The 288,358-nt window shown below is 46.5% G+C and overlaps 1 protein-coding gene across 2 annotated transcripts; it reads left to right on the top strand.

Annotated features, from left to right (window-relative positions):
* The first annotated feature begins 100,273 nt into the window (after positions 1–100,273).
* Positions 100,274–287,055, top strand: CDH1 (cadherin 1). 2 transcript variants are annotated; one of them, XM_085639938.1, is made up of 16 exons: positions 100,274–100,708; positions 101,667–101,778; positions 169,774–169,988; positions 174,624–174,773; positions 174,974–175,129; positions 177,668–177,812; positions 180,734–180,909; positions 190,931–191,059; positions 193,202–193,387; positions 204,901–205,148; positions 230,771–230,916; positions 247,995–248,219; positions 249,658–249,876; positions 257,615–257,745; positions 259,004–259,147; positions 285,489–287,055. In XM_085639938.1, the coding sequence occupies exons 1-16, from the start codon at positions 100,649–100,651 to the stop codon at positions 285,693–285,695; spliced, it is 2,649 nt and encodes an 882-aa protein (XP_085496064.1). In that variant the 5' UTR covers positions 100,274–100,648; the 3' UTR covers positions 285,696–287,055. The 2 variants fall into 2 exon arrangements, with proteins under 2 accessions (XP_085496064.1, XP_085496065.1); XM_085639939.1 differs by having other exon boundaries at positions 100,303–100,708; positions 174,627–174,773.
* Positions 287,056–288,358: the final 1,303 nt, after the last annotated feature.

The following is a 288,358-nucleotide window of genomic DNA, read 5'->3' as shown; positions in this document are numbered from 1 at the left end:
TGTAGTGTGGCGTAAAGTGAAGTAAAGTGTCGGAGAGTGGAGTGGTGTAGAGTCATATAGAGTTTCGCAGAGTGGAGTAATGGCATGGAGTGGCGTGAAGTGGAGTAGAGTGGAGTAGAGTTGAGTGTTGTAGAGTGGACTTTCGTAGAGTAGAGTTGAGTAGAGTAGATGGTCATAGAGTGGAGCATTGGTACTCGCAGACATTTGCCCAGGGGCAACAAAGTACGGTCAGTGGTGTGACCGAGGGCCGCACTGATGCCAGCTGGTTGGCGGTAGGGGGTCTGGGTGGAGCAGAGGTTGTGTAAGTAGGTCTAAAAAAAATTTAAATTAACCGGCAAGCATTTATTTGCAGGTTAGTAAATACTTACCTGTTTATTTAACTTTTTTTTCAGAATATGAGTCCTCAGCAACTAAACAGCAGCTTGTGCTGCTGTTCACCAGGGGGGGCCGCATGTAAATGTCAAGAGGGCCGCAAGCGGCTCCCGGGCCGTACTTTGAGCATCAGTGGAGTGTCATGGAGTGGAGTAGTGTGTCATAGTGTGGAGCAGAGCATCCTAAGGTGGAGTGACGTAGAGTAGAGTGGAGTGATGTAGATTGGAATAGAGTGCCATAGATTGGAGTGTTGCAGAGTAGAGTCGCGTAGAGTGTCGCAGAGTGGAGTGGTGTAAAGTGGAGTTGCGTCGAGTGGAGTGTCATAGAGTTGAATGAAGTGGCTTACAGTGGAGTAAAGTGGTGTGGAGCGGCATGGTGTGGAAGGCCATAGAGTGGAGTGGCACTGAGTGGAGTGGTGTGGAGCGGCATGGTGTGGAATGCCATAGAGTGGAATGGCACTCCGTCTCGTCCTCCTGCATCCACACCCTCCGCCTCCTATGTAAGACCTTCAAATGGATCCCCCTCGAACACAGGAAGACCGTCACTCACGCCCTGGTCACCAGCAGACTCGACTACGGCAATGCATTCTACGCCGGAATAAACAAAAACCTCACCCGTAAGCAATTGAACATCCAGAATGCCACCGCAAGACTGGTCCTCGACCTGCCAAGACACTGCCACATCTCCCAGCACCTGCGCACACTCCACTGGCTCCCCATCGAAGCTAGAGTCACCTTCAATATGCTCACCCACGCCAACAAGGCCCTCCACGACACCGGACCAGCATATCTGAACAGCCGACTCAAATTCCACGCACCCCAGAGGACCCTATGATCAGCCCAGCTCTCCTACGCCATGGTTCCCCGCACCAGAAAGACCAGATCGGGATGCCGCTCCTTCTCCTTCCTCGCGGCCCGAGCCTGGAACGCCCTTCCGCTCCACCTCAGACAGACAACATCGCTCCCCATCTTCGCAAGAAACCTCAAAACCTGGCTCTTCGACAGACCCCCCCCCCCCTTGAAGGACTGGAGCCTGCTACCCTCCCCCCCCCAGCGCCTTGAGCCCCTTACAGGTGAGTAGTCGCGCTTAACAAACGACTGATTGATTGATTGATTGGTTGATTGATTGGCACTGAATGGAGTGGCATAGAGTGAGGTAGAGTGGGGTGTTGTGGAGTGGATTAGAGTGTTGTGGATTAGAGTGGAATATGGTAGAGTGGAGTGTCATGGAGTGTCAGAGTGGAGTAGAGTGTTGCAGACTGAAATGGCTTAGAGTAGAGTGGTGTAGAGTGGAGTTCAGTGGAGTGTCGTAGAGTGGAGTGTCATGGAGTGGTGTAGAGTGACATAGAGTGGAGTGGCTTAGAGTGTTGTAGAGTGGAGTAGAGAGTCGTGGATTAGAGCTGAGTACAGTAGAGTGGAGTGTCATGGAGTGTCAGAGTGGAGTAGATTGTGGAAGAGTGGAGTAGAGTGTTGTAGACCGAAGTGGCATAGAGTGGAGTTCAGTGGATTGTCGTAGACTGGAGCGGCATGAAGTGAGGTAGAGTGGAGTATTGTCATTAAGTGGAGTACAGTGCAGTGGTGTAGAGTGGTGTAGGGTGACGTAGAGTGGAGGGCACAGAGAGGCATGGAGAATTGTGCCATAGAGTGGAGTGTCATAGAGTGGCATAAAGTGGAGTAGAGTGTCCTCAAGTGAAGTAGAGTAAAGTGTCATAGAGTGGAGTGTGGCAAAGTGGAGTGGCGTAAAGTGCAGTAGTTTGGAATGGTGTAGAGTGAAGTGGCTTAGAGTGGTGCAGAGTGTCGCAGAGTGTAGGGGTATTGAGTGGCGTAAAGGAAAGTAGAGCATCGTAGAGTGGAGTGTTGTGGTGTGCTATAAAGCAGAGTAAAGTGTTGTAAAGTAGAGTGGCGTAGAGTGGGGTTGATTGTCGTAGATTGGAGTGGTGTAGTGTGGCAGAGTAGAGTGATGTAAAGTGGAGTTGCATTGAGTGTAGTGTCATAGAATGGAGAGGAGTGTTGTAGAGTGGAATAGCGCAGAGTCTATTAAAGTGGTGTGTAGCGGCATAGAGTGGAGTGCCGTAGAGTGATGTAGAGTGGAGTGACATAGAGTGTTGTAGAGTGGAGTAGAGTATCGTGGAGTACAGTGGAGTGCCATCGAATGTCAGAGTGGAGTAGTGTGGAAACGTGTAGTAGAGTGTTGTAGAGTGGAGCGGTGCAGAGTGGAGTACAGTGGAGTGGCATAGAGCGGAGTGGTGTCATTAAATGAAGTGCAGTGGAGTGGTGTAGAGTGAAGTAGTGTAGAGTGGTGTACAGTGCCGTAGAGCAGAAGGGCATAGATTGGCGTGGAGTAGTGTGTCGTAGAGTGGAACGTCGAAGAGTGAAGCAGAGTGGAGTGGTGTAGAGTGTCAGAGTAGAGAGTGCAAGAGTGGAGTAGAGCGTCGTGGAGTAGACTGGAGTAGAGTGTTGTAAAGTGCCTTAGGGTGGAGTAAAGGGGCATTGAGTGGATTTGAGTGTCGTAGAGTGGAGGGGCATAGAAGGAGTAGTGTCATAGAGTGGGTTGTGTCGTAGAGGGGAGTGGCGTATAGTAGAGTGGAGTGGCATATAGTGGAATGGCGTGGAGTGTTGTAGAGCAAAGTGACATATTGTGGAGGGGCATGGAGTAGAGTGGAGTAGCACAGAGTGGAATGGGGTAGAGTAGTGTGCCGCACAGTGTCTTGGAATGGAGGTGCGTAGAGTGGCGTATGCATGGTTTGGTATTGCACTGCCATTACTGCACACATTGTCAATTGAAGTGGCCAATATATTTGCACAGTCATACAGTTTTACTGATAAAACTATAAAGCGCGTAAACCACAATGTGTGGAAATCAGCATCACCTAATGTATTGATTTGTTTTGATCCTATTCGAACATTTGTTTCCACCACACTTCAGAATTAGAAAATAATGTGCTTCATTTGCATTTTCCTAATTCTGATATATTCTGAAATATTTGTACAGTTCATTTGCCAGTATTTACATTTTGTTCTGTGGTAGAAAAAATAACATCCTACAGCCTTTTTACATTCCCATACCCAACAAGAGTGTCACATAAATTCTCTCCCTTTGCAGTCAGAGAAAGAAAAGTAAACACCAAGCATCCCAGGAAACAGAATCTAACATTTGACCTCTGTCTTTGAATGCACAGCAAATGTGACAAGATAAAAATACAATTTAAAGGCCTGTTTATTGCTCATTTACTTCTGACCTCCAGCATGGTTATTTTAGGGGATGTTTCAGCATCCCCCACTCCCCTACTTCCAGTGCCTATGGCATGTGCGCAAAATTGAGGAAAAGGATTGTTCAAGTTATGCTATTAGAAGGAGCTCTGACCGAAATCAACAAATTTGTAGACCGAACATTGCTCCTCACAGGCATGTGTGATTGATGAACTGGAGTAGCAGAGACAAGTAGAATCAGTTCAGTAGAAAGATAGGAGCCATGAAACCGTTTTAAAGAAATACAGCCTGTTTACGGCTTGCTTCAACTAGTATACACGGGAGACAGCTGAAACGACATCCACTCTCCTGGCCTCATGAAAAATAAAACAAGCATTGGCATAGCCAAGAGGTCTCGCCTTTGGGACATTATAAGTGTTTAGCCAGAGATATTGGCTTTGCCATTGTCTTTAAGCTATGTTGTAGAGGATTGTGGTTACTATGCAGCATGTTAAAAAGTTACAATAAACAAGTGTTATAAGCATTTTTGTTACCTTATATATATATATAACCAAGAAGACATTATGTACAACTGAACGACCCAATTAAAAAAGAATTAACTTAACAAATGTATTCTAGTTTTTCATCCTTGTAATTCTAGCAACTTCTTCCTGCCTGTTCTAATGCTTGTATGTTATAGTTTTATTTTTTCGTTATTGGGGGAACATAAACAACGGGAGGTTAGAGGCTGGGAAATAGTACCGGAATTACAACATGAGCAGCAGACAGACTTTAGGAGAGAATCAATAGATGGCAGATTCTGAGGGAAGACTGAGGTGGTGCTGAGTGGTGCTGAGAAGGTGGTGTGCTGATGTGGAGGTGATGCTCAGGTGATGCTAAATGATACTCAGGTGATGCTGAATTATGGGTAGGTAGTACTGAAGTGGTGGTGTGCTGGTGCCGAGGTGATGCAGGGTGATACTGAGGTGGTGCTGAATGATGCTGTGGTGCTAGGTCAACCTGAGGTGGTGGTGCTGCACTGGTGCTGAGTTGGTGCTGTTCTGAGGTGATACTGTGCTGATGCAGCGGTAGTGCTGATGCTGAAGTGGTGCTGTGTTAGTGCTGAATTGATGATGAGGTGGGGCTGTGCTCGTGGTGGTGCTGTACTGATGCTGATATGGTGCTGTGCAGATATTGAGGTGGTGCTGCGCTGGTGCTGATGTGGTGGTGGGTTGGTGCTGAGGTGGAACTGCGCTGGTACTGAGTCGGTGTTGCACTGGTGGTGGTGCACTGATGAAGAAGTGGTGCTGAGATGGTGCTGTGCTGATGCTGAGGTGGTGCTCAGGTGATGCTGAGTGACCCTGAGGTTGTGCTGAGTCATGCTTAGGTGGTGGTGCTAAGCTGGCGCTCAGGTGGTGCTGAGTAATGCTGATTTGGTGCTGTGCTGATGGTGCGCTGTTGTTGAGGTTGTGCTGCAGTGATGCTAAAGTGGTGCTGTGTTGTTGCTGCATTGGTACTAGCAAAAAACTGACACCAAAAGCTGTTGCAAAGTAGAAAAAACTGCACTATAGTGGTTTAATGTTCCTCATATGGAAATGGATAATGGCACTACATATTGCGGGGAGCGACTCTACAAAAAGTCAAAATCATTTCAGGTTGTGCTTCAACAACATGCACATACCTGCTTCAGCAGCCACACAGGAGCATCACCAATGCAGCTCTTCAGGGGATCAGACACATGAACTGGAAGCGCAACAGATATCCCACTCTGAGGCTGCCTACTGGCCTAAACCACCCACCAGGTGCTTTATTCTCAACCATAATAATTCCTCTATCAGGCAAGAAGACCTTATCTGGGTCGCATCGTTCCAGAAGAATCTCCGATGAGGTCATCTACTGGAACGCTGGTCCCTGTGCCAACCACCCCCTCAGTGTCAGGGTGTGTGGTAGCTTTCAACGGCTGAAGGATGCCAGGCCAGGACCATGACTAACTTAGAATATGAGAGGAGAATTACGCTGCTTTATTACACAAAAACGGGCTGTGACTACTCTAGACGACCCTCAGGGGCACGCTCGGGGTTGTAGCCATATTAATTGAATAGAGGTTGCAGTGTAACGGCCTGAGCTGTGGACTTCAAAACTGAGGAACGAGGTCTGAGTCTCCGCTTCAGCTCAACATCCTGTGATCCTGGGCAAATCACTTAATTTCCCCGTGCCGGTCTTCCTCCGAAAAAATGAATGTGACCGTGTGTAATGGATCTGGAACTTATGTAAACCACTCAGATACCGTAGGGTAGAGTTAGCGCTATTTAAAAACTGCAAGGGGGGCGGAGCTTGGCTCGCAAAGAAGATGGCCACTTGAGCTCGGAGCTCCGGCGAGCCACGTTCAATATCCGTAAATAATCCTGACCCCAACGAACCCCAGAGCAACGGGCGGCCCCAGCGGAACGTACCGGGGTGCCGTGCAGTCGAACGCCGCGATTTCCGGCCCGATCGAGCGAACGGGCGACCTCCGGAGCCGGCGACTCCAGCGGCGTCCTAGGCCGCGGATCCCCGGCCTCGGGTGGGGTGGACAGCCGACGACGTAAGGAGGCGTGCGGCCAGCGGACCTGAGGTGCGTGGCGGAGGACAGCGGCGATTAGAGGCAGGGTCCGCCGGTGCAAACAGAGGCAGCGGACAGCACCGAGAGTGAGGCGCCGATCTGCTGAGAGTGAGATCGGCACGCTGAGAGGCCCGGGTTGCATCCCACGGCGCCCGCAGCGCGGAGGATCGGTGACACCCCCTGCACGCCCTAAGACAGAGAGACTGGTGGCGAGGCGCGTTAGGGGCGCTCCTGGGCATCGTTGCGGCGGCGGCCGGGACGAGGGGCGCTGGTGAGCCCTGCAGCGGAGGTGCGGAGGAGGCAGCAGGTCGGGAGTCACCACGAGTGAGACGCCGCCGAGGCTGGGCTGAGCGAGGACACCACGAGCTTGGCAGCCTTGCAGCTGGGACGGGGCGGACGGCCTGCTGGACACCTGGAGTGGACGTTAGTGGATTAGTACGCCGGGCGAGGACAACAGGAGATAGTTGGACCGCCGAGACGCCCGCGGTGGGCTGCCTGCGACTGTGCCACGGCTGGGTGGTGACGGGGGACTTGCCAGGCCGAACGGCGGCGCGCTGAGCGGAGTGGGGGCACAAGATGGGCAAGGCTGATAAAACTCAGTCGAAACTAAAGTTCGAGCAGCGGCGCCCCCAGCCGCAAACACCCATGGAGGGTGCTACGGGAGGCGGGCCTGACCCCGCGGAAGACGACCGGGACTTGAGGGGCCTCTTGTTGTCCATGGAGAAGGGACTGCAGAGCGGCATCACTGCCCTGGGCGCCAAAATCGACGCGCTCTCCTACCGAATGGACCGCATGGGAGAGCGCCTGGACAGGCATTCGGAGCGCCTAGACCAGGCTGACAGCCGCATATCAGAGGTGGAGGGCGCGCAGACGGCACTGGACAGCGACCACAAGAAGCTCGAGCGCCAAATGCAGATGCTGCAGGACAAGACAGAGGACTTAGAGGCCCGTTCTCGGCGATGTAACTTGCGCATCACTGGCCTGCCGGAGTCCACTGCCACAGGCCGCATGGAGACCTTCGTGGAGACATTGTTGGTTGCACTGCTGGGGAAGGAAGTGTTCTCCGGGATGTTCGTGGTAGAGAGAGCGCACAGGTCCCTGGGCCCAAGGCCCCCGCCAGGAGCACCGCCCCGACCGGTCATAGCTAAACTCCTGAACTATAGAGACCGGGATGCGGCGCTGAGAGTGGCCCGGGAAAAGAAGACACTGTCCTACGAAGGGTCGCCTATCTCGCTCTACCCGGACTTCACAGCCCGGGTGCAGGAGGCCAGACGACAGTTTGCCCCAGCCAAAAAACAGCTCCGGGAGCTCGGAGTGGACTATGCCATGCTGTACCCGGCTAAGCTACGAGTCAACCGACAGGGCAAGTCGCACATATTCCAGGACCCTAAAGCACTTCAAAAGGCGCTGAAGGACTGGGCGAAGGAGCGGCGTCGGAGCCCGGCGACGTCACCGCGAGGGGACGAGAGAGATGGCGCCCTGGACGCACAGGACTGACCAAGAGGGCAGGACTCATCTAGTTGGTATTTTGTCGGGACATGCTTGGCTGCAGGGAGGTAGGATTTGAGGAGCACGGGTGGGGAGTGGTTGGACGATATGGTTATGGGGTACTGTACAATGTGAGATGCACTCCCCACCGGACTAGTCGCAACAGGGAGGCCCGGGGACAGTGACTTATCCCCCTGTTGCTTAACTCCTTTATAGGATTATAGAGTATGCTGCTGGGGCCAAACACCTGAGAGCGCTGTTAAGAAGTAGTATCGAAGTGCTGGGAGGGGTCGAGAGACACCATAGTGGCTCGCTGGACCGGGCGGCGGCTGTTGGGTGCTAGGTGCTTCCGCACTAACGTGTGAGCGCAGAGCGACCTCCGCCCGCGTGTGCGTTCCACTCCGTTGAGAGTTCGAAAGTTAAGGGTGGGGAGGCGGGAGGTATGGGGTGCCCAGGTTTGGGAATCTGCAAGGCCGAGTTGGGGAGGGTCTGCTGTGGGCGGGGGGGAAGGGGGGGTTTGAGTTCCGGGGGTTTGAGGTCACTAGGTTGGGGTGCGAGTTTAGCAATACTAATATGCTCCTGCGCTTGGAGGCGCGCTCAATTGAGGGATTTGCACCCAAGAGAAAGCTATGGCGAACACCGAAGCGGCCCTGCCTGAGAAGCGCGACGCACTAAGAATCCTCTCTTGGAATGTACGGGGACTGAATGATTACCGAAAAGCCCGTAAAGTGCTGCACTACCTTAAGAGGCATGAGATAGATATTGCACTCCTGCAGGAGACGCATCTTCCCACTAACAGCCCTATCCTGCGTACCAGGGACCTGAGGGAGGCACATGCAGCGGGGTTCACTACACACTCTAGAGGGGTGCTTACATGGGTCAACGCGCGGGTGGAGCACAGATTGCAGTGCATTGCCACAGACAACGCGGGCAGGTATGCACTCACGCGCTTTCAGGGAAAGGGCATGGATTTACTACTGGTTAATTGTTATGGGCCAAATTATGACTGCCCTGAGTTTTTCACAGCACTGGCGGGAGCGGTGGGGGATACAGGCGCGCAGCAGGTACTATGGGGAGGCGACTTTAATGTAGTGCTAGACCCGGAGCTGGATAGATCAGGAGGCCCGAACCGAGCGCAACCTGCGGCAGCGAGGGCGATCACTCGGGGTATGCTATGTTTGGATTTGGTAGGTTTGTGGCGCACTCGTAACCCGGCAAAGGGAGGCTACACGCATTACTCGGCATATCATAACCTGCATACGCGGATAGACTACTGGCTACTATCTGCGCCCCTCACTTCGCGGATTCGCGAGTGCGTGGTACTCCCACGAACGCTTTCTGACCACTCGCCGATACTGCTCTCCCTGGCGACGCCCAGAAAGACCCCCCCGCCGTTCCTTTGGCGATTTCCCCCTTACTCGCTGCTGGATCCTCTGTTCAAGGAGGAGCTAATGGCTGCGATTGAACAATTCTTTGCCACTAATTTGGGCTCCGTGGAGGATTTCCAGACTGTCTGGGAGACCTTCAAGGTCCACATTCGCGGAGTGGCGATGGCTAAACACTCGGGGGTACTCCGAAGTATCCGGCGCCGCCTTGCGACGCAGGAGCGTAATCTGGCAGCGTTGGAGACAAGACTGCTCGAGGCGGGCGGAGATGACACTACTGAGGAGATAAAGGCTCTACTGACAGAGTATCACGAAACGGCTGATGCAGAGGTGTTACACCTGGGGAAGTACGCTACGGCCAGGGTGTATGGTGAGGGGGACAGACCGGGGTCGGTGTTAGCTAACCTGCTCAAGGCTCGCAGGCGCAGGACCGCCGTCACGCAGGTCAAGGCAGCGGATGGCTCACTGCTCACAGAGGAGGAGGACGTGGTGGAGCGATTTCGGTCGTACTACGCTGGACTCTATGCTTCTAAACAAACCGGCATGGAGGACGGCATAGGGGACTATCTGGACCATATAAAATTGCCGTTCCTACCGAACGAACACAGGGAGTTTCTCTCCCTACCTATCGAGAGGGATGAAATTCTAGAGGCCCTGGCGAGCATGAAGGCGCAGAGCGCCCCTGGAGCTGATGGCCTCACTGTCGCGTTCTACCGAGCTTTCATAGACCAGCTCTTACCACACGTGTCGACCCTGTTTGACGATATGTGCACGAGGGGGCATATGCCACCGTCCATGCGCGAAGCGCTCTTAGTCGCTATACCGAAGCCGGGCAAACCGCCCGAGGAGTGCAGCTCCTATCGACCGCTGTCGCTACTCAACGTGGATACGAAATTATATGCCAAGATCCTAGCCACGCGGCTGGCCCTTCTCGCTCCCGAACTGGTCGCTCCAGAGCAGGCGGGATTCATGCCGGGCAGGAACCTCACATATAATTTGCGGACGGTGTTTGGCGTCATGCAACACGTTCGCCCTGAAGCGCGCGCGCTCGCTGTGTTTCTCGACATGGAAAAGGCATTTGACTCTGTCGAGTGGCCATTCATGCGGCAGGTCCTGACGCGCATGGGGCTCGGTCCGATCTTCCTTCAAATGATAGGAGTACTATATAATGGCCCCACGGCGAGAATACGCTTGGGCGACCGAGTCACGGACCCGATAACAATTACGAGGGGCACGAGGCAGGGGTGCCCCCTGTCGCCTTTGTTGTATGCCCTGGTGGCAGAACCGCTGGCGTGCGCTATGCGCGAATACCACAGCCTTCGAGGCATCAATTTCCCTACTTACAGGATAACGATATCCACGTATGCAGACGACACCCTGCTATACGTCAGGGACCCGGAAAATAACCTAGCCCCAGTGTTGAGGGAGGTAGTCCACTTTGGTGCGCTCTCCGGGCTGACGGTGAACTGGGATAAATCTATCGTGTTCCCGCTGACGCCAGTCACGACCCCCTTTGCTATGGAGTACCCGTTGCACTGGTCTGAGGAACCGGTTCGGTACCTGGGGATCCAGCTCCATAGGGACTCAGAGGTGGTGCTCTCTGAGAATTATGGACGGGCCATAAGTAAACTGGAAGACGACGTGGAGACCTGGATCAAGCTGCCCCTTTCGTTATTGGGACGCATATCCATTATGAAGATGGTGGTGCTCCCTCGGTTCCTGTTTCTTTTTATGAACATCCCCATGGTGCTCTCGCGTGCTTTCTTCGCGCGGCTACAGGCGTCATTGCTACGGCTGGCGTGGGCTGGCAAGCAGGCGCGGACCAGCTGGAAAGTACTGACGCTACCTTACCAGATGGGTGGCCTTGGGGCACCCGACATGGAGCTGTACTACCGGGTGGCGCAGGGAGCTCAGGCGCATAGTTGGATACACGGGGGTGAGGCTGTCCCGTATCTCAGACTGGAGACATTGTTTGCGGCGCCGTTGCCGCTCCCAGCGGTCATTTTTGAGCATCCGGACCGCCGCACGGGATTTCTTGATTCCTTGAACTCCACTAGGCATGCCTGGAACTGTATACTACAGCGCGACTCTGGGGCGCAGCTGTATTCACCGGCAATGCCCACTGCCTGGGCGGTGTGGCTGGCCCCTTGCAAGGAGGAGGGAGTGCGGCGAGCGCTTAAGGAGATGGGAGTGCACACCATGGGTGACATGTTTGCTGACGGCCAAGTCAAGACGTGGGCGGCGGTGGCAGCCTCGGGCGCGGAGGGCACACAATTGCAGCGTTTTCAGTATTACAGAGTCAGGCAGGCCTGGAGACAGTTGTTGGGGAGTGATATGGAGGAGCCGGCGGAGGTTCAGGAACTGACACACATAATTAAGAATGACAACCCCCGCGGGTTGATCTCTAAGCTGTACAGAATGGCGCAATCTCATAGGGTGCACGAGTTTGCAAAATGCAGACTGGACTGGCAAAGGGACTTAGGTATTACCATTGACGATGCAATGTGGGCGTACTGCTGCACGGGGATTAGACGCATCTCTCTGCATGGCAGACACCGGCTGGTACATTTCAAATTCCTCAACAGGTACTACTACACGCCGGAGCGCTTGCATAGATATGGGCTGCGTGAAGACTCTGTATGCGAACGTTGCAGACACCCGACGGCTGGCTTCCTTCACCTGGCGTGGCAATGCCCGGGCATATACAACTATTGGGTGGCGGTATACCAACAGATAGTTGGGGTGACGGGGGTGGAGCTGGCTCCGGACCCGGCAGTGGCGCTATTGGGGCATTCAAGAGGTGTACCAAGGGCGGCCAGACGCCTGGTTGATATGGGGATGCTAGTGGCGAAACGACGAGTGGCGATGAGCTGGATGCGTGGCCCCGTGCCCACGGTGGAGCGGTGGAAACGCGATGTGCTGTACTGCTGCACCCAAGCGGAGAGGTTCAGCGAGTTGCTGCCGCCGCGTAGCAGGCCTAAAAACTTCTGGGAATTGTATGAGGACTATCTGAGCGGGCGGGGGGCTGCAGCAGGAAGCCCGGATGGGGGCCCTGACACGGAGGTGGCAGAAGAGGGAGCCCCCGTAGGAGGTGTTCGGGCGGGTGACGCTAGATGAAGATGAGTGGCGGCTGAGTGCGGGATGCGAGCGATACTGCGACTGACTTAGGACCTCAGGGGTTTGGTTGGGGAGGGTGGGTTAGGGGAGTTGGGGGAAGCGTGAGGGGAGGGAGGGGGTTTGGAGTTTTATGGCCATAAAAAGAGTGACTGTCCCCTAAGCTTTGGGGAAAGGAGCGCGTTAAAGCCTGACCGCAGACAGGGGGTCTGCCCCGCATGCAAGCGATGAACTGGAGGGACACTCGGGAAGCATTGGGTGTTTATTCAGTTTAGCACGGTGATGCCCGGCCTCCGGGATGTGGGATAGCCGATATGATCGATTGCGAGATGAGACAAAATGGCGGGCCTAGGGTTGATGGCACTCGGATTTGTATATTACTGTTCCTTGTATGCAGTCAATAAACACATTTTAAAATAAAAATTTAAAAACTGCAAAAACAAATAAATACATGTGAGCGCATTCTGATTCAGATAAAGACTTTTGAAAGCCAAAACACAGCTTTATTGTAGATTTTCATAGTGTTTACTGCCCCTGACGAGGCGCTGAAATGTCAGTGATTGAAAAGCGCCCCCCCCCTTTTTTTAACGACTTTATTGAGAAGTTGACAAGAGATTACAAGACACCAGCAACATTTTTACAATAAAGTGAATCTCCTCAAAACGAGCGGTTGACAGTCCGGTGCATCTTATAGGTCCATTGTTGGCTCGTACATACAGCCGTGTTCGTAAATAATGCGTGCCAGCATTTTGAGCCCTGTAGCTCCATAGTGAAGATCTGAGAGAAACAAGCAAAAGCGAAAGCACAGCGCGTTGTGTAGAGCTTGAGGACATCTTGTAATGCATGTTTACTGTGCCCTCAGGGGCACGCTCTGGGTTGTACCCATATTCATTGAATAGAGGTTGCGGTGTAACGGCCTGAGCTGTGGACTTCAAAACTGAGGAACAAGGTCTGAGTCTCAGCTTCAGCTCAACATCCTGTGATCCTGGGCAAATCACTTAATTTCCCCCTGCCAGTCTTCCTCCGAAAAAATGTGACCATGTGTAATGGAACTAGAACTGGAACTTATATAAACCACTCAGATACCGTCGGGTAGAGTTAGCACTATATAAAAACTGCAAAAACAAATAAATACATGCGAGTGCATTCTGATTCAGATAAAGACTTTTGAAAGCCAAAACACAGCTTTATTGTAGATTTTCATCATAGCGCTTACTGCCCCTGACGAGGCGCTGAAATGTCAGTGATCAAAAAGGGCTCCCCCCCCTTTTTTTAAAACAACTTTATTGAGATATTGACAAGAGATTACAGGACACCAGCAAAATGTTTACAATAAAGTGAATTTCCTCAAAACGAGAGGGTGACAGTCTGGTGCATCTTATAGGTCCATTGTTGGCTCGTACATACAGCCGTGTTCGCAAATAATGTGTGCCAGCAATTTGAGCATTGTAGCTCCGTAGTGAAGATCTGAGAGAAACAAGCAAAAGCGAAAGCACGGCGCGGTGTGTGTAACCTGACCCATGAGGAATGCAGCTGCCACCCTGCGCGCCCCTGCTCGCTCCCGAGAGCAAAACGCAGTGGGAGTAAACATTAAAAAAGAAGGTGGGACATGCACCCGCCTTTAGCCATTTGCGTGCTTTCATTAATGAAAGACACACGCAAAAGCCAATCCTATGTGTGGGAGGAGTCAGACCCACACAGAGAAGTTTAGAGTGCTCACACGAAGCCTCATATAGAGTAGCGCATGCGTGCTACGCTAGGCTCGACCTAAAAAAGGACTTCCTACAAAGCGAGCACTTGTGGAAGAATACAATGAGCCAGTAAAAGAGGTTGTAAAGAGGATATGTTCCACGAGAGGGACAAAGACATGCTGGACAGCCTAAAACAAATAAAGGCAGCACATAGAAAGCAAGCAAATGTGAGTTACAGAGTTACAAACTACAAATCCAATGATAAGCAATGGGGGGAATGCATTCTCAGTGAAGCTTTCAGAATGTCCCCAAGAAGTCTTTTGCAACCAAACAGCTGCACTGTCTGGTAGGTTTCGGCATAAAACATACTTTTCCTCAAAAATGAGAGTGTCCCCGGCTTTCACACTCGAGCATGTTGCAATGGAAAAGACCCCTCTTCTCCAGTTCCTCTATAGCTCTGGAGTGGTTGCCTTCAGCAAGTAAAGTGGTGCTCCAGCTTTGGCGGACTACAGTCCGTCAGATGGGATGGTGTGGGAAACTAACCCAAACGACCCCCCTGTAGTATGGTACATATCTCCGTCCTGTGGCGGCCCTACAGGGTTTCCATGGGTGAGACCTAGTGGGGCTCTCTACCCTAGGAGATGTAATGCGGGGTACCAGATTGTAATCATTCCAGCAACTTCAAGTAGACTTTCAATTACATAAGCCACAGTTCTATAAATACCTTCAATTCTGGCATGCTTTGACCCCCCTGATCCAGGCCCTGGAATCCCTACCGGAATTCCATCCTCTTGAAGGACGCCTCTTAATGGGGGACCTGGGCCTACATAAAATGATTACAAGACAAAAAGAGAGAGAGGGCAAGGGCATCAGCCAGGAATCACTCTTAGTCCCCCTAACTATTAATAGTCAAACAACAAAAGAGTGTCTCCATAAGCAAAGGTGGGAAGAGGTCACTCAGAGTGAAAAAATGGAACCGTCGGTGACATGCTTCATCATGGGGTCCCCACCAGGAATACGACGTGTATTCCTGGTGTGCTACAACGCTGTTAGTATGGCGGAGCAGATTGTATTTTGTAACCTCAGGTGAGGAACAGGGTGATTTAAAATGGAGCCTTTTCTTAATCCCAAAAGAAAAGTTAATGGTAGGTAAGGAATGGCACCAATTAAAATGAAGTGAAATGGATGTCGCTAACTGGTAATTAGTTGACCAGATACATCCTAAAAATATACGGTCAACATGTTTCAGCTTCCATGAAGATATTACCGAAGCTTTCGTCAGGACCAGATTACACCATGGCGGTATAAGCACGCTAAGGCTTACCCTAACCTCTGGTGTAATTCTTAAATATTATAACTCACAGTTTACGTGCAAGCCTTGAGGGATTTCCCAAAAGCAAAATGATTTCTGAAAGAAAAAGAAAGAAAAAACTTTTTATCAAAGTGACTATCCCAAAATGAGAAGGATATTTTCACTACAACCCCTCACTAAATACACTTTGAATACAATTCAATTCAATCAAGTGTAACATTCACTCAACGGAAGGGGAGGAATCCTAGATTTGTTATCTCTTGAATGATTGCATTCATCTTATCATTTAAATGGTACTCCATGCGTTATTAGTCTATGTGTACCACAATATTGGTTCATACGTCTATCAGCAGACCCAATTGTTAACTCAACAGTAGTTAAGATGATCAGAAATTCGAAGTACATGGCTTTTTGTAAAAAGAAACTACAAACTGAGTAGTAGTTTACAATGGCAGTCTTAATATAGCCCACACTCAGAAGGGGAAATAAAGCATTAGAAAACACAAGGCTTACATCACAGTGATAAAGGTTGCGCTCCTTAGAAACTGCAGGGTGGTGGGAACCGTAATGCAAATCTAGGAGTAAACAGAATGAGGTAATGGTATTTAATAACCTCCAAACGGTTTTGGTCACAACAGCTAATCGGTAAAATGCCGATTTTAATGACACTCGTCAATTAAGCAGAGAAACAAATGGTACTCACTTAGCTTCAGTTCAACCGCCAGCAGAAACACCTACTGGGTCCCTACAGCCCTGGAGGTGAAAGTTGTTTCGTACGGCAGCAGCTAAATACTCATGGTTTTTCTCTACGCGCGTCCAATACAGTTCGTGCTTCCGGAGCGGGGAGTCACGTGAGCGTCGTAGTTGCGTGGAAAAGTCTAAGGATAGTTCCGGTTTCGGAGACACTAGAACGCCAACCAAAGATCGTGTTTCAAGAAACTTTATTGTGAACAAATGACTAGTTCAAAGAGTGCGCAACGATCTTTTCGTTGAACGTAGAAAAGATGGAAATCAATCTGAGAGATTGATCTCGTATATGCGAATCCCTCGATGAACCCAAAACAATAGCACAGAGTACACTCCCAATAAAAAGCTCAAAGTATTTATAGATATTAGAAAATACAGAGGATGTATTTGTATTCTCATTGGTGTATGTGAACAAGAGAGGAAATTAATCTAACTAGGTCGGTGAGTGAGGGTTCCATTTTTTCACTCTGAGTGACCTCTTCCCACCTTTGCTTATGGAGACACTCTTTTGTTGTTTGACTATTAATAATTAGGGGGACTAAGAGTGATTCCTGGCTGATGCCCTTGCCCTCTCTCTCTTTTTGTTTTGTAATATTTTGGCAGCGCACAGCTGTGAGAGTTAATTATTGAACGCCTGGCTTTTTGGCTTTGGCAGCATCATGGAAAATGCAGGCTTATCATATACAGATGAAGAGGTGGACGCCCTCTTGGCCGATCCCTCCTTATTTTCGGACCCCTCAATAGCACAGACGATTTCCCAGACTACAGAGTGGGAAAAGCTCACTGAACAGAAACGTAATCGTATACGGACCATTTTACATGGTACAATTTTGACGGAGTATTTACGAAAGAACATTGCTCCTAGAGGACTTCTGGTTACTAATGCTCCCCGAATCTTTCTTGAAGACCCTATCTTTAGAAAGGAGTGGGCCCAGATCTCGTGGCATTGTACCCGCGACTGGTTAGTTCTTATAATCAACACAGCTTTGAGACTCTCAGAAGCCCTATTGGTGGAGATCCAACTCACCTAGACACACTTTAGAACATCTTTGACTGGTTACAAAAAAAGATTAGAGGAACTAAATAAGGAAGTGAACGAATATAAAGATAACCTCACACAATCAAAGGCCCAAAAATTTCAAAAAGATTTAAAACGCTTTGCCTATACCAAGGTATATCCATATGCACACCCTGACTATGTTCCCCCACTTAGAAACAGCGAACAAACAGAAACATCTGATGAGGATGGGTCGACCGCTAGTGCGTCTAGTGGTGATAGTTTCAGAACAAAACAGCGTGGCCGTGGTAGGAATAGACCTTATCATCACCAACCAAACTGGCCATCCTATCCCAATCAAGGGGGAGGTGGTGGTTTTCAGAATTCCTTTCAGAATTCCTTCCAACAACATCAGTTCCTAATTATGGGCTGGAATCCTAACTATATGCCCATGCCCACACTCCCTTTTCAACAAAACTCATTTCGCCCCCCTTTTTTAGACAGAGGCAGGAGGGGTAGGGGAAAAAGAAGAGGGAATCAGCAGGTACATTGGGAACAACAAGAAGAGACAGTGGGGAACAACACACGCAGCAAGGCAGGAACCAGCAACCAGAGAGTCTAATCACAAATTTTTCATCTGTGGTTTTGACAGAAACTGAATCTTCAGTTCTTGAAAAGGGTTTGGGCTTTGTTCCTACTGCTCGCTTGGACCGGTTTCGTTTACATTGTGAACTTGCAGACTTTTTTAGAAAATTGAAATTAAAATCTTTTTTCGAAAAACAAATGACCAATGACCTGGACGAAAATCGGAGTGACACGGGTCTCCGGGTAAAATCTACCTTTACTCCTCCACCCCATATGATTCCACCTGAAATTGTTGCCTTCGAACAGGCAGTTTTTAATGACATCGAATCCTTTCAGGAAGATAAGGTGTTTAAAAACATGAGTGCGGCTGAATTCCAGGCCCTGCAGATTTTACAGTCTAATTCCTCCATTGTTATAAAACCAGCGGATAAGGGGGGAGGTATCGTGATCCAAGATACTCTAGATTATGAGAAGGAATGCAGTTGTCTGTTGAATGATCGGAAAAACTACACTCCTTTGACAGTGGATCCATCTCCCCGTTTAAAATCCACTATCACCAGCCTGACAGACCATGCTGAATCCATGGGTTACATTACCAAACATGAATTGGATTTTTTGACCAAAGGTGAGGGTATAATTCCATACTTTTATACCTTATCCAAGACTCATAAAAACAAAATACCTCCTCCAGGACGTCCAATAGTCTCAGGTATAGGGTCACAGTTGGAGCCCCTATCTAAGTATTGTGACTTCTTTTTAAAACCTCTGATCCAATAGACTTCTACATATCGTAGAGATACTAAAAGTTTTATATCCCTCTTGCAAGATATAAGGGTGGATGATGAATCAACCTTCTTGGTGACTCTGGATATTGAAAGTTTATATACCAGCATCCCCCAGGATGATACAGTCAGGGTCCTGGGGGAAGCTCTGGGGACTTCCCCTTGGTCGTTCCGGACCCCACAACAGTTTGTCATCGATTGTGACACACTGGCTCTGAAAGAGAATTTTTTTGAGTACAAAGGCACTTTATATCTTCAATATACCGGTACTTCCATGGGGAGTACCTTTGCCCCTAGTGTGGCTGGACTATACGTTTATGATTTTGAATGCAAATACATCTTGGCGCCCACTAATCCATACTCTTCCAATTTCATTTTTTGGAAGAGGTACATTGATGATATTTTCATCATCTGGCAAGGTACAGAGCACACTCTCTTGGAGTTTTTTTAATGGATCAACACCTGTGATCAGAATTTGACCTTTACCAACTCTTTCCATAGATATGAGATGGTCTTTCTTGATGTTGTAGTGACAAAGACAGAGGGTTGTCTATTAATAAAAACTTACTACAAACCTACTGCTAAAAACAATCTATTGACATTCTCAAGTTTCCATCCAAGGCCGCTTAGAGAGAACCTCCCTTACGGACAGTTCTTGAGAATACGGCGGAATTGTAGTAAGGTGAAGGATTTCCATAGCCAATCTAAAGATCTGACACAGAAGTTACAGTCTAGGGGCTACCCTGAGAAAATATTGAAGAAAAGCTGCAAGAGGGCCAGGAATCAACCTAGAGAGGCCCTCCTAGAGGATACAATCAAACAAGCTGATGATATTCCCCTTACCTGTGTCACCACCTATAGTGTAGCGTCCAACACAGTCTCTAATTCAATCAAGAAACATTGGCGTATTCTTGAGAGCAACAACATCAAGTGGGATAAACCCCTGTTTTCTTTCAGAAAAGCAAGAAGTATCAGGGATGCTGTGGTGCATACGAGACCGAAGACAGTTTCTATCAGAGATGATACTTCTGTCTTATCAGCTTGGGGTTTACCATGCGTTACGGGACACTTTCCATGTGGGGCATGCAGTGTATGTCATTTAACCACTGCCTTCAAAACATTGAACTTGGAGCCCGGTAAAACATGGATTCAACGTCCACACACAAATTGTAACACAATGAACGTGGTTTACATGATCACTTATCCCTGCAATTTAAGATATGTAGGGATGACTTCTCGCAGAATCAAACAGCGCATTTGCGAACACCGGAGCAATGTTCGCTGTAAGAAAAATGCGACCAAGCTGACGACCATTTTTTAAAGTCAAACCACGCACCCAATGATATGCATTGGACCATCATTGAACAGATCCAAGCAGGTATACGCTCTTCACATTTGTTGTTCGAGAAGGAACAACGATGGATTTATCGTCTGTCCACGCATACTTGTGGACTTAATGATAATATACCTTGGGGATCAGTGCTGAAACGTTAATAACATCAAATGTCTTGGACAACCCCTTCTGTATATTCTGGGTAAGGCTATGGGCCTTTCTTTCCCTCCCCTCCTTTTTCACCCCCTCTTTTGGGTAGGGATAGAGACTGGTAGCGTGTGTATTTGTACCGCTTTGATCCTTCCACCTCAACCAGGTCGTGATTTAATTCCGAGTTATCCACATAACCCCTCTAAGGTGACCAGGGAGCGAGGTTCCGTTTTGTTTGGTGTACAAAATTAGATTAATTTCCTCTCTTGTTCACATACACTAATGAGAATACAAATACATCCTCTGTATTTTCTAATATCTATAAATACTTTGAGCTTTTTATTGGGAGTGTACTCTGTGCTATTGTTTTGGGTTCATCGAGGGATTCGCATATACGAGATCAATCTCTCAGATTGATTTCCATCTTTTCTACGTTCAACGAAAAGATCGTTGCGCACTCTTTGAACTAGTCATTTGTTCACAATAAAGTTTCTTGAAACACGATCTTTGGTTGGCGTTCTAGTGTTTCCGAACCGGAACTAGCCTTAGACGTTTCCACGCAACTCCGACGCTCACGTGACTCCCCGCTCCGGAAGCACGAACTGTATTGGACGCAAGTAGAGAAAAACCATGAGTATTTAGCTGCTGCCGTACGAAACAACTTTCACCTCCAGGGTTGTAGGGACCCAGTAGGTGTTTCGGCTGGCGGTTGAACTGAAGCTAAGTGAGTACCATTTGTTTCTCTGCTTAATTGACGAGTGTCATTGAAATCGGCATTTAACCGATTAGCTGTTGTGACCAAAACTGTTTGGAGGTTATTAAATACCATTACCTCATTCTGTTTACTCCTAGATTTGCATTACGGTTCCCACCACCCTGCAGTTTCTAAAGAGCGCAACCTTTATCACTGTGATGTAAGCCTTGTGTTTTCTAATGCTTTATTTCCCCTTCTGAGTGTGGGATATATTAAGACTGCCATTGTAAACTACTACTCAGTTTGTAGTTTCTTTTTACAAAAAGCCATGTACTTCGAATTTCTGATCATCTTAACTACTGTTGAGTTAACAATTGGGTCTGCTGATAGACGTATGAACCAATATTGTGGTACACATAGACTAATAACGCATGGAGTACCATTTAAATGATAAGATGAATGCAATCATTCAAGAGATAACAAATCTAGGATTCCTCCCCTTCCGTTGAGTGAATGTTACACTTGATTGAATTGAATTGTATTCAAATTGTATTTAGTGAGGGGTTGTAGTGAAAATATCCTTCTCATTTTGGGATAGTCACTTTGATAAAACGTTTTTTCTTTCTTTTTCTTTCAGAAATCATTTTGCTTTTGGGAAATCCCTGAAGGCTTGCACGTAAACTGTGAGTTATAATATTTAAGAATTACACCAGAAGTTAGGGTAAGCCTTAGCGTGCTTATACCGCCATGGTGTCATCTGGTCCTGACGAAAGCTTCGGTAATATCTTCATGGAACCTGAAACATGTTGACTGTATATTTTTAGGATGTATCTGGTCAACTAATTACCAGTTAGTGACATCCATTTCACTTCATTTTAATTGGTGCCATTCCTTACCTACCATTAAAAACTTTTCTTTTGGGATTAAGAAAAGGCTCCATTTTAAATCACCCTGTTCCTCACCTGAGGTTACAAAATACAATCTGCTCCGCCATACTAACAGCGTTGTAGCACACCAGGAATACACGTCGTATTCCTGGTGGGGACCCCATGATGAAGCATGTCACCGACTAGGTCGGTGAGTGAGGGTTCCATTTTTTCACTCTGAGTGACCTCTTCCCCCCTACATAAAATCAGACAAACCTATCAAACATTGACAACTCACACCCAGACCACCCTAGACAAGACCAGACGCGCGTGGCGGGAGGACATTCCCGGCCTGACGGACAATGACTGGGCAGAGGCCATTGCCAGCCCTCGAGGTGCGCCAGTTTCTACACGGTATCGTCTTGCACAGTTCAAATATTTACACCGTTCACATTACACCCGAACCAGACTCTGGGCAATGGGCGCTATCCAATCCCCTACATGCTTGAGATGTGAAAGGGAAAATTGGACGTTTTTCCCTACAGTCTGGGGTTGTTCCGCGTTGCAACCCTTCTGGCGCAGGGTATCCTCTTGCTTCAGTAATGTATTATCATGGGAACTCCCACACGATCCACGACTCTTTCTTTTGCATAGTACAGATGGGATAGGGGGCAATAAATATAAGCAGCATTTACTCTTTTTAGCCCTCACTATCGCCAAACGCGATATTGCACAGTTATGGAAAGGGGCTTCCCCCCGACTTTGGGCAAATAGAAGGCAGAGCTGGATAGATGTATGGGTGAGGAAATTACAGAATTTTTGGGACCTGGCTGCCCCAAAAAACACCAAAAAATCTGGGCACGCTGGGCAACGTATCGCGGGATTGAGCTCCCCCTCTACCAACAACGGACCCCTAACTGAAGTCCCTATGTAGGTGCATTCCTCTGGACCTATTTATTTCCACATTATGCTTGTCTGTCAATCTGCGACCATATTCTGGGTTTGTGCACTTGAGTCTGGAACTGTCTGCATATTGTTTTTGTTGGGCTTCCCTGCATGTTCGCAGGTATTGCAAATATTTTGAAACAATGGTATTCCTGTCTCCTTATACTTTCTTACAGGTACTTGTAGGGCTCCTGCCCAAATTTCACCGGAATAACCCCAAAAAATCTGTTTAAAAAAAAAAAATGAGAGAGTGTCAGTGCCCCCCATCTGCAACCACCAGCAAAAATTAAGTAGTGCTACGAGGGCTGCCATCTTGCAAGCATTTTAACAACATAGCTGATATTTTTATCTTAAGGCCAGTAAAATTGGAAATAGAAAAAATAGAATGACCTTCTTGCCTCATGGAAACATAAAGTTAGAAATGTTTTATTTGACTTTGAAAACTAAAACAACAAAAAGAAATTAGTTCAGAAATATTTTACAGTTTTATAAACTACTCCAGAGTCACCATTCAAGCAAAAGATGCAGAATTGTTGTATTACACAGAATACAGGCAATTTCACATAAAATTCTATTCCAGTGCCAGATCCTGGCCATTTACGATACTAGCTCACGGCCAGTGTTTTTCTCAGAGAAAAGCAGCAGTGCTCCTGAATGGGGACACCAATGAAAGCACCACTGCTGTTGGAAACAGGCTGCTTATTTTGAATAATTTACAACAACAACATTGAGGTAGGCGGTCTTTGGCTGGATGTTGCAGACTGTTTGCTGCAGGTGTTAGCATCCAGGAAGAGATAATGTTCAGCTTGTTGCCACGCACTTTTGAGAAAATGTACTACTTTTTTAAGCAACGCGTCGCAGCAACTAGTGGCGCTGCTTTGCTTCAAAGAGAGAGGGAAAAACTGCCATATCTATATAAATATCCCAGTTCTGGCACAATTTAGGCAAAAACTATTTTAGATACTTTCCCCATTTTGTATCTATGCTGTACAGTGCAGCACGCATGCAAAGTTGGAAAATTGTGGGAACCTACTAAACTTGCCTTGAGGAAGTGTCATTTTTTGGCACAAATCCATGTCTATAAATGTTAGCAGATGTGAATTTGCATCACGCCCCGTAGGTGGTTGCATAGGAATCCCCCATTGATGCAAAGTTGCACATAGCACAGCCTGGCGTTACTTTAGGCAACTTAACAATGCAGATCATGATTTGTGTTGGAAAGTAAATCTCAACACAACACTTTGCTCTGGGTTGATTGATTGATTGACTGGATTAGTAAAGGTTCCCCTTCTTATTAACAATGACGTCCCAGGCGTCACCTCCATCGTTTGAGCACCTTGTGTACATCTCCATTTCTAACAGAAAACGTTGTATCAGTGTGTCTATAGGCGGGGGTGCTGCAGCGATGTTCCTGTATCAGGCACAGACAGTGACATTGCAGAATTTTTACTATATGGGGGTAATATTTCAACATTGTGGCTGTGACTTTGCATGGACTTCAGGCACGATTTGTCAGAGTTCAATACTGAGAGCTTGTGATATATTTGGACAAAGTAAAAGCATTGGATTGGACAAACTCAGCAGCGGTTATAAGTATGAGCTAAAGGTGGCTAGTGTAGGCCTAGGCTGGTGGGTAATATCAAACCGGGGTGGCAAATTGCCCTGCTGACGTTTTATGAGCACGTGACAGCCGCAGGGAGATTCGTGACCTAGAGGCGACCTTGAGTCTTACTTTATGCAGGTTTCCTCTGAGCGATGCATTCTACAAAGTTTCAAGGGCACTTGCTGAAACACAAGCTGAGTTGCACTTTTATTTTTTATTTTTCCAAGCCTAACTGGCCTTCGCCGGGCAACCAAGTGCGTCCACACACGTACCTGAGCATACTTTGGCGTTGTTAGTAACGCAGGGGGAGACCGAAGCAGACTTCCAGCTGTCATGGGACACTTCTTTACAGGTCTGCGTGTGGAGTATGAGCTTCTTGTCATGTTTGGTGGCTCAGCATGCCCCCACACTTTGTTCATTTGATTTTGAAAACTAAAATAGCAACAACAAAAAAATCAGATCAAAAGTTACAAGCTTTATGAACTACTCCCGAGCGACACTAGAGCAGAGGTGAAATTGCAATATTAAAACACAACATGGACAATGTTCCATAAGATTGTATTCAGGTGCCAGATCATGGCCGTTCTCGATGCTAACACACGGCCGGCATTTTTCTCAGAGAAAAGGCACTTTTAAGGCAGTGCTGCCCTGCGATGGCTTTGGGGGAATGAAACAATTAATTATAAGGTTATCTTATGTAATAATGGTGACAACTGATCTTAAATTACTAAAGATGGATGGACTAGTGGCATAATGCAAAATGATGCCCCCCCTCCCCCTGCAGAATGTGATAAGGGGGTTTGAGTATTCCATGTCTCACAGATATTCTATTGGCCTTGGAGTGAGTGGGGACACTCTTGAAGGTTTGTGGGCCCCCTCTGCGACACCAGGGTGCTGGGCCTCACTTACACCCCTGGGATGGGCGTCACATGAATCGTAGTCCAGAGCGTGACACTCCCCTATCAGCACTATAACCAGACCCTCACAGCACTCACATAGGGCACGCAGCAAAGCACGCACCTTCCAGTACCACCTTTGCAACCACTATAGTGTGCACGCCCCGCTTCTCCCACACACAATCTCAAATTATGCATCGCCCTTACAAATTCCAACCAATTGGCAATGTGTTGGGGATGAGGGGTTAAACAAAACACAGTGCATGACAACTTGTATGTGGGTGTGACAGCACGCCCTGCATGTCCAGAAACGCACATTGCTTAATTTGTGCCATTGATTGAAAGTCAAGGGCACCGGCACTCATTTTTGGGGACTGGGACTTATTTTTAAGTTTCTCCTGTGACAGCGCATGCGCTGGCGGCAACATCTTTTGTTAGCATAAAAAAAAACTTAAAATGGGCTTAGAGAGCGCTCATTACTTATTATTACATACCATTGGTTGGCTTCCATGTCACTCTCATTTCCTTGCTTATTGGTCTGCTCCCCCTACTTCCTCCCAGTGCTCCAATGTTTGTCCCTGCCATGCACCTAGTACAGCATCTTGCTTTGAAGCCAGTGTCCTTCCAATGGCTGCAAGCTCCAGCAGGTACTTTTTAAAAACATTTTTTTGCCATGTACTCTATAAGAGTGCAGTCCGTCTCCTTCCCTTATACCTCCCTCATGTTTATTGTCCCGTTCCCTCCTCCAGTGGCGTAACAAAACTTGGGGGCCCCCCTGCAAAGTACATGGAGGGGGGCCCCCCATTCTCTGCGCTGCACCAGTCAAGAGCTCTCAGGGGCTCACCCCAGCCATAAAAAAAGGATTCTGGTTCCTTCATTGGTCACACCCGCCCTCTTATCGGGCGATTTACATACATCAGTAAATACTGCTGCTGCGCCCTTCAGCAAAGTTAAATAACACTGCCTCCAGCCGGCCCACCAAACACATTCTCCTACTTGATGACCCACCTCCAAGCGAAGCCTGCTCAGTTAACCACCTCCAAACACAGACCACTGCCGTCGTGCCTCCTACTAACGCATCCATTACACTCTACACTCACCCCTACGAAACCCGCAGTTATGCTTTTCTGCCCACCTTTAAAACTACCCCTCAGAGGTCACTGCGATCCCGTGATCACTGCCCACTGCTCCCCTGCCCACCACCGACAGAAAGACTGATGGCCGGCCCCATCTAACCACTGCCTACCAGCATAGACAGAGCCTTTCAGCTGCTGCCCTCCCCAATGCCACTGTGGTAGTTTAAACATGTTAAACAATCTCTTCAACTGACCACCCCCAAACATTTCTTCCTGCTAGCCTCCATGGCACCAAAGCCGTTTCTGCTACTTTTCATCCTCTGCATGATGCACACAATAATATTACATGTACAAAGGGCCCGATTTTTGTTTCCTCAAAGCCAACATAAATTTACACTATGTACCCCACTAAACTATACCTCCCGTCAAAGGCAAAACTCATCCTATATGTAGCACCAGTCAGCAAGTACCCCAAGGACAAACACCAGAGAGAATGTGTGATTCATGTAATTGAAACCTACAGTGAAAACGTAGCATTTCCCCACCCACTGTCAGCCCAGCGAAGTTTGCAACCGCGCAGTAGCCATTAATACCGGCAAAGTCTAAGGTGCATTTCCACTTCCTTTCATTAGCAGCTCCTGATACATATACCCATGCCTTCTGGGCGGCATCTACCACAGACCACAGCATTCTTTGTCTCCCTAAGACTGACCGAATGCTGTTGGTGAACGCTTCTCTTCCCCCTTTCTTACTAATAACTAATGGTGGATAACGAAAAAAAATATATAGTATTTTCTTATGCAAATGGCGTATCAAGCACTTGCTGCCCACAGTCCTCACCAAATCCACACTGTAGGAAGGTAGGATCTAACTGGATAGTTACCCCTACTTTTTGCCGGGTCATTTGCTGGTTTTTGACTAGTCTGGCTGGGATCATGCTAATCCGGAACCTAGCCCATCTGCTTTCTCCCTAAATTGGTTGTGTTATGTATATAGGTATACTCCAGATTGGATACTGGGGTACCCTTGTCAGTCCCTAGTATATGGTACACATGTACCCAGGGCATAGGTACCCCAGAGGCCTCCCATGGGCTGAAGCATATATTATGCCACCCATGAGAGGTCATGCAAACAAAATGGAACTACAGGCCTGCCATTGCAGCCTGTGTAAGATGGTGCATGCACCACTTATGAAAGATATAGGTTTACCATATCTATAGGTCACTACACTTAAAACCTATCAGTCACCCCTCTAGCAGGCCTTGACAAACCTGAAGGCAGGTTGCTGGGTTTTATGTGAGAGGGTGCGCCTGCATGAGCAGAGCACCCCTGCAGCCTTCAGAGACCATTCTCCCGGGTTGTCGGTGACGCAGCCAGACATATGGGTAGAGGTGCATTATAAGCTCGCGTAAAATGCTATCTCGAAAACGGCTGCAACAAAACATGTCGTGTTTGGTATCAAACACATTGGAATCATACCTTCACACCGGTAACCGGTGTGGAAGGTAGGATTCCACCCCTCAGAAGCAAGCTTTTTGGGTCCCCGGTCTTTCCGGTACCTTCTCGACCCGGACAGCACAAAATGGATGCTGCCGACCAGAGACACATTTCTGCCCTCCTGCTGCTGAGCCAAGCTCGAGCAGGGGAAGGCAGGACAATAGGCATCCTATCCCAGGGAGGTGTGACCACCTCCCAGGCATAATTTAGTGTATTGGGACTGGGTGGATGCATTTCCAAAGTGCCTGAAAGTCTGCACGAGGGGCACACTTGGTGTCTCTGTGCATAATCCAGTTTAAACCAGTCCTGGGAGCAGTTGGCTCCTGCTCTGGCACGAAACTGGACAAAGGACAGGGGAGTAACCGCCCCACTGTCCAACCCTCTCCTGTGGGTACTTAAGGGTATACCTAGATGTGGGACCCTAGATTCGATGTGGACAAGATTCTGAACAAGAAACCACTGACCTTCGACCGTCTGGGCACTCTGGTCTTCGCTGGACTTCGACTGGGCACGACTTCGTCTCCCTCTCTGTCCGAAGCTTCGTCTGTGCCCGTGCACCATACAGGCTCTGTGCAGGACCTGTGAAGCATCAAGGACAACCGAAGTATCTCCCTTGGAGTGAAAGAATCACTCCACTGCGTTTGCAGGCACTGTAACGCAACTGACCGGTCTGCTGATCCTAAGCTCCTGCGGACTCCAAAGGCTCCAGCAACATAGGAGGTGGGTTCCTACACGTCTGAGGCTAGTATCCCTCGTGGATTCCGCATGACCCGAACCCCTGTGCACCGCATACTTTTGCAAGTGCATATGCTTGTTGGTGCTCCCCAACTACGTGCATTAAACTATCGATAGCCCCAACCTCTGCGCACATTTCGTACAAAGGTCTTTGGAATCCTCGCACTCAGTGCCCTGGTAGCTGTGTCTTTGTGAAACTGCAAGAGGTCCCCTCACGACTCCTGTGCCTTCGGCCTGTGGGTCAGTTTGAGGGACAACACTGCTTTTCTTGGGCTCCCCTGGTTGCTCCAGGCCTGCCCTGACTCCCCTTGCTGTGGTGAGTCCTCTGGTCTTTGCTGGGCCAGACCGTAACCTTCCTTGACCTTCTTCGTGGTTTGCCGCTCCCAAGGCTTGTTGGTGCTCCCGCCGGACACCACCCCTCAGCACTGGACATTCTTCGTGGGACAGTTCATATGCGGCTCCTGGTCGTTCTCGACGTCTCCTGGTCCCTGCAGTTGTAGAGTCAAGGTCTCCATCATCACACCTGAAGCACCCGACATCGGTAGGCATTTGTCTACGAGCCCCTGGTCACTCCTGAGTCACCCAGACTCTGTCCCCTCTGCTTTCAGGTACTGTTCATCAAGAATCCATCCTTGGATTCCATCAGACACTTTTCTTCCTTCCCGCAGTGGCATTTCCTTGAAGTCCTCCATTGAGATCGATAACTTTTTCCGACGCCCCTTCAGCCCTATGCACCTGGCTTCCCTGGGATAGGTAACTCTGGTACTACAGTATCCACAGGTGGAGTGGGTCTTCAACCTCCTCTGATCCAAAGAGCGTCCTTGTAATCCACTGGGAAGGGTCCTTCAACTTTAAAACTGCAACTGAGACTCTCCTATTGAATTGTACATAGCACGCGGTCATGTTCTCACTCTGCACCCTTCCTCCATGGTGTCCCTACTTACTCACCTTGGGTGGTTCCTTGGGGTCCCAGCGATTTTACATCCTCTAGATACTGACTTGACTCGAGTCGTGGTTCTTATACCACTATTGTAGTAGATGGTTTGGTCACCCCTTGGAGCCCACTGTGTATTAGTGCTACTTACGATTGTTTCTGTGCTACAGTAATGTGTGCTTTGTGTTTATCTGCGTGTAGCAGATACTGTGAGGTATTTAGTGTGTTATATTAATAAATACATATTTTTATAATGTGAGTTGGTGGACACCGAGGTGCCATTCTTACCTATGGTTAGGGAACGACATTGACCAAACTACTCCCCGAGCAGGGATCGGACTACCAGGGTCAGAATGAGGGAAACCACGTCCGGGAGGATAGCCACATCCGCCCCTCAAGATTCCCTACAGCGAGGCGAGGAGCCGGAAGGAGGAGGAGCTGACCCCAGAAGCAGTGGTTCGCAACCACTGAAAAAGGACCAAGACCAGGAAGGAACGTCATCGACCAGCGGAGGAGACAAGGTGTATGCGGAGCGGAGTGCGGGGAGAGAAGACGGAGACCGAAGCAGCGTTGAAGAGGAGGAGCCCGACGATCGTTGGAGTGAAGAGTGGGGTGTCCACCGGAGGAGGCTGGAGAGCGGCCGCAACTCAGGAGAGTTGCGGCGGAGCCGGTGAGTGACGGCAGTTCCAGGGAAGGTGGGGGCGCGAGGAGGGTAGACAGCGGGCACGGGTTGGGAGAGCGGGACCTCCGTTAACACCACGGCAAATAATCCTTTATTTAAAAACAGCACATCCTACAACGTTTCCTCACAAATACCCACCCTGATTCCTATCGACCTTAGCTTGTGTAACAAGACGCCCTTGTCTACACCAGAAAATACTCATATCATTCACGACTCGGATTGCCTATCGCCCACAAGCAGATACGGTGAACCACTTGAAACCTCTAGACATCACCAATTCGTGGTACAGGTGACTGGTGGTTTTACTCATTCCCCTCCCTATGTTACAGTATCACAGACGGCATCCTTTCTCTTCTCCCTCTATGAGCCTCCGGGAGGAAGCCAGCATGACGGACGAGCCGACGCGAGCACCCCTCAGCATCAGCCCCGCGACGGACGAAACGGATCAAGCGCTTACCAGCCCCCTCCAAAGTTTAGAGAAGACGGAGAAGGAAGAGAAGGAAGACCGAACCCCTGTAGTCAAACCTAAGACCTTGACCCCTGACAATAAAACACGATCCTTTGGAAAATATATCCAGCCTCCGCGTCTGTATATCCGACCTGCCCTCCCACATATAACTACTGTGTGGTTCTTCTTTAATTTAACCAATACAATAAGGTTACATTCTGGTAAAACAAGCTGCTTAACATTCCTTCAACAGTCCAGTGCTTAATTTGTGCCGGTGCTTATCGGTGCTTAGCACCGGCACTTATTTATCAGGGCCAGGTCTACACGTATGCGCACGTCAGTGGCATTGATGACATATTTACCTCACTGACTCAGGCAGAAAGTGTTGTACTTGTTTGTCCCTCAAGTGAGTCCTAGTGAAGTGTTACGGCTGTGAGAGCCAAGATTCACATGATATGAAGAATTATTGGTCTAACCATAATTATTTATCCAATATCCTCCATATCGCATGCACATTGCGAATTTGCTTTTGGCGGCGCAGACGCAGCCCTTAGTTCAGTGTTGTCGGTGGGCGGGTACCGGGCGGGACACTGATTGGGCTGGAGTAGGTTTCTGCGGGGTGGGGGCTGTGAGGCAGGCAGCGTGCACATTTTGTTTTCAGAATGGCACGCCTCACCAGCACGCCCGCACCCCACGAGGCATCAGCGGTTCAGCTAGGTCAGCCCGACGACGTGGAGGGCAGGCAGCAGGAGCTGCACCAGGCATATCAGTTAAATAAAGGCAGTGCTCCGGGCGCCAAACACCAGTAAACCATAAATACTATCACTAAGTAAATGAGCGCAGTCTATTGCCAAACCAACAATGGTATTTTTATCTTGAGCCAAACGTGGTGGCGTGACGGACACCGACACCGTGGTAGCTCCGGCTCCACAATCTCAAAATTCGACGATGCCCAGGGGGCCCTGCCTTAGCCATACATTATATCACGATAGGGCGGGCCTCCCGGGGTTAAGTTAAACGCCCTGCCCAGACCCTGCCCTTCCAGCCTCGCCGTTCTGGCCAGGGTGGTAATGAAGACCGCGTGCCACATAATAAACACAGTAGCTCAAGAATTATCCGACAGCGCACTGATTATTTCACCTGTGCGGTAACCTCAACTAAAGATGCCCACAGCACGGTTTGCTGAGATTAGAAACCACAAACTTTTATCAAGGCTCTGAACTCAGCTAAAGCGCCTCGTTGAAAGATATTCAAGAACAATCACAACAGAAATGAGGCCAATATTATATTTTAAAATGCGCGCCTGAATGGTGGCTACAGCAGCACACAATGAATTTGCCAATTACTTTCGTGTACATACTCTTCGTTTACAGCCCAGACCTCTTGGGCTCATGATGACTCACACCAGGGAAGGGGTCAGAGAAGAGCAACAGGCCGAAATGCAAGCAAAATGCCAGAAGCGGGGAGAGCGTGTGAAATAAATACACGTGGGAGAATGCTTTCTGTAGATGGCAGGGTGGAGTCTGAAAGGCAGTGCGGCATAAAGTGTGCAGTGCTTTGATTCTCAAACTGGGCCGCCACCGATATTTTCTCTGAAGAAACCAGAAAATTATTCTTTCCTAGCAGTCACTAAACAAGCGTCTAACTTGAGTTATTAGACTAAATTCAACCAATATCGGGGTAGGACCGGAAACATGATCCTGTCACTACCTAGAACACTGGTGATGTGACCAAACACCACAATAGTGCCCGTGGCCCTGACAATTTAGCTACCCACGGCATTCATTCCCATTAACCCTTCGCCTACCTCCTTAGTTTTATGATCGTTAAGTTCTAGCCTTCTACCAGTGTCTGGGCTGGAGCTGCCAGTCTAGGACCCTTTGAAAACGGCCCCCATCTTGCACTACATAGGTGTGCATATATCACTTTGTAGTAGTGCTTTCAGAGCATCCCAGGTGCCCCTTCCATACTGGACCTTACTCTCCAGCTACTGGAACTCAGTGGGAAGAAATATAACCAAGTACACCCAAACCAACCCCGGGTCAGTGTGTTTTGGTTACATAAAAGGAATAGAACCGATGTCGGCCAAGCCTCTGTCACTGTGTCAATCCCTATCTCTTTTTCTCTGTTTCTCTAACTCTTTTTCCACACTCTGCAACATCCTCTTTCTGCCTTTTTAAATCTTTTCATAACTCTTACTTCCTATCTTTTTCTCTTCTCAAGCATCCTCTCCTCCCCGGTCTGTATCAGCTCCCTCTCTTCTCCCATCCTCTTTCCTTCTATCACCAGTCACTAGTCACTCATCACTTCGGTTCTCACCTGGCCTCCTCCCTCTTTTAAAACCAGTGCCCTGGAGCAAGAGTGTCGACTGGCGAGTTGAGAATGTTCTGATGAAGACAAATGTTTACCAACATGCAAACAGGATTTACACATACATTTTACATTAAATCTTTTGCTGACCTTTTTGTGCTTTGTGGAGAACATCTGTATTTGCTGGATGAACCCTTTAGTTATCAGAGTTTTACCTTTTCTTTCTGTATTTTTATTAAAGTGTTCTTATAGTAATTTGCAATATCTTTTGTGATCTAATCGCATACTGGCTGAGCAACGCTGTTCTCAAGTGCACATTCTATGTTGCTCTCCTTCACATGTGGATAAATGATATGATATGATTTAATCTTTTTCAAAATTTCCCGGGGTAGGGGAACCTCCTATCAGAACTTTGCTATGAGGAAGGCTCCATTGCTGAAATTCAGATAGGGTATTACCTCTGACTATTAGCAGTGCCAGTTGAGGATGTGGGTGGAGCCAATAGAGTAAGTGGGTGGAGCTGGGGAAAAGTGGGTGTGGCCTCCGACAAACATTTTAGCACCTGGACTTCATATTTTACAAATTAAGCACTGTTCAACACTAAGTCTGAAGGCTGCTCTCCACAGCTACCACTCGGATAACTTTCTAATGTTATCTTTGACCTCTTAAATCACCATAAGGGTTGTTTGGAATGGTACAAGGGGCCCATTTTAATTAGTGGGCAGCATATACCAGGCCAACTTCTCACACACACGTATCAATATTCTGCTATCGCACCATCCTGTCAACTATATTATTATTTGGAGATGTTTTTTTATCCCTTCCGTGAACTGGGAAAAGCAATACCTTGCAGGAAAACAAGTCCCTTTAAAACCTTTGCTTCTTATACAGGCTGGCAAAGTACTTACTTGTTTTACTAACTGTCGTTGTAAAGCAAATAGGTAACTCATTCTAGTATTGGAATTACTGCTTAGAATTGTGGAAGTTAATACTGAGACGTAGGGTGAGTTTTTGCATGTCTGACAGACACTCGTTCTTCCTGCATGCGCACACAATGCAACAATACAATTTAGCTTAACAAATTGTTCAGAAATGTACCAGAAGGTAAAGAAACAGCCCATATTATTTTTACAAAGAAAAATAGACAATCGTTAACTTTATACCCCATGGCATAAAAGCCTTAGCGTGCACAGCTTGTCCAAATCCACGCCACCTGATTCTACAATACACAGCACATTTGAACATCTCATAATGGGTGTAATTTCTGATATTTATATGTTTCCCTCCTCTTCATTGCTTGATTTTGCTCACGAGAAAGTGTCACTCATAGTCATTGAAATGTCACTCATAACTACACTGAAATTATGAAAATGTCACACATAGCAATCTGAAACATTGGCAGCTATGCTAATTCTACCAGGCAGCACATTTGAACATCTCATAATTCCATGCCACACAATTCAACTATAAATAATGTTACCCTACAACATTACATACCACATAATTACAATCCTAAAAATTAAAAAACACATATTTCCACTTCACTCCATACCACATAATTCTACATCACATAATAACATTCCACACAACCTAATACCACTTCAAACCACATAAATACACTACACAGAACACAATTCAAATACACATAATTCCACTTCGACCTATATAATTACACTTCACACAACATATTTACACTCCACTCCAAAACACATAATTACCCTCCACAAAATACAACTCTGCAACATGCCTCATAATTCACCTCCGCAGAATTATACACCACACTATGCCACATAATTCCACACGTCACACAATTCCACAATTCATCCCCACACAATTCATCACAGAACATAGTTACACTCCACATAATACCACTCAGCACCACATAATTAAGCTATACTGCATAAATACACTCCACATAAATCCAGTCTATGCCACGTAGCAACACTCCACATAACTACACTTCACACTGTGCCTCATAATACCACTCAACATAATTTTCACTCAACACCGCACACTTCCACATCACACAATTCAACTCTACACATTTCGATTCCACACCACATAATTCAACAACAAACTACATAATTCAAACCAACAACACAATTACACAATACACCACATACATCCAATCTACACCACAAAATCATGCTACAATGTTTAACAGCACATCACATAAGTAAACTCCACTACATACCAATCCACAACACAAAATACCAATCCTGATAAGCACACTCCAAGACACACAATCCCACTCCATATAATTCCAGTACACTCAATACCACATTATTACACTGCACACCATGCCACATTATTTCACTGCACAGATTCTATTTTTTTTATAAATCTTTTTATTGAACATCAAAGAAAGAAAGGTCATGTTATACAAGTTATAATTTCCACATTTCTGGGTACGGTATCTTTTACAGGCTGTAGCATTGTGTATCATATTGACTTACTTTACTACGTTGTCACATTTCGTTGGCTTCAGAGCATTAATTGTTCGTCAAGGGAGGGGACAAACGGGGGCTCACACATATTTCTAAGAGATACATTCCATTTAGTCCAGAGCATTATCCATTTTCGAGGACAGCCACGGGCCACATACACTGTTTTCTCCCGTGCCATACACCAGTCCATGTTCTCTTTCCAAGCATTGATCGTCAGTGGCACTGTTGCTCCCAGAGTCGAGCTATATTTCGCTTGGCAACCATCTGTCCAAGCGTCACCCAGAGCTTACCCTTTGCATTCAAGTCTGTGGGCTCCCAGATATTCAAGAGACATCTTTTGACCTCGAGTCGTAGAGTAACCCCCAAACCACACTCATGCACTCATGTACTTTTTTCCCAGTAATTTTGAACTAGCGGACACTCCCAGAGTATGTGCAGGAAGGTCCCTTCCAGGCAACATTGTCTCCTACACGTCCCATCTTCACTCCTACCCATTAGTACTAGTTGCCGTCCAGAGAGGTAAACCCGGTGTAGAATTTTCAATTGGATCAATCTTAGTTTCGCTGAGATGGCGTGGCGACTTCCTTAGGGGAAGAGAGTGCTTCTTGCCATTCCGCGTCGTCTATTTCTAGACCGTCCCTCCCCCATTTCTCCCTCAACGCCAGCAAAGGGTTTGGAGTGTGATGTATGAGTTTTTTATATGTAAGAGATATGCTTCTTTAAGGCAGGTGTCCGTCACGCAGCCTATCCTTAAGAGGGGAGGACTCTGGCAGTGACGACCCAGTTGGGATGTTGGCCTGAAGGGAGTGTCTGACTTGTGCGTATCTAAAGTATTCCGAGTCTGCCATCTTGTGTGTCTGCTGTAGTGAAGTAAAGGATACCACTCCAGTTTGCCCCCAGAGGTCCCCGATACGGGAGATACCAATGAGATCCCACTTGTCGAATCCTTTAGTCCGCCCCAATGTGCCCAGCTGCTCAGAGTCCCAGAGTGGAGTTGCGAGTGTGAGTCTGTTGGCCCACCCCAAGTTACGGTTGACCACGTGCCAAAGTTGGACCGAGTGTCTGGTAGGTCCTGTGAGGGGAAACCTGTTTGGTTTAGAGTATAGCGCCCTCGTAAAGTCTCCACCCGGGAGTAGCCACCTATCCATACAATAGGCTGGGTCGTCCCCATTGCTGTACATACATTGGTTTATGGCGGATAGGTGTGCTGCCCAGTAGTACTTTCTGATATCGGGAATGGCAATACCCCCATCGTACCATCCAAGAGTTAATTTTTGGAGTGCTATGCGTGGTTTCCCGTCCCATAATAGGTCCCTTTGTGTAGCTTCCACGTCTTTAAAATACGTGTGTGGGACTGTGTCCGGGTAGTTCTGGAGGGCATAGAGGAAACGGGGCAGTGCCATCATTTTAAAAAGCGCTACTCGTCCCAGGAGCGACAGGAGAGTGTTTTCCAGGTGTTAGTGTCACGTCTGAACCTCTGCAAGGGCGGGAGGAGGTTCCGCTCATAGCGGGTCTTAGCATCAGTGGTAATAAATATATCAATGTATTTAAATCCTTCTGTGGCTATCTGAATAGGGCAGTCATTCGGCATGGAAGGGGGACTCCCATGTAGGACATACAGCAACGATTTGCTCCAGTTAATTTTATAGCCAGAGTTCCTCCGAAAACTGGTGAAGATGTCCAACACCACCCTTAGTGACCTCTGGGGGAAAGCCAGGTAGAGAAGGATGTCGTCTGCATACAAGGAGATCCAGTCCTCCCACCGTTCAGCCCATCTGAGTCCCCGGATAGAAGCATCCCTTCGTATCCAGGCCGCAAGTGGCTCCAGAGAGAGTGCAAAGAGCAGTGGCGAGGGTGGGCAACCTTGTCTTGTCCCCCTACCGAGTGTAAACACATCCGAAATTTTATTGTTAACGACTACTTGTGCCAAGGGTTCCACATAGAGAAGCTGCACCCATCCGACAAAGTTAGGACCAAAGCCCATCTTTTTTAATACTGCCATGAGGTATGCCCATTCCAATGTGTCGAACGCCATAGTGGCGTCCAAAGAAACCACTATCGCATCTTCTTGAATAGTGGAGCATCGCCCCAGTACTCCATGGAGACGCCGCAGTTTAAGGGCAGTTTTACGGTGTGGCATAAAACCCGATTGATCTGGGTGTACTAGCTTAGCTATTATTGGCCGAAATCTATTTGCCAAGAGCTTGGCAAGTATTTTGGGTTCTGCGTTTAACAGAGAAATCGGTCTATAGGAAGCACATTTGTCTTTTGGTTTCCCTTCTTTAGGTATGGCCACCAACGTGGCAATACGTTGGTCTCTTGGCAGTAGCCACAGTTTCCTACTGTCCTCATACATACTTTTTAGGTAGGGCGCCATTCTGTCTGGTTTGAGCTTGTATAGTTCAATAGGTAGGCCATTGGGGTCCAGCGCCTTGCCTGGGCGGAGGTCCTGTATAGCCTTGGCCAATTCGTCGTTTGTAAGCGCGTTCTCTAACGCTTCTCGGTCAAGGTCAGAGAGGACAGGTAGTCGGATGTCTGCCAGTAAATTAGAAGAATCTTCTTCCGAGAGTTCCGAGACCCTCTGGTACACCCGCTCGAAGTGCGCCACGAACTCTCTGACTATGTCGTGGGGTTTGGTGAGAACCGCACCCGCACTACTTTTGAACTCCGATACTATTCTTTGCGCCCTCTCTTTTTTGTCCAACCAGGCTATCATTTTGCCCGCTTTGTCACCCTGGTCGTATAACCGTCCATTTCTGTTTCTCATAAGGGTTTCCGCAGCGTCAGTTGCAAGTGTTTTGTATTCGGCCGCTTTTATTTGCATTTGGTGAAGAGTAGCTTGGTCCGCACCATCCCCCGCCATCTCTTCAAGTCAAAGGAGGTCATGCTCAATAGCGACCATTTGTTTTTCTTTCTCTTTGTGCACCCCCGCTATAGCTGCGAGGGCATGCCCCCTTAGTACCGTTTTAAACGCTTCTACTGTACCTTCGTTTTCTAAGAAGTATTGGTCAATGGCTCGTATTAGAGTGGCTTTGGTTTCACGGTTATGGAGGTACCAGGGATTTATTGGTGCAATACAGCCCACCCTCTTCTCCCCAATGGTGAGGTGGACCCATAGAGGGGAGTGATCCGAGATGCCCCGCGCTAAGTGTTTGATTTGCTGCGTGGTCACGTTATAGTGTAGTGGCATAAGGATGTAATCTATCCTCTAGAGGGTACGGTGCGCTCCCGAAAAGAACGTGTATTCCTGAAGGGTGGGATGACGCCGTCTCCAAAGATCTGTGAGGCAAAACGCCTCGATAAAATTGGGGAGCCAGTGTTGCCCGGCGCTTATGTCTCGCGGCGGGGGTCGGTCCATCAATCCTGAGACAACCGAATTGAAGTCTCCCCCGATTACAAGTTGCCCCTCCGGTAGGGAGAGCAGGAGCGTACCTAGGTCCTTATAAGACAGCGTTTGGAGACCTGGTGGGATGTAAACTGTTAACAGTGTAAGTGTTTGTCCCTCCTATTGCCCCAAGATGGCCGCGAAGCGCCCCAGTGGGTCCGCCCAAGTGTGCTGGAAACTGAATTGGAGGGTGCGTCTGAGTAAGATACCTACCCCTCGGGACCCCGATGTGAATCCGGCGTGCACCACCATTGTGTATCCTCATCTGTTAAGGGCTTTACAGGTATTTCCAATTAGGTATGTCTCCTGAGCAGTGCGGCACCGGGAGATGACGCTTCAGATGCTGGAGCACTATACTCCTTTTTATTTTGTCTCCCAACCCATTGACGTTCCAACTCAATAGTTTCAGACTTTTATCCCAATGCATACCAATTGTGACAATGGACGTTTCTGAACAACCTACGACACCTGTGGTACCACCGACTCGCTATATTGTGTACATTGCATGACCAATAAATAACACCCCCGTTATCTGCCCTCCACAACTGACAAAAATAATGCACAACACATTTAACCCTTAATCCTCCCTTGCTCCCACCCCCCCTCCCTGCTACCCTGCCACGTAGGTTTAAAACTACCCACATCCCCAACTAGCAGAGTGCCTATCGCCCTGGAAACTAGTCAAAAGTGACGTGGGGAAGTGGGCTAGAACCAACTCCGGCCGCCAAAGGCTCCCCCCCCCCACTGTACAAAGTTTCACCAGGTTTTCGAGATCCCAGGATAGTGCCAGTCCGTCTAAAAACAACCGCATTACACTTGATAATGTAGAGTCAGTTTGTCAGTTTGATATACCCCCAGCGCCGCCAGGAGTTATTGAAGATTTGGAAGTATCACTTTCCCGTTAAGCCGAGTCATATCGGCCGCCCGCCCCACATTATATCAACAAAGCAATTTATACATTACGGTTTGTAGAGATAGTCCCTTCAATTCCATCTCAAGAACCCAGGTTCCGTCAGCCTTTCTGTGTTGCTGGCAGTCCCGGGCTGCTCGACCTCGATCTCCAGGAGCGCATGCTGCGCCGTTCTGTGTCGGACCGTTCACCCGTCGATCCCGACTCGCGGGTGTAAGGCTTCCTCCAACTGTCTCTCGCCCCGGATGTCTTCTTCTGTACTGCCTTCCCATCCAGCCAGTCCTGTACCTCCAGTGGAGTGGCGAAGAAGAGCGATTTTCCGCCCGCTATTACTTTAAGCTTCGCTGGGAAAAACATAATATACTTGATTCCATGTTGCCGGAGAGCTGCTTTCACCCCCTCGAAGGAGCGTCGTTCCTGCTGGACTTTAAGTGTAAAATCCGTGAAAAATCGAATAATCGAGTTTTCGTAGTGTTGGTCTCCCTGGACCCGAGCTGCCTGCAATATCGCGTCGCAGTCTCTATAGTTGAGGATTTTTGCGATAATAGTCCTGGGGGCCGCACCCGGTTTGGGCCTGGGGATCGGCGCCCGGTGCGCCCTCTCAATAGTGTAGAGCGAGGAGAGCTGCAGTGGTTTAAGGTGATTTAAGATGAGTTCTTCAAGGAAGAGGTCCGAGCTCGGCCCTTCCAAGCCCTCCGGGACCCCAACCACTCTAATGTTACTTCAGCGGGCCTGCCCTTCTTGGTCTTCGAGTTTCAAGGCCATTTGATGGTGCTGGTGAGTCAGGTTGTTGACCCGCTCCTCAAGTTTTTTCGTAGAGGTCTGGAGTTCCAATACGTTGGCTTCATTAGTTTTAACTTTGTCCGCTGTTTTGTTCATATCAGCTCTCATCAAGTTAATTTCAATGGACATTTTATCCATTTTTGTTTCGAGGGTAGTCCCCAGGCCCTTGATAGCCGCCATTATGGATTGGAGAGACGGTTCACCCTCACCAGGCTGGTCCCCCTGCGCCCCTTCGTCCTGCGGCGCCGATTACGGGATAGCGTACCTGTCTAGTTTATTTGATTGCACTGCTGTGGCACTCTTGGGCTTCATTGTGAAGTTCCACCGACCAGGTTTACACCTCACTAGAATGGCACCTTTCGTCACAAGGTTTTGCCCCCTTCTCAAATGATTGTGGGCCACCTGAGCTGCGTCTGCCGGCGACCGCCGTCCGCGGCCTCCGCCCTAGGATGTGTGGCAGGAAGAGTGGCCCTCCCCGCGATCTCCAGGGGTGTATTGGTGTAGTTGTTAGGTGATGTTTTCGTCTGGCAAAATGGCTAGGGGTCTCTGGAAGCAGGCGCTCCTCACGACGCTTATCTCGCCCGCAAGTACCGACGGAGACCCACCGCTGCAGGTAGCTAGCTGCTGGCCTGTTGCTCCTCAGTCCGGTGAAGGGAGAGGCCCCTTCTGTACACGGCCTCCCCAGGTACGGCCCATATACCTAATGCAGGGCGCCCAAATAGGTTTAGTAGGCATTGTCGCCGGTTTTGTTGTCCCCACCTCAGGAGGGGAAGGGAGCTCTTGGCCTACTGGCTCCACGGGTGCCACACACCCCAGTCCATCTGCTTCCCAGCGATTTAACTTTCCCCGGATACAGGGGCGCACCAGGTCCGGGGCGGTATGCAAGGGCCTCCGCACAGGACCGCCACCGTTCGGCAGTTCTCACTCAGCACCAGCAGCAGTAGGTACTTCGTGTCTTAAGTCACTAGACCTGCAGCCTCTCCCCAACCGACGATATCCACTTCTAGTACTCCTTCCGCGCTGTTGACGGGTGCCTGCAGAGCCCACGTGTGCTTTTCAGGGGGGGGGGGCCCAATAGCACCCCCAGGTCTCCCCCGCAGCGCGAGGAGCGAGCTGTGCTACGTGGATGTGGAGACCGTCGCTGTGGTATCCCCGGGTGCGCCAGGCCGCCGCCCCATGCTGCCACCGGGTACGAGGGAGCACCGGGCCACGAGGCGCATATAGAGTCAAACGCTCACCAGAAACCTGCAGTCAGTGCAGGATCCACAGCACCGCGTCCTTTCCGCTGGCTGTTATCGCCCGGCCTCCACTGCCCCAGGGGCGCCTCCACAGATGATGCAGGCCCAGCAGCCCCTCCTCCAACAGCCGACGCCGACGCCCAGGTGGGCCCTCCGCGATGATAGCGGTCGCTCTCCTGGTTTCACAGGTGCACCCCCGGCGGGAGGGCCCGGGCCTGATCAGGGAGCACAGCGGTTATTTTCCAAGCCTACGGGGTAGAGCACGCAGTGCGCACGCCAGAGGCCGCCTCCGTTTCTCCCGGCCGCGCTCCTTCTCACCAGCCGCCAGCGCGGCATCCTCCGGAGAGCGGTACGGCTGCAGGGTCCCCGTTCTGTGCTGATTTTGCAGCGGTCTGGTCCCACCTGACTTCACCAACGCGTGGGATATCCTGGGTCTCGTACTGCCGGATTATTGACGGACAAATAAGGGGATTAGGGCCTCGGCTCCGGCGGAGCTCGGTACTTAGGCAGCCATCTTAATTGGCGCCAAGCCACGCCCCCTCACTGCACAGATTCAATCCACACAACACAATTCCACAACTAGCAATTCCAATCCAATCCACATAAGTCCACTTGACACCACCGACATTCACACCACTCCTAACAGAAAACATATAGGTAAAATACATTGTCCTTTACGTCAATAGCTCTAACTCTCACAAATGCACGTTTACCTTCCAAGCAGAGTCCTGTTCCTGGAGCTGCAGACCAATGATATCTCTGAGAGACCCAGCCTTGTCACGGTCCTGAGCAGTGCCCTCTGGGGAATGCTCTCTTAGAGGGCCCCTACCCCCATCCTTTTTCAGGGCCCGGCTCTGACTGAAGAGAAACAATGTAAGTTGTTACTTTGTTTCTCTTCAGTCCTGGGTCAACCCAGGGAGCTCAGAGCAGGCTGCACACTGCAGTTGCTTTAGAGCAAACCTTTCACAGCTCTCCGATGAGCTGAGGGGGCCCCCTTCATGTACTGAAGACTGGGCCCCCCCCGCACTGCGGGGGCGTCTGTTACGCCCCTGCCCTCCTCCCGCTGTCCATTGTTGGTGCTAGGTCCCTCCTGCTCTGACCTCCCTTGTGTTGCTTCCTTCCTGCCCTTCTCCAGCTGCCCGTTGCTGCTGCTCCCTCCCTCCTCTCCTGCACCGCCTTCGTTTTATTCCTACCCTCCTCTCCGTGCTGCTTGGCAACATGGCTTAGAGTAAAAAAAGCACTATAACGTGGTCAATGCTGGCTGAATCATAGCATATTTTCTATACGTTTAGCAATGTTGCCCAGCAGCCCACGCTGCTGCTCAACATTTAAAAAAACATTGACAAAGCCAATAGATCTCACATAGGCAAAACCTATTGACTTTGCCAATACTTTGACATAGACCAAGAGAGAGAAAAGCAGCAAAGAGAGAAAGGAGAAGGAAAAAACAGGCAGGACAACGGTGACGAAGAGAGAAAGTCGGGATGAGAAAGAACCTGCAAGAGGGAAATAAATAGGAAGTATAGGGCGCTGGAACATAGAGGCATGATGTAGGTAGATAGAAGACTTCGCACCCTTGGTGTTTTACCACATCAGGATTCAGCTGCCCTTGATACTATTTGTCTCAGCAGCAGGAACAAAAATTAATCAGAGCCCAAAGATTCCTTGTTACTGTCTATATTTTCCTCTTGTTGCCTGTAGCTCTCAGAAGTCAGTAGGGGATTGTCAGGAAACTAGGTGTGGGCAGTCCTGGGGCATCTTTGGGGTTTACTGGGTGCATGACATCACTTTCCCTAACCTGTTCCTTCTGGAGAATGAATGGCCATGAGGCTATAACAAACCAACACCACATAGAATATTTGTAAAACAACTTAATATAAATCTTAGAAAACCCGTGAGATAGTGTTTCAGTCTCTTTGACATATAGTATGTCCATACTTATTAAGAACTAAAAGGCAGAACCGTACATACGTGAGGATTGGGGTATGCCTGGGGTACGGTGCGGACATATGCGGGTGGGGGTACACCTGGGGTACGGTGCGGACATACGCGGGTGGGGGGTATGCCTGGGGTATGGTGCGGACTTACGCGGGTGGGGGGTACACCTGGGGTACAGTGTGGACATACGCGGGTGGGGGGTACGCCTGGGGTACAGTCCGTACATACGGGGGTGGGGGGTACGGTCCGTACATATGGGGGCGGGGGGTACGGTCCGTACATATGCAATGTTGAGGTACGCACCGTACATGATGACACGTACGATGTGGGTGATGGCGTGTACGTCGCGTAGCGGGCCCCCTTTTCCTCGTGCATCGCAGCGTACTTAGCTTTTCCGGCACTTTTTGGCTCCCGTAAAAATATAGCCGTGAGGAGGGCTGTATGTACGAATTGTACTTGCTGGTCCATAAAACACTGCCTGACTCCGTGCGGACGTCGCGTACGCGCTGTCCAGGATCGGAATTGTATGTATTTTTTAGCCGTACAGTGTTTTTTAAAGATTCGTACGGAAATGATATTTCTGTACGAATCGTACTTGCTGGTTTGTACGGTGGAATTCCCGGATACGAGTCATACGCAGAAAACGGTCCGTACGACCATTTGTACCAGGGTTATACAGGATCGGAATCGGCACCATAAAGTTTTTCACAGGCAGTAAGATTGCCAGATGAGCTGCGCTAAGCAATGGTTGGCCTTGCGAGTCAACATGCAGCAATTGTTTATTTACCATGGTCACCTTACCGCTCAGCGTTTATCGTTGATGGCTTGTATACCGGTCGGTCCTCACCCTCAGACAGTACTTAATTTGTAAAAAAAAAAAGTACGTGCCAGGGCCCTTCTTGAGAGGGCCCTGCAGCTTGCACTACACATTTCCCCTGCCAGCGCTGGCGATGACAGTAGCAACATAACTAATTAAAATCTCACTTTTACTAGTGTGACACTTCTGAGTACTCCAGACCACCTGAAGCTATAAGAATGTCATTGATGGCAGATATTATAGATTTAATACATATTGAATTATTAAATACTGTTTGTCTGCTCATCTCAAAATTTGATAGACAGTGCCACCATGCGGTAGCCTGTCATTAGAGCTGGTGTTGAGAATAAAGTGCCGGTGCCAAGCACCGGAAACCACTTGCTCAAATTAAGCACTGCCCTCAGTGTGCCTAATTGCCCGCATACTTTCAGCGGCTGAGTTTTGGTGCTGTTGATCTTCTTGAGTTGCAGGCTCTTGTCCTTTTCCAGTCTTTAGAGGGAGTGGCCCTGCTAATTGTGTATGCTACTACCAATGCTTCAGGCACAAATAAAAAAACAGACCTTGCTTGGGTGGTACCTAGTGATGATGGGCAGAAGGTAGGGTCGGGCTGGCCTATAGGGCAACCAGGCAGTGCCCAATGGGCTGGTCTGAAAGATCAGTGTGTGGGCCGGTTTTTTAGCCGTTCTGGGATGGTTTTATGGCTTGGTGGGCTGGTTTTTACTGTTGATTTCCCTGATATTGAGACTTTCTTTCTTTGCTATATGCTTTGCTAATGGGGCCACCACTTTTATTTTAGTCCCCGGGCCTACATTTTGTCTCAGTCCGTCCCTGGCAGAAGGTGTGTTTCTGACTAATCCAAGATGAATCCCATAATCTTTACAAAAGAGACAAGAGAAGAGCCCAGTCCAAGATAGCAGGAGAACACTTCTGTGTGATTCCTGTTAGTGCCACCACAGAGCTCCCTCGTTAAGTTTAATGAAGATACATACAGTGTTTCAAAACACTTCATGAGGTCTGTCCCTGTTTGACTTGAGCGCCTTCCCACTACATTTCTTTGTTTCTTTGAGGTTTGTGCATTCTTGGCGCTCCAGTCTTTTATTTTTTTTAATGACTTACGATTGAGCTGAACGTTTTCTAGCTTTGTTTTTTCCTCCCTAGGTGCTGTGGTTTTCTGTTTATCCATCTCTGGACGATCACTCAGTCATCTGTTTTTTTTGGCACCTGATCCAAGATTACTTTAATTACCCTTTTGTTCTTTAAGGTTTACGGTAGGTGGCAGAATGGTGTCTGGAAATGGTTGTCATTGTTACCCATCCATCCTTTGAAGTAGCTAAGTAAGGTAAGGGAGGATGTTACCTCTGCCATCCCAAACCAACGATCTTCTCTGTACCTTGAAAAGAATTGCCATCACGGCGGTTTGTTTCAAATTGCAAAAGGTTTGGTGGACGGCTGCCATCAGTTTTGATGGCTGTCAATAAAACCTTTCAACGTTTTTTTTTCAGAAACAAACTCCCAAAGTGGGAGTAGTTTATGAAAAATTAAAAAATAATGACCCACACATCCTGAGCGTTCTCTCCAATGGTGGGGGAGTCATTTTCTGCCCCTCACTGACAGATTTTACTAACAGAAAGGTTAGAGTCTGCCGGTCATCTATAAATGATGACCAAGACCAAGGCAGACCAAGAATTTGGGGGACAGGGTATTCCATTGCATTTGTGACAGAGTACCCAGCCCACAAAAACGAAATCAGGCTAAATCAGACTGAGGCAGAGTGGTTTGTGATTTGTACATGAGGCACTGCTAATTTCGAGGTCCTGAAGCGAGGGGGCAGTCATAGTTGCACTTTAAAATGGGCAAAAGTTTTAGATGAGCTGCAGTCGCCATACCAATAAGTAGTCACATCCAATGTCTGCAAAGTTCATGAAAATATTCACTATTCACACAGTTGTCTGGTTGCGAAAGACTTCTTGTGGATATTCTGAAAGCTTCCCTGGTAATGCATTCTGCCCATTGCTTACCATTGGCTTTGGAACTCACATTTGGTTTCTTTTTATTTGCTGGCTTTATTTGTTTAAGCTTGTCCAGCATGTACGTGCCACTCCCATGGAGCATAGCCTGTTTACCACCTCTCCTTCTATTCTTCCATGAGTGCTCGCTTGCTGAAAATAAGCCTTTAAATGATGTTCTTATCTTGTTACATTTGCTGTGCATTCAAAGACAGAGGTCAAATGTCAGGCTCTGTCTTCTAAGGGAGCTTATTTCATTTTCTTTCTCGGACTTCAAAGTGAGAGGATTTATGTGATAATCTTGCTGAGACCCAGGGGTGAGAAAGAAAAGACTTTTTCTACCACACTAAAAAATCAAATATCTTTACATGAACTGTGCAAACATTTCAGAACAATTCAGAATTAGTAAAGCACAAATGAAGCACTTTTTTATAATTCTGAAGTGTGGTGGAAACAAATATTTTAATACGATCAAAACAAATCAATACACTAGGTGACACCATTTCCACACATTATCATTTAGCACAATGTTTTGCCGCTTATCCTACTGATGCCCCAGTACTTGCAGGTGTAAAAATCCAATCCTTATGTTCGCAGACACACGCTCATTATTTCCAAAATGCAGAGCTGTCTGCAGCGAGCACTATCGCGCTTTGAAGAATTTTGCAGAGTGCGTGGATTAGTGAGTAACATGAGTAAAACTAAAGTTATGGTACTAAACAAGCGCCGGGTGATAAAGTGCAATGTAAGCCTAAATAATGAGCTACCTGAACAGACTCAAGTTTTTAATCATTTAGGAGTCACTCTAGCTAGGAAATGGACTTGGAAACCCCTGGCCGAAACCATGGCTTTAAAACATCGACAACTTGCAGGAGCATTAGTAAAAGAACACAAAACCATACTAACAAAGCCTATCAACCCAGCCTTGCAGATCCATAACACCAAAGTCTTGGCTTCTGTTCTGTATGGCTCTGAACTATTGGGTTTCGAAATTTGACTCCACTAGTTTTAGCAGAAAACACATTTTTAAGAAGCATTACAGCCCTCCCACAAAACACCCCATTAAAGCCACTACACTATGATTTAGGCTGTAAACCCCTGGATGAGGTTGCACCATTCCGCCCAATAGCATACTGGCGTAGATTATGGACCAACCCTGAATTAACATTACTCAGCACGACTCAAGGATGTTCAGGAGGCCGACACCACACTTAAGATCAATTAGCTGCATAAAGTAAAATGCACGCTGATAGCAATGGGCCATTTATGGGAGGACCCCACGGGTCAACGGTTTCCCTCGAAAAGGGAAATGAAAGAGCTCTATTGGTCTATGACTTTGATCGACACTTTAAGAACAACTGAGAGCTCAACGTTGACTGGTTGATTCCTAGAATTTAAACCCAGACCCCTGTATGAGCCCTATTGGGATTTTATAACTAAGCCCTTAGATAGAAGACTACATTTTCAATTCTGGGTGGGCACCCTCCCATTAAAACCTTTTACACGTAAATGGCACAACACAGATGACACCAATTGCCAGCAATGTGCAAATCAAGTGGAGAAATATTCCCACATCCTTTTTGTGTGCCCAGCCTATGAGGCCCCTCGGAATAAATGGCTAAGGCCAATATGCGAAAACATGGACACTAGGAGTAGCAGCCCAGCATTAAGAATATTGAACACAACACATCGGAGCAGTGTGTAAAATCAGTTGCTAAATTCCTGGGCTGGATGTGGGTAATACGCAGTAAGATGCAAACCTCGTCTGGGGCCTCACAACGTAGTATTCAATGAAACACTTACAATGTTGTTCAAACTATACATATACAGCACTTTATTGCGAATTTGCACTAAAACGAAGTTTTTCGGTATGTTCCTCATAGGAACAAGAACGATCTTAATTGGTTATTAATCCTTTTGTAAAATATAGAGATTTTAAATTAGGACCCAAGTACACTAAGGTAGAACATGTACTGATTTTAATCTTTTTGCACAATGTATATTTCGACCCAGAATCTATAGTCAAATTGAATGACCTATAATTGTATATATGCACTGGCTTTTACTTAAAGATGAAAATGAAATTCATATTAAGTAAATTATCTTTTCACGTTTTTGTGGTGATATACTTTTATGATTTTGAAGGTCGAAATAAAGTTATAATGATGATGATGATTATCATTTGTGTGCTGTATAGTTTTATCAATAAAACTGTATGTCTGTGCAAATGTAATGGTAATTTCAGTTGAAAATATGTCTATAATGGCAAAGTGCTACCAAACTACACATACTCAATTCTATGCCCTTCCGCGCCACTCTAATCCACTCTACGCCACTCTATGACACTCCACGAACTCCACTCTATGCACTCTTCTCCACCTTATGCCACTATACTCCATAACACTCAATGCTACTCCACTCTATGCCACTTCACGCCACTCCACTCTATGACACTCCACTGTACGACACTCCACACCACTCTATGTCACTCTACTGCACTCTAAGACATTCCACTCTACACCACTCCACTCCACAACACTCCACTAAATGCCCCTCTATGCCACTTTACTCCACTTTACTCTACTTTACACCACTCTACTCCACGATCCTCCACTCTATGATACTTAACACCACTCGTCAATCCACTCCACTCTAGGCTAATCCACTGTATGTCACTGTACTCCACTCTATTTCTACGCCACTCCACCCTACTTCACTCTATGACACTCCACTCTATTTCTACGCTAATCCACCGTCTGACACTCTTCTCCCCTCTATGATTCTCCACTCTGTGCCACTCTACTTCCACGCCAATCCACCCTGACACTCTTCTCCTCTCTATGCTACTCCACTCTACGGCACTCCACTATAAGACACTCTAAGCCACTTTACTCTGACACTGTACTGCCACTCTATGCCACTCTTCTCTATACCACTCCACTCTACGCAACTCCCTCTACAACACTCTACTCCATCACTCCACACGACGCCTTCCACTTAATGGTCCTCCACTCTGACACTCGACTATGACACTCTGTGCCCCTGTACGTCCCTCCACTCTACCACAGGCTACTCCACTGTGCCACTCAGTGCCATTCCATTACATTGCATTCCATGCCACTCCACAACACTCCACACCACTCTTCTCCACTCTATACCACCTTACTCCACTCAACGCCCTTCCGCTCTACACCCCTCCACTATACTCCACTCCATGCCACTCCACTCTACACCACTCAACTTAACAACACTCTCCTCTATGCCTCTAACTTTTAGCTATGCTGAACCACGGCCATGCTAGTGTACAAAATGGCTAAAAATGGCTAAAACACATTGGCAGATCCAATAGCTCTTGCATAGATGCAACCTATTGGTTTTGCCAATGCTTGTTTCAATTCGTGGTGGCGGTCTCAGAGAAAGAGAATTTTCTTACCTCAGTAAAGAAAATGTGTAAATTAATGGAAGCGACCCTTGATCTGCTCTCTCTTAGGCTGTCATCCTATAATATGTCTAAAACTGAACTGGCACCCAACCTTCCACCGTTTCACCATGTTAGTCGAAAACCTTGCTGCACTTTTTAAGTCTCCTAGACTGCCTGTCAATGTCTTTGGATTACAGCTACCTAGCGACTTTCTATTTAGCCCCCTTTACAAAATGTCCAACCTCAACACCTATTTATCATGTTTGATATTAGAGTTCATTGAAGATTTTTAGGTTTCGCCTGCACAGCGCTTGCCCTGTGCTGGCGAAATCTCTTGTAAATAAAAAAAACTAAAAATTAGTTTAGAGCCCGCTCATTAATTACCCTTACTTACCATTGGTTGGATCTGATGTCACTCTCTTTTCCTTGCTTTTCAATGGTCAGCGCCTCCTTTTTCCCTCTCTTTCTTCAGTTGTTTTGGTCTTCCATGGAGCTTGGACGAAGTACAGTTGCCTACCTGCGACTAGTGTCCTTTCACTGGCCGCTCACATCCACAAATAGGGGTAGATTTACCAGCCCGTACGCCACTTTTGCGCCGCCGTTGCATCACTTTTGTGAAGCAGCGGCGGCGCAAATCCAGCGCCATGCTGCAGGGTATTTACAACGTGACACATCTAGGGAGATGCGTCACATTGTAAAGCCCTGCGCCACATGAAACCTGCGTCAGGTTTCATGTGGGCGTTCCGGCGCGGGGGGGCGTTCCGATGCAGGAACACCTCGGAAAAGTGGCTGAGTGAAATCTACACTTTCACTCAGTCACTTTTCTGACCCCGCTGCATCAAAACCTTGCGCCTGCTTGTAGCAGGCGTAAGGAGTGACGCAGCACAGCTAGTATAGGGCGCCCCCGAGCAGTGCTGGAGTTGCGTCGCGCTTGCGACACAACTCCAGCACTGCGTCACCTTTACGACATCAGATGCGTCACGCATCTGTCTATTCTTGTGCCATGGTGCGCCGCATTGTAAATGCGGCGCAACCATGGTGGCGCAAGAGGTGTCTGCCGTGACGCAAAATAACTCGTGCATCCCTGCTGATATGCAGGGATGCACCAGTTGTTGTAAATCTGCCCCGTACTTTTAACATTTTTTACACTAGCACTCTCTGTTCCTTCCACCCTCTTTGCTAGCACCATCCATTCCACCCCTTCCCACTTCTTCGTTGCTTCCCCTGTCACCCCACCCTCTCCTGCTTGGTTGTCATTGATTCTCCCGTTCCATTCCCCGCTGTCTCTTGTTTCCATATCGGCCCTGCCCTCCTACCCACTGTATCTTGTTTTGATGGTCCCCCCACCGCCCTACACAAGAACTCTGCAACAACCTCTCCGAGTTGTTCCACCAAAAATTCACCAAGATCTACAACAACCTTGAACCCAAGCCACCCCCATAGACTGATGGAGCAAGTAAAGCAAAATTTTGTATACCTCCTCTAATTTACATGAAATTTAATTACGTAAGCATTCTAAATATTAACTTGTACTAATTTGTGTAAAGTGGTATGACTAACCAACAATTGCACCTTAATAAACACGAGATACACGTGGGACTAAAATGCTAATTGCATGGCAAATAATTAAATGATTAACTGTGGTACGCAAACTAACTTTAGGATGTGTTGAAATAGGTAAATATAAACGTTATGTCAATTTATGTTAAAGATCAAAGATTGGAAATCGCTCAATAGAGAAATTATTTTGAACTGTAATCCTGAATATGCCAACACAGAGTGAACTAAATTAGATAAACTAAAATTTGATTAACAAGAAATGAGTTTGTGATTCTTTAATAAGGTATAGAAAGTTAACCAAAAGGTTCCGAAGCTTTAAATGTGTTTTAGCTGGTTCTAAATCACCATCAACCAGTCCAACTAATTGGTCCATCGACCAAGTGGTGGAGTGCCTTGATGTTAAAGTTAGGATTCTATAGGTGCAGATGTATATAATGTATATAATGTAAAGGAATTACTCCCAATAGGTAACAAGGTACCCCCCCACATGTCCAGCGCTTCTTTTTCTCCTGTGCACAGATTCGAGTGAGACGTATGAGTGTTGGTGTTATGGGGCCCCACCAATGAATGAATATATGAATGAGTTAGTGTGGTGACGAGTCTGTTATATAGGGGGAATATGTAAATTTGCCCTTTTCCACTGGAGCAAGACCTTACCCGCCTGCTAACCTCATCAACCAAAGACTACCAACTGACAGCATGGAACCCTCTATCTATCAAGGACACTGCAGAAATAATGAAGACAGTCCACTTAGGGATCCTACAGACCCCTTACCTCACTTACAACCTGGGAAGAGCCACGATCAGCGCTGCACTCACTTTCATCTTCAACACTTCTCTCAAAACAGCCCCCTTCCCAAATAGCTGTAAACACGCAGAAATCACAACTCTCCTCCCAAAAAAACCCAGCTGACCCTGAAGTATTCAACAACTACTGACGCATCTCGCTGCTCCCCTTCCCCTTCAAAGTAATTGAGAGGACCATCAACAGACCACTCTCAGACCATCATCTAGAACCCCACAATCAGGATTCCGAAACAACCACAGCATCAAAACCACCCTCACCGCTGCCACAAACAACATACACACTATTCTTAGCTGTCGACAGATCGCTGCCCTCATCCTCCTCCACCTCTCCGCGCTTTTGACACTATCTCTCACCACACAATCATCACCAGACTACACACAGTAGGAATACAAAGACCAGCACTCAAGTGGATAGCTTCCTCCCTCTCCTTAAGAACACGAGTCAGGCTCTTGTCGTTCACATCAGGACCCAAGGACCTCATATGTGGAGTCCTACGGGGATCATCACTCAGCCCCACACTTTTCAACATATGGATGACTCATGTGGCAAACATCTTCAATCCCAAGGAATCCACGTAATTTCCTATTTCGACAACACCCAGCTATTTTTTTCCCTCTCAGATGACACCGTCACCGCTAAGACTAACTTCAAACAATGGATGATCAAGTGTGGCAAATTGGATTAAAGAAAACTGCCTCAAGCTCAATACCGACAAAACTGAAATGCTGATCCTCGGGAATAAGAGGTCACCTTGGGGCTGCACCTGGTGGCCTGCCAATCTTGGACAAATACCCACCCCAACTGACCTAGGCTTCATCCTGGACACCAACCTCACCATGAAGTCCCAGGTCAATGCTGTCTTCTCTTCGTGCTTCCATATCCTGCGCAGTCCCATAAAAGCCAATAGATTTTGCATAGGCAAAACCTATTGGCTTTGCCTCTGCTTGTTGGAATTCGTGATGGTTTGTGCAGTTTGCTTCCCTCTCAGCTATTGAACCTTCTATATTTTCTGTTGTCTTTCAATTCCTCAGAGCTCAGGTTCAGCCACATTGAAACTCGGTTTCAAACACTGGTCTTTACTAGCATTTTATGCATTACTTCTATAGATGCTGTTAGCCATTCTTTAGGCCCATCATTGCTCCTCATTCACTTCCAAGTGCTTGCTATTGACATAAAGAAGATCCCATTGGGAAATTTGCTGTTATCCGTATTGAGATTTCTTTTTTTTTTTCAAAGTTCTTTATTGTTTTAAAACAAAAATATCCCCAACCCACCCCCCACCCCTTCTCAGACAAAATAGTTCATTGTGTTATACATACATATATATATTAAATACTAAATTCAATGTCGTTAGAGTTTTGTCCATTGGGTTAAAGGATCCCATATCTCTAATCCTTTTAATCTCTTATTTTTACCCTTTCTTTTATATATAGCTAATTCAAGGCTATGTGTCGCTAACATTCGATATCGCCATTGTTGAAACACTGGTGGTGTTGGGTCTAACCATGCCGAGGCAATACATAGTCTTAAAATTGACATTGAGATAAATATTAGCCCTTTTGTTTCATTTGGTCGATTGTTATCGTCAATGCCCAGCAAGATTTCCCCCACGGAGATTTCAATTTTAGTATGAAGAATTTCAGATAAAAAATCAGAGATATCTTTGATCAACCCCTGTAGGGTGTTACATGTAGCAAATATATGTACAATGTCTGCTTTGTAAATATTGCATCTAGGGCATCGTGTTCCCATTCCGGTCCACCATTTTGATATTCTACTAGGTGTATAGTATAACAGAAAAAATGTTTTATAGTATTGTGCTTGTAGTCTGGTGGAGATTAATAATATTTGAGAAAGTTCGAATGATTTAATCACTGTGGAGACCGGCATATCTAAGGTTTCTTGCCATTTTGTATAGTATTTATCCATATCATCTGGACATAGGCCCAGGAGGTGGTTATATATTTCTCCTATTTTAGTCCACTTTCCTTGATTCACAAATTCTATACATTGAACTTTTTCAAATTTCGATCTGCCACCTTCTTTTCTAGAAATAAAATCCCTGATTTGAAGATATTTGAAAAAGTCTCTATAGCTCATCATATATTCTTTTCTAATTTCTTCGAAGGATTTTATTCCTGTAGATGTAAAAAAACAACCCAGGTGTGTAATCCCTGCTTCTATCCACCTTTTCGTATATATGTCTCTAAATAGCTCCGGTAGGTTATTGTTATCAAATAATAATGTATAGTAGGAAAGCCTTCTGATCCCCAATATTTTACGAATATTACTCCATGCTTTATGTATTCCTAAGAGAGTTTTAAATCGTACTTTTTTATAGTAGCTGTCGTATAAGTGTCGCCAGAGATACCCTCTAGTTTTTTCCCCTAATATTAATTCTTGTGGTGTAGGAATTCCGTTTGTTGGTCTATTCCCTTGGGTAATGGATAGTAGCTCTCTACAGTATGTCATTATAGTTGTCCAATAGTATAGTTGGATATTAGGCAGGGAAAGTCCCCCCCTGTCCTTTGAAAGTGATAGAAATTTGGATGATCTACGGGATCGCTTGTAACCCCAGATAAATTGCGAAAACATACTTTCAATGCATTTAAACCATTGTGGTTGAAAATCAAGACAGATGGTTCTAAATAGATATAGGAATTTAGGCAGATAAATCATTTTAATCATGTTGCACCTACCTATAATAGATAGATGAAGATTATTTAATCTTCTTAAATCTTTATCTGTTCGTATTGAGATTTCTTTTTTTTTTTTTTTTTTTTTTTGTTGAAAAACCTTTATTGACATTTCAATCATTAACAAGTATGGGCCTACAACCCCCCGGGGCCGGCCGCTAAGCAATCAGAGCAATAAGATCAAATGTAAACACAGGCGGCACCTCGGAGAGCAGGATCTTCATGCTAATATAGTCCGGCCAGTGAGCCGCGCAGGTAGGACACCAGGAGAAAAAGGGTTTTTCATTTTATAATGGAACAAGACAGTAGGATCAGGTGCCAAACAATTTCCCAACAGCGACAAGGGGCAGGCAGAATAATAGACGTAAGCAATAAACAGCAATCTATTGGATCAATGGCGCAGACACAGGGAATTCCGGATGGGGAAGAATATCAAAAACAGTTGCGCCTGCAGGCCCCCGTACCTAACGCCCAGAGAACACCCCGGAAACTGTGGCACACATGAAGAGGCGACGATTCACAACAAAGGAGGTGTACCGCGCTGATCCCAGAAAAGAAAAAACAAGAAGAAGCGGAGAAGAAAAAGGAGGCCATGGAAAAAGAGATAAAGACTAAAGAGTCCCCTCCCCCAACCCCCCACCCTGCACCTCTGCAAATGAGTATGCCCCCCCCCCCCCCAGCAGTGTGCCTGTCGCCCTGGAACTAGACCCGAAATATAGAAGAAACAGGGAAAAAGGAGTAAGAAAGAACCCCACCAGACGGGGGGTGGAGAAAGTATAATAAACTGGAGGAGGGCTCACAAAACATACCCCCGGCTTCTCCCTCCCGCACGGTGAGGTCTCCCCACAGCAAACAATAAGCAGCACCAAATCGACCATATCAAAAAAAGGGGATGGGGAGCATTATGCACCAAATATGCTAATAGCTATGTCCTGAGAGTACGCAACCACGAGTCCGCCCGTCTACTAGATGACCACCCCCGAAGGATCAGCCTCATCCTTGACCACTCTTTGCAATTCTGCCCATGCCTACCCCTCGACCCAGCACCATGTCCGATGTTCCAAGGTAAAGGAGTGTCCAAAAACAACCGGGAAGCGACGCACACAGGTGGGGTGGAAGTCTCTGAGTACCAACACAGTCCGCATCATGGAGGGACGTCTTTCCCAGTGCTGCCCCAGGATCTGCACTGCACACAAGGTCCAGGAAGGCTGAATCAGCCAAAGTAGACAAATGTTGCTGGAATTGTCCCTGGGTCGCCGGAGGCCGTGCACGGGACGAGGCCACCACCTTCCACTCAGGTCCAATACCTCCGGAACAGATCAAACCCTCAGTTAGCCGATCACACGATAGCATACTGTCCGGAGTGTCCGGCTGTGCACTAATCGCAGGGGTGGCCGCGACATTATCCTCCCGTGTGCAGTGTGGGAAGTCCCTGTGTACCTGCGGACCAGCATGCCGCCACTGTCCCAACGCTGATGCCACACCATCGAGCTTACTCCCCAAGACCCCGACGCCACAAGCCAAGGAGAAATGAAGGGCACCAAGGGCCTCTAGGAGGTCGCCGTACCCCAGCACAGCTCTCTGCGATCGCTCCGCCACACTCCCAAAAGTCACACACTCCCAATCCTGCTGCGACCCAGTGGACAGGATGGTAGGCTGCATCGCAACAAGATGGCCGCCGGGAAGGCCCGACTCGTATTGGGGCCGGGACCCAGGGGCAAGCGCCTCGAGGTCCACGTCGCTGGAGACAGGGGTCCGGGGGCAGGCACAAATTCAGCCGTTGCATGGACACGGGCAACAGTCGTCCCCACCACGGACCAGCTCCCGCGAAAATCCGGGAGCAGCCCGCAAGGATCAGGGCGAGCCAGGGGCGGCGTCCGGGCAGCTCACCGTCAAAGGCAGGGGCAAGCACCGAAGAATCTGAGAATTGCACCCCCGGGCATGCCCTCGGTCCGCTACGCTCAGCAGTGGGAGCGACCACGGCGAAATGCAGGCCGAGGGTAGCACCGCTCCGGTGGACCGACTCCACCCAGTCACCACAGGCCGCTGTTGTTGAACTGCCACCCGGCCAAGGCGTCCACTCGAGGTCCCGGCTCCGGGGCTGCACGGGCCGCAAAGTTCAACTGCAGATTTCTCCGGCGGTACAGCAGCCAGAAACCTCGGAGTCACACGATCGGTTGCCACTCTCATTCACAAACACGATCTCATAGCGCAGACTGAGGATCTCGTGCAGGATATCCGTGCGGGATGCGGAGGTTCACGGAGCCGGGAATCTACGCTGCCGTCCCGGTCGCCATCTTGGCTCCTCCTCCGTATTGAGATTTCTAGTGACAGTGGAGGACCACTCCTTTGACTTTTGTCTCATTCATTGCATTCGATCACTGGAATGGCAAAATCAATTTTCAGTCTAGTGCTGCAGATCTGCTACATTTGGGTAAGGGAATGTTTCTGTGGTAATTGTAAATAAAGATTTTTGCAGGCTCGAAAGGTGCCTAGGGGGTGGTGACTTCTTTGGGAAATGAGGACCTCCAGGCTGATCATCTCTCCTTTTGTTTGCACCCTTGAGGTATTAGGAAGGAAACTGTCTTTCGGACCAAACTTTCTTTGGTGATGTAAAGGCCTTAGTGCACCTCAAGCCTCTGCCATATGCCCCCCAAACCGAGAAGATTTGCATGTTACTCCTGCTACAGCCAGCGGCTTAATGACCAATGGCTCACTTCCTGCTCTGTTCGGTGGCTACCACCTTGCAGCTTCCCCTATCCGGTCAGCTTTCTGTGAGGTGTGCGCAGGCCTCTGCAGTGTGAGCAACAGGCTGCCATCCTCTGAAGGAGTAGTGGCACCACTTACATAGACCTAGGAACCAGGATTAAACCATAGCATCCTCCTGATATAAGTCGGTACCCAGAGTTCACAACATGGATATTATTTAGGGGTCACCAGAGGCAGTAACCGCAAGACCATCTCTGCTTTTGCTCTATTGCATGTTAGAAGTCTAAAAGGTGGCACCAGGAAAATAAAGTAAAACTGGGGCCTTTTGAAGACAGTGTGCTTTGTGAACCTTAGACTCCAACTTAATATGGGAAAATATCGAGCATCTCTGTAGAAACCACTGCAAGCAATCACTGGTAAGACATCTTGCAAATATTAGCAAACCCAGTGAGTCTGGCCTTCGGAAGCATGCCATTTTCATTTTGCAAGCATATGCAATAGAAATTTGGAACTACATGTACGAATTGGGCCGTTTGGGAACACAAAAATTATTTTTGAGATGTACAAAGCCCAAATTGTTTGGGTTTTGTGATTCAGTATATGGAAAGGGCGTTTTGAGGGCGTCCTTTCTTAATAACCAATTGAAATGATATGTGCGACTGAAATGCTGTTGCAAAATATTTGCAATTTACCGCCATTTGAAAAATGGTGGTAACCCATTTGCCAATGGAAAAATTTAAAGTAAAAATGCCATCGTCTAAAAGTGAGAGGCACATGCATGCTGGGAAAAATAAGTAAAAAGTGCACTCCTTTTCAGGTGGCTGTGCATATATGATCCGGGAAATAGCTTCTCTTACAATGTAAGAGAGTGGATTGATGAAATGGGCTGACCCATATTGTATGCTGTGGCGGGTGGAAACAAAATGCGAATGACACTTGAGCAGGCCAATGGGTGAAAAGGGCTGACTAGATGCATGTATGTGTGTATATACATATATATATTATCTACTGGCGGTCGCCAGTAGATAGTTATAGTTAGGACCGTGTTTCCATAGGAAATCTGAAAATTCTATTTTGAATAACTTTGGCGTCGGTTGACGAATCCTCGCGAAATTTTCAAAACTAATGGGGCGCTCCGCTCAGCTCCTACCCTGAAAGTCTCAGGGTGATTCGTCAAGCGGGACCTTTAGTCGAAGGTACAGCCCGAACGGCTGAACAGAATTACTTGAAATTTGGCAAAGAGGTAGTCCTCAGGTCAGGCATGTGCCTTTTGCATATATGGAGTCAATCTGTTCAGTATTTCCTGTGAAAATTGCAGTTAAAAGTACATAAATATCTATAGCCGCGCACCGTGCGCGCACCCTAACGTGGGCGAGCGTAATTCTGATTGGTGGTTACATGTCAGTCAACGTTCGAATAGGTCGAAATCAGGAAGTGTCGTCTGCCATTTTGTTTGTTTTGGGTGCGACAGTGAAAAAGAGAGGTGGCGAACGTGAAAAGGGGGCAGGGTAGAGAGTTCCTGACCCCCTAGCCTTTGTCAGGGGGTCCCTAAAGGACCCCGAAGGGTGAAAAAAACATTTATTTATTTTTAAATCGCGGGGTGCGCACACCGTGCGCGCACGGAGCGCGCACGCTGAAAAACCTTAAAAAAATATATATAATAATACATACATAACTTAGCATTTAAAAAACCGTACAAATTCACTTAAAAAAACATAGTTTTCACACATGTTATAGTTAGGTGGACATTTCACTCGTAAAAAAGCAATGAAATTCCCCCATTATAGTTAGTTGAGATAACTATAACTCGCGCGACCGCCACTCTATCACAAGGATGATGTCATGAGTGATGTCATGAGTGATGCCACTGACCATGTCATGAGGGATGTAATATGTGACGTCATGAGCAGAGGATTGCGGGCGCGCGAGTAATAGTTATCTCAACTAACTATAACGGGGGAATTTCATTGGGTTTTTACGAGTGAAATGTCCACCTAACTATAACATGTGTGAAACCTATGGTTTTTTAAGTGAATATATATATATATACAATTTATTTATTTATTTCTCATCAAATTGTCCCTGGTTGAAAATGCACTTCACAAAAGATGAATTACAAGAATTCTTAATTTCAAACAAAACTGGCTTTCTTGCATTTTGGAGTTCCTTTGCCTTGCGCGTTTCGGAGCTCCAGCTGGTTGATCACAGGCATGCTTGTTAGTGCACAGTACTGAAGAAAAAGTAATGCTCCTTGCATGACGACTATATTGCCCTCCAGTGGGCTTTCTCAGTATAACCAACTTCTGTTGCATGCTGGAGAATGTAGTACCTTTGCCTGGAATTGATTCCTTAAGTAGAATCTGTGTAAAAACAAAATTCACATACATTTTTGTTACCCTCAGTGGGCCCTCAAAATTGCAATTGCCAGTCAAAATACGCTTGTCTTTTCTTTCATAGGAAAACTCGGGACAGTCCCAGGCTTTCATGGCCCCCACTTGACACCAGGGGTGGTGGTATATGTATGTATATGTATTTTGGTCATGTTATATGAGGCTGGTGAAACAGCCAAAGCTTTCTCTAGTCCAGACCTCAGAAGTGGAGTGGGGGAGAAGAATTGAGTGAGTGGAGAGACACAAAGCAAACAGCAAGCACTAAAAAGCCATCTTAATGGCAAAATAGTCTTCTTTTGATTTCTGAGAAGGACCTTCTGAGAAGAGACGCTGCCTGAAGCTAGTGCTACAGTTTCAATCCGGCTGAACTGAGGTGGTGCCTAGCGGCATGTTTTCATGTCCTAGGCTGGGTGAAATTATATAATTTTTTCTCAAATAATGTCATGAAATCCCATACCAATTTTGTGAAATTAAGCTTGTGTAGTGAAATGTGATTTGCCAGTATCTTGTTTCAATTTTTTTATAAATCTTTGTATTGCTTTTTCACACCAACCAAAGACCGGTACATACAAAATAGAGTCACTGTAAGAATTACCCCCTCCAGTACATACGTGTATTTAACATAGTGCCATTCACCTCATGGTGGAATGGGGGTCCACGCAGAATAGTACTCATTATACATTTCTGGGCAGTAATGAGAGACCAAATTATACATAAAGTACGAACAGACAGTAACATGGAGCGGAAGGTGAAGAGATCTAGAACGTCACCCCTAAGGGGGAGAAGCCAGCACCTCCGCTGTCAACTGGGCCATCAGAGACCGTCTGTCTCTCCGGAGTTCCACCGTTGGGGAGATGCAGATGTCCCCTCTGTACCTATTCCATTCCCCCCACTTCCGGTCCCACTTTTTGCGGCAACCTCGACCTTTGAACACTGACTTTTCAGCCACCATGGCAGTATCCATGTCCTTTGCTCAGTCAACCAGGCGCGGGACCGTAGCCACCCCCCAGTGTCGTGCAATATTCAACTTCGCTATAATGAAGCCCATAGAGGCCCATTCTGTTCAGCCTGCGTGAGATCGGACGCCCCCCAAATGTTAAGTAGGCATAGTTGGGGAGAGAACTCAAGGGATTTACCTCCCACCCTCTCAAGTTGACGGGCGATCCTCGCCCAGTAGTCCTGAATATGTGGGCAGTCCCATAAAATGTGAATAAAAGTACCCTCTTGATTGCAATGTCAGAGACAGAGTGGATCAGGGCGTCTACCTAGCCAGAACAGGAGTTTGGTATCAAAATATGCTCGGTGGTGGATCTTGAGCTGGAGCAGTTGCATGCGCATAGGGATGGCTATTTCTCGGGTGAAGATAGATCGTCTTGCCACATGTCGTCCTCCATTTCTCCCAAATCTCTCTCCCACCCCTCTCTATGCTTCAACATCGGGCCGGGCGATTGTTGACCAGCTTCTTGTAGGTGAGCGAGATGGCCTTACAGTCCATGGGATCCAACAACAGGCGGTCCTCCAGAGGGGACGAGTCGGGAGGAGGACTGTCTCTAGGTAGGGCTGAGGACACCGTGTGAGTAATCTGTAAGTACCTGAACGTCTCTGACGGAGCCAGTTGATACTTAGCTTGGAGCTCCGGGAACAATGCTAGCCTCCCCTTGACCCAGATATCTCTGACCGTGGAGATTCCAATCAAATCCCACTTGTCAAACCCTGGACAAGCGCTGGGATGACCTAAAACATCGGGCTCCCAGAGAGGGGTCGCCTTCATCAGGTGCCCGCGCCATCCTAATTTTCTGGTGACTTCATGCCAAATCTCGACCGTGCGCGCCGTGGGGCCTGTTAAATTAAGCTTGCGGGGGTTGGTGTAAAGTGCCCTGTTGTAACCGCCCCGTCCCAGGAGCCAGTGATCCGTGCGGAAATTAGGCTCGTCGTGAGGTTCAAACACCCAGCGATTGACTACCACCAGCTGGGATGCCTGATAATATAGTCTGAGGTCCTGCAAAGCGATGCCCCCGTCATACCAACTCATGGTAAGCTTGTTCATTGTGATGCGCGACGTACGGCCATCCCATAGCAGTCCCCGCAATATTCCATTGATCAGGGAAAAATAATAATCCGGGATTTGGATAGGGGTATTCTGTAGTGCATGGAGAAAGCGCAGGAGTGCTAACATTTTGAAAAGGGACGATCGTCCGAGAAGAGTGAGAGGGAGAGAGCGCCAATGCACAACGTCGCATTTGAAACGTTGGAGAGGTCTGAGTAAGTTGTGTTCGGAAAAGAGATCGGGGTCAGGAGTGACGAAAATGCCCAAGTACCGAAAACCCAGAGGTGCAAACGGGATATTAAAGCCCCAAGGACTTGCCGGGGGGGGAACCCCATAGCGCATACATCTGGGACTTAGACCAATTTATCTGATAACCAGAGTGAGCGCCGAAAATGTGAAAAATGTGGAGCACCCATCACAGCGACCGCGCAGGGGAGGCCAGGTATAAGAGAATATCGTCGGCATGCAGCGAGATACGGTCCTCGTGATATGCCGTCCACTTAAGCCCCCGTATCTCCGGATCACCACGGACCCACACCGCAAGCGGTTCCAAAACAAAGGCGAAAAGCAACAGCGACAAGGGGCAGCCTTGTCTCGTGCCCCGATGAAGCGAAAAAGTGGCGGAGCGATGATTATTTACAACGACATGAGCCGTAAGGTGGGTATACAATAGTCGAATCCAACGAATAAATTTGGGTCCGAGCCCCAGATGGGCCAAAACGGCGAAAAGAAAATCCCACTCAATGGTGTCGAAAGCCATCGAGGCGTCCAACGACCAGAGAATCGAGTCTTCCTCGATGGTGTGAAGCCTGCCAAGGACCCCATATACCCGACATAAGTTCCGGGCTGTATTCCTCCCTGGCATAAACCCGGATTGGTCCGGATGGACCAAGTTGGCAATAAAGTGGAGGACGCGATTCGCGAGAAGTTTGGCCAGAATCTTAACCTCAACTGTCAAAAGGGATATAGGGCGATACGATTTGCACTTCTCAACAGGTTTGTTCGGCTTATGAATGACCACTATAGCGGCAGTGCAGATCTCTGCGGGTAGAACACCTGACTCAAAACATTCAGTGTATAGATTAAACAAATGGAGAGCCAATAGTGTTGACATGGGCTTAAATAGCTCAATGGGAAGCCCGTTGGGGCCCATAGCCTTCCCGGAACGGACATCTTGTATGGCCTTTTGAACCTCCGTCACTGTAATGTCTGCCTCCAAGGTCTCTTTGTCTTGCGGTGAAATGGTAGGGCTATTGAGCGTAACAAGAAGGTCAGGAGACAGGGAGGCCTGAGAATTGGGAGAACTAGTGTATACCTCCTCGTAATAACTAGCAAATATGTCAGCTATGTGTTGGGGGTCAGTAATTAGGGTACCCTCCGAGTTTGCTATCGTGCGGGCCCATCTAGCAGCCTGTTCCCGTCGTTCAAGCCACGCCAAGAGCTTACCCGTCCGTTCCCCCTGCTCATAAATCCTGTGTTGGGAGGCTAGCGAAAGCGCCGCCCCATCTTCAAAGAGAAGCTGTCTCTTGAGTGCAAGACTGTGGCGTGTAGAAAGGTCAGGATCTCGGGCGACCGACTACTCCAAACTCGAGACCTCAGCCTCCAATTCCGATACTCTCTTGGTCCGCTCAGCCCTGTGTCCCACCATGAGTGATAAAGCCCTGCCCTTAATGACCGCCCCGAAGGCCCCCCATAGCGTCTCTGCAGAGTCGACAGAGCCAACATTTTCTGAAAAATAATATTCAGCGTCCTTGCGGAGAGCATCCCTGATGTGTGGAATTTTCAGTGCCCACGGATGTACGGAAATGGAGCAGGAGCGTCCCCCACTGCGAGAGCCCAGAGTTGCCAGGATTGGGGAGTGGTCGGAGATTCCACGGGCCAGGCAACCGGACCTCGTGAAAAGCTGAACATCTTGGGCATGAGTGAATAAATAGTCTATCCTCGACAGACTACCATGCACCCCGGATTGGAACGTAAAACGGGTATACCGTGGGTTCAAACCTTGTTTCAATTTTTTAACTGAGCGCACTTTTGCATTAAAACATCTCGCAAGATTCTAGCAAGAGACTGGTTTGAGTGGAAAACTGGGCAAAGTATTTCCTATTGGAACCAGTCTCTCACTGCTGTCTTACAAGTCTTTTTAATGCAAGATGTGCTCTAGTGTAAAAAAAAAAGCGTAATTTAGAGGAATTAGATAAATTTGGGAATTTTGCAAATTTTGCTGGCATAAGTGAAATTTCACCAGGCCTAGTCACGACCCCACCAGAAACAGAGCACTGCCAATCTGTAGGTTTCTATGTAATTCGCTGACAACAGCAGCTAGAGGTTAAGAGTAGGGATGGCGAAATTCATATAATTTGGTTTCGCGTAATTATTCAACATTATCGCAAAATTATTCAAAATTACGGCGAAATTATGCATAATTACGTGAAATGCATATCCATAATTTTAGCGCAAAACTAGTTCTAACGTCAATTTTTTGTACCGCTGAGCTGGGTTCTGCAGTTTCAGTTACCAGCTGAGCAGCAGTGTCCATCAGCTGTAGGTGTTTGTTTTCTCATAATGTCCACAGTTATGTCCTGCAGTGAGGATGCTTGTGGTGCATGCTGCATCTATCACTCCTGCAGTCCTCTCTACGAAAGGACCTAAAGCTAACCAATGCTACAAACGTCTGATGTATGACTAATACATCATATGGCTCTCTCAGTAGCATTGGCTTTTTTAATTGATCCGACCTGGTTAATTAATATTTTTGGTGATGAAAGGCTTAAGTGTACTAACTGTGAACTGCTGAAATGAGACCAAGCAAATTCAGCCAGTAAAATAATTTTGCCTGAGGGATGACTCTCCTACTCCCTGAGTCTATAATACCTGTGTAACCCATGGGATAGCCCCTTGTTTTTATAGTTTTAGATATATGATCCATGTAACTTTAAGGACAGCTGTACTTTTGTATATTTTGAGGGACAACTTTGCTGCCTAAATCAGAGCCCATGCGGTCTCTGTATTGTATTGCATTGGAACATTCATATACAACTTACTACCCCTGCCTGGGTCACTAATGCGCTTGCCTACATGGTCGTGAAACAGTTATTGACACACCAGAGCAAAAGGCTCTCACTTAGTTATATCATTCACTTAGTAACGAGCTAAATAAGAAAATATTTTTTTGATAGCTCACAGTATTAAATATAACATTCCAACATAAAGAAGGCAACATCCAAAATCAAGATTACACCCAGGTCCTTAACTATTGGGTCACCCCATTTTTGTAATGGCTGCCTACATGGTCAGCAAGCTACGCTATGCAGGGTGTGGGATGGAATGTTGTCTTGGTTTTTGAACGAATGTGGGAAGTGTTCCCATGTCATGTGTGATGATCACCGAAGCGCAGTTATTGCTATAGGATGCAGCACATAGCAGTGTGGCAGATGAAGATATGTGAGGGATAGGCACACAGTTTATGGTTATCAGTAAGGTGGCAGCTTTGATCAGCTCCGCAGGTCCCTTTATGGTATTTCTTATGATCATAGTCCACTTAGCTGGTTACTGCACTGGGTTGTCCAATCAGAGAGGTTTTGTGTAACTGTTTATGATCCTTGAGCAATGTGAGAGATCATTCTGCTATGGTATAACCCTGTAAAGGTTACTGTTTCTAAAGGACATATCTGCTCTGTATCCATGTAAGATAACTAAATAGGTAATTTAGCTGTCTGAGGGCTGAGCCATTAAGAGGTGTTTAAGATGAGCCCAAAAGATCTCTGTATCGTGAGCGGTAGTCCTCCTCCCTGAGGCTACAACTTGTAAAATAACTCTGTGCAGGATTGTGTACCAAGAGTGATGATGGCATTCTGTGCACCTGTAAAGTAACATTTGGTCACTTGATAAATAACTAACAACCAAAGTTCTGACAATAGCCAGGTCTAGAAGTACTCACTTCACCCAATCTGTTTCTTCTCTGGGTACCTTTTGAAAATTATTACTGTGTTAATGATGTTGCCCCACACCGATTCCTAGATGATGGATAAACACATTTATACATAAATATAGCAATTACCAGGTTAATCTAATATAACCATATCCTTGCCTGGGCTAAATTTGCAAATCCTATTTAGGCTTCAGCTCTGTCTTTTCTCCAACTTCATGATGTGACTATTGCCTGTGTCGGTCCCACGCCTTTTCGAATCCTGTTTGTATGGCTCACACACAATGGTCTGTGACTTCCCCCCACAACACACCTAGTCTCTTGGCCACTTAAGCGCCAAACCCCAGGGGCGAGAGTCAATGTTTACTGTATGAGTGAGCACTGCGCGCGCTGCTTGCCAAGGAATGCAGCAAGCACCACCTTTAAAGAGTCCTAGCTCGCCCTGTTCCTTGTGGAAGGTATACAACGCATTTATGGGCCCGCTAATGTAAATATTCCTGACTGTTCCTGGTGGTTTACAATCTGGCAGCAGTCTGGAGAAGTCTAATGATACTGAGTAAAGGTCACGCATATTGTCATTTCATTTTTTAATATATATATTTTTTTTTAATGTAAATTGTTCTTCAGCACTGGAGCTCATTAGGGGCCATCTCCTCGCGTCCAACAGCTGCTCTTGAACGCCATTGGTAGACTGGGATGAAAATGGCGGCCTGGCCTTTTAATTGTGTTTGTGGCCAGCCTTCTGAGAGAAGAGCTCAGAGACACTCCTGCTGCTTATAGACCTGAGCGGGTTTCTGATTGGGGCAGGAGGGGCCATACTGTACTTCAGTGATAGAAGCGCCTAACACGTGCATGCTAATAGACCCGATCGAGGCGGAAGACTCACGATTTTTTAAGTAAAAAATGACTTTAATTTCCCTGTCTCCCGCCTGAAATTGCCTCTGTTCCCATAGAAGTCGAAGAAGAAAATACATTCCCATGTCCCTGTTCTAACCTACTGGCATGCATGGAATTAGCTGAGCTGCCTTTTGCATTAGTGCCCCATCTCTGCTTTAGGTGAGGAGTTGCACGCCCTCTTTTAGAAGGATCTTTCTGGCTCAGCAGCTCAGATGTATGTCCATGCGACTGCTGGAATTGTTTATATTCACTCTGTTCCCAGGTGTGTGTTGTGAAGCACAAACCTGGCTGGGGAGCAGTGGAGTGCTGCCTATAGGCGAGAGCTCAAGGATAAGTTCATGATAGCTTAGAAGAAATAGGTGGGAAAAGTGTTACTACTTATTGGGTGGGTGTGCTCGTTGGGGAGAATGTTCCAAAACAGAAGCCGCTCGCCTTCCACTCAACAGTCCCGCACCCCCGCCTACCATTAGCTCCTCCTCACCTGGTATGTGTGTCTTTTCTTCCAGGGCTCTTTCTTCTCTGACTTGCATCTCAGTTATTTCTGTCTCAAGTCTACTCTCCACCCTCCGTATCCATATCTTTGCACATTTCCATCACTACTGAGGCTAGAAGTGGTATCCAAGCAGATAGACCCAAGCCTCCCTGAAGCCTAAAATCCTCAGTAATTATTCAAATAATCCCAAGCACTTAGAATCAGGTCCCAGGGAAACAGGGAAGAGAGGACGATAAGGAGGAAATTCTGAAGTGTCCACATGAATAAAGCCACTTCATAGCTGGCAAGGTTTGAGATGGCTTATGTGTGACAATTCCATGGCTTCAGTGCACTTATGAGTGACATTCAACTGGCAGATGTGTGAGACTTTGTCAAGAGTAAAACCAAGCAATGAAGGGCATGGAAAAAGCAATGGTTTCTGCATAGTTTTTAGTGTAGGCGAGGAACTATGAATCCGAGAGAGCAGTGATGCATTGTGGGGCATTCAGTCTTGGTTGCCACATATCACTGGCCAACGGCTGAACAACAGTGTGTCTGTAAGTGGCCCACTCTAACTACTCAGTGTCACACGGCCAGTCCTTTTTTCAGCCAATGACACTCGGGCAGGTCAAGCCTTCACATAGGCTGTTGCCAGGATAGTTCCCCCAAGCATGCTGGCTTTTTGTTTTCCAGTAGGCTCTGCAAAGTGGGTGTGAAATTGTATTCCTTTAAGCTGCCTTATTAAAAGGTCAAACTTTGGTAAGAAAGGTACAATTTGTTTTTTAAGACAGCAGGTGTAATAGGAACCGTAGTCATCAACATGCTTTCTACAGACAGTCCTCATATTTCAACCAGAACATTACACAGTCAACATTTTAAGGATAGAAGACTCCAGAAAACACCATAGAGAAGCATGCTTGAAGACCCCACACTAAATGGTGAAGTGATGATGTATGCGATCACTCTAAAAGCGGGAGAAGGAAAAGGAGCAAGTATGTATATAACACATCTGCTATCTGTTAGCATTACAACCAAACAGTAACAAGTGGATTAGGACACACTGGATGCATTTGTTTGTATATTGGGGTTAAACATTCTTTCACAGTGCTTTGAAATGTTAACACTTATGTTTTACATCTCTTATTTCACTTAGAGCAACTCTCAGTCATTTAAAGCATGCTTCCTCATTAAAGCACATCTTCAAAACACTATCTTCACCTTCAGGGCTATTCTCACAGTTGAAGCACCACTCGCCTTTAAAACAAGCCTTTCACTAAAACAATCTGCTCTTTTAAACACATTTTTCTTTATAGCATTGCCTACTTCAGTGCACATGACTTCTTCATACCACCTCTAATGAAAGAACTTTTCTGCTGTAAAGCACCTACTCTGGTGGAATACATCTGGCATGTATACCACCTATTGTATAAAGCACACCTCTTCCCTAAAGTACCCCTCTGCTCTAGAGCTCCTCACGCCCCATGAAGCATCCCTCTTCAGGGTTGTGTCGTGTCCCTGCCCCACAGCAGGGAGAACGACGTTCCGGTCCACTTCTGCTTTTTCTTGGTGGTGGACGATCCCGCCTTCGTTCGCTAGTTGTCGTGTCCCTGCCCCCCAGACACACGGGAGACAGGTAAGGATCTGGTATTCTTTATTTGGATGTATTACATTGTGCTGTGCCCACGCACGTCTGCCCACGCTCTCTCCTCGCTGTGTAGTGTCCCCTCCCACATCCTTGACCGTATGTGGTGTCCGGTTCCCTTGGTGTCCCCATAGTCCACTACAGGGTCCTAGTGCCCTGCCCCAGGTCACTACAGGTCGGACGGGGACAGAAAATATGCTTAGGCACCAAAATAAGAGTAGTCCCCTATTAGTGAATCAGATAGGTACAAATGTGACCCATGTTTGTATATTAAGGCAGTTTTGAACTTGTAAATTCATGGTATATTGGTGTTTTTGGAAGGCATAGGGTTGTTGAAGGAAGTGCTTGAAATTAGCAGTCGAAACCGATCCACCATACCATAAAACATCCCACAAAGAGCAAAATAAAACAAGCCCACACACCCATCTGGCACTGCTAGACTGCCTTATAGGCCAGTCCCTGCCCCTCCTCTGTAAAGCACCCCTCTGTAAAGCATCTATCTCCTCTAAAGAATCCCCGCTAGTATAGCTTCTCCTCTAGTGCACGTGACTCCTGTAAGGCACTCTAATCCTTTGGCAGTGCACTAGTTCTCCACCCAGAACAGCATCAAATCAGCTGTGTAGATTTAGAAGCCCAAGAATAAAACTAAGGCAGTCTTCCTGGCATGCTCCAAGTGGGTAGCAGTAATTGAGGCCATACAGGATTAAACCACTGAGGTTCTAGGCCACAGATGCCTAACAGCTGCCAGTGTTTTGTAGACCTGAGACTGACCCTTCCCAATATGGCCCTTTATTTACCTGGGTTCCTGTTCAAGGCAGTGGGCGATCTCTCACTGAGCAGCAGCTGTGTGCACAACGAAAAGGCACTGGGTAGACTGGAGGACGGCTGGTTCCATGTTATCCCTTATATGACTCTCTCTGGCTGGGCTTTGTGGACATACAGCCTTTTGGGGAAGACAGCAGCAGCAGCAGCCCAAGTCTTCCTAGCTTGTTACAGTTTTGTAACTAATGCACCTGTGCTACGCGAAGAACCGAGCAGCAGCAGATTTGGAAAGGGACTTGGAAGCCCTGTTCTCATGCTATCTGTGTGCATTACCTCCTCGTCAGTCTTCCCGTCCCATTCCTTAACAGTGAGCAGCTCGTCGGCTCCACAGAAACCCTATACCTAGCAGACCTTTAACACTTCCCCCAATATGGCGCCACCTAGTCGGTGTGCATAAAGGGGAAAGTGCGTCATGATGACATCCTGTTCATTTTTTTCTGCTTTCAGTTCCGTATGCCTAGCAGAGCAGGAGGTCGGGAAGTGTCTTTATTGCTCTTACTTTTGTTTTCTTGGCGGCCTGCTCTATCGGCCGCTCTTCTGCCTTGTTTGCTATGGCACCCTGCTTTCTGCGGCTGTTTGGTGTGTTTGCTTACTTGGTTGATATCAGTAATATTGACTCAGAAGCCTGCTTTAGCGGCCGCTTCTCTCCGGTCAGGGTTCTCCGGAAGGTGCCTTCATGCCCGGCTTCAGCAGGTCCTCGGGCTTCTATGCAGCGCGGAGCGTCCTCTGCTGGTTTGCCTTCGTGCTCTATGGGTGTTCCCCGCCTGGCTGGCACCTATTTGTGGAGACCGTGCACTTCCTGCATGCACAAGAGGACGGGGGCCTCGGGACTTCATTTCCTTATAACGAGCCCGTTTCTGTTGGCGCCCGTCTTCTGCATTTGGTTGCCATGGAGCAAGGTGCTTCTTGCTCTTCTGTCCCTACTATGCATGCCCTGTGCCTCCTTGTCAATGAGGCTGTTGCAGCTGCTTTCAGGGCTAGGGAGGCAGAAGGACCTAAGGTGCCTTGCCCTTCTCCCTTGCCTGATGTTGTGGACCCCGCGGAGGAGGATTGTGTGCGTGGTCATTTTGACCAGGGAGCAGAGCTCTCTGATTTGTTTGGCCCTGTCAGGGGCAATCTGGGTATCACTCCTCCTTTGCTGGATGTCCTGGAGAATGACTTTTCACGCAATATCATCAGCCTGATCCGGACTCTTTGCCCCTGCCCGGTGCAGTGCTTAAAGTACTCACCCATGAATGGCGGGATCTTGACAAATCCGTTCCCCCTCGCTTTTTGAGTAAGTGTTTTCCTTTTGAGGGTTTTTCTGCTGAGTTCCCTCAGTCTGTCAAAGTTGACAATTTGATGGCTGGCCTTTCCATGCAATGCATGGTTCTGTCTGATGATGCCCTCCCTTCTGACGCTGTCGATAAGAAGGTGGAGGGGTCTGTGAAGCGTTCATACACCGCTTCCACCTTTGCTGTCCGGACTACGACCTACTCCAAATATATGGTCCAGTCCCTATTGAAGGATTTCCAGGTCCTGGCTCTTCTGTTGCAGGAGGGGGAGGATGCCTCCTCTCTCTTGGCTCTCATGGAACTGCAGGTGCGATACCGCTCTGACATTTCCTTTGATAATTTGTGTGCGGCGGCTGCTTCTTGGACTTCCATTGCTGCTCGACATCATATCTGGATGATGTCTTGGAAGGCGGAGTTCTGTCCTGCTTAAGTTGCCGTTTGTTGGTTCCAAGGTGTTCGGGCCCCAGCTGGAGGACTTGGTCGAGCAGTCGGCTGAGAATCGTACGGTTGTGGCTCCTGTTCGCCCTCCTTCTTGGGGGTGTGGGTTTGGTTATCGCCGTGCTTTTAGCTTTCCTTCTGCCAGGGGTGCTCAGCAGCCCTTTCAAGGGAGGGGTCGTGGCCGGGTGGCCCCTGGTGGTGCCAAGTCCCGAGCCCAATTCAGTAGTTCTGCCCCGCTCATTCTCCACAGCAATGACTATCTGCCTTTTCTGGTTGGTGGTCGCCTTCGCTTCTTTTGTCATCGCTGTCTGAGTCTTCCCGATGCCTGGGCGGTCCAGACGGTGTCCTCCAGTTACAGGATCGAGTGTTCCTCTCCTCCCCCTCAGGTGTTCCAGGAGACTCCTCTGCGCGCCATCCTCTGAGGCGGGCGGCCTTGCTGGAGGACATCAGTCTTCTTTTGGAGAAGGCTGCTATTGTGGAGGTCCCTCCACTGGAGAGGGGGCTAGCTTGTTATTCCATTCTCTTTCTGGTCTCCAAAAAGAATATGACTGACTTGCGCCCTGTGTTGGATCTCAAGAGGGTCAATATCTACATTCCTGCCTCTCAGAACTACAACGCCCTTATTCCTGTGTCTCCGGGGATTCGGGCTGCTCTTCAGTGGTGGCTGTCCCCTCGGAATCTCTCCCGGGGTTTCAACCTTCTTCTTCCTTCAGCCGTGGTGGTGTTGTCAACCAATGCCAGTGCCGTGGGATGGGGTGCGGTTCTGGGGGTTTCCAAGGCTCAGGGCCAGGGGTCCCGGTTCGAGGCTCTCCAGTCCTCGAACCAGAGGGAATTGAGGGCGGTTTGGTTGGCACTTCTGTGGTTTGCTCCCCTCCTTCTGGGCCGTGCTGTTTCAATTCCGACCGACAACCTGGTTGTTCGTGCTTATGTGAATCGGCAGGGGGGTATGTGCCGGTGTCTGTTTCTCCTTTCCAGGAGGACCGGTCTTTGGGCCGAGCGGAATCTCCTTTCTCTGACGGCTGTATATCTTCCGGGAAGGGAGAATGGGCCTGCGGACTCATTGAGCCAGGAGTTTCCTTCTACGTGAACATGTGTCTGTCCCCTCTTCTGTTCAGTTGGATTCTTTCCCGTTTTGGCCTTCCTTGGCTGGATCTCTCTGCCTCGGAGGACTCTGCCCTTCTTCCTCATTTTGAAGCCTTGTTCCATCTCCGCTCGATCGGGCGATCAATGCTTTCTCCGTTCCGTGGTCCCAGGGACTGTTTGCCTTCCCGCCCTTTGCCTTGATTCCCAGAGTCCTCCGTAAGATTCTGGTGGATTGGGCGGAGGTCCTTCTGGTTGTGCCGGAGTGGTCCTGGCGGCCTTGGTTCCCCTTCTTCTGGACTTGTCGGTATGTCCCCATTGGCAGTTTACCCTGTGTCCCTCTCCGCTGCATGCTCCTCTTCTCAGCATGTTCTCTCTGCATCGCCTCCAGCTTCGGGTTTGGCAATTGAAAGGTTAGTTTTGTTGGGCCAGGGTTGTTCTCTTGAGGTGACCCAGAGCATCTAATTGTCTCGCAGGCCCTCCACCCTGAAATCTTATGGCCGCCATTGGAAACACTTTACCTCCTGGTGCCTGGAGAAGGGTCTGACTTCCTCCTCCTGTGCTGCTGTGCGGGCACTGGACTTTCTGTGTGATGGCTTTGTATTGGGTCTGGCTGTCTCCACTCTCCGTGCACAGTGAGCTGCTATACTTGCCTTTCAGGGTTCTTGTGTGGCTTCTGTCTTCCCCTTGGTGGCTCGCATTTTGCAGTGCTTTTTGACACAGCGTCCTGTTTCACGCTCTCCTGTGATCCTCCCTTGGTCCTGCAGGCTTTGACTGGTTTCCCTTTTGAGACTTTGCTCTCTGTTGACCTTAAATTTCTTTTGGCAAAGGTTCTTTTTTTGATGGCCCTTTCTTCTGGGCAGCAGGTTGGTGAGCTTGGTGCCCCCCCCCCTTTTGTGCTTTTACTCTGACAAAGGGATTCTGTGTCCTAGTCAGTTTTTTTCTGCCCAAGGTTTTGTCTTCTTTCCACTGTCAGGAGGATATTGTCCTTCCTGTTTATTTCCCCAACACATCCTCCCCTGAGGAGGAGGTTCTGCATTCTTTGGATGTGTTAAGGGCTCTCCCCATCTATCTGGATCAGACCAGTGCTTTTCGGAAGGTGGATTCCTTATTTGTTATGTACAGTCTCTCTGGGAAGGGTCTTCATCCTTCCTTGTCCACTTTGACTCGTTGGGTGAAGTGTGCTGGTATTTTGGCTTATGAGTCTGCTCATTGTCCTCTCCCTTCTTCTGTCCAGGGAAGGGCCATCCGGGGGGTGTCTTCCTCCTGGGCCATGTTTAAGGTTTGACTCCTTGCATGACATTTGTAATGCTGCCACGTGGGCCTCTCTCCATACCTTTGTTTCCCTTTACCATCTTCAGTTGGGGATGGCACCCTCAGCTGCCTTTGGCGCTCATGTTTTGTCTGCTGTACATGGTTTGTGATTTGTACTGCTTTCATTGTTTTTTAAATGGACCTGTTCTATGATGCATTTCCTGGTCTTTTTCTTACAATCACCATGCGCTTCGGTATGGGTAAAAAGGAATGGGACGAAGAGACGGACGAGGAGGTAATGCCCGATAGCTCACCGGTAATATTCATTACTCCGAGTCCTGGTCTTCCCGTTCCATTCCTGAGCCCTTCCATCCCTCCCTGTTTTTGTTTTCAGATGATTGTTTTGTGTTTGTCTTTTTTTCTCTGGGTTTCTTTGGTATTCTCAAGATGTCTTTATGACGCACTTCCCCTTTATGCACACCGACTCGGTGACGCCATATTGGGGGAAGTGTTAAAGCTCTGCTAGGTATAGGGTCTCTGTGAAGCAGACGAGCTGCTCACTGTTAAGGAATGGAACGGGAAAACCAGGTAATGAATATTACTGGTGAGTATCCAGGCATGACTCTACAAGTTCAATGTTTAGCAGCCCAAAAAATGCTGCCTACTTATTTTGATTTAAGCTATGATAATAAATATAGGTACTATTTAAAGCATGTTTATTGTATTTCCCTTGCTAGTGTTTTTCTGCTAGTGCTCCTGTTGTTTTTTCTCATCCAACAGGGCTCAGAAACAGCGTCAAAGAAATGTTTTAATGAGCAGAAGCGGAGCTGTTTTCATATAACACATTTCAGAGCAGACTTCTCCCACCCTATATCCCCATCGGCTTCCCCACCCCTTTTGAGCAGAAAGACACAATATCCACACTGCCTTTTGACTTGATCAGCAAAGTTGTGTAGTTCCCAGGAACTTCCAATAGTGCAATAATTTCCCGGTGCTAACATAAACAGGACTGCAAGACCGGTTTTTATTTTATATGTAATGCGCCTCCCCTAGTTCCTCTGAGGCTAGGGGTTGTAAGGGCCGTCCCAGGGGTAGCAGATGCAACCCCTAAATGACGTCCATGGCTAGGCGTTACTTCTAATAGAGGATCCTCCAAATTGTGCAACAGGGCTACACCCTCCCATTTCTTCCTACTCTGTCGTACCTTCCACCTCCCTCACAGTGGCTTGCAGAGGACCACATGTCCATTTTGCAGCAGGAAGTGCAGGTCCTTATGGCCAAAGGGGCCATACAAAGGCTTCCGGACTTGGAAGCTTGAACTGGCTGTTGCTCTGTTACCTTTTTGTGGTGCCAAAGACGGTCAGAGGCCTTTCTCCTATTTTGCATCTTCACCCTCTCAATACCTTTTTGCGAAAGGACAAGTTCAAGATGCTCATATTGGCCCAGGTTCTGTCTGCCCTGGATCGAGGAGACTGAATAGTAGCATTTGACCCTCAGGGTGCTTACATCGACATTCCAGTCTGGCAGGTCCACAGGCATTATCTGCTGCTCACAGTGGGTCAGGAAACCCTTCAGTTTGCAGTGCCTCCTTTTATCCTCACCAGTGCCCCTCGGGTGTTCATGAAAATAAAAATGAAGCATAGGTTGCAGCACACTTTTGGAGGTCAGGTGTTCCTGTCTTCCCTTAACTCAACGACTAGCTGTTGAAGGCAGACTCTCCCAAGAAAGTTGCAGACCGCCTCCATATGGCAGCAAACTTTCTAACATCATTAGGGTTCATTATCAGCGTGTCAGAGTCACACCAGACTCCTACATAGACGTTTGCGTTCATTGGAGCCATCCTGGATGCAGTACAGTTTTGTGTCCAGAGCAGAGAGTCTAGAAAATTAAGGCACTAAACCGATGTTTCAGTCTGTGACCCGGATTTCAGTGGGGATGATTTTGAGGCTACTGGGACTGTTGGCCTCCTGTATCCTGTTGGTCAAACATATAAGTGGCACACAAGGGCTCTCTATAAGGATCTGAAGTCCCAGTGGGTGTAGCACCAGGGTAACCTATCAAATTCCATCAAGATCTGCAGTGGTGGCTGCGTGACCACCACTTGGCTAGTGGCAGACCCCTCTCCTTAGCTCACCTAGAGCTACCAGTGGTGACTCACTCATCGCTGCTGGGTTGAGGAGGCCATCTGGCAGAGAAAGAGATTAGAGACTCTGGTTGCCAGTGCCAGCTGATGCCACATCAATCTGTTAGAGTTGAGAGTGATCTCTAAAATCCAAGGTGGACAAACTCAGCTACCACCGCTTAGCAGATCATGAACTTCAACTCCGTCTGGAGGTGGCAGTACGTGTCTTCCAGCAACGTGGAGAACCCTGATAGATCTTTATGCCACTGCCGAGAACACACAATGTCAATACTTTTGCACTCTGGAGTTGCAAAGAAGGCTCTCTCCCGGAGTCGCATTCCACCTGGAGTGGAGCTTTAGACTCCTATATGCCTTTCCGCCCGTGCCACTCCTGGCTCAAGTTCCCAAAAAGATCAGGGCCAACTGGGTCTAACTCATCCTAGTGGCTCCAGACTGGACCAGTAATGTGTGGTACCAAAAATTCCTGGGCACGAGCATCTGTCCTTTGATCAAGCTGTGACTTTGAGAGGATCTTTTGTTGCAACAGAGCATAGTCTTGCAACGGGTCTGCGCAATCTGAACCATCATGCATAGAGATTGAAAGGCGGTGCATGATTCCATTTGATCTCCCTCTCAAGATTATTGATGTCATCCTGACAGATAGGTGCACTTCCACAAATTCAGTGCATGCTGGCTGCTGGGACAAGTTTGTGGATTGGTGTGGCAACCGCCAGATGGACCTATTACAGGCCAAAATATCAGTCTTGAGCTGGGCACTGTTAAAAGTTATTTCTTGTCTCTTTCAGCTTTTTTACAGTTACTGGATTAACCTTCTTTGTTCAATTCACCTGTTTTTTTTCAAAAACTTGTTTGTATTGACCTTTTCAAAGAAAACATAGGGTCACAATATTGTAATTCCCCAGCGTGGTGGTAGCAGTGGTATAAGGTTACATAATTGATCCTGTTCAAAATTCAGTTCCCCCGGAAATGTCGGCATGATAGCCATCCTGTAAACAGAGCCAGTATATTCCGGAGGGTAAATGCAAAGTAGTTGTGTGCCTACCTTATGTTGATGGGTTGACTTTGTGTTTGGGGAAAGTGTACCTGTAACTGGGGGTTAACGAAAGAAAGGAATGAAGGATGGGCCAGGCGTGCAGAGATGAGGTTGGGCATTTTAGGGATGGTGACAGTCGGGTGCTGTCTGGACTCCACCACAGAAGAGGGGCAGTAGAGGATACGGTCTGCGCAGGGATATCAGCGGGGTATTGAGTGCGAGAGCCTGCTGCATGTACAAGGCAAGGGAAGAGCCCTCCGGATGCCACAGGTCAGGTGGGCCAGCTGAGGCAGGGTAGGAAGCTCCTGGGCCGCCTTAGGGGCAAGGGGTAGCCGGTGTGCGACAATGGGCTGGCGTAACTGACCTAGAAGAGTGTACCAGGCTGTGGAGATGGGGATTCTGCAAAGTCGGCTAGCCTCTTCATAGCGAAGGGCCTCTCCCTCATCCCTCCCTCATTTGCACACTACCCTGTGCCATGCCGCTTCCCTCCAATGCATGGTTAAAATCCTTTTAGCCAACAGGAGGGCCATACTGGCAAAACGGGTGAATACCCTTTGGGGTTTCCTGCACTTGAATATGCCTAGGGTGCAGGCTTCCCATGAGTAGATGTTGGGCTGCTCTGTGATGTCTTGAAGGGTCGTGTGTATGGAGAGCCAATAGGTAGAGAGGGAAGGGCAAGACTAGAGCATATGGTGCAGATCAGCTGAGGTCAATTGGCATTGTGGGTTTGCAGGTGCACATAAGGGAAGTTGCGATTGAGTTGGTTGGGGTGAGATAGGCCTGGCGTAGGATGAAAAATGTTATGTTTTTAAACTGCACGTTCCAAGAGACCCTCTGAGGGAACTCCAGGGCCTGTTCTCACTCCTTGTCATGTAGCACCCTCCCAATATCATCTTCTCACCTGCTGCGCAGCTCCGTCAGTAGGAACCCTGTGTGCTCCCTGATCGCTCTTTAGATCCAAGTGATGAGATGCCACCCTGCCCCCATTTGGAGTGGTGTTTGTAGAACAGTGTAGACCGGGGTTTCCCTGACATGTCTTGCCTAGGTTCTGCTCTGCCAGCCAGGGGGATAACCACTGCAGCTGTGCTGCCAGATAGCGGGCCTCAAAGGAGGGGGCGCCCATTCTGACACTGTCCACCGTCAATGGCAGTTTTGCCATAACTATGCGATGACGCTTGTCGCTCCATGTAAGCTCTCTCAGGAGGGTGTCCAGCTCATGAAAAAAGGATCAGGGAGGGGCGAGGGAAAGGTGTGTGAAATAATCTTGGAGTTGGGGAGAACGATCAGCTTTGAAAGGGCAATTCTCTCCATCACGGCTAGGGGAAGTTGTTTCCAGAACCGCACCCTCGGTTTCCAGGAGGACAGGGCTTTACTCAAGTTTGCATCTAATAAATCGACTGTAGAGTGACAGAGGTACAGCCCGAAAGACCGGACTTGGGGCCTCGCCAGCTGAGCGTGGAACCCCCAAGCAACACCTCCTCCTGGGGAGTGTTGGAGCGCAGCGGATAAACACTGGATTTGGACCAGTTGATGTGGGTCCCGCAGAATGGGCAAATGCGACTGAAATGATTATACGTTTGAATGTAAGACACGAGGACAGAGAAGCAGATCATCCACGTACAGGGGCACAGCATGCACCTCATCGTCCAGAGGAGTTCCCCATTCCCCCCTCTCCCCAACAAGGCGGATAGCAAGGGGCTCCATGCCCAACACAAAGAGCAGGTGGGATAAGAAGCATCTCTGTCTAGTCCCCCTGCCCACCAAGAAGGATGGTGAGATGAGTCGCCCCAGGCGCAACCGGGATGTGGATTTTGTGCTAAGTAGTTTTGTATATTTTAGGAGGCAGTTGAACACTCCCATACAGGCCAGTACCTGAAAGAGATAGTCCCAAGTAAGCATGTTGAGCGCCTTTTCAAGGTCCAAAATCAGGCAGGCCACGTGGGGAATCGTTTCAGAGCTTGGTCCTGCACATAGAAGAGGCGCCTGATATTTTTGGTTATGCCATGGCCCGGAACGAAGCAGTTCTGGTCCGGGTCAGTGATCTCTGGGAGAATTTGAGCTAATCCGTCTGCTAGGACTTTTCCAAAAATCTTAAGAGTTGGCTCCCAGGATGGCAATGAGCCTATAGGAGGACAGACTGGCTGGATTCCTTTTGGGCTTCGAGAGAGGCCAGGAGGGACTCACTGAGAGATGGGGGCAATTCCCCCATGTTTAGTGCTTTATTGTATAGCTCCGATAAGTGGGGTTTGAGACTCGAGGTGAAGGTGGAGTAGTACCCAATGGGAAGCGGGCAGGCCGTCGAGGGCACAGTGCAGATGGAACAGAGGAGACACCCTTTGTTCCTCCTAGGAAAGTCCAGAGTAGACTGAGGATGTCTAGATTCTCCTCTAGAGAATATCATGTTTCAGGACATTCTATGGGGACCTCCATATCTAGTAAGAGGGACAGCTCTTTTGCCTTGGAGTACCAACTGCTTGAACTTGAGAAAGCTAGGCTTAGGCTCAGGAGAGATCAGTTGGACCTTGACAAATAGTCCCTAGAAGTCCAGAAAGCTAGGAGGAAATTAGGACTAGAGTCCCATGGTGGCAGCAACGGTAGCCCTAGAATCAGGGGAACTTATTTTGATAAGAAGAACCTGAGCAGGATAGTCCCTCTTTACCAGGAGGGGGATGATATCCATAAATGGATCACTGCTTTGAAGAGGGCCTGTAAAGCTTAGAGGGTCCCTCAAGAGCAGTGGGCAGCTATGCTGTGGCTCTCCTTTGCTAACAAAGGTAGAGATAAGCTCCTCGCTGTTAGAGAAGAAGATGCTGACAATTACTCAGTACTGAAGAGTGCTCTCATAGATGGGTTTGGCTTAACCACTAAACAGTATAGGATTAAGTTCAGAGACACCCAGAAAGCACAGGCCCAGGACTGGGAGGATTTTGTAGACAGTGCTATTAAGGCTCTGGTAGGCTGGCTTCATGGAAGCAAGGTACAGGACTATGAGGCTTTGTACAATTTGGTTATGAGGGAGCACATCCTTAATAACTGTCAGAATCAGCTTTTGCATCAGTACCTGGTGGACTCAGATCTGACTTCTCCCCAATAATTGGGAAAGAAGGCAGATAAGTGGGTCAGAACCAGGGTTAAGTAGAAGAACCATGCTAATGGAGGTGACCAGAAGAAGAAAGATTCTTCCAAATCCCAGGATTAGGGTGGGACAAGGGCAAAGATAAGAAAGAGTCTTCTCAAGGGCCCCAAAAACCTCCATCTGGGTTGAGTCTCAAAATTCCATGAAAGGCAAAAAGAAACCTTGGTGCTACCTTTATATGGTGAAGACCCATTTGACAATGGATGCTGATTGTCCAAAGGCCAAGGAGACTTCTCACTACCACTGTCCCTAAGGCACCTGCTCTCCCTAGCAAACGTACAAGTGGTAGTACAGCAACCAAGGGATTAGTGAGTTTAACCTTGGGTTCTGAGATGTTTTCTGACTTAATCAGAACTCCAGAGTAGGCTGTTCTAGTTTGTGATGGTGGCACTGATCTTGCCTCATTACTAGTCAGTCCCACTAATTTGGGCAAGTACAGACAACAGCCTTTCATAAATGGAAAAGAGGCAATGGCTCAGAGGGACACTGGGGCCAGTGCCACTATGGTGACAGAGAAACGTGTTTCTCCTGATCAGATCATACTTGGACAAATGTACCAAGTAACCAACGCTTGCAGTGTCGGGACTGACCATTCCTTGGCAGTTGTGAACCTCAGCTGGGGAGGAGTAACTGGACCCGAGAAGGTTGTGGTATCTCCAGACCTACCTGTAGATTTTTTGTTGGCAATGATTTAAAAGCTTCAGCCTGGGCTGAAGTGGAGTTCAGGACTCATGCAGAGATGATGGGCATCTCTGCCAGTGTGTTTGCTGTCACCAGGGCTTAGGCAAAAACTGCTCACCACTGGCAAAGCCCTGGATCCTAAAAAATTGACCAGGTGATTCCCAAGAGAAGGAGCAGGAAGGGTAAGGAATTGCCCTCCTCACAAACTCTCAGTGAAGATCAGTCTCCTGGGGGAGAGGATCTTAGTCCCTGTGAAGGAACTGGCCCGGAGGAACTTGGGCCTGACCAGGCAGAGTTCTTGGGGGCAGAGGGGTCTTCCAGGACGGATCTGAGTTTGGAGCAGCAGTCCTGCCCCTCTCTTGAACCCCTTGGACAGCAGGCTGCTGCTGAGGAAGCAGGGAATATCAGTGGGTCCCATAGGATCTATTGGGAAGATGGACTGTTGTACTCTGAGGGTAGAGACCCCAAGCCTGGTGCCACCAGGAGGTTGGTAATACCCCCAGAAGTTCAGAGGTTTCCTGCTCTCCCTGGCACATGATATTCCTCTGGCAGAAAACTTAGAGCAAAGCAAGACTTGGGACAGGCTTGTCCCTCACTTTCACTGGCACCATATGTCTGATGACACAAAGGAGTTTTGATGCTCCTATGCCACTTGCCAAGCCAGTGGTAAATCAGGTGGCACAACAAAGGCCCCCTTAATCCCACTCCCAGTGGTTGGGGTTCCCTTTGAGAGGGTAGGGATTGACATTGTTGGTCCCTTGAATCCCCCTACTGCATCTTGGCACAGTTGTATACTAGTGGTAGTGGACCATGCCACTAGGTACCCAGAGGCCATTCCCCTTAGAACCACTACAGCTCCTGTAGTGGCCAGGACCCTCCTGGGAATCTTTTCCAGGGTGGGCTTCCCTAAGGAGGTGGGCTGCATGAATGCAATGTGAGAGGAGGGCCCATGTTAGTGTCATGTGAGAGGAGTGAGTGCAGGGGGGGTGAGCAGTGTAAATGCAGGATGAGTGGTGTGCCTGTGTGTGGTGCAGGGTGGGTAGTGAGAGTGAAGGGTGATCTCTGAGAATGACTGGTGAGTGCATGGTGAGAGGGGTTAGTGCAGAGTGAGTGGTGTGTCCCTATGAGTTCCAGCAGACTATTGTCTCTGTGTGCCGGCAGGATGAACAGAGTGCCTGTATGAATGCAGGCTGAAAGGTTTGCCCATGTGAGTGCACGGTGAGAGAAAGAAGTTCAGGGTGAGTTGTGTGACTCCAGGGTGAGTGCTGTGCTTGTTTGTGTGGTCTGAGCGTAGGGTGAGTGCTGCTGTTCCCATTTGAGTGGAGGGCGAGCTGTGTGAGTGACAGAAGAGCCTATACGAGTGCACAGAGAGCAATGTGACACTGTGGGAGTAGAGTGAGGGGAGTGACTTCAGGGTGAGTGATGTGACATGAGTTTGGGTGCTGTTGAAAGTGCAGAGTGGAAGGAATGATTGCATCGTGAGTGATGTGTTTGTTTGAGTGAGATTGCAGAATGAGCTGTGAGAGTGGCAGTTGAGTGAAGTTTCACATGAGTGCAGGGTGAGAAGTGTGCTAGTGTAAGTGCATGGTGAAAAGTATGAGTTCATGGCAAGGGGCTTAAGTGCAGTGTGGTAGCTGTGAGTGCAGGGTCAGCGTTGTGCTCAAGGGACCACAGGGTAAGTGGAAGGAGAATGGTGTGAGTGCAGGGTAACAGCGTGAATGCAGTGTGATCTCTGTGAGTGCAGAGTGTGCGTGAAAGTGAAGGATGAGCAGTGAGAGGGAGGTGTGAATTGTCATAGGGTTTCAGATGCAAGCTAAACTGTTACTATTATGGCAGCAATTAGGGATGGAGGGTGGAGGAAATAAATAATGTGCTGATCCTGCAACAAACTTTCAATCTCCTGATTAAAAAAAAAATGTAAATTGATACTTGTGCACTACTCACCCGCAAGGGTCTCAAGGCGCTTGTACGAATACCGCTGTGGAACCCATCCTGGCTTTCCCTGTGAGGCGTCCACTCCTGGGCACCCCCAAGGTGGAGGCCAGGCATCCTTAGCGTTGTGGGGGCCGTTGTGGAGATTAAGCAAGCTATTGCCCAGAGTTGCAGAGTGGGACTCCATGATTGGAATAGGCACCGAGGCGAGAATTATCATGTCCGTGGAATTTTTTAGCCCAAGACGGGGAATTGAACCCTGGTCCCGGGCTAGACCTCTGCATCAGGGTCTGCCGCTCTAATCATTAAGCCACACTTCTCCATGATTTGGGTTGCCGACTGATCAGATTTCTACCAGCACCACTGGTATTTTGATGTTACAACAAGGATAAGCAAAATCAGCTAAAGCTGTTTGTTGAGCACTTATCTGTGCATACTTCAAAAAGCAAATATTTAAAAAAAGCACTTTTACTTACGTTCCAGGACTGCATTAATGATCCATGACTAATAATTAAAGGAAACAAAGACAGAAAGCCATGTTACACAAATGAATACATGGCATTTTATTTACAACCCAATTTAGTGTCAAGGTGAGGCCTTTGCAGACTCTTTATACAACAAACACCTGTATTTTTCTTTTGGAAAAGTGGCATCTCTACTCCTGAGATGCCTTTTCACTAAATGCATTCTCCCACTGTGGTAATAAAAGTAAAATACAAATGTAAGGAATAGGCAGAGTGGGAACCCAGGGGGTACTGGAACGAGTGAAAAAAAGAGAAACAAAGCCTTTTTAACCAGTTAACAAAAGGCATGTAAATGGTCTTTTAAAGACCTGTGAAAAACTCGGGTATATACACACACACACACACACACACACACACACACATTTTTATACGGCTATGTTTTACATAACATTAGGTATGTCAGGACTGCCACCCTGCACCCCCTCCTCCGCACTCTGTCTCTCAGTTGGAAGCAGGTAGAGATATCCTCTTGTGCTGCCTGGCAGAAAACTATAAATTACTTAAATTATTTAAGATTTCCAAGGCGCCTATGAAAGGAGAGCCTACCTTTCGTTTCGTTTCATAAAGCTTTATTCGGAGCTTAACACAAAGTCCATAAAAGCACACACATTACATTGTAAAACACCATTAGAATACAAACAAGAATGATGTACCCTAAAAAACATCCTCTATGCAATTTGATCAGACAAGCAAATTAAAAACAGTTAAATAACGGTTAAAAAATAATACTAGGCCTTGCCTTAATGGCTTGGAGAAGAAATGTAGCAGTAAAAAAGCAGACATCAGGTGGGGGATTAAATAACAATTTCATAGTGTCTTTGACTATCCTGACTCCATATTTCTTAAAAACAGGTTTTAAAAAAGCCAAGCGAAAGTTGCTGTAGAGTGGGCAGAACAATAAAAAGTGCAGGGTGCTTTGTGCGGTAGTGTTATCGCAGGGGCAAGGACCAATCGGGTATTTTTTGATACTTGGGAACGCCACCAAATGGTGGACAATCCCAAAACGTAGTCTGGTCAGGACGAACCGATGGGAGGGTCTAGTTACGAAGCTCAAATACGGTTGGTAACCTATTGAATCACAGCAACTTCCGTAGAGCATACAAGTAGTTAGATTGCTACTGGCCCTCTCACGTCGCTCAGACTTTTGGAACATAAAGACAGACTTCATCTCACTTTTGGTCAGACTAGAGGCAGCATAACTATCCTCAAATAAGTTAAGACCATAAATCTCCAAATAACTACTCGTGACAAAATTAACCCAAGGAATCTTTAGATGGTTATCAACAGTAAAACAATCCTTAATGATGGCTCTGTTTAAGGAGGTCTCTTCCTTTACCCAAATAGCACGCCACAACAGAAGGGGTCTAAGGGCGACAGAGTCTGAGAGGTGTTGGATTCCAAACTCCCTGTGCACCAGATCCGTGGAAGCTGAAATGGGTAAACATAATAATCTTTTTAGGAAGAGATTTTCCTCCACTTGTAGACTCCCGGTCAGAACATGCCCCCAAACACCCGCTCCATAGAGAGCAATTGAAAGACACCTCATCTGGTAGATTTTCAGCATATCTCTAAGCCGCCTATCCCCAATCTTAGAAGCGAACGTAAACACCCCGTGGGCACATTTCGCCATTCTAGCCCTAACGTGGGTGATTTCACTGGACCAGCTACCTGACTTGGAGAAGGTAATACCTAGGTAGTTAAAGGTGTCTACCGTTTGGACCTTATGCCCTTCAATAAAATAGGAATGCGGCTTTTTACGGCCCTTGCCACATTCCATAACGAAGGTTTTTGATTTATTAATCATCAGCTTCCTTTCCTTAATGAACAGAGAAAACCTGTCCATTAGGCGTTGTAAGCCGATAGGGGTCCTAGAGAGAAGAACGGCATCGTCCGCATAAAGTAATACTGGGACGTGAAAATCAAGAATTTTTGGTGCGTCTGCCACGACAGTCTTTAAAACAGAGTCAACCTCATTAATAAAAAGTGTGAAAAGTAGGGGGGCGAGCACACACCCCTGTCTGATGCCTCGCCTAATAAGAAACTTTGGGGTGCACTCCCCACCAGGGCCATATCTGACACTTGAGCTAAGATTAGCATATAACCTGGCCAGGAAATAAACAATGCCCTCCGGTGCCCCCATTTCGAGTAATTTCTCCCATAGGATCTTATGGTTTATGTGAGGAGGTAGGGCCGGGGCCACGATGTCCAACCCCTGTCTCACCTGGTTTACGGGGAATACGAACACCAGAGGGACAGCGTGGGTCTAGAGACGCAGTTCCGAACCGTCCTTCTACCACACCCCCCTTTTCTCTCTTCCTACAGACGGACCTGACGCGGCACGAGGGAGGGGATAACCCCGGAAGCAGTCCGGCTCCACCACTCATAGGAGACCTGACCCAGGGCGTACTCTCTCGAAGCGGAGCAGGAAGACGAAGGACGACGCGAGTGGAGCAGGGAGAAGAGGAGACGAACGACCGCGAACCGGACCAGGACGAGGACGAGGCGGAGGAGCCGGAGGAGTTCTGGAGTGAGGACTGGTGGTGTCCCCCGGAGGAGGCTGTGGAGCGGCCGCAGCTCTGGAGAGTTGCGGCGGGGCCGGGTGAGTAACGACACTCCAGGGGAAAGGCCGGTAGAGTAGAGGGTGGAGGGAGGACGCTGAGGGTGGTTAGGGCGGAGCTTGCACGGGTGGGACCCCGGGGCACTAGTAGTGTATTCCCCCTGCACTTTTTGGTTGTCCTGAGCATCTCTCCGTGGTTTCCCTGAGCACCGAGCGTGTCTGTCGGGTCTGGTATCTCAAGCAACCGGACAAAACTCCTCCTCACCAAACGTAACACTCCCCGCACGACCCTTTTGTCCATTTTCTTTACTTTTCGTAGCATGAGCAGAATCACCCTGATTATAGTGTGTTGTAAATAGTCTACACTTCCCCTTACTGTTGGTCTCATCTTACGATACAAAGTGGAGGTACGGTGTTCCCAGTAACAGGACCAACTCCCACAGAACCCCGGGTGAGGTGACGGGTAAAGTAACCCTTAACTCTAAGTGAATCTGACACTGACGGCCCCCTGTTTCTTCTTTCATGAGCCTTCGGGAGGAACCAACCACGGCCGAAGAAGCGAAGCGGACACCGTTGAGGTCCACCTTTGAGGAAGAAGACGACGAACAGTATTGCCCCAGTACCTCTTCAGGAGCGAGAACCGATATCCTTCCAACCCCCATAGCAAAGACTGGCCTGTCTGACAATAAATCATTCTCACTTGGAAAATATATTCAGCCTCCGCGTCTGTATATCCGACCCGCCCTCCCACAAGTGTTGTCAGAAGTGGGATACAAAGGAGACATGGAGGCAGCGTTGGCAAAGATGGCCGAGAACCAGGAACATCTCGGGAAAGTCATGGAAAGGTTCCTTACTGTGGTGGAGGAAGATCGAGGGAAGATTCAACAGGCTCTTACCGGACAAAGCCAGTCCCATGGAGCCGCTATGGACAAACTCACCGAAGTGTTGGGACATCAGCGAGGACCTACCACTCTTCCATCTATGGTTCTCCAGCGCTATGTGCCCGGGGAAGACCCTGATTTCTTTTTTTACAATTTCGAGCGCCTGGCCACGGCGGCAGCCTGGCCGGCAGACAAGTGGGGTCAGTATCTGGGTCCTCTCCTTTCCGGCGATCTCCAGGCGGCATACCAAGCTGCCACCGTCCAAGGAACCGTGTCCTATGCAGATATTAAACAATGCATCATGGAGCGTTTCGGAATAGACGACGAGTCGTATCGCATCAAATTGCGACATATCAAAGAAGGTCCTCAGGAAACACCTAGGGCACTGTATTTTCGGGTGAAGGACATGGCCGATCGCTGGATAAAACCCGCCACCACCGATAAAGACGGGATTATGGCGAAGATCTATTTGGAACAGTACCTCTCCTCTCTACATCCGCCCATCCAAAAGTGGGTACGACAGCAGGCCCATCTCACCTTAGAGACCGCCGTGGAAATAGCCAGTGCATACAGCCGGGCACAAGAAGTGCAAAAGGGGAGAGAAGACCCACCGTGGAGACCGGGAGGACACACCACCCACAGACCCCCTCGACCTCCTGTAAAAAAAAACGAACATATCACCCTTGTACCCGGTACCCCAATCCTACGACCTCCCACCCCTGGACCCCAGTGTTTCCACTGTGGTGGAATGGGACACATCGCGAGGTTCTGCCCCCAAAAGGAAGAGCCCATGGAAATTGGAGTAGCACGTAACTATTACTGTTCATACGCCACAAAAGAAGCGCCACCCTATCACTGTCAGGTGAAAGTAAATGGACAAGCCGCGATGGCCTTGGCGGATACGGGCTGTCGCCAGAGTGTGGTTAGACCACAAGATTGGGAACCCAACATACAACCCAGTGGGGACGTCGTGGCTATTCGCTGTGTACATGGAGATACGAAGCAGTATCCCACTGCTAACGTTCAGATACAACACCAAAACGACGTAGGGACTTCCCTGAAGGTGGGTCTCATACCCACTTTGCCAGAACGGATTATTCTGGGAAGCGATTATCCGAACCTACCCCAAATGTTGCACTACTCCACGAAGTCGGAAAAGGATTGGTGGAGCACCGCCCCGTTCTCGACGGAGGAGGAACCGGAGTGGCCACCCTCTAAGCCAAGGAAAACTAGGAAACAAAAGAGAGCGGAAAAAAAGAAACCCATCATGGCTTTATCCACCGTTCCGGTGGATAACCCGTGGGAAACAGATCGGAACTTCCATGCCGCACAAAGGGAAGACCCAGCACTGCAAGAAGCCTGGAACTCCGCTATAGACAGCGAGGAGCCCCAACGAGTAGGTCCCTATTTTTTCATCAAAAAAGGATTACTGTACAGAAAAGGAACTCCTACCCAACAACCACAGTTGTTAATCCCCGGACCCTTCCGAGAGAAAGTACTGTTCCTGGCACACAGTCATTTGTTGGGCGGACACTTTGGGGCCGACAAAACAGAAAAGCAGATCATGGAACGCTTTTATTGGCCTGGCGTTTACCAACAAATCAGAAAATACTGTAAGGAATGCCCGATATGCCAAAAAACCAGCAGATACAGACCCCCCCCTGTTCCCCTTCGTCCTTTGCCCATCATAGACGAACCATTCAATAGAGTAGGGATGGATATCATTGGTCCCTTATTGCCCTCCAAGAGCGGGTGTCGATACGTGCTGGTCATTGTCGACTATGCCACCCGTTTCCCGGAAGCAATTGCCCTACGCCGCCCCAACGCTACCAATATCGCTAGTGCCATGATTAAGGTGTTCTCCCAAGTAGGGTTCCCGAAAGAGATCCTTACGGACCAAGGGACCCCCTTTGTGTCCAAGGTCCTGAAACAAGTATGTGTCCAACTAGGAATAAAGCAAATCCGAACCGCAGCCTACCACCCGCAAACAGATGGGTTGGTGGAGCGGTACAATGCCACCCTCAAGTCCACCCTAAAGAAATTATTCGATTTGGAATCACGAAAATGGGAGGAGATGCTGCCCCTAGCCTTATTCGCAATTCGATGTAAAGTGCAGAAAAGCACGGGTTATTCCCCGTTTGAGCTTCTCTATGGACGACAGCCAAGAACCTTGCTGGAGATGGCCCAAGAAAAATGGGAGAACGAAGCGGAGAATAGTAGGCCATTAGTGGACTATGTGTCCGCTCTGAAAACCCGCCTTGGCCAAATCCGAACTATAGTCCACAATAATTTAGAGATGTCTCAGGTGAATCAAAAGAAACAGTACGATAAAAAGGCAAAAGAGAGATCCTTTAAAGTGGGAGATTCAGTCCTGCTCTTAATGCCTTCCTCAGATCACAAACTACTAGGCCAATGGCAAGGCCCATACACGGTGATTGCACAAGTAACCCCAGTCACCTATCGGATAGACCTCGATCCAACTAGGGGCGTGTCCCAAATCTTCCACATTAACGTACTGAAGAAATGGGAAGGCCCGGTACCAGTGGGCATAGTCCGAGTAGAAGACCCGTCCCCATTATTCGTCCAGTGCATAGAAGCCACCTTAAACCCAAAACTGAGAGAAGAATTGATCTCCACCCTCTCTCCTCTTCATCATAACTTCTCCACCACCCCCGGGAGAACATCCCTCGTAGAACATGCTATTAAGACAGCTCCGGGGAAAAGGGTACGACTCCGGCCATATAGGATACCCGAGGCCAGACGACAGACGATTAAGGAGGAAATCCATAAAATGATACAGATGGACATAATTGAACTGTCCATAAGTGAATGGAATTCCCCAATCGTCTTAGTGCCGAAACCCGATGGTTCGGTGCGATTTTGTATTGACTTCCGGGAAGTGAACAAAATATCTGAATTCGACACGTATCCCCTTCCCCGTGTGGACGAGATGATAGAAAGGATCGGTCGCGCTCAATATATCAGCACCCTTGATCTCTGCAAAGGGTACTGGCAAATACCCCTGCGACCCCAAGACAGGGAGAAGACCGCATTTTCCACACCTGATGGACTGTTCCAATTTAAAGTGTTACCCTTTGGGTTACATGGCGCTCCGGCTACTTTCCAAAGAGCCATGGACGTAATCCTACGCCCCCATGAAGAGTATGCCGGAGCATACATCGATGATATAGTCATCTATAGTGATTCCTGGACCCAACACATGTCTCACCTACAACGAGTGATACAAGCGTTGGAAACCTACGGCCTTAAAATAAATCCGGCAAAAAGTCATTTGGCGGCTCAGACAGTGAAATATCTGGGGTATTTATTGGGGGAGGGCGTCATCAGGCCCCTGGACTCCAAATTGTCGGCCATCTCACAAATACCGTTACCCCAAAACAAAAGGGCCCTCCGGGCATTTTTAGGGTTACTCGGTTATTATCGACGCTTTATCCCCAATTTTTCCCACATAGCAGCCCCCCTCACTGACCTGTTGCAAAAAGACCGAAACACAGAACACATCCTGAAAAACCCCGGCCCTGACATTCTACACGCATTCGAAACATTAAAAACTTCCCTTACTTCTGACACAGTCCTAGTCAGTCCGGATTATTCCCTCCCATTTGTCCTACAAACAGATGCGTCTGACCAGGGTTTAGGAGCTGTGTTATCCCAGGTCACCAAAGAGGGAGAAGAAAGACCCATAACCTACATTAGCAGAAAACTATTCCCCCGAGAGAGCAGATACGCCGTGATAGAGAAAGAAGCCCTGGCGATTAAATGGGCAATCGAGACTTTACGGTATTATCTTGAAGGGAGAGACTTTACCCTCTATACAGATCACGCCCCCTTAGAGTGGTTATCCCGAAATAAAGGCAACAACGAAAGGGTCATGAGATGGTTCCTTGCCTTGCAGCCCTACAGGTTCCAAACGAAACATCGTAAGGGAACGGATCAAGGGAACGCAGACTTTTTGTCACGATATCCCCAAGACTCAGGACCTAGTAGTAAGACAGCAAGGGAAAGGGGATGTGAGGAGGTAGGGCCGGGGCCACGATGTCCAACCCCTGTCTCACCTGGTTTACGGGGAATACGAACACCAGAGGGACAGCGTGGGTCTAGAGACGCAGTTCCAAACCGTCCTTCTACCACACCCCCCTTTCCTCTCTTCCTACAGACGGACCTGACGCGGCACGAGGGAGGGGATAACCCCGGAAGCAGTCCGGCTCCACCACTCATAGGAGACCTGACCCAGGGCGTACTCTCTCGAAGCGGAGCAGGAAGACGAAGGACGACGCGAGTGGAGCAGGGAGAAGAGGAGACGAACAACCGCGAACCGGACCAGGACGAGGACGAGGCGGAGGAGCCGGAGGAGTTCTGGAGTGAGGACTGGTGGTGTCCCCCGGAGGAGGCTGTGGAGCGGCCGCAGCTCTGGAGAGTTGCGGCGGGGCCGGGTGAGTAACGACACTCCAGGGGAAAGGCCGGTAGAGTAGAGGGTGGAGGGAGGACGCTGAGGGTGGTTAGGGCGGAGCTTGCACGGGTGGGACCCCGGGGCACTAGTAGTTTATTCCCCCTGCACTTTTTGGTTGTCCTGAGCATCTCTCCGTGGTTTCCCTGAGCACCGAGCGTGTCTGTCGGGTCTGGTATCTCAAGCAACCGGACAAAACTCCTCCTCACCAAACGTAACACTCCCCGCACGACCCTTTTGTCCATTTTCTTTACTTTTCGTAGCATGAGCAGAATCACCCTGATTATAGTGTGATGTAAATAGTCTACACTTCCCCTTACTGTTGGTCTCATCTTACGATACAAAGTGGAGGCACGGTGTTCCCAGTAACAGGACCAACTCCCACAGAACCCCGGGTGAGGTGACGGGTAAAGTAACCCTTAACTCTAAGTGAATCTGACACTGACGGCCCCCTGTTTCTTCTTTCATGAGCCTTCGGGAGGAACCAACCACGGCCGAAGAAGCGAAGCGGACACCGTTGAGGTCCACCTTTGAGGAAGAAGACGACGAACAGCATTGCCCCAGTACCTCTTCAGGAGCGAGAACCGATATCCTTCCAACCCCCATAGCAAAGACTGGCCTGTCTGACAATAAATCATTCTCACTTGGAAAATATATTCAGCCTCCGCGTCTGTATATCCGACCCGCCCTCCCACAGTTTACCATATCGAAGGCACTGCTTAAATCTGCAAAGCAAAGAAAAAGGGAACCTTTCTTGGCCTTAGTATATTTCCCTATAAGTAGTTCTAGGTTGAGACACTGTTCTACTGTCCCTCGTCCCTTCCTAAAACCAAATTGGGAGTTAGCCAAAATGTTGTTCGATTCGGCCCATTCTTCTAATCTGACAAGAAGCACCCGGCTCATAATTTTCACGGTGGAATCTAGAAGGGAGATTGGACGGTAGTTCTTAGCATCACTCCTCTCCCCCTTCTTATAAATAGGGATAATAATAGATTCCTCCCAGGTATGCGGGACACCGTAACAAACAGCTGCGTTAAATACTTTAGTTAGTAACGGGCCCCATATCTCTGGTTCTTTTTTATAGACATCTATAGGCACCCCATCAGGTCCCTGGGCCTTCCCTCCTTTACTAGCGGAGATGCAATCCTGAACCTCGGAAGAGGATATATCTAAGGGAATGGTTGGCCAATCCCCTCCCCCTACATCCAAAGGTTTAGCCGAATCAAAGATCAGGGAAAAGTGAGAGACCCAACTTTCCGCACTGACGTTTGCCGACAGTACAGGCATCTCCTCGTTCTTTAGAAAGGGGCAGTTGACTGTTGCCCAGAATAAGGAGGAATCTGAAGTTTCTGCAGCCTGATCTAACTTGTCCCATGCCTCTTGCCTTAGTTCGGCCTTTCTGTTAGTAACTGCAACCCGATAGGTAGCTCTAAGCTGCCTAATCAGGATAGTATCCCTTTGTTTGGCTGCCAGAGCTTCTTTAAGACCCTTAAGGGCATTGGTACTCGCATGGTCGAACCAACCCCTTTGCTTGCATAGGTTACCCTTAAGAGGCTTGGTAAGTTTAGCTTCTATACTAAGATTAATGTTAATAAACTTGGGCAAGATTACATCAGTCAGGTCTCTGCTCTCTAAAATAGCAACAATTTCATTTACACAATTAGTAATAATGGAGTTGGACAGGATATCTGCCTTATCCCCCTTCCACCTGATTCTGGTTCCGTTGGGTCGATGTGGTTCAATATTAACTACTACATTTGGTTTAGGGCCTTGTTTAGCCTTCCAAAGGACAGCCTCCATGGTCAGGCAATTATGATCACTAATTAGGTTATCAACTACCAAAGGGACTGTACACCATGGATTAAGGCTAGAAGAAATACAAATAAAATCAATAACAGTGTTAGCATTTCGGCCCGTAAAAGTAGGGAGGGTTTCGCCAGAGGCGCCTCTCATATTTCCCATCATCTCCATGTCATAAGTCATCAAGATTTTGTTTAAAGAATCACCATAGGGATTGTGGGGAAAATGAGGAACGCCCTCCCCCCAGCAGTTTACAAAACCACAGACCCTGTGTGCGGAAGATGGGCAAGCAGAAGTATTAAAATCCCCTAACCAAATAAAATCAAAAACAATATCGTTTCCCGTGACAATATTTGCCAAAGCAGACTCTAAAGCAAACACTACCTGTTGCCTAGTATTATCGAATACATTATTATAAAAATTTATTAAAAGGATATTTCTATCCGGCTCCTGACAAAGCCATAGAATCTGGGAATGGGCCCCAATCAAAACATGTTTCTTTACAGTGAGTGGTACATCCACTGAGATCAATGTCAAAAGCCCACCCTTAGCTCTTCCCGTATTGGAAGCCACAGCCGGCAGTTGGTAAGAAACAAAACCATTATAATTAATGGGGTCCAGACTCCAGGTTTCCTGAAAACATATTATGTTAAAAAGGTTAATAAAATCAAACCAACCTAAACAAACAGACAACCTTATGTAGAAGTCCCGCAACATTCCAACAGGCAATTGAACACGGGCCACAGTTAGCTGGTAGGGTGAGCTTATTTAGTGCAGGCCGATCCCTATCATCAATGACTGGACTTTCGTGTTCACAATCCACTGGTGAATCAATATGGCTAACACAAATACCAGCAATATTAATTGACTCCGCAGAAACAGGTACCTCAGGGGCCACACTACGCCTCCTCTTTCCCTGGGGAACGTCCACATTCCCTGTATCAACTAAAGGGGATACCAGTCAGTCATTACAATCAAGCCCACTCAGGGGTTGGAATCTATTAAACGTGGGGATAGCAGGGGCAGCACACAGGTTCTGGTCTCTAGGCCTCCACCGATGGCGCTCAGCATCAGATTGGGTAACAAGGTCTCTGTAAAAGTGCCCAAGGGGGCGTAAAGAGATACCTTGATCATTTGTAGAGAGAGAAGCGGCTTTGGTTAGCACAGTGGAGGTAAATTGTGGGTTTCGGAAATTAATGACAATACAGTCTCCCTCACAAGTCTTACGGGATTTACCAACCCAATTGGTTCTTCTGGTACTTAAAATATCCCTTGATAAGGCTACAGGGAAGCCACATTGTCGGTGAAGCCAATCCACTGTCTTATTCTTTAATGACGAGTGGGATTCACCATAGCCATGGTTACTACCGGGCCCTCTAACAGGGGGAACGTTAGTCAAGACGGCCACAAAAGGTGCACATGTCGGTGGCAGATCCGGTGTAGAGCTGCTACAACTGATAATATTTACGTCAGGACCCATCAGCTTCCCTGGTACTGGATTAGAGGGTGATTTAATGTGACCCAACCGCTGGGGAGGAGTATTGGAGGCAGCAGATGGTATTTCACAAACATTCCCAGACCTAAAATTAGAATTTCTACTCCCAGCCGTCGATGGAACTGAGTTAGAAATGATTGGGGGTATCCCAGCAAGCCCTTGATCATTAACATTAGTTTTGGCTCCTGTACCAGCCTTGATAAATGAGTCCAATAATCCTCCCAATCTGGCTACTTCATCTGTGATTGTAGCAAGTTTAGTCAAAAGGGGTTTAACCAATAAATCAAACTTGACATCTATAGCGTTAATTAGAAAATCAAGTTGCTCATTATCTAGTGTGATCTTAGAACCGTCCAATAATACTGATTGATCTCGTTGCATATTGGGCTGTAAAGGGACAGTTCTCTTAGTGGGGCGATTCCCCCCTCGTTTAGGCTGGGTAGTTTTGCTGTTATTCCTACATGTGCGTACTAATCTTTGTCGCCTAGGGGCCGCCAAGCTAGGGGTTAATAGATCAGGTGTAGCAGCTTGGCCAGATTCCGGGTCATTAGAAGGCCCGGGGGTACCACTAACCACGCTTATAATATCCGTTGGAACACCCTGAAACGAACAATCCATTGGATCTGGAGATATACTAACATCTTGATTGGTACTAGACTGGGGGGCCAAACGGTTAAACGAAGGAGGACTCGTGCATTGTGACCCCGACCGTCCTAAAGACTTCCTACGTTCGTGGTTGATTTTGTCAACCATCTTGACCAGATAGTTATCCATAGTAGAAGACACAACTGCTGGTTTAGCTTTAGACATAATGACTAAGCCAGGCCAGTACCGAATCCTCGCAGCAACCATCTCCACAAAAGCAACAGACTAATAACTTTCTCTGTGTGACTGCCTATCCCAATTAATTAATCACGCGATACCACCATACACCTTATTGACCAATCCTGAAAGTGATAATGACTAGTCAGATCCACCAACAAAAGGAAAACAAATTAATTACGAACGGTAAGCCGATATACGGCCCCCTCCTGTCCCGGACTGTCTCAGACTGTCCGCCCTTTGTCCGGGCTCGTCCTGGGCATCCCGCGGCGCGTCCCGCTCTGCGATGGATAGATGATCTTATATGAGCGGGAACCAATAGACAAAGGTTATAAGCAGGGAGGCGGGCTTCCACGCAGGTGTGCTGACGCACGGACTCCTGGACAATGGAGTCCCGTGCGAAGTTCTTCCTCAAGCACAAGGCGGTGGAGCGGCAGCAGTCCCAGGTGTCCACCCCTCCGGGGGTGACAGGCAGCACAAGGCGACACTGGCCACAGAGGCGAAGCGGGACCCGCGCCAGCGGGTTCCGCGAGCAGTTTTAAAGGGCTTGTGGGCAGGGAGGCGGGCTTCCACGCAGGTGTGCTGACGCACGGACTCCTGGACAATGGAGTCCCGTGCGAAGTTCTTCCTCAAGCACAAGGCGGTGGAGCGGCAGCAGTCCTAGGTGTCCACCCCTCCGGGGGTGACAGGCAGCACAAGGCGACACTGGCCACAGAGGCGAAGCGGGACCCGCGCCAGCGGGTTCCGCGAGCAGTTTTAAAGGGCTTGTGGGCAGGGAGGCGGGCTTCCACGCAGGTGTGCTGACGCACGAACTCCTGGACAATGGAGTCCCGTGCGAAGTTCTTCCTCAAGCACAAGGCGGTGGAGCGGCAGCAGTCCCAGGTGTCCACCCCTCCGGGGGTGACAGGCAGCACAAGGCGACACCGGCCACAGAGGCGAAGCGGGACCCGCACCAGCGGGTTCCGCGAGCAGTTTTAAAGGGCTTGTGGGCAGGGAGGCGGGCTTCCACGCAGGTGTGCTGACGCACGGACTCCTGGACAATGGAGTCCCGTGCGAAGTTCTTCCTCAAGCACAAGGCGGTGGAGCGGCAGCAGTCCCAGGTGTCCACCCCTCCGGGGGTGACAGGCAGCACAAGGCGACACTGGCCACAGAGGCGAAGCGGGACCCGCGCCAGCGGGTTCCGCGAACAGTTTTAAAGGGCTTGTGGGCAGGGAGGCGGGCTTCCACGCAGGTGTGCTGACGCACGGACTCCTGGACAATGGAGTCCCGTGCGAAGTTCTTCCTCAAGCACAAGGCGGTGGAGCGGCAGCAGTCCCAGGTGTCCACCCCTCCGGGGGTGAGAGGCAGCACAAGGCGACACTGGCCACAGAGGCGAAGCGGGACCCGCGCCAGCGGGTTCCGCAAGCAGTTTTAAAGGGCTTGTGGGCAGGGAGGCGGGCTTCCACGCAGGTGTGCTGACGCACGGACTCCTGGACAATGGAGTCCCGTGCGAAGTTCTTCCTCAAGCACAAGGCGGTGGAGCGGCAGCAGTCCCAGGTGTCCACCCCTCCGGGGGTGACAGGCAGCACAAGGCGACACTGGCCACAGTCAATGAAGCTCTTTCAGTTGCTTGTGGGTGAGGGGCCGCCTTCCCAACTCGCAGGCTCCGAAGACAGGTGCGGGCCGGTGTGGACCGGTTTGCGCCTACCTTTCATTTTGCTTCGGATGACCTGACCTTTGTCTACATTTAGGGGTCGCTACTACGATTGCCCCTTGCGACCCCTGGCGCAGAAGAGGCCCTTAGCCATGAACAACAGTGCTCACCTTTGGCTGACCGGAATAAACTCAGCAATGAAACAACATTTTACCGCCATTCTGAACTGGGGGCCTGTAATGAGCTTTCTCTGCAGTGTGTTTTGAAGGGCTGTCATCAAACAGAAAGTAACAATTGCAACAAGTTAAGCGTGCTGGCAAAGAAAGGGAGTCTAAATATCTGTCACTCACAGGTGAGAGGGAGGGAAAGGAAGCCTTAATATGTGGTCAGGGACAGTTGAGAGACTAGAAGAGAGGAAGAGAACACACCACACAGACAGTTGAGAAATACCAGCAACAGGCATAAAGGAGACTACAGAGGCAAAGAGGAAAACACAGGTGAGAGATGTGACAAGCAGATAAATGAGAATGACGCAGCTAAAAGAGAAAGAAATAGAGGAAGAGGCAGGCCTGACAAAAAGTCTAGAAAGAGAGGAGGCAGAGTGGACGGATTCGTGAAAAGGATATATCTGAGAGAAAGGGCTGATCGGTGAGAGAGGTAAGACAAAAAGTTCAAAGAGAGCAGGAGAGTAGGAAAAAGCAGTAAGAGTAGTAATAAAGAGAGACTGGTGTGCGAGAACTCAGAAAGAGACATAGAAGGAGCGAGAGGGAAGTACTCCGGCTCGAAAGAAGAGCAGAAATGTGGGGAAACGGGGGAATGAACATCGATTAGTGGTTTTCAAGTGTTGTAGTTGTGAACCTGGCTTGCTCTTTGCAACCCCTGGCACTGCTTTTGTGAGACCCCTGGCCTCGTTAATGGCATGATCAGTGCCAAGAACAGAGAAATATTCACCCTCATGGTTAGATATTCGTTGACAGCCAGCGAGGTAAGGTAAATGTTTTTAAATGTATGTTGTGTCAGTGTGTGCATCTGAGAGTTCATCTTATTGTATAGAGCATGTATATGTGTGAGAGTATGTGTTAAAGTGAGAGTGAGTGGGTGACTGGTAATGAGCGAGAATGAGTGAGACAAAGTCACTAAGTGAGTTAGAATGTGCGAACATTAGTGAGTGAATTACTGGAAGTGAGGGTGAGTTACTGAGAATGAATTGGAATGATTGTAGACTGTTAGAGAGTGTGAGGCAGTGTTAATGGAAATACATTTGAGTTCATGGCAGTAAATGAAAGTAACTGAGTGAGAACTAATGCTTCATAGTGAGTGGGAAAAGGGAATAAATGAATGAGAGTAAGAATGCATGCAAGTGAGTTTGTGGTGGTGAGAAAGTATAAATAAGAAGGAATGTGAGTGAGATTGAGTGCAAAAAATGAGAATGCTTGAGTTAGAGTGAGATTGAGTGAGAAAGAATGAGTGAGTCCAAGAGAATGTGTGATCATTTATGAGTATATCTGAATGAGAGTGACAGTGAATGAGTGAGTGAATGTAAGTGAGTATGAGAGAGAATGTGTTGTTATGCTTGCAAGTCTGCAGATGGCCCATTCTTGATTTATAGAGGCACTCCTGTCACAATGCTTGTGGTATAATACTAGAGACAATTCTTAGCATGATACTGGGACTAACCTGCAAAACCCGGCATATAGGGACAGGCATGGAAAAATGCTGTCGCTGGCATACTGGATTACATTTTTGGCATAGGGTTCCAATTGTAAAATGCTGGCAGTGGCTAATACTAATTTGTGGCTTAAGAAAGGACAACCATGGTATACGATGGGGAGGGCAGTCATGACCAAATTCTAGTCCTGCAAAAAGAACTGTTGATGAACAGAATGCAGAACAATTTCATACATTCACCCCAGTACAGAGATCTGGGCCTAAATCCATTGTTTTTTTGCTCACCATGCCATTCCAGTTTGGACCCAGCCGTATACAAATCAGTCTTGACCCTGTGCCCAATGGGAACAGTCCAGCCCGAACTGCCAGGCCAGGCCCTCCCTGGACTGGAAACATGCATCCTAGGACCGGTTTCGGGGTTTCACCCCTCTTCAGCCAGGATTACTTGATTCCAGTGGCATGGAGCGCACGGGACTCACGTCTGAGCATACCCGTCCCACTCGGGGTGAGCAAAATAACAATAGATTAAACCCAGATCTGTGACTGGGGGTGAATGTTTTGCCAATGTGCAACATTCCGTCCATCATCTTGTGTGTTTTGCAAATTCTAGTCCTAACATACAAGAGGTAATTTTTTTATTAAGGGTCACCCATGTATATGGACAACACTAGTGGCAAAACTGTGGCACTGGCATATTGAATGTTGCTTTTTGTCTACAGGGGCACCAATGGCATATGGAAGGGAGGGGCACCCATGCCACCATGCTGGCTCTGGCATAATGAAGGCACTTTTTGACACACAGAGGAACCTCATGGCACATTTTGGGCGTGAAATGTTGTCTGGTTTTATTGGCCTTGCACATAATGAAAGGTCTTTAACATTTAATGAGTGCCCTTGCAGAGACTATGTCTGTTTAGCAAATGTATCTTGTAATTCTGGTTCAAAATGCTCTATTTCACCCAATTATATTTCAGAATTTTCTAGGGCTGGGGATTACACCCCTTGTATTCCCCTTAGAAAAAGTCCAGCTCACGTACTTCATTCTCTTGCTACAATTCAGGGCAAGTATTACGCCTTACTACTTTCAAAGATCACCAGCCGCCCCTGCAAGAACAGAAAGAAAACTGTGTCTTTTTGAGCACTGCTTACTTTCTGCGGATTTCTCTGGGACCAGGGCATGATATTTAGGCTTTGTAAAATATATCATTTCAGCGACGCAATGCACATTCTTCTGATTAAATAAAACAAATTAACTAAAAATCAAACACATGTTTTAACAAGTTGCTACTTTGTTTCGTTATTGTTAATACGTGAAAAATTATGTGTATGAAAAAACCCTCGTCTCTGTGAGTTCCACATGTGACAGTGCTTTGCAACTTTCAGGAATCAGAATGTGTTGACAATAAGGATTAACATAGCTGATATTCAATACAATATGTATATCAATATATACATGAGAACTTAAATATATTAATACCTATCCCATTGTGGTATACATTAGGGTGAACCATAAAACCACGGCTCTTTGTGTCTGGTATGAATAATTTTGGCTCCCAGGATTGTTCAGTAGCACTATATTCTCTTAAAACACCATTTTGATATAATAAAAAGAGAAAGGAGTGAGGTTCCAGTATCTATAAGCACCCAATAGGTCGTGTGGCATCACTTCCAGTGAAGAGATAAAGGGCATGATGATGTCATTTCATGTAAGTGCAGGGTGTGTGATGTTACTTCTGCCACCCCTGAGGTTTTGGTGAATTGACGTCCATGGTGGTGAGACCCCGGGACAGTCCTCTGAAACAGGGACTGTCCGGGGTAAATCCAGAACGCCTGGTCACCATACTCCCATTAAAATTAAAGTAGCGCAGGTGTTCTGTACCCATTTAAAAAAACTCTTTAGAGTATCTGTTTGCCCTTGAGAAGTGCTGTAACCTCCCATTAAATGTATTGCAGCAATCCTGCGAAGCGCGGGTGCTCTCCCTTTCAAATTAAAGAAGTGAACCGGCGGCGGTAGGACCCGGCGGGAAGCAGCCTCCCCTCGGGGTGGGGCGCCTCACCTGTGCGAGTCTGGTCACGTGCCACGGGCTGGGTCCGCGGTCAGCGCGTGGTATAGACAGGAGGAGGGGGCGGGGCCTCTCAGAGGAGCATCGACTGCGACGAGGCAACAGCGGGTCTGAAGCCTCTAGGGACAGCCGGGGTGCACAGGAGTACCCCGAATACCGGACATACAAGAGCCTATACTGGTCAAGCCGGAATCTACCCTTTTCATACGGGACGCCAGAACGTGTTACTTGTATACAAGACACTCCGCCGACAGTATTTCAAAGTGCACCAGGCGCACGAGAGCCTGACCTGTGGATACAGAGACCCGTGGATATTGGGCCACCTTTTACAGGCCGCTGAGTGCTGACCGTAGTTGGTTACTGAGGCTGACCATCAGCGCCCCGAGGACTCCTCGCCAGGCGCTCTCCGAACTCTCGGCGAATGGGCGGACAGCACCGGCCCCTCCTGTGGGGCTTTGGGTTTCTTTGCTTCGTCCTGCAGGTAACGCGGAATAGATCCGGCCCCAGTTGGGCGCGTGAGCGGTACTTTTGTCATAATTCTTTCCATAAATACTTTTCCAAGGGTACCCTTACCCGACTGACACATTGTACTTCACTGACGGCTGATCGGACTTACGGAAAAATGTATCATTGTAGTTTCAAAATGGAACTTTACCCGACTGGCCTAATCCTGTTGCATCTTTCTGCCTTGCCTACCTATGTTCATGCATGAGGCATCTTCCCATCGTAGTCCGTGGTTAGCGCTTCCCTCGTCTCCCCTGCCTGACTTTTGCCCACCTTATCGTCGCCCCTACCTGGCATGTCACCACGCAAGCCCCCGCTCTCCCTATAACGCCTCTACCTGGCTCGCTACCCCCTCTTCGTTTCCAGCGCGGCTCGCGCCGGCCTGACTACTCTCTCGCCCAAACTGCACCATGCTAGGCCTCATGCCTGACTGGTCCACTGTCATTCCTGCCTCAAACCCTTCCACCCCCAACCGACCTACCTGGTCTTTACCCGTACCGGTTCTCACAGCCATTTCTTTACACGTCCCGTCGCCCAAAAAGTAGTATTTGAGTCCGAAGATGGCCGCCCGGACAGGAAGTGGAAATAACGCACTTCTTAAATGCACCTGTAATGAAATATTTCAAGTAGTGAATAGAATTGTCTTTACTCTCCAGAAACTCTGGCTTTCCAATGCATTTCAAAGTGTTTTTCTGCTGTCCCTTTTGGTCTCTTTCGTCATGAAGTCCTTTTGCAGAGCGAGTTGCAATGTGTGAGTTGGATCTAGTGTTCAGTAGTTATTTGTAGTGGTAATATCTCCTTTGTGTGTGACACGATTGCTCATGTCACATAAGGTATTTTGTGGAGGGGTCTTCGCCCGAGTACACCTTAGATTGAGCAGGTCCATTGATGTTTGTTTGATAGCTGTTTTTTTGTGCATTTCTTTTCCTGGTTAGGTTGGACGCGGGCTTGGCGAGGGAACACTGTGCAAACCAGGTTTCAAACCTGAGAATTACACCTTTGCGGTGAACAAGAGGGCGCTGGAGTTTGGTACTGTGCTGGGCAAAGGTAAGGAGCAATTGGATGTTTTTCCATTCGATGGCCAGATTTGGTTCCTGTAAATTGGTGCAGTCAGTATACCATTTGCTTTTGGCTATATTGTGGGTGGTGGATATCTATGGACCTACAACTCTTAATTCAGTGTGGTGAATTAGCAGCTACAGTGCTTTGTCAGTGAACAGGGAAAGGAGGCGATAGTCTTTCTTTCACCCCCTTCCTTCCAAACTGCTGAGGATACAACTTCCGCAACCATGGAGGAACCTAGGAGGCATCAGTGTATCTTGGTAGAACAGAGAATGACCAGGGCCATTGGAATTAGCTGACTTTGCAGCAGTGGTATTTTCTACTTGTGTATTTACCCCATAATCCATCATCTTCTGCATAATCAGTAGATTTAAACAAACATGTTGTTTCTAGCTCAAACGGATCAAAAGTTATTAAAACACAGCAACACGTGCTGCTGCACAGTGAAAAACCCTCCTTCAAGTTGACACGTCATCTTTCTGTTGCTTATTGCTGTATTTGTGTCAGATTGGTACTAATGAGGGTAAAACTTTTTGCCCATAAAGTGTTAACATGTATAAAAAAAATAACAAAATAGAGTTAATACTATAATAAAATGCAGCGTATATTTCCTTTTCTTTCCGAATACGATGGTAAACCTTGCCACATAATTGTGTCCTCCCCTGCTGCATAATTCCAGTTTCCCTGAGAATCTGTTTGCTTCCCATTGGGCAGTATATGCCCTGCGTCCAATCTTTATTGAGACCCCCACCAGAGTTTAAAAGGAAATGTCAAACTAATTTCTCCTTTTATAGAGCCTCCTGGGAGCTTTTTTGGCAAACATAAAAACTCTGCCTGGGTATCTCCACTCTCACTCAACTGGAAGTTGCATCTGAACTTTGGCTGATTCCCTCCTTTAGTAAACATCGATTTATATTTTTGTTTGTATTTTATATAGCGCGAACTCGACCCTAAGGTATTGGAGCCCTTTACATAGCATCGTATTTACATTACACATTCAGGCACGGGGAGATTAAGTGATTTTGCCCAGAATCACAGGATGTGGACGCGACATAGAGGCTCGAACCCTGGTTTCCAGCACCAGAGGCGGCAGCGCAGCCGAGGGACCACATCCTCTCCAAGCAAGGATGAGGTTCTACTGCTTTACTACTTGCTGGCTTGTTGCCGGTGTCACAGCTACTAGCTTATATTTCCCATTGCCACAGAGCTGGTTGTACAGTTCCAGTACATGATCATCTGTGTCACGTCTCTTGCTTTCCATTGATTCCAGCCTGCAAAGTGCTGAACTGCCTGCTGCTGGCAGGCCCTGCACTTTACAAACACTAAATGAGATAGGGCGCACCGACAACCTGTTTCCTTGGGCACGTTCAGCTCTGTACAAAAACAACCAAACAACTTGTGAGAGACCCCCTCCCCCCCCCCAAAAAAAACATTTATTTGTTTGATGCACATATATTGGTACCAAAATAAGACTTCTGAGATGTTCACAGACAATTTTTCACACAGCCAAAATCATTTTCTATTAGACCCAGCTATATATTTAACAGTCACGCCTTTGATTTGAAGCTGTAACTCTTTTAAAGCAAGCCTTGTAATTTCAAGCCTTACTGTTTTGTGGCTCTAGTTTGAAAAGGTAGAATGTGTACCAGACACAATGGATCGTAGAGTTGCAGAACCGATTAACACTTGTAGGCCCAGTCGAATTTTCTAATTTTTTGCCTAGTTATGTACATAGGGCCTGGTCAGCGAACACATTGAGTAAATCTGTTTCATAAGTTTACGCCTATATGTGCCAGATGTTTTGGATTTACAACATTCCCAAAGAGTGCTTTTAACATTTCTGAAAATTGCATTTCCGTGTGTACATTTGTAGTCACTTGTATTAAGCCTTCTGATTACCTTCAGATTTAGGTTGTAGGCGCAGTAGCGGATTGCTATATTTTTTTTTTGCAATTTGATCAATTATTTTCTATCTGGAAATATGTGCGTACTTCTGGCTATTTCTCGCTCTGGTGAGAGGCACTTATTTGTTAGTACTTAAATTATATGTGGGGTAGGGTAGGGGTAGCCAATGGACATCATCATAAAAATGTACAAAGTTCGAACTTGGTTTTAGTTGCTAAAATTCCAGATGTCTCTTCCTGTTTTGCCACATGAGCATATTTTTTTCCACGGTATTCACTGTCATTTGCGGATAAAGACGACACTATTTGTGTCAATTGTGTTAGATGCACACAATATATTGAGCCTTTATTTTTTTTATTGCTTTATCAGACTTCCAAGTATTAAAGGTGCCTAGAAAATAATCTCTCTCCTAAAGGGGCATGAAGAAGAGTGTACAAATAGCAGACAGACGATAAATGAACTAAAGTCTTCGCCCGTGGGAGTATGCCGGAAGTTCTGTAACAAGGAGGACTAGGCACAGTTTTAAAAGAGATGACATTTAGGATATGAAATGTAGGAGGAATGTTCACATTTCATATTGTGGCTAGATGGGGACTTCCTTCCCCCCTCATCTTCAAAATAGATTGGTACTTTCCCATGTTGGGTTTGTGCAAGTGGCAGCCAGCTTTAAACTGTGTACCAGGCCGGTGGAATTCTCTAACGCTGTTGAGTTATATTTTACTAAGCTCTCCGGTAGAATGGAAAGAGTTAATGCCTTGTATGGTGAACATAGCTGTGCATGCCACAGTGCTAAACCCTAAAGCGAGCATGTTGTAACTAGCTCTGCGTAGAAGGGTGTTATCTATTTGACAGCCTCTCGCTGCACTTTGGTTGACTGTAACACCCAAGTTCTCGCGGACACTTTTCCAGGGGCCAAAAAGTAGGGTCTGTGGCATGACCGAGGGCCGCATAGATGGGTGGTGGATGTAAGGGAAGCAAAGCATGTATGTACATGTTGGGGACTGTGAGTTGTGAGGTTATTTTAGATCTCTAGAAAAGACCTAGATTTGGCAGTTTTGTGTTATGCTGAATTAGAGTTGGTATCCCTCCACCATACCCCGGGGTAAGCCTTCGGTGCCTGGTGTAAGCCTTTGGTGCGCCTTCGGTGCCTGGGGTAAGCCTTCGGTGCGCCTTCGGTGCCTGGGGTAAGCCTTCGGTGCACCTTCGGTGCCTGGGGTAAGCCATCGGTGCCTGGGGTAAGCCTTCGCGTTTGGTATTGCTACCTTTTGGTGAATCAAGTATACAAAGGAAGTAACTTGATTATTGAATTGGAATCAATTAGAATCTTGGGGCTCAGAATCTCCTTGCGCCTTTAGTCCCTTTGAGGAGAGTTTAGAAACCGGTTCTGTTACGATGGAAGGTGCTACAAAAAAATTGACATAGGCCCCCCCCGAACAAGATTTGCACTATACTGAGGCGGACAGACACAACAACCCAACCTCCACTGCTAGACGTGGAACGGTGGGAAGACTTTAGCCATGGCACTAGGAGACTTAACTTTTAATCCTGGTTTTACCACTTGGCCAAAATATGCTGCTGGTGAACTGTGTATCTAAAATCTGGGCTGATGGGAAGCATGAATGTTTAAGTTCATGTTTGTAACCGTCTTCTTTAATAAATGCCTCTCAGTGATATAACCCAATGTACTAAGCTGAACTTCTACTTGGAAGGAAATGCGATTTTTGGAATTTGAAGAAACTGTGTCATTTTTACATGTCAGTTGCAAGATGTCTTTAAAAATGATGATTAACCTAAAGATGAGTGGTGCAGGACACCTTCTTTGCTTCTTTTCCTTTACTTAAGTTAAAAATGCTTGCTCTTTGTTTAATGCTCGGTCACTTAAATATCAGCTCAATGCTGCTTTTCAGCTCAATGCTGCTTTCCACCAGGGGGCTGCATGTAAAGGTCGGGAGGGGCCACAAGCGCCGGCTTTAGGGTGGTGTGACCAGTGCGGCCTCGCTGGGCGCTGAACTGGAAGGGGGCAGTGACCTCAGGGGTGGCGGGGCGCAGTGTTAGCAATAACTTACCATTTAAAAGCACCTGCTACAGAGTTCCTTGTGTGTCCAGCTTTCAGACAGCAATGGAAATGTCGTGATCACTTTTGTAATTAATGTTGCAACCAGAGAGGGAGATAGGAGTTTTGTCTAGTGGCAATTTTGACTCGCTAGGGGTTCATAAGCCCGCTGCAAAGAACAGATCTGTATTTGATGTGGCTAGCTGAGTGGATTAGTGAAGCCAGCCTTTCCCAGCACTTTAAAACCAATGAAATGTTTTTGAGAGGGGGTCTATGGAGAGACGAGTGGCAGTTTTGACAGGTGGTAGTGAGGGGATCCAAGGAGGAGGTCATACGGGGAGTTGGGGGTGCAAAAAAAGATTGTCACTCTGGCCGCCACCAGCGCTATAGCCTGCCCTGCTTGGTGTAACAAATACACCAGCCGCTTTATTTTCTTGAGGGTTCTTTTATTGATGATTACATGCCTGGTACAATTGGCTGGGCTACTGTCATTTTATATTCTTTGTGGTTATGAGGGAACTTTGTATGGGTGGCATTTTTACGACTGCTTAGACAGGAAGTAACTGAATGAACTGTATATCATTACTTTGCTGAACGTGTGCTTTTCGTTGCCCATTGCTGACATCAAGCAAACCAGTTGTTCTACAAGGAAATCCAGCCTTATCTGGAGGTAATGTGACATTCATGTCACATAAAGGAATTCAACCTTGATGGCCCCAAGTCCTTAGGAGGAATGTTTTTTTTTTTTTTTAGAATTTCTTGAGTATCCTGTTATGAGACTGACATATGTTATCTGTAGTTACTCTAATGGGTGTCTTACTTCCTGTAATTTTGGCGAACGGAGGTAGAGTTTGTAGCAAGCAGGTACTTGCAGCCAGTCGGCTATGCCCCAACCTAATCTGTTGTTGGTGGGAGAGTGTAGTGACCTTGAGTTGTTAGGGAAAACTCTGGTTCTGTAATTGCCTAGATAATTTATTGCCTGTTACTCATGGCTGTGGGACTATTTTATAGTGTGTGCGACCAATGCACAATATTTAAAAATTGACTTTGAAAGGGGTCCCTAGCGAAACTTTTTTTCATCTCATTAACTTTACAGGGAAAATCACTGATCTGTTTCTCTACCATGATGGTAGAACACCGCCCCCCCTCCCCCCCGGTAATTTCAGTTAATCAGTCCCTGTTTATATTTCAGCTTCTACTTAATCTTGCGTCTTGCGTTGAGCATTTACTTTTTCCAGAAGCAGTGTTTGTGTAGTTTTTTTCCTTAGGACATATGATTTCTTTGTATTTCACCCTATGAACTGAGTTCTCTGGGTACGGTCAGGTGGGTGGATGTCCTTGGCTGTGCTCGATTAGAGGTGGAAGGTGGTGCGATTTCCTCACTGTGGGCGTCAGGGGCTCTTAAAGGTGTTTTACAGTAATGTCCAGTGTATGTGTGAGTGAAGGCGTTATTCACCTATATTGACAACAGAAAATAGTCTTTGTAGGTGGGGAATGAGCGTTTGTAAGCTGGCATGGTGAAGGGGAGGTGGTGCAAGGATGTGCATGCAGGAGAACAGCGTGAAATAGACCGTGATGAAGAGGAGGGAGATGAAATGCAGCTGAGTGATTTCAGAAAGATGTGGGGAGAAAAAGGGCACAAGTGTATAAAAAAACAGTAAGATTGCAGAGGACTGGTGTAGTATGGGAATAACTGAGACACTCTAAAGACACTACCGCAGATTGTAGTAAATTTTAATTGGCAGTCTCGTGATTTCAGAATTTACAACAGCATCATTGTTGTTACTCATTTGACACGGTTACCAAGCATTGGTCTTAATTGTTTTCTGTGTATGTTTTTGCTGTTTTGTCATAAGTCTGATAGCGGTAACATAAAACACAGAGGCTTCTAGGTACTTGTCAAGTGGCACGCTGTGTGAAGAACAAGATTCTAGTTCACCAGCATTGAGAACATACCCTTAGCTGCTTAGGCCACGCCTCTTCATTGCATATATTTGGTCTACCTCTTTTAAAGACCCCCCCCCCCCTTTTTTTTTGTATTTACACTTAAAGCTCGGCACACAGATTAAAGTAATCTGCATGTGCTGTGGCGACTCATTAGTCCTTGCCTACTAGACGGTGCATTTGCTGTATATTGCGAGATGTATTGCCTGTCAGTTGTCCTGTGCCCAGCCATTGTTTACTATTGGTGGCTTCATTATCACTCTAGTTTGCCAGCTTTATATTGTTAGCGTGCAGTGGCACTGTCCTTTTATGGGAACTCAAGGAATTCACCCCCCCCGGAAATAATGTGATAGTCACTTCTCCCATGGTGGTGTAAGGCCATCCCTGAAGTGCACACATTCATTGGCGGCTGCTGGAGAAAGCTCCTTCTCCAGTTTATGCAGACAGCCACCTCCCACAGGCCCTACAGGGCAACAAAAAGTCGATTCCATGTATTTTCTTCTCCAAGGCTGGACCTCTGTTCATGGCACGGACAAGATTTACTCCCTTTCCTCAAGCCTGGGGGAGGTGAGATGCCCAAGCCAGGGCCATCAACAAAGATGTGTTTTCTGTAGAAATCTGCTAGATTCCTGGAGGCTGTAGCTGTGACTCCAGGCAAGACTCTGGCTGGAGACACAGGAGGTGTGCAGGCTGAGGTCAGTGTTTCTTATGTGGATTTTTGTCCTGCAGCTAAGCAATTATTTTTCCCATTTGTATAAGAACAAATTCACTTGTGGGGAGCTTGTTTTTTTGTGTAGACTGGGTTATGACTTTTTGGTTGCATGGTGCTCATTGCTGGTTGACTGGCAGGTGTTGACCTGGGCAGGTAGCACACAGTTTTAGTACATGTACACATACTGTTCAAGTTCCAGCTTTTTTTTTATGGAGGCCTGTTCTTTGAATCCTAGCTACCCCACCTGATCAAATGTGTGCTCCTGGGCAAGTAACATTATTCTGATACCTTAGTCTCCCCAAATCATCTTTTGGGTGCCTTGGCGCAATTCACTTGTGCACTTAAAGTACATGCCTTATGACTTAAGATGTTACTGCCAGGAACTAAGTACGTGTCATGACAGGAACTATTTTAAGGAAATAGTTGGCAAAACATTGTCTGTTTTTTTTTTCCTTCCCCGGAAGATGAGGCATTGCAGTTTTGTGACTTTCTTTTAGTACATCACATACCACGATAGAGGTCATAGATGTGGAGAGCTTTGATTATGGCAGTGTTGCTGTCCTTAAGATTTATTGTACCTCTATTTTCCATGAATGAGGTTTCATTTTCTGTTAGTTCACAACGAAGCCTTTATCCAGTTTAGTGGTTTTGAGGGTGTAGCTATAAATGTACTTTTGAACACTTGGGGATTCTGCTACATAATCGTTTTTGCACTTTGGGGATACCATTATACGTTTGTTTTTGTACATTTGTTTTCACACCTTTGTTTGAAAGGGTAAATGAAAAACTTCTTAGATGACATAGATATTAGTTGCCATAATGCACATCTCCTCTTAGATGCATCAGCCCTTCCCTGTGGTTCTGATCTGCACCATCTGACAAGTTCCCTTAAAACAGGTCTCAAAATCTAGCAACACTGGCTGGGGTGAGGTTATCATTTTTACAGTATTTGGTGTGCATTGGTGCATGTTATTGAGTCTTTCTCATTCGACTCGTATTCCTTCTCCTGTTATTTGACTGCTAAACTGGGAAAACTTGAAATATTATTTGCAGAACTCTATATATGATGTTTTCCTGCATGTGATGGTCTCGGCTGCCAAGTGGGCTCCTGTTATGTGTGCACCTTCTGCCAGTCTTCCCTTTTAAGCCAAGAGCACTTTGCAGGATTAGATTTTTGAGCCTATGGTTACCTGATGGAAAAACAAAACTTCCTGCTCAGAATGAAATTTTGCTTTTGGGTGAATCACCTGGACTGGGTTTACGTATCACAGAGGTCATTGATCCATTTGACAGCTCTGGGTGTTTTTTTCCATCTTCAAATGAGTAGACTTGCATGTTGTTGGGAAACATATTTTACTGTTGCCAGATAATGTGCATCATAAATGCAGCTTCAAATGTGCACTCCAAGGGGGCTAGCAAAAGCTAAAATGACTACTATTCAGGGTGCTTAAAGTGAATTATCTGGGTTTTAAAGCAATTTAGAAAGGCTGCAAATGGCCGGTTTTGCACCCTCTGTGATTTAACCTACCGGCTATTACTATTTAAAGAAAATATGCCTTTAGCGGTTGCTTTTTGCATTATGTGGTTATTTATGCCTGTTATCTGCGTAAGCATATTCAGCCTAACCTTTCTATAAAAGGTGGTTTAAAAAAAAAAAAAAGCAATATTACTAGTCCCAACTAAGTACAGAGGCCATCCGTTTGAACAATTGTTAAGCATTTTAGATGGCTTTTCCACTACACTATGTGTGAGTATATATCCAAGTGTGAGAAATTTGATGCAAGAAATGTTAGCTGCAAATATGTTGTGGATTTGTTTAACAGACTTTGTCAATGAGCGCAGCTTAGATCTTCAGTGGGTCATGTTTTTGCACAGTGGTGTAGAAGCAGCGTTGCTGTGTTACCTGAAGGGTTCAACGGCCCTTCTCTGTCCAGTGGCTTCCTCAGTGCCATATAATTGCTGATCACATTATGTCCTGTGACATAGCTTCCGTTGATGTCCTAGAGGTCAAAGAATGTACCCTATAGCTCAGCCCCCTGGGAAATTTGGAAGTTGTCTCCTATGTTAGTGTTTGGGGGATTTCCTTCCACTCTTGTTTGTCTGTCTCCTGGATAACTTCTATTGTTCCGCTGCTCTTTACATGTGCTACTTATTTCTTTTTGTTTAAGCATTTGTTTTCCAGCTGGCCTTGCTCATGTATGTTGCTCTTTCTCTGCTCATGTTTTTTGTTCGTGTGCTTATCCCCCCTGCTTTGCTTTCCCACCATGTTTCTCCCCCGAATCACCACATTGCGCACTCTCTCTTGTCTGTTTGCCACCCCGCGGTACTTTGTGTTCTCTCTCCCACCACCCTCTGTGTTCCTTCCCCCATCCATGCACCCATGTTGTTTCACCCACCCACTCACTCTCCTAACGTCTTCTGATTCTTCTAGACCTCTCTGCAGCCTTCGACACAGTTAACCAAAGCACCCTCCGCAACACTCAACAGAGAATGGGATTGGATGGCACCGTGCTTAAATGGTTTGCCGCTTTCCTTTCGGACAGATCCCAAATGATTAAGATAGCGAACAGTCTTTCATCTCCATTGGCTGTAGGCCAAGGCATCCCTCAAGGTTCTATCCTGGCACCCACTCTGTTTAATCTCTACTTGGAACCATTTGGGAACCTCCTAAGCAAATCTGGGATCCATTACCATCTTTATGCGGATGACACTCAAATCTACCTCAAGGTGTCTTCCGCACATGATCTCTTTACTCGACTCTACTATCAACTCCATCCACAACTGGATGTTAGCTCACCAACTCATTCTAAATCCCGCCAAAACTGAATTCTTCCTCCTCTCTACCTCTCTCACCTCCTCCTGTTGAATCGTGAATGGATCAGCTGAATTTACTCAACAACAAACCCATCATTGTCGACAGCGCTAAATCCCTTGGTGTCATTCTTGAGAAAAGACTCCACCTAATCTCTCACATCAACTCTTTTGCCAAGAATGCACGGTACCAGTTGCGCCTTCTATGGGGGATCCGTCGGTTCTTCCCGGAGAAAGACTTAAAAACCTTGGTACAATCGCTGGTTCTCTCAAGACTGGATTATTGCAATTCTCTTCTGACTGGCCTACCCAAATCCCACCTCTTCCCCTCTCAAATCCATCCTCTATTCAGCAGCTCGCTTCATTTCAGGCTCTAAACGAAGCGACCATGTCACTCCTATCCTGTCCTCTCTTTGATGGCTTCTGATCGAGGCAAGATCTATTTACAAAACTGCATGCATCACACACAAAGCCTTGCACACGTCCTCCCCTCGTTACCTGGCAAATAAATTTAAATTGCCCGGAGGCTCTCGACCCTCTCGCAATGCGGAAAAGCTTCTGCTAGCGCCCCATCTTCAAAAAGGAAAGATTGATGGCGCAATTCTTCTCGGGCAATGCGGTGAGAATCTGGAACTCACTCCCCCATTGCTCCATGCCACCTCCTCTACCTGGATCTTCAAAGCTGATCTCAGTTGAAATGTCTTAATGCCCTGGGCTCACATTCAGCACCAATGACCAAGCAGACACCTAGTTGGGGTAACCAGAACTGGCCCAGAGCACATGCGCCTGGCCCCTTTTATTGGCAGGGTCACCTGACCGGTTATGCCCGTGATGGATGGATGGGTGTGGGGTGAGTTTACTTGTCAAGCAGATCACTGGACCGGTCATTTTGTAGGTGCATATATATATATTTGGTGTGCATGCCTGCAGAATTGTACAGCCGACCGCAGAGGTTTTTTTACTTTTTATTTTTTTAATTTTTTTAAAGCAATGCTGCGCAGCATCAGGGATGCTGTCCAGCAGAGCTAAAAACGTTGGCATAGCTGATAGGATCCCAGGGAGCGATATATTGGCTTTGCCAATGCTTGTTTTTGTGGAGATAATTCCCCCTTCTCTGACAGCCCATTTATTTCTATGAAATCCTGCACCCCTCAGCAAATCTTGCGTTGAGGCGTAACGCGTAACCAAAAGTCCTTGGGTGTGGCGACCACTTTTAGTTGTTCTGTCTGGGATTTTGTTTATTAAACGTGTTGGTGATATTTTTATGTTTCAATTTTCACTACACCCTGTGAGTTGTTTCGTGGTACTGGTGATAGTAGGATTCTAATGTTTGTGTTGTGCTTTCCAAGGGTTGCACTACACTCTGTGATTTGTTTTACATTCGCGTTGTCGATACTAGGGGAGCGGAGCCGATTACTTGTTCATGATTGTCAGCGTCACTAGGCCCTGTGTTTTCCCTCACACACTCGCTATGGCGATACTGGGAATTCGGAGGTGTTCCCTTTTAGGAAGGCCTTAGTTTACTATTTATGATTATTTTTTTTTTTGCATCTTTTATATAGCGCGAACTCGACCCGAAGGTATTGGAGCGCTCTACATGAGCACCGTATTTACACCACACATTCAGGCATGGGGGAATTAAGTGATTTGCCCAGAATCACAGGATGTGAACTCGACCCAGAGGCTCGAACCCTGGTTTCCAGCACCAAAGTCGGCAGTCTAGCCGACGGACCACATCCTTGATTTGTTTAACTCGCTTGCTTTGCCACGATTGTGAATTCCAGTTCTTATACTTTACAGAGGTTTCATTTTACTAAACTCTGTGCACCCGCCCCCCACAGTCTATAGGTACCAGTTACAACTGTGCCTCGGACGTTTAACGTCCAGCTACTTTCAGGGCCCGTCACACCAGGTATGCCTGGCGGCCTGAAGCGAGACCCGGAAGGAGAAGGCGCTAGTTGCACCTCTTGCGCAATCGCAGGAAACAAGTTGGCACCGGTCGGTCGCTTTCTGAATTTAGGGAATGTTTGCTCAAGGCCGAAAGGGTCGGGCGCGTAGGCCGCCCTGGTGGCGGGAGCCCGCCATGAGACGGGCGCACCTCTACAGCGCTCTGTCTGGTTCCTCCGCTCTCCTTTGTGTGTTAAAAGGTGGCAGTGACACCTTACTGTGTATCCTAGTAAACCTGTAAAAACAAAAGCCCTTTGTTTTTGCTGATATTTACATGCTCTGTTAAAAAAAAAGTCTCAGCCCCCACCCTCTACCCATAGCATTTGCGTAATTGCTTTTGCCCGGAGGCGCGAGCTTCGGTATGCATCTTTGTGTAGACACACACTGACGCAAGGGAGCTGCTGATGCCCGGACAGGAGGAGTTTTGCACTTTAACTTTAAACAAATAGCCGGCAGGGGTGGGTTACACAGGTAATGAGTTTTGCTTCTTTTTCCTGTTTGACATTGAATGTTCGGAAAGCAGGACCCCTGGACAGTTTAGTTTCGCAGAACTGAACCCCCATGAGGGAAATAATTGATAGCCGGCAAATGATGGAAACCTTATTTGTGTTGAGTGGGCTGGCATTTTGTTGGATTCCGTATTGCACAGCACGTTGCTACCACTGGTGGTCCTGAAGCTCTGTGCAGAGATTGTGCACGTGGTTTCTACAGTGCATGTTTAAAGTGTGTCCTTTGTGGGGAGCCTTGGTTGAAGCTCGTGAGATCCAGAGGGGGTCACCAACCATTGTGGCGCCAGACTTAGCACAGTGCTAAATTGGTGCTCGTGGTTGTCCAGTCAGAGCTGTTAATACATTGAGTCGGCCCTGTGCCGATGTCCACTGCTTCTCCATCTGTCCCAGTCATTGGTGGCCTCGAGGGACTTCTTAACAAGCCTCACACTTCCCTTCTGGGGATATTCCTGAAGGTTTCTATTGCCTCATTATGATTGGCTTCGGGTCTGGAGTTTGAAATCCAGGTCTATTAGAGGATTTTTGTGGGGCCTAGGTCCCCCAGCATCAAGCATGGCCCCTGTGTGGTGCATGGGGTCCTCGGATAAAAAGAAAACAAAGTCCTTAGACCTATTTCAATGCCGGTATATGATGGCGTAGGGCATTGCCTGCCTCATTACTCAATTAATCAGAAAAGCGGGCGAGGTCTGCTTTTGTATTCTGTAAATAAATGCAACAGTAGCAGCACGAGGCCTGGTAAAGAGTGGGACCTGGGGCAAACACTGCTGCCAGTACCCCCGTCTGTGACCCGGTTGAAACCTAAACCCCCACGTGCTTTGATCAGTGCTTTGTAGTCCATTTATAACAACAATAGATCTCTTTGTGATCTGCTTATCGTGTGCAAGGCTAATTTAACACAATGGTCATAGCTAGAGTGGGGAGGAGATTATGTGATTTAATGGGCCACACCATTGTTTCCTTGGGTTCAGAAATTCTTACAAAATTCTGAATGCTCTCCATTTAATTTGTTTATAGACTGCATAAATGGAATGATGAAACAACAACAAAGTCTTATGTTGTATAGGAGTGCAGGGTGTGGAGGCCAAGCCAATAAATACACCTTAAGTGGGTGATAAACAAGTTCCTTATTCGCCTGCCACTATATTTAGCGTTACCTTCGGTTATATTGTGGCCATACTAAATATCTTATGACTTAAGCGGCCTGCGCTGCTTTTTATCCTTGTGAGGTAGATAAAACAATGAGACCGTATAATTGACTATATATACTACATGGTGGTTCTGTAGTATATGGACCCAAATAAGCGTTTTTTTTTAGTTGTTACTGCCAAGTTGAAATGGTCCGCATTTTGTCAGTTGCGGAAGGGTGAAATGAGGAGCTGCCCTTGTTGTTGAGTCTGCAACCATAAGATAGCAGTGTCTTCTACTGTGTGGGTTTTATACATCTTAGCATCACCATGGTGCCCGAGACTTCATTAATGAGCGTGCTAGATGTAAAACACAGGATGTTCCTAATTATGTGGTGCACGAGGGGTACTGAAATGCTGTTTTGAAGATCTGGCACATCCCAATTGGGCCACCTGCTTTCATCTACTGTTAAAGAGTTTTTGTTTTTGTCTGGAAACCAGATGCATGTGATTGTGGTAAGGTAATGAGACTGGAGGAAACTGGGGGCATGGATGCGAGGGACAATGGATATAGATTTTATATTATCCTGGTAAATTTGAGACTGGAGTCCTCTTCGTTGTTTTGAAACTTCGTCTGTAAAGTGTTTGTAGTGCTTAAACCCTGGTGTGTGAAAGTGCTATGGTAGACTAGGCCTGACAGAGAAGGAGAGGCTAAAAGTGCCAGTGAGGGTGTAAGCTGCCAACATTTTCCGAACCAGTGCTAAATTGTGAGTGGGGAAAAGTATAGTATCGCCAAGATTTTTCTTGGGAAACTGGCACCGCCAAGTGACTGGTTGCTGAATACCATGGCTGCCTTCTCTTTATTCGCTCTTGCGCACCTTACACAACCTGCGTCTTCTCACTTTTAGAGATTTTTCTTTCCTGCTTTGTCACTTTGTCCCGATTTTCCACTCTTTCTACTTTACTTCCTTTTCACATTCCCCCCTCGTCCTCTGGGTCAGTCTGCCCGTAACTGCATATTTCTAAAGCTACAAAGATAGTCACCAAGAAACTAACCACAAAGGATCCAGTCTCTAGCTTTATTTATCCTTTCTCACATTGTACTGTTACACTCTCAAGTACATGTAATAGGTATGTTCCAACTCACTAGTCTTGTGGTGCCAAAGACTTCTCTGGGCAGACACAATTTAATATTTTTAATTACCACTTTCTGAGGGGCTCGGCGCGTCACAGTAAGCTTGTGTAAGGTACTTGTGTGTTATAGGAGGCCTCAAATTAGTTGGTCTGTTAAACATTAATAGTGTTATCAGCCTCCTGTGCTCAGCATTCCTCAGTTGGGGAAACTTGATAAAAGTTAGTTTCTGTTTGCTTTTCCCATCCTTGTTGGGGCATGGGTTGCAGGGGGGAGAGATCTGTTAATTTTGAGTATAGCTCAGTAGTGTCTAGATTTTTTTATACCGAGTGCCCACGTTTGCATAATACATTTAGGCACGACAAAATAAGATTTTCTTACAATTTTTATGTAAAATGTTAAACATTGCAAGCAAAGTGAATAATTGCAGTGAAGTTTATAGACCTTTCCTCCGTGAAAAATAGACCCATTCACACATGTCCAACGTTTCAAGTGAGATTTAAAGGAGGTGCAATTAGAAAGTCCAAAAATATGTTTTGTGCTGCGTTTGTGCTTAAAATAAATTCAGTGATTGAATTTAATATGTGGTAAGCAAGGGAACAAAAATATATGTAGGGTTATGAATTGCATAGGGTCCATATCGCCCAAGACGTTTTTGCAAAAAGGGATGTTCTTTGATAGCTTCATTTTGTAACATTTATCGGCTTAACTTTTTGCATATTACACTGATCAGTTTTCTGTTTAATAATTATATTTAGCCCAGCATCTGGGGCAAATGAAATTGATTTTGGCAGACACTTGTTTCGTGTCTTCGGAATTTTCAGTTATCGTGCTGACATTGGATTCCACATACAGAGCAATTCATTTAACTCTGGCGAGGGTTCATACCCCATTCAGAAGACCCCTGGAATTGAGGAACATTGCCCCCATTTTATTAATTTGTCAGAGTAGTTGTATCTTTGAGAAATCTCCCTATTTCCCCTATTGGCCAGTTTCTAGAAAACTTGTTTATATCCACCAAGGCCACAGCTACTAATTGTCATCAGAAATCGCCCTCCTTCACACAGCCAAAGCCTTAAACTGTGTATTAGTCCTGAGTAAAATCTATTACGATTAGTCTTCTAAACAGCCTACCTTCTAGCCACTTTCTCCTCCAAAGAAAGTATTGAATGTTGCTGCGCTCTTTAACCTCAACATGCAAGCACACACATTTGGCTGGTTATTGGCCAAAACAAGGTTCTGTTCAAATATCTGACTAGTTTTTAATGTTCTTCCGTTGTGCTGCTCCCACATACCTATCCAAAACCCATCCCCAATTAATTCCAACCCACTACATACTCTTTGCCAATCAAAACCTCCTTGCAGTAGGTAGAAAAGCAGGTATATGCCACGTCCAGATTTTGTGCTTTCATTAAAACCCACTGCTTAGCTGACCTTCTGACTTTCACTTTGCAAGCCATGCTCAATATCCTCCTGAAAGAGTACCTTGTCCAACTTGAAGTCCAGAATGTCCTCTCTAACGTTGTTGCTGTCCCTGTTTCTCCACACTGCCTCCACCCTCATGAATAATTAATATACTTATTGTATTTGGTGCATTTTTTGTCTTGTCTCTATCTACACCCAGCATTTGCCATTGCTGCAGCCAAACTCCTAGCTGTAACCTCTGAATCTATTTTTCTGCGGTGCAGTTCATATCTGTTTTTAGCACTATTTCTAGTAGATACACTGGTGTTCTTCAATCAATGCAAATTGTCTGGAAAAGGGATGTTTTTTCTTTGGTGATCAAGCATTTCACTGCATAAATTGAGATCCAATATTTTGAGCCTCCTTTGATGCACTGCATTGTATGTTAGCATTGGCACAGTGCCTCATATCCCTGAGTATTCTTGGTAATCAAGTGAGTGGTGACTCCATTTGTGATGCATGGTTAGTAGGCATGTGGGTTTTATTAATCTGTGGCAAGCAGTTTGGTGTCATCCATACGGTGAGGAGGGGTGCTCCAAACATGTTGCGTCAAATTCTAGGTGCTCTTCACAATGGAGGGAACACAAGAGGTTGAAGTCAGACGGTACCATCTGGTTTTTGCCTTCCAACTGTTGATTATTATTCTATTGCCGTGGAGTGCCTGCACCAATGGTGTCACTGAAAAAGCCACCACTGTACTCCCATATAGTGTTGCGTGACTTGAGTTTATTTATTCACGTTTTTTGTTTTTTTTATATAACCCTCTGGGGTAATGGAGCGCTGTAGAGATTTAGCACAAAAGAGCAGACAACAATTGTCACCGCCCTCCAGTTGCTGATCAGGGAAAAACGCATGCAACCTTTTAAAGGCCAAAAAAAGCTAGATAACTGCTCTCTTGCTAAGGAGGCATGCCATGAGCGTTTTGGACCAGGTGCTGCTAGACCATTTCCAGGTGTCATGCATCAATAATGATTGAAATGAGAATCTAAACCTCACACATTTTTCTGCCATAAAAAAATTCTATCCTATCAGTAGTGAAGCCTTGCTTTATGGTGCTGTCTTTTTCAACCCAGTTTATTGCATTACTACCAGCTTTTATTAATCTTTACCAGTGAGGCCTTCTATAAACAAAGGGTCACGTTCTTGCCTTTGCTGGCTTGTAGTGGGTCCACCATAGCACAACTCCTGACACAATATATACTAAAGGTATGTAAAGGTCTTTAGCACAAATCAAGATTTAGTTTGCATCATTAGTTTAAAAAAAATGATTATACTACAAGATTACTTTTTTCTAGTGACTTTAGTTATTTAGATTAGTCTAGCTGGATGGGAAAGTTGCAACTAATTTTCAGTGCATGCTAGTAGCTCGGTCACTCACGTTTTAGGGGTTTTAAGCAGGGTCACTGGAATTATGAGTCAGGAGAGGGCCAAATTATGCGTCGGGGTTGAGTAAATTATGGAGCAAGAAAAGGCAAATTATGCAGCACGTTTTGTAATAGTATTGCTTCATTATTTCATCATTTTTAAACTTGGTAGCACTGTGTTGCACCTTCTTAGTAGCTGTTTAACACTCAAATATAGCAATAAGCAACAGAAAGGTGACCAGTCCAGCTTTCCAAAGGGCCTTCAAGTGCACTGCAACACGCTGCTGCATTTTTTGTAACTTTTGAACCATATGAGCTAGAAACAATTTTTTTGTTAAAATGTGCAGATTATGCGGCAGGCGTTGGATTATGTGGCAAATGCAGCAAATTTATAATTATGCAAAATGTGCCATGGCTGCACTTTCGCATAAATCTGGTGGCCCTGGTTTTAAGATTCTGCAAAGGCCAGGACATGATACTTCGGTAGAACATTATATGAAACGTTTGTGTTCTGTTTTTAAAGAGACCTTTCTGTCTTTGTTCACTTTAATTATGTCAGGGGTCATTAAGGTAGCTTTAGAACACATTTTAAAGTGTTTTCTTTTTACATTTAAAGTTTGTAGTGATAAGGGGAAAGAATACTGGCTTGAGCTGATTTTCCTAATTTTTTTTACCAGCTGGGATATAAAAATATCAGTCAGACCGGTATAAAACCGGGCAGGTGCCAACCCTATGCACGTCTAATACACTCCCAGGAGAAGTAACAAGGGAATCAAAATGCCTCACCACTTAGATGGTTCACAGAATTTCTACGATCGTGATACAATAACTGTTGTTTCAGTTGTTTTAATGTCTTATTACATTGACCACCATCCCTTCTCATTCACACTCCAGTATTATCGCTTTCTTCCCAACCATTTTTCCTCTTTTTCAAATCTTTTGTGCTCTGCCACTATTAAGTAATTGCTTGCCACGTTCTCTGTTTTTGATCTGACCCTGGGACAGCTTAATACAGATGTAATAAATACATACTTGTAAACATACAAAGGTGCTTTGCGTCTGCCATCCTTGTTCATTCGTCTGTTAAGCTGTCATTCTCCTTTTGCTACCACCAAATACAGCCATATTACATGGGATAATCTGCCACCCTATTTCAGCAATTGGCACACTGGCACTTTAGCCATATTTCCTGATCAACTATACACCTCTGCATAAAAAGAAGTGCACTTCAGTCCTAGGGTTATAGGACAATACTTTACTCTTCCATGTTTTTTTTGTTTTTTTTAAACTTCTCTACTCGTCCTGCCATCTCAGCAGACCGTATTTATTTTTGCTTTTCGCCCCTCTGTTATTCTTGTGGGGTAAATACTTTTTTTCTGCCTTTTTAGAGATATTTGCATGGAATACCTTTTTATCTGGTGCAGAAAACTTGAAGCAAAATTGAAAGTTTGAGGCACACTTGAAGGAATAACTTTCCCGGCTGATTATAATTGCGTATGTTTATAAAGGTGTACTTTCAAGCGGTGCAGTGGATGAATCGAACCGCGCAAGCTACAAAACCTTTTGTTGACTAAGAAAACACACTATTTAAAAAAAATAAAAAAAATTGGGCTAAAATGGGATAAATATTTCCGAAATTTCTATCCAGTCATACTTTTTTTTTTTTTTTTTAAACTGGTATTTTGAGCGTTGCATGCTCAGTTTGTAGCTGCACTATCCTAAGCTAACCTTTGAACTTGAGACCCTTGGGCTACAGCAGCTTTTATCTCTTGTGGGCCCATTACAAAAAATGGGGTTGTCCCAAAATCAAGGACCTGGGAATCAAATTAATACAACAAACAATGATCCTGACTCAATACTTAACAAATTAATTAATACAACAAACAATGATCCTGACTCAATACTTAACAAATTAATTAATACAACAAACCATGATCCTGACTCAATACTTAACAAATTCTCTTGTGAGCAGACTGTGGGGTCAATGAGTGTTTTTGTGCAACTGAGGCGAACTAATTATTAGACGTATGCTGAAACTGATGCCTTGTTTGCTTTCTCCTACTGAGATCGTGCAAAGGCCCTTATAACCCTAGATATGCATGCTCTCAAGTGTGAATGAGAGGTTGCATTTTTAGGAGGGATGCAGTGGAATAAGTATGTATTTGCCAGTCACGCAAATCGCTCCTAGGAACAGTCCTGCTCTCCAGTAGGTACAGGCCTGCTCCCACAGCTAGGTCATGTCCCTCCAGATCAGAGACTAGCTGGCCTAAACCAGTTACCGGCTACTTAGGCTTAGTCAGTGAGATCTAGCATGAGTCCTGTGGCACAGTGAGCACGGAACCCTGGTGTGGGCATTCCTGTCGCTATTATGGCGTCTACTGGAACACGTAACAAAGTGATGTTCACTTTAGTTTAATTGCAGAATGAATAAGGATGTCGTGCTTTGCATCTCTAATAGGGATGGCAGACCGTCTAGATAACCCTGGCTGTTTGCTGGGACCAGTCGATACGTTTCCTGGACCCAGGATTGCCTTATGAATGATTTTACTCTCCACTGGATCAATTTTGTTTCTGTACATCGCTACTCCAAAATGTAGACCCTCTCAGGCGACTAGTGTGCACGATCACGGCCATTTATACAGGGCTTATACTGTGCCATTCAGTACTTACAGAGCGGCCTTGGGTGCTGCCAGATTGCCCCTAGGAGCATGAAACAACTAACTCCCTGTTGTCGGAAAAGGAAGCTAGTAGTGCAGATGCATGAAACTTCTTCTGTCATGATGCCAAAACCTTTGCACCAGCCATGTCTGTTGATAATAGCTGTTAGTGTTGTTCTGGTCAGTTGTACTACCTGGAAAGATGAGATGATTTTATTTCATCCGCGATCTCCTGGCTGTAGAGCTCGGTCAGCCCAGTGCCTTTAGTTTGACAGTATTTTTTTGGGGGGGGTCAGTGTCGGCCAAGATCATCTGATTTGACTCAAATTGTATGTATAATGCGTTCACTTGTAGGGGCTTTTAGCTGGTCCTCTTTATTCAATGGTTAGCTATTGTCCTATACTTTTTCTTTCGGCACACTAAAGTACACAGCTTGGGGCAGTCCACTTTAACCATTGGCTAAGTTCATGTGAGTGACAGCATTATGCAGTTTCACGACGAGTACATCCCTCATAAAGTAGCTCCAGTCACCACTTGAGGCTATAAAAGCAATGTGTGCTTTTTGAGACCATAGAATGTTTTCTTTTAGCCAATAGATTGGCTAGGTTTCCGGCAGCTTCCCCAAAGAAACATCTGCAAAAAAAAAATGACAAAACAAAAAAAGGCATTTATTGACCGTGCCAAAAGGCTAGTAGTTAATGTCGGGCCAATACTTGTTAACCTTGTTGCTTGGGCGAAAACTTTAAATTTGCAGTAAGGTTTGCCTGCTCAACAGAAATCCTTGCATTAAAAAAAATAACTCTTAAATATTTAAAATGCTGTCCATCTTGCACTTTATGGCCCCTTGCCATGCTGATTACGTTTAGGACACGTAGAGAAGCGCATTGGCTACGGGAGCCTGCGGGTGGTTCTGCGCCAGCAGCGTTCATCATGTACAGACGTGTGTTCAGTTCAGTGGCATCGCGTCCCTTTCTGCAGAGGCAGCTGCGCGCGGTCTGAACCCTGACCCTCTCCGATCAGAGCAGAAGCACTTATCGTGTGTGCTTCCAGGAAGAGGCGGGAGGCGCAGAATCCCCAGTAGGTTCCTGGCCTGATTCTCTTCTATTTTGTATGTATTTGTAGGAAATTACTGTCAGACATGGTGTGCCTGAGTTACTTTAAAAGTACAACCCAAGAAAAAGAACGGAGCCGTAGATATATTGGGTGGTACTTCGCAGCGACCTCCCTTTGAAACTATTTGAATGAACACTCCACCTCCTAGAGGGGAAGTGATGTCTCGTTGGCACAAGACGTTCCACATTAACCTGCTTGTGGCCGCTGATGGTGCCGAGCTGATACCGTGTGGTAGGTGTGTGTCGACTGTGGCCTCGAGCGGGCCCACTCCTGGGTTTCACGTCTCCCTGCGCGTGAGTCATGCCTGGCCCGCCCGGCCCCGTCCCGTTTCGCCTGCGTGTTTGCCTTGCGTCTGGCAGGTGATGTCACACTTTCGCCTGAGCCAGGTGCCAGGCTCCGGAGTAATAAGGCTCACCTGCCTACCGGAAGCGCTGATCCAGTATCCTCGGGAGGACCATGTTTGGTGGCCATTGTGTATTAGGCGCTTTCATATTGCCTTCAGCGTCGCTCTCCTGGACCCGAGCACTTTCCCACAATTTCGGGCACTTGCCTGGAAACTTGCAACTTCCGGTCCGATATTTAGTAACCCACTTTTACATTACATTTAAACACTTTGGCGTAGCGAAACAAGTTTCTATTGAAAATTATCCAGCAGCAGATACTCGGTTTGCTCGATTTATTATGCAATGTTTCTCAAGTATGTTTCATTTAAATTGCTGATTTAAGAATCTGCAAAGTGTTATTGAGCACATTTTTTTTGCCTCTCGCAAAACCTGTTCGCGTACTTTTTCACAGTATTTACCAAAAAATCTGCAAGTGTTATGAACTTTATAACGATCAAGAAGACCTGAAACTCTGGTGATCTCAAGAACTGTTTCTGCCTGTTTGTTCCCTGGACGGTGTGTATACAGCACTAGAACCAGTTGTAGTACATCCTCCCTGCTTTTCACTATCACAGGAAGAATCCGACCCGAGACCACGGTTTGTGCAAATCTTCGGGAGCGCATCTTACGCCAGTCGCAGGTGCCTTGATTCAAGCTTTGTGATGTAGCATTATATTGCAAGCGGTTAAAGTTTTACAGGTTGGGACTGATCAACAGTATTCGGAATATTGGCCTATCTATAGAGCCCTCTTGAATCCCAATCTTCTTGTGGGTTTAGGGCCTATTCCAGTTCTGAGTTAATCTGCACTATTAAAGTCACTGTTTAATATCACCTTTTGGTTAGCTGTAAATGGATGGATGGATGGCCGCAGGGTCTGTTAAACAATTATTTTATGAAGGGGTTGAATCTCTTGTGCCACTGCTCTAATTTCTTTAAGTTGTTAAAGACTGCCCTTTCGGCTTCGAGCAGGTGGCTTCGAGGAAGCCAGAGGCACATGCATCCTTAGACGTTGCAATAATATGCTTATTTACTTGAAGGGTTGTGGATGATATGTTCACGGAAATCAGTGTATGTATGTCTCAGACACTACTTTCCATCCTTACAGTTTTCGTCTGCATCTGAAGGTGGTAGGAATATGTGTGCTGACTCAGCTCAAAATGTGTCTTGGTCAGAACCAGCTAAAGGGAATCCACAACTCTGAGTTACATCCCAGCAGGTCAGCTTACCTGCCTCTCACATCGGGCCAGCTTTATATTTAATATTCAGTGGGCTTTCTTCGTGTCCATAGACGTTTCTAGCTAAGGGTAATTCTGTTTAGGCAAGGGAGGGGATGTGCTCCAGGGCGTAATGCTTTTAGTGGGAAACGTGAAGTCATGGGTACCAGTGCCTCATTTCTCCATCAGATTGCTCATTGCTGAGCCTGCCAACTTTTCTCCTCGTGCCTCACCATCTATTCTAGTTTTAAGCATCGGGTATGCATGTAAAAAAATAACCAAACTTATTCGTGTTTTTTTTAAAGGGCTATTTGCCAGAGGTTGGGCTGTCTCCTGGCACTTTGAGATGACTGGGGCAAGATCTGGATTTAATAATGTAACCATGAATAATCTTGCAAGATCGGATACGCGAAGTTTATAAATGGGAAGTATCAACTTAGGATCAGGAGGCTGGATCCATGCCAGATATTCAGGATACCCACAACATATTCATTTACATAAAATGAGTGTAAACAACTCATTTACATAGTGCCTATCCTAAATTTGCATTACCGACCCTGTCCTCCTAAACCTACGTTGTACGAGCAGTGCTAATTGATTTTGGATGATGGGTATTCCTTAGTAGAACAAGTGCTGTTTAGCTGTGCGTGAGAAGTTGGGTCTGGTCTTGGGCGTAATACAGGAAGTTCGATCTGTCCATATCATGGCTTCAAAGAGAAAAACAGTTCTTTTTGCCCAGCCCTGCATCATTAACCACCACCATCCAGAAGCATTCTGGAATGTTGCATTGCATGAGAACATCTACTTGGGTTGTGAAATGAATTGTGACATCACTCACCGGATGGCGACTTTAAATAATAAGAGTCCTTACATAGCACACAATACTTCTTCAGGGGCGTCAATGCACCTTACAAAGCTTGCACCAGAACTGGTACCAGCTAGGCACGTGGTGCTTATTTTGTCATTCTCAATGGCATAAAATTCTCATCCAGGGTTCAACGCCTCACGACCAGCAGGTGACATGCAGAGCTCTACAGCGGATGCATGAACCAAGTGTGCTCTCTTTACAGCTAGGCTGTGTTGGAAGCACATGTGTGGTACTAGCACAGACCCTGCTGTGAAAATAAGAGTTCCACCTGTGCAGTAGATGTGACTGTGGCAGGCCACTAATCCACAGGCCTGCCCGGCCGGTTTGAAACTTGTGTGGGTGTAGCCAGGACAGCCTGCCATCAGACAAGGAAACTGCACAACAAGGGAGTGTTTCAGCCAGGAATGTGCTCTAGTGCTGAGAAACCGGTTTTACATTTAACTTTTTTTTTGGTTGCTTTTTTGCAAAGGTGGAGCAGAAGTACTCCCTAATGGCGGCAGCTTGCTTAATACCCGCTTACCTGGTGTGCAGGAGGGGGCCTACTCTACCCTTTCCAGTGTTGGTGGTGGGGGGGCGCTTTCACAGTTTTACTGTGAACAAGAATCTCCATGTTAGTGGTGGGATAGATATCTTCTTGGTTTGCCAGTCGTGTGGGCTCAAAAATGCAGCATTGTGTAAATAGAGTGGTGGTGAGGCCTGCTGGGCACGTGTGGGCAGTGGGAAAGTGCACTTGATTTGAGGTTGGGGAATGCTTACTCTACCAGTATTATAGTGGGAGAGGATATAATGCTGATTCATGCGAGGGGAATGCCTTCTGTGTCTGTCTGTGGTGATTGGCTTGATTTTTCTTCAGTAGTAATAGGGAGAACACCTGTATTCTGTTGATGGTGGGTGGAAACCTATGATTACTTTTACCCATGTTAGTGTGAAGGGGGATGCACGTTGGTGGAAGAATACACGCTTTCTCTTGTGGTTGGTGGTGGGGGTGCTGCCTGCAGGCCAGCATGGTTGCCTTCTTCGTGCTTATCTTTGATCAGGAGACGTGCTGTTTTTCGAGCATAATGGGAACTGCACATGCTGGACCATTGATAAGTGGTGCATGTTTTTCGTGGTTGTGCCTTCTTTTCTGGAATGTAAATTATACGTGGGTGTCTGCTGGTATGGCAATCTTCAGGCACGGAATGTTGAAGGTCATTGTCGGTTTTCTTTACCGCATTATTTTCGCTTTTTCACTTTTACAAAGCAGTGAAACCTTGTAAACGAAAGTAGGAGAAGGGGAAGAAGGATTGGAGAGTGTTAAGCAGGGAACTGTCTGTTTTACAACGAGAAATAAGTATCCACGTGGCAGGGTGACACCTTTCAGAAAGGTTAAGATCCTGTGGAACAGTAAGTCTGAATAAATAAATCACTTTGAAACCATTCGAGAATTAGTTTTTGAGCTTATTGACCCATTTGAGAATATACATTGAGGGTAAATGATTGTTTAATGAGGCGTAATGTTACCTTGAGGTACCAGCACTTGGTTGAATTGTCCTACCTAGTAGCCCGCGTGCTCCCAGCATCCATAACGCTAACATTTGTTTAAAGGCATTGCCGGTATTCTACTGGGGGTCAGACCGGGGAAGAGGGGGGGTCAGAGTGTGTGGCAAGTTGAGGTGTGATAGGGATTGGGTGCAGGGTTTATGTCCATGTTGCACTCTGGGCCAGTTGCAGTTTGTTAGGCCCTGTGCTAGGACTCCCCGAGAGCCCCACAGAAAAGGACAGGTAATATAATACGATGTAACCCATGTCACTTAGCTCTGGTACCCAATCAGAGGCTGAGGTGGGGAGGGGTCCGGGCAGCGGAAGTGGTGAAAGGAGGATTGGGAATTGCTCGCAAGGGAGCAGAGGAGCCCAACAGGGATCACCAGTAGCACTACAACAGGGTTGAGGTAGCATGCAAATTCTTTAAGGCCTTGATTGCTGTACCTTCTAGATTCCAGTGAATGATCCAGCTCACCAACCTAAGTGACCGGATGGTCACCAAGTTGCCAAACAGCTGGGCCACTAGAATGAGCGTTGTGTGGCATACAGAGAAGGTGGTGAGCATTAAAAGAAGGTCTGGTGCAACCTCAGCGGGGGGTGAAAACTGGGTGACTGACCTCAGCGGGCACTCATCGACTGTATGGGTCAACATGAGGGAAGTAGGAGTTACCAGTCAGTGGGCACACTGGACAGAGGGTCGAGTCGTCAGGTGCAGTGTTTAAAGGTCATCATCTAAAGTGTGGGAACTGATTTACCAAAAACAAAAAAGCGTGGTGGGAACTAGAATTTGTCACATCAGTGGGGTTTGAGAGTTCCGGATCAAGAGTCACAGGCAGGAAGTGTACTAAAGTGAGATTCAGGAGTATCATGGCGTAGCGGGAATGTAAAAATGTGAGACTAATGATTATAGGCTAACTAAGAGGTAATAGTAAAAGGTAGACAACACCATGGTCATTAATGTCCTTCCATGCTCCATGGGTTGGTGATGAATTGAGGGATCTCCCCCCTCCTCCCAGGATGCCCTACCCACTTTCCCTCTGCAGTTCTGAAGCAATATACTTGTTCCTCAGCCAACAATGTATCACCTGAACCATCCGAGTTCTCCTTATACACCTTGCGGCATAGATCAACAGCCTGATCACCACACTGCTCACTTCTGCCCAAAGTTGTGGTGGCTGCTGGTAGCACTACTTTGTGTTACCCTCCCTCTGCTACTTCTCAGCGTTGCCATTGTTGCTGCATCTGGTTTGATTGGCCATCAGATTTCCGTGTCTTTATTCTCATGTGACTTGAACCACATGCTTCCTAATCTCCTCCCGTGTCCCAGGTCAAAAAATGTCACACAGTCACCAGTCAAAATATTGTGCCAAGCTGTGGTCTACAACAACCCCTACTGCTTTCCAATCTTTACAAGCTAGAAGGACAGTTTAAATCAACAAAAAAAGTAACCCCCCCCCCCCCCAAAAGCACAAAGCATAAGTTACAGTAAGCTTGGTGTTTGTATGTCTGCCTGCCTTTCTGTATCTCAATCTTGTAATATCTGCCATGCTCTGTCTTTCTTTGTTACAAGAACTTACTCTCCCTGTTTTCACTTTTTATTTCACTTGTAGTTTCTGATTTACTTTTCTTTGGTTTTTCCTTTTTGTTTCTCTTTCTCTATCACTTGTTTTTTTTCTATTTTTAAAACAATGACTCACAAAATGTAAGGTCCATCTTGTAACAGCAGGGTTTGTAGATGATTTGTGTGCATGTAACAGTTTAGTATTTTGTCTAAACGTGGTTACTTTCTTCGTCATAATTTTGAGAAACCTATGAATGTGAATAGTGCCGTGATCATAGTCAGTTTCAACACTTGCTCCACCCTTGGAATAACCTGGTGATCCTGCGGTTACACAGATCCTGGATTTTTTCAGCACTGCAGTGGAGTCGTGACGCAGCACGTACCCACCTAGATCATCACAAAACATTGGATTCAGATCTCGCCTTCAACTCCCCCGAGGGAGTACAGGAGGACTGTGAATGTTTCACCTTATGGGTCTCATGTCTAAAACTTTCATCTTAAAGAGAGTTGTCCACTTTGTGAATCTTAATTTCTGTGGAATATGTAAGAATTCTGAGGCCTCACCATCTTTTACTTCAAAACTACAGTCTTCAGTTTTTATTTTTTAATCCAACTCTGTTATATACTAAAATCCAGAAACTATTCCTGGTGGGTATCCCTGTGCTACAAACACAAAGCCTTGTCACTGCTACTACTGTGAGCAGGAACCTTCACTCTGATGAGTGTTCCTCTTCACACCCCCTTTTCTCCTATTGGTGCTGATCTTGTTGGCGGTGACTTGGGCTCTAGCGAAGTCCCCCCCTCTATTGATAAGGCAACTGTACCGCTCTGAACCGCCATGTTTTACAGATTGTGGTTTGGGCGATCAGATCCTCATCACTGCATCAACTATGGACAACCAGGGTTTGTTTGGCAAGAACGCCTATGATACCACTCCGCCCACCTCGTTGATGTGGAATTGACTTTAGGATGGGACTCGACACGTCTACTATTTGTGGGTTGGCCTGGAACCAAAGACTGGTTTGTTTTGCATTTTGCACAATTCAGTGAAATGTTTTGCCAATTAAAAGCTAAAATATTAAACTAAAACCCCAGAAATCTCTGGGACTTTCCGACTTGGTTCACACGCGGGCAACCTGCAGGCACTTCCCAGTGAAATTGGGCTTAACCATTCCAGGCGCTGTTGCTAGTTACTTTTGCTTAGAAGAACACATAAGCTGTGGAGCGAGGGAGTTGCCAGAAAGAAGAATGGGGAGACAGAAGACGAAGAGCCATTTGAGGCAGTAGTTAGGCCGCAGGTAGCCATACAGCTGTATAAATGGTCTGTGAGCCACAGGCTACTGAAGGTTTTTTGTTTTGCTCTATTGACGCATCGGTAATTCTGTATACAGATATAAACAGGTTAGGTTAAAGAGCTACCACGGTAGAGACGGTCTTTTAAAGCCTCATGCCAAAAGATATTTTGTGGCTGGTATTGCCCCAAAAAGCTGATCAGGTGTATATTGGCACACTGAAAGTTTGTCTTGTTTCCTGCTCCTCCTGGCATTGCGTGCCCGCTTTACTGCATAAAAGCAGAGTACAACAGGCCTACTAAAACTACAAAATAAAATGAGCAACGAGCGTAAACCATCTATCATGTAAACAAAAATGGCACATTTTACAAACTTGCGAGTAACAATGTGGCAAAAAATCATACACTTGTTGTTCTGGTGAGGTGAAAACCTTGTGAAGTCTAAGATCGACGTAGGTTCAGGGGTTGTGTATGGTGTGGGACATCACTGTAAGAGTTCTTGGTTGGGTCTTGGCCTGGCAATATCAGTCGGTTCAGCTGTCTGCAGCAACAATGACGTCAAGTCACTATTGCTGGAGACTCGGTAAAGGTGGGCGAGCCAGCATAATAACAGGAAGAGCTGAGACCTAACTGAATCAAAGGTCTGGCAGGCTTAGGTCTAAGAGCCTGTGCACGAGCTGAGCCATGAAAGTAGTATGCATGTAAATCATGCAATAGACATCATGCAAAAACACGATAAAGTTGCATCAAAAGTTTAGAAAAAGTGCACTAGTGTACAACTTAAACATGCTCAACCGTTTCACCGTAGATAGTCACAGATTTGAGAGGGATTCATAGTAATAGTTTTACAACATGAACTTAGAAATATTCTGGTTGGTACACCACTGAAAATTTAGCTTGGCATCACTGCCTCGCTGGGGTTACTAAATCTTGGCTATATTAAGCAGTTGTGCAACTGGCCAGAGGGCATGTGCTTTACACCTGGGGCTCCTGTTGATTTTAGAAGACGATCGGGTGAGGGTAGGGTCCCTGGCAGGGTCCAAAAACCTTTCCACATAGTTTCTTAGCCTGTAGGACATCGTGTGCTGAAGCTTTCTTTCTTGTACTACACCGCTGCACACAAAGTAGCGGGCACAAGGGTCTGTCCCCCAAGTAAAGATGCCCCACTGGGAAGGTGTCTCTGTCCACCAAGGGATGTGCAAGTGAGGCCCTCAATACCTACCCAATCCTGGATTGCTGTGTGCCTTGTCCTCAGCAGGCTGTGTACAGTGGTTAAGAAGGTTTGTCTCTTGCATCCCTCATGGTGTTGAGCTCACTGGTATTGTTATCCTGTTTTTTTTTCTAAACCTGTTCAGAGGGGTGTTGCCTGTCATGTGCTGTTAGCTCAGATTGTAGGGAGTTACCAAGTACAGGGTGTGTCCTGGTATTTTGGGAAGCTGAGTGGAGGGTTACGCCCTAGCATCACATGCTCCTCTCCAGTGGGCACAACTTTAAAGCTAGTTTTGTGTGGTCACAAGAAATTATTTGTCGCTACGAGCTACCTCCAGAGTGTAACATCCACTGTGTGCTTCAAACAGGACATGTTGCTCAATTATCAAGAGCATACTCCATACTTGCAGGTTTTACAGATTCCAGCAGTAGGCTGCTGTGTTTGGCAATGCAACAGCCTGCAGATTTTTAGTCTCCCTCCTACTTTGGGGAAGCTGCAGGCTGAACCTGTTCAGAGGTCCAAGCTAGCTCCCTACACCCCTCTGAAGCTCGCTCAGTGCCCTGGAAGGCGAGTTTTGCACCAGGGATCACGGACAGCATTGCATTGCACGTTCTTGCAGATGACACAATGCTCGTGAGATGATATTGGTGCTCAAACGTCACTCATGTCTCTCCTTTATGTATCCTGTCATCTGGCTTAAAAGCTGCATGATCTTTTTATTTAAAGTGGGGCCCCATACTATGTGATACGATTTTCTGTTGTGTAGTTTTTTGGACACAGTCTTGTTGTCATCCATGTGACGTCATCGGCATGGCAGTTAGGGGTTTGAATCCTCTTACCTCCTTTTTGGTTACAGAATGTTGGCAGGCTTGCGTCAGTCGATCAGACCATCGGAGTGGGCAACGTGCTGCGTGCTAGGCAGCGTCTGAGAGGTGGAGATCTGAGCAGGTACTAGAGTGCCCCTAGCAACGGACCCGGATATGCAAAGCTCTGGAGGGCGCATTCCAAACAGTTGAAAATGGTGCCACTGTGCTTTTGAACGGATAAGTAAAGGTACAGCTCTAGAACCATGCACAGGGAGAAGGAACAGTTTATATTATCCCTGACTAAAACTGACTTTGGTTGTAGTTGTCTATTTCTAGTAGATGCCCCCCCGTCATTTTTATTGAGATTTTATCAAACCGTACAGAAAGATGAGGCTCGACCCCGTATTTGGGGTATGATGGTTGGGAAGCGGTACAGCACAGTTTGTTTGTAGAGTCCTAGTATCTTGAATATTTCTAGTAGATTAACTGCTGCGGGTAGATTTTAATGGGGTTGAATATGCTTGGAATCTAGCATGTGCCCTTGCATTCAAGCAGGGTGCACGCCAAGTCTAACTGGGTGGGTTCTTAATTTGCAACAACCTGAGGCCATTAACAGCAAGGACTAGCTCATGGATCTTCTGTTAAATATGAAATGTTGAGCACATCATTAGGCCTTTGTGAAATGTAAATTATGCTGGCATAATGTGTGTAATTTTGGGAATTTCAGATTGCACAAAGCGGTGCCATTATGTCTATAAGCATGATTAGGAGCCATTTGCAGTAAACATTTATCACAAATGGTGCAACTTGTAGTATTTTGCTGTCAAAATTTGCAGTGAAGCACAGAATGCGAGCAACTCATTGGTGGTACAATTGTTTGAATGCATCCTCGCCCCAAAATTTAGGTGACAATGCATTTCAAGCTAAGATATAGCGCGAAATGACAGATTTGTATTTCACATAATTGTATGTAATTTTGCCATAACTATGCAAAATCAAATTATGTGAATTTCACACACCACTACTCATCATACCTGCTCACTGACAGAGCCACAGACTGCCTGCGGAGCTCAGAATATGCTCAAAGCAATGTGAATAGATCGGAGACTTGTAGAATGCGGACTTCGAATTCCTAAACCAGGATGTGGGCTGCTGCGGCCCCGCCCAGCAGTGGCATTCCGCGGATCAGTGCCTGGTCACTGTCCTGTGGGATCATATGGACCTCTATTTGGGGATCCGTTTCTTATAGCTAAACCGCCATTGACACTCCGCGTTATGGAGAAGCATTGTGAAGGATTTATCCAGTGGAGAGAAAAATACCAGTTCTCTTTACCCAGTCCTACATTTCTAACAATCTGCAATAAGTGTTGCTTTGTTTGCCGTCTGTTTAGGGTTTGAGATGTATTGTGACAGCATTGACAGGGTGACCCCTTTAAACATAGACGCTCATCAAACATTTGGTTGTTCCCCACCTCTTTGCGCGCACTCTCACCAGTATCTAAGGACCGTAGTTCCAGCTAAGTGAGTTGAGCGTTTCTGGTGGAATTAGCTCTTATAGTTGTAAGGTTGTTTGCCTCTGCTCTGAGTGATGTGTTGGCATTGTCTTTGGTGCTCTGGTTGGAGATACTTATCCACCTCTGTCTTGATAATCTATTCATAAAACATCTTTTCTTTCACGAAAGCAGTTTTCTTTTGACATTTTGTGAAGTGCATGTCCAATCGCTGTACAGGAATTTTGGTGATGAGGGTGCATTCTGGTATATCTGGAAGGCAACAAAGTCTACTTTAAACAGATGCGTTCAATTTGAATATCTTCTCCTTTACATAGAGGTTTATTGACTGCTTAAGACCTTCCTAGGGCACCTCTGTATGGGATTTAAATGCTAACCTTCCTAGGGATGCAGTATGAGTTGTCTACAAGATGTTTGTGAATTGATTTTAAAAATTGATACCAATATTACAATGAAGGTTGTATCAGTTGAGCCAAAACTCAGCGAGTTTGAGGAGTATATTTTTCACTTATTTATAAATATCTGATCACTAAGATATTGGTGTGCAGAGGTTTATGGGTGGGTGTGTGTGTGTGTGTGTGTTATATATACCGTCACTTTAATGTAACCATTTAGTAAGTTTCATAGTGGACTTTATTATTCTTTTTGACTATCTTTTCTAATGTTATATTTTTTCGTATTTTGTGTAGTGTATTAAACGATGGCAGTACAAAAAACGGCTCACAGTAATGTAGTTTTTTAAACTATATTGATGTGAGATGTGGCCACAAATGTTGGCTGTCTCTCGCATATACTTACTCTAATATCGTTGTAGAGACCACTTGTACACGACTCGGGTGCGTAGAGGGAGGCAGTGATTCCCCAGGCTCTCTGGCCGGTAGGTGGCAGTCTTTGTTTGCAGTAGGCTGATGAGCATTAAGTGTTGGCATTATCATATGCCATGGGTATTATTAGTCTGGCCCACAAGCATGACATTTTTTTTTTTTGTTGATTCACCCATGTCTGTTTTGGTTGACTTAGGCTATGAGCATTAACTTTTGGCATAAGCACTTGTCATGGGTGAGGTGATGCGGTTAACCAGTTATGGTGGTGCTAGCAACCTTCTGTTTTTGGATCTGGTGGCTCAGTGGCCTAATGCAGCCATTGCTAGAATATGTGTTTGACTCCATAGTCACCGTTTCAGATCCGAGTAGGCTAGCTCAGCCTTTCATCCTTGTGAGGTCGCTAACACAAGTGCCATAGAGTTAGTAGTAAGCATCTGATATTTAGCTAGGCCTGGGCGAAGCACTACGCTACGCTCGCGTAGTTTGCGAAGTTCGCACTACTTCGCACTACGCGAACTGCACGTAGCACAGTGCGAACACGCGTTGCGTAGTGCAGCGGTCATTTTTTGCTTGCTCGCGGTCCTCAACGTCAAGTTGGCGACCGCGAGCAAGCAAAATGACATCCCCGCGAGACTTTTTCCTTGATCGCGAGCATGGAAAATAAACCTCCCGGCGAGATTCCCAACGCGAGGAGGTCAGGTTTCTCATTGCGAGGGGTCGCGTATGCTCGCGACCGCACGCGATGAGAAACTACCAGTTCGCGTTGAGAAAGCTGCCGCTCGAGTAAAAATCTACTCGAGCAGCAGAAAACTACAGCTCGCACTGTGCAAGATGCCATTTTCAATGATTGCACAGTGCCGGTTGCTTGTCCGCACTGTGCAATCATTGAAAACAACATCTTGCACAGTGCAAACATGTTACTACGCAGTTCGCGAAGTGCTACGCGTAGCTCGCGTAGTGCGAACTTCACTTTGCGTAGCTTCGCGAAGTGCTACTTCGCGAACTACGCCCACCCTTATATTTAGCACCAAGATGCCCTTTGGGGTGAACATAGTGTTGACCCATGCATTATGTATTTACTCCCTGTTATTGGTCCTGTAATAACCAATTATACCTCAATGGGTGAACTTTGTATATGCTTCCCGCCATTGGTGTTCTATCCTTTATAAGTACACCTCATTCTTGGGGAAATAAAGGTAACTAGGGTGAGGCAAAGGTGATTTGCAGAGGCTCGCATGGTGTGGTCAAGAGGGGCTGCTGGGATTGCACCCTGTGAGTTCAGGTTATTAGGCTAGGCCACGCATGCCCTATTTTTCCACATACTGTATTCAGGAGATCAGCTGTCTAAGGGGCAACTGCACCCCAGTCATGGCTCCTTTTCTATCCATCGTGAAAGGGTGGGGGGCATTTACTTTGCTTTTTTATTGCTGCGACTGCTGCATGCATGCTTTTCTCAAAGGGGAGAGGATTTGACGTCGCGGCTAGAGCTGGTGACTTAGGAACTGGGGAACCAGGATCCATTCGGGGTCAGCTAAACATCCTGCAATTTTGGGCAAATCACTTAATTTCTGATGCACCAAGAACAAAAAAAAAAATGAAGACTACCTTGTTTCTTATTACTGTCTCTGTGGGTTTACAAAAAGCGATACACAAACAGTTTCAATAAAAAACAATTATTCATATAGTTAAATATGCAGTTAGGGCTCCAAATTTGTAATATGAAATTCATCCAGTTCTGACAAAAAGTCCACTAAAGTGCTTGCATTTCACTTTAGGAATGTTGCTTATATATCCATCTTTCTGTTGCCATGCCACCCATCTGTAACCATCTTACCCGTGTATTACCTACCATCTGTTCATTCATCTAATCACCAAGACATCCATTCATCTACTCTTACAGATAGCCATTCAAGCATTCATACAAATATTTATCATTCCATCAACCCATCCATCCTAAACTACACCTCTGCTTATTAAATGCTCACATTAGCTGGGTGGGAGGAATATGATCATTCATAACCTGGATGCAAAAAAAGCAGAAAAAGGTATGGTCTCTCCCTCCTCCCTTTGTGTCTTTCACGCTCTTCCATCCTACCTCCTTCCCTCAAACCCACCCTTCCTCCTTCCCTCAAACCCACCCTTCCTCCTTCCCTCAAACCCACCCATCCTTCATTATAACTTGACTTTCCTGTGACACACGCCCACACAAATCACCAGCACATAATCCAGAACCACCCAGCATACTAACATTACACATAATACCACTCAGCACAACATAATTCACTCCAAATAATACTTGAATCACTACCACATAAATAGACCCCACATCAAACCAATCTATACCATATAGCAACAATACAGATAAGCACACACCACACCATGCCACATAATTCCAATACGTATAATTTCACTTAACGCCACACAAATTAACTCCACACGTTTCCACTCCACACTACATAATTCAACTAGAAACCACATAATACAAATCAACACAATTACATAACACACCACATACATACAATCCGCAAACATTCCGCATCATACCAAAAAATTCAACAGCAAGCAACATAATTAAACTCCACTACATAACACTCCACAACACCTACCATACCATATAACTACAATCCCACTCCTCATAATTTCAAGACAATAAATGCCACAATTACTAGCCACAAAATTCCACTTCACACCACATACATCCACTCCACACCACATCCATTCACTCCACAACACTTAAGTAAAAAACATTGTTATTTCCAACGCCAATAGCTCTAACTTACACAAAGGTGAGGCCGATTGCATTGCAAATGCTTGTCTTTTCAGAATCTGGCAGCCCTCCATCATGCTGCCTGTCATTGACAATGTACTCGTGTACAAGAAGTGGGAAGAAAGAAAGCAATCTAATATGTGCACAAGCCTGTGCGGGGATCAAAGCAGAAATAAGCCGGAGAAGCCCAGAGGGAGGTTTGACACTCATGTCAGTTGCAATTACACAGCAGTTAAACTAAATAGAATACGCGTGGGCTGGAAACTGGTTCGGAGGATGAATTATCAGCACCTGTGATCGAATGGGACACGGTGGGGGCCGGCTTGTTGAGGGGGGGGGTTAGAATTATCGGCTAGACAGCTGGCCCGTCACGGAAGGATGAATGGAAGGTAGATGACGTCTACTGGCCATATGTCTCCATGCTTCCAGGCCTGGGCTTTCATTTAACACCCCTGTGCATTCTGGGAGTTGTAGTCTTGCTTCGTTTCACTTGAACCAATTCTGCCAAAGCAGCAGCCCTCATAGGTTTGTGCAAGGGAAGACTGGAACTTCAATTACGGCACTATAGGCCTGGGAGCCAAGTGAGGAAGCGCATCGATCTGTGGTATTCTCAAACAGCTGCTATAAGTCCATATCCTATTTATTCTGACTCCATTGGCAATTCCTGCTAGTAGCAGAATTGCCAGCCAGCACCCACCCTGAGTTACCAGATTACCTCTCGTCACTGAGAACCCATTGAATCATGTCGTCTTCTGCTCTTATGTAACTACCTAATGCTTTCTGGGAATTGTAGTCTTGGTTCATTCCAATGGAACCGGTTGCACTAAAGAACCAGGTTATGGTGATTAGATGCAAGATGAGAGGCTGTCATGAGCTTCTTTCACTAATTGTTAAATGTGCAGCTTTCCAGCTCTGCTTGACCAGTTCACACTGACCTCATGTCAAACCCTGGTTGCTACAGGGAGTGTTGGATAAAGAGCTTAATTTGAGCTGGTGGTTTGCACTCATGATGGGCACTTGCACTGATTTGGCAACACCGGCACATATGACAGTCTGCCACATGGTGGCACTGGCTGTCTAATTTAGAGAAGAACACAGCAACAGTTGTTGTTCCCATATACATTAAAATGACTAATGCCATCCAAGCCATTCTTATAGCTTTGGTGGTGAATTGTGGAGAAACTGCAAGCCATCTTTTTTTAATTCTGTGTCTGGCTTCCAGCACAGCCACCAGCCTCCTCCCCCCCCCCCCCCCCCCCAAATCTAGTTTGCATGTTTAGGGAATAGATAGCATTCTCTGGGAAGGCCCTGGCCTTGAGGTGCTGTGATAGAGTTCCAAGAAGGATCCCACAATGCATTGCAAATGTGGAGGTTTAGTCTAGTACAGTGATACTCAAAGTATGTCCCGGGACCGCTTGCAGCCCTCTTGACCTTTACATGCAGCACCCCCCCTGTACAGTAGCACGAGCTACTGTTTACTTGCTGAGCACTAATAATAAGAAAAAATGTTACATTAGCAGGCAAGCATTTATTTGCAGGTTAAATGAAGTAGCTACTGTGGTGTCCTGCACCACTAAGCTTTAGTTAACCTGCAAATGAATGCTTGCCTGTATATTTAAAAACAAAAAACTCCTTACACAATCTCTGACCCACCCAGGACCCCTTACTGCCACAGTGCGGCCCTCGGTCACACCACATACCATACGTTGTGGCCCCATGGCAAATGTTTGAGTACCCATGGTCTAGAAGGACCTGAAGCTGCTTTTAAGACTCACCGAGGCCCTCGTTATCATGACTACGGTTATCTGCCAATGGGACATGCTTGGTGCTTAATTTGTGAAAAGAATAAGTACCGGGGCTCAAAGTTATGCTCCGTATCCCATAGCCTGTGCCATCGGACATCTGTGATGAATACCAAGGCGGCGTAGCCTTGATTGCACCTCCTGCCTCTTACTTCTACCACCAAACCACGGGCTCAGTTCTGGGGGTCACTCACAAGCGATCCTTCCTTGCATCCACCCAGTACCCTACACCAGGGTGCTAACCAATAACATTCTTACCTGAAAAACCCGCCTACGTCTGGATGCCTGTCGCAAGTTTCCCTTATGAGACGGAGGGACAGCACTCTTCATTTACCAAGTAATCCCGAACATTCCGTGCCAAGTTTTACGCCAGTCCATGAAATTAGTTTAGAACCAAGTCCCAGGCATATGTTCAGAGTAACACACAGTTATGGTACTTCCGGTGAAAGAATGTGAGGGTCGACACCAGTAGGTTCTTTATGTTGAATTTTTTTTATCTAGTTCTTGAAATGGGTAAATAAAGAAAAACCAGCCGACACGTGTTTCGTCACCATGGATTTAATGCGTGACTCTTCAGGGCTGTAAGGTGAGAAATGGTAACGTGCGAAATCGCTGGGCCGGCGATAATTCCAACCCGGTCTTAACACGGGTAACTTGTGAACAGAAATGGTAGAAAAAACACCAAGTTGAGTATATTGGGAGGCCCCCAATGTTAAGAGTCCCATTACTGTAAGCGGACGGGTGTGTCCGTTTTACAAGAAGTCCTGTGGTGGCAGGAGAGCCTGTCAAATGTACCGTCTCGCTTTCCGGTAGTGAAATTAGTTTAAACTGTCCTGGTGCTACACATCGGTGAAATGTTAACATTGGGGTGCCTTGTCACAGCTTCAAAATGCCCCCCCCCACCACCATTTTTAGCCAGTCACTGGTTTTTAGCCATCGTTGAGCAGCGAAGTAAGGCTAATTGAACTACTGACACTACAAGTCCCAGAATGCAACACGCTGTTGGCTAGAAAGCCAGGCATCCACGTAGCCTGTGCTACCATAGATCTAGTCGTGGGCGAGGCATCGCCTGGAGTATTGTGTCCAGGTCTCTAGAGCGTCAGAATTGAACTTCTCCAGAGGTTGACAATGGACAGCCTGCAAGGGGCGCCAGGATTCTCCCGAAGAAATGATGTACAGGAAGAGAGGGGTGCGAGAAGAGATGGGCCCAGGGATTGAAGTGCGGAAGAGGGGGTTCGCATTTCCCCAGCACGTGAGAAAGAGACTTGTTAGAGACACTGGAAGTAGCAGCAAAGTGATGGCAGGTGTGGAGAGGATAACATTGGGAACAGATTCGAGAGACATGCGACTTATGGTGTCGAAGGAGCAAAAACTGTGCTGGTGAACAATGATGGTATATGGAATTAATTCGGGCTATGTATTGCAGATTAAAAACGGTCCTCAGAAGGGGGACGATGGTGTCTGTTTTATGTGCAAGGCGTCAGTTCACCTCCCAGGTGGCAGCGAGGCTGTTCCCATAAAATCCAATTGATGTGGTGTGTTGTGCATGAGCGGGAGTGCAAGCACCCACATGCCCCACACCTGGCGGACCAGTTTGCTGACTTTTGTGCAGAAACTCACATGCTCTTTGAGGGCGCGCCGTACTCAAGGAGAGAATGCTCTACTAACTGTGGGAGCGCCTGCACTAGGAAGCAAGACGTCTCCCCTTACATATATGAGATCCAGGTGTTTGTCGATCAGTAACACTGTAGCCCCGGGGCAGGGAAGTGTGAGCCCCACCGCACAGCAATTACAGTTGTTTCTACTATCAAAATCGTGGTTTTTTTTCCTCCTTTTTTGCGGGGCGGGTTGGGGGGAGGTCGCTAAGCAGTCTGTATTGCTCCATCAGGGCCCTGACACCTTTGCTGCGCCAACGATGAGATTGTATTAAATCATGTGTTCTCATTGATTCGCCCCCACCCTCCCCAAACCAAAGCAGCTCCAACCATCTCGCCCTCTTTCAGATACGGACTGACCTGCAAGGAGGCTTCCAGATACGCAGACACCGTGGGCTTCCTGGTAGGCCCGGGCTCCTGCCTCACCGGACATGTCAGTTGTAGGAGAGTAGGATCTGCTTCTTATGGTTACCCACTTTTTGCTGATGTTTCACTGTTTTTCGACTTTAGTTTGGCTGGGGCCCTGCTAACCAGGACCCCAACCTTGCTTCTTCCTCTCTAAATTGATTACCAGTACTTTAGGTACACTACAGATTGGATTCTGGGGTGCCCTTATAAGTCCCTAGTATATGGTATACTATGTACCCAGGGCATAGGTACCCCAGAGGCCTACCAGGGGCTGCAGCATGTATTATGCCACCCCTGGGAAGCCTCCAAAATGACACCACCGGTCTGCTACTGCAGCCTGGGTAAGGTGGTGCATGCATCCCTTACTGAGATATAGGTTCACTATATCTCTCCATATCACTGCACATGTAAACCTATCAGTCACCCCTATGGCAGGCCTTAACAATCCTGAAGGCATGGTGCGGAGTTTCATGTGAGCGTGTTCCCATGCATGAGCAAAGCCCCTCTGCAGCTTTCAGAACCTTTTATTCCGGGGTTGTTTGTGATGCAGCCGAACCATATACTCTTAAGTGCATTATAACCAAACGGTAAATGCTAACTTTGGAATGGCTGCTGGAAACATGTCGTGTTTGGTGTCAAACACCGTGGAATCCTACCCCCACACCAGTAAATGGTATGGGAGTATGATCCCACCCTTCTAGTGGGGAGAGACATGACAGCACCGGTATGCCCGGTACCAGCTAACCGAGCCCTGGCATCACAAAATGGATGCTGCCAGCCACAGACACGAGTCTGCCCTCATGCTGCTGGATGACACTCCGGCAGGGGAGGCCTGGACAATAGGTTTCCTGTCACAGGGAGGTGTGACCACCTCCCAGACAGGGTTTAGTGTATTGGGGGCTGGGTGGGTGCACTCCAAGAGTGCTTTGAAGTCTGCACTGGGGGCACATTTGGTGTCCCTGTGCATAGTCCAGCTCAAACCGGTTGTAGGGTCTACCAGCCCCTGCTCTGGCGTGAAACTGGACAAAGGAAATGGGTGTAGCCACCCCTCTTTCCTGACCCTCCGATAGGTGGGTCCCTAGAGTTTGTCCAACCCCTTCCTTGGGTATAAGATAGGAACCCCTGGGTACAGGACTTAAAATTTACCTGGACGGAACTCTGATACATAATCCTGGAACTTCGACGATCTACATTGAACTAGATGACTGAAGAATCTCCCTTGGAGTAAAGGGGTTACTCCCATGCAAGGCAGGCACCAAAGTCGCATCTGACCGGTTTGCATCTCCGAAGCTCCTGAGGACTCCGAAGAACTTTGCAACACAGGAGGTGGGTTTCCATGGTCTTAGAGGTCGATCAGTGCCCACAGCAAGTCCTGAGGCCTGTATCCCTCGTGGTGACCGTGCAACCCGAACCCCTGGACACCGCATCACTTTGCAGAAGCATCAGCTTTACAGCGACTCCTGCAGCTGAGCTTTGGGTTACTTGTAGCCATGACCCCGAGCAGCAATTCCACCGAGGATTGCCCGCCTACACTCCACGAGTGTTCCGTTAGCTGGCCCTTTGTGTTTTCTCTCGGGTGCCTTTGCGATCCCTGGTCCGTCGACTGGTGGGTCCCTGTGAAGGCAACTCTAACTTTATTTGGGCTTACCTGGTTGCTCCAGACGTGTCCTGACTCTCCATCACTTGGGGAGTCCCCAGGACCTTGCTGGTACGCACCGAAGCATCTTCTCTTCCTGCATGGGTTGCTGTTGCCAAGGCTTGTTGGGTTCAATCCAAGCACCGACACCGCAGCACTCGACATCCTTCGTGGGACAGCTCGAATCCAGCTCCTGGTTGTCCTCGACGCCTCCTGGTCCTCGTGGCTGCAGAGTCAAGCTTCACCTCTTCGCACCTGAAACACCCGACATCGGTGGGCATTCGTCTATCGTGCCCCTGGTCACTGGCAAGTGACCCAGACTCTGTCCCCTCACTTTCAGGTTCTTCTGATCTTCGATCCAGGCTTGGATCACACAGGACACTTTTCTTCTTACCGGCAGCAGCACTTTGCAGCAGATCGCCATTGAAATAAATGAGGATTCCCGACACCATTTGACAGCTATGCACCCGGCTTCCCTGGGTGAGGTAACTCGAGTACTCCGGTGCTCCTGTGGGTGCTGGCCCTAGAACCCCCTAAGTCTAAAGGGGTTTGCTCAAAGTCCTCTCCTAAGTGTCCTTAACTTCTAAAATTCCAACCTCGACTTTCCCATAGAATAGTAAGGGGCATGTACCTGTGTTCTCACACTGCACACGTCCCCCGTGGGTCTCCTGTGTCACTGCCTTGGGTGGTTCCTTGGGGTCCCAGCGATTCTACGTGCTCTAGGCACTGTCTAGTCATGTTGTGGTTCTTATACCACTTTCTTAATATATGCTTTGGCCTGCCCCTGGGGCCCATTGTATATTGTGCTATTTACTGTTTTAGAACTGTATTATTATTGTGCATCTTGGACTCTAATCTGATAAAGAGATTAGTAGTGAGTTTTTAGAAATAAATACATATATTTTATATATACCTTGTGTGGTTCTCCTTTCATTTAGTGATTCAAGAGGTTATAATCTGGTAAACAAAGCTACTTTACACTCTTTTAAGACTTAGCCTGAAGGCTGCTCTCCATAGCTACCACTAGGATAGCTTTCAATAAAGATTGTCTTTAAACCTATCATCAATAAGGGTTGTTTGGACTGGTACAAGGTGCCCACTATAACTAGTGCACAGCATATGCCAGGCCAACTTCTCAAATCAGTGACAACTCCTACCCACTTTTCAGAGGCACCTTGCGGTCTAGTTATCGAACTATAGCTGGAGGCCAGTCTGCAACTGCAGGCCAGTGGGTTATTGCAGTTAAAGCATAGGTGGAGTTCCTGGCAGCATGAATGCAATTACTTTTCTCAGTAATGCCATTTTTTTTAAACGAGGATTGGCAATACCAACAGATCTGACCTTTGTAAGCCTGCATTTGTTTAAAAAATGTTTCCAAACATTCAATAGCTATTACAAGTGTAAGCTTAATAAAAATTAAAATATGGCTTTTTAAAGGTGGCGTGCATATGTTTGCAAATAAAATGACCGATTGCAATTTTTTTTTTTAAATATCGTACAATTGAATAAATTGGCCTAGTAGCCCTTGCGCTGTAGTGGACTACTTTGTTGTTGGTTGTGCACATGTACAAGAGCAAACTGCTGTCAGTCGCTGTGAAGAGAGCCAGTGACTGAATGGGTTGCCCCTTGCTGTGGAATGATGTGGGCAGAAGTAAAATGGGAGTCCCACTCTAACATGGTAATGGATGAAGGAAGACCAAAAGACCCTAGAAGTACAGGTTATGTATTTTTGTGTGTGTATATATGTATGTATGTGTGTGTATATATATATATATATATATATATATATATATATATATATATATATATATATATATATATATATATATATATATATATATATATATATAATTTTTATTTTTTTTTATTTTAAGAAAACCGGAGGATGGCGAGACAACTGCTGTCTGTGGTCTAAAAGTTTTGCTTATTTTTATTATCACTTTTAGTAGGGGTGTCAAGTCCACCTACATCACTGCTTAACTTTTAAAAAAAGAAGAAAAAAAAAGTGCATGGGTCCAAAGTTTTTCTTAGAAATCTGCCGCAGCTACTGTTGAATGCCAAGGCTGCCTGGTCTTGAGTCCACCTCATGTGGCCATGGTAGATCCATTTTCATCTCTGCTTCGCCGTTTGTCACAGTTTTTTCACAGCTTTCTTTTTTCCTTTTTTTTTTTTTCTCTCTCTCGCGCGCGCTCTCTCACTCTCGCGTGCACGCTCTCTCTCGCCATATGATGAGAAATAAGCTCTGTCACCTTAAAATGAGTGGTGTTGGCTATTACTGAAGCACTTCCATCTTCCCTAATGCATCATTAGGCGTGCATCGATTGCATTCCATAGGGCTTACTACCCCTGATGAGGTGGCAGCTCTGGTCACGCACAGTCGTCACACTCTTACCTGAAGTTTTCAGAAGAAAACGTAAAAACGTACATGACCGGCCAACACATGGCTGCCTGCTCCTCACATTTACAGAAAGGCTGAAGGTTGATTTTGAAGGGTAAGTCGCTGTGGCAATACCAATTAATCCATGCATCGATGATAACTGCAAGAAAGGAAGCGGGAATCTGGAGCATGGAGTAGAGTAGCCCAATGAGTGGTTGTAAAGGAGCATAGGGGAGGTGTGGGTTAATTTGCACACCTGTTAGTTTGCTTTGCCCTAAGTCCGGTTTGTCCCACCTTGTTTCTGCACCACAAACCCAGATATGTTTACTGTCCCACGCTGTAGTTTTGCCCATTGTTGATTCTGCACAATCAAAAGGGCAGTCTCTTGGTATACAAAACATAGGCTATCACCTATGGCACATGGAGGTAGGTGGATCTGACCCCAAAACTTGCCTGCGGTGGCCCCAGTGACTCCTGCTGTGCTAACTTTCTTCCAGTCTGAAGTGTGCATTAAATCTTTACTTTGTCGCTTCTAATTAATACACAATTCCCACTTGCAGCGGCAGCTGAAAGATGCTCTGGTTACCCATTTAGCTTGGCAAACAAATTTTATTGCCTACTATATTTGAATGTTTACTATTTTTCTGTATTTGATGAATTAACATGCACTGCCTTTGGTTTGCTTGTGGCTTGTTTACTTTTATCATGTCTATTTGATAGAATTATACACGTCCTGACGTTTTACCCAGCAGCATTATGCATGCTGCGATGTTCACAGCCATAAATGTACGTTAAAATTAAATCTACACACCCTAGCACACAAGTGTTATTGGCTAAAACAAGAGCACAGACTGAAGGTGTCGCAGAGATTCACGTTCACAAAATAAAATGGGACCGAAGCATGGCATGAATCTAGAAGGCGTGCATGGCACTGACCTGGCAGGCTCCGGCAGACTTAAAAGGCTACTTCCAACTTGAACTTTTTTGTTAAAGTGCACAGTACTGAACGAAAAGTTTGGTTATCCGTCCCAAAGTTGTGTTGGCGTTATCCAGGTGCCAGGTTTCAATCCCAGTAAAGATAGCTTGGTTGTTTGAGTGCCTACAACAAATTGCAACTGGAACCCAGGCATTTTCTGGCCAGAAGAATGAGTAACACTACAGAGTTTTGTGATGGCAATTATTTGCTTGATTGATCAACAACTCTTTAGCTTTAATGTAAAGTTTAGCCCATCTGCAACCCTTGTAAATTGGTCTTAAACCCTTCCTTGTGTAAGGGACTTAAAATGTAACTCTAGAGTTCCCCAGTATCCTCGGAGGGTTATCCCGAAAGCCCCTTGTAAAGTATGCTATGAATCCTGCAACGTTTCGTAGTCTAATGTGCATAACCATGCACAGTTTGCCACTAATTTTCCCCATTCTCAGATTGTTTGAGACAGGGTCCCTAACCTTTCTGTGAAGCTATCTTCAATTTGATTAAGGGGAGTGACACACCACCTAGAAAACCCAACGTGATCAATCTACCCAACGTGATCAATCTAGGAAACCTAAATACAATGGAAAGAAATATGTTGAACTTGAACAAGATAGAACACACTTCTACCAAGTTTCTGTCAAATGTATTGTGCTAAAATACTTGGAAAGACCCGTTTTTGGCAATATTTGTTTTAAAAAAAAATATATATCCATCTTTACCCCCCCTCCCTCACCCAAAAAAACACCCGACATAGATTGTGACACAGTATAAAACAATACTTTTGAAGATACTTGCTACAGCAGTTTTGTAGCTATTAATGTCTGTAAACAGGTGCAACTAATATTCAATTTCAAGGTAATGTTATCAACCTCAGAAGGATGGAAAGCTGAAATGGCCCCAACGAGACTCCAGCTCATGCTTTGCAGGTTAAACACAGGTAGAAGTCTGCAGAGGATGCTTAAGTTACTGAGACATCTTGTTGGTTTTAAAAGCCTCCGTTCATCCGTGCATTGATCCAAACATGTTCTGAAGCAAACACACTCCATGTGGGGAATCGAAGGGGCACACTGCACGCTTTTATGTTAAAAGAAAAAGTGGGGCGCAGCCATGCACAGAGGCACCTAAAATGCTTTGAGACCAGTGCTACGAGCTTTTCATAGGAGCCCACCACTGGCGCTACTGATGCCTGGGGTTGGCGACCACCAAGCCTGCCTAGCCTTGCTGCCACTCGCCTCTTTCTTTTTATCTCGCTGTTGAAGTTTTTTTTTATCCATGCCTTGCGTCACTTTTTAGGTCTCGCCTGACCCAGCGCATGCGCTGGTATGGCGAGACTTATTGAGAGGGCTCCAAAAAGTGCTACCAGGCCAGCCTAGAGCTCTACAGTGCATGTGCGCGGGCTCGCGCGCCGCGCTTTACCGCGATTTACCGCGATTTACTTTCACTTTCGCTGCCGCTTTGATGTTTGATCGCGATCACTTTCACGGCCGCTTGGCATAGCCAATAGGTCTCGCTTTGGGGCCATATAAGTATTTAGTTATGCAACTGTTGCATGGCTAAACACTTATAAGGTCCCAAAGGCGAGACCTATTGGCGATGCCAATGCTGGTTCTATATTTTCTCCTCATCCTTTCTCCCTTTCTCCTGCTTTTATCAAAGTCTGATAATGAACAGTAAGCCCCAAAAATGAGCGCCGGTGCAAACATCAAACACTGCTTCCGACCGCCCTGCCCGTCAGCCCTTCAAGAAGGCAATGAGAACCACGTATTGACAACCGCGCCTGGGAAAAGAAAAATGTGGCTTTCCTGAGTTTGTGTGACCCTGCTTGACCTTGAGCAAGAGCCACACGCATCTCTTGAAGCTTTTCTCTTGTTCGCCTTCATTTATATACCGGGAGGTATTATGAAATGTCTGCTCAGTTGGGGAAAAGTACGGCGGGGCCTGCGAGGCTCGGGCTCTGCCCGTGCGAAGGTCGCTCCGGTTCCCTTATCTGTAACTAGGAAATAGTGTTCCCCGGATGGCCAAGTAAACAAAGGTTCGCAAACACCGGGAAAGTCACACGAGAGAGGGTGCAGCGCTGCTGGCGCTGTCCAAGGGAGAGGTCGTGTGCGCCCCCTTGTGGCCATCCGTGGCAGGACTTGAAAGCACGTGCGCTGCTGGCAGGAGAAGCTGCCGCCCCGTGACGCAATGCCACGAACAGTAGCCGTTCTGCAGTGCACGTCAGGGTCGTGCCGGCCATCCGTCCAGCTCCAGTGTATCAACCCTGCTCCATAGCCCTGCGTCCGGGTCTCCAGTCTGTCTCTGCCAATGACCAGAACATGTTCTTCGTTTGGGGCCCGCTGTGTAGTTTAGCACAACAACAAGGTGATGGATGCAGTGAATAACTAATGGTAGCCATGGGCTGTTGCTAAGACCACATTCTAGTCCATCGTTTTTCGCCCACTGGGCAACTCTGGACAGCGGCCCGCCCTATGCACATCAGTACTCACCCTGCCCCTCCTGGGGATAGTACAGATCCCGAAATGCCAGTAGAGCCTGGTCTTTCTCCAGAAGGCAGCACAAGCCACCCCAGGCCGGGATCAGCTGATTTGGGCCTAATCAGTGGCACAAAACCCAAGGCAGAGCTTCTGTAGTTGAGGACAGGCCATTGCTCTGCGAGTGGCATCAACCCTGTGCACTGAGGGAGCGCGGCTTCCAGGTTTTTGCTCACTGAGCCTTTCCCCAGTAGCTCTTGCTCCCCTCATAGTAGCCATTCCTCTTGCTGTCTTCGTGGCCATGTCACATTTCCCACCCAGTTTATTGCCATGTGCATTTTCTAGACCTGTAGAATACATGTATCGTACCCCAGATGAAGCGCAAAGCCCTCCCTCCGATTGACATTGGCGCATTAGTTGCCACTTCCCGCGTATGGGGTTGATCTGGTTACAGTTAGCTGTATATGTGTGGTGATGAAACAGACAGATTTGTAGCTAAGATTTTAAGACACAGAGTGGCTAATCCCAGCTCCTTCTCATCATCCTGAACACTGTGTGATTTGACTGGTTCCGCCGCTCTGCAGAGGGCATTCTAGAGTCTTGCTTCCTGATTGGGTATAGTTCTTCCAGCCAGGTGAACTTTGCTAGTGATGGAAACTACTAGGGTTCTTGTTTTGGAGAACCACATAGGCTGACCGTAATACTGCATAGTCATCGCTCTAGAATGACAGGCTCAATAAATACTTATTGAACTAGGCAGGATAAACGCTGCGCTGTGTAGCGGCTGGTGCTGACCAGCGTTTCACCCCTGAGGCGGAAGCCGGGGGCTGCTTAACAACATTTTAAAAACCTTTTGTATCATTTGCACTGTTTAGAATTGTTATGCGACGTAATTGCGGGCCTACCTGCTTCGCGCACTGCTGGGGACCGTCACCGCTACCCCCACGTGACCCGAAGCCACGCCCCTTTTTTAGCCACGCCCCCTCCCGGAGGCTTGATAAACGCTGCGCTGTGTAGCGGCTGGTGCTGACCAGCGTTTCACCCCTGAGGCGGAAGCCGGGGGCTGCTTAACAACATTTTAAAAACCTTTTGTATCATTTGCACTGTTTAGAATTGTTTTGCGACGTAATTGCGGGCCTACCTGCTTCGCGCACTGCTGGGGACCGTCACCGCTACCCCCACGTGACCCGAAGCCACGCCCCTTTTTTAGCCACGCCCCCCGCCTCTTCCCCTTTACTATGCTTACTGTTCGGAAGCGCAGCGGACGAGCGCAGCGGGCACTTCCTCGGCACGCCGAAGACACGCCAAAGACTAGCCCGTCTGTGCCCGTCCGTGTCAGTACGGGGCACGGGGCCAGAACCCCTGGCAAGATCGTGGTTTATGCAAGGGGTGACCTACTACAGCTCAACTCGGGTAAGTCCCACCTGGAGCCTGCTACCTTACACCGGCTGGGCTGCGAGGGTCTGCTAATATCACCTAGGAGTACCAGAGGGCGTCACTGCGCGCCCAGCCCCAACGCACATTTGAATACTCGCTCTTTGCAGAGCCATAGGTTAGAGGTCTTTACACTTTTGGAAGACAGGGAGCTAGACGTCCTTGCGCTTACCGAAACTTGGCTGGAGGATTGCTCAGCGCCTGATCTAGTGGCGGCCCTCCCAGATAACTACCTGGCTATCTATTTTAACAGGGAGGGAGCCAAGAGAGGAGGAGGAGTAGCCCTGGTGTATCAGTCATGCCTACGTGCCAATAGGTTCCTCTCTGAAACCCTTGGAGGAGCTGAGGTTATGGGGGTCAAGATCAGGAGGGGAGCGGTTTGTGTGGTGTTCTTGGTGGTTTATCGGCCACCTTGGACGTCGGCTGACTTCCCCACACTCTTTGTAAGCCTGGTCCAGGACCTGTGTACAAGGTATGATAAAATGGTGATCGTTGGGGACTTCAACTATCATTGGGAAAAATCACCGAAAGAGGGACAAGCGTTACAGATCGAGGAGGCGGTCTCCTCTTTAGGTTTTACCCAACAGGTCAAGGGACCGACACATGAGAAAGGTCATGTGCTGGATTTAGTCTGGACCACCATGCCAGCCCAGGGTACTACGGAAATTCTCCCCTGCGCTTGGTCTGACCATTCTCTAATAAAGGGCAGACTGCTATTGAAGGGCCCCCTGTCCAAACCTGGGGAAGGCTGGAAAATGGCCCGAAAATGGAGAAACCTTGATGGGGAAAAACTGGTCCACCTCTTAGAACACCACCCTTCAGCCAAAGAGCAGGATACCAACGTAGATGCTCTTTGTGTACATCTCCAGCATAAATTGGGAAGTGCCATTGATGTGGTGGCACCTCTTCGCAGGATGAAGAAGGTGGCAAGAGGAGCCGGGGGCGCCTTGGTACAATGACTCTCTTAGGGAGATGAAACGTGGGGTGAGGAAGAAAGAACGGGCATGGCGTAAAAAATATGACGCCATCTCCAAACAAGAATATGTTTCATCCTTAGCCCAGTATAAACTAGCTATACAATCAAGGAAGGCTGCTTTCTTCGAGGAAAGAATAACCACGGCAAGAAATCCGCAAAAAGAAATTTTTCGGGTCCTGGCGGAGCTTAGGGTGAACAAGGAGCAAAGCCCCGAGTTCACCCAGGAGGACTGCCAGAGGTTCCAGGATTTCTTCGTAAAGAAGATATCTGATATCCTGAACGAAATTGCGGAAACCGCACCCTTCGAGTGCCCGCGGCTACCGGACCCTATCGCCTCACCAAACATTCCACCATTAATTGAGCTATCTCCTATTTCCATACAGGAACTATTTAAAATCATGGGCCGAGTCAAATCAGGTTCCTTGGTGGACCCATGCCCCCCAGACATATTTAAGATGGCAATGCCAGGAATAGAGGAAGAGGTCCTGCATCTTTTGAATACCTCTCTTCTTACAGGACAGATCCCCTCAGCTTTTAAAGAGGCCCGCTTGATCCCCTTGTTGAAGAAACCTGGAGCAGATACTAAATGTCTGAAAAACTTCCGGCCCATCTCCCAGTTGCCTTTCCTTGCTAAGGTGATTGAGCAGCACGTGCTAGCTCTATTATCGGGCCATCTAGAGAATAACAACCTGCTGGAGACCAATCAGGCAGGGTTCCGTGCTAATCATAGCACGGAACTAGTCATGCTATCTATTCTAGATGAGCTAAGGATGCAAGCTGATGAAAAAACACCATGCGCCCTGGTACTACTGGATCTCTCCGCGGCGTTTGACACCGTGTGTCATAAACAGCTTCTGTCGCGGTTGAGAACCTTTGGCGTCATGGGTACAGCACATGCATGGCTCACATCATTTTTGCAAGGTAGAACACAACGAGTGCAGCTGGGGGATCTACTTTCCATCCCTGCCCCGATTACCTGTGGGGTTCCACAGGGCTCTGCCTTGTCCCCCCTACTCTTCAATATTTACCTGCAGCCATTAATTGCTCTCTTGAACAGGATGGACTGCCTAGTGTACAACTATGCTGATGACACCCAGATAATTATCCGGCTGGATGATGGTCCAGAAGCATCCACTAGGCTACAGGACATACTAAAAACCACAGTCAATTGGATGTCCGAGAACTCTTTGAAAGTCAATCCGGACAAGACGGAAGTATTGCCCATTTCCATCTCGGGTAACCCTTGGAGCGAGAAATTTTGGCCTAGGGAGTTGGGTGCACCACCTAAACCGGCAGCTGCGGTTAAAAGCTTAGGCCTATATGTGGATAATAAACTTTCCATGGAAAAACAAGTGGCCACTGTAGTAGGCACTAGTATATGCCTTTTAAGGCAACTAAGGAAGATCTCTGTCTTACTTTCTTTTCCTACTCTGAGACACGTGGTCTCGGCCACAATTCTGGCTAGGCTGGACTACGGTAACTCCCTTTACTTAGGTTTACCACAGCGGTTGCTGGATAAACTACAGGGAGTTATGAACGATGCGGCTAGGTTAATATTTAAAAAACCCAGGACTGCCCATGCCTCTCCCCTGATGCAGGAGTTGCATTGGCTGCCAACTCGGCAGAGAATTGTCTTTAAAGGACTGTGTATCGCTCATAAGGCTCGGTATGGCAAAGCACCAAAATACCTCAAATCCCGACTATCCCCCTACATACCGGGTAGGACTCTGCGTTCGTCGGACGCCACTCTTCTGTCCCAGTCCCGTTTTAAATTGTCCACGGTGGGCGGCCGCGCTTTCTCCAATACGCTCCCAGCTATATGGAACAAATTGGACCCAAAGCTCAGGAAGGAAAGTAATCTACTTTCCTTCAGAAAAAAACTAAAAACGGTTCTGTTCAAGCAAGCATGGTGCAGATCTTAGGTACATAGTTGGTTTTTCAAGTGTATGCAACATCTTTCACGTTAATTTGGTCAGACTGCGCTTAGAGACCCCTGTGGTTATAACGCGCCATACAAATTAAATAAATAAAATAAATAAATAATGCTTGTGCATCCTATGCTCTTACACTGATAGTGAGTGTAAGGCATTCGCAACAGGGTTTATGTTACCTACCCCCGTACATTTCAATAGTATGTGGGCAGCTGATTTCTGAGTGAGTTGTAGTCTTTTTCCGGGCACTAGGCAGATAAAATGCCACTAGGACTCGAAATCTCCAAGTACAAGAAAATCTCTACTATGAAGCACTCGAGCAATGTCCCAAACACCTGGAGTATTCTACTAACACAAAAAAGCTTGTTCGTGTCCCTACAAGAGTTCAAGGCAAGTTGAAAGTATTGTTTAATAGCTAGCTGCTAGTCTGTATTGCATTGAGCATGCTTGACCTGAACGTCTCCTGTTTAATATAAAACATGATTGCAGAAACTTTAAAACGACTGCCCATCTTCGGTATACTGTGTATTTTCTCGGTTTCTATTCCTGTACAGTGATCCGGCACCATGATGATAGTGAAGACCATAGGAAAAACCAGCAATTGCTGTAGAAGAGCAAAGTAGAATAAACCCCAGGAGAAATAGTAGGGCAGGGAGGGCAGAAGCCTGAGGTACACCACATGGAAGAACACTGGAGGATTCTGCAAATGGGTGGCTGCAGTTTGACCGTCAATAATAAAAGGCCTAATGCAGGCAAGTGGTGTATCGCGAAGGGCCACTGAGTATTGTTGAGTAAGCGGAGTTGATGGGCTGAATGCTGACCCAATCTCAAAATAAACAGTGCAGCAACGTCCTCTCCACCAGAAAGCACTGTCAAGTCCTCTAGTTCTATCCTCTAGTACTTGTTTAATATTTTTCAGGGGACAAAATGGAAGCCGGACCTTTTGGCTTTGCCAATGCTTCTTGTAGTTGAGAATAACAGGAACATTTGCCACAGAAAGGCTGTAGGGCACATGGGCCTCATTAGTGTTTAAGTTGGCTCGCTGTCCTGTGCGTCGTCTTGCGTGATGACGAACCCCTCGCTTCACACCGCTTTTTAGGCCCCTCTCTGCTACTTCGGCCGCAGTCTTGACACTGGTGTTCATAACTCCATTTTTAAGTTGTGCATGGTTTACTGAACGCGTCAGCAGGCCTGTGTTTGGCGGCGCTCAGCGTTGGGAGGGGGGAGGGGGGGGGGTGATGCAGATGGAAGGGAGGCAAAAATTAACACTACACCCTGATATGACCGGGTGAGGCCGTCTACCTGTTTTGCGTCTCATAGTTTCTCGGATTCTTCAACTTTTTCTAGGTGGGACCCCCGCGAGGCAGAAACCAACGCCTGCCACTGCTGAAAAAACAAAATGTTCACCTTAGAAAAGCCATTGAAAGACCCCCTCCGGTCCCCTCTCCATTGTGATAGTTCCCTGAGGTGCTTCTTTTGTTTGCGGCAGTAAAGCTACCCACCACGCCCGTCTCCAGCTCCCGCCAGGGTCCCCCAGACTCCCACCTTTAATCCTCAGGCTGTAAAGACGGAGACAATGTCTAAGACCCCTCATCAGCGGCGTCCATCAGAGGCCTCGCCCTGACGGCGTCCTTACCTGCATCAGGTTACCTCCTCCCGCCCCCCCTTAGACATTCCAGCCCGGTGAGGTCAGGCAGGCAAACACGGCTGGCAGAGATCCGACACAGCACCGGCGCTAAAACAACAAGCTCTTGCTGCAATACACGCACGTTGTGTTTTTTAATCTTTGCTGGTGTGTGTGCGCTGGTGCTCATAGAGCCCCGCTTTTGTCTGCTCAGCCTGTAAATGCTTTGCCACCTTGGGCAATACAAGCCCGACAGTACCCCTCGCCCTTTCCCCTCCCACCTCCAGTGTATTGCAACAGCCCTTGCAATCTACAGGGTTTCCACTTCCTGTCCACGCTTGTTGACGACACAAGGACAAATTCCCAAGGACATGACTGGCACGGCTTTGGTAATGCGTCTTTATTGGGTGACAAGTCACAAACAGTACAGAGAGGCGCCTCTGATGTCAGAACTGTTCACTTCTAACCGCAGAAAGACTCTTCCCACAGCAGAAATGTCTACGACTTTCATTAGAAAAAACGTATAATTCTGATAACAGAAAAATTACATTTGATCAGCAAAAAAGTATTTTGGTTATAGTATAATTAATTCTAACATCAGACAAAGGGTACCTAAAATGATCAAATGCTAATAGCGATTTATAGGCGATCCTATCTCGGTAGCAGAAAGATGTCGACGTCAGTCGCCTTATTTTTGGTGCTAGTTCGAAGGAGAACAGCAAATAAACATCTTAATCGCCCCTCTAGGAGCCCAGGAACCCTTCCTTGATTTTCCACAGTTGTCTGCTTCTTCCGAGAGCCATTTCTGAATTGGACCCATATATTCTCAGTGATGCCCAAAGCGCAGACTAACATCCGGTGCAAATGTTACCCAGCCTGAATGTAAATGGTCCCTGGCCACTTTGATGGGCTCTTTATGTCCCGTCAGGTGGCCACCACCTGCCTTGTTCCTTGGCAAGCTACATGCAAGAGCAAAAATTGCATCACATCCGGCACAGTTATCTCACGGAAGTCGCAAAATGAATCCTTGCTTTTAATGGGTTCAGGAGAATGTAGGAAAAGTTGTAATTGACTGCCCGGAAAAATAAAGCACGAAGGGCCATATGTAGGTAAATTACATTTACCGATTCTTAAATACCGAATTTTACCGATTCGGTATTTATGAATCGGTAAATGTAATGTAGGTAGAAAAATAGCGAATCGGTAAGTGTCGGTATTTTAGAATCGGTATTTACCGATTTGGTAATGGCAAGTGGCTTCCCATTCATTCCTATGGGCCTGGAGGCCCATAGGAATGAATGGGAAGCCAGTTGCCATTACCGATTCGGTAAATACCGATTCGGTAATGGGGGAGGCATCATCATGGGTGGCAGGGTGTCACATTGACACCCTGTTGCACCCCTGATTCGTCCATGTGTGCACATGTGGCGCATATACACGCCCTAAGGGCATGTATGTCTGCCACATTGCACACTGCAAAGTGCACAAAAATGTTTTTTTACACCTATTCGTCATTTACCACCAACTTTTAGTTGGTGGTAAATAACGAATCCCCACACCCACGACACACTCCCCCCTACATCTCATTTCATGATTCGGTATTTTCCGAATCGGTAAAATTACCGAATCGGTAATTTTACCGATTCGGTAAATTACCGAATCATGAAATGATCCCCCTACATAGCAAAAGCCTAAATACCGGTCGGTAACGGTATATTTACCGAAAATCGGCCGTTACCAACCGGTATTAGGCTTCCTACATATGGCCCGAAATGTCTTTCAAAGGCAGGGCAGCTGGTGCTCAAAACAAGTAGTATCGTGAGCTTACACACCATCGGTAATAGATTCCCGCCTTATCGCCAGCTGCTTTCCCTCACCGTGCTGCTGCAGGTTAAACCCAATATACTGGAAGACCCGAGTAGAGGAGGTGTTTGCATCTCTCTTGCAACATAACTGCTGACCTTTCTAGTTCCAATCTTTTAAGTTGAAGACTATTGGGCGGTATTAAGATGTCGGACCACTGTAGAGCGCCTCTCTAGGGATTCGCATGAGCTAGAGCTGTTCCAATGAAACCTTGAGAGGTCACGGGAGGGAGTGGTTGAGGCCTAATAAATGTGTTTTGTGATTAAATAGTTGGGTGCACGTGCTTTCAGTCTGGTTTGGTGAGGTTTACACGCACAGACAAAAACTCACACACACACTCTCCCTACCTCTGTTTGGAAAGACATAAAAAATTACGGTTATTTCACAAAATAATGTGCTTTCTCCCACTTAATGCCCCTACCAATCCGCATACCTCTCCCTTTCTGCTACCCTTAAGCCCCTCTGGTGCACCCTGCTTGTCATGTAATGTATTTTAACATTTTGTGCCAGCGTGATTGTTGGGAAACCTGAAGCTCCCCCGCCACAAAATCTTACTGACCAAGCTACGCCCTTGGAAACTTGGCTTACTGTGTGGCAAATTCTGGGTTTGCCCACCTTGGAGCACTTGCTGTTAGTGCATTACCCCTTGTTCCCAGGTGCATAAATCCAAATTATGTGCAAATTGCTTATTAAGTTAATACTAGAACCACAATATTGGTGTTTGAAGTGAGCACAATATGCCCCAGGTTAGCGGCTGACTAGCAAAGATGGTTTTAGTATTTCAAGAGATTCTACACAGTCTTGTAGGAAGGACTGTACAATCCCGAAGAGGCGACCCACATATTGCTAAGATTCTTGTGCTTGGGCAGGTCAGCAAGTTAAATTAAAATGCGAACATTGAACATAGGAAAAATAGATCTACATTTATGTAAATGGCGCATATGTACATTGTAAGAGCTATTCATGAAAATACTGCCAAAGGTTTGGTAAATTTGGACATTCATTTGACACCCCCACCAGAAAGTTAATTGGCTTTTGATGAATAAGCAAATGGAGTTCACGAAGCTATGCATTATTCACTGGGTGCACTATGAACTGTGCGCCCACTGCTCATCGGCATGTTCCCTTATTGCTCCCCTACTAGATTGCCATCGAAATCGTAGTACCATCCTACATCAAGACACGCAACCACATCCTTTCCTTTCATGTACAAGCAGCCAAGTTCCCCTTCGACTCCCATCACCCTGAAGGCAAGTGGGAGTTTAAAAAGTAATTAAAAACAGAACTTGAGCCGGTCTCTGGTTTCTCTCTTTCAGAATTGCTAGTGTTGGGAGGCCATCTCCGACACTTCAATGCATTCAGGAAATGAGCATAGCATCCCCAAGCGGCGTCTTCGCTCCGGTCACAAGACTCTTTAGTCGTGGGGAAAATGTCACCCTACTGTATGTCAAGCTACACCAACCTTCATGCTGCATTGATCACTCTAGGCAAAAATTCTCCCAGAGTCCACGCATCCCACTGGTTACCTTGAATCCCCATATACTTCATATCAGCCAGTGGAGCATTTTTTGTGGAAGCAGGCCTTTGAGGTGGAGGAGGTAAAGTTTATACTTGTTCTTCCCCCAAGATCTATGTGCACAAGACCCATTCTGTCTCTTGGTGTCACCCAAGATATTTTTGTGTTCTTGTTCAAGACAGCCAACGTCTGTGATTACTGACTTATCCTAAGCCGGCATCCTCAGTCAGGTGGGAATGGGAGAGTGATTAACTTATGTAGGGTGCTCCAATAAGCATTTCTCTCTCTTTATTACATTGTGTGTTAATTATGACACTGTTGTTAACTTTTTCTTAAACATTAAGGGGGGGGGGTTGTGTGTGCAGCACATAGTTAAGGAGAACTTCTCCAAGAGCTCTTGTACAGCTCCTTTGTTTCCAAGAGGTATGTGTGTTCTTATATAGCGCTCAACTTACCCTTGGGCATCTCGGCGCTTGCATTGGGAACCCGTCCTGGTTTTTCCCTGTGTGATCAGCTACTATGCCCGGTGGACTGATGCAGAGGGACACCTGGAGCTAGCGGCTCTGACCAGCAAACATAAAATGCAGCTGTCTAGGCTCCTGTTCATGTGTGCAAGGTGTGTACTTCCATCTGGAGCAGAAGAGTTTCAAGGTGTGTCCTCAGCAGAGATTCGCCCATGTGGCTTCACGTGGGATCCACGGGCACCACCACCAACACAAATGATCTAATCCCCGATGGGCTCTGGTACAAATCCTACATCTCACCAAGATTGCCAGAGCCCCATGTGTGGCTCGGAGAGCTGACCCAGGATGGCAAGGAAGAGATTCGAGTGAAAAGAAGGCCAGCACAGATTTGGTGGGCTAGAAGCCCCGATCACTGGCCGCTGCAGCATCGACCAGCATCCCAAAAGCATTGTTACAGAGGGGAGCTGTGAAAATTTTAGGTCTCCACAGGTGATATGCTGGGAACATGTGCCTTAGAATTTTATTATGCTACCTGTTATACCCTCGTGAGTAGTGTTCCTTCCAGAGGGAATGGGTCGAAATACTTCTGAGATTAGAGGAAATTCTTCAGGCCCAGATTCTTCACATGGCATGAGGGTAATGATGGAAGGAGAAAGATGACCCTTCATTTGCCAACCCGAAGAATCGGTGCTCCTTCAGCTCCTGCAACACCTTCAGGTACCGACGTGGACCGAAAAGTGTAGTGAAGCTATTCTGTGGCACACAAAAAAAGTCCTTTAATCAGATTATGTTCTGGGATGAGTTTTCTGGCTAAAGCAGGTCCTGTTATGTACCCTGCCCTCTACGCACAGTCCATGCATTATTTCCTAGGACTGTTGATTAGGCAGAATCTCCACGCCCAGCCCCTCTGTGCTCCAATTGGTCTTTTTCTTCTAAAATCCTTGCCTACACAGTGGCATCCTGTTTTCTGTCTACTATACCTCAAGGCTAGGAACCATTTAGATGGATTTATTGCATTGCATTTTTTCTTGACTTTGGAGTAAACACCATTGGGGGGGGGGGGGGTATGAGTAGGATTCTCTTAAAAAACACAACCGGTCCACAGTCTGACTTGGCCTTGACGGTATGTCTAAAGTACCCAACTTGAAGGCTGTACAAAGGGTTCCAAAGTCAACCACATCATGGCGTCTGCATAAGCAAAGACCATCAACCCCACCCTGTGGATTATGTGTCTGTGGATAATGACCTCATGTGGCTTCGGCCACCTCCATGTACATCACTTCGGAATAACAACCCAATTTCTGTGTGAAGGCTCCCTGCCTTTTTGTTCTTGCACCGAGGTCATGCTCGTAGTTTCTTATTTTGAACGTGTGGTCAGCTAATGCCCGAGGCACTTATGCGGCAGCTATTCTTGTCCTCTTCCCGATGAGTTGCGCTTTCAAAAGCTGAAGCTTTAATGTGGGCTAAGGTCCTTACAAAGGGATGCATTATTGATTGCGTATGCGCTGCTGATGTTTATTTCCCATCATCACTAATGTAAAGAACCGTGAAGGCCTGGCTGGATGTGGGACTCGTTCATAACTGCGGTCAGTAGGCGCCTCTGTAGCCTGTGGGCAAAACACCCCTGGCTGAGAGGGCCTCTCCACTCTCCGAAGCGGGCGAGTCATGGGACTGACTCAGCAATGGCCTCTCGGGTTTCCTAACTCACAAGCCTGTTGAGAAATGGCTACTGTGCTTTACTGGCCAGTCCACCACTGCCTACTTCTGTCTTTACCACTGTCTCAACCCAGTTTGTGCGTAACTACCATCCTCGTTCATTTTGGGATTTTGCTGTAGAACACATCAGATCCAATGATGATTAACAACACCCAAGCTTGGTTCACATTTTTGTGTACAGCACATACAGAAATCTATGTAGTAGTTACAAGGGTGTGTGATGTATGCTCGTGCGGGAATACATGGGAATGTACCTGACCGCAGGCATGGCACTGGGTCTAGTCCTGGAGAATTGTTTTTTGGTTTGGTTGTTGTGGGGATGAAATGTACTTGCGTGACCCTTTTGGGCTGCCCACCAGCACGAGTATAGGGGGCAGAACAGTTTAAAGATTTTAGGCTTGTAGGTGATTGCAGGTGTGGTGTGGGATCAGAGAACGGCAAACATTTGGTGGGAACTGGATGTAGTGGGACTAAACAAATACAACACTTTTGCTCATTACTGGTAAATGTACTTACTAAAAACGAGGTTTCTATTCAAGACTGGAGATAATGCGCCCTGTGCAATCCATCAAGTACACACACATGGCATTTACTGGGGTGTTACGTTTGCGCTCTTTACGTCACAGTGCTTTTGCTTCTGCAGTGATACCCTTAAAAGCTGTTCTGAGGTTTCCATCATGGTCCGCAGTCTGATTTGCTTTATGGAGGTGTCCAATCAGTAGGGTGAAGAAATGTCTCTCTTAGGCAGGTGGCCGCATTAGTGGGTTGTGGGTTTGAAAGGTGAAGCCAGAGGATTGTCCTGGCTTGCTTATGTATCCTCTCTTTTGGTGTACATGCCCAGAGCTTGCCACAAATATGTGTGTGTTAGGTTGTGAGTGAATGACAGTGTTGTTATATGCCCCGATAACCAGTAAGTTGCATATTTGTGCAGTGATAAATGTCCACAGTTGTCTCTTTATGCATTTTGTTGTAGGAAAGTGTTTTGTGTGTGCGAGTAGTGTTATACACACTGTGATACTAGAGTTTGGCATAACTATACTGTTTTGGATGTGACTGTAGTATTCTCTTTAACAAGTACTGTGGCATGTTAAGCGGAAGGTATTTCGTGCTATGACTACCATCATCTTTCTTTTAGCCATTATTTTTCTTTTTGTTTTGTGCTTACTGGTTGTAGCTGAGCCCCTTCAGACTCCCTGGCCCATAGTAACTTACACTTCTGTAACACACACGTCGTCCTCTGACCTCTCGGATTCGCCCCAAGTTTGGGACGTTCAACTCCATTTCTCCCTCTTTCCATTATAGCCTCAATTGGTTAATCAACGTTAAGGTTTTTACTTCATTTGTATCGCATTAGCCTCTGTGCCTGGCGTAATGTCATTTATTACCATTCTTGGGTGTGGTGAGGGGGCCACGACTCAGAGGGTCGTTCCGGGGTGGATCAAAATGATGGCCTTCATTTCTCCCCCAACAAAAGTAATAAACCGCATATTCAACTAGTCTGGTGTGCAGTTACGAGTTATGCCATGCTGTTCTTCTATGTGTATTAATTGTAATTCCATAGGTTTAACCCAAGGTAGGAAATTAGATTTAGTCCATGTAGTGAGATGGAAATCCTAATGAGTATTACGTGTATGACTGTACTTTTATCACTATAGCTCCTCACACAGTGGCCACATTGATTTACTTTTTGACTGTTAAGTGCGTTTATTTACTCAGTTGACTTTTAGAGTTGGTAGAGCTCATGTAGAATTATTGTGTCATGTGCCAAGAGGCTGACACCGAAGCACAAGGAAGGGGAGACAAAAAACAAATGTTTTCTGGGTTTTATTGGTCTCCTGATGCTGCAGTGGCCCCTCTACCTGGCAGGTTGAGTGGATTCCACCTAAAAGAAAAACATCTACCTGTGGAGCCTTCCAGGTGGGAAGGGGCCAGGCAGCATTTGAAAAAGGTACTTAAAATTCATAAGCGAGGCCTGCAGAGGCCGGGCCATGTTTAGTATGTGCCTAAAATGTGCCAAGCCCACCCGGCCGCCTGTGGTGGTTCACGATCCTGATAGGGTGACCAACCGTCCGTAAATTTCACGGACAGTCCGTAATTTCGGCCGTCTGTCCGTTGTCCGTGAAGGATTCTTTAACGGACGCCATTTGTCCGTAATTTTAACCGGGCACCGGTCGCACCACCCTAAAGCCGGCACAGCTTCCACCCACCTCCCTTCTTGACTCCGATGCTGTTGAGGTCGGGTGTAACAGACTCCCCATACAGTACCAAATCTCAGATGCCCAGCAGCATTGGAGAGGGTACGAGGCAGCACGTGGTTCTCTTCACAGAGCTTAATTACTGTCACTAAATTGTAAGCAGACCTCGGTTCTGCAAACATGCAGTCTATAATGTAATAAAATAAAGAAATGGCACAATCCACCCACACTGATTAACAAAGTATGGAGGACAATCAGTTAAATCAGTTCTGTTGGAGTATCTGCTTTAAGTACTGTACATCACAGTGGGGGGATGGCAAAACTAACATATTGGAAAGAGAGCCTGTCTTCTCGTTGTCTTGTCCAGGAGGGGGTGAGGAGCCCTACCCCACCCTGGAAGAGACCAAGATGATACTAGAATACTGCATGCCCATCCTGGTGGATCCGGTTGCCCCTCCTGTGATGGCTCCTCCCCCCCCCCCCCCCCCACCTAGTGATGGCTCCTGTCCCCCATGTGGTGTCTCCTGCCTCCCCCCCCCCCCCCGCGCGCCTGTGATGGCTCCTGTCTCCGCCCTGGGTGGCTTTTGTCCCAGTCCTGGAATGGCTCCTGCAGCGAGGGTTAAGTTCTTGATGGGCCTCTTCTCAAAAAGGCTCAGCTCAAAATTAATATGAGAAGGTGGGCGAGTGAATAAGTGAAGGGATGGGTGGATGGCTGGATGAATTAGTGAAAGGGTGAATGGATGAATGAAAGATTGAATAGATGGATAATGAGAGAGGATTGATGAGTGAGTGGAAGGATGGATAAGAGAAAAGGTGGATGGTGAGTGAGTGGGTAGATGGATGAGTGAAATGATGGATTGATGAATTGATAAGTGCAAGGGTGAATGGATGGACGGATGAGTGAAAGGGTGGATGTAAGGATGGATGAGTGAGTGAAAGGGAGGGTAGATGGACAAATGGATGAATAGATTAGTGAAGGAGTGAAAGGATAAATGGATGAGAGAAAGGATGGATGAGTGATAGGGTCAATGGATGGATTTATAAGTGGATGAGTGGGTGGATGGAAGGAAGGATGGCTAAGTGAAAGGGTCGATGGAGAGAGAGAAAGGGTGGATGGGTGGAAGGATGAGTGACTGGGTGGATGGATGGATGAGTAACTGAAAGGATGGCTGGGTGGGTGAAAGGGTAAATGGCTGGATGGGTGAGTGAATGGATGGATGGGTAGAAGAGTGGATGGATGAGTGTACAGATGGATAGGGTGGAAGGGTGGCTGGATGGATAATGGATAGATGAGTGAAAGGATGGATGAAGGGATGGATGAGTGAAATGATAGATGGAAGGATACATGATGGATAGGTTTGAAAATGGTTGAATATGTTTGGATATGGCTGGGCTTACTTATATACTATTGCGTGACCTCCTCTGATGTGTCTGTAAAACTTACCTATTGTTCTGAAGTTTTGTCCTGAATTTTGACCTCCTGTCCTGAATTTGTGTCGTGAATTTTGACCCTTTGTCCTGAATTTTTACTCACCTTACTGAATTTGCTCCAATGCCAGTTGTTCACCCTAGATCCTGAGTGTTGGGGCATTGATCTGGGACAGAACGGGGCAGGAATCCGGTGCGATTGTCCCGCCTCCTCTCGATGGGTGACACCATCCTTCCGACGTCACTGGTCTGGTTCCAGCAGAAAATGTCCATCGATGAGACGTTATCTGCGCCAGGCAGGCAGAGTGCAGTGCAAAAAAGTACGAATTCTGCACGTGAAATTCTGCACACGTAGTAAAAAATGTAGCCAGGCATATTTTCAGCTAACTATACTGTCCTGCTTGACATTTTTGTGCCGACTTAAAAAAGTTCAAGAAAGCCAAGTCATGTTCTCTAAAAATTCACTAGTTGTTTTTTTTACTAGTAGGTGTCGCACGTGAAAACGGCAAGTAGGCAGCAGTGTTTCCCTATTCCATTCCCCTGAATTAAACATTTTGAAGCTTCGCTGTAGGTATCTAACTTTACATTTCTTAAGAGAGATGTTACTTCTCATTATTGTATTTCACTAACTAGCAGATTAACATACTCTGTATGACTATTGCTGGATATATTATCATGCCTACCGTGAGATGATTCATTTTTCACAAAATGACTAACATTTGTTTACAGCAGTGTAGGTATGGTGTCAGAAAAGATGCTTGGATTGCTTTTTGGCGAGCGAGAATGTTGAAGTGTAAACGCAGTGAAGTCTTTTTCGTCTAGTGAAGATTGGTGAAGTAGCTTGTCCTATATCGACATCTAGTGGCCAAATCGCGGCAATGAGCTCTTTGCCTTCTCTGTGCTTTTTGAATGTATGCAAATATATTACACAACTGGTTCCTAGTTTGCACCAGAACCGACAGCTTTGCGTACAACTGCATTCTGAATGTCTTTTTTAGACTTGTTGTAAAAGCTCTGTCTAATACGTAAATGTATGCAATTATAAGGATTGTGTATATGCTAAAATAATGCCGAATACATTCGATGAGTGAAAAAAGTAGATTTTAAGAATACTTGTGCCCGAGGGGCTGGAGTGTACCAGAAACCGATCTCTCCGACACTGTTCTGTTCACCTCTTGATGGTGTTGTAGGGGTAATAGTTTCCATGGTGGTTGTTTTGCACACTGCACAGTTAATTTACCTTTATAAACTTGTCTGCAGTGTCTTAAACATATAAGCTATAGATATGAAAATGTCATATCGTGCATTTATTCTATCACAATTTCAAAACTATCCCTACACACCCTTTATGCTACTGTAATATACATACCCAGCTCGCCTCAAAGCGCTATATGTTAAACGTAGGTTTTGAGTTCTACTTCTGGCAGTGCACTTGGTAAAGTAAAAGCCGCACTGATCTCTGTGCCCATGAATCCTATGGTTTAAAAGTAAATACATTCTTTCATCCTACCTTAATTCTATAGTACACTAGTTACTAAACTTATTCGGCCCGCGGCTCCCTTGGCCCATAGGCCATTGCCTGTGGCTCCCCACTGTTACCTTTTTTTGGAGAGTTGGGGAGGGAGGAGGGAATGTAAGCCCGGCCTCGGGATGTAAGCCCGGCCTCGGGATGTAAGCCCGGCCTCGGGAGTACTTACATTTTTCTCCCTGAAAATAATTGGGATGAAGTTGACGAAGGTATTATAATCACATACGCAGGGTGTTTCGTATTACTAAGGTGGCGCCTCTAATAAAATATTCCTTCTTTGCCAATGCCTTTTTTGGAGTACCCTCTCAAACTTTTTTTTTTTTATCCCACAGTGCTAGATAGCACTCCTATGCATGTAGACCTCATCGCCAAAGTGTTTCTGCGCTTGAATATTTGCATGCACTTCCATTTCTACCCATTTCATACATGCCAACACACCTGTATCAGCAGGGTGGCTCGTGATTTTTTAAAACCACATCCAGCTTTATTTTTGCTGTCTCCTCCCTAAAATGGCCTCCAAATAAATTCTTTTGATTTTGTTTTTTGAATGTCCCTCTTTTTTGCTTCTAAATGTTGGCATTAGTCCTTGTATGTTGTTTTACTTCCCAGTACTCAAGGAGAGAACAGGCCTTTCTGGAAATATGTTTGTACTGAAAGAAATTTGTACTGGAAGTATCTATGATTCAAGTACAAATGTCAATACGTAATAATACTTTGTATGTTTAATAGACAGGACAACTGTACTTTCCTGATAACTTGCATTTGTGTAAAATGCATTTGCAAACTATTCACGAGTCTAACAATTATTCAGGCATCTTCTGCTTACTTTGGGAGTTCTGGGATGTGGGGATTTAGTGAAATATGGAGGTCATCTCAGTCGACATGCCATCAATTAAGCACTAGGTTACAGCTTTAGACATGTCACTTACAACTCATCGACATCATGCGTTTAAGTCGAATTAGTTTAACTGAAGTCAACAACCCCTTCAACATTAAATGCATTAAAGTGCTTGGTGCACAGCTCCCCTAGCTAGGTTTGATGGCTCCCCAGGGAGCCACAGCGCACAGTTTGGGAACAACTACTATAGTCCTATGAGAGACTGCTTTGTTTTGAACTATTCATGTGTCAATCAACTTTGTAAATCAGACGTCATTCCTTCTGTTCAATATGCTGGTAAAAATTAAGGGGTACTTTATAATTTCAATTGTCCCGAGCTTCTGACGCTCACCCTGGGATGCAGGATTATGTGCAGCTGAACCGAAGGACTGGTTTTGTCACTTTAGCACTTCACTGTGACTTGTATAAACTATTTGCTGAATTTGTATATTTCGATGTATCTCTTGTCGGGGTTTAGATGTCATTTAAATCAGTAAAATTCACTTTTAAGGGTTTCTGTAATGTTTTTTTTTTTTTTTGTATTTTTAATTCCACTTCTTGATATTTGTGTATTTACGAATAAAATTAATTCTGTCTATGTGGCCATACATAAAGCCCTCACTGAATTATGTTATTTTTTAGAGCAGGGAAACGACAATAGGGAAAGTTATACGCTCCACATTCATACAGGTCTAGTTATAGCACTGGGCGACCGTCTTAACCCAATAGTTTTTAAATCTAAAAAAACTTCGAAAGTTCTTTCCTGGTGCAATATAAATTGCAGGAGAGCCAAACTGGCTCTTCTGACCTCATTAAAATCTGGTGATAGGACAATGGTGGCTACAAGGAGAATTGAATATAAGTTGGTCGTAAAAGAGGCAAAACAGAACTGGGAAAATAACAAATGGGAATATATTAAAAGAGCCCTAATTAAAAAAGACACGAGGGAATTCTGTGCAATTGTCCGATCAGATACAAAGGAAGGCCTAGTGGCAGACGACCCGAATATCGCTCCGGACCAATGGACCGATCACTATCCGAGTCTGTATACCCCTTCAGCTCTGGACAATGACCCTTTACTTGTTTCTAATGCGAATGTAGAACCTGTTGATATTATAACCCTCATGGAAGTAGAAAAGGCTATAAACAGGCTCCCAATAGGCAAGGCGCCGGGTTTGGACAATATTCCTGGGGATCTATACAGGCACCAACCCGAGGTATGGATTCCCTATCTTTGTTCACTCTATAATGCTGTACTCCACGGCGCGCCTATCCCTGATACCTGGGCGGGCGCTGAAATAGTCTCGGTTTTCAAGAAAGGCTCCCCAGTCTTGCCAAATAATTACCGCCCGATAAGCTTGATTGATGTCAGCCAAAAGCTTTTTGCACGCATTATTCTAGATCGAGTGCAATCCTGGATGGACGAACAATCAATATTGACTCCATATCAGGCTGGCTTTAGGGAGAAGACCTCCACGGTGGACCAACTTCTTCGTTTACAACTTCTTTATTGGAAAAACGTGAGGGTAGAGGGTGGCAGTCTCTACCTAATCTTCGTTGACCTTAAAGCGGCCTTCGATTTGGTCCCTCGTCAGACTCTTTGGACGGTCTTGGCAGAGATAGGGATGCCTACTTGTCTACTTGGGATTGTTAAGCGACTCCATAAAGACAACTTTGCCCAAGTAAGGTGTGGCAAGAGGGGCAATTTGACATCCAAGTTCCCCGTCAACCGTGGAGTCAGACAGGGGTGTGTGCTGGCCCCAACCTTATTTTCCCTTTATCTTAACGCATTAGTGGCCCACCTGAGGGGAGCCAAGGATATTGACGCCCCTAAACTTAATAATGAGCAGGTAGTGGCACTAATGTTTGCCGATGACCCTCTTTTAGTGTCAAAATCCCCTATGGGAATACAGCGTGTTCTCGATAGTTTTACCGAATTCTGTTCCCTAAGAGGGCTCGAGATTAACTCTACAAAAACAAAATTTATGGTATGTAACCCGCCCAAAACCACTCGCCCTAATCCTTCCCTTAATGGTGTTATACTGGACAGGGTAACAGTGTTCGAATATCTTGGAGTTATACTCACAGATAGAATGGAATGGGGTCCCCAACTAGCAAAAGCAAAACTTCGACTTACCCAGATCTGCGGTGGGATCCTTAAATTGCAAAGAGCATCCACCTCTAAACCTATAGCACCCATTATTGAGATCTATAAAGCCCAAGCACGGGGTGCAACTTTGTATGGGGTTGAACTCTGGAGGCATTGTCCAGCTGGAGACATCAGTAGGTTTGAGAATTTGTTTTTAAGGTCTTTATTGGCTCTACCACCCAGTACACCACTCAATCCACTTAGAATGGATTTGGGTGTTAGACCCATACAAGAAGAAGTTGCGTTGAGGCCTCTAATGTATTGGTGGAGGCTGTGGGCAACTCCGGAATTGGAAAACTATCGAAATGATCTAAAGTCACTAATTGCACTTCCTGGTCTAGCCAAAATACTGTGGCTAGTATATATCAAAAAGGAGTCTACGAGATTGGGAATTCCTGCATCTGGTATCAGCCAGAGACAACTGCTCCAAATCTTTCTAGAGCTGAATTGGCTAATATATTTTGGACAAATAGCAAGGAAAAACTGCTAACCAATAATGGGTTGGGCCCATTGACTCTTAATTTTTTAATACAAAGGAGGAGTTTAAAATAGTCTTTTCTAGATGAGATTGAGCCGTGTGCCTCTAGAAAGTTCTATATTCAATTTAGATACGGTACACTTCCCCTGAGGTCCTTTTTGGGAAATTGGTCGATCAACAATCCTTCTGACTGCCCGACCTGTGGAGCTATAAAAGAAACTGAGTTACATGTGTTGTTCTTTTGCTCCTCATATAAATCAATCAGAAAACGTTGGCTTACCCAACTTTGTAGGAACTTGGGCACTATACACTGCCACGAGGCCTATAGAATTTTGAAGACTGATACCTCAACACCTATAGTTTTTTCGGTATCACGCTTTTGGCATGCTGTGTGGCAGAGGAGATGTTCCCTTATCCCATCTAATCTCTAGGGCCATCTAAACAGATATATTTATTAACCTTCGTCACTAGTACCTTTTTTAATCATTTTTAACTTTTATATTATTCTTTTATTATACTGCTTTTATATAACTGTTTTGCTAATTAACGTAATCCATAATGAAATATCATTCAATATGAATTGTAATTGTTCATTTTTGCCATTTTATGATGTATGTTTTTATGATCCACCATCTTTTATGGTCTACGACCGAAATAAAGATTATTTTGATTGATTGAGTATTGTTTGGATTTCTGAAAAACAAAACATTTAAGAGATGTATAGATTGATCAACGTTAAAATATCACTTCAACCTCTTATCTGTAACAAAATGTAGGTTTACAGGTGAAAGTCTTTGGGAGGCGAACTAAATTTATCCATGTTGCAAAGGAGGTGGGGGCATTAACGAACACACTATGTCCACATTACTATTTGATATTTAGAAAGTGATGTAAATACAGACCAGAGATCCATGATTTACATAAACAAGTGTAACGTACAGTATACATAAGTTACATCTTCCCATGAGTATAGGCATTAGTAAATAAACATTTCTATTGAAACGGGTGTAAGTTAGGCGTAGAAACGAAGCAGGTGTAAGTGTACGGGGCCGTGTATGTGTTATGCACAGGGTAAAATCCCATACCAGCATAAGGCTGACTTGCATTTGGAAAACCCTTTGTAAAATGTGTCTTAAATCTCTAGTTTAAAACTTCACACACTTGAAAATTATGTTGCCAAGTGTGTCCAGATTTGAGCATCAAATTTACTCTGTATATTCTGCAGTACGACGTCAACCTTTAACACAGGGGATTATTTGAAACTACAGCACACAATGGTCTGCCTGCCATCACATCCTGAGAGTTTACCTTTATTCTAACTTGGTTGTTACCTTTGTTATCAGCTCTTTAATAAACTGATATGGACTTATTTTTTATCTCATGTGTTCGCCCTAAGGGCCACTCATTTATCGTTTTTCTTTTTTTCTTTCAAGCAATTTTCATTAAATAGAAAGTTTTAAGTATTTGTTTCTTTAGTCGATTTGTGACACTTTTCTCAGCGTCTATTCAGGGATCGCCTCCAATAAGCCAGCAATTTCTCATGGTACACTTGTCTTTTTACTCTAGCCCGTGTAATAAAAAAAAAAAATCACCCATGAGTGCTTGTAAAGCCACATTGCAGAAATACGTGTTCTTGCCCTCTGCTGAAGGCATTCATTGCTGTTGAATGCCTGCTCAGCAATTCTGGGCCTGAGCCAAAGTCAATTTTCTCTTCATAACAATACTTCTGTCCAGGCTTTCCTTCTTCAGTGGTTCTTGACTTCTCTTCTCTCTTCTGCTCACAGTGACATTTGATGACTGTTTGGGATCGAACAATGTCCTCTACCTCTCGGAGGAAGAGGAACTTGTCGTGCAAGCCGATGGGATAGTGTTTGTGAATCAGCAGATACATCTACATGGCCATAAGCGGATCTTTTCCATCTTCGCTTTGGATGATTCCGACAAGATGTTCTCGACCACCATCACCCTGAAGAGGGAGGGCCATCATCACCATAAGAAGGTAGGATGCTCTTTGATTCATGTCTCGAAAAAATGTACGCAGGGCACTTTCCTTTAGACATTACGCTTTCAGTGCTCAATTCTGTTTGTCTGTTATAATCAAATTCTTTTGAAATACTGTTTTCTAAGGGTATTGCAACTGAATTGTTGGTACATTTAGTGAAAAACAACTACTTGCAGCACATACGACGCAATCAATCTCTGCTAACTAGCCTTTATTACCAAAAAAGTCCAGCTAATCCCGATATAGGGCGCCTTTCACAGTTTTATGATGGTGACGAGGAAAGGACCTCTCCTGAGAACATTCGAGTGTGGAAGTGGAGGGAGAGCTGCAAGAGGAAACTGGGAGGACAACTGCTAGAGACCTCAAACAAATCACCTCCGAGCAGTCTGCGCATAGGGCTAATGCAATGCGTGGTAGATTATGCACTGATTATCACAAGATTTCCATGCCCCTATGAGGAGCCCTTAGAAGTGTGCTATAGGTCTTTGCAACTGCATGTTACTCCATCTGGTTATATATGGAGTACACATACACTTGGAATTAGAACTGTGTTTGTTCTTGTGACTCTCCTGAAATGTGAGTTAGGTTGACAAGCTATGCAGGGCTTTGTAGATGTAACCTCTTCAGGCGACACATGGCTTTTAATTTTATTTCAGTTTTAACTGGGGACCCAGTACCGTTTTTTTAGGCCTGGGTATGATGCAGTCAAGTGCTCTCGTTTCAGGGGCAAGTTGAGCAGCTTAGTGAAGGATTCCTCTAAAGAGCAAAAGTGCTTTGTGAGTCCACCTAGGACCACACTCTCAAAGTCGATGCATGGTATGATTAAGGCTTGCAAAGCAGAAATTTATCTAGTGGGACAAGACCTTTGTTTCTCGCATTGTTGTAGCTGAGAGTTAGCTAACCAGTTTCTTTGACATGGAATCCATACTGAAGTTGGCGTCTGTGGAGCCAGTTGGCATAATTCTTTCACATGGGGCTTCTATAGCCATGATCAGTCGAATTAACCTGGAGTTTCGGGGCGAGAGATCTGTGATGTATACATTGTGTCTTTTGGGGGATCAGCGTGAGGATGTTTCGAGGCTACCAGGTTTTAACCTTGAGGTAGGGATTTCGACTGTATGTGTTTGATTGAGGAACGTCTGATGGAAATGTTCTTAAGTCTATTCCAGATAGACTACATCTCTGAGGCTATCCCAAATGTCGATGTACAAAATTTCGAGCAACTGAAGATAGTTGTAGGTTAGATTGCAGTACATCTGTGGATCACTTGAAAACATGTGAGATCATTTAAAAAAAAAAAAAGGCATGGAAGTGGATTAGATACGTGCTACCCTCTGGCATCACTTACCCCCTCTTTTTAAAAACATTTTCATTTCAATAATTACTCTTCGGCTCAGCAAATTCCTTCCACCTGGGCAACGTGGATATCTGTGACGTGTTTCACAATTGAATGACTCCTCCCATTCGCTTTGTGATTGTGTATTCCCATATACAAATGCCATGGGTGACACCGTCGGACAATGCTTGCTTTTTACTCCTTGACATCTCGCATTGTAGGACCCGTTTTGCTTGTGTGAGTGAGGAAAACCCTACATGCAAAGTGCTGCTGGCTGCAAAGCTAGGATTGGCTGAAGGGGTCGCCAGTCCTAGTTGGCCACTCGAGCGCTCAAGGGCACATCTGCTTTACAGCAATCCTGATGGAAGCACCAACCTACCTGCTTCAGCGAATATCATTGTGGTGCACATGCACTGTCTACATGGGGAGCGTAATAATTCTAGCACTCCTCCTGACTTTTGTCATTATTCTCCTATGATTGTAACAGCGTTTTTGGGCACATCCATTGTGCATAAATCCTACCAGCTGCATAAAGTCGACCTCTCCTGTGAAGATCGCTGTGCACATTAACTGTGTACGTGAGGAGGCTACATTGCTGAGGGAACTGAGTTTGTCAATTTGCCAATCATGTCATGCACCTACCTGATTGGTTGTGAACACAGTCCAAGTCTGGGCCAACAGAGTCAGGGGTGCAAGACCATGGGTGTGCTGCTTGGCAGTTGTTGCAGATTTGGGATGCTGCAGGTCAGTGTCCGGGCTGCTTGTGTGAGATTTCAGGGCTGAATGATGTTTAACAGCTGGCCTTTGAGTTCAGTATCCTGGTCCTGCTGATGGGTTTCAGGGACCCTTTTTACTGCTTAGCAGTTGTCTGAGAACCAGAATGTGAAAATGCCAATAGTGATCGATCCTTGGGAAGTGAGCTCAGTGAGTGAAATGCTGTTTTTAGATACTGTTGAGCAGGTGGAGTGTTGGGTCGCAGCCGGGCCTGATTGCAGCCTCTCACGGTGTTGCTGACCGAGCCTAATAAGGATAACCACGGTTTGGGTGTTCCTGTTCTGGCAAATGCAGTTGCTGGGTTTGCTGGTTATTCCTGGGCGTAGTAGAGGCTCAGGGTACTGTTCGCTAATCTTTGGTGGAGTGGGTCAGGCTACTTACTTCTGGTGAACCTGTGCTTGGGTCTCTGAGCAGAGCTGCAGACAGAATCGTGTGAGGGACTGTCGGGTGGAGGTGGTTCCTGAAAGTCATTCAGTCTATGGCTGAGGAGTGGTTGCACTTTAGTGACCTGAAGTTGACGATGCTTGGGAGAGCGAATGCACTTCCCTTATGTCCTCAGCACATTCGAGCCAAATGTATCTTCCATCACCTAGGCATTTGCTTTAAATGAGGTGGGAGAAAGGACTCCAGTATGAGGTGCTGGGGCAACCCCCTCACACTTATCTGAGTACCTTGCAAATTGAGTCTGTCATTTGATGATCCCTTCCACCAGGGTTCTGAAAGATCTTGTATCAAGAGGTCTAAGAAGGGATCCCCTTAAGTAGGTCCACAACGGCATGTTACCTCTGCTCCCTACACAGAGAGCTGGGGGGAGTAGAGGAAAGCTGGAGTCCAGGGGTACCATTTGACCGTGAAAGACTCGTATAGAGAAGCTTAATAGGAGTCATTACTAATGTGTTTCAAACGAAATGTACTTTGAGTGCGCATGCTTATGTTAACAGGTTTACTAGTGTCTGCTTCCCAAGCTTTTCATGTTTTGTCCAAGGTAATAGGTGAATTCTACTTTAAAATTTGTTTTTTTGATGCCTAATTGCCTTTTGAATTTAATATATGTTGGAAGGATGTGGTACTTAACACCTGCTTAAGAAGGACTCCATTTTCTAGCCAACTATAAAGTATCCTCTTTGGTAAGGACCCCTTAAAATTTTGTTTGAATACCTCTGTAGGATTTACTTTTAAGATGTATTCCCCATAATGTCGGTCTTTAGAGCTCTGACTCACTGCATACATCTGTGTTAGACCAGTCATTCAAATGCCGATATGTCTACTTGACCGTTCATCCTTTTGAGGTCGATAAAATGAGTGCTAGAGAGTTGGGTAACAATAAGTCTGTTATTCAGCGCCACAATACCCACAGAGAAGTGTGCCTTTTACAAATACCCTTTGCTAAAGTTATACACTGAAACTGATACAATATCTAGGTAGTATACTTTCCTGTCAAGAAAAGTTAAGATGCTCTTTCTAATCTTCCCCAATATAGCTATATAATTATTCCTTATTAAATTATGAATATCCTGTTATAAATGTGTAGCTAATAATTTCCTATCCTCATTTAAAATTCCACTTATTCTTCAGAATCAACCATTTGATACCATAAAAGCCACTGTCACTCCTTCAATATCCACATTTGCTTGGCTATCTACTGTTAAAGGGGGCAGAGCCACATTCAGTACATTTTTCTCATGCTTCTTAAGTAACTTTTCCCTCTTTTGTCAGCATAGACCATACCATACCTAAAAAGTCAACATGGCCACAATGTACTGTTATGATGAGCTGTTAAAAGAATCCTTTTTCTTAAAGAGTGCCACATTTAACACCCAGGATCCCTTAAACATTTTTAGAATGACCAGAGCACATCTATAACTTCGGGTGCAGAATCTGAAATATACTAGTCAACCCAGATTCCTTCACACTTTAGTCCAGTACTTGATCATGCATGACTGAGAAAAGCATATCATTCTTCTTTCAGAAACCACCTCCTACACAAGAGGAGTGTCGCCTGTGATTTTATTTGTGAAGATACAGTAGTATATGGTACTTAAGATCTTTATTTTCAGGAGCCGTACAAGATACATTTCTTCAAGAAAAGCATTCCAAGCATTTTAAATTCTTTTAGAAAATGTACCCATGATGTTTTGATATCAGAAAGAATGAGAAGGCATATTCCATATTCTTCAGTCTTCATAACTAGGGATAGACGTGTGTAGTTTTTCCTGGTGGGCAAAGATTTGATGTCATACAGTCTGGAAGAAAGAATTGAATGCCTAGTCCTTGTCCAGAAAGAAAACTATATTGATGGGCCTTTTGGGTAATGTGAGTCAAAGTAGGAACTTAGTGTGGAACCAGTGATCACCATCAGTTTGGTTAAAAAAAAACCAGTTTAATTCACTCTTCCTTTGTTCACACTTTGCTTCTGAGCAATTGAAGATGTTGCACATTTGTATTGTTCTTGCGAAGCAATTGGTTACCTAGTGCAGAAAATTCCACAGGAACCAGTTTTGATTCTATACGTTTTCTTTCAGAAGTCCCATCATGCCAAACATTCTGAACCCCAAGTGATGTACTTCCCAAAGTCGCAGCAGGGCTTGCACCGACGAAAGAGGGACTGGGTCATCCCACCCATTAAGGTCTCTGAAAATGAGAGAGGTCCTTTCCCAAAGAAGTTGGTGCAGGTAACTGAATACTTTCTTTCATTTGTGGTGGTGGGTGAAGGGCACAATTGGTGCTTTAGTAACTGTCCTTCCCTTAAGGGACATAAATTAAATCTGCACAATTGGCCTACATGCTACACTAATCTATCATGTAATCCGTGAGAAAATAAGATCTCCAATTGAAAATGTTTTTTTTCTTGTTCTTGATTTTCAACTCTTAGATCAAATCCAATATGGATAAAGAGACCAAGGTTTTCTACAGCATCACGGGGCAAGGAGCTGACACGCCTCCAGAGGGAATCTTCACTATAGAAAGAAGCACTGGACAGTTATATGTGACACGTCCCTTGGACAGAGAGACCTTAGACAAGTATATTGTGAGTCAAAGATATGAATCTTTCTTAATGAAGGGCCATGATTTATCTTAAATATAGGATGATAGACAATTACAAAGCAAGCGTTCCTGCTCAACCAGTATGCACTTAAGATTGCATCTAGTACAGTGCTTCAATTCGCAGAAAAAGAAATTGGTAGACCGCCCTGGTGTATAATTGGAAATACATTTATTTAAGGCAGTTGAGAGGTTAAAAACACTCTTGAACTTCCTATCTTGGAGGTCTAGACCAGAGAAGACACTGTTTAGGTCTCACCTGCAACTACGCATGTGCTCTCGCTTGCAAGAGATATTGTAAACAAGGGGCTTACAGCCCACCCATTGCTTAACATTTGTTGATGTCATTGTCATTCTTATTACTCTTATTTGTCTAATTGGCCAGCGCCTACTGGCTTCACTTCCTCTTCTTTCAGCTGGAGCATGGCCCAAGTACTGATTGCTTTTGCTTGATTGCTGTCCAGTCGCTGATCGTGCTGTGATTGAGGCACAACTTTTATTTTTTGTTCTTCCCTGTACTCCTTGTTGAACCTCTTGCCATTTGTAGCTATGTGTGTTTTTGTGTGTATGTGTGTATATATATATATATATATATATACACACACACACACTTACACACTTACACACTTACACACTTACACACTTACACACACACACACACACACACACACACACACACACACACACACACACACACACACACACACACACACACACACACACACACACACACACACACACACTTCGCCCTCGCCTCCTTTGAAATGGATGTTCATTGTGATAACAGATGTTACTGGTTTCGAAATGTATTTTCATTAAGACGTGGGTGCAATTGCTTTTTAGCCAAACATCATATTTTTTTTCTGCTCAGAATCACAGGGGTGTTGTGCCAACACCTAACCAGCATTGGCGAAGCCAATAGGTCTCGCCTTCAGACTATTGTCTGTGCCATTGGCTTTTGTTCATCCTGGAGCGCGTGGGCATTGCCAAGTTAGGCAATTTGTAGCCATGCTGTATAGCAGTGCTTTTCAAAATAATAATAAAAAAAAGACCATAATGCATCCAGCTCTAATGCACTTAAAAAAAATAATAATTAGGCCTGGCTGGATCATAGCGCTTTTTAAATTTAGCCAAATTACAAAGCATCTGGGCTTCCGCACAGTTGGATACAAAACATTGCCAAAGTCGATAGCTCTCATATTCGAGACCTATTGGCTTTTTTCTGTTGTCATGGGAATCTGAAGGATACAAGAACTTGCATGTTTCTAATGAGTTATAATAGCCGGTAACTGGTCATAATATGTCCATTGATAAATGTGCATGTTCCTGAGCTCTATTACATCTCTTCATCCTTCGCTCACTCCATCTGTGTTCTTGTAAATGTGGCTGGGCTTGGAGAATTGCTAGTTACCCTTGCAGTTCTAAAAAGTATTTTGCTAATTAGATGCTTTCCCTAATCTTTTGAAAAATAACTTTCATTTGGTCTTCCAATGGGGCAACATGCCTTCTCCACTCATGCACTACTGATCTAAAACAACCTCCACACCCACCAGGATCACTTCTCACCCATCCTATATTTAGAAAAGAGCTGAGAACATGCATCTTTGTTGCAACAGAAAAAATAGTCCACCTTCTCTCTCAGAACCCAGCTCTCCCTGCCTAAATTCACTGCCTGTATCTCTCTGCCTTTGACCCTGTACAGCGCTCCACTCCCTTTCATCAGTTGCATTACAGACACTCATTAATTTTTTTTAGGGACGGGAAGATTACGTTATTTGCCCAGAATTACAGGATGTTTGAACCTCCCGCCAGACTCACCTGTTTCCCCAGCTTCAAGGTCAGATGCTCTAGCTGTTAAGCCACATCCTCTTCCTTGACTCGCCCCCCCCCCATCAGTGCCCAATTTGTAAACTTAAATAAGCGCATGGGCCCAAAGAGTTTGAGGAACCACCCCCTCCACCGCCAGCTCAGCTGCTGGTTCTGATGAATGCTGGGATTAACTAGTATGAAGGCTGACTAGCAGATTTATTCTAATATTGCAGATTCTTTTTCATCGCTGTTTCCTTCCTGTGCCACTGTTTTCTTATTTTATCCCTTTTCTGATATTCTCCCCCACTATGGGTCTAAGTGTGGATCCTGGTCACCAAAATAGATGCTGGTGACCACCACCGGCACAAATAACCACTACCGTTTCTAGCTGCACATTCATACACAAGTGTCATTGGACCTCTACACCAGGACATATAGATGTTTTTAAAGTTCAGAAATGGCTTAGCTGCCAGAATGCAATAAGTAGAGATTACGAAAAACTTCTTGGGTCACGATTTTCACAAGACTGACACGACGATCATGAAGAGTGCATGCTGTGTTGCTTCACCAAGTAGTTGATGTTTGTTTGGCCAAGCCTGGTGGTCACGAGTAGTCTTATTGCCTGATAGTTCTGTTCTTCTGAGGTAATTTGCTATTGTAAAAAGTCAAGCAGGGTCAGTTCTGTACTAAAGCCTTCATTTCTAATGCTTTTCAGCTTTTTTCTCATGCTGTGTCTGAGAATGGAAAACCTGTTGAAGACCCAATGGAGATCATCATCAAGGTGACGGATCAGAACGACAATAGCCCAGTGTTTACAGAGGCGATCTTCGAGGGTGCAGTACCTGAAGGCTCCCAGCCAGGTAGAGACTGATTTTATATCGAACAGATTGGTTATCACCCACATCATAATTCACTGCTTTGTGGCAGAGGATTGTGAGGCATTGTAAATCGTCCTGGATAGCTACTTTTGCTATCTGGTTTGTATTGTTGTGTCAGTGTTTCCGCAGATGCCTTCGTTTAGCCTTCAGTTTCATAATTGCCATCAGTTTGATCTAATCAGGCAAATCACAGTGCTGATTGCTGCATCTCAATGGGATCAAACTGTACAGGGTCTCGTCCGTGGATACTACATTTCTTTGAAGGATTTCTGGAAGTAGGAATGTACGAAAAGAGCTGCCACTCCTTTTGTGAACTTCATGGCAATTGGTGAGTGGTAGCTGTGTTGCATATAGCCAAGTTGGTGAGTTTTAAAGATGGGCGTTGGATCTAACCAGTCAGCTCTAATAAGCCTCAAAGAAACCTTAGCAGTTCAGCAAAACTTTATTAGTTGTACATCTTCAACCAACACACACACACTTTTACACTCGCGCTCACTCGCGCTCACTCGCGCTCACACACACACACACACTTACACACACTTACACACTTACACACTTACACACTTACACACATACACACATACACACATACACACATACACACATACACACTTACACACTTACACACTTACACACACACACACACTTACACACACACACACTTACACACACACACACTTACACACACACACTTACACACACACACACTTACACACACACACACTTACACACACACACACTTACACACACACACACTTACACACACACACACACTTACACACACACACTTACACACACACACTTACACACACACACACACACACACACTTACACACACACACACACTTACACATACACACACTTACACACACACACACTTACACACACACACACACACACACACTTACACACACACACACTTACACACACACTTACACACACACTTACACACACCCACACTTACACACACACACACTTACACACACACACACTTACACACACACACACACTTACACACACACACACTTACACACACACACACTTACACACACACACACACACACACACTTACACACACACACACACTTACACACACACACACTTACACACACACACACACACACACTTACACACACACACACACACTTACACACACACACTTACACACACACACTTACACACACACACTCACACACTTACACACACACACACTCACACACACACACACTCACACTCACACTCACACACACACTCACACACACACACACACACACACACTCACACACACACACTCACACACACACACACACACACACACTCACACTCACACACACTTACACACACACACTTACACACACACACACACTTACACACACACACTTACACACACACACACACTTACACACACACACACTTACACACACACACTTACACACACACACACACACTTACACACACACCCACACACACACACTTTTGTTTTACTTACAGGGACGTTGTAGTTAGGTTCTGAATTTGCACACACAAACCCATAGAAGTGCAGCAGTTATAGAGTTATCTCAAACTAGAACTCGTGCCCTAAAGTAACTATAACTCGCACCCCTGCCAGGGGGGGTCAGGATATTCCTACCCAGCACCTTCTTTTTTTTGTTTTTGGTCTTTTTTCTTGGGACTCTGACAAGTCTGAGTCCCAAGATGGTTTGCAACAGTTCTTGGTTGAAGTGTTTTGCTGCCAATCAAATCTTCATTTTGTGATCAGTCAGATCCGAGGACACTGCATGTCCCTAGATATCGGTTTCTTTTTCCTTTAATTACTCCAAAACTACTGAATGAATTTGCACTGCCAGTAGGTGATTATTTCTATCTATCGGTTTGTCTGTCGTATATATTTTCGATGCTTTGTTTTGCAGTTAAACCTATTACTCACCTGTTAACATTTTTGGAGGGAATGCCATAAAATTCGATACCTAATATTTTAGAAGTCCCCCTACTTTTTTCAAAGTTTAAATACCTCCATGCCTATAAGTTTGGAAGTGAATGACCAAGATCATCCTCTTGATTTAGCTTTTTCTGTTCTGATAGCTCAAAGGAAGGCAAAGCAACCAATGAGATTTAAAGATGTTATACAGAGAAACTGGGGGTGGAGGTAGAGACTCGCTGAGACGTTGGAAGTAAAGCAATTGTTTGTTTGGGTGAGAATGCTTCAAAGTCCTGTGTAAATATTAATTTAAGCAATCTGTGAAAGTATTTGATAGTCTGGCTTACATTTTATGATGCTTTCATGTTTTTTCTGTGCTTAAAAATGTCTGAAATGGTGTAACTTAAAACCGTGACCAGAGATCTTCATCCATAGGTGATGCTTTAGTACATGCCATTTGTGGACCACGTCATTGTAGAATAATTACTTTTTTCCATCACCCACAATTGTGTGATTCATTTTAATTTAGAATCGGTGTGTGAAAATAATACTTATTTTGAAGTCCAGCACTGATTTATACCTTCTTTACAGTAGGAACTCAATTAAGGAACACATAGTCAACACATTTACATGATTGCCTTCCCTATGGTAGGATTGCTTGACAACTGTTGTTGCTCCTGTGGGGTTCCTCCAAAATGTTCCTGTGAATGAGGCCCAGGTGCCAGGTAGAATACTCTGCTGCAAAATGGGTTCTTTCCTTTTTTCCTCACCCTACCATCCTTCATTACTGCTCTCGCTCCTTCCTTTGCTACTTTTTCAGTCATTCTTTCACTGATTACAATTTTTTTGGGGGCTGTTTTTACCCTGTTGTACCAAATGGTGCATGGATGCCTGTCTTTTTTGCGGTTTACATATTGTACTGCATAAAATATCTTGACGCTGTGGTAGTTCCCTCTTTGACTTTGCCCGTCTCTCTTGTTGTCAGGTACCTCTGTGATGCAAGTGAATGCTACAGATGCAGATGACTCGGAGGACACTTACAATGGAGTTGTTTATTACAGAATAGTAAATCAGGAACCAAAGCTGCCCAATGATCAGATGTTTACAATCAATAAGGATGATGGAGTGATCAGCGTGATCTCAACTGGGCTGGACCATGAGGTTAGTGAGAAGGGGAAGTGTGTAATTTTGCAGCGTGAATCTTTCTGGATTCACTATGCTGTGCATTATTCCGCGATCTGGTGGTTGGGTCCGGATTCGTAGTCTTTCTTTTGTTTTTTTTTGGGTTTTTTTGTAGCCCAGGTGGGCGTCGACGTCCCACCATTTGGTGCACCTCTCGTGACGTCGTCGTGCTTCCTGCGGAAGTCCCACCTTTGGGGCGCCATCTTCAGATTCTTTTTTCCGCCGTTGGGTCTGGGTCGTCATCGAGAAGCTCCAGGATTTCAATCGAAGGAAGAAGGAGAAAACGCGAGTTTCATCGAGAAAAAACAGCTGAGATAACAGAGAGGAATAAATTACATCCGGGACGCGAAGAAGGAAGAATTCCCAGGAATTTTCTTCGACGCCCTTCGAGGATGCGCACTCAGAGGCTCTGAGTGCAATGGACAAGACACCATTCAAATTCTGCCCTAACTGCCACCACAAGTTCGCGCAGAAGGACCAGCATCCGGTCTGCAACCTTTGCCTACCGATCGACCACCCGAGCAAGGACTGCAACGCCTATTCAGCTTTCGCGCCGAAGACGCTCCGAGTGAGAGAACGCCAGAGAAGAGCTAACTTCAGCATGGAAGGCAAAGGTAAGGCCCCGTCGCTTAAGTTCTGGGCCTCTCCACCGACGATGAGGACAACATCGCCGAAGGACCCGACAGCTTCACGGTCGCAGAGACCGATACGAAAACGCCTGATGAGGTAAGAGAATCGTCGAGTTCAAAACCCCCGAAAGGGCCTCGAAAACCCGAGACGGACTCTCGAAAATCCGAGTCAAAGTCCTCAAAAGGAGCACCGGCGCCGAAAATTTCGACGACCAAGGGTGGATCCATGGACAAAAGGCCGAGCAGATCCTGCGAGAAGGACTCCCTGGTGCCGAAGGACGCCGAAAGGCTGAGTTCGTCGAAAGCAGCCCACGAAGCGGGACGTTCGACGCAGAAAGACAGGCCAGCGTCGACGCAAGCTCCGTCAAAGAGCCGCGGTCGACGTCGAAAGCATCTCCGAAATGGAGAAGAAGAAGAGTAGACTCGAAGCGGAGATGGAGAGCATCCTTCAGAGGAAGAAGGAGTTCGGCGCCAAATTGAAAGAATTCCGAATTCCAACAACTCCGTCGACGGACGTCGTCGAGATCGATGAGCAGGACGAATTCTACGCCGAAGGGCTGCCGAGAGATCATGAGGAGGAGGAAGAAGGCACCTACTATGAAGGCGAAGACGAGGAGGCCGACCAGCAGTCGTTCTACGGCTCGGCGCCATCAACCATTCACGAACTGGATTGGCAAGATATCGACGCCGAAAATCCCGAAGAGCCTGTGGACACGTATCCTTCGAGGCCTTCGCCGCCAGACGACATCGGGGTGTATAATATGGTCGTCAGGAGTGCTGCAGCAGCCTTTGGGGTAGAACTGGACGAGGAGAAGCCGAAAGCTGATTTCCTCCTCGAGACCCTGCTCCCCATTCAGACGAGGAGCCAGTTCCTTCCCATGCTCCAAAGCGTAATGAACCAGGGGAAGGAAGCCTTTAAGGAGCCAGCAACATGCCGGTCCATCACGCCCAGGACGGAGAAGAAATACAAGTACTCCTCCCTGGACCCGCCTTACATCAAGGGAGCGGTCACTGCTGACTCCATCATCGCTTCCACGGCCAGGAGAAGGGCCAACGTGCCAGTGACCTCGGGGCCACCCCCCGATAAGGAAAGCAGGAGAATGGACCTCACTGGAAGGAAGGTCGAAAGGAACGCGGCGATGCACTGGCGCATGGCGAACTCCAATGCGCTTCTCAATCGACACCAGTACCAGCACTGGGACGAGATGGGGGAGTTAGTCAAACACCTCCCTGAAGAGTACCGCCAAAGAGCATCCCACCTTGTAGAAGAAGGTAAAAACATAGCCAACTCATGCATTAAAACTGCATTGGAAGGGGCGGAAACTTCCAGCAGACTAATGGCCATTGGGATCACCGAACGAAGACAAACCTGGCTGAGAATCTCTGGATTCAAACAGGAGGTGCAGAGCAACATATTAAGCACCCCTTTCAACGGGGAAACACTGTTCAGGGCGACAGTGGACGAAAAACTCACCCAGCTGAAGAAAGAGAACGAGACGGCAAGGTCCATGGGGGCCCTACAGTTTAGGGGAATGAGAAGAGGCACTACAACTAGAAGACCCTACGGTAGAGGGGGTAACCAGCAGGGAACATCGCACCAGACGTTCCAGCAGGGTGAAAGTCACAGCCAGCAAGGTCAGCAAAAACAAAACTGGCAGTACCAGCCAAGGGGCCAGTCCTTTCGCGGGAGGGGAAACGGACGTGGCCAAAGGAGACGAGGGAGTGACCAACCCTCATTGAAGTGACTCGGCACGCATGGGGACGCTCACCCCCAACATACCCCCAGGGGTGAGGCGCAATGCAAAAACAACAAGGGGGGCAAGAGACCCAATCGCCTACGAACATCCAACACCCGTAGGCGGAAGGCTGGGCCTCTACCTACAGGAATGGCAACGTATTACCACGGACAAGTGGATACTGAACGTCATACAACACGGTTACTGCGTGGACTTGGAGGGGACGCCCCCAAACAGAAAACCAAGACGAAGGCAACGCTCAGGTCAGGAGCTTGCTCAACTCGGAGTGGAAACACTGAAGCTGCTCGAAAAGAGAACCATCGAGCCAGTGCCTTACAAGGAAAGGAACAAAGGGGTCTACTCGAACTACTTCGTGGTACCAAAAGTAGACGGAAATCTCAGACCCATCCTGGATCTGCGATACCTAAACAAATACATCAGAACACAAAAGTTCAAAATGACATCACTACAGGTGGTGCTGCCCCAAATAAGGGACGGAGACTACATGTCCACCGTGGACCTCAAGGATGCCTACCTGCACATCCCAATAAACAGAAGGCACAAAAGACTTTTAAGATTCAGCATCAACCAGGACCATTACCAATTCACGACCCTGGCCTTCGGGCTAAAATCAGCACCAAGGGTATTCACGAAATGCCGGTCGGCAGTCGCAGCATACCTACGAAGGAAGGGGATTCATGTGTACCCTTACCTAGACGACTGGCTGATCAAAGCAAACACCCACGAAAAGTGCGAGAAACACGCAGCGCAGGTGACAGACACTGACGAACCTGGGGTTCTCCATACACTGGGGGAAGTCATCAATGAAGCCGGAACAGGTGAAGATTGTCCTGGGAGCAAAAATCAACACCATAGACAAGACGGTCGTGCCCAGCGACAGGAGAGCAGAAGCCCTACTGAGAGAGACGAGCCTCTACCAGAAGGGGCGAGTTCTGACAGTGAGAACAGTCAGCAAGATCATGGGGATGATGGAGTCATGTATCCACCTGGTCCCAAATGTACGGCTTCACATGAGACCATTCCAAGAATGGCTACAACAGCAATGGTCACAGGCAAGCGGAAGTTGGGAAGATCTAGTGGTTGTTACGCACGCAGTGCAGGAAGAGATAACTTGGTGGAACAGGGACAACATAACTACAGGGAAAAGCCTGGCACCACCAAGCCCAACTGTGACCATCACCACGGACGCATCTCAAAGGGGATGGGGAGCACACATGGACCAACTCAGAGTGAGGGGTCTGTGGGCTCCGGCAGATGCGGTCAGACATATCAATTACCTGGAATTGAAGACTGTCCTGCTAGCCCTGAAGGCATTCCAGAAGCACCTGTACAACCAGAGAGTGTTGATTCAAACGGACAACACCACAACCATGTTTTATATCAACAAACAGGGTGGGACACAGTCGTTCCCCCTTTCCACTCTGGCACAGGAGATTTGGAGATGGGCCATACCTCTCAAGATAGACCTGCTAGCGATTCACCTACCAGGGAAGGACAATGTGGAGGCAGACTGGCTAAGCAGGCAGACCTCCGCTTCACACGAGTGGGAGCTCAATGGGCACGAAACGCAGAAGCTTTTCCAGAAATGGGGAACTCCCACAATAGACCTATTTGCAACACGCCAGAATGCAAAATGCCGAAGCTTCGCGTCCAGGCAACCAGATCAGCAATCCCAAGGGAATGCCCTATGGATAAGCTGGTCAAGGACATTTGCCTACGCTTTTCCGCCGATACCACTGTTACACAGGGTGCTCGAGAAATGCAGAACCAGCAACATGACACTGATCCTGGTGGCACCACAGTGGACAAGGCAGACTTGGTTCTCCCAAATTCTAGAAATGGCTCAAGGGAATCCCCACAGATTCACAAGAAGAAAGGACCTGCTCTCCATGCAGAATGGAGAGGTTCTACATCCAGAGCCAGAAAGCCTCAGCCTGGCGGCATGGCTCCTGAAGAGTTAGAGTTTGCGGACCTTAGATTGCCTCCAAGCACTATGCGAGTGCTGCGAGAGGCAAGGAGACCAACTACACGCAAATGCTATAGTGCAAAATGGAAAAGATTTACAATATGGTGTGGCAAAAAAGGCCTGCAGAATAAAATGACAAAGGACTCATCAGTGCTGAGATACCTCACGCACCTTCTGAAAAGTAACCTATGCTCCACCTCCCTAAGGGTACACCTAGCGGCGATAGTAGCCTACACAAGAGGGGAGAAGGGTGGAAGTTTCTTTACGTCGCAGGTAGTAAAGAGATTCATGGAAGGAGCGAAACTAATCGCGCCACCTAAAAGGTTGCCGCCGCCGGCATGGAACCTCAATGTGGTCCTGACGGAGCTTATGAAAGCACCATTTGAACCCATGCACAAGACATCAATGCAAATGTTGACTATGAAAACGGCATTTCTGGTAGCCATAACCTCACCACGCAGGGTGAGCGAACTGCAAGCACTAACGCTACAAGAGCCCTACATACAGATTCACAAGGACAGGATTGTCCTGAGAACGGACCCACACTTCATGCCTGAAGTCGTGTCGGCATTCCATTTGAACCAGAGTATTCAGATATCGAGTTTCTTTCAAAACCCAACTTCGAACGCAGAAAAGGCTCTACACACTCTAGAGGCTAGGAGAGCGGTGATGCACTACATTGAGAGGACCAAGGAGCACAGAAAAACTCAGCAGCTCTTTGTGTCCTTTGCATCTAGCTTCATGGGGAGACCAGTGACAAAGGGCACCATTGCTAGATGGATTGCACTAACTATACAGTTTTGTCACAAACAGGCAGGACGGGAGCTAACGGAGGGGCCTCAAGCTCACTCCACAAGGAAGAAAGGGGCAACCATTGCCTTTCTGGCAAACACGCCCATTCAGGACATATGCCTGGCGGCAACATGGGCTTCGGTGCACACGTTCACCAGGCACTACTGCGTGGACCTACAGATGAACAAGGAAGCACAAGTAGGACAGAAGGTGCTTCAACACATATTCAACGACCAATGCTCATCTACCACCCAGCCGCCACAAAGATAACAAACCGCTACAAAGTCTATGCACAGCATAGTGAATCCAGAAAGATTCACGCTGCAAAACGAATAGTTTCTTACCTGTCGGTGTAGTTTTGCAGCTTGAAGATCTTTCTGGATTCACTAGCGAACCCACCCACCTCCGCCAGGAAGATGAGGCTGGAGGAAGAGGGGGAAAAACAGAGAAGTACAGAAGGAATGAAATACTACAGAAAAGTGGACATATACTTTAATCATTCGCCTAGGGTTAAAAAAAAAAGAAAAGAAAAAGAAACAAGAGGAAAAAAGAACCCGAAGATGGCGCCCCAAAGGTGGGACTTCCGCAGGAAGCACGACGACGTCACGAGAGGTGCACCAAATGGTGGGACGTCGACTCCCACCTGGGCTACAAAAAAAAACAAAAGAAAGACTACGAATCCGGACCCAACCACCAGATCGCGGAATAATGCACAGCATAGTGAATCCAGAAAGATCTTCAAGCTGCAAAATTACACCGACGGGTAAAACTATTCGATCTTCCTTAACGTTCGGAAATTATCTGATGTTATGCCTCCAGGGCAATATGCCCATACCAATTGCCTTTCTACCCCATTGTAGCAATCTAACAATTTCTCCTTAAAACAGAATACCATTTAACTCACATCAAGTAGGCCCTTTTCTTCTGTGGAGTCCTGTTCTGTGGGTCCCCGTTTCCACCGCTTTGAGAGATCCATCTTCCTGGTGTGGTCTGGCCTCTTTACTTCAAGTACAGATGTGACCTTCACATTGGCATCACTGGGGGATGATGTGTTGTATACAGGAAGTGCACCGAGTTCCTGCTAACCAGGTCCCCAGTGCCTGATCTTTTTTCCCAAAACTATACAGTTGTTTCCCCCAATCTACAATACCGTTAGCACCCTCTGTGAGTCCCTAGTAAGTGATATCCCTCGCACCTAGGGCCTGGGGTATGAAAGGGGGCCCCCAAATGCTCCAACAAGATTGTACCACACTGAGGGACCCCTCACCAAACACATGTAAGACTGCCACTGCAGGCTGCATGTTTTGGTGCAGACAAAAGTGAAAACCTGACATGTCACACATCCCTTTGTGCCATGTCCTCGAACAATGCATATTTTATTTGTAAGTCACCTGTAAGTCACCCCTACAGCAGGCCTTACAGCCCTATGGCAGGATGCTTAATACTACATGTGAGGGCATACCTACATGAGCAGATATGCCTGCGTGCTGGTCAGTTCCATTACTGCCGTTAGAAGGTAACAGGAAAGCCATTTTAGAACATGTGCTGGACACTGGTGAAAACGAGTCCCCAGCTACATGATGGCTTCATTGAAGATAGGGATCTCGTATTAATAAACCCACACTGATTCCAGTTTTGGGTTCATTATACAGGCACCCAGAGGGCACCTTAGAGGTGCCCGCCTGAAAACCAAACAGCCTCTGGTGTGGTGACTGGATGGTCTCTGCCAGCCTACCAGCCAAGGCAGATTTCTGACCTCCTAGGGTGAGGGCCTCTGCTCTCAGGAGGTCAGAAACAAAGCATGCACAGGAAGAGAGTGGTCACACCACCTCCCTCAGGATGACCTACTGATTAGCACTCCTAGGTCGTCAAGCTTCAAAGAAACTCCCGCCTATGAAATGCGACTATTGCAGTCCTAACAGGAGAGGAGGCAGACCCGCACCCTTTTGTCCAGAGCCCTTTGGCACCTGGACAGGGGGGGAAACTAGCTACTCTGGCATGCCCACCCCCCAGGCCAGTACCACCCCTAAGGTGGCCTAACCTGATGTGGGTGTGATTTTTTTTTTTTCAGAAGTGGCCATCTTTGCGATGGCACACTAAGGAACTCTGGGACAGGGTTGTGCCCCCTTCCTACAGTAAGTGGTCCTATAGGGGGCGTAGTGGCACCAAGTGTAAATAGCCCATTGGCTACTATCCTACACTCCCTAACACCCCTAAATTCGTTTTTAGGGGAGCCCCTGGCACCAGGACATCAGATCCTGCCGATATGAAGGACGTGGAGAGTCTAATCCTGCAAGAACTGACCTGGCGCCAACCCCGCTGGTCCTTCTGTCAGTCAGTCTTCAACAATTGCACCTAAAGTCAACTTGTCTTGCAGCTGCTGAGTCCTCAAAATCCTGGAGAGCTGCCAGCACTTCATCCAGGAACCAAGGCCTCCTGAAAAGTAGCGGACCTGCTTCCCTGCAGGCAGCCAAAGAATACTAGGAAGACTTTGTGATTTGCAGAAACCCGACACCTGAAGACACCACTGCACCCATCGCTCCAAGCCAGAGTTGAAGTGGGCCAACTGTGTCATCGTGGTCCCCCAACCCTCCAGAGACTAAGTCCACTGTGGTTCTGCTCCCAGTAAACTCGCATTGTCTGCAGCCTCTGCTCACATGCTCCCTCCACCGGGACTGCTCCCAGTAAGACAAACCCAACGTCTAAAGACACCTCTGACCCTGTCGCCATGGAGAAGAGGTGCAAAGATGTCCCTACGTCCCGAGCATTGTGATGTCTGAGCCCCCCTGTTAGTTCAGCCCAACTGACCTATTCCGAGCCTGCAGCCTCATTGCACGAAGATCGATTCCTATAGAGTAACACTGGACACCCAACACTGTTTTGCACCCCTGCACCTGGCCACCCTAGTGCCGCTGGTGGTGATCTGCTGGTGCTGCCTTGAACCTTGCCCACTACTCACCTTAACTCCTGGAGTTTGGTCCCGTAAGCTGCTGTACTGTACTTGAATGCCCCACTGACTTTCCCTCCCATAGGATAACATTGCAGCTTCTCAAAATTGCACTGTCCACCTTTTGGACTAAAAAAAATTTCTATTTAAAAATGTACTTAACTCAACTAATTGCTTCTGGTGCCGAAACATATATAAAGATGCGTGTTATTTTTATAAATTGGTGTGGATCTCATTGAGTCGTGTATCTCATTTATTGACTATTGTATGTATTTGCCCTAGAAAGCCCCAGTCCACTCATAAGGGGACCCATGGACACTTTACATGATACATCTCATTTTGATATATCATAGAAAGAGCCAGCTTCCTACATACTGCAATTCTTGGCAAGCTGCTCCTTTTCAAGGGATACCTGAAGCATAGCCCAACATCCCGGCCTGTTTGAGTTGGCGGGGTAACCAATTAGTAGAGTGACACTAAGTAGGGTGTGCATAGATGACCCCTTGTGATACATAGTAAGTTTCTCTGTGGCAGAATAGGTGATGTACACAAGTTAGTAACTGATTCTTATGACGTGTTTGGTGGTGTTGCAGAGGGTGGCCACACCAGCGCCCGCTGCAACACTGCCAAACCCGTAGTCAGACTGTCCAAAGGATTCTAACATGGAATCCAGGTCGGGCGGTCCTGCTTGGGTGGTTCCACTGCAGTGCCTTTCAAAGGCTCTCATGTGACCCATAAAAAGGCAGCGCAGTGCGACCGCCGCAGTATGTTCCTGCACGGCATGAAATGCACCATGTTATGTAGTCCATGCTGTGTAGGAACTTGGGGCTGCACACATACAAGGGGCACAACATGTTCCCTTCCTGCATGCATTCCCAGGCCACTAGGAACCCTGTAAGGGCCCCAGGAGTTGTCTCACCATCATTCTTTCCTTGGCGGGCTTACCGTCATGGAAATGATATAGGTAAGGGCAATTTGTAAATTTGCTTGATGGGGCCACAGCTGCACCATCAGCGTATTGCTGCCCCAGATCGCTGCACCACCATGGATCACCGGCGGCAGCAGTGGTCCTGTGGCGGTCCAACCGCCAGCATTGGAATATGTCACCAGTGGACCGCTCTAGTCGTAATAAGGCCCTATATATGCAGGTCACTGTTGAAGACTTTGGGCAAATTGCTTTTATGTTTGAGTTAAACCACAAAGTCGAAGTCTGGATGCACTCGATTAACTTCATTTTATTAGTCGTCTTCCCTGATGGTATTGGTGTACCCAAATCTCAATGACTGCTGTAAAACTGAAGCAATCCTACCTTTACTGAATAAAAACACAAATATCCCAGAAATTAGTGCTGCTTGCATTGATGAGTAATAGATGTACCCCAGTTGCTGATAGTTTTATGCGTCGACCTGAAAATAATTTGCCAGATTTGCTTCTTCAGTCACATGCTCTTAATTGCTTCTGGTACAAAGCAAAATAAAAGCAAGTGACTTTGGGAACGAGATGTAAACCCAAATCATGAAATAGATTAACATAGTTGCAGCAGTTTTCCTACCCCACTCGAACTACCCTTTACCTCTGACTGCTGGGTACCAGCCCAGTTACTGCCCACCTCGTAGCAGCCCTGTAGTATAAGTAGAATCTACTGGCGGTCCTGCATATATGTACTTCTCTGCAACGTCACAGCAATCTGCAAATGATTGAGAAGGGGGGGTGAGGGAGGAAATTTTGTGAAATTTGTTTTTCAGTTACTTCTGGAGGTCTCATTAAATGTGCATGTTACGTGTGTTCCAGTGTACGCTAGTATCACATTCACCATTCATTTTGATACCAAGCTTGTGCGATACTTGTGTATTACTTTGCTTTTTTAAATTCTCAAATGACTTCTAAATCCACTCTTTTTATGTTGCAGAAATTCCCCAAGTACACCTTGACTCTGACGGCCACCGACTCCGAGGGGAAGGGGATGGTGACGACTGGTACTGCCGTGATCTTGGTTACAGACACGAATGATAATGCTCCTATATTTGACCCAACAGTGGTGCGTCTGCCAACGTGTTACTGCTGATCATGTTCAAAAGATGTGTTGTGATGCAAAATAGTCAGCACTTCATGATAAACGTATTGTTGATGAGCAGTTTGTATAGATTAACACACTTCACTTTGGCTGCTCCTGCAATTCTACAAGAGACCAATTCCATAGGTTTGGATGTGACGCCTGTGCAGTCATTTCTCTCTAACCCATGAACTTAGTTAGGTCCACTCAAATAGGCTCCCACTCTGGGCAGAATCTTTGGTTTGTCATGACACAATCGGCCCTCTTCGCATTAAGGCTATGTGTATCATTCAGAAGTCGCTCTGGGGTATTGGTCCCCCTATAATTCAGCCTATGGTGCAATTATGCCGGACTAACAGAACTCTTAGATCTAGTAACAAACAACTTCTTGTAGTTCCTTTGATTAAACGGTCAAGGACCGGAGGGCGTCGGTTTCCCTATAATGCGGCAATGTTCTGGAACCGGCTTCCACACTATATTCGTCTTGAGCAGGATTATCTTGGATTTAGGAGGCAGTTGAAGACTTTTCTCTTCCCGTAAGTAGTGGTGAGTGATAAGATGTCATACCAAGCGCTGGGATGCCCTCGGGTAGCCATGCGCTATATAAATCTGTATTCATTCATTCATTAAAAAGGGCCTGTTTAGATTGAACACCTTCCAGGAATGTGCAGATAATCTGGAGGTCAAAGCAGTGGCTTTATTTAATTGTTAGCTAGATTAACAGGTTTCTGAGAGGACAGGAGAATGGGAATCCTCAAAACTACCATCTAGTGATGCAAAGCTAATGAGATACTCTGGGAAACCCTTTATCACACTACCAGAGTTTCTCTGAAAGAGGGATCCGATTTGGCACAAGGTAAAATCGACTTGATGCCTTTCACACATTTGTGGGAGTCTGAGCCGGAGTCATTTATTGGCTTAGTCATTTCATCAGTTGGTCATTTAAGGCGAGTGTGGTGACCAGAAAGCAGGTGACACTTATGTTACATTAATATGAGCAATATTATAAAAATAAATCCAGAAGGTAGCATAATTGATATGTTTTAGCTATTGTCCTGGACTCTGCAACACCACAGTCTCCCATAGCAGTACAATAGGATGCTATGTCAATGGCGCAAAGCACAATTCAAATGGTACATTCTGGCAACTGCTAAATTACTCTAAAAATGGTTCTTCAAACTGGGGTAAAATTAAAGATAGGAAGGTGCACCGTTGCAGGGGTTTGGCTGAGAATTGTGATGAACTTTACTGTTGGGGATAGGTGGACACATGAGAAATTATCCGCTGCGTATAAAAGCATGTCATTTTATGAGATTTGCAATAAATTACAGGCCTAACATAGTGTGGTAGACACGTCCACCACATATTTTGACTATTATCTTCCTGCACACCTCCGGTTCACTTCAGCTCCTCCATTTTGTGCTGTTTTTAACACTTTGGAATGAAATGGGGCTTATTCTTCACATTGGTCCCCATCATAATGCCCTGCGCACAGCCATTAAAATACGGCACTGTGAAACCTCTACTGCAAGCGTACAGCATTGTTGTCAATGTCCGCTTCTGCCCTTATCTTTAAAGAGAGTAGGCATCTCAAAAAACATAACCCCGATGGTTAATTAATTTACCAGTGATTTGATGACCCTTGAATCTGATCTCCTTTTTCACGTACAAGCAGGCTTCACCCTGGAGTAGGGTTAAGGTTTCTTGGTGGCAAAGTATGTGGAGGCTGCTTAATCTGGTTCGAGTAACAGGAGATTCAATGTGTAGTGGGCAGTCTGCCACATTAATAGATTGACATTCTGTCCTCTACATGCGTTTATGTGGACTAGTCCTCCATCTATTGTGCTGTCTCACATTATCATCCTTTCTTTGGCTCCTTCACTTTCTTTCATCCTCTCTCTTCCTGTTATATTGTTGCAGTAGTTGTGTACATTGATTCAACTGTTTTATGTTTATACCCGCTGCGGGGTTAGAATAGTGAATAGACGTTCAGTATCGTATATATAAATTGTTAATTTTGTAGTGCTTATAGTGAGTCAAACTGCTGTTTCTTGGGTCTTACAGATACCTGTATTCTTGAGATAGCGTTGCAATAATATGAACTCGGTTTCTTCTTCTGTCTTGCAGTACACTGCCGAGGTGCCAGAAAACGAGGTGGGATTTGAGTGTCAGAGACTTACTGTGACTGACAATGATACAAAAAACAGCAAAGCTTGGAATGCAGTGTACAAAATCATAAAAGGCAATGAGGGTGGCAACTTTGCAGTTGAAACCGATCCAGAGACGAACGATGGAATCTTGAAAACAGCCAAGGTAAGGCAAAAAGCCTGGGTGTCACGACACAGATTCTTCATGTGTCGTTTGGCATGTTTGTCCTTAACCAGTATGCAATGTCATGACAATCGATGCATGAAAGCGCGTGTCCGTACCTGCATAATCAGGACTTCTCGTAATCGAGGCCTTTATCCTTCAGTAGCCACTTCCTTGTCGATAAATCTGGCACAGAGACTCAGGATATTTGCAGCAACCTTATGGGAGATTTATGTGAAGCAGTCACAACACTTGGATGTGAGGAGAGGCTATGATGATGGGCTGGGGAGGAGTGATTAAAGGAGGAGTACTTTACCTATAGATCAGGATGAAGAAGATTCCCAGAGCATTTAATGTGGCAGTCCTTCCTGCATGGACTGTAGTTGATGAGAAAGATGCATTGAAGGTGTTGTAGAGCAATAGGAGGAGTTATAGTCTATCGGAGTGGAGATACAGCTATGTATGAGCAAGCGCTGCAAAAGTTATGCAGTGCTACGATCCCCAGGTGATCCAACTAGGTGCAAGAAGCTCATCTGTCATGGTGGTTTCTTTACACCCAGACCCTTTTGGTTCCACAAACAAAAAAGAAGAAAACTAAGTTATAAAATGCAAAGAAATGAATTGGGCGAAACCCCTACCCTGGCTTAGGACAGTAATCTTGAAATACTATATATGCCATACATGCCTACTACAGAAAATATGTTCAAGTGTGCGAATGCCATTTGCCATGATTCACAGGCCATTAGATATCAGAATCTGGTGGTAATATTTCTTGGCATCGAATCGTATGTTCTACTGGGATTTCCTTTCCCACTAGGTCCTGAGTTAGCATTTCTTCTGAGGTGACTCTTGTCCTTGGATGTTGTCTAATGGTGATGCTTGTTCCCGTGGTGGATGTTAGTTTTTAGACCTGCTACTAGACTATGAACGTTTTATCCAAAAACGCCTGCTAGAGGTCTGGAAAGAACGCATTGTGGCTAGCTTAGATGCACTGGAGAGTGACACATTTTACGAAGATTAACTAAACCAGTTTAACAGAATCAGGCAACTGCCATGGATGTCACTGTGTACATTCACTGCATCCCACAATACGCATTCATTTAATGCTGACCGAGCAATGTAAAGAATGTCTCCAACTCAATTGCTGAGGTGCAAGGAAATCTGCCAGTGGAGCAACATTGTTACTTGTACTGGCTTTAAAAGAAAATAATCAAGACAACGTTTATACAAAATTGACTTTTTCAATAACCGAATTGGCAGTGCCATGAACCGTGCTAGATTAATATTCCTCTGGAAGACTCCTTTCACTCTGGCAGTGATGTTTGGGGTCACGCCTTGTCCATGCTCTTTTATTTTACATCAGTTTCTTTCCTATTGCCAAAGTGTTTAGAGAAAAGCTACCTGGTGGCAAAGAAGGCTGTTCATTTCACAACAGAGCAAAAACAAAGCATGGTTTTAAAAGAGGTTTCTCTTTTAACTCTCATATTGTTTGCTTGATTAATATAGCCCAGCCACGCCTGTACATATTATGCATTCTTTGAAACTGCCTTACAGAGAACCCGTCACCTGCCCTTGAAATACACATTGAGTCAGATCTTTCATTTCTGTTCTGACCTGCACCACAGGGACATGACTGGATCCCTCCCACTGGTGGTAAGACGTAGATAATTATGATAAATAACCTCATTATGCAAATGTCATCCGTACCCTAATACAGGCTACACCCTCCATTCCTAGTCCTTTTCGGAGGCAACAATCCTGGGCTGTGTCATGGAGAATATTCCACAAAGCCGATAAATTATTTTCATTCTGAAAGAGTTCAATCTTAAGTCCATTATAGCAGAACCAACTCTGCACATCAAACTCCTTACACCCACATTCAAGGCACTACACAATTTATGTCTTGTTTACTTGAAACTTTGCATCCCCTTTCATCAACCACCCAAACACCTCCACTCTGTAGAATTCCTACTCGCATACATCCCATGCATACACAGAGCCAGATCAGGAGGACAGGTGTTCTCTTACATTGCTCTTCAAGTGTGGAACTGAACTCCACAATTGAGTTAATGGTAGAATTACAAATAGTTTTTGTCAGATCTAAAATTGAAGATAAACGGGTATGAAAAACCATGAATCAAAATAACCCAAAGGAAACGAGGTAGCGCCGCTCAAAATAGAAGAAGTAATTGTTCCAAACATGGTGTGTAATTCCCAGACGTTGGAAAGTTTATTTCCAATTACACATACTGTTTAGGAAACAAGTCTCTGCTGGCAGGCAAGTCCATTGGTCGGAAGGTGCAGTAGAAACAGACTGCTTGGGGAAACTTACCAGGTAGAATATTATATTGTGAATCCTACAAAAAAAATCTGCTTCATGTCAACCTGCAAGAAACTACGACCCAGAGTTTCCTGTTAGATACATTCTATTGAAAATAGATACCACAAGCTTGTTTTTATTTGAAAGACTGACCCTGCAAATCACATCTTCCAGCGTGTACTGAGGGCTCCACTGAGGAAAGACCACGAGAACGACCAATTGAGAAGCATTCTTCCACTACTGCTGTTGCACCTCACTTGTCTTCTTTGTTGTATTGACTTGATTGCCAATTGAAATAGCTGTGCAGAAGCGCTGTAGCACAAGAGCATTTGACAACTGTATTTGCAAGAGACTGCTCCGTATTCAGCAAGGCTAAGAAGTTCAATATCTCAACTTAGTAAAAATTAACACTGACCAAATTGACTTAAATTTTAATTTAATTGTTAAACATTGTTTGGCCGGAATGATCCCCGCCTCTCCCCCCCCCCCACCCCCCCCAATTCTTTTTAGTGATGGTAAATTGCGTGTAAGGAGATGAGTTAAAGCAGTCATTAATTGTCTGTACCTTGACTCACGGCTATCCAACATAAGTTCAGGGTGGTTGAATATATGCCAGATTTTAAGCTTAGGCACATATGATGATTTTACATACAGTAAACCTATGTTGAACTCATTTACACAGTCTATCGTTTCCCTGGGGGTCTGATATATATCTAGCTCACTTGAGCCTACATTAGACACTCCAGACGTAACTGGTACCAAAGCCTTCCTCTGCCTGGACCTTCACACCCAAATCTTTTGATTCACTCCACCTGCTATTTGTTGCAGAGACCAGCTAACCTTCTCGATATCAGTGTCCAAGTTGTTGAAAAAAATGCATGGTTGACCTTTTCAAGAGCCAGACCTGCGTACCAATGTACCTGAAATGTTTTAAGGATGTCAACGTTCACTTATGATTCACTTCATGCAATTTCGGAAAACACAAATCTATGTTTTATCATGTAGAATTATGTGAAAGAGACATTTGTGAAAATGTATTAAAACATTAATTGTTTTGGTTTTGACATCCCGTAGTTTTGTTTAACCCCTTCGACGCTCATGACGGACCGGTTCCGTCATGAGCGTCGGTTGCGCTGTGCGCATGACGGAACCGCTCCGTCATGGCCCCGCCCGCGCTCAGAACCTTCAGCACGGCGCGGAAATCCGCGCCGCGCTGAAGGGGTTAAAACATTTCTTCTATGTTTATACTTGCATGAAAGGCAGAACACGTGGTTTGAATGGGGGTGGGGCGCAACTTTATTAAACACTGCTAGTGAATTTAGTTGCTCAGACACGGAGGGTTAATCCAGCAGCCGCTTTATGTGATCAGTTAAGAAGTTTGAGGTAGGCAACGCTATAACGCAGCATTTCGTAGGTTTTTTTAAATTGCTTTTGTCTTTTGAGTTACAGTATGAGTTCGCTGCTACTTGTTATTTATTAAGTTATTGTATTTATCTTTATCATGGAGGGGATAATATTGGTTTATCAATAGGTGGGATGGGTTTTCACTCTAGTTTCGGCATGACTTCATAACCATAGGTTTTTCCGTGATTAAATTATCTTGCATCACCATAGGTTTTAACAAACATGATTTGAATCGTACCTTGAAGTGTCTTTGATGTGCTGTTTTTTCATGCTTTACAGTTACCCCCGAAGAAGGGCGACAAGCCCGAAATGCATTGGGTTTAAAAAAACTTCACGACTACTTGTTGTATTGACATTTTCGACATGCTTTATCTAAGGCCTGTGAGCATAGTACATGCATTTGAAAATCGGAACTACCAGTTCGACACATCAAAAAGAAATGAAACTAGGATTAAGTTAATAAAGTTTAAAATGAATAAATTGTGGTCAAAGGATGATTTTTCATCTAACATGAAGGTGTCTCATCCTGGGACTGATGCATAGCTATGCATCAGCATCATGTATAGATTTTAAGCTTAGGCACTTATGATAAATTGGAAGCTCAAGGAGAGGGGACTCTTTAAATCCAAAGGAATGGAGCACCCAAAACCATAAGGTTAACACAAAAGGATTCTCTTTGGATGGAAGGCAAATTCAACTTTTCACACTCCTCTCACCATTCATTCATATGGGTTCTGAAAACACGCGAGTGAAGCACTTCTAAAAAATAGGTTTAGTAAATATATTCCTCTGATTTATTAAATCAATACATTTCACAAATGCATATTATACATTAATCACACAAAATTACTTCATGACATTAAACAGTTAAAAACAAAACCATTCTAAAAGGAGAAAATATAAAGACAATACACTGTCATTCCTATGTTAATTAGGCTAAACTTATAGACCGCATAAAGCACGAATATAAATTTCCTGTCTATTATTTGATGCTGACTCCTGCCCAATTTAACACCACTTAGGTGTCGAAGCGTTTCGGTGGTACATTTGTGTTTAAGCCACCTTCTTCAGGACAATAACTTTGTTCTGCTTATTTGATTATAGTTAAAACCAAAAATCTGTTACATATCGGACCTATAAATAAAACAAACAAATCAACATATAAATACATTTGAATCCTATATATCAGTTCTATAATGCAACAAGATAATTCTCATTCCATTGTATATTTTATACTAAAACCTATAGAACTTCTTTATCACACATTTATATTAAACGTAATCTTTTATGCAATTTATAAGTGCGTCAACCCTCAGTGTCCCAAACTGGACCATAATACACTAATTTTACCATACTCACACACTGTTTTAATTTTTAAGTCTCTTGTAGTTTACACTCACCGGTGCCAAACTGCACTCGGAAGTTGGTTTTGTAACACTTTACAATAGTTGTCGAGGGTTTAAAGATGATCCTCGTGAATTCTAAAAATATTAGGACATGTGTTACTTCTATTATGACCTGTTAAATGATTAATCGTATCAGAATTCTAGCTGGATAAAAACATTTTTTACCTTTCAAGTCTCTTTATGACAACTATTTTGCAGATTGATCGACTTCACTAATCTTGCACACTTATTTCATCTGAAAGATGTATTTAATTGCTATTAACTGTTGCCTGTAAATTTAAGCACGCCTGTTGGAAATTCCCCACTCCCACGCCTGAAGAGGTTGGTGGTAACGGGGTCTTTCCAGGACATACAGTGGTAGCTTGGCTCGAGTGGTCAGGAATCAGGCTCCGTGCTAAGCATACGACATACCCAAACAATAACCATGCGTGCATCCGTTCCAAAAACGACTCTACACCGTAAAAATTATGAAAATATCTTTCTTTATCTTCTTTTTCTCTTAGTTGCTGATTAGATAAATAAATGACAATCACAATATACAAACTTTTTAGATAGTGCAGGTCAAATAAATACTGGCTTAATGATTCAATAAATAGGGGTGATCATAAATAATGAAGGCATAAATATAAGTGCAATACATACAGGCAATTAAATCTTCTGAGGCAATAAATACTGTAAACCAATAAATATTGTGCATCAATAAATACTGTGGACCAATAAATACAGTGAAGCAATAGATAGGTTAAATACAATAAATACAGTGCCCCTAATAAATAATTAAAAGCTGACAGTGACACTCATAGAATCAGATCACATTGGATTCCTAAGGGCTGATTTGGCCCAGGCACAGCTTGTGGGGATGTGGAAGGCTTGAGGGTGTCTACTCCCTGGCTTGGACAAGGCTGAGGCCTAAACTGAGGTAGATCAAGGGGGGAATACCAGAGACCTGGCTCTCTCCCTCCACACAACCTCTCTAGATTAGTCCCAACTCACCCCTGGCACAGTCAGGTTGGTTCCAGCACCTCCCTAGCCCCTTAGAGCAGTCTCTCAGGTCTCCACAGGGCCTTAGGCGCCCTCTACTCCACTTACTGCCCTTTTTCTGATGCTCCGACACCGCTGGAGTCGTGTCGACGCCGTGAGGCGGTTCCGGTTCGATGTCGGCGGCCTCGGCACAATGTCAGTTCCTGACGACGCCGGTAGGCGGTTCCGGATCGATGTCGGCGGCCTCGGCTCGATCTCGATCTCGACCTCCGATTCGATGGCGTCGGGCAGTCTTTACTCGATGTCGACTTCGGGCGGCTCCGGTCCGATGGCGACCTCGGATTCGATGACGTCGGCCGGCCTTGACTCGATGTCGACTTCCGGCGGCTCCGGAGTGCGATCCTCACTCCCGACCTCCGGTGCTCCTCTCCTTAGGTTTCCGGCGACTCCGGAGTGCGACCTCCACTCCCGACCTCCGGCACGATTCTCTCAGGTTCCAGCGACTCCGGAGTGCGATCTCCACTCCCGACCTCCGGCACGCTTCACCTCGGTCTCCGGCGACTCCGGAGGGCGGACTTCACTCCTCCGATGACGCCGCTCACTCGACCTCGGGTGACTTCCTCCTCGACCTCTGGTATTCCTCACGACCTCTGACGGCGCCCTCTCTCGACCTCTGGCGGCTCCGGGTACGACGTCCGCTTTCCAGTCGGCGCCGCTTCTCCACCTCGGGCTCCCGGTCTCAGGCTACTCGACGTCGGACTCCAGGGACCCCAGTTTCCAGGTCAGGATCTTGCTGTTCTCTGTTTCTAAGGCCTGTTCCTGCTGTCCAGGTCCTTAGGATGGTTTTTCTGGCTTCTTCCCACACAGGGCTCCAGGCTGGGCTCAGTCAGTAGGGACTAGTATCAAGGGTGGGTTTATGGACCCCACTCCAGGCACAAGTTTCCACCCCTGCTGCTTCACTCCTTCCTCCTTCAAGTTTCTGCTGCTCACTCTTCACCAGTCAGGTGCCAACTGCCAGCTCCAACTGCCAACTCTCTCTCTTAGCTTCCCAACATTCTAAACCGCCTCCAACTGTCACAGGGTTCTGGAATGTTCTGGAAGGTGCTAGCAGGTTCCAGTGGAGGCTGGTGATGTCACAGGTGGCCACCATTTTGTGCTCCAGGCCCTCAGACAGAAGTTTCAGGGGTAGGTAAAATGGCTCCCTGAATCTGCAGCAACACTAAAGTCTGGTGGTTCCCAAAAAGGAAAAATTCAAACAGGGTTTGAGGCAAAAGTGGGACAAAAGAAATAATGATGAGGAGGGACCACCCAAAGGGCTGACAGGTCTAACACGCCCCTGTTCTATTTACGGGTGTATGAAGGAGACCGTCTCACCTGAAGACCAAGCCAAGTCGCTGTCTCAATCCGGCGGTGTATTAATGGTAAACCACCGTCCAATGCAATTATTATTTGCTAAAAACTTCCACTGGTGGATGTCGATTAATCACACAGTCGGGTACCTTATTCGTGGCTGTAAAAAAGATATATATATATATATATATATCTGTGTATTACCCATTACGTAAGGCCCTTAATAGCATTAAACCTACTCTCTTTCGCTTAGCATTTTTATTGTGGCATTTTGTCCATTGTATCTTCACATCCCTGTATTGCTTCTATATATAATATATACCTGAGCAGACAAAATTTTTTTTTATTATTTAGGTGAGTAATGCAATTTCACCCCACCAGGACCTCTCTCAAGTTTCCTCATTCCATATTCGATTTTATACTCTTAGTTCTTCCCGGGTACATTGGGATACCATCAGATATTTTTCACCCATGTCTTCCCCGATATACTGCTCTTAATAACTCCAATACTAACTTGATAATATGATACTTTTACATACAGTAAACCTATGTTGAACTCATTTACATAGTCTATTGTTTCCCAGGGGGTCTGATATATATCTAGCTCACTTGGGCCTACATTAGATATTCCAGACGTAACTGGTACCAAAGCCTTCCTCTGCCTGGATCTTCGCACCAAAGCCTTTTGAATCACCCCACCTGCTATTGTTGCAGAGACCAGCTAACCTTTTATGATATCAGTGTCTAAGTTATTGAAAAACAATGCATGGTTGACATTTTCAAGAGCCAGACCTGCGTACCAATGTACCTGAAATGTTTAAGTGATCTACTAAAGCTCTATGCTAAAAAATATTTAAAAGGAACCACAAAGTTTCCCCTGTTGCTGATCATCCCTATTCAACTTCTTACATATTGTATCTGTGAAAGTCCCATCTAAAAATAAAATTAAAAAACTAGTGTATGTGCAATGATGTCAATTAATAATAGGCAAAATACTCTACAATTTGTTGGAAAAAAAATAAGCTATCCTCAAGCAAACATAGCACAAAAAATAAGAGGTGCTCTAAATACAGACTATTCATATGGTGTAAAGGAAGAATTGCATACATCAAATGGACCGTACACGGCCAAAAGCTCCTATAAAAAGGTAAACCTTGAGTGGGTAACCCATGCAGACTTTAACTGATTTGACACCATATAAACACCACTGGCACCATCTGCGAGGTATTTTACCAGCATCAGCCCCGAAGAATAAATGCTAATATTTTCTTGCTTTTTGCTAGGGTGAATCAAATATTAAAAAGTGAACAAATGACTATAGTACATTACCATAGGGCTAGTAACTAGAGGATGAGTTTAATTTTTCCATTTCTTTAACTCCGAAATTGTCAAATCAACACCGTCCAAGAATTCTCCAACCCCTGAGCTGCAAAAAACCACATTACCCCCTTTAACTTTGCAACAACCTTGTAAACTTCTTCCACAGCAAGATCACAGACCTCTACAGAAACTTCAAACCCCGGCCCAAGGCCATCAAGTTCTTCAAGCAAAACAACCTCACTACCACCATAGATATCCATCTAACTGAATGGAGCCAGCTCGCACCACAGGACACTGCCTCCATCATGGACTCTGTCCAGTCAGGGGCCCCAACCGACTCATGCCTTCACCACATCTTTTACCTAGGCGAAGCCAGAATCCGCCACATACTCACCACCTTGTTCAACACCTTGTTCAACACTTCAATTGCCATGGCCGCCTTCCCTGAGGACTGGAAACACGCAGAAGTCGACACCCTTCTAAAGAAACAATTGGCAGACCCCAATAAACTCCATGACTCTCGACTGAGCTCAATGCTCTAGTTCCCAGCCAACGTATTCGAAAAAGGCACCATCCAACAACTGTCCTCACATCTGGAACAGAGCATCCTGCTCGACGACTCCTAATCCGCATTCTGCAGCAACCAAATCACCGAGACAGCTCTCCTCAAGACTACTGACGATATCTGAGCACTGCTCTACTGAGGAGCGACTGCGACTCTGATCCTCCTAGACCTCTCTGAAGCCTTCAGTGCGGTCTTCCACCACACACCACAAGGCTGCACAATATAAGCATCAAAGGAGTTGCTGTCAGATGGATTGCCTCGTTCCTCACCAGAAGAACACAAAAGGTTTGCCTTTCCCCCTTCATTTCCATACCCAAGGATGTCATCTGTGGAGTACCCCAGGGATCCTCGCTCTGCCCCACCGACTTAAACACTTATGACGCCTCTGGCCAGCATCGCAAAAATCAATGGACTCCACATCATATCCTAGGCCGACGACACACAACTCATTGTCTCTGTCTCCGAAAACACTAACAAAGCCAACTTCCACAACTGCATGACAGATGTCACCAACTGGATGAAGGGCAACTGCCTGAAGCTCAACATCGACAAGACAGAGGTACTTATTTTTTAAAACAAAAGCTCCCCATGGGACGCATCCTGGTATTCCTCTAAGCTCGGATGTACTCCTATCCCCACTGACAATGCTAGGAATCTAGGCATCATTCTGGACAACAAGCTAACATGACGACTCAGTTAACTCAGTCTCCTCCTCCTGCTTCCTCATCCTTCGCATGCTTTGCAAGCTATTCAAATCTCTACCCAAAACTCAAGACGCACCATCACCCTGGCCCTCCTCTCCAGCTGACTGGACTACAGCAAAGCTCTCTACGCAGGCATCGCAGTTAATCTCCTCAGATGACTGCACACCATACAGAATACCACAGCCAGACTAGTCCAGGATCTCTTTAGATTAACCCACATCAAGCCGTACCTCCGGGAACTCCACTGGCTCGCTGTACAGAAAAGTTGTCAGTGCAAGCTCCTGACCCATGCATACAAGTCTCACAAAACTTTGGGCCCGCCTACTTGAACCACCGCCTAAACTCTTCGCTCCGCATCCTTTTCTTTAACTATCACCCACTGCAACCGACATAGCAGATGCGGAGGTTGCTGCTTCTCCTACCTAGCAGCGAAGACCTGGAACGAGCTACCATTTCATCTATGGCCCTTCCAGTCTCTTCCAGAGTTCCAAAAGTCCCTGAAGGCCTGGCTGTTTGGCTAATCAACTGGGCTCTGCCAAAGCCTGGATACACTCACTGGTCACATGTAACACTCTACAAATCTACTAATTGATTGAGGGAGCTATTTAGCATTCAAAGGCCGATACATGAATTCTGAGTAAGATCTGTCCACCTGATAAAAATAGTGCTTGATCAATTATTTGTTTACCGCAACTTGAAGTGTCCCAGCCTTACTTTGCAGCCATCTCTCTTGCAAATAGCATCCGGTGATCCACTGATCAGGAAGATTTAGGCAACGACACAATGTTGAAAAAGCAATAGCTCCTTCCTTTGCTAAAAGGTCTCTGGCACTGAAATCAAACTACACAACCCCAAAAATTCATAGTGCATTAGCGAGGTATTTTATGTTGAATGTTAACAAGGCAACAGATGCCACACACCCAACTAAATTCCTATTGGAGCACTACAGCTACGATACATCAGTAAGCTTGCTTGTTCTGAGATTTCATATGCTCAATTGGCCATTTTCTCAATCAGCAAAACACTTTTCTTGGAAATTGCCTTTTTTAAGGATCTATTACAAAGTACATTTGTTCAGTTGCACTTGCTTTCCAATATTGTGAATGAGATCCACAACTAAGTAATTTGTTTCCATTGACCACCATCTACAGCACTCCCAGAGTTTTTTTGAGCCTTGATTTTTTTTTTTTTAATTGTGCATTGTCCTGTTGTACTAAGTTTGTATTTTTCTGTGTTAAAGCTCATTGTATTTTCCATGCATGTTATGTTCATAATCCTGGAGCGTTTAGATTCTTACCTTGTCCGCACTCTGCTCCCCACTTGCTTGAATCTGTGAACTGAGGAACTGAGGGCATCCAATCTATCCTCTCCCAGCTTTTGTGTATTTAAATCCTCAACTTCTCCTTATAACGTGACACATATGTGAAGGTACTACTTTAAGAGTTGACTCGCTTTGTTTTTTGCAGAGCTTGGATTTTGAGGCAAAAAAGCAGTATGTTCTTTCAGTCACTGTAGTGAACCAAGTTCCATTCGCCATTCCTACCCTGGCCACCTCTACAGCCACAGTGACAGTTAACGTCAAAGATGAAAATGAAGCCCCGATATTCATCCCACCTACAAAGGAAGAACAAGTCCGAGAGGATCTGCTCAAAGGGCAGAAAATTACTGCATACACAGCCAAAGACCCTGATACACAGCAGAACCAGAAAATCACGTAAGTTGTATTTTGTGGCTGCTAGGCTCTTAGTAAATCACACATCCCCTATGTATGGACCACGTCAGTGTCTTGGACATTGTTAAATTAAATTGTTAAATTTAAAGTCCACCAGATCTTCCTGTCCCCTGCTGCGTTGCCCGCTGTCAAGTCTGCCGAAGCTGCTTCAGGGGTTTAAAGGGCTTCTTGCTGGTGTACTCGGAGTTCTTAAGTTTCCCCGGTCTCTTTGCATTTTGGAACCTGCAATCCTGATTTCACAATGAATAAAGAGGACCAGAAGCCCTAGAATGCAAAGGAAAGGGAAACTAGACTGGCTGGCCTGCTCTGGGGGTTGGGAAAACGTGCTCTGGTGTACTTTACCTGTATGCAGTCACCAAAGGACTCTGTATGGTCAATTGCTGCAGCCCTTCGTTTCCCACTTTGCTGTAGTCAGTTGTGAAGACCTAATTTCCATCCCTACGAGAGCCTAAAGTGTTAGAGACAGAAGAGCAAGTAGGAATGTAGATTTATCATTACTTTCTCAGAGGAGCTTCACATGGGTACCTGTGTCAAATTATTAATTTCAATTAGTTAGTCTTTAGTTTTCAGGTGCCAACACTTCAGCCCTATGCATCTACAAACTTAGACTTTAGAGGTTCTCTATCTGGTGTTGCTCAAAGTTTCACCTGTGAATGAAATATGCAAGGACTTCCCTGCAAGGATGCTAGGACTTGCCAAACTTAATAGGCAATATGCGTTTACCACCTAGTGGGCCAGCCAGCATGGATGCAACCACATGAAAGCAAAAATGTTCTTCATTAGGCTGTGTCTCAGAGGGTGACACAAAATATCACTTTAAGGTTCAAGAAATCCTTACACCTGCCTTTGGGTTACCATAGCAGATGAGTCTTCTAGAGGAACGCTGTCCTGACAGTTCAGTAGCGAAAATCGTTAAGTGGAGTTATGCAGAAGCATTGCTTTTACCATCAAGGCAACACTAGAAACAGAACGGGGATCTTCCTGGGATACAACCTCCACACACCCAAGCTGTTTTAGGGGTGAGCATACAATGTGTAGTACCATCATGATAAACCTTCCAATGTAAGCCCTTTATTTCTGCAAATTAATTCCACCCAGACTGTACTGTTTCACATTTTCAGCCCATACGCACATAGTTTTCTCCAAAATGTGTTTTAATCTGTACCAAAAATATGCTTTTAACATGTAAATCCCAGCATGGTGGAGAGAAGTGGAAAAGTCGGAGTTATAGGTGTGTGGGTAAAATCTTTGGCCAGAAACAAGGCAGAGATTAGTATATGGCAAGTTTATATTTCTTCGCCTCTCCCAAGAGATCCGTTCAAAACAGCTTTTGCTAGTCTTTCAGTACTAGTGGGTTTTGAAAAGGAATATTGAGTCTGATAAAAGAAAACAAACTACTGAAATGTTACGGTTGCCACATGCATGTGATATCTCTAAATAGAAATGCTCTACAGACGGTCCATAACACAACTCAACCTATGTCTGACTGGATGTACATTCAATGTGATCAGTGAGAAAAGTATAAAAAAACTTTTGCTTTTTTTGTAAGCGTTTTTGATGCTTAGCATATCTTCTGTTTCTTTTATTTGTTTTTGTTAACTGCCTTCAACCTCTGAAACAGGAAGTGACATGAACCTCAAACAGGAAGTGGCATCACAGGAGGACAGGAAGGGCATAGTTCTGATCATTGTATCCGCAAAAGGTGCAGAAAGTTACTTCTTGTATTTTTAGTTTACGTAGCTAGTAGCCCTGCTATCTAACTACTTGTAGGTCCTAGCTACTCATCACCTCACAAACTTTTATAGATATACTTCTCTTGGACCCTTAGACGTATGGATTTCCTCCTCCATGCCCCTAACTGAGCTGTTTATTGACCCAGTGTCAGTACAGCCATTAGTAAAGGAAACTCTGATAAAGGACTAACTGGTACTACTACAGAAACTTGTAGTACAGCTACTTGTCTCCCAGCTCCTAGAACAGCCGCTGATAGTATTAACTTGTGTGAATTCTTAATCTGTACCCAAAGTGTGCTTCAACTATTGAACTGCATAATTCCAGTGGCAACACTATTTATTACTTTAATTCCATCACACCTGGGCAATGACTCCGGCGCTGCTGGTTGCATTGCACTAAAATACTAGTGAAGAATGCAGATTGATTTGAATTAACTGCAAACTGCAACAGAAATGTCTAGATTGCTAGTCAATCTTTTTGTGACACCTTAGCCAACTATTTTTGGGAAAAAGTTGAAAGTTTTTAAGAATTTCTCCACTTCTAAGTCTTCTATGTTATCAGACAACATCTCTGGTTCGTCCTCTGAATCAACCAATATTTTGAGTGAATTTACTGCTCCATCCACAGAGGATATAACTATTTTATTGAGAAGTTCTACTTCTGGTTCTCCATACAACGCTTGCCCTCCCAATGTAGCCAGACTTGCTGCAGAGGTGTGTGCGACCAAACTACCTTTAATCTACCGAGCTATGTTTAAAATGGGTATCATCTCCACCATCTGAAAGAAAGCAGCACTGCCACCTCCTTAAAAAAGCCAGGGTAGACCATAAATATGCCAGTAACTTTCGCTCTATCTCCCGCCTCCCTTTACCAGCAAAAATAGCTGAAAGTTATTAACAATCAGTTTATGGCTTTCATTTAAACTAATAAGCTTTTGGACACCACCCAATTCAGCTTTCAAAGCGGTCATAGCACCAAGACGCCACTGATCAAGGCAACTGAAGAGATCAGACCGGTATTGGATCAGAGAAAAGGGGCAGCCCTTATCCTGCTTGATCTCTCGGCGGCTTTTGATACTGTCAGTCACAAGATGCTGCTTAGCCAGCTGGCTAATTGTGGGTTTTTGGGCTTGGCCTGGGATCTGCTAAAATCCTACTGGCTGGATCGCGAGCAAATAGTTAAACTGGAGAACTATGCTTCACGTCCTTTCTCTCTTCCTTGCCGTGTCCCCCAAGGGTCCTCGTTGAACCCTATTTTTAGGTCTCTGCTGTCGTAGGCTGCGCAGACGTGCAGTCTCGCTGGCGAGATTTAGTGTTAGCAGGGTATTTTAAGTAATGGGCTTTAAGCCACGCCCCTCTGTTCCATTGGCTGTCGTCACCGTTTATGCTAAACGGTGGACAGCCATTGGAACAGAGGTGTCTGTGACGTTTTTGCTTTGCTTTTCGAGCCGTCCCATTTGGACGGCCTCGCCTGCTTTGCGTTCATCGCAAAAGGCGAGGCCGTCCAAGTGGGACAGCAGAAAAAAAGCGAAACGAAAACGTCATGGGAGCGCTTGTTACATGTTGCTGCGGTACTGCACCGAGTACCAGTTGTCAATTCGGATATCACATTGTGGGGCTTTCAGTCAACTCTCTTCATTCATTGATCTGTTGGCGTGTCATTCACATCTGCCTACATCCATCACAGAATGCAGCATTGGACAATGACGGCATTTTTCTCCCTGAAGTTGAGCATCAGTCCGTGACGCGCACGAACCGGTGTTGCTGAGACACGTTCACGACACTGCGACTCTTCCGTCAAATGTGTGCGGTCCACTCATTGGTCGCAGGGGAAGACTCCGCCCCAGTGGCTGTCGTCTCCTGCGTCTCCAGCCCCAGTGGCTGCAAGTAATATTTTCCTCCCTGAAGTGGAGCATCAGTCCGTGAGTGGACTGACCGGCCGCTGCTATGCTCCGCTTCCCGCTGATCCTCTGCCTGTCGACGCTGCCAGGGCAGGCCCTGGGTGAGTGTCAGAGACCCGAACCTGGCAGGGGTGCAGCAGTCGGGGGGTGGGCTTCAGGGGGTGCATGAGGGGCGCAGCTGTGCTTACAGCCCGGTCTGAAGGAGGAGGGGCCGCTCCGCTGCCCGTCAACAGGAGTTCAAATCACAGCCAAAGATTTGGGGGCCGGGGTGTCTCTAAGAGGACTGACAGACCTGATAAAGGGGCGTCACCAACTCAATCAAGGGGTGACCCAAAGCATCCCTAGAGCAGAGCGCTTCAGAAACAACCGAACCAGCCGCAGCCTCGAAGAGATCGCTTAGAGATTTGGGGTGGGGGGGGGGTAGCTTCAGAGGAGAACAATGCGAGTCATGACAAGTAACCCCCCTCCCCTGGTAGTAAACTGGCCTTTCCCAATGCTTCTTTCGAAGGGACACCTGTCGCGGAGGACAGTACATGGTGACCATGAGTTACCTCAGTAGTAGATTTGTCTTTGCCAGTGCTTGTTTTTGCTCCCCAGTGTCTATGGCACAAGAGCTGAGCTAGAGCAGAGTTGAAGCCTTGCTCGGTTCCTACCTCTGCATGACGTGTACTTTCCTCTTATCTCTATGCGCTCTGTGCCGTTGGTGATGTACCTCTGCAGGCCTTTTGTCCGCCCACGTAGCCCATGCGTTGCCCTACAGGGCAGTGCCTTGTCCCCACTCAACTGCGTGTCTAGCCCTCTGAGGGCGGAAGGGCCGGGGTGTGCAGCGTTTTAGCTGTGGACCCGCGGGATTCCGTAGAGGCAGAGCGGGCACTGAAATTATGCAACCGGGGAATGCCAACATTCTCTTCATTCCTCGTGGCACAAGGACGCTGCGAGACATCCCTGTTTCCTGAGACCCCTGATTTGTTTCAAGAAAACCACAGTTTCATTTCTGTCTAGAGCGCGAGATCGTGCTGTTTGGTTTCTCCGAAGTAATCCTTCCCGTGAAGTTCATAGCGCGAGGTACTATATTGTATTGGGTCTATGCGGCCGTAGTAATTCACTCGGCTCCCTCATTGTTTTTTGAAAGCTTTCTTGGATACCGTAACGCGATGGAGCGTTAAACGAAATCAGACGTTTGATACGTTTCCACCACAGCGCGAGTGCGCCTTCAGCACAAATCACGTGCTACCTTTTTTTTTTGTATTTTATTTCCTTTTCACGAACTTTAGGAGGCGTTCGTAACTTTCTACTCTTCAACCCAATACAACGCAAGGCATTGTGGTAACTTGATATCGTCCGTGTACGAAGAAAAGATCACGCTCTGAGTTAAGAACCCACGTTTCTAAGAGCGCTAGGAAGCGCTACACTTGTACTTTGTTTACTGTAACAAACTATTGGGTAACGAATTGTGACACCGTATCCAGACTCTTCTCTTCAACTCCTACAAAAGTCATTGGAGTCAGGAAGTAAGAGAGGCTCTGCTTTATATTACCATATGCCTATCTATTTACAAGTAAGTTTCTGAATGAACAGTTGTTGCTGATAAGAGACTGTTATTACTACAGCAAGAGACATACTCCTGATATCTCCTAATGTATAACGGATGCCAGTAGACTTACTTAAAGACCTGAGTGCTTTTTATCGAGTACCTCGACTTCCTGTACACTCCCCAAGAGTCATTTCAATTTCCTTACGGAGTTTGCGTAAACCTCATTGGCATCCATATCAAGGGCCATCAGTACCTTGCCTTCACCACTGCACTCTCTGCTGGCACTGCATCCCGCTAAGCTCCGGTCTCCCGCCGCCGTGTCCTCATCGCTCGCGGCCGCGGAGTGGAGACCGGAAACTACACTACCCAGCACCTCTTGCGGCAGGAGAGCCGCCGGAGACGATTTTGGCGCCAGGAGGCGCATAAAACTGAGCACCAGCCCCCGCGTCGCGGGACCGCGCGCGGGCTAAGCCCGGGCAAAGGGCGGGCCCTCTTAGGCCTGAAGAGGCCTGAAGAGACTGGACTGGGCCTACTTTCTTGCCTCCGGACTCTATGCGGCATTGCACAGATTGTGAGATAGACACTATTCGATGCTGCATCGGTTCAAGTAGGTTCTGTGTGTTTTGCTTAGCTACTATTAGAAACGTACTTTAGGGGGACTGTGATTGAATAACTATGGCTAGTAAATCCAATAAGGGTACTCTTGATGGCTATGTGTGGAAAGTTAACCCTGGAGCTGACAAAGAAGCGAATTTAGCCGAGATAAGGGCGAGACGACGTAGCTCCATAGAGCATATAAAAAGCTTGTCTCATACTGCCAATGTGTCCCATGAAGTGACTCTATCTGACAACAGTGCCCTTTCTTGCCATGACTGTATACCAAGTCTGGACACTATAATTATGTCATCACCCTCTGGTAACCCAACCATGCCTGAATCATGTAATGATTTGTCTCCTACTATTATATCTCGTTCCCTTGAGGTAACCTGCCACCCAGCTGCATTGAACAACCTACATTTAGTGGCACCCCCGCCTCAAACTCCAGTTTCTCTAGGGGTACCTAATCTAGCAGGCCCGCTACCTAAGAAAAGAAGAAAGCTGGATGTAGTAGTTCAGAAGAATAAAGGGAATCATATAGCCGGTAACAAACCCAATCTGGCTCACATTGGAATTGGCCCTGTTCACAACTCTAATGACATGCCCTCTCCTGGTACTTCGTCATCTTGCTCTATAAATGATATTACACTAGCGGAACTAATGGGCAATATAGAGAAACTGCTTAAAACTCATTTGCAACCCATTGTCGACAGCCTACAAACTATTGAAATTAGGCTGGCGAAAGTCGAATCTTTACTGGGTAATAAAGGGGTTTTATCTTCGAGTCCTACGAAGCTACCAGGGCAGTATTCCAATGTGTCTGTTCCCCAGGTATCAACTCCTATTTTACCCCTACAGACAGTTCGACAGGGTGAGAGTAGTGTGATGAATGTGACAAATAATTGTGCAGCGAAAACCACTACTTCTATGTCAACCCAGCTAAAAAAGAATAGTTTAAGTCAGGGAGGGACTATTCCCTCAACTGGGGTTGTTAACTGTGACAGAAAGAGTCGTTGCCCGGCTTTAGTGACAAACATGCACAAATCTCTTTCTGTCAACATTCCACCCGAAGCTGTCCCTCTTGCAGTGGTGCTTGCTGGTGTCCCTACCTTGAAAGGCGAGGCTACAGAGGGATATTCTCAACTAAAAAATAAGGTTATTTACTGGTTAGGACAAAATCGTCCCCTTCCACACTATATCAATGGAGAAATCTTACATGTCAGGCGTTTACCATGGTTAGGCAACACACCGAAAAACATCAGCGGAGACATCATTTTGGTCAATTTTAGGGATTCTAGGGCTGTTAATTATATTCTAAACGGGTATACTGACTCTGGGAGGTCCGCCATTAGCATTTGGGAACTAACTTATTTTTTTCCTAGACCTAGGTTAGCTTCCACTTTTAACTTTGGGGCCTCAATAAGGGCTCAACCCAATGTATCGATCCCAATGAGAAATCGTTTTGAGGTCCTAGCTGACCTCGAAGAGGTAGATTGACTTGATAATAATCATGTCATGTCAGCAAGAGTTGCTGAGCCTGTTGAGCCATTGTCTGATCCTTCCTCTTTTAGCAATTTGCCACCAGATCATGATAAGGAGGTAATTACTGATATTTGTCCTAAACAAACGTATGATCCCTTACCATCTGATATTTGCCCCAATAATGTACAGGGGAACAGGGGGAGTTTATTGTCTTGGAATATTGCTGGCCTGAACTCCAAATTGGATTCAGAAGATTGGACTGGTTTTGTTAACAAACACGACCTTTGCATTTTTCAGGAGACATGGTCATGTGAACCTTGCTTTGTTCAGGGATTTTTGAACTACTCTGTGCCGGCTTCCAAGGGTCTTAGGGGCAGACCCATGGGAGGACTAACAATATGGGTTCGCCAGTGTCTTAAGCTGGTTATTAAAGTCATTGACACCAAGAACCAAGATATCCAACTGATCAGACTGGCAACAGACAAACTAGGTATATTGGACATTTACAATGTTTATGTCCGGAGTAATAAGGGGAGAAGGTCTGACACCTTAGGTGCTTTAAGCAGTTTAATAGATATTAACTCTACAAATAATAATATCATTATTGCAGGTGACCTCAATAGAACATTTGAACCCCTATTGAATAACGATGACTTATCTGACGACGAAGAGGATCGACAATGGGCTGTTCCCAAATTAGAACTTTCACCAGTTCCGCGATGGACGGTAGATATCATAGCCCTAAATACTTTATGCTATGAAAAGGGCCTTAGAGCTCTAAACGGCAGGACTATTGGTGATAGAGATGGGTCAAGTACATTTGATAATGGCAGACACAACTCTAGGATTGATTATGTGATCTGCAGTCTAAAACTATGGCCCTCAATTTGTGATATGGAGGTTGTGAAGAGGATAGAGAGCGATCACAATCCTTTGTGTGTCACTCATAAATGGTGGCTTTACACCACCTTATTGTCTGGTCTTTTTGTGACTGCCCCCCCTCGGGCCGTCCCCACAAACGATATGCGGAGATTAAGGTGGGAAAAGGTAGCTATTAACCAACAGGCCATTGCAGAAATTAACTCTCGGGTGGACACTGCAATATCGGATATAAAACTTTTTAATTCACTTGGGATTGGCTTAGGAGAGGTAGAAGGCTTACACAACTCTCTTTTGCAAAATTAAGGAGTACTTTGTCAAACCTGTAAAAAACAAAGCTAATAGAGTCCCTAAGCCAGCCAAATGGTATAACGATCAATGTAGAAAATCACGATTAACCCTGGGCGAAGCTATCAAGGGGGGGCAATCTATTCTAATTCAGGCCGCTAGAAAGAATTATAAAACAAGTATATCAAAGGCCAAAAAAGATTGGGATGAACATCACTGGACGGAGCTAAAGGCAGCCAGTGATAGTAGGGACTCCCGGTTATTCTGGCATATTGTTAGATGGGGTAAAACAGGTCTTCCAGAGCCCCCAAATAACAATGTGCCCGAAGAGGAATGGATAAAATTTTTCAAAAATCAGTATGCCGCCCCAAATAATAATAGTGATAGCACGGCTGAGGACCTTAGGTTTGACCTTCCCAAAGTGAATCTCTTCGATATAGATGAAATCGCGACGGCATTGAACACGGTTGCCCGTGGCCGTGCGCCTGGTCTCGACGGTGTCCCAGCAGACTTATTTGTAAATGATAAGGACCGTTGGTGCCAGTATATTCTCCTTCTTATCAACGCTATTGCCCTCGGTGCTACGGTCCCAAAAACTTGGCAGGGTGCAGTCATTATCCCAATTTTCAAGAAAGGCGATCGATCCCTGCCAGGCAATTATAGGCCAATAAGCCTTATTGATACCATCCAGAAGGTCGTGGGACGTGTGATTGTCAACAGGCTCCTGGAATGGGCGGACGAGACCAATGCTCTCTCACAATTCCAGGCTGGCTTCCGACGGTCCACAAGTACGGTGGACCAGGCATTCCGCTTTATTTTAATTCAATGGAAGACAGTGACGCTGGGCAAAGGCAGCTTGTACGCTGCCTTTGTCGATCTACGGGCCGCATTTGACCTCGTTCCCCGTTCTAAGCTATGGCTGGTATTAAATAAACAGGGACTTCCAAGCGATTTATTGTCTTTGATTATGAGATTGCACGAATCCAACTATGCCAGAATCCAGTGGGGAGGACACGGCTCGGTAACCTCGGACTTTCCTGTCGAAAGGGGAGTGCGGCAGGGTTGCTCGATGGCTCCTGTTCTATTCACCCTATACATTAATGATGTTGTAGCCCGAATGACTTCTGCCCAAGTGGATGCCCCTTTTTTAGCTGGGACCAAAATTCCCATTTTAATGTTCGCTGATGACACGCTCATCCTATCTAAGACTCCAAGTGGACTCCAGCGTGCCTTATCCATTTTTTATGAATTTTGTAGGGAATATGGATTAGAAATTAACACTACCAAAACAAAGTTAATGACATTCAATCCTCATTGTAGCTTCAAAACAAAAATTATTTTGAATGATCGCCCGTTGGAAGTAGTAAACACCTTTACATATCTGGGAATGCATATTTCCACCGAGCAAAATTGGCGACATCACACTGATTTAGCTACACTTAGGCACAGACAATTGGCAGGTGCCATTTCCTCAGAACATAGAAAATCATTGACCAAACCTATAAAACCAGTTTTACAGGTGTACGAAGCTAAAGCTATAGGCTCCGCCTTATATGGTGCAGAGCTCTGGGGCTTTGAGAAGGTTGCTGCCCTCCAAATTTCAGAAAATAAATTTTTAAGGGCAATAACAGGTTTACCTAAAAGTACCCCATTGTCTCCTCTTAATTATGATCTGGGCCGAAAAGCAATCTCGGATTTGGCACAACTGCGCCCTATTCTGTATTGGCGCAGGATATGGACAACTCCTGCCCTTTCTCACTATGTAGAGGGTTTTCTAGATATCATAAGGTCAGATGCTTTCCATAAAATAGATTGGCTAAAGGCACTTAGGACATCTCTGTGTAATCTTGGCCTGCGCACACTTTGGGATGATCCGGCGGGAGCATCTTTTCCATCTAAAATTGCCATAAAGAATATATATTGGGAGTCGGTTGCAAGACGGAACTGGAGCAGTTCGTGTGCTGGTTCCATGACTGCAGACTTTCTTGAGGTTAAGATGTATCCCTGTCTGGAACCATATTGGGACATTATAACGAGGCCCCTGGAAAGAAAGCTCCTTTTCCAACTGAGAGTAGGCGCTCTTCCCCTCAAATCTTTGACATCTAAGTGGGCAGGGGGTTTATGTGATGGATGTCCTGCCTGTGGTGCAGACAGGGAGACTATTGGACATTTTTTATTTGTCTGCAGGTTTTACGCGGCACCAAGGCGTTACTGGTTGTCTCCGATGTGCAAAAATTTAGGAACAACTAGTGGCAGTGTGGCCTTGCGTATAATACGTACTAATACTTTGCCATGGATCTCAGTGGCCACTGCTAAATATTTAGGCTGGGCGTGGACAATCAGGCAGAGATTGCTAGTCATTTGACTACTCTCGTGATTTAGGAGAGACTGCTAGTCTTCTGATTATTCTCTCTAATGTTTTATCTTTTTTTAAAAAAAAACAAAACCTTTTTTAACTCCTTATCCTCGATGAATTATATGTTATGGTGTTGTACATGACATATGTATGCTTTGTATATATCGATTCCAATTTAATCTCTTTTTATTCTGTATGAATTTTTTATTGTAAATGTTTTTGCTTTTATGAATAATATTCGAATAAAGCATACTTTGACTGACTGACTAAATGTTGTTGCAAGAAAAGTCACATTTTGCGGTGTTAATCAGCAAATTATGGAGCAGACGTATTATTTGGCTAATGCAGCAAATTCATAATTTTGGTGAAGACGCTGCGGCCGCAAAATCCAAGTGAACCATTCTAATGTCTGCAGTGAAGCCTGCTGTTACTCTGTTAGTGGACATGTGGTGTATATGGCATGATGCAGTTGTGGTTTACCTCTGCTGGGGTGGTCGTTTTGGTACCTTTTGGGTGTACGGCGTGTTTGAGAAGGGGTGTGCTCCTGAATGTTTTTGGTTTTTTTTACCCGGACTCCGACGAAGCTGTCAGATAGTCTGTCAGTTATGTCTGGTGTGAACCGCTTTCACCCCCGGGTCACTCAATATGGCGAGGTTCCTGTCGGTTGGCCCTCCCTGATAAATGACATCTGAATTACGTATAGCGGTAATTTATTACATAAAATATCTTTTATTTGACATACGATTAGTTGCTGGAAGCATCACTCACCCTGACGAGTTGAAGCCACAGTGGCGAGGCCGGGGCTGCCGCGTGAAATATACCGATCCAGCGCTCAGGGAGAAGGATCCGACTTTAAATACTTAAGTAATTAATTGGGTTTATGACCACCTTGAAGGGCTTGGACGTCTGCACGGACTGCTCGGGTCCTGTGACTTCGCTGGGGGCGCCGTGGATCTGGCCTTTGCTGTGTTGTCCGGTAGGAGGCGGCTCGCTGCCCTGGGTACTGGAGGGCCTAGAGTCTGGAGTTTCTAGTCAGCGGCCTTGAGCGCTATTCGGCTGCCTCTTCGGGTGGCGCGCAGGGACGTGATCGGCATTGCTGGTGGCAATCGGCCTGCCGGACGGGTGAGGTGCCCCAGCTGTGCATCCTCCCCTCCTGCCATCCGCCGCCCTGGTCCCTGTGGGGTCTCCGGACGGTACCCGTGTTCACTGTCCGGCCGTGACATCACCTGTTGACCGTGGGGCGGCCATCCTGGGTAAGGACAGGGCTTCCAGGCCGCCACCCGCAGCCACCCAAACCAGGATTGATCAGTACACGACCTCCGAGAGGGGGGCGGGCTCGACCGAGGCGGCGACTTCAGCCCCCCAACACGGACCTAACAGCCATTTTGCAGGCCATCAACACCTCCCGCTCCTCCCTGGAGGGTATGGTCGGGGAGATCCAGGTCGACGTTGCCCTCCTCCGGCAGGACCTGCGTAACGCCACCACCCGCATCTCCGAAACCGAATCAAGAATATCGACAGCTGAGGACGACATCCGTCAGTTACAGGACCAAGTGTGAGAGCTGACCACCCACTCTAAGGAACTGCACCGCCGGGCTGAGGATGCAGAGAACCGAGCCCGGCGTAGTAACCTCCGCCTGGTGGGATTTCCGGAGGGGGGCAGAATCAGGCCGTGCAGATGATTTCCTGGAACGCTGGTTTAAGTCCTAGATGCCGGCGGACAGCCTGTCAACCTGGTTTGTGGTGGAGAGGGCCCACCGCTCGCTGGCTCCCAGGCCTCCAGGGGCGCCCCCCCGCCCTTTCATCTTAAAGATCCTCAATTTTAGAGACAGGGACGCGATTCTCCGTGAGGCCAGGCGCAAAGAGACTCTCACATACCAAAACCACACTATAATGATCTTCCCGGACTACACCCGGGAGAGGTCCAGGAGCTCAGGCGGTCCTACACGGAGGTGAAGCAGAAGATGCGAGCCATGGGCCTCCAGTACCAGCTTCAGTTCCCGGCCCGCCTCCGGGGCATTTTTCAGCACAAAGCAATATTTTTTGACACGCCGCGAGCAGCCTGGACCTGGCTGACGGAGGAGCGTCCTTTGCACCAATCTGGACAGAGATCGCCGGCGGCTGGGCGTCGGGGACAGGAGGTGCCCCGGCCGACCAGAACCTGTCGACGGCGACGCACACTGCCCCGGAGGCACCGTAGCAGGAGAGGCGATCGTCACGCGCTCCGTGGGCCGGACACGCCGGGAGTCTGGGGCCTCTTCTGCCTCTTCGGCTGCACCTACAAGTCTCGCTGCTACTGGACGACACACTGAGGCCCCCCTGCGGGTGGGCTCTGCAGCCCAGCCAGATGCACAAATGGACCTTGCGGATCTTTCCCGCAGTCCGGTCATTTGATTTCCTTTAATGTAGGTGGACTTGTGGAAGGGATTTGCTTTTCCAGGCTGGCGATGCGAGGGACTGGGCTTCAGTGTTTCACTACAATTGCAGCTCTCGGCCAGGGCAGGAGATTTTGTCTTGTTCCGATCTACTGAGGGGTCCACTAGATGCTCAAGCCCAAGCGTTTTAGCTTGGTTGTTGTTACATACCGTTAGGGCGACAGATGCTTCTGTTTTCGAAGTGTAGGGTGGGGGGGTTGGGGTTGGTTTGGGGGGGTTTCTTCCTCCTAGGGTGGCTTTCGTTGGTGGGGGATGAATTCCTCATTGTTGTGGTTCTATGGCATCCAGACACTGTTGACCTGATCCCCTGTCCGCTCTCCTGATGTCTCTCCCTCCGGGGAGACCATGCGCTTGCGCCCCCTTCAGTTTTGGTGTGGGTGCCGTGCCCTACGGGTGGCCCCTTTCTGCGCGCTCCCCGGCCCTTCTTGCAATTGACTCCGGGGTCATCCGTTCCCCACAAGGGTCGCGCTTCTTACAAAGGCACCCGTCCCCAACACACGCCGAGATGGCGTCGCACTCTGCTCCCTGCTCGCTCCCCTTAGCTTATGGAGTTCCCCACGGTCTGAGGGATACACTCCCTCTACTCCGGAAGACGAGAACTCTGGTTAGGCATGCGCCCGACTATACTTATGGCTGACACACCCCTTCCTAGGGCCGCCATGCGCATACTGTCCTGGAACGTAAATGGTCGTTTGGACCGTTTCAAACGCATGGCTGTCCTCAAATATGCGCAGCGTATGGAGATCGACGTGCTCCTCCTTCAGGAGACCCACCTCCTCGGCAATAAATGTCCCTTTATAGCCCGCTACGGATATGACAGGGTTTGGCACTCCTGCTTTGCTAGGGGATCCCCGGGGGTGGCTATCCTGATCAGACAGTCCTTTCCCTTTGTACTGGCCCAAGTGCATTTAGACCCCCAGGGTATGGCGGTTGCAGTTTGTGGCACTCTCGAGGGACGATCACTCACCTTGATGTCCCTATATGCGGCGCTGTCACTGTTGCAGGCTGCCCTTTCCTACACCGCAGATTTGCTGCCAACGCTCCCGGCGGGCTCCCTCATTTTAGGGGGGGGGACTTCAATGCTGTCTACACGCCCCATATGGATTCGACGGGTCCGATCTCACTCGCCAGAGACGCTCGCGCGAGGCATTTGTCGTGTTGGGCTGAAGCCCAGGGCCTGTGCGATGTCTAGAGGGTTTGACACCCACACGCTCGTCAATACACTCACACCTCAGCGGCACATCATTCACACGCCCGGATTGACTTCATTTTTGTCCCGTCTATGGAATGTGCGGGTGTGCAGGACGCCCGCATTCTTCCAAGGGGCCTTTCGGACCACTCGCCACTGCTTCTCTCTCTCGCCCCACCTTCCTTTTCCGCCAACCCGATGTGGCGCCTGAATGCCTGGTTCCTCCAGGACAAAGATTTTCGGAAAACAGTGGGAGACGAGCTTATCGATTATTATAGTCATAATGTTGGTTCTGTCTCCTCGGCCATCCTTTGGGAGTCCGGCAAGGCGACTATTAGGGGGGCTGCCCGGGGGCACATACACCAGCAACGCCGCACACAGCTCCAGCGACTCGCGGCCTGCGAGGCACAAGCCTTGGAACTTGAACGGGACCAGGAGGCATTGAGTGATGCCGCGCGGGCGGCTGGCCTTTCTGCGGGAGGAGATACGTATGCACTCTATGGAGGCCGCCAAGACTCTTTGGCGCTGCTCGGTGGCCCGGGTGTACGGATGGGGGGATAAGAACGGTACGCTCCTACACCGGCTGTCCACTTACCCTCGCGCAAACCGGATTATTCCTGCCATTGTGGATTCCACTGGCGTGACTCTCACAATCTGTCGCATGGCACTGTCCTTTGCAGATTATTATTACCAACTATACCGGGCTGATGGGGACGAGCGGGGCTGTTCTTGGGCAATTGAGAGGGGAGGCTAGTGAGACATTAGATCTGCCCATCACGCTCCAGGAAATCGATGAAGCAATCGGTCACTTGGCTTCCGGGAAGACCCCCGGGGCGGACGGCTTCCCGCAGGAAAATTATGCCCACTACCGTGAAAACCTTCCCCGAGGCTTCTGGATCTCTATGCTGAAGTGGTGGAGAAGGGCTCATTCCCACCTGAGATGGACACGGCTACGATAGTAGTCCTTCCAAAAACACAACCCCCATCACAGTCTTGTTCGGATTATCGGCCTATATCTCTCATCTGAAAGAAACACGTTAAGTTAGATTCCTCACCTTAGAATATCCCCAGGCGTGAGGCTGGATCCGGAAAGATTTTTGTAGCAATACCCCTTGCGCGTCGCTAGGCGTAGTCTGCGGCTCCGCGTCCGTTGTCGGCGTCGTGCGCCGGAATGACGTCGTCGGAGTACTTCAACGCCGCCCTCGCGCGCTGACGTCAGTTCTTCTTTTTTCCGCGCCAGTAAGCACCGATCCGGGAAGAGCTTACCCCTAGTCATTTTTTGACTAACTTTTTTGACTTTTTTTGTCTATCGACTCAACTCTGGTGCCGGTAGGATGCCTGGTTTCAAAGCCTGTGACGCCTGTCATCGCCTGATGTCGGTGACGGATCACCATCGCCGGTGCCTTTATTGCCTGGGGGCCGACCATGACGCGGAGTCGTGCCTTGATTGCCAGGCCTTGACATCGAAAGCTAGGCGGGAGCGGTCCCGTAAGCTTCTCTAGCTTCGGCACTCGGCTCGTCTGGGTCTTCCGGTAAGTCGAAGCACTCCAAGAAGTCCAAGAGACGACATCGCTCTTCGGACTCCCCTCGCCGGTCGCGCGACTCGGCTGAGGGTCAGGGTGGTCCCACCCCCGCGGCTCCATCGGAGCCACGTCCGTCCCCATACCCGCCGGTCCCTGGACTGACGCGACTCCGGCGGAGGTCAGCGCCTTCCTCTCGGCCATGAGGGGCCTGGCTCAGCCGTCGACTCCTCTTGGCGCGCCTTCGGGCCCGCAGGTTCGACTGGGCGACCTTGCGTGCCGGCGGCACCGTCGACGGCTCCGGTGCCGCAGGTCCCTGAGGGATCCAGGCCTGGATCTCGGTCGGCGCCGGTCGACCTCACGATGCTTCCTCTGCCGACACCGGTTCCACCCCCGGCGCCGTCCCCGGACGACGTTGTTCCCCGGTCCGGGCCCGGCGCCGCTACCGGCGCCGATTGGTGAACGCTTCATTTACTGCCCGGCTCCGATCATTCCTCCTGTTTATCGGGAATCGGATGACCAGGGCGACTGGGAGGGGTCTGAAGACCCTATGGCCGCTCAGGCCCAACTTTCTCAGGACTGGGCAGAGGAATTGGGGGATGCCAGCGGTCTGGATACCTCCCCGGACGCTGGTTTCATCTCCTCCGACTGTGGCGTCGGAGGAGGGTGCAGCCTTTTCAGTGGAGCTGCGCAAGGCAGCCGAAGCCCTAGGGCTGGAGTTGCCTGCTGTGGCCGCGAGGACTAACGTCCTCACAGAGGTCCTTCAACCGACAGCAAGCTCCACTGAGCCTCTGCTGACGTTCTGCAGGGCACTTGGTCCAAGCCCTCCACAGTCCCTCCTGTGGACCGGAACGTTGCCCGGCGCCACCGCCCTGCTCCGGGCGACCCCAGTTTCCTCTCCCAACACCCCACAACACAGAGTCTGGTTATCCAGGCCTCAACCTCCCAATCCTCCTTCCCGTCCGCTCCTCCGGATCGGGAATCCAAGAGGTTGGAACAGTTTGGCAAGAAACTGTTCTCGTCCCCGAGTTTGGGACTGTGGTCTTTAAATACCGCTTGCCTTTTGGACCGTTATTCCCACTCTCTGTGGGATACGATGGAGGACGTGCTGCTCTTGTGTCCAGTGGAGGCCCGGACACGACTCGCTGAAGCACTTGCTGACGGTCGAGACGCGGCACGGCACGCTATACGGTGTGAACTTGACACCACGGACTCGCTGGGTCGGGCGATTTCCACAACGGTGGCGCTTCGGCGTCACGCCTGGCTGAGGTCCACGTCATTTTTGGGGGATGTCCGGAGTTCCCTCATGGACATGCCCTTTGATGGCACTCGCCTTTTTGGTGAGAAGGCGGACAGTGCGCTGGCTCGGTTCAAGGACTCCCGGCCAAGTCCATGGGTCTTTCGGCCCCGCGGGTGCAAACTTTCGCCTTTCGTGGCCAAGGAAGGGGCGCCTCCTCACGTCCGCCCAGCCACCGGCCGCAGAACCAACCTGCACGAGGTCGCGGACGTGGATTCTGGAGCAGTACTGGAGGTCAACGTGCCGGTCAGTCCACATCCACCCCGGCAGCATCCGCCTCAAAGCCCTCCTAGTCTGAGCTTTCACGCCCATTCAACGCCAGTGGGCGGCAGAGTTCGCCATCACCTGTTCCACTGGCGCTCCATCCCGTCGGACAGGTGGGTGCTGCAAATCGTCCAAAGGGGCTACTCCCTCCCCTTCGAGACGACCCCTCCAGCCATGCCACTGCTGAACCACCGTATGTCGGGGGATCATTTGCATCTTCTACGAGAGGAAGTTTCGGCCCTCTTGGCCAAAGAGGCCGTCAAGCGCGTTCCTGGTCCAGAAGTAGATCGTGGTTGCTATTCCCACTACTTTCTGGTTCCCAAGAAGGGCAAAGGGGGCCTACGCCCTATCTTGGACCTCAGGAGCGTCAACGCCTTCCTCCGGGAGGACCAGTTCAATATGCTCACTTTAGCTCAGGTTCTGGCTGCCCTAGACCCTGGAGACTGGATGGTAGCGTTGTACTTGCAGGACGCATATTTCCACATCCCCGTCCTGCCGGCCCACCGGCGTTACCTGCAGTTCACGGTGGGTCAGGAGCACTTTCAGTTCACCGTGCTCCCCTTCGGCCTCACCAGTGCCCCTCGGGTGTTCACGAAAGTGATGGCGGTGGTCGCAGCTCATCTGCGCAGATCAGGGGTTCCAGTCTTCCCCTATCTCGACGACTGGCTGTTGAAGGCGGGCTCCCCCAGCAAGTCGTCTCCCACCTCCAGACTACGGCCGACCTCCTGCACTCGCTGGGGTTCTCCATCAATGTACCAAAGTCGCACCTGAGTCCCTCCCAGAAGCTCCTTTTCATTGGAGCGGTTCTCGATTCGGCGCAGTTTCGGGTCTATCTGCCGGAACAGCAGGGTTTCGGTCAGGTTGGTGCTGCGGCTTCTGGGGCTGATGGCCTCCTGCATCCTGTTGGTACCTCACGCCAGGTGGCAGATGCGGGCTCGGCAGTGGGACCTGAAGTTTCAGTGGGCCCAGCATCGAGGCAACCTGTCCGACCATGTCTTGATCTCGGAGGCCACTGCGAACTAGCTGCAGTGGTGGCTCACGATTCGCGATTGGGTCAGCGGCAGATCCCTCTTCCTACCCCAACCGGAGCAGGTCGTAGTGATGGATGCGTGCCTCCTGGGATGGGGGGGCCATATGGGAGAGGCGGAGATCAGAGGCCTCTGGTCTCCGGCGGAGACTCGGCTCCATATCAACCTATTGGAGCTGAGGGCGATCCGACTTGCACTAAAAGCCTTCCTTCCCTCTGTCCGGGGAAGTGTCGTGCAGGTGTTCACGGACAACACCACCGCCATGTGGTATTGCAACAAACAGGGCGGGGTGGGGTCCTGGACCCTTTGTCAGGAGGCTCTGCGCCTCTGGACATGGCTGGAACATCAGGGCATCACCCTGGTGGTTCAACATCTGGTCGGGCTCTCTGAACGCCAGAGCAGACGAACTCAGCCGCTGGTGCATGATGGATCACGAATGGCGTCTGAACTCGGACGTGGCGCAAGGTCTCTTTCTGCAGTGGGGAGAGCCTTGGTTAGATCTATTCGCCACTGAAGAGAACGCGCAATGTCAGCAGTTCTGCGCGTTGGAATTTCCAAGACGGCACCCGCTCGGAGACGCTTTTCGTCAAGAGTGGAGTTGCGGTCTGTTGTACGCCTTTCCGCCTATACCACTTCTGCCCAGAGTGCTGAAGATCAGGCGCGACCGGGCCCAAGTCATCTTGGTGGCTCCGGATTGGGCACGAAGGTACTGGTATCCCGAGCTACTCAGTATGTCCATCGATCCCCCGATACGACTGCCTCTTTAGGAGGACCTTCTGTCGCAGCAGCAGGTGACTGTCCTCCTCCCGAACCTGTCCATCCTCCACCTCCATGCGTGGAGATTGAGCGGCGACAGTTGATGCCATTTGACTTGCCTCCTGAAGTCTGTGATGTCATTCTGGCAGCCAGGCGTCCCTCCACAAAGACGGTATACGCCTGCCGGTGGAACAAATTTGTGGCATGGTGCACAGCAAAGGCTGTGGATCCGCTTTCTGCCCTTTCTGAGGTTCTTCTCTTTCTTCTTTCTTTGGCACAGCAGGGCTCTGCTCTGGGCAGCTTGAAGGGTTATCTTGTTGCAATCTCTGCTTTCTTAAGGCTTCCTGATCAGCCTTCTCTTTTCAAGTCCCGTGTTGTCTCACGTTTCTCAAGGGCATTACTCCTATGTTCCCTCCTCTTCCATTCGTAATGCCTCAGTGGGACTTGAACCTTGTTCTCACTTTTCTGATGTGCGCTCCGTTTGAGCCCCTTCACAACTGTCCCATTCGTCTACTGACTCTGAAAACTGCCTTCCTGGTGGCTATCACCTCCGCTAGGCGGGTGAGTGAGCTCCAGGCTCTGTCAGCTAAGCCTCCCTTCCTTTCGGTTCATCCGGATAAGGTTGTCCTCCGGACACGTCCTTCTTTTCTTCCTAAAGTCGTGACTCCCTTTCACATCGGGCAATCTGTCACGAGGCCCACCTTCTTTCCGCCTCCTTCAAAAGATGAAGAGAGGCTCCACCGTCTGGACCCAAAACGTGCGCTGTCATTTTATTTGGACCGCACAAAACAGTTCCGGGTGGACGACCAACTATTTGTTGGATATGTAGGTGCGAAGAAGGGTAAAGCTGTGCACAAGCGCACCATCTCGCGATGGGTCGTGTTGTGTATTAAACTCTGCTATTCCTTGGCGAAAAAGGTCCCTCCTGTTTGGCTGCGAGCCCATTCCACCCGGGCCACAGCGGCGACAACTGCCCTGGGACGGGGAGTCCCCTTGCAGGACATCTGTCAGGCGGCGATGTGGGCTTCACTGCACACGTTCGCCAAGCACTATTGCCTGGACAGCCAAGTCCGGAGAGATGGCCGCTTTGGCCGTTCTGTTCTCCAGGACTTTCTGGTGTGATCGTGGTTCGCAGGCCCACCTCCGGGGTTGGTATTGCTGGGGTATCTATTCTAAGGTGAGGAATCTAACTAACGTGTTTCTTTCCGATGAACAAGTTACTTACCTTCTGTAAAGATGTATCTGTCAGAAACATTAGTTAGTTAGATTCCTCACCGACCCACCCAGCCTCCCCGTTCTGCGAACCGACATCTAGGGTTAAGGTTCTCCCTTTCAGGGCCCGAGATTTTTTGGCACCAGTGTCGGTCTCTTGCATGGCTCGGCGTCCCTGGCGCGGAAAGCTATGTATAAGAACTGACGTCAGTGCGTGAGGGCAGCGTCTAAGTACTCAGACGTCATTTCGACGACATACGCGTAGCCGCAGACGACGCCTAGCGACGCGCAAGGGGTATTGCTACAAAAATCTTTCCGGATCCAGCCTGACGCCTGGGGATATTCTAAGGTGAGGAATCTAACTAACTAATGTTTCTTACAGATACATCGTTACCGAAGGTAAGTAACGTGTTCATTAACACCGAGCTTAGATATACGCTACCATCCTGGCGCAACGGCTTCGCCCGCATCTTGTCTCACTGGTCCACCTGGACCAGTGTGGATTTATGCCGGCTCGAGGGACTAGGCACTGCCTGCGGCTCCTGCATCTGGCCCTGGCCCACCGGGAGCGCCTATCTCCTTATCTGGCCCTACTACTGGTTGACTTTGAAAAGGCCTTTGACTCAGTGGGGTGGGTCTACCTCGGAGAGGTCTTGGAGCGCATGGGTTTTGGCACCCAGTTTCGTGCTATGGTCCGGGTCCTGTATGCGGATCCACGAGCCCGACTGCTGGTGAATGGAGCTCTCTCTCACACGTTTTCCATAGGGCGGGGAACGCGACAGGGCTGCCTGCTCTCACCCCTCCCCTTCGCTCTGACGATGGAGCCCCTGGCCGCTCTGGTCTGATCGGACCCAGTTCTCCGCGGATGGGACTGGCCGGGTATGGTCCCTGATAAGATTGCCCTATACGCTGATGACGTCCTTCTCTATCTCTCAGATCCGGCTGTTTCGGGCCCTCGTGTTTGCCAGATTCTTCGCCGTTTCGGACAGGCATCGGGTCTCCGCCTAAACCCCAAAAAATCTGTCCTGGTCCCGTTGCACCCGTCTAGGGAGTACTTCGATTGGCAGTCGGATATTCCCCTCCGGAGACTCTCCTTTAAATATTTGGGGATCTGGATTACCCTTCTTCCGGAGCTCTGCTGGACCCTCAACGTTGCCCCTGTGGTAAACAAGACCAGATCTGACATGATGAAGTGGCAGTCGCTCCCATTGGGGAGAATCGCACTCTACAAGATGATGATACTCCCTAAGTTCCTATACATGCTACAGAATACGCCCTGCTCCTTCTCCCACTCCTGGTTCCGGGAGATGGACAAGGTAGGGACTAAGTTTCTCTGGGGTGGCGGTAGGCCCCGTCTGGCCCTGGACCGTTGTCTGATTCCTTCATACGATGGAAGCCTGAGCATGACTAACCTCTATTTGTATTATCTTGCAACACTGCTTCTGGTGGTCCATGATTGGTTCTCGGGCGGGTGGGATAATCCGGCCTATAGGCTAGAGGTACAGCGCGTGGGGTTCTCCTCCATTCAAAACATGCTCTACGGGGCGGCGATCCCCCTGATCTGACGTTACGCGGGCCCCCTTCTTGGCATGGCGTGCTGCTCTACGGCATACCCGCTGGACAAGGACACTGACCCTGGTCACACCACTTTGGCATGGGACTTGGCTGCTGGAGGTAGCGGGGTTAGAGGGGTTTCGAGCATGGGACCTTCTGGGGATCTCTCGCATAGGTGACCTGTGGCGGGGGGGCCGCATATGTTCCTTTCAGGAGCTTCAGGGCCGATTTTCATTGCACCCTTCAATTCTATAAATATCTCCAGCTGCGCCACGCGGTCCAAACTCACATCCCTCTGGAATCACGGATTCCTGACCACAGCCCGCCTGAGGCCCATGTGATGCTGGCGTGCCTTGGGAGGGGGAGGAATTTCCCGTATCTATTGTTCCCTGATTAATGACACCCCGGTAGACTGGGAAGGGCTGAAGCAGCGCTGTGAGACCTGGGTGGGTCCATTGGATGCCGCTGATTGGAGAGACGCCCTTATGGCCCCCAGGACGATTACCACTTCGGCTAGATTGAGGCTCATCCAGTTTTATCTGCATGCCGCATATCTGACCCCGGAGCACCTCTACCGTGCAGGCCTTTCCCCGGAGGCTTCATGCGCCCGCTGTGGGGTAGGCCCGGCGGACTTCTTCCACATGGTTTGGAATTGCCCGCGCTTGGGAGCTACTGGGGGGAGATTGAGCTTGAATTAACGGAGGTCCTGGGGTGGGAGGTCCCCCATGACCCCAAAATGGCTTTGCTGAGGATAACGGATGGTTTGGACGGATCCCGCAATGAAAAATATTTCCTAACTACTGCTCTGGTAGTGGCTAAAAGAGATATTGCTGCCGCCTAGAAGCAGGTCGATCCACCCAATTGTGCTAAATGGAGAAGGGGCGTGGACTGGTGTGCTGCACAAAAACTGGCATTATATGTTGCACGGGGATGCCCCAAAAGGTTTCGCAGAGTATGGGGGAAATGGTTAGGGGGCTTATTCTAGGGGGGGGGGGGGGGTAGCACGGGTGAGGGGTGCGGGAGGAGATGGAGGATTTTGCTACTGCTTGTCATGGAGTCCATGATATGTCATTTTGATGCCAGTTCAATTTGACTGTTGTATGTGCCTTTTAAGTTTGTTCTTCTACAAGAAAATAAAAATTTGACTATCAAAAAAAAAAAAATTAATTGACATTATATATTTTTTTCCCCTACCTTTCTCACCCCCTTAATTAAGATCGATCTGCTGAGTGTTAGCGGTCTGCGCAGAATATGCTGACAGCTGATGGTTCTGCCTATGCGTGGGTGCCGGTCCTTTCCTCCCACTTCTTGGCTCTCTGCATCTTTTTCCTCTTACTTCTTGGTCTCCTGCTTCCTTTCTTTTACTTCATCACCTCGGTGCTTCCTTTCGTCTCACTCATCTCTCTGCTCCCTTTCCTATCACTCATCTCTCTGCTTCCTTTCCTCTCACTACTGCCTCTCTGCTTCCTTTCCTGTCACTCCTCGCCTGATTCCTTTCCTCTCACTCCTTGGCTCTCTGCTTCTTTTTCCTCTCACTCTTTGTCCCCCTGGTTCCTTTCTTGTACTCCCTCGCTGCTTCTTTCTTCTACTCTCTCACCTCTCTGCTTCTTTTCTTCTCACTCCTCTACTTTCTCCTGCCTTTCTTCTACTCCCTCGCCTGCTTCTTTTCTTCCCCCTCCTCTCCTCTCGGTTTCCTTTCTTCTCACACCTCAACTCTCTGCTTCTTTTTCCTCTAACACCCCGGCCTTCTGCTTTCTTCTAACCCTCTTCCTCTCCACTGCTTTTCTTTGAACCCCTTGGCCCTCTGTTCCTTTTTTCTGATCCTCGGCTCTGTGCTGAGGGTCCGCAAGAGAAAAAAAGCGAACAACCAGAATCAGAATTGCAGTGGTGCTTCTAGGAGTGAGTCATAGCACAATAAACTGAGCGCAAGGACACACGCTGAGAGTCGGACACCTTTATCCAGAGCAAGGCCCTCCGGTTTGGGAAAACCCATTGCCAGTTTTCCATACTCCATAGTGGGAGTGCATGTTGTGGGCAGGGCACAAGTCCTAAAACAAGCATTGGCATAGCCAATAGGTCTCGCCTTTGGGACCTTATACGTGTTTAGCCATGCAACAGTTGTTGTTGCACCAAGGATATTTTGCTGGCTAACTAAACACTTATAAGGTCCCAAAGGCGAGACCTATTGGCTATGCCAATGTTTGTTAATATTTGTCTCACCTCTTGCCAATCTAATAAGTTTTGGATTCTTTCTTGTCTTATCCATTGGAAATGATGAGGTGGGAACTGGGGTCAGATTCCACAACTGAATGCTGGATGTCCATCATTGGATGAACTCAAACTGCCTTAAACGTAATGTAGGAAAAACAGCCTACTTTTTGGAGCCCAATCATCTTTTTGGATTCCATCTGCTTGGCCGGCTATTATGGGTTCTATCCCAACACCGCTAGATAAGGCTCTGATTCTGGGGTGATTATGGATAAGAAAATGAATTTCGCTGATCAGGTGAATAAGCTCACCTCATCCACCCTCTCCACCCTCAGAACACTCAAAAAGATCCCGCCTCTAATTCCTGATAAACTCCCCCTAAAAAACTTGTCTCTTTTCTGATCCTGTCAAAATAAGGCTATTGCAATAGCCTTTTACTCACCCCCCCTAAATACTGTATCAACAAACTACAAGTACTTCAAAACACTGTAGCTAGACTTCTGTTAAAAATTCCCAAATTTTGCTCAGTATCTCGGGATATGAAAAACTTGCACTGGCTTCCCATCAAACAAAGACCACTTTCTCTAGCCTATGAGACTCTTCATGATCTTAGCCCTGTGAGACTCTTCATGATCTTAGCCCTGTTTTTATTCAAATGGTATCTCCCCAACAGAAATCTACACTCTGCTAATGCTAAATTAGCTGTACTACCTAGGTTCCAAAGAGTCCGGTGGGGTGGCAAGAGCTTCGTGCTGGAAGCATCTAAGGCATGGAATGCCTTACCCCTTTTCATCGAAACGACACTGAGTCTTCGTCCTTTCAGGAAAGTCTTAAAGGCATGGCTGCATAGGTCTTGATAATTCCGTGGTCTCTCTGCTCTGCTCTTTCTGCAGGAACCGAATAGCGCCTAGACACCACTGGGCGCTAGTGCGCTCCTCAAATCCTGCTAACATAAAATAAATGTGAATGGTTAATACAGATGCGCAATTCATATTGGCACCAGAACAAACATTAAGCAAATCTATCTCATTTAATTCAGTGGCAGTTGGAAACCTAATTTTACCACGAGTTCTAGAAAGATCATAGGAAATTGTACTTTCTTCGCAGGCAAACCGCAGGTGGGTCATGTGCATTTCGGATTGATTGCTTTCTACCATGCCTGAAGAAAAATAGTGGTGATGCACCTCAACAGCACTCATTTAGGCCATTCCGGCTTACTTTCAAGGGGTGTATTGAGCTGGAGAAACATCTGGGCAACTGAGGGGGGGATCCGCTTCTTCTAACAAGCCACAGTGGGAGAGATTTTCTATCCAGGGTTATGATTTGCTTTGGCATAGAACCTTTTCACACTTATCCCATTTGTTTCTGCAGGTACCACATAGACAGCGACCCCGCAGGATGGCTCACCATTAACCCTGACACTGGTATCATAACTGGGAATGGCAACTTGGACCGCGAGGCAAAGACATTTTTGACAAATGACGTTTACAAAGCCTTAATCTGTGCGACCGACAATGGTAAGCACACCTTCCACTACTGGTTATGGTAAACATCTGTATTATTGGCATTGTACTCCTGTTGGCGGTGCACATTAAATCTGCTTCATTGGCAGTGCATTCAGTTTTCAGCTCTCCTGGATACTTGTCTTTGGTGCCTTAGTTCTGACCACAGGATACCCATGTTCACAAATAAATGACATGTTAGGTCTGTACAAGGCTCCTGGGCACTGGCTCCCCTGGTCCTCATCACATCACACGTCAGACCTTTCATTTTGCCTCCGAAACGGCTGCAAAATGTCACAGGGCTTAGTGTCAATGTTACTTAAACTAGGCATTCCTCGTAATTCTGGTTTCTAGGCACCTGTGTCATTCACTGGTTAGTCTGGTCTCTCTGCACCTTTCAATCAATCGGTCAGGTCCTGAAGATGTGCAGAGGGGGAGCGTCTGATGTTGACTGGGAGCTCGTTCCATGTCTTTGCTGCGATGTAGGAGTAGGCCCTTCTGCCTGCTCTGGTTCTGCGGATGCGTGGGGTTTCTGCCAGGGTGAGGTCGGCGGAGCGGAGGTTCCTTTTGGGTACGTGGAAGGAGACTCTTTCGTTGAGGTTTTGGAGTCTGATGTTGTGGAGGTATTTGCAGGCATGGGTGAGTAGCCTGAAGGTTACTCTTTTCCCCATGGTGAGCCAGTGGAGGTCTGGTAGGTGTGGGGTCATGTGTTTGTGTTGTGGGGTTCCGAGGACAAGTCTGGATGTGGTGTTCTGGATGGTTTGGAGCTTGTGTAGCAGGGTTTTGTTGATTCCGGCGTAGAGGGTGTTACTGTAGTCCAGTCGGTGTTACTGTAGTCCAGTGTGGGTGACGGTCTTTCTGCATTAGTGGGGGATCCACTTGAAGGTCTTGCGGAGGGAGTTGAAGCAGGTCGAGGCGACGGCGTTGATCTGGCGGGTCATGGTGAGGGAGGAGTCTAGAATGATGCAGAGGTTCCGGGCGTGGTCTGTCGGGGTCGGTGGATTTCTGAGGGCAGGGTGCCACCAGGTTGTCCTTTGCTGTCCAACAGGTTTAGTTCAACCTCGTCGTCTGTACTATTCACACCTTGGACCATGGTCGCAGGCTACCATTCACAACTTAATCTTGGACTCGGAGAGCTTCTACCTTTCACATCTTAGTCCGATCTCTCGACACCTGAACCGTTCACACATTGGTCCTAGTATTTTAGCACCAGTGCCATGTATAACTTAGCCGTAGTCACTAAGCACCTATAAGCTTCACACTGTCATCTGTACTATTCAACCCTATCCCATTGTCTCAGGGCAGCCGATTAATGAAACAGTACCCATAAAACCTTAGTCTTGTATAGGCAGCTGTGCTTTTCACAACTTCATTCTGATTTCTGGGTGCATATACTCTGAATTCATCCACCCGCACCAATTGCATCTTAGGCCTGGACAATGGAAATTTGTGCCAATCATGTTATCATAGTTATTTCTATGTACCCATAGCCTCCCCATTTAGCCCTGCTCTCTACACATCTGTCATTTCATACTTTAGTCATGATTTCTGGGCATATGTGCCCTCCCACATCGTAATCTGTTCTATCGGTACTATGACTATTGCACATGCCCTACGCAAACTTGCCAAAATGTGCCTTGCCATAGTGCTTTATTTGTTAGTGTTTGCCGGTGTTCAATACCAGCACCTAATTCTTAACATAGACACTTTTTTATGACCGTCCAACACATGGTGGTGCTGTCTGCTTATTTCCAGCAGAGCACATCGGTCTAGAAATGCAATATATATGCAATAAAAAATTGTAATATTTGTGTGTCCTTAGGTAATTGGTGCTGGTGTTTTGCAGCACTGTCAGGGGCAGTGAGTGGTGCAAATTCCTTCCTTATCTATACCTGGGGCCCTGGCATTTATTTATATATTGAGAACTTGAGCACTGTTCTCCACCCATCAGTAACTGATGTGCAGCATGACTGCATGTGCAAGAAAGTAGTGTAAATGGATTGACATGTTTTTTCCAAGTTGTTGACAGTCGGTGAATTAAATACAGTAGCACTCTCGTATTTACCATTGTTGTCAAGCAGGCCCACGCACACATCCATAAATCCTGCGTCTAAACTCTTGAATGATGCTAAGGTGCTTATAGCGGCAACCTGTATTCTATGATGCATCGTGGTCATGCACTTTCTTACTTTGGATTCTCCTCATACTGTGTCGCGCACACATGCACTCCTGGCTGCAGGTATGTAACTTTGCTGATGGAATTTCTCCAAAATATAGTTTGAGTGGCGATTGTTCACTTGTGCACGTTTGTCCTTGTGTAACTAGCAGGGGGTGGGCCACGCAGCCAGTATTTAATTTGTGTAAAGAAAAAAAATGTGCCAGGGCTCAAGATATTCTTAAGGAGGCCACTGCATCTTGTACCTCGTACAGGCTGAGGTGGTGCTGCCAAATACTAGTATCAATGCCACCTACTAGCCATCATCCTCCCACAAATGTGATTATTTGGACTGTACCTTGTGACCTAAATCCATAAGAATGGCCTAAGCAAGTTGGCATTATTATAATTTTTTATTGTATATCAAAATGTTAAACTCTAACTTGGGGAGATTGACCACCGAATTCCTTCTTCACAAGCAGAAAGACACTTGGAGCCCTTTCTAGACATAATCCAGGTCCCGCAGGATAGGCTCTTGTATATTCATTTTAGGTTCGGCACACATCCTGTCAACGAAACCATAGCTTAATGGCACTCAGGCAACTTAGCCTCTAAGGAATGTACATGCTGCAAGGCCCCTAAAGAAAGTGTCGCCCACGTCATGTTCGCGTGCCAAGCGTATTCCACTCCCCAGGCCAAGTGGCTAAAACCGGTTTGTCGGCAATTGTGCTTCCGGGTGCATCATGTTGCCTCAAGACCACTTTTTGTCTGCAGCGTGGCCAAGTTTCTAAGCCACGCATGGGTAATTAGAAGGAAGACCTTGAAGCAGAAGCCCACAGCCGCGTGAGGCCAATGTGTTGTCGACTTTGGGCTCCCAAGATATCACACCAAGGCTTTTTTATGTGTCTTACTTTGTTCCCATTTTACTGCTAGTATTTTTCGGCTGGGCGTTTGTAAGATAGGCCCATTAGAAATTGGGCCATCTAATCGATCTTATGCTGATATGTCTAATCCTTATTTTAATATTTTAATCATGTCATCTTGTTTCCTATCTGCACTATTGATGGTTTGGCTGTGGTGTGCTGATAGCACGTTAGATGACAGCCTAAGTATGGTATTAGTGTGGCCGGGTAGCATGCACTGGAGTAGCTAATTTCTTCGTGGTCATTCAAACAGCTAGGTCCTTAGACTTTTCCTGAATTCCCGGAGCGATTGGGTGGTCCTGAGGTGCAGGGGAATGTTGTTCCAAGCTTTGGCCGCCAGGTGTGAAAAGGAGCATCCTCTGCTTTTGCTTCGGCGGATCCAGGGGGGTGTCTGTGAGGAAGAGGGAGGCAGAACGTAGGTGTCTGGTCGTTTGGTGGAAGGGCATGTGTTCATTGATGTATGCTGGTCCTTCACTGTGAAATGATTTGTATGCATAGGTCAACATCTTGAACTGGCATCTCCTCTGGATCGGGTGCTAATGTAGCTTCTTGAGGTGTGGTGTGATCATAGCGAGGCTTTGAACTAGTTAGTTTCTCGTATATCTCATAGATATCAACAGCAGGCACTTAACTCCCTTAGCAATCTTTCTAGCAAAATGGGTGTAAAATAAATGCAACTTATCTGTTTGGATGTTCAAAATCCAGCAAACATTAGATAGTGCACTTTAGTGAGATAGACAACATTGCAAATGAAGAGTCTGTCTCCTGCAAGTTTTTGAGACAGACAGACAGACCCCCCCGAGTTACATTGGTAATCTTTTGTTGTGCTACAAGATTTGCTAAGAATGCAAGCCTCTGTCGGCCTAGGCAAACGTCTGTTCTTGCTTAATTGTAGAGCTGGTTCTGAATCGCTATCCTTCACACCATCCTGCGCCCAGGGCCCTTGTACCTCTGTAACTTTACTACAGCTCTCTCTCTGCACCTGTGCCCATCACACCTTACTTATGTTCAAGGCATGTGAGCTGTAATCACATGTTTTGTATACTCCTGCCATCTAGTATTGGGTCTGGATGTTTGCAAGTTGTTTTTCTTTGAAGAAGTCTTTCCAATCAGGAGGTAAAGGGACTCCTCCTTTCGGGGATAGTGCGCATGGGCATAGACTCCATTGTTAGATTGGTTTTTTCGCCATCCTGTTCGGACGTGTATTGCTGTGCTCCAGTTTCAAGCCTTTCTTTGGGTTCCCCTCGGTGTGCAATCCACTCTACCCTCGACAGTATTGTTTTGTACATCTGAAAGAGACCGTTAGTTATAGATTTCTTACCTTTAGAATTACCCCCAGGCGTCAGACTGGATCCGGAGAATTTTTTCGTCAGCCTAACCCCATTGCGAGTCAAAAGGTGGCGTCGGTCGGCTCCGCGTTCGTCGTTGTCTTCGTGGTCGACGGGATGATGTTGCGGTAGCCACTTAAACGCCACCCTCGCGCGCTGACGTCAGTCCTTTCTTTTTTCGCACCAGCCAGCGCAGATGCCGAGAGAGTGGTACCTCCAGTCACTTTGACTGATTTTTTGCGACTTTTGTCAACACTGTTTTTTTAAGTCTATCGACTCCTGAGGCACGCAGGGATGTCCAGTCGTCCTCAGCCCGGCTTCAAGGCTTGCGACACCTGTTGCAAGCTGATGTTTGTTACGGACCCGCACCCGCACCGCGTGTGCCTAGGGTGCATGGAGCACGACCATGATCCCAAGTTGTGCTCTGCCTGCCGGACCATGAATCCAAAGTCTTTGTGGGAGCAGTCCCGGTAGCTTCTCGAGGCCCAGCAGTCCGCTCTGTGCCATTCAAGGTGTGGGAGGTCGAGGGACCCGTTGTGGAGTCCCCACCACTCGTCATCGAAGTCTTCGCAATCCTCAGGTAAGTCGAAGCACAAGAAGTCGAAGAAGTATCGTCGCCCTTTGACTTCTCCCCGTCCATCGTCTGACGCAACAAGGCATGTGGACGGTGCCTGTCCTGTGGCTCCGCGTGCGGATCCTGAAGGGTCGATTCAGTTTCCCTCCCTTTCCTTGAGCCGGAGCGACCCCCTGCCCTGCTTCGGAGTTTCTACGAAACAATGCATGCCATCTTTGGGCAGTCCAACTCCCCAACTCCTTGAGGCCCTGCGGACTTCGCTGGGGGCCTTCGACGCCGGCGGCTCTGGCTCCACAGGATCCGGATTGGCACCAGTCGACCTCGTAGCACATCCCCCGGTGCAGATTTCACCAGTAACACATCCGCAGCCGACGCCGGTTGTGTCCCCAGCTGACGACTACCCTGGCCTCCACCCAGACTTGGACACGGAGCCGGACCAACGTCGGCCGGATCCAGCGCCGAGCGGTACCTTTATACCTCTGTTCTACCCTAGTGTTCCATACTGGCCAGATTGCAAACCAGAGGAGGGTGAGGGGGACTGGGACAGGGAGGGATCTGTAGACCCTTTAGCTGACCAGTTCGATGAAGCGGACTGGAGCGAGGAGTTAGGGGAAGCCAGTGGTCTGTATAGCTCCCCAAAACTTGGCATGCTGCCTCCTCCTACCGTGGCTAAGTAGGAGGGTGCTTCATACGCAGTGGTGTTACGTAGGGCAGCTGAAGCCCTCAACCTCGAGCTACCTACAGTGGCGGTCAGGACAAATCTCCTGAAGGAGGTGCTTCAACCGCCACGGCCTTTTCAGAGCCCCTGCTGCCTTTCAATGAAGCCCTTACTGACATCCTTTTGGGCACCTGGTGCAGGCCCAACACAGGGGCTCCTGTGGATAGGATGATTGCCAGACGCCATCGCCTGGCTCCGGGCGACCCCTCTTTCCTCTCCCAACACCCCACCCCTGAGAGCTTGGTGGTCCAAGCCTCTACATCCAAAGGCGCATTCCCTAACGCACCAACTGATAAGGAATCCAAAAAGCTAGGCCATCTTGGGAAGAATATGTATTCTAATTCCAGGTTGGGACTGCGATCGGTGAACACTGCATGTCTGTTGGGCCGTTACACCCACCCCATGTGGGTTACGGTAGCGCAGGTGCTGCCACAGTGCCTGGAGGGGGCCCGGGCTGTGCTCTCCTGTGCAGTCGCCGAGGGGAGAGACGCAGCCAAGTTTACCAATAGATGTGGACTGGACACTGCCGACTCGCTAGGCAGGACGATTTCAACATCGGTAGCCCTTTAACGCTACACCTGGCTGAGGTCGACTGGTTTTTCTGGGGATGTTCAGGCTACCTTGCTAGACATTTCTTTTGATGGCCGTCGCTTGTTAGGAAACAAAGCAGACCACGTGCTAGAGCGCTTCAAGGACTCCCGGGCTATGGCCAAGTCCTTGGGCCTCTCCAGCCGCCCTGCGCAGTCTGCATTTCGCTCCTTTCATGGCTACGGAAGGGGTGCCCCGCCATGTTCCACCCAGAGCCACAGACTGGCGCAAGCCGTTCAGCCACTGCGCGGCTGGGAATGTGGGACACACTGTTGTGGGTCTGGGGGCCAGCAAGCAGGCAAGTCCACCTGCACCCCTTCTGTAGCAGCCTCCAAACCCTCTTAGTCTGACCTTTCAGGGACACCAATCGCCAGTGGGCAGCAGGATTCGTCATCACCTCCTCCACAGGCACACCATCATGTCGGACAGGTGGGTTTTGCAAATAGTCTGAAGGGGCTACTCCCTCCCCTTCGAGACTACCCCTCCATCCATGCCACCTCCGTACCATTGCATGTTGGAGGATCATTTGGCCCTTCTCCAACAGGAAGTTATGGCTCTTGGCCAAGGGAGCTATCGAGCGAGTTCCTGCCCCAAAAGTAGGTCGTGGTTGCGAATACCACTACTTTCTGGTGTCCAAGAAGGACAAAGGCTTGCATCCCATCTTGGATCTCAGGAACGTCAACCGCTTCCTCCTGAAAGAGAAGTTAAAATGTTGACGCTAGCTCAGGTCCTGTCTGCCCTCGACCCTGGAGAGTGGATGGTAGCATTGGACTTGCAGGACGCTTACTTTCACATCCCTGTCCTGCCGGCCCACCGGCGTTACCTGCGATTCACGGTAGGCCACGAGCACTTGGTTTACCGTGCTCCCCTTTGGCCTTACCAGCGCTCCTCGGGTGTTGTCAAAAGTGATGGCGGTGGTCGCAGCTCATCTGCGCATATCAGGGGTTCCAGTCTTCCCCCTATCTCGACGATTGGCTGTTGAAGGCGAGCTCGCCCCAGGCAGTTGTCTCCCACCTCCAGACTACAGCGGACCTCCTGCACTCACTGGGTTTCACTATAAACGTGCCACAGTCACACCTGATTCCCTCTCAGAAGCTCCTTTTCATCGGAGCGGTTCTGGACACGACACCGTTTCGGGCTTATCCTCCTGAGCAGTGAGTCCGGCATATTCGTGCTATGATTCCGATCTTCCAGTCTCTATCCTGGGTTTTGGTCAGAATGACCCTGAGGCTGCTGGGCCTCATGGCCACCTGTGTCCTGCTGGTAGATCATGCCAGGTGGCATATGCGGGCTCTGCAGTGGGACCAGAAGTTCCAGTGGGCACAACATCAGGGGAATCTATCCGATTGCGTTCAGATCTTGGGGGGGTACTGCACGACAATTGCAATGGTGGCTAACGAACCAGGATTTGGTCAACGGCAGATCCCTCTCCCTTCCCCAACTGGAGTTCACGGTGGTGACCGATGCATCACCTCTGGGGTGGGACGGCCATATGGGAGAGGTGGAGATCAGAGGCCTCTGGCGGAGTCCGGATTTCACTTCAACCTTCTGGAGCTCGGGGCGATCCATCTTGTGCTAAAAGCATTCCTTCCCTTTGTCCGGAGAAGAGTAGCGCAGGTGTTCAAGGACAACACCACAGCCATGTGGTACTGCAACAAACAGATCCAATGTCAAATAGCGACTGCACACCTTCCCTTCGTGTCAGATTCAGTTTAAACTAATTTTGCGAATGCGTGCGTGCAAGCAGCGTGCTGTGACCGTCCCTGCACAGCATCTGTATGAATGAAAACTACCAAGGGGGGGCGACTATCCCGCCCCCATCTGCTGCACTGCTGAACTGAGGAAACTCCTCTGAAAATGCGCTGCATTTTAACCAAAGTATTCCATAGTAATCAATAGTAATCCAAAAGTATGTCATTGTCTGAGAATACCAATTATGCAATCTTTTGAAGTCACTCCAGAGACAGTGTTTTCCGGTTAGAATATTTTATTTAGCATTTTCAAATGTCTAATGCTGCTGTATGCTTAAACATAGACATGTGCTTTAAACATTCCTTCGAGCTGGCACTTGTAAAACAACCCAATGCATTTCGAACCGTGAAAGTTCTTCGTCAGGGGTACTGTAACAAATCAAAAAGAGCTGCATAAACAACCATGCTACATTGACGAGATATGAAAGTAGTACAAAACTAAAGTGAAGAAATTATCCCCAAATTTTACATAACCCCCCTCCATCTTTCTCCCCCTCGTGATTATAACTAAAATCGCAAACATTGCAACAAAAGATAACAAAGGAAAATGATCTCCCATCCTTTCCAACAAACAGGGCAGGGTGGGGTCGTGGACCCATATGTCGAGGCCCTCCGCCTCTGGACATGACTGGAACATCAGGGCATATCCCCGGTGGTTCAACACCTGGCAGGTTCACTGAACACCAGGGCGGACAAACTCAGCCGCAGGTGCATGATGGATCATGAATGGCGTCTTCACTCTGAAGTTGTGCAAGGTATTTTTCAGCAGTGGGGTGAGCTTTGGTTAGATGGATTCGCCACCGAAGAGAGCGTGCAATGTCAGCAATTCTACGCGTTGGAATTTTCAAGGCGGGACTCGCTAGGTGACGCTTTTTGTTGCGAGTGGAATTGCGGTCTTCTATACACCTTTCCGCCTATACCACTTCTGCCCAGAGTGCTGAAGAAGATAAAGCACAACTGTGCCCAAGTCATTCTTGTGGCTCCGGATTGGGCACGAAGAGTCTGGTATCCTGAGCTGTTTAACATGGCCATCGATCCTCCGATCAGACTGCCTCTTCGGGAGCATCTTCTATCGCAGCATCAGGGGATAGTCCTCCACCTGAACCTGTCCAGCCTCCACCTCCTTGCGTGGAGATTGAGCGGCGGCAGTTGATCGCTTTTGAGCACCTTCCTGAAGTCTGTAATGTTATCTTGGCAGCCAGGCGTCCCTCCATGAAGACGGTATACACCTGCAGATTGAACAAATTTGTGGCATGGTGCACAGCAAAGGCTGTGGATCCCCTTTCCGCACCTCTCTGAGGTTCTCTTGTTGCATCTTTCTTTGGCCCAGCAGGACTCTGCTCTAGGCACTCTTAACGACTATCTCTCAACCATTTCAGCCTTTCTTAGGCTTCCTGATCAGCCTTCTCTTTTCAATTCCCCTGTTGTAAATCGCTATCTTAAGGGCATTACTCGTCTTTTTACTCCTGTTCCCTTCGTAATGTCTCAGTGGGACTTGAACTTGGTTTTTACTTACCTTATGTCTGCTTCCTTTGAACCACTACATAACTGTCCTCTTAGACTTCTCACTTTAAAGACTGCCTTTCTGGTTGACATCACCTCTGCTCGCAGGGTGAGTGAACTCCAGGCTCATTCTTCAAAACCTTCTTTTCTAGCGGTCGATCTGGACAAGGTTGTCCTTCGAACTTGACCCTCTTTTTTTTTTTTTCCCCCAAAGTTGTGCCTTCTTTCGACATTGATCAATCAATCACTTTGCCCACCTTCTTTCCGCCTATGCATCCTTCTAAGGAGGAAGAGAGGCTCCACCGCCTGGATGCAAAACGTGCGCTTTCATTTTATTTGGATCGCACCAAGCAATTCTGGGTGGATGACCAGCTCTTTGTTGATTTTGTGGGCGCCATAAAAGGTCGAGCCATGCACAAATGGACCATCTCCAGGTGGGTCACTTTGTGCATTAAAGCTGGCTGCTCTTTGGCAAAGAAGGGGCCTCCAGTGGGACAGCGCGCCCATTCCACCAGGTTGACTGCAGCTACCACTGCTTTGGGACGGGGAGTCCCCCTCAATGACATCTGTCAGGCAGCTACGTGGGCATCTCTGCACACGTTCACAGAACACTGCCTGGACAGTCAAGTCCGGAGAGATGGCTTTTTTGGCCGTTCTGTTCTCCGGGACTTTCTGGTGTGAACTTAGTTCGCAGACCCACCTCCGGGGTTGGTACTGCTGGGGTATCTATTCTAAAGGTAAGGTATCTATAACTGTCTCTTTCACTTGAACAAGTATCGTTCCCTTCGGTAACGATATATCTGTAAGAGACCTAGATTTGTTATAGATTCCTTACCACCCCACCCATCCTCCCCGTTCTGCGTACTGACTTCTAGGGTCAGAGAATCCCTTTCAGGGCCCTAGTTTTGTGCACCAGTGGTCAGTATCTTAAATGGCTTCTGGTGTAACAGAACTGACGTCCGCATGCGAGGGCAGTGTCTAAGTGGCTACCGCGATGTCATCCCGGTGACCACAACGCCAACGACGAACGTGGAGCCGACCAACGCCACCTTTCGAACGCAGGGGTACTGCTGATGAAAAAATTCTCCGGGTCCATTCTGACGCCTGGGGGTAATTCTAAAGGTAAATAATCTATAACTAATCTGTCTCTTAAAGACATATCGTTACCAAAGGTAAGTAACTTGTTTGACTATTCCACCTCTCCGCGTATCGCATCGGTTGAAGAAAATTTCTATTTTGATTGGGAAACATGTGGAAGGCCGTCGGGCTGAACCACGTCGGTCCACTTCACAGTGGATGGAACGGACTCCATTCAAATTCTGTCCCCTGTGCCACGCAAAGTATCCATGCACCGACTCACATGAGTGTGCAACTTGTGCTTCTCTCCGGAGCACAACGAACAGGACTGCGACGCGTCCAGATAGTTTGGATCAAAGAAAACGCTCCGCGATCGTCTGGCCCAACTTTGTGAAATGCAAAGCCAGAACATCGAATACATGCCGGACTACTTCGGTTAAGGTTCAGAGCAGGAAGAATTCAATGCACAAGGGGCCGAAGAGGAGCAGGTAGAACCTGTATCCATTCGGAATCGGACTCTGAGATGGAAGGAGACATACCGCAAGGTCAACGTCCCATGAGGGCCAAGAACCCTTTGCCCCGAAATCCACTTCAGCCCAAACAAAAGGCTTCGGTTACACCACCAGGCCACGATTGGCATCGAGAAGATGTTTCTAACGCCTCGCCTCCCTGCTTGGCACCGAAACACATCGTTAAGCCTTCCGGCTTGGGATCAAGTCAGCCAAAGTCGGGCACCAAGCCGAAACCTTCGGGCTTGAAGCCAAAGACCGCTTTGGAGCTGAAACCCTCAACGCCAAAATCGAAAAAGGCTTCCGAATCCAAGTCTTCTGCGCCGAAAAGTAATTCCACCCCGGCACCAAAGTCCTCGGCGCCGAAACTGGAAAATGCTCCTTTGCAACTGCAGGATCCGATCTTAGATGTCCCACCTCCCAAATCTACTAAACAGCCTCAGAAGCGCAAACCTGAGTCAGAGGACACCTATCACATTCCTTTGAAGTGGAAGAATGTCAGTACTAACCCCTCTTCTCCACCACCACAGTCCCCTACACCACCTTCCCCACCATTAGAACATTTTACTTATAACACCAACTAACTCCACCATCACAGCCTGGATTATGATGGGAATGGTGCGGATGATCTTTTACTGGTAGATCCCTGGAAGGGCTACAACACTGATTAACCCACAGACAATGAGCCAGTCCTTTACCCTGCAAAACCTTCCCCTCCTGACGACAATGTAGGATATCTAGAATTACTGGCTAGAGCTGCAGAATATCACTGGGTACAATTACACAAGGAATCACTAGCGGAAGATTTCTTATTTGAAACGTTCAGTAACACACAAAGGTCTAGCCAGACACTCCCTATGCTCAAAGTCATGATGAGACATGCTGATGATATATTCAAAGACCCTGTTTGTATTCTTACCCCCAGAATAGACACAACATAAGCATGCTCTGTCTGATCCATCTTTTGTTAGAGGGCAGTTACCACTAGACTCTTGACTCGTCTGTAATGCCCGTAAATGGGCCAATTCACAAACATCAGGGGATGCGTCCCCTCCCCCCTCCCGACAGTCAAAATTGATAGACGCCTTGGGTTAAAGAGTAGCCGCCCAAGCAGAGAACCACTGGTGCATTGCCAACACCCAGACCCTACTAGCCAGATATGATAGAGCGTACTGGGATGAAAAGGAGCAATTGCTCCAATACCTCCCAGATGAGCACAAGGCTAAAGCTCAAGGTTAAGTGCAAGAAGGGAAACTCCTTTCCAATTCCTCTGTTAGGTGTGCTTTAGATGCTGCTGACACCACAGCTAGAGAGATCAACAGTAGTATTTTGCTGAGGAGGCATGCATGGTTAAGGATTTCTGGGTTTTAAACCTGAAGTCCAACAATCAATTTTAGATACTACATTTGACAAAGAGCATCTCTTCGGACCAGAAGTAGATAAGTCATTGGAGAAAATGAAAAAAGAAATGGAAGTGGCTAAGTCAATTGGGGCACTACTGTCTCCTTCTAATCGTGGCTCCTTTTAGTTGCTCCTTCTATCGTTGGGGGTATAAGACCATGTCCTCAGACAATACTGCTGCCTCGTACAAATGCAACAATCAATCCTCCTCCTTGAGGCTTCTTTAGAGGAGGGCACAGAGGTAACAATGGCAAAGGTTCTGTAACACATAATTCCCCCTCCCCTAACAAGCAGTGACATGCCTACCCTTCTCCCAGATCATTTAATACTGGTCGGGGTACGTCTTTTACAATTCCTCCCCATTTGTCAATCCATAACTTCAGACAAATGAGTGTTAGGAATTATCCAACATGGTTATTGCTTGGAGCTTACCTCAAATCCTCCTAACATTCCACCGCGTTCTCACAAAATGTCACCAGAACATTTATACCTGCTCAAACAGGAAGCCCAGTCTCTTGCTAAAAGTAGCCGTAGAGCCTGTGCCATTACAATATCAAGTGTCAGGCATGTATTCCCTGTATTTTCGAATCCCCAAAAAGGACGGCTCCTTGAGACCTATTCTAGAACTAAATCACTACATACTGTCAGAGCATTTTCACATGGTGACACTTTAACAAGTTCTCCCACTTCTACAGCAGGGCGACTTTGCCTACTCTAGACGTAAAAGACACATTTCCACATTCCAGTTCATCCCGCCCATCGCTAATATCTCAGATTTGTGATAGCGGATCAACATTACCAATTTAAAGTACTACCGTTTGGAGTCACCACTGCTTCCAAGGTATTTACCAAATGCCTGGCAGTAGTCGCAGCTCATCTAGGAAGACAACACATCCATGTCTTCCCATACCTGGACGAATGGCTCCTCAAAGCCAGCAGTTGCCAGAAGTGTCTCCAACACACTCCACGAACAATTCACTTACTACACCAATTAGTGTTTACAGTGAATGCATTGAAGTTGCAGCTACAGCCTTCCAACACACAAGCCCATTTGTGAGCCACCGTAGACACTCTAAGAGCTCTAGTCTCTCCCTGTGCAGCCAGAATTCTCATTATTCGGTCCCTTCTCACTCCGTTTCAACCCAACCAATCATTACCAGCCAGAGTATTCATGCAACTGCTAGGAATGATGGCGTCTTGCATCGTGATTGTTCTCTACGCAAGACTTCACATGCATCCCCTTCAAGAATGCTTAGCAAGTCAGTGGAACCAGTCGCATGGTCAATTGACTAATCAAGTGTTGGTAGCTGACCGCACCCACTCTCTGCAGTGGTGGAACCCACAAAATTTCTCCAAAGGGAGGCCTGTCATCGACCCTGTTCCACAGACCGTGCTAACTGCAGACGCATCACTCATTGGTTGGTGTGCTCACTTATACAATCACACAATCCAACGGTTGTGTAGTTTAAAATACAAGTCTCCATATAAATCACCTAGAGCTACTAGCAGTGTTTCTAGTGCTCAGAGCCTTTCAAATTCACCTCATAGGCAAAGCTGTCCTTGTCCGCACCGACAACATGACAGCTTCATATAGAAAAACAGGGATAGACGCACTCTCTCCAACTGTCGCACCTAGCACAAGTCATTTGGAAATGGGCTATACACCACAAGTTTATCTCCTGGCAGAGCATCTTCCAGGAATAAATCAGATTGCAGACCTTCTCAGCAGACCGAGGCAGCAAATCCACGAGTGGGAACTTCATCCCCAAGTTCTCGTCCCCTATTTTCATGAATGGGTAATTCCTACAGGGTCCCACACCCGCTCTCCAAAGGCAATTCCCTATGGATGAACTGGTCAGGGATATTTGCTTACGCTTTTCCACCTCTCCCACTCATTCCGCTGGTAGTTCGGAAGCTCAGGCAACCATCCCTCACACTGATTCTCATAGCTCCCACATGGGCACGTCAACCATGGATCACCACCATGCTGGAGCTGTCAGTAGTTCCACACCAAAAGCTGCATCTCATCTCCAGTCTCCTCACTCAGAGCCATGGAGAAATCTGGCATCCAAATCCCAAAGAACTCAATCTAGCGATCTGGCTCCTGAAGTCATAGTTTGGTTATTTACAATTACCACCTGACTGTATGAATATCCTAAAGGAGGCTAGGAAACCTACTACTAGGGCATGTTATGCAGCAAAGTGGAAACAGTTTGTTATCTATTGTAACAATATGAATCCGCTTGATGCTTCTGTGCAAAACATCATCTGTTACATTTACAGCAATCTGGATTAGCCAATACAGCCATTTGTTTACATCTAGCAGCATACTTACAAAACAGACCACACTTAACTCTATTCAGAGTAACCGTGATTAAGGCCTTTTTGGAAGGATTAAAAAGGGTGATACCACCATGAGTCCCACTCACACCAGTATGGAACTTAAACATAGTCCTTAAAAGGCTAATGGGTCCACCATTTGCACCAATGCCCAAATGTCAATTACAATTTCTCTCATTGAAGGTTGATTTCTCATCACAATCACTTCACTAAGGAGAGTTGGTGAACTCCAGCCATTAACTATACAAGAGCCTTTCTTTCAGCTTCACAAAGACAGTGGTATTCAAACCAATCCTAATTTTTTTCATAATGTAGTCTCTGCTTTTCATATCAATCAATCAGTTGAGTTGCCTGTGTTGAATCCTCAACCTGATTCTGTAGCAGAACGAGCTCTACACACACTTGATGTTAGAAGAGCTCTACTATATTATCCCCTTCGCCGCGGCAGGAATTCCGCTGCGGCGCTGGGGGGGGGGGGGTTTGGGGGCAGCGCGGTGGCGCTGTGCTCGTGACGGAACCGCTCCGTCACGAGCCACGGTTGAGCTGTGCTCATGACGGAGTGGTTCCGTCACGTCTCCGCCCACTGCGCTAATCACCCACACAGGCGGGGAATTAGCGCCGCGTGGGCGGAGCGGCGGCCAACGGCCGCAGCATGACGGAACCACTCCGTCATGAGCACAGCGCAACCGTGGCTCATGACGGAGTGGTTCCGTCATGAGCAGGGAAGGGGTTAAATAGAAAGAACAAAACAATTCCGCAAAACAAAGCAGCTTTTTGTTGCTTTTTCACCACCACACAAAGGCAATCACATATGTAAATCAGGCATTGCAAGATGGCTTTTGAAATGTATCCAGACATGTTATGTGAAAGCAAAAAGAACTTTGCTAATACACCCTAGAGAGCATTCCACTCACAAGATAGGGTCTACTATGGCCTTCTTAGGGAATATTCCCCTAGCTGACCTCTGTAAAGCAGCGACCTAGTCTACACCGCACACATTCACCAAGCACTATTGTGTAGATATGTTGGCGAGGCAACAAGCTAATGTAGGCCAGACAGTACTTAAAACACTGTTTCAAACAACTGCCACAGCTACAGGTCAGCCACCACTTTGGGAGTATACTGCTCTATAGTCTAAGCATGTGATCTACAGCTGACATGCCTTGAACGGATAATGTTACTTACCTAGTAAGCATCTGTTCTTGGAATGTAGAGCTGTAGATTCACATGCGCCCACCCGCCTCCCCTGTCTCCTGTAGTTGCAGTTTATCAGTTTACATACTTACACATGGACATCTGTACACTTACTAACTCCATTCTCGCCCTCTGCGGAAAAACAATCTAACAATGGAGTGGATGCCCATGCTCACTATCACTGAAATGAGAAGTCACCTTACCTCGTGACTGGAAAGACTTCTTCGAAGAAAAACAACTTGCAAACATCCGGACCCATCACTAGATGGCAGAAGTATGCAAAGCATGTCAATCTACAGCTCTACAAGCCAAGAACAGCTGCTTACTGGGTAAGTAACATTATCACTATTTCGCCTAGCAGCTTACATCCTTTGTATGCGTTATTCCTTAGTCTTGCTCTCTGGGAGCTTATTTCAGATAGGTTTCCAGATGCCTTTCTCCTTTGCACATTAACCCTGATCTCTGGGCAGTGGGAAGACTCTATCGTTTAGCACGTTAATGTGGTCTGGACACTTCCTGCCATCATGTCTTAGTTCTAGTTTGTGGGTGGCAATGCCACCTACATCTTACTACTTGCTACTGCGCATATGCCCTGCATACTTTATTTCTCGTCTCCTGGTACCTGTGCCATTTTGGCATGTGAATAATCCGAGAACCCCACTGGATTCCTGATGCTGTTTGGAGCCTGTACATGTGTAGCCATGTAATGGAACGTAGTGATGAAGCATGTGCTGTTCAAAGGCTACTTATTACTTGTAATACCACACAGTATTTCATTTGGGTGGGGGGGAGGGGTCATGCTGGTTTGAAAAGTTACTATTGGTCGACAGACTTGGCAATCAGTTGTAAAGCGGTTTCCGCCTTGCCAAAGTGTGAACCTGTTATCTAGAGGTTAAATATTAAAATCCTGTCTAAGGCACATTTGACCAGTAGAGCAATAAAACGACCGCGGTGCTTTCAGCTATGATGACTCATTACATTTTTGTACGTTGAGTGGTTTGAGAAGTTATTTTCCCTCTCCTCCTCTCTTAGGTACCCCACCAAGGTCCGGGACTGGCACTCTGCTTCTTAAAATCCTAGATGTAAATGACAACGCCCCTGAACCCGTCCCCAGAGATTTCCAAATCTGCATTCAGAACCCCCAACCACAAACCTTGAAGATTGTCGACCTGGATCTGGAACCGCACACCTTTCCATACACGGCGGAGCTCAGTGTGGCGTCGAAGGAAAACTGGACAGCGGAAGTGAATGGCAAGGGTGAGTGTTGGATGTGTTTGCTGTTCTGGATCCTTAGCTGGGGGGATTAATGGGAGGCTGAAATCCAGGTTTCTAAACTGCAAAAATGTAGACCAGTAATTAGCAGGCCACTTCAATTTGTTCTCTTCAGCGTGTACATGCAAGGTGGGATAGAGGCACCAAAGAATGATGAAGCCGCCCCAGTTCATGCTGCGTTGGTGATGGGGACATAAGCCTCCCTTGTACCATCACAGAGGTGACCTTATTTACGAGACTAAAAGATTACAGCCTTTGTATTTGATGGCATTGATGTTACTTTGAAACGCTGTTGTCTAGATCATAGTTCATTCTACACACATCATGGGGGGAATTGCCACTTTTGTACGCACCCCCAATGTTTACAGGGTTAGGGATCCTTGCACAGTGAGATGTTAACTTTTAGAAGTTGTGTTATTGGGCCAGATTCACTAAAACTTTTAGAAGACTCTGTGCTCACATGATTTTCATCTATGACTTGTCTAGGTTTATGACAAATTCTGAGGCTTTCTAAAGATGCATTTGAATATGCATGAATATCTACTCGTCATAGATTTCCTTGAAACTCATGTTCCTACAAACCGACCCCTGCAGAGTCTCACCTAGCACAAAAGTATACCTTTTCTGACCACCAGAGATTATATTTCCTGAGGTGAAAACAGCATAAAGCACCTACATTGAACACGTGGTGTTCTTTCGTGCCTTCCCTTTCACATTCAGCAAAAGCACTTGTGTTTTTCACCGCCATAGTCATACATGTGTTCCCTTAGTAGGAAACTACCAGCAAATGTATGTGTGAATGCCCACAAAGTTGGTGGATTTCTTGCTTTTGCATTGCTGCGCACCATTTCCCCGTATCATGTCACACGTCTTTTACAATCCCTAACCATATACTCAGTACTGTGGGCAATCCATTAGACTAGCGGCTTGTCTGCAGCATTACATTTCCTTTGAGGAGGAAAGGCTAACTCCGATTCTGTGAATTCAGATCCAGGCCAAACACATTCACACATCTGATTTCGGTTTCCGAACCGCGCTTGTTAGCATTGGCCAAGCTATGAGTGAGACCGGTAATTTGTTCACTACTATACATAGTTATTTGTCCGGGATCAAGTGGCAATCTGTGTCATAAGCAGGCAGTGTAGGAGAGGCATAATCCACTCATGCTCATCTTCGATCTCTCTCGTAGAGACTGTGGAGTAACGTTTGGCAGGTAAATGATGGTGGAAAGTGTGATAATATTCTCTGCCCATGTCCTTTTTCTGCTGCTTGTCAAGAGTTTATTAAGTCAGTCCAGCTCACCTGCTCTCGCTTCAAAATCCTAAAGTGAACTATGGAACATCGTTTTAGCTGCAAAAAGTTGTGATTTTCTCTCTAAAATTGTTCATCTTCGATGATCAGCTTGTCTTTGTCTGGTCCATAGTTCTAGTGATCACGCCCCTGAAGGAGCTAGAGCAGCGGACATACACCATTGCGGTGACGCTGGGGGACAGCCAAGGCGAGTCCAAGCTGACGACCATAGAGGCCACTGCCTGCAACTGCAATGGGGACAGCAAGGACTGCGAGTATAGAGATTATATTGCTGCAGGAATGGGTGTGCCTGCCATCCTTGGAATACTGGGTGCCATCTTGGCCTTGCTGAGTAAGTATCCCTTGTATTCCCATTTTTCATTGCGGTTTCAGTTGTTTGATTTAGACAATCCAAAACTGGTAGGAATCATCTTGCATCTATAGCCGTGTCTATTCTCATCCTTTTGTCCAACACTCCCCTGTAGTGGCAGCTACACACTTGCCTGCAATGCAGTTTGAATACACTCTGCCATATAAGCATGACAGCGAAACATTTCCCACACACACCACCCTACCGTCTCACACTTTCTGTCCATCCCTACATTAGAATCTAATGCTTTAGTGTCATCTTTCACTCCTTTTTGCTTCGAATTTAGACTTAGCCACAGTATCAAAACATGAGAGTGGAACCTCTGGTCCTCACTCCAGGCAAGCACTACCCATATAGGTCACATGATAGACACACGCTTAGTTCCATTAGTATACTAATGGAGTGGCGTGCTATCCACGTACAAACAGGATTCAATACCTCTCCAGTGGTGTGAAGCGCTATTTAAATGCAACTATAAAACAATATACAGAATGCAGGATATTTTTATATTATTTGCATTATCTTAGCGTGCTGGGGTAATTCTTTCTGCTGAGTCACGGTATGTTTGGATAATAGTTTGCAATGAATCGGGTCATGCAGGGGAAATCTTGGCTTGCCACAAAATGTTCTGGATGGAGTCTGAGAATGCTGGAACACAATTTTGCACTGCCTTCCATCGTGCTGACATAGTGTTATGCACAGATCCGGGCATGCTGTAATAATTTTTCTCATTGCATCGATCATAGCCCTCCTATGTTCAGAGGAAAGCATTTGGTCTATGTTGGCTTAGGATTTTTTTTCTTTGGCTTCTCTTACAGGGCCAACCTGTTAAGTATTAAGCCCATATCTTTATTGAGTGGCACGACATCTTTTTATTTTGGATGCAGTATGCCTTTTTTTGCCATGTTGAAACTTGACAAACTTTTTTAAACTAAACCCAGTGCATGCAGGTGTTCAGCTTAGACTTAGAGAAATTGGTACTCTGTGGTTGCTCCTCACAGGTGCCCAGTTTCAACTGCATGCACTTTTTTGCGTAGTAGGCACATCACTGCAAGATATTACAGATATGGAAGCTTTATTACATTATTTAACATTGGTGCACCTGAGATGGAAAGTGTATTCAAGAGTTAAACCCGTTCATTCTCAATTTTTCTTAGAAATGCTTTTTGACCCTGGAACACCACCAGGGCATCCACTCAACACCAGAGATTTTGCCTTACTCTTTAGAAACCGCTTTAGAAACAATTGTTTATATGTAGCACCAGAATAACGTAGGCTGTGGTAGAAGTGATGCAGTCAAGTGTATTGTGGCATGCTGCTTATTTGTGAGCTGCCTTTTTTCAGTCGGACAACTTGTTTTCAAGGGGAGGTTTTTCATGAAACCTTAAATGGTGTAGAGACTGTAAAGGGTGGTTTTCTACTATCATAGATGGATGCTTTTTTGCTTCTACGCACATGACACCTAATCCTCAATACATAGTTTTTTTCTTAAAGGCCTCTCACTTAGTACCTAAATTTAGGCTAACTTAAGGCTGCCCTAGATTCCTGCTGGAGATTAATCATGCCATACCATCACTATGTAAATTCAAATTTTAAGAGAAGTACTTTAAAATAAATATAGCAGGGCTAGTTGAGGACAAGAGGCAACAATGTGCAGTTACTTGTCCAGTGCCTCACCTTACAGGCTGTTGTATCTCGGAGACACAAAAAAAGGCCTGTTTTGGAAGGAGTTGAGATTTGTTCTGAATGGAGCAGGGAGGCACCCTTTTTGAAAAAAGGGCAATTGGTGAGCAACAGAAATATCTTGTAGGTGACGCGCACCAACAAACACCCTTAAAGTTTCAAGATGGTTGCTGCATCTTGGGTGCATCTGAAGTCCTTTGACATTGTCTGAGGCTCTTACCCTTTAGAGGTGACTATGTACACAGAGACTAGCAGATGAGGTCATGTGCCATCCAAGGTAGGGCACTGAGCACCAACTTCAAGGCCAGACATGCTGCTGCTATGTGGCCGTAAAGGAACCCAAGGAGGATACTGCTTGCTGGGTGATCTAGCCTAGCACTCCCTCTAAGCACATTAATGGAGATACTGCAGTGAATTCCTGACCTACCCAAGCACCATATATGGCATCTACCTAGCAGGTCAGATCCAAAGTCAGGCTGACAAAACTGAATCACATCAGGCTGACTGTAACTTGAAAGACCCGATTGCCCCTTGCTATTCACATTAGGCCCAGTAAGGAGGCAGCTGGATGTGGGTACAAGAAAAAACAAACTACAAAATCCAAGAAGATTTATTTTTTCATTACTGATCCCCTCTGCCAGAAAGATTTTTCAGGGATCTCCTTGGTCCTAATGATCCAAAAACCTAGAATAATTATTTGGGGGGAAACATTTTTTGACAGAATGCCTTCCCTGTAAGGACTATATTTTTTTTAAAACAAAAAGAAAAAACACACATTGTGTTGACCTAAGGTTTATTCCAAGTGAGTGGCAAAGTCAAAACAGCCATTTAGCACTTGTTGAAGGAAAACGTTGAAAGTGTTAAAATCTGTGATTGTATATTTGGGAAAGTGACAACTACTTTTCAACACTATCTTAGCTTTAACAAACCTCAAACGGCGTTTGGCGTTCAGGATAGAAACTCTTGAAATCAAAATGAGAGCAGTTTGTGTGACTGTCTTTGGGGCACAGCCCAGACTAGATGTGTTGATCCCTGGATGTTGATCAACTTTGTTAGTACCTTCAGCAAGACCATCTACAGGAAAGTTTCCTTTATCACTCAGCACTTTTAGGTAAAAGTGACGAGACGAAAATAGTCATAAAGTGAGCATTCTTTTGAAGTGCAAGTAGCTGGCGATTTTCTGCTACACAACTAGTTTGGTGCATGCCTGGGGGGGAAATGGACACTGCCATTTATATAGGTGGTTACCACCTGCTTAGTGGAAGCTCTTAGAAAGCTATCCTTTTGACTTAAAACCTTCAATTTTTTAGGTTTGTTCTCCCTACTTTATTGCGCTGCGTCAGTGGGTGGTGAGTCTGAGAACTTTCATTGCTCAATAAAGTGATCTCTTGCTTATCTATGCTAATAACTTCATATTCGACCTCCCTAAATAAAGTTTGCTTGGGCTAGCTAAAAGTGTAAAACTGGGTTTTACCAGAGTGTTCACAACATCCTGCAGCCTTTGCTACAGCATATCTCTACCCCCTCCAGATGTCCTCTCTTTTCACTTACACAACTCTCGTCACTATTTGCATGGACCACAACGTGATCTCTCTCTGCACTTATTGTAATGTCCCTATTGTCATGCATTATCTGAATCTAGGCAACTTTCTGCCATTCTCCGGTTCCCAATTGATATTCTACCTCAAAATATAGTAAGTACTTTTGATCTTGTAACCTGTTTAGCATTTTTTGTTTGAAATGCTCAAAAACAAATTAATAGAAATACCTTAAGAACTTCTATAATTTCCTCCCATAGGTAGTGGAACAATTTTCCATCTAAAAAAAAAAGTGCTTCAGGTTCAATCCAGTCTGGCTCCTTGTCCTCAAAATCCTATATTAATGTACAAGATAGAGCTGGCCTGCCTGCATGAGGAGCAGTGCTTATTTTGTGTTGGTTGTTGTAGGTGGTGGGTACCAGCACTCATTTTTGAGGACCGGGATGCATTTTCCATCATATGACTCTGACTCCCACAGCAAATGAGAGCAAAGCAGAAAAGGGAAAAAGGAGGCAAAATATGGCTAAACTGCAACAAAGGAAGAATTTATTTTCTGATGTGGGTTCATCTATTTTCGTGAATGCAAGATCATGAAGGGGATGAACTGTTATTTTGTTTCTGGCCTTTTCCTCCTAATATGTTCGTAAACAACCAACCGGATGGATTACAGATGCTATCGTTATTCTGTTCTAATTGTATAAGTAGGAAGCTGGCTCTCTATATAGTGCATCAAAAATGAGGTACTCTGTGCAGAGAATCCAGGCAACCCTTATTGGTTTACAGAAGCAAAAATGAGAACTAAATGCTGAGTTTTTTTTGGTGTCGTGAGCAAGCAGTTTAGGTTTATCAGAGGATGGTGGTAAGCATTTGTTGTACACAAAGAGGCAGGGGGTGAAGTCCAAAGTACTACCAACAGTTAAAGCTTACCTGCTCTGGAGCATCAGGGTACAGAGGTGCTTGTAATCTTACTTGTTACTCTGTGAGGTGGGACCCAAAAACAGGCTGCACAGGGGGACTTGGGGACTATTCTGGGAGTTCCCTATTGGGGGGAGGGGGGTGGCGGGGGGTCGGTTCACCAGGCTCCAGGGAACAAAGCAGCATTGTCAATTTTTGGTAACCTGGCCTGGTTGCTTAGGAGCAGAAGGGTTTGGTCGGCTGGGCTAGTGCATCGCAGGGCCATGCGGTTGTCTGTCTCGCCTGTTGAGGTTGCAAAAGATCAGGACAGCCTGGCCACTCTGGAAGTGGGTCTCAGCAGTGCTGATGTCCCTTGATGGCTATTCGGTCTCGGTGCTGTTGGTGGCCCGACTGGACTTAAACAGGGCTTGGTTGCTACAAGGGGTTTAGTACCCCGGGTAGTGGTGCTGTGCAGCTCCCGTTGGTCCTGGCATCTTCTCACTTGGTGGGGAGATGAATCTGACCTTCTGAAGCAGAGACCTCTTTCTGGGTGGCTGCTGTGTTGGTACGATCGGGAAGTGGCAGTTTCGGTAAACCGGACTCTGCTGTTTCTGTGCCTGCGGACTACAGGGGAGTGGCTCCTCTACTCCAAGGGAGATTTCTGGCAATTTGCGAAGGGCTGGCAGTCTACTGGGGTTCTTGGTAGAGGCTCCGCTGCAGGATGCGTCTGTTTCTTCCTGTTTGTCGAGACTGGTGCAGGCAGGCAAGGTTTGGCACCAAAAGTCCACACCAAATCCTAAGTTCTCGTTTTTGCAGCTCTTCTTTGTCCTCTTCTTCTGGATCCATCGAATCTGAGTTCCTGCCATCAGGGGTGCCACCTAAATACTCAATTTAGGGGTGTTAAGGGGAGTGATAGGTAGTAGCCAATATGCTACTTGCCTTTAGTGTAACTACACACCCTATAGGACCACTCCCTGTGGGAAATGGGCATAACCCTGACCCAATGAGCATAATTCCACCAAAAACCAAGATGGTGGAATTCTAGATTTTGTGTTCACATCAGGTAGCCCACCTTACGGGTGGAACTAGACTCTTGTTTAGCTAATTTCCCCCCTGTCCTGATGCCAAATAGGCCCAGGGCAGGGGGTGGCATATCCCCTGTCTGAGGGAAGTCTGGATCTCATATTAAAGGTGTCGGAGCCCTTTGAAGTCTCCTACCTTGATATGCTGATTACTTAGCCATCCAGCTTGGAGGAAGTGACACCTCTGGCCAGGGTAGGCATTGTTTCTGCCCTCCAAGAGCGTGGGCTCTCACCTGCGGGGAAGTCGGAAACCTGTTTGTGGTGGCAGGCTGGTCTACACCAATCAGCCATTACACTAGAGGTTGGTAGGTTTTCCGGAGGTACCTATGAGGTGCCCTCTGGGTGCATGTATTAATAAATCCATTACTGGAATCAGTGTGGGTTTATTAGTACAAGATGTTTGATATCTAACCTCTTTGGTTCAGGAAGCCCTCCTGTACCTGGAGAACTATTAATAACTAGTGCCCAGTGCATATACTCAAGATGGCTTCCCTGCTCACTGGCAAAGTCCAAGAATCACCTTGTTGCCTCTACCTCCTTCAACACCCTCAGAATGCTCCGGAAGGTCTTCAGATGGATCCCAATGACACCAGAAGAACCGTCATTCAATCTGTCATCACCAGTCGACTTGACTATGCCGGAACCACCGCCCTCCTCCTCAAGCGCCTCCAAATAATCCAGAATGCATCCTGGACCTGCCCAGACAATCCCACATCACCCCACCCACCTCCGCAGCCTGCTCTGGCTCCCCGTCAAGAAGGGAGGTCACTTCAAGGTGCTCATGCACTTCTACAAAACCCTCCATAACACAGGCCCAGAATACCTGAACAATCGCCTGACCATCCACCAACCCACCGAATACCTGCGATCTGCCACCCTGCTCCTTGCCACCATCCCCCTGCATCCATCATACCCAAACCAGAGGACGCATCTTACTTCCACCTCGCAGACAAAGCCTGGAACGATCTCCCCGCCCACCTCCCAACATCTACCTCCCTCGCCGACTTAAGGAGTAGACTCTAGACCTGGCTGTTAATGTAGCTCCACCTCACACAAGCGCCTGGATACCGTTCGGGTTGATTAGCGTGCTCTACAAGGCCTGACTGATTGACTGATTGATTGAAGAATTGACATGGACCTCCACAGGGGCATATCTGCTCATGCACATTTGTCCTCATAGGTAATATAATGCACCCTGCCATAGGCCTGTGAGGCCTGCAGCAGGGGTGACTTGCATATTTTACCTAGAGTGTCTGCAAGCAGAGCACAGAGGAGGTGTGCCATTTCGTGTCTTCACTTTTCTCTGCTCCATGTCACGCAGCCTGCAATGGCAGTTTACATGACTGTGGTGAGGGGTCCCTTAGGGTGGCACAATTCATGCTGCAACCCTTAGCGACCCTCTTTAGTACCCATGCCTTAGTTACCTGGGGGTACCATTTACTAGGGACTTACAGGGGTGCTAAAGGTATTGCCAATTGGGGGAACAATTGTACAGTATTAGGGAAAGATCTGGCACTGGGGACCTGATAGCTGGAACCAAGTGCACTTTCTGTCAAAATTGCATCAATTACCATGCAAAAAGTGGGGATGACCATGTCAAAAAGGGGTCGGCGCTTTCCTACAGCATAAAAGACCTATGTTGCCAATAGCTTTTGCCATGTAATTCGTTTGTAGATTTTCTTTCTAGGGATCATTATGATTAGCTGGCAATGTAATAATAAACCAATCATTTTTCTTATATTCTTATTTTTGCAGTTTCCTGTTTGATGTTTCTTTAATAAAGTTGTATGAATAAAAAAGGGATAAAGTAGGATGAAAAAGAAACCACATGGGTGAGATTAAGATGACGTGTAGGGTGGGTGGAAGAAATCAGCATGAGATTAAATCAAAACAAGACCATCTTGACATTCGGCAAAAATGGCATTCTGCAGTGCTGTAGGCGGGGACATAAAACATTGGCAATTATGTTTTTTAAAAACAAATTAAGCACAGACATCAAAGGTTAAAACAATGCTGGAACTTGATTGCCCCACAGCTGGTATACGAGGGCCTGGCCCGTGCCAGAGTTTCAAAATCATCACTGTCTATATAATGTATTCCCATCTAGATTCCTGTAAATGTATTGTATGTGAAGATCAAGAAAGTCTGTCGTATATCTACCCCTCATTGGAGACACTATTTTGAGGAGTAGGCTCAAACAAGACATTTCAGTGATGTCTTCATATCCTTGTAGATTAACAGACGGGTGTATGAAAAGTAAGAAACTTACTACAGTTCTTTTTGCCATTGCTTCGCTCCGCCACTAGGAAATTGACGTAACGGTGATTCCACAGCTGGTTCTTTAAATATTTGTTAAGATTTGAATGATTTTAGAGTTGTGCTGTGGGGTTACTGATGTTTCCTACTTGCTGCATTACTGCTGAGCGGTGCAATAATAGTGGGTGTTATATCTATGGTTAGCTCATGTTATTTCTTATGAAGTCCAAAACCGATAATATTACTCTGTTCTGTTGTCTTGTCCAGTCCTGCTGCTGCTCCTCCTGTTGTTTGTTCGGAAGAAGAGGGTGGTGAAAGAGCCTTTGTTGCCCCCAGAGGATGACACACGGGATAATGTTTATTACTACGACGAAGAAGGAGGTGGAGAAGAAGACCAGGTACAAAATGAATGGTCATTCAAAAGCCTTGTTTCAGTTTGTGTGCATATATTCAGTGTGATAAGGCATATCTGGTTGGTCAGAAGGGTGCATTAGTTCTGAAGTGTTCAAAAGACCCTGCCTTCAGCATGTTTACAAATGGCACAGCTTGACTCGAGCTTACATTGGTCTGGACCATACCCAAGCCTTTGAGTCAATAGAGACGCTTACACTATGGGCCAGTGCCTGGGGCATGGAGGTGCATATAGGTTTGTATTTATATTCAATGCAGATGTATTGTCATCATGCTTCAGCCTTGTTTGTTCCTATGCCTAACAGGGATAAGATAAGCTGTTGATATTGTGATGCTCACTATTTACCCTCTGAATCATTCAAAAAATGCATGCCTCCTAAATGTGGATGATGCTGTCTAACTGAGTTTAGCCTCTGCAAAATGTATTGCTAATGGGATGTTAACTCATTAAATTGAGAGGTCTTGGCCTAATTTATATAATAGAAAAATTATCCACTTTAGAAGAGAGCTGAGAAATTTAGTTTAACATTGAATCGTTGTGGGATTAAGGAGGTTAGGTTCTAAATCTAGCTTTATATTATATTGTCTAGCGCTGGTAGTCAGGCACTTAATTTCTCAATTTTATTATGCAAGTAGTCAGTATGAACATTCAGGCACATTCATTCCAAGAAGGAGCATCAAATGATACCTATGACTACTGTATTCGCAAAACTGAGATAAAGTGTCAACTTTAAGCATCCTTCAGCGGATATATGAAGGATACTTATCGAGTAACTGTATTCTGCAATAATGCCAACATGACGAGAAAGGAGGCTGAATAACTCGGTAGCTTATAAATATCCCCAGAAACCAGGGATGACTTTGTTCATCCACAATGACCATCAATCTTTTGTATTATTTTTTTGTTGCGTCCTTGGTTTGGTTCACTTGGCAAAAATGTTTTTTCTCCAAACTGGAAAATAGTTGTTGAAGAAAGTACAATAAAATTATGCAATGTTTGGTTGGTTTCATTGGTTTTGCAGCTTACCTCTCTGCACTATTCAGCTAATCCAGAGCTCTTGAGAGTTAGACTGTGAAGTCTTGCCATTAGGTCAAAACTTTAATTCTGTTGATTCATGAGAAACACCTTGGTTAAACATTGTTCCCAAATATTATGGGTCTTGAAACCATTACTGTTTGTACAATCGTATTTGACAGGCAACCCTTTTTGATAATTTTAATTTTTTTTGTATACAATCCTTGCAGGACTACGATCTGAGCCAGTTGCACAGAGGTTTGGATGCCCGTCCTGATGTTATGCGTAATGATGTTGCACCAACTCTTGCAGCTGCTCCCCAATACCGTCCTCGCCCAGCTAACCCTGATGAAATTGGAAATTTCATTGATGAGGTGAGTGGAGAATGCCACAGAACTAGGTTCTGGCTCTTTTTTTTAAATTTTGTTTTATTAAACAGGTTTAATATCTTCAACACAGGTACAGTTCCATCAGATCAATGACAGGGCATACAGCGGCATCAATGTATACAGACTTAGGAAAATGAGGGTTGGGAGTTATGATGTGGGGGAACTCTCACATTCGGGGTCGTCTGGGGGGGCATATATAAAACCTCGATATGCATTCCAGGGAGACCAGATTCTTGGACCACTTTCGGGGACAGCCCCGAGCTGCATAGACCGTCTTTTCCCTCAACATACATCAGTCGAGGTCCGTTTTCCAATCTGACTCTTGGGGCTTGCGCCGCCCCCCAGAGTTGAGCGATGTTTCTTTTGGGGATCATGCAGCCCAGCGTCGCCCATTGTATAGCATGTGAGTTCAGGTCGGTGGGCTCCCAGATATTGAGGAGGCATCTGGGGGCTTCCGGCTGTATAGGGAGTCCGACCACCTGGCTCGTGATGTTATGAATGTCTCGCCAGTAGGCCTGTATGGCGTCGCAGTGCCAAATTATGTGGGTGAACGTGTCCAGCTGGGTGCATCCCCGTCTGCAGTGACCATCTGCTGAACTACCCATGTGAATCAATTGGGGTCCCGTGATGTAAACTCTATGTAGGATTTTCAGCTGCACAAGACTGACGCGTGCTGAAATGGCAACCGTTTTGGGGGAGGAGACTGCGGTCTGCCAAGTTTCATCGTCCAACTCTATACCATCCTTCACCCATTTCTCTCGCAAAGGCATCAGTGGATTGTCCATGTTGTTAATGAGTTTCCTATATGTTAAGGAGATGGCCCTCTCCGGCAGATAGCCATCTAGCAGTCTGTCCTCCAGTGGTGAATAGTCAGGTGGGGAAGTGTCGTGAGGTAGTGTGGTTAGCAGTGCGTGACGCACCTGCAAGTAGTGGAAGCGCTCTGAGTCTGCCATGGAATATTGAAGTTGGAGGAAGTCAAAAGACTTAACGTCATTTTTATCCCATAGGTCTCTAATATGTGAAATGCCAATTAGGTCCCATTTATCAAAACCTTGCGAGTTGCCCAAGTCCCCGAGTTTCTGGGAGTCCCATAGGGGTGTGGAAAGGGTCAGTTTATTGGTCAAGCCCAACGAGGCGGTTGCTGCGTGCCAGATGTGGACGGAGTGCTTGGTGGGGCCAGTGAGCGGGTATCTGTTTGGCTTTGAATAAAGAGCCTTAGCAAAGGCACCGCTGGGAAGGAGGTACCTATCCATGCCATACCCAGGATCATCAGGCCGCCCGTACGTGCAGTGGTTTATCGCCGTTAAGTTCTGGCTCTTCTTGGTTTATAATTTTTAAGATGTACCGCACGTATGAATTCACAACATGGAATAAAATGTGCTGTTTGCAATCGTGCACCCTGTTTCCAATAATAAGACACTTAGGATGTTAAAGGTAAGAAGCCTATGAAACCTTCATTGCAAAGGTCACAATTGCAGCATACTGCTGATCAGCACATTGGTAGGTTAAACAACTGCAGTCCTGAAGCAAAACATTAGTAACCATTATCTACTTGTAATTAATATTATTTCTCATTGAATAGTCATAAGTTAAGTATCCAGATATCCATTTCATGATCTATTCTTGTGACCTAAATGATCTTGGGGTTACTGACCAGTATACCTCTAGGGTACTATAGCTTATTACTTGTATCCTAGGGTTACAGGTACCATTGCAGTGAGGGTTGATCCAAGAGGTGGTAGTGTTGGAACTCAGATGCAGCATGGTACAGTAATTACACTCCATATCCAGTTAGAGCTAAATACATTGAAAACCCTAGCCTGTGTGTCCCCTCGCTCTTTCTCTTCTGTCTGTCTGCTCCCTACGACTGCCCTCTCTGCCTCCATTCTTGCCCTGTCAACTCTTTTTGCTTGTCTCTAATAGTAAGCTGCTGACCTGGAAGATTAGCCTTTTGGTTGTAGTTATCTGGCCCAAAGATAAGTGAAATGCAGAGGTCCCCAGACAGATTCAGAACGGTGCAGATATTTTAACAAAGATGTGGTGATTTTTATATTTGTAACCTTCGTGTTTGAGGCATGTGTGACTGTAGATACACATGCTGTACATACTTCTGCCATCTAGTGTTGGGCCCGGATGTGTGCAAGTTTTTTCTTCGTTGAAGTCTTTCGAGTTACAACTCTTGCTGGTAATGCGCATGGTCATCAGCTTCATTGTTTGATTGTTTTCTAACCGGCGTCTTGTAGGGACGTGTGCATCCGTGCTCCAGGTCTACACAGATTCCGCCCCTCTGTCTGTATTGTTTCTTTGATCACATTGTCCCCCTCACACCCCCCCCACTTACACCTCGTCTCAGGTTGACTATCATTACTTCACTCGAGTGGGGTTCGAGCCTTTGTCCGTCTCAGTCGCATCTCTCCATCATGCCTGGTCGGCGATGGAACAGAAACCTTTTAGCTATAGTCCTGGTTGACACGCAAAATATCCCCGAAGCGACCTCCATCAAGTCTGCAATTTGTGCCTCTCGGCAACGCACAATGAGACCACCTGTGACGTCTGCTGTTGGTTTCCCTCAAAGAAGGCTCTGCGACAGTCAAGGTCGTCGACTCGATGTCGATCAGGAGCGGCGATGACACTACAGACTTCTTCAGTCCCGAGGATATCGAGAGGGAACATATTCCAAAACCTTTGGCTGCAGAAAAAAGAAGCTTTTTCTCCTGATGAAAGCTCTGGTGCCTAGCAGTCTTCGAGTACAACACCCCCTCCACACCACTTGCAAGCCAAACAGCCTGCTACCAAAGGGCACATATCCACTCTAGTGAACCAGAGTCAGGCTTTTGGACCGCCACTGGCTTTTGGCACCAACAACCTACTTCGGACACTCTGCCCAGCTCCGGCTTTGCGCCGATGAAACCCTCAAAGCCGACCACTTCAGCGCTGGCTACTCGGACATCATCACCGAGCAGACCTTTGCCGCCAACTACATGTGCCCCGACACCGAAACGGCCCTTGGAGCCGAAACCTTCAGCCTTAACCAGCAAATCCAGTGTCGGTGCTGATGCTGTTGAACCGATCTTCCACAAGCTGCAGGAGGAGATTGACGCAAGGCAGAAACACCTGGCCATTCATCCCCATACAGGCCAGATCCTTGCACACCCTCAAGGGTTTTCAGCTGCGCCAGCTGTCCTTCAAGGAATCTTTGGATGTCACGCTTCCAGGAAAGCAGGGCAAGAAGGCGGATTGTGCGATCAGTCCTTTACCCCACTCTCAACCTTCCCCTCAACCTGTACCTCTGCCCTCACCTTCCCAACCTACTTCTCCAGGGGATCCCCTTGATATCGCACCCCAGGGGTCTCCTTACTCTCACATGGGCGGGCATGGGGGAGGGGATGATACATATGACATACCTCCACAGGGTAACCTATGGAACTCCTATGATGCAGACCAACCAGGCGACACAGAACCTGACCTGTACACTGCCCTTCCTCTCCTCGGGGGCAATTCTACATCCTATCAGGAGCTTGTTGGTAGAGTGTCCATATTCCCCCTACTGACCCTATTTATATTCGGGGGCAACTCCCACCCGACTCCCTAGTAGTCGCTACTGCTCGCAAACAGGCCAACTCTCAAGACAGTGGGGGTGCCCTGCCCCGAGAAAGAGAGCAAGTACATAGATGGGGCAGACCAAAGGCGAGCAGCGAAATCTGCCAACCACTAGCGCATTGCAAATTCAATCTGCCTTCTTTCACAATATGATTGTGCCCACTAGAACTAAATGGTGGAGTTTCTCCAATACTCCCCAAAGAAACACTGGAAGAGGGAACATGAGATAGTCTTAGAGAGCAAATATCAAACGCTACCATTTGCTGTGCTTAGATGCTACAGCCACTGCTGCCAGGGGGGTCATTCTGGTGTTCTATTCCGCAGACACCTGGCTCAGTATCCCTCGGTTCAAACTGGAAGCTCAGCAGCACTTGCTGAACATACCCTTTGATGGCCTGCACCTCTTTGGCCCACAAGTAGAAAAATATAAAAAAGGATACAGAAACAGCTAAAGCAATGGGAGTGCTTCAGGCACCTGCTCCTCGCAGCTCCTTTCTCTGCACCACCTATCGTGAAGGCTTGAATGCCACCGCCCCTGAAGCCTCCACATCTTATTAATGCATCCAGGGACAGCAATTATCTCCCAGGGTGTACTTTAGAGGGCCCTACCAGGGCAATAATTCCAAAGATGGAGGAAAAGACAGCTCCCCCAAAGGAGCTGCAACAGCCCCCAAATGCTCACTTGCCCACTCACCCCATCCTCTCAACCTCCCAGACTACAAGACACCAGTCGGGGGGCACCTCCAAGGCTTTTTCCCCACATGGCAGTCCATCACCTCAGACCAATGGGTATTGGATATTCTCCAACATGGTTATTTCACAAACACAGACTTGCTCCACAACAGCTACATCTTCTCAAAGAAGAGGTCTAAGCACTCTTAATCACAAGGGCTATAAACCCATCCCCTATTGTCAGTGGGTACGGGAGTGTAATCCCTGCTTTTCTTAATACCCAAAATAGACGGGTCCTTCACACCAATTCTGGAACTCTGACCACTAAATGAATACATCCTGTCAGAAAACTTGCATATGGTCACGCTCCAGGAGGGTAATCCATTCTCAAACAGGGCGACTTAATGACTGCCCATGACCTGAAGGACACTTAATTCCACAAACCATTACATCCCGCCCATCGCCGATAACTCAGGTTTGTGGTCAGTGGAAAATACCAATTCAAAGTACTCCTCTTCGGGGTTACTACTGCACCTTGAGTGTTCAAGTGTCTAGCGGTGGTGGCCGCACGCCTACTCAGACAGGGCGCCCACGTCTTCCCTTACGTGGACGACTGGCTTATAAAGAGTGCCACCCGCCAGCTATTTCGCAAGCACACACAAGTCACAATAGACCCCCCTCCACATGTTTGGGTCTACCATCAACACCACACAATCCCACCTCTAACCCCTCCAAGTCCAACTCTACTAAGGGGCCAATTTTGCCATGGATGTAGGCTTGGCCTATTCAAACCCTGCTCGGATTCAGTCTTTTCAAGCACTGCTCACTCTTTTCCTGGCACACCAACAAGTCCGGGTCAGAACAGTCATGCTCCTACTAGGCATGATGGCCTCCTGCATTTCCATAGTTACCCATGCCAGGTTACACATGCGTCCGTTGCAAGAATGCCTAGCACAGCAGTGGTCTCAAGTGGAGGGCTATTAAGTAAATCTGTTGTCGATCGATCTCCACACTTGATGCTCTTGCAGTGATGAAACACCAACAACCTGTTGCAGGGGTGGCCTTTTCTCGACCTTTTTCCACAAAGGACTGTCACCTTCAGTTTGTGGTTCAGTGGCTTCAGCAGAAGTCCCTCACGCTCATCCTGATGGCTCTCACATGAGCTCACCAGCCATGGATCACAACTCTGCCCGAACTCTCTCTGGTTTCGTACGAGAGGCTCCCCAACAGGCTGGACCTTCTCATGCAGAACCATGGAGAAATTAGGCACTCAGATCCTGGGTCGCTCAACCTTGCAATCTGGCTCCTGTGGTCATACAATTTGGATACCTCAACCTTCCTCCAGAATACATGAGGATTCTTAGAGACCTGCATAGCTACCACCTGGGCCTGCTATGCTGCAAAGTGGAGAAACATTTGTGTGCTAATGCCATTCAAAACAAATTGATCCTTTTGAAGCCACCGTGCAGGACATTTTGTTGCCAACTACATCTGCAGGTTTCTGGTCTAGCCTTCACCTCCATACATCTAAACTTAGCCATCTACCTTCTGAATGGACAACACATTTCTCTTCAGGATTCCAGTCATTGAAACTTTAATGGAGGGTCTCGAGTCATTCCTTCTCTTGTTTCACCGGCCTGGCATGGAAGTCCATCATCGTACTTACAAGACTCATGCCCCTTCACTCCTGCCCCTTTCAATTCCTCTCTTGGAAGGTGGTATTCCTGGTTGCTATCACTTCACAGAGGCGTGTCAGTAAGCTTCTGGCATTAACTCTAGAAGAACCCTTCTTCCAAGTCCAAAGGGATATGGTTGTCCTTTGTACCAATTCAAAATTTCTTCTTAAGGTGGTCTTTCTTCCACCTTAACCAATCTATTGAACTTCCTGTGTTTGTTGCACAACCTGATTCTGTTGCAGTTCGGGCTCTCCATAATTTGGACGTACAGGGGACCCTCATATACTACATTCCTTTCTCCAAAACCCACAAAGGGAAGGCTCTATCAGAGTCAGGCTTTGCTAGATGGATCGTCAAATGTATCTAGACGTGTAAAATCGAACATCTTCCTTTGGCGCATCAATTAAGAAAACCCAGTCAATCACTCACAACTGTCATCAACATACTATGCTCGGTTGACCCCCCCCCCCCCCCCAATTTTAACTAGATTTCAGTTTTACGAAGTCTAAAATGTGTTAGGTCTTTAATGTTCCATAAATCACCCTCATATTACAATTGAAAATCATGCCAGAGTAAAAATTGTCACAGCATAAACACTTTTTCAGTCAGTGTGGTATCAATTTAAAATCACCAATGTGTAATATATTTAAAACCCATCATAGTTTAAAAACACATTAAAAAGTTATTCATGACACAAATCAGACAAGGGAGAAAACACAGGCGACAACAATCAGTCTTTACACATTACTAATCCATTTTAATCAATATTCTGGGTGCCTGATTTATCATGTAATCCTCAAATGATACATCCTGATATTAGTCAGATTTAGTGTAAAGTAATGTGTTGATGCGTTTCAGTGGTAAGAACAGGATTTGACCACCTACTTTAGTACTCGGTAATATCTCCCACAACCATACATAAAAACCGGTATCTGTGTAAAAACATAATGAACCCACAGTTATGTTACATCCTATCTCATTGGGGTCCTGTGCACTACAGGTTATTCACTTTTCTACTCCTTCCAGATTTCAACGCCCCCAACTATCTATGGCACTCAAGGTTAAATATTGGGGATAAACACTCACCACATGTGCAAAAACATTTACTCTACCAAGTGCAGATAACATTTATACTCCACTTACAGCTTATAATAATCTTCTCCACGTAATCAATATCATGTCACATGTCCCTTCTGTTTCGATATTATAGGCAACCCTCTGCAAAAAAAAACAACTCACCTATATAATAAGTTAAATACCCAGAGTCCGTACTGTTTCATACTGAGCTGATCCCAAGTCCATTTCATGAGAACAGTAAACCTGTGTTATGCCAGTTATTTCAGAGGTCCGGCTACAGGAGGAGAAACAAGAATATGTGTTCCTGTTAATCTTATTGCTTAACTATTTTATTGTACTACTTGCTAATGCTTATATTAGCTGTATGCTCACATATCTTTTGTTTAAAATCAAGCCTGTGTCTGCATTATCCGGACTCTTGGCTCTTGTATGGGATATATTTAAAAATGTCCTCAGTTCCCATCGTAGGCTCCTCGTTAGGGTTCCTCTTCTATGTGGTCTTGGGGCTAATTAAAACCCTTTCTGAACCTGAAAGGGTTTAATAACATCGGGTATATGTATATATTTGTTTAACTCCTCTTGTATGAGCATGACATTTACTCTTCAATTTTTGAGGGGGAACTCTCAAACGAGTAACTCCCTACTGCACACAAGTTATTTTTGTGCCAGGCCCAATCATGCCTCTAAACCGCATTGTAGTAGAAGAGTACACTCCATTGTGCGAAAACTACACCGCTGTGAGGGGGACCTTGTTCATCAGCACTCTTACATTGTAGCATATGGCCCTACGTCGAGCCTTACCCTCGAGACCTGCTATGCAAAAGCTAAAAGGACTTTTCCCCAGTCTTCCTAGAGCCTACTCCACTCAGAAGAAAGGAGCATTTATGGCGTTCCTGGGGAATATCCCAGTAGCTGACCTAGGTAAAGCAGCTACTTGGTCCACATCACACACTTTCACAAAATATTTCTGTGTGGATGTACTAACTCACAAACAAGCTAATGTTGGTCAGACAGTACTTCTGACACACTTTCAATCTGCCGCATCACCCACAGGTTAGCAACTGCTGTTTGGGAGGACTGCTTCACAATCTATATACAGCATGTTTATCTACAGCCACACGTGCCTCAAATGGAAAATGTTACTCACCCTGTAAGCATCAGTTTGTGCGATGTGGTGCTGTAGTTTTGCATGTGCACACTGTAGGAAACTCACTCTTCATATGGTATACCAAAGAAGAGGTATACCATGCAAAGAGTCCAGGTATTCCCTTATGAGTGGACAGGGGCTTGCTCTAATAATCCCGAAGGTGCTCTTCTAGGGAGTAGTGTAGTCGAGCAGCCTTAGGCTTATCAAAGAGGACTGTTAGACATTTGCAAATACACACACACGACTCATAGAGATCCACACCAATTTATAAAATAACACCTATCTTTATATATATATTTAGACCGAGGAATCAATACGATCAGGTAAGTACTTTTCGAGATCGGAATACTTAATTTTCAAAAGTCGATGCTTAGTGCAATTTCCAGAAGCTGCAATGTTATCCTATGGGAGGAAAAACAAATATGGCATACAAGTAGAGTCCAGCGGCTTACAAGACCAGTCTCCTGGACTTAAGGTGAGTATGAGGCAAGGTCCAAGACAGCACCAGCAGGTCCCCTCCAGCGATACTAGCGAGTCCGGGTGCAGTATAGCGTTGGGTGTCCAATATTAGTCTATGGGGATCGGTCTTCATAAAAAGAGGCTGCAGGTTTGGACTGAGAGGCAAGTTGGGCTAATTTAACAGAGGATCCTAGGTCTCATGATGCTCTGGGGCATGGGGATACATTTAGTCCTCTTCTCCACAGCCCAGGGGCGACTGGTGCAGAGGTGTCTTTAGGCATATGGTTTTTGTCACCGGGAGTACTCGCGGTCAAGGGAGCCTGTAAGTCCACAGTGGGCAAGTGCAAGGTGGGCTTTGTCTCTGGAGTGCCAGGGTACCACGCTGGCACCATTGGCCCTCATCAGCTCAGACTAGGCGTCTCGGGTGCAATGGTGCTTTCAGATGTTGCGTTCCAGAGCCATCACAGCTTGGTTTTTGGTACTTGCAGGATGCAGGGGGGAACAGCTCCGCTGCTCCATGGGAGTTCCTCAGTCCTTGCAATAGTGCTGGCAGTCCTCACAGGCTTTGGAGGCTCGGCAGTTTACAGGGTAAGACGACTTTAGCGCAGTTGTCGAGGATAGGCAAACAGGCTGCCAGGTATTAGTGACAAGTCAGTGGCTTCTTCCTCAGTTCTTGCTTTTCTCGGCTCTTCAGTCCTCCTCCTTTTGGTCAGCAGGATCTGATTTCCTGGTTCCAGGGGCTACCCTAAATACTATATTTAGGGGCGCTGGAGGAGTGCAGGGTAGGGGTAGGAGCCAATGGGCTACTTACTCCTGGGGTCACTACATCCACTATATGACCACTTCCAGTGGTAAATGGACAGAACCCTGTCCCAGGGTTCCTAAATTTGTCATCAGCAACACGGCAGGCTCTGAAATTACGTATTTACTTCGGGCAGCCCACCTTATGGGTGAAACTTGCCTGAAGGTGAACATGCCTCTCTGACTACTAATTTTCTCGCCTTGTCCCGGAGCCAAATGGACCCTGGTCAAGGGAGGTCAGCATCCTTCGTCCTTTACTGTGAGGGAAGCCAGATTTGCATTTCAAAGGTGGTGGGCCCCTTGAAGCTCCCTGCCTTGGCATGCTAATTCACAGGTCATCCTGTGGGAGGGTGTGTAAACGCCAGAGCAGGCATTGTTCCTGACCTCAGTAATACAAGAATCCTAACGAAAGGGGAGATATACCACCTGCCTTAGTTAATTACGAGCGAAAAACGTCTCTCAATAACTCCAGAAAATTAATTTAAAAGGAGGAGATTGAGATTGCCAACAAAGGAATAGTTAACTCTTGTAGTCTAGCCGAATATTTGTAAATATTTATTAAATTCAACATAAGAATATTTTTGTATATAAAGTAGAAATCATCTGTTTTTAACAAAAACATAATAGCAATTCTGATTTTACCCCCTACAACTCATCATAAATCCTTAAAAGACATCAAAAACGCAACCAAAAAAACATCAGTCAATCAATTTATCATTCATATTTCAATCATACACATTCAACTAGCTACTCAAGATACAGGCAAGTTAAAATCGTGGACGTGGAAAGAAACAACCTGTAAAGCTATGAATGGAGACCCTAAGTAAATATATTTACAAGTTAACTATTTGAGGAAATTGAAAAATCTTTAGTTGACGTAGGAACGCTAAATTGCGTTTGTATTAGGTGTTTCCAATATTTGATGCATTTTCTTTGTACAGAGGCAATCTTCTTATTGCCAACAAACAATTTTTTTCTTTAAATTCTTTTTTTATAACACAAGCAAATATTTCATTGGGTGCACCACTCTGTTCCTGCCGCAGGGTGTGCCCTGACCTTCTCAGAGTAACCCCTTTGTGGTTCAGAAACTAGTCTGTGGTGGCACGCTGGTTCAGACCAGTCCGTGAGCATACCAGTAGGTGGTAAATGTTCAGGGGGTCACCTCTAAGGTGCCCTCTGGGTGCATGTACCAATAAATCCAACACTGGAATCCGTGTGGGCCTATTGATACGTATGTTTGATACCAAACCTCTGGTTTCAGTGAAGCCATCATGTAGCTGGGTAACTAGTTTTCACCAGTGTCCAGCACATGAACTTAACATGTGTTCCATGATCACTTGTACTGATAGTACTGGAACTGACCAGCACAGGGGCAGATCTGCTCATGCAGGTATGTCCACACATGTAGCTTAGTGCATCCTGCTTTCAGGCTGTAGTGGCGACTTACCTATACTGTTTGCAGTGTCTGCTGGCATTGCACACAGGGATGTGTGCCATGTTGTGTTTTCACTTTTGTCTGCATCAAGACACGCAGCCTGCAATGACTGCATGTGTTTGGTGAGAGTTCCCTTAGGGTGGCACAATTTGTGCTGCAGTCCATAAGTACCATCTTTAGCCTCCTTGCCCTAGGTACCAGGGGAACCATTTATTATGGACTTACAGGGAGGACTAAAGGAATTGCCAATTGGATACAATTATACAGTTTTGGGAAAGAGATCTGGCACTGGGGACTTGATTAGAAGAAACCCAACACACTTCCATCGAAATCACATCAAATACCAGGCAAAAAGAGGAGGTGACCATGTCAAAAATGGGCACTTTCCTACACCCACCATCTTCCCCAGACGCCTCGGTCTGTTGCAGTGTCATTTGCTACTTTCTTTTCCTCTTTTGCATGAACATCTCTCAATACTTTGCTTCACTTCACATTCCACCCTCACCTGCAGTGCAAGAATGCAATCTAACAATGGCACTGATGAGCATTACCAGCAAGAGGAGGAGTTACACTACCTTGCGACTCAGGACTTTGTTGAAGAAAAACAACTTGCACACATCCAGGCCCAACACTAGATGGCAGAAATATGCACAGTATGTAAATCTACAGCACTACTTGCCATGAATGGATGCTTGCAGGGTAAGTACAATTTTCCTTATTCTAGGTTTTGTCAGCTTTCACATGGAAGGATTATTTCTTGACCTATATCCTCGTTCTCACAGTAGCATGCTTGGCAAAGTTTATTGTAGCCCCAATACCACAAGGCCAATGTTTACCTTGAGGTAGCCATGAGTTTACAGGTCAGTCTTTTTATGGGAATGTCTGGGACATGGAAGCTTTTGAACCATTGTTTGCGCATTGGATTGTGTTGTGTATCTGGGGTTCTTATAACATATGATAAGTTCCTCTACTTGGGAGTATTTAGGCATAATTAACCAATGTTATGTTGGTATCAGCGTTTTTTTGCAGAAGCACACCCCATGCATTTCAGCAACAACTTTATACGACTCTTTATAATTAGACACCCCATTCGGGAAGAATCCAAGTTGGCTTGGCATAATCAATACTGGAGTCGGATAGTCCCACAGAATATATTTGTCAGGTGGACTGGATATTGCAGAGACACGTGGTACATGCTGGGCACTATGTTGCTCATTTAACAACTCCAAGACGTAGTTTCTGGGTCTCTCAGATTGTGATAGGGGAGAGCAGAAAGCGTACAAGCCACAAAACAGCTCACTGCTTCCATCACGGAGTCACTCTGTATTTCCTTTGCTACTGGATAGGTACATAAAAACCACTGTGGTATTCTATTCTGGTGAGCTATATGGAGCTACTCTAAACAATCCCATTATTTAAGAAAAGACCAACTGTATTCCAGGATATCAGGACATTTAGTGATGTATCCCTGCCGTTCATGAGGGATGCTGTTCTGGGCATCCATCTCCTTTTCACGCTTGCATTCATTGTGGACTTTACTCTCTAATGCATCCCTTGTTGCTCCATTAGTCAACAAGAGAAGGTGAAACCAACTTTGGATAGGGAGTCCTCTACTCTTAAATGAGCTCCACAGAAGAACGTGCCTCCTTGCCTACCGTCTTCGCCTCGGAAAGTATGTCTCTTCTTAGGAAACTGCTTTGCTGCTTTTGGCAGAGCCAGCACACTACCCCAGTGTTCACATTATCAACTACATTTAGTCCTTGCACTGCCTTTGAGTGCACTTTTAAAAAAGATTTCACCATTTCTGGACCTGATCCTCTAGGCCTTGTTTTCCAAACATTTTGACCGCAGGGGACAAGATAAGTCTTATGCTACTTGCAGAGAGTATTACATAAATCAAAGAGAGGAAAAAAGGAAGCTGGTTCAATTCGCCTGAGTACAAATGTAGAAAATCAAAAGGAACTAGCCCCACGGTCGAGGGGGATAAGTGTATGTAGATATGAAGAAACAGAATAGTCTCTTTAGTCAAGGGAAACCATTTAGGTTTTTAAGAAAGGCCTCACCCGCCAGCCTAGTTGGTGGCATGCTTCATCGGCCCCCACTCGGGGTACCGAATGTACCCCAAGTGTGCTGCGACGCCTGCAATTGCAACGGAGCTGGTTTATTGTCCAGGTGAGTGTGCAGTGATGGTGTAGTGTGTGTAAATTTAAAAAGCTGTCCCTATGGTCCCAAAAACCAATTAGAATTATTTAATAATGGGCCATGGGCAGCATTAAAAAGAGGCAGGGGATGGCTAAGGAGGTATCAATGGCCGCCACCATCCAGTGGGGTCAACATGTTTCAGCCAGTGCCTGGAAACTGGGGCTGGCTTTCATCAGGACCAAGAAAGTGGAAGGTGAGAGGATAGGTCTAGCAGAGTGTGTATAGCCGTCTATGTGCGGCGCACGCTAAGGTGCCTTAACTGGCAGAGGGGGTATTCCTCTTATTTCCAATCACCAAAGATTAAAGGGACATGCTCCATGAGTCAGGAGTAGGGATATTCTGTCACAGCTACCATTTGTAGCTGACGGAGCTCATACCGCAAACCTGTGTGGCCTCTCTCCGACTCCGTGGTTGGAACTTGCAGAGAGTACCCAGCAGCCACTGTTGGGGGAGGCTTGATTAGACATGACTAAGATGTCATAAGTTACAGGGGTCAACCCCACATCCCTTACAGGTAAGAGAGTAGAAGTCGCACTTTCTGTAAGGACTGCTTGATGCTGCCATTTGCAGTTTGTCATCATGAAAAAAGATACCTGGAAAGTACAAGGTGGGGAATTATGTTTTTGTTTTTATATGGTTCTCCTTTTTTATTGTTGTTAAATATACTCATCAAGTGTACGCACTGAGGGGAACTTGCCAGAGTCTCACAAGGTGCAATACTGAATTGAACTTCTAGGCATCTTAGGGAAGTGAAAACTTTCACCTACCAACCCTTTGCTCCCCACACAAGAAGTACCAAGAGAACCTCATAACTTATTCACAAGCGGAAGACCAAGTAAGCTCCCTTTCTCCAGGGCCCAAGGGGATAATTATTTCAGTACAGTAGTATCTTGAGTAAGTACTTGACTATGAAAACTAAAAATAGGCTTTTTCTGCTCCTCTTTCATCCATTGAGCATGACAAGAGATTATATAAAGCCATCCCAACCAGAGCCCTCTATCTGTTGTCTTGCTACACTCTAAACTGCACAAGCTTTTAGCTTTTGTTTTTATGCTTAACATCTGGTGCATTGCTCTTGTGCTTTGTCTCCTACCACCTGCAAATTCGTAGCCTACTGTCCAAGTTTTGGCTGAAGGGCAACTGTTGTCTTAATGGACCGGTCTGGCTCTTTTCAATCCTAGTCTTGAGGAGATCATTCAGTCATTGACTCCTTCAGTGATTTAAAATCTAGGTCTATTCGTGATTTCTTGTGGCATCTGTATGGTCCTAAAAAGAGGAGGATAAAAAAGGTAATTATAGAATCGCCCAATGCCTTTCTTTAATTCAGCGGATGCTGCCAGTTTTCCAACCATCTTTTTCCTTAGCATTTAAGCTACTCAAAAATGCTTGGATGATCCAGTGTCATAAGGATGTGGGTGGTTTGGGATGTTAAGAAAAATTTCATATCGACTTCCGTCCTTTATCGGGGCACTCAATGTATCCAGATTTCTTTTTAGATGATCTTCGGATGGCAATGGAAATTAGAAGTGTGAGTGCCCTATTTTTGTTCACTTGACTCCAGGGATGTGGGATCCGGGTTACTGCCTTGAGTTCTTGTCGAAGCGATATCACCCCTTAAAACCCTTAAATACTTCAGAATTTCTTCAAGTACATTATGTTCTCCTGGGCTCTACAGTCATTCACCCTCTTGTTCAAAGTCTATCCTGTGGTCTATCTTATCTGATCCTATAGTTTCCATTAAAATATTAATGCTAACAGGAAACTGGTTTTATTGCGAAGCAGCTTCAACAAACCACCGCATTTGGTGACTGGATGGGCAACTCCTGGCTACAGCTCAGACAGTGCAAAACTGAGTTCATGGAGGTCAGTGGCTTACCTGAACTCTCTGGTCCCATTTTCTATCACTTTAGAAGTGAGTGCTTGCCATAGTCTGGCTAAGGCAGTTAAAAACATGGGAGTTGGATTTAAATTACAAGCAGATGTCTCTGCACCTGCCGCAGGTTAATGATATGTTTAATAAACTAAACACAAGGAGATGATAGACGGACCGCTGAAACTTTTCAGACACTCACCCCTGTCACAGATCTGGGTTGAATCCATCATCGTCCTTTAGCTCACTTCGCCACCTCAGTTTAGAGCCAGCTATATGCAAATCAGTCTTGACCCTGTGCCTCATGGGAACAGTCCAACCTGAACTGCCATGCCAGGTCTTCCCTGAACCGGAAACAAGCATCCTGGGACCGGTTTCGGTGCAACACCCCTCATCTGCCAGGCTAGCTTGAATCCAGTGGCAAAGTGAGCAAGGGACCCACGTTTGGGCATACCCTGCCAACTTGGGGCAAACAAAGCAAACACAAGGAGATGGACAGGGCTCAAACTCCATACCACTGGAATCAGGCTGTCCTGGCTGATGGCGGTGAAACTCCGAAACCGGTCTTAGGATGTTTGTTTCCAGTTCAGGGAGGACCTGGCCTGGCAGTTTGGACTGGACTGTTGTCATTGGGCACAGGGTCAAGACTAATTTGCGTATGGCTGGGTTCAAACTGTATTTGGCATGGGGAGCAAAAAACGATGGATTAGGCCCAGATATCTGTACTGGGGTGAATGTATGACATTGTTCTGCATTCTGTCCATCAATTGTTCTTTTTGCATGTTCAATAAACTTCCATCATCCACGGGTATCCGAACATTTTTCTTTTTTTTGACCTGTAGCTGTCATTAGTTGATATTCAAGAAATGATGTGTCTCAAACTTTGGGATGTGTGCTGTGCTTGGACACTCTAATCCTTGCTGGTGTGGCTGTAGCTGGCTTGCAAAAGGGACTGATCAATATATCCCCTAACAACACTCAGCTGAGCAAGTGCATTTTAAGTACTTTGCGCTGAGTATTGCTTGTTCTAGGTGTATTCCAATCCATTCTGACAGCCATGTTTGTTCTTTATCTCACTCTTTACAATCTGTGATTTAGGCAACAATGCAATCTGTTAATACTTGTTTTTTATAGAAAGTGAAAAGGTGGCCACAGGTTCTGTGTGGCGCCTCTTGCTGTGGAACTATCTTCTAGGATTCTCAGAAGACCTCTTTGACAGTGTGGAAAAACAGTTTAATTCATTATTACACTGGCAAATGTATCTGCCACTGCTCTTAAGTTGAGGCCTCTACATCTGCACTCAATTGCACCAAGACTTGCAATTGATTGCTTATTGCCATCACTCGTTTCAAACCCAGGAAAGTTTATTAAGCATTCACGCATCCAGCTCTTTATCCATGCTACTTTCCAAGAGCTTGTTTGTTTCAAAAGACCCATCACCCTATCACTATTCCAAGTAGCTCTAAAATTGCAACATCACTTGCTGCAGGCTGAAATATTCTCGGTTCATGCTCATATCACTTTGGACTGTAAGCGGTTTAGGAGCCATAGGGGAATGCTGCTAAATTATAAAAATGTGTTCCCGCTCCCACCCCTCCAGCTGTATTGTTTTTATAAACAAATTGATTTTTTTTTAAAGAAAATATTTTGTGTGCCAGACCGAGATTGGCGTAGAAGACCATTCAATGTTCCACTTCACTGAATGATTTGCCGTCTTTCTGTCAAGTGAATGCTCTCCTGTGATCTTTTCTCCTCGCTTTACTTGAGGAAACATGAATGTTAGTTTTAATGCTCTTTGGTTTCTTATTAGGTGTCATTAGTGAGGTTAGTTTAAATGAAAGAGACCCAATTCATCTCACAGGATTCTTTTCTTGACCGTCTTGCATTAAAGAATAAATCATTGGCTACATAAACATTGCCGAACTGCAATCTTATGACAGAGTTGAATTTTAAAAAGCATAAATGAGGAGGAAAATTTAAAATCACAGAAAGAAAATACCACATCTACGTTTACCATCTTTTCTTGTACACAAGAAGTGCAGCATATGCCATGGTGGTGGTGGTAAAGGTTTTTAAATGGATATTGCATGGAAAGACTGTAAGAAAATGCCATTATGGCTGTTTTGCGAAATGTAAGTACTTCCAGTCTGCCCATCACCCTCTTATGTAAACCACATGTCCCACCCATAGTTTTATACTTATGTTTACATAGAATCATTGTTATGCCCATTTTTATAAGAGATACATAAGTTTTAAACCGAATATGGAGCGGCAATAGAAGCCCAAGAATCTGTTTCAGAGTAGTTATAATATGATTGAATTTCCCAGCCTCTGACCGCTGCATGCAAGACTGCATTCAGAAGAGGAAAAGTGGCTTGGGAAATAGGCTAGCACTAGCTTGGTATGGGATTTTGGGCTGGACCCACTCTACTTTACCAATTGCCCACCATCTAATGTCTGTCAAATAATGTGCATGGTCAGTTCAGCTAAGGGCCAAGACCAAGAAAGAAAGGAAAGATGGAGACAGAAGTGTGTTTATGGTGTTTAAATTTTCTTGTTTACACTGCATGCATGCCTTTTGTGTACTCATTTCTTTGAAACCAGTCTGACAACTGAAGTTTGCAAGCTTCCATATAGCGTAATGTTTTACGGAGGTCAGTGTTTTCTTTCATTGACACACTTCGACTGACAGCAAACTGCATTTGACATTCTGAAAGTTACAGTTTCCATTTTTTGATTATACATCCTGGTTTTCAGTGTTCCACCATAGAAAGTGCTGTCGGGTGCCTGAGACCGCCTGAAAGAATCACACTGGACATGGAGTCTCTTGCCATCCATGGACTGCATACACACGACTATAGAATATTTACAGCAACCTTGTTGAAATGGAAAAGATTTTTTTTTTCTCAACTCTGTAGAAATATATTGTAAAGTGCTCCTAAAAGGCAAAAGACATTTGAAAAGAAAATGTTTGCTATAAACTAATGTTCATAGCACAGGTAGCTGTAGATACACATGCTCCTGCCATTTAGTTGTTTGTCTTCGAGAATGGTCTTTCGAGTCACGGAATGCACTGTTACTCCTCCCTTAGTTGGCAATGCGCATGGTCAGTGACTCCATGGTATATTGTCAAGTCAAGGTGCCTACATGGGATTTTGTTTGAGAAATAGGACTTCTAGTTTATTGTACTGGAGTTGCTAAGTATTCAGTCTAATCAGATCTTGAGCCAAAAATTCATCGATTTACACATCCAATGAATGAACAGAAAAACAGAGGGAAAAAAAAGAGAAAAAACACGGGGATATCTTTTTGTAAATATACAAATGAGTTTTTATATATTAATCAAATTGAAAATGGTACAATCAGACCGAAGTTAATTCAGCAATAGATCATGAAAGCGGAATAGTGCAATTTATCCTACAGCTCATGAATAAAAACAACTATTCCAACATAATCAAAAAAGTGACCTTTCTCTTGATACAAATAACAGTCACTTACGTACAATAAATATTTAGGAAGTAGATGATCAAGTCGACGTTTCGGTCTTTCGTGGAATTAGTCCGTCAGACCATCTTCCGGATGATGAGTATTGCATATAGTAAAGACCCCTATGTAAACATAATGCATACAATTACATTTATGAAAACTGAACTTAACTGTGGTCAATTGATACAACAGTTAACAAAGATAACCAGTGTAGAGACAAAGAGAAAATAATAATGAAAGTGGCAACCAAATTAAACCAACATACTGATTTATGGTTTTCTAGTTGTAACAGAAATGTATTCGGATCTAAATTCAGTTTCTGCAGAGGGAGTAAACCAGGATAGTGCCCATCACCCAAGCGATACTAGAAGTACATTGTACATTGTTTACTTGGGATTCAGTTTTCTAAAATTGGACCCTGCACGATTAATTCAATTTCAAAAGGAATCAATCTGAGCTATCACTGCAAGATTAGAATGTGAAGATATTATTAAGGGAGGTAGCACATTTGTTCAGTGTAATCTTATGACTGCTCTCAAGCTGAATATCAAACGTACCTACTCCGGTAGTTAAAATCGGCCCAGCAAGGTGGTAACAGTCTCAAGGAGGACCAAATTTGCCTCAAGATTTCAAATGTCAGGACGTTCGCTATAAGACACAAGTGAAATCACACACTAATCATTGTGTTACTGATGTACTTCTTGCGTTATGTTCAAGAAAGTACGGGGGGCATTGCTCATCTAGTTAACAGGTTTCCAGTAGCACCAGAAGATGCCTTTAGGATTATTAATCCTTCGTTTTATTAACTGACATTCAGTTGTGGTGTGCCGATTAAAGACATTGTTTTCTTAACGACCATCATGCTTAACTGTACCAATAAACAGAGCTATAAAAAAAAAAAACATTGTTTTCTGACGTTAAAAAATGGTAAACAGTGGCTGAACACTGATCTCACAGCCCCGCTTGAAACTGGGAAAGACAAAATATAATTTCACGTAACTTATGCATTTTCATATTGCCACTTGTGAATTAACTATTTCAAAGAGGCGTCCCAGGGGGTATTGGTTCAGGATATGTCACCCATTGAATGCCCAAGCCGATTATTAGCCCTTCGTACTATTAAATGACATTCACAAAGACATCCTAGAGAGTATTAGCAAAAACGTGTCCCCCTTCAAATAACTGTGCCGATAATAAATAACTGCATTGCGATGATTATATGCTGGCAGCGTATCGGACCATGTATACACGGTCCTGGGACTAAATTAAATACCGCTCTCTGTATAGTCTCCGAGCCTTGGAGAATATTTTGTAGATGTACTTACATGCACTTCTAAGTAGCTCGCACACGGGCGTTCAGTCCTGTGGCAGTGATCTAAATTACAGCCGGCTAAGCCGGTTTGTCTTATACCTAAAGACCCGAAAATTGAAACTTTTAAACTTTAGACCCGGAAGTATTAAGGTGTTAGGTCTCGTAACATGGCGGCCATCTTAACCTATCTCTGATCAATGTATTCAAGTTATAATCGTGCACTAGTTAGTCGATGACACAAAAAATAATATATGGATCAGTCACTTTGATTTTATCACTTTTGTTATATCATGGGTCTTACACATAGTTTTTTTGGGTTAAAGGCACAGGCTAATTATTTAATTACTTACATTTGCTATAACTTCCCTAAATTACCATTCTCAGTTAGAGCCATCTTTTTCAGAGTAATAGGTGTGTAAAAATGATATACAAATGCGGATTGTTACTTCAATATATCAAAACATAATAGTTATTCGGCTATGATGTTGTAGCGTACCCTTTAAAAGTAAAAATTACATGGGTACATTTATCCTCACGTTGCTGCCACAAATTATCTCAATTTCAAATGTGTTCAGCAACGCTTACAATCTATCCCAGAGGCGAGACTAACAATGTTACATTTATCCTCACGCTGCTACCGTATATTATCTCAAGACACCAACTATGTTTAGCAGCGCTTACAATCTACGTCAGAGATGAGTCTAACACTGTAAACATCTCGAGACAGTGACATAAAGTTCAAATATACATCATCTCTCTTTGTCATGCATGCTAGTGTATGCATCATCTCAGTAGCTGAGTTAAGGCCCTTTTTAATGCGGTCTGCGCGACAAATCCAGCGTTTTTCCTTCAATGTGAGGATCTGGTCAGCATTAGCCTGTCTGATGGTTGGCTTTACCATGTTTATTACCCACCAGACCATATCTTTCTCTGTATGTTTCGCTTGGCCAAAATGTTTTAAAAGTAGCGCATTCTCGACTTTACATCGAATCCTCGACTGGTGCTGAAGAATGCCTTTTTAACCACTTGCGTCGTTTTGCCTATGTAAATCAGGCCACATGGGCACTGAATACAATAAACAACTTTATTGATGTTACAATTGGAGAAGTGCTTAATGGCGATTATTTGACCATTGAGTTCAAAAGTTTTTGAGTTATTAGTAGTAGTGCAAGCCGCACAACTATTGCACTTGTAGTGCCCTGTTATGGGCATCAATTGCCTCCTATTTCCCACTACATTAGTCTCTGGCATTTTATATGCATGAACAAGACTATCTTTCAAGTTTGCACCCCTTTTGAAAGAGAAAAACGGTTCCTCAGCCAGTTCTGTGAGTGAGGCAAGTAAAGTCCAATGCTTGTTTACTATTTTCTTGATCTTATTCGTTGCTGTACCAAAAGTTGTCACACACACCAGATGGGGTTGCGTTGCCTTTTGTTTCACCTCCAACAATGCGTCACGGTTATTATACCATGCCCGCTTGAGTGATCTTTTTAGAAGTTTGTTTGGGTAACCTCGTGAGTGCAATTTTTCTTTCAGTTTTTTTGCCTCGAGGAAGTAACCTTCCCTTCTGGTACAATTTCTCCGTAAGCGGAGGAACTGTCCAAACGGGAGTCCATCCCTGAGTGCCTGTGGATGGTGGCTGCTATATTTGAGCTAATTTGACTGCCATGAAAGACCGAAACGTCGACTTTATCATCTACTTCCTAAATATTCAATGTACTTAAGTTACTGTTATTTGTATCAGGAGATATGTCACTTTTTTGATTATGTTGGAATAGATGTTTTTATTCATGAGCTGTAGGATAAATTGCACTATACCGCTTTCATGATCTATTGCTGAATTAACTTCTGTCTAATTGTACCTTTTTCAATTTGATTTATATATAAAAACTAATTTGTATATTTACAAAAAGATATCCCCGTGTTTTTTCTCTGTTCTTCTCTGTTCATTCATTGGATGTGTAAATCGATGAATTTTTGGCTCAAGATCTGATTAGACTGAACCACTTAGCAACTCTAGTACAATAAACTAGAAGTCATATTTCTCAAACAAAATCCCTTGTAGGCACCTTGACTTGACACTGTTTGAACTGCCGAAGCCTCCAAGGGTATATTGGGTCGCCCCACGTTCTCACCCTCCATGGTATATTGTTTGTTTATTTGCCGCCATCTGGTTTGGAAGTGCACAGACAGGGCTCCAAGACTCGACGTGTTCTCCACATTTTCATTCTGGCCCACATGGTCAAATTCAACACTTACGATTGGGGAAAAAGCTTTGTCATCGGCGTTCTTCTCTGCAACACCCTTCGGCTTATGCCCATTAGGGGGTGGAATAAACACCCTTTTCTGTCCAACTCGAACCAGGAGGAAAAACAGGAGGCTCCCTTGATCTCCATGACCACATGTCATCGAGCTTAGATCTCTGGCAGTGTCGTGGGTATGGTCAGCATCAATCCACACACGAGGCCTCTGAGGACACCTTACATGGAGGCAGAGCACCGCACTCGTGGGGGCTGGGTGTCAAGACCCATATTGAAGCCTTTACATCTTTAGGGCCACTGCCACCTTTGGGCTCCAGTCAGCACAGACCAAAAGCCTCTGAGCTGACAAAGCTTCCTCCCTCGGGCATCGACCCTCCACAGCCATCAAGCCCCAAGATCCTCCACAAGCCTCTACTTCACTGTAAGCTAAAGGCCCTTTCAACTCTGGCACCAAAGCAGCCCTAGATTCCGAAGCCTTTCGATTTCGAATACTCCCTCAACTGGCTGCCACAACTCAGAGAAACCAATTCTTCAAAGGCTGTTGGAGGAATTGGACGCTAGGCAAAATAAACGTTTTCCATCCCCTGACTGGGTAGATTTAGATTAATCCACTTTTGCTGCAATCTACTGAGTCAGAAGAGGGAGCAAACATTCAAGGAGGACCTTCCTGCAGAATTCCTTCCAACTCCTAAGCTTAAAAAGTATAGCGATGGGCACAAGCCCCTTTCCCCTAGATTTGTCCCGCTCCAACACCTTTCTCCACCAGCACCTCCTTCTCTTACTTTGCCACCTCGTCGCTCACCGCCTTCAATATGAGAGGGATCCTCAAATTCCTCTTATGTTCCTGGCAGCTCCTTTAATTCTGCCAACCCTTACGAGGGACCCTTTTACCCAGGACCTACAGATGAGCTGTGGGCCAACTAGGACGTCGACCCCCCCCTGAGAGCACCGGCTTCTGTCACGCCATGGGCAACTCCGCTGACAGATAAGGAGAACAAGAAGGATGAGGCTGCCAGCAAAAGGGTTCCAGTAGGAGGCTCTACCCACCGAAGGATAGCCAACTCCTTCATTCTCCTCTTCTGCTATGACAGGGCATGGTTGGACTAGATGCCAGAGCTAGTCCAGCTACTCCCAGAAGAATTCAGGAAGACTGCAGAGTAGGTAGTCTCAGAGGGGCAAAACTATCTCCAACACCACTGTGCCCTTGTTGCCACAGGCACAGCTTCCTGAGGGGGTCAGTACCAGCATATCGATTAGACGTTACACCTGGATACCCTTTTCTAGCTTCAAGCCAGAGGTCCAACAGCATCTCCTCAACATGCCCTTCGAAGTTGAACATATGTTCGAGCCACAGGTTGACAAGATGCTGGAGAAAATAAATCAGAATACAGACTTTGACAAATCCATGTGCTTCAGCCCCTATTGGCCAGAGGCTACTTTTGGTTGCAGCAGGCTTGATAAGGCTCAAAGGCCACTTACCTGATCTCCACCCCCTCATACCAGAGGCAGCAACACTCCTTCCACAAGCAAGCAACAACAACACCACCAGGGTTAGAGGCGGCTCCGGCAAGGTGGCCTCCACGTCCAAAACCTGGCTCTTTCCCACCAATCACACAACACCTGGCACGCGGAAACAGCACGATTTCCCTCCCCGTTGGAAGAAAATCACATCAGGCCAGTGGGAGTTAGCTGACCATTTGTTTATAGCCTTTGCCAAAACCCACAAGGGGTTTCCAAAGCCGGTATTGCCAGGTGGCTAGTCAAGTGCATCTAATTTTGCTATCTCAAGGCCAAGAGAGCATTCTCTGCTACCCCCAGTGTACACTTTACATACAAGAAAGCAGCAACTATGGCGTTTCTGGGCAACATCCTGCTAGTTGATCTAGGTAAAGCAGCCACTTGGTCAATCCCACACACTTTTACCAAGCATTATTGTGTGAATATCTTAGCCAGACAGCAGGCAATGGTTGGGCAGACATTCATAAGGACATTATTTTAGACATCTGCATTACCCATATGCTAGCCACAGCATATAGCGGGTACTGCTTTTGTCTTTGCAGAGCATGTGTATCTACAGCAACACATGCTACAAACAGAAAATGTTACCCTGTAAACATCTGTTTATAGCTTGTAGTGCTGTAGATTCACATGCACCCACCCTCCTGCACGGAACGTGACTCTAACTGCTTATCTTTCTTTTTTGCCACATTCTTTTCACAATACACGTGTGCTATACTGTGTTCACTTGCTGTTCTCTACTGCTCTCACCCGCTGAGCGAAAAATAGTCTCACGTTGTGTGTGCCCATGCCCATTTCCAAATAAGGGAGGAGTGACCGAGTAGCCTGTGACTCTGAAAGACTTTTTAAAAGAAAAACACACCTAGCTATAAACTGAGTGATTTAAAATAGTAAGGAGAGGTAGAAAGTGAGGGTAGGCAAGGCATGCTTGAAAATGGGATGGATTCTCTTATTTTGTGTTCACATGTGGAAAACAATAAAAGCAGTTACTTCTGGATGAAGTTTTTCTTGATGAGGATGGTGTTCAGTTTTGTACCTGAAGTGAACAAGTGAAAGTATTTCAGATCTCAGGACTGATCTTACGGTTCTTTCTTGCATTTCTTAGTTTACTTCCTAACAATGTTGTCTGTCTGTCTGTCCTAAAGCTCTTGATTGCTATATTGGAGGTACCAGTCTTGAATATGGTGCAGCAGATTTTGAAGTTATTTTGTTCTTGGAAGCGAGGTGGAGGAACCATCCAGTCATACATTCTCAATCCCTTGATGAGCCTAAGTAGTGCATTTTTGATGTTTTTATTAACATGAAGTAGATTTCTGAGATACCAATTGACAGGACATTGCAGCTGTATAGCTATGAAAGAGCTGTTGCTGCCTTTTGGCTCTGAAGTCATGCTCTGGGACGTACGTTTTGAATTTCCAGAGAAGCGAGAACTGGTGCCTGGTTGTCTGTCCTTAGTGTTGTGGGCCTTGAAGAAGGTGCTGCAATGCTGTTTTCGAGTTAATGGTGAATCAGTCAAGGGTGCTTGCAGAGAATCTTTTCTTTATTATTTGTCGGTGGAGATCATAAGAACTGTTTTCATGGATTTCAACTTCAGGAAAGTCATTTGAACCCAATCTTTAGATGGTGGAAAGACCGTTCTTTTAGATGGTTGATGAGTCTGTTGGGCGAGTTTGAAAAGTAAAGTGTTGTCTGAGTACTGACCATGTTTGATGTTCATGTCAGCCTGGAGTATGAGCAGAGATTCCTTGTAAAGTATAAAAATTCTGGCAGTGAGAGGATCCATAATTTAGCTGTGGCACAGTTACCCGGATACATTTTGATTTCGATTTCACTTGGACCAGTTAGGTAGGTATTTTGGGAGCTGGCAAGACAACCATTGGAGGCTCAGGCAGTTTAAGGCCATCTGCAAAAGACAGTGTTGCAGAGGTCTAGCTCAGTCACCTTTATTGAATACTACACCGGAGTTCTACAACATGAGACTCTGAGCTCAGCTCTGTATGTAATAAGGAGAGTGTCCTCTGGTTGGGGCTGTCTGTATGCTGCACTGTTGTCTGAATCCTTGTGTGGCATGCTTATTCCTGCCTTCATGATGTTCTTACCAGGCATGGGAATTTACTATGTGGTAGCTGGGCAAATCATCAGGATTATAGTTTGCTTGCTTCAATATCTAAAGGGTATGTCTTTTTTAGGGTGTCAGGGGTGTGATGCCTTGTATGATTGAGGCACAGTGGGATATTGAACCATAAAAGGGTGAATGGTAGGATATGCAGTCCTGTAATGCTCACGGTTGTCTGTCAATTAAAAATAATCTTAAAGTATAATCTATGTTACTTACAATCAGTTTGCACATACTTGTATTTATCTCCAGGGCACTGCCATGTAATAAAAATGTTCTGTGCGACTGTTCAGTAGCTTGCAAACTTCTGACGGGACTCATCCCTACCATTACATGTAACATGAATTGGGAGATGCCTGACAGTGACTTGCATTACTAGAGTCCGATAAGTCTTTTGAATTTGACCTGTTGCAGGTGCAGCTTTATAAAGGGATTTTATTCAGAAGCTTTTGGCACCCCTGATCTGCATGAAATCCTTTTCCTATCCCCCGTACATAAAGAAAGGCTTGTTGAGGATCCACAGGCCGAGAAGGTTGATATTTTGTTTTTAAAAAGTTAAATAATGGGGGCACAGATTCAAATGTCTTTTCTTCTCATTCAGTAGGTAGTAGGGGGATAAAAATTGATTGCTGTTGCCTGCATGCTGATCGTAAATGTTATGAGTATTGACCTCGATCATGTTGTCCCCATCCAGAATCTGAATGCTGCGGATAATGACCCCACAGCCCCACCGTATGACTCTCTACTGGTCTTTGATTACGAGGGCAGCGGCTCGGAGGCTGCATCCCTCAGCTCCCTGAACTCCTCCAACTCAGACGTGGACCAAGACTACAACTGCCTGAACAACTGGGGCCCACGTTTTAGAAAACTGGCTGATATGTATGGAGGTGATGAGGATTAAAAACAGAAAAGCCTCTGCAAGTATTTCAAAATGGCCACCTTCATTGGACAAAGGTTGTCGGAAGCAAGCCATATACACTCTTGGCAGCTGCAAAAACCAGCACTATGAAAATGTTTCTTGATGGATTTCCTTGCGATAGTGTGCCATTTTATTTGGCTGAAAATATTTCTCCTATGTGTTAAAAATGTGTTTAAGTTGTGCAAAGAAAATGCTGTGCTGAATTATTTTATTATCTAATGTACCAGGAGATATTATTCTAGTGGAGTGTTGCTTCCTCTTTTGTACTGTATGGAGACAATACCACTTGTTTCTATTTTTAAAACATTTTTAGCTGATTGCAGGAGGTTATCCGATACTTTATTCTGGTCTTTCACGTGGATATATCCCATAGCATTTAGTACGTTGCCAGCACTCATTTACAGAATTTTCCTAACTTTTGTAGTTGTCATAATTTGCCAGAATTGTATTTTTGTATTATTGCTGTATTGCTTACAGGGTCTGGAGTTTTTGTAATATCTTTTAATCGTAAAATATATATATATAAATATTTAGGCTTTATGCTTCTATCTTTTGTACATCGGGCAGTAAAAAAAACCAAAGATGATTTTACAGTTGTTACATGATTAAATGAATCCTGACAGATGTTGCCTTTTTTCCACTAGCTGTGATGAGAGGTTTACCAAGGTTGTACCTATGATGCAGTGGAGATCTTTGAGATATACCAGAAAGTGCAATTAGCTAGGAGTCAATCTCTCTTCAAATCAGCAACTATATTTGTTTGTTTCTGCAGTGCAGCCGTTGTCTCTATGATGAATGCAGATTTGCTCTGAACTACTGTTGAATCAATTGATGGGATTTCCATAGTTTCACCTGTTTATACTTATTCACTTATGTAAAATGTTGGTTGTTCTGTTGCACTACATATGATCGCTAAAGCAAGTGCCACTTAAATTAGAGTAAGTTTGGTCATGGTTAAAATGCCAATTTGTGGTTCTTGCTGGATGTAACCCACTTACTTGGTCGGCGATAGGAACGTTTGATTCTTGCTTGTAATATACCAAAGAGTATATTTTGGCATGACCTTATGATGTTAATAATACAAATTAACTTTGTATGTTTGGAAATGCAAAACAAATGGTTATTATATAGCTCTTGAAAAAAAAACATAGGTATACATATAAATATATATGTATTCATACAATTCACGGGTGGACATGTCTTTCTCTTTGCAGTTGTGCCATACAAATAGGATTTATTAAGCGCTCTCAGAAGCTCTAATTTTCAAGGATGCTTTTAAGAGTCACGTGTTAATGTCACTGTATGAAAATAAATCAATAAAGTGATACTTTTTTAAAATAAAGTGTTTGCTCCTTATTTCCATACAGCTTATGCGTCAGGTGTCTGATCCATTTAGTTTCTGTGAACGTTGTGTTAACTAGGTTTGCCTTTTTTGGCCATCAGCACACTTGCTAGCTCTTTCCTTCCTACTTCTCAAGTCCAGATATGAACATTTCCAAATACTCCTTTGGGTCACGTTTTCTTTTCTGTTCTTACCCAGGAGCTTCTTCGTTCATTCAGTGTTTATTTAATGTAACAGTTCGTCCTGTGCCCTGTCTGTTTAGTGGTGGTTACTCTGATTGATTTGTGGTGGCTGCAACTCCCTTAAGCACTCGCTCTGTTGTGACCACTGGTGTATGTTCACTGAAAGCATTTGTCAATGTCTAGAACACTAGTTTCATACACTGTACACCCACCTTCCTGTTCAGCACAGTTGTGCTGTTCACAAGCGCATTCCCTCTCATCCTTGCTTATCAACTGCACAAAGCTATAACATTGCAAATACATTTTGTAGTTGTACGCCCTAGCCAACATTGCCTTCTCATCATTCTATCATGCCAGGGTTCCGACTAAGCTGTCATGCGTTGTCTGCCTCTTCCTGTTTGATGTTTCTTGCTCTGTTGGTTTATAAGCAGATATAAAATTATTCGTACTGCCATGAACTGTTCGGGCCTGTTCCTTTGCCGTAAACTGTTTGGGCCTGTTCCTTTGAACCCTCAGATTAGAGAAGCCAGAAAGTACTACTAAACAACTCCACTCTTTTTAAGATGATGTCATGAGGTACTGCAAAGTCAAGCAATCGGCCAACGTAACGGGATGGCCCTACGGTGGAAAATCAGATCGAGATCAGGCAGGGACACCACTGTGGTAGGAATTCAAACAAGCTCACGGAGAAAGGGTAAAACACACAGGTAAATTATCCCTAGGATCGAATCCTGCTCAAAACATATAATAGTTCACCGATATAGAAACTATGGATGCCATTACAAATATAAATCTACCTTTCCAAAATAAACTTGAATATAAGCGAAATAAAGGTCTTGAGCTAAGGATTTAACATTTGCCAATTTCCATCTTGTAAATTTGTAAATGTACACTGTGTGTGTGTGTGTGTGTATATATATTATTTTCACTGAAAAAACTATAGGTTTTAGGGACGTTCTAGTTCGAAATAAGCATTTAAAAAAAGCTTAGAAATTCACTGAAAAAACCATAGGTTTTAGGGACGTTCTAGTTCGAAATTAGCATTTAAAAAAACATTAGGAATTCACTGAAAAACCATAGGTTTCAGGGACGTTCTAGTTAGTTGGACATTTCACTAGTAT

Source organism: Triturus cristatus, chromosome 12 (assembly GCF_964204655.1).
Source record: "Triturus cristatus chromosome 12, aTriCri1.1, whole genome shotgun sequence".
Lineage (NCBI taxonomy): Eukaryota > Metazoa > Chordata > Amphibia > Caudata > Salamandridae > Triturus > Triturus cristatus.
The sequence above is the reverse complement of the archived record's forward strand: the minus strand, read 5'-3'. Positions and strand labels throughout refer to the sequence as shown.

Bases quoted from the DNA above. Each gene is read 5' to 3' on its own strand.
- CDH1 (XM_085639938.1), top strand. From the start codon at position 100,649: ATGGGCGGACAGCACCGGCCCCTCCTGTGGGGCTTTGGGTTTCTTTGC. The intron at 174,774-174,973 runs GTAACTGAATAC...TTCAACTCTTAG, and splicing joins TCCCAAAGAAGTTGGTGCAG to ATCAAATCCAATATGGATAA. The intron at 257,746-259,003 runs GTACAAAATGAA...CAATCCTTGCAG, and splicing joins GAGGTGGAGAAGAAGACCAG to GACTACGATCTGAGCCAGTT.